The sequence below is a fragment of the Ovis aries genome, chromosome 19 (assembly GCF_016772045.2).
Source record: "Ovis aries strain OAR_USU_Benz2616 breed Rambouillet chromosome 19, ARS-UI_Ramb_v3.0, whole genome shotgun sequence".
In the NCBI taxonomy this organism is placed as follows: domain Eukaryota; kingdom Metazoa; phylum Chordata; class Mammalia; order Artiodactyla; family Bovidae; genus Ovis; species Ovis aries.
The window spans coordinates 50,489,240-50,732,915 of NC_056072.1; the positions used below are offsets into that span (position 1 = coordinate 50,489,240).

At 52.2% G+C, this 243,676-nt stretch overlaps 8 protein-coding genes and 1 pseudogene across 32 annotated transcripts; 4 read left to right on the forward strand and 5 right to left on the reverse strand.

Annotated features, from left to right (window-relative positions):
• Positions 1 to 1,922: 1,922 nt before the first annotated feature.
• Positions 1,923 to 39,202, forward strand: IP6K1 (inositol hexakisphosphate kinase 1). Of its 5 annotated transcripts, none has more exons than XM_015102419.3 (7): positions 1,923 to 2,099; positions 22,030 to 22,380; positions 30,839 to 31,049; positions 32,802 to 32,983; positions 35,045 to 35,220; positions 35,605 to 35,667; positions 35,764 to 39,202. In XM_015102419.3, the coding sequence occupies exons 2-7, from the start codon at positions 22,158 to 22,160 to the stop codon at positions 36,295 to 36,297; spliced, it is 1,389 nt and encodes a 462-aa protein (XP_014957905.1). In that variant the 5' UTR covers positions 1,923 to 2,099; positions 22,030 to 22,157; the 3' UTR covers positions 36,298 to 39,202. The 5 variants fall into 5 exon arrangements, with proteins under 5 accessions (XP_014957905.1, XP_060258521.1, XP_042092151.1 ...); XM_042236217.2 differs by lacking the exon at positions 1,923 to 2,099 and adding an exon at positions 2,124 to 2,443 and having other exon boundaries at positions 35,540 to 35,667; XM_015102417.4 differs by lacking the exon at positions 1,923 to 2,099 and adding an exon at positions 2,128 to 2,443.
• A 336-nt stretch (positions 39,203 to 39,538) lies between these two features.
• GMPPB (GDP-mannose pyrophosphorylase B) lies at positions 39,539 to 41,973 on the forward strand. 3 transcript variants are annotated; one of them, XM_027957632.3, is made up of 10 exons: positions 39,539 to 39,664; positions 39,772 to 39,905; positions 40,021 to 40,101; positions 40,189 to 40,237; positions 40,375 to 40,517; positions 40,727 to 40,885; positions 40,972 to 41,050; positions 41,125 to 41,252; positions 41,336 to 41,518; positions 41,594 to 41,973. In XM_027957632.3, exons 2-10 carry the CDS (start codon positions 39,777 to 39,779, stop codon positions 41,723 to 41,725), a joined length of 1,083 nt encoding a protein of 360 aa, XP_027813433.1. In that variant the 5' UTR covers positions 39,539 to 39,664; positions 39,772 to 39,776; the 3' UTR covers positions 41,726 to 41,973. The 3 variants fall into 3 exon arrangements, with proteins under 3 accessions (XP_027813433.1, XP_011955443.1, XP_011955445.1); XM_012100053.5 differs by having other exon boundaries at positions 41,336 to 41,973; XM_012100055.5 differs by having other exon boundaries at positions 39,539 to 39,905; positions 41,336 to 41,514; positions 41,594 to 41,721.
• RNF123 (ring finger protein 123) lies at positions 41,943 to 71,436 on the reverse strand. Of its 9 annotated transcripts, none has more exons than XM_042236205.1 (40): positions 70,954 to 71,436; positions 69,532 to 69,984; positions 65,641 to 65,758; positions 65,305 to 65,389; positions 62,641 to 62,720; positions 62,420 to 62,514; positions 62,027 to 62,081; positions 61,829 to 61,914; positions 61,469 to 61,555; positions 61,188 to 61,255; positions 60,880 to 61,005; positions 60,406 to 60,520; positions 60,217 to 60,321; positions 59,684 to 59,809; positions 59,482 to 59,574; positions 59,337 to 59,410; positions 58,547 to 58,664; positions 58,285 to 58,378; positions 58,019 to 58,080; positions 57,760 to 57,831; positions 57,454 to 57,574; positions 56,849 to 56,950; positions 55,535 to 55,641; positions 54,969 to 55,167; positions 54,456 to 54,601; positions 54,082 to 54,165; positions 53,229 to 53,336; positions 49,933 to 50,110; positions 49,116 to 49,190; positions 48,878 to 48,965; positions 48,703 to 48,790; positions 48,538 to 48,622; positions 47,172 to 47,311; positions 46,878 to 47,066; positions 46,718 to 46,793; positions 46,424 to 46,508; positions 42,780 to 42,922; positions 42,538 to 42,632; positions 42,347 to 42,432; positions 41,943 to 42,275 (listed from the first exon to the last, which is right to left on the reverse strand). In XM_042236205.1, exons 3-40 carry the CDS (start codon positions 65,720 to 65,722, stop codon positions 42,155 to 42,157), a joined length of 3,939 nt encoding a protein of 1,312 aa, XP_042092139.1. In that variant the 5' UTR covers positions 65,723 to 65,758; positions 69,532 to 69,984; positions 70,954 to 71,436; the 3' UTR covers positions 41,943 to 42,154. The 9 variants fall into 9 exon arrangements, with proteins under 9 accessions (XP_042092139.1, XP_027813428.1, XP_042092138.1 ...); XM_027957627.2 differs by lacking the exon at positions 70,954 to 71,436 and having other exon boundaries at positions 69,532 to 69,675; positions 69,840 to 70,202; XM_042236204.1 differs by lacking the exon at positions 70,954 to 71,436 and having other exon boundaries at positions 69,532 to 69,747; positions 69,840 to 70,202.
• On the forward strand, positions 43,496 to 46,119 carry AMIGO3 (adhesion molecule with Ig like domain 3). The gene has a single exon (XM_027957631.3). It carries the CDS (start codon positions 43,696 to 43,698, stop codon positions 45,235 to 45,237), a length of 1,542 nt encoding a protein of 513 aa, XP_027813432.1. The 5' UTR covers positions 43,496 to 43,695; the 3' UTR covers positions 45,238 to 46,119.
• On the forward strand, positions 68,261 to 73,202 carry MST1 (macrophage stimulating 1). 5 transcript variants are annotated; one of them, XM_042236210.1, is made up of 18 exons: positions 68,261 to 68,366; positions 69,244 to 69,391; positions 69,470 to 69,582; positions 69,663 to 69,777; positions 69,859 to 69,995; positions 70,078 to 70,198; positions 70,344 to 70,462; positions 70,584 to 70,808; positions 70,980 to 71,110; positions 71,197 to 71,299; positions 71,440 to 71,576; positions 71,675 to 71,710; positions 71,807 to 71,922; positions 72,070 to 72,147; positions 72,290 to 72,436; positions 72,517 to 72,623; positions 72,722 to 72,861; positions 72,968 to 73,202. In XM_042236210.1, exons 1-18 carry the CDS (start codon positions 68,273 to 68,275, stop codon positions 73,127 to 73,129), a joined length of 2,229 nt encoding a protein of 742 aa, XP_042092144.1. In that variant the 5' UTR covers positions 68,261 to 68,272; the 3' UTR covers positions 73,130 to 73,202. The 5 variants fall into 5 exon arrangements, with proteins under 5 accessions (XP_042092144.1, XP_027813431.2, XP_042092147.1 ...); XM_027957630.2 differs by having other exon boundaries at positions 70,640 to 70,808; positions 71,802 to 71,922; XM_042236213.1 differs by having other exon boundaries at positions 70,078 to 70,194; positions 70,344 to 70,469; positions 70,640 to 70,808; positions 71,802 to 71,922.
• Positions 73,203 to 73,636: 434 nt separating this feature from the next.
• Positions 73,637 to 82,849, reverse strand: APEH (acylaminoacyl-peptide hydrolase). Of its 2 annotated transcripts, XM_004018457.5 has the most exons (22): positions 82,110 to 82,143; positions 81,902 to 82,034; positions 81,320 to 81,446; positions 80,855 to 80,942; positions 80,679 to 80,754; positions 80,426 to 80,589; positions 80,142 to 80,279; positions 79,954 to 80,045; positions 79,831 to 79,871; positions 79,624 to 79,745; positions 79,115 to 79,175; positions 77,927 to 78,024; positions 77,414 to 77,465; positions 76,463 to 76,551; positions 75,886 to 76,024; positions 75,312 to 75,395; positions 75,144 to 75,224; positions 74,708 to 74,796; positions 74,407 to 74,597; positions 74,196 to 74,298; positions 73,997 to 74,103; positions 73,637 to 73,903 (listed from the first exon to the last, which is right to left on the reverse strand). In XM_004018457.5, exons 1-22 carry the CDS (start codon positions 82,119 to 82,121, stop codon positions 73,798 to 73,800), a joined length of 2,193 nt encoding a protein of 730 aa, XP_004018506.1. In that variant the 5' UTR covers positions 82,122 to 82,143; the 3' UTR covers positions 73,637 to 73,797. The 2 variants fall into 2 exon arrangements, with proteins under 2 accessions (XP_004018506.1, XP_042092148.1); XM_042236214.2 differs by lacking the exons at positions 81,320 to 81,446; positions 82,110 to 82,143 and adding an exon at positions 82,764 to 82,849.
• A 1,525-nt stretch (positions 82,850 to 84,374) lies between these two features.
• On the reverse strand, positions 84,375 to 162,561 carry BSN (bassoon presynaptic cytomatrix protein). The gene is made up of 12 exons (XM_042236202.2): positions 162,362 to 162,561; positions 122,678 to 123,086; positions 112,844 to 113,716; positions 105,265 to 105,732; positions 98,178 to 104,822; positions 93,941 to 96,032; positions 92,841 to 93,631; positions 92,614 to 92,713; positions 91,982 to 92,113; positions 91,671 to 91,725; positions 91,241 to 91,333; positions 84,375 to 88,364 (listed from the first exon to the last, which is right to left on the reverse strand). The coding sequence occupies exons 1-10, from the start codon at positions 162,559 to 162,561 to the stop codon at positions 91,685 to 91,687; spliced, it is 11,751 nt and encodes a 3,916-aa protein (XP_042092136.1). The 3' UTR covers positions 84,375 to 88,364; positions 91,241 to 91,333; positions 91,671 to 91,684.
• A 9,764-nt stretch (positions 162,562 to 172,325) lies between these two features.
• Positions 172,326 to 221,261, reverse strand: DAG1 (dystroglycan 1). Of its 6 annotated transcripts, XM_060402541.1 has the most exons (4): positions 194,710 to 220,529; positions 193,891 to 193,977; positions 187,707 to 188,109; positions 172,326 to 177,181 (listed from the first exon to the last, which is right to left on the reverse strand). In XM_060402541.1, the coding sequence occupies exons 3-4, from the start codon at positions 187,989 to 187,991 to the stop codon at positions 174,779 to 174,781; spliced, it is 2,688 nt and encodes an 895-aa protein (XP_060258524.1). In that variant the 5' UTR covers positions 187,992 to 188,109; positions 193,891 to 193,977; positions 194,710 to 220,529; the 3' UTR covers positions 172,326 to 174,778. The 6 variants fall into 6 exon arrangements, with proteins under 6 accessions (XP_060258524.1, XP_027813436.1, XP_027813435.1 ...); XM_027957635.3 differs by lacking the exons at positions 193,891 to 193,977; positions 194,710 to 220,529 and adding an exon at positions 221,119 to 221,261; XM_027957634.3 differs by lacking the exons at positions 193,891 to 193,977; positions 194,710 to 220,529 and adding an exon at positions 220,948 to 221,047.
• A 17,039-nt stretch (positions 221,262 to 238,300) lies between these two features.
• Positions 238,301 to 238,851, reverse strand: LOC101103764 (NEDD8-conjugating enzyme UBE2F-like; annotated as a pseudogene).
• Between the last annotated feature and the right edge of the window lie 4,825 nt (positions 238,852 to 243,676).

The following is a 243,676-nucleotide window of genomic DNA, read 5'->3' on the forward strand; positions in this document are numbered from 1 at the left end:
ACTTTTGCACTGAAGTGAGGGTTGGTGTAGACTTGAGCACCCTGTGGCATGGGGGGCCATGGAGGGATTGAGAATAGCCCCCTTTTGAGAAGGTGTTCCCATATCCTCTTGATCTCTTTGGTTCATGGGCCCTCTATCCTCCCTGTGCTGCACATGGCTAAGTGGCCCACAGCAGCCTGCAGGAGGGCAGGTTCTGTTGGGGGGAAGTGCTAGCCCACTCCCCATACCCAGCCTGGCATCAAGTCTCAGGATACTGCCAGCTCTCCCAGAAGACCTGCTGTCTTGGTGGAGGCTATCTTAACTGTGGTGTCTTCAGGTTCTCTCAATCTTCTTCCCTCTGTCAAGTTTATGGATCTGAACCTTCTCAGGGTAGCTTTGCTTGTGGCTCAGCTGGTAAAGAATCTTCCTGCAATGCCAGAGACCTGGGTTCGATCCCCAGGTTGGGAAGATCCCCTGGAGAAGGGAAAGGCTACCCACTCCAGTATTCTGGCCTGGAGAATTCCATGGACTATATATAGTCCATGGGGTTGCAAAGAGTCAGACATGACTGAGCCACTTACACTTTCACTTTCAGAGTAGCTGAGGACCTCCCTTCCTGAAGGGCTTCCCTGCTGGCTCAGACAGTAAAGCATCCGCCTGCAATGCGGGAGACCCGGGTTCGATTCCTGGGTCGGGAATATCCCCTGGAGAAGGAAATGGCAATCCACTCCAGCACTCTTGCCTGGAAAATCCCATGGACAGAGGAGCCTGATAGGCTACAGTCAATGGGGTCGCAAAGAGTCGGACACGACTGAGCGACTTCACTTCACTCCCTTCCTGAACCAGTTACAGTGCCCCAGGGAGAGGAAGAAGTCGAGAGCCTTCTGTGGGAAAAATATGCTTCCTGGTGTTTCCAATGAAGTGAGGGTGTTAGAGCTGGCCTCAGGGACAGCAATTTGACAGCAGGATGTTACAGGAAGCAGCTGCGGGCAGACTTTTGCTGAGCACTTAGAATGCTCTAAGGGCTCATTAAACGCTCATCTCTATGGAGCTTGATTTTTATCCTCATTTCACAGATAGAACAAGCAAGCCTCAAAAGTCACAAAGCTAGCTAGTCAGGTCACTTGTGAGTCAGGCTGTGTGATTACATTTGATGCCAAGCCCAAGGTAACAGTCTTCCCAAGGCTCGTAAGTTGCGCTTGGTGGCAGACCATGACAGTCCAGGACACAAGATGCTGTTATAAGAGTTGGAGACAAGATGCCCACCCTAGGGCAGGGACTAAGAGTGCCTGTTTTGTGCCAGGGCTTGTGCTGGGGACTGAACTCCAGGCAGAAGGACAAACGTGATAACAGGCCAGAGGCTGCTGGGGCACAAAAGGCTGATGAAGGGCAAAGCTAGGGAATCCACTGGAAAGACGGCATTATACACAGGAGCCAGTAAGAGGAGGAGCGAAACTCCGCGCTCACATTTCCAGAGGTGGCGTAACCTTGGCCCAGCCTTCCCACACTGAGCCTCAGTTTCCTCAGTAGTGAGGAAACTGCCTTCCAGGGTGAGTGACCCAAAAAAGCATCCAGCAGACATTCCCTAAGTGTGCACGCGTGCGTGAGAAGACGCTGTCGGCTCCGCTTAGAAGCCGAGCACTCACGGATGCCAAGGGCGCTACGGCCTCCTGAGTAGCCAGCAAAAGCTTTGCCTCCAGCAACTCCGGGAACGGCGCGCATGCGCCAATCCGTGCCGTCACAGTCACGTGCTGAAGCATTCGGCTTGGGCCGCGAGAGGCAGGCTCTGACTGACAGGCCGGCCAACCTGTCATCGGGAGGCACTACACTGGGCGTAGGGCAAAGAGGCTGTTGATTGGGAGTATTCTAAGCTGGGGGCGGGTTCTTTGCCGTCCTGGTTACTATGACGCCCGGCCCCCGCCCCCTCGGCTGGCCGCCATCTTGTTGTTGATCCGTACCTAGTGGGCAGCGCCGGGAGCTGGACCGAGCGGCCGGTGCGGGGCCGCTCCTGCGGATCTCAGCCACCTGCGCTGCCTGCCAGGGGGCGGGCCGAAACCTGGAGGCCTGGGGGGCCCAGCTCCCGTGGGGAGCCGTGGGCGCCCGCTGCCCGGGTCGGGCCGGTGAGTGACAGGAGCCGGGCCGAAAGACCGGCCTGACGCCGCGGGGCGGGCGGCGGCGGGCGCGGGGTTGGAGCTGGCCCGCGCAGGGCAGGGGCATCGGTTGAGCATCGCTTGAGCATCGCTTGAGCGTCCTCATCGGCCGCCCGTGAAGTCTCCTCGACGCTGATGCCGAGGTCGCAGGACGGCCTCGGGGTAGAGGTCCGAAAGCCCCGCGCCTGAGGGCTGGCCGGCGGGGTAGCGGGAAACTAGTTTCTGTGACTGAAGCCCTGGGCTCCATTGACCCGCAGCGCTGAAACGTGTCCAGTGCCCGCTTGATGCTCTCCGGGGTCTTGTGTTGTTCCCAGGTGAGAAATACACGTACTATTTTCTTAGATGTCGCTCCTGCGAGTGACTTTCAGACCGATTGAGACTAAGACTAGGTCAACCAGTCGAAAGCCCCTGCAAAGCAGGCCGGCCAGTGTGACGGCCCTTGTGATTCAGACCAGGCGAAGGCCCCTCTGCCCGGCGCCTGCCTCTTGGACTCCTCGGAGCTCACCGTTTGCTTCTTCCTGAAGGGCCTGATCAGATGTCCCTGATGCCCGAATTTTGGTTTGGGACATATATATTTTGTTGTTGTTGTTCTGAATCACCACTTTTTGGAGTGGTGGTAAGGGCTTCCTCTTTTGGCTCTGGGAGAAAGTGAGTATTGGTGCTAACTTGATTCGTTTTATCTCCTAAAAAGATAATCTGCCAAGTGTAGTCAAGGAGACAAAAGAAATGTAAGAGGGTGTTAGAATCAGAAAAAGAAATGAAACTTCTTTTTGTCTGGTGAATGCCAAATTAACTTTTAACAGAGTAAATATATCTTGCCCAATGAAACAGACTTCCAGGCCCTCTTCTTTTGTGAGGGTAGGAGGGTTAGAGACTCCGCATAAGGTGTGCAGGTCTAGGAAACCGCTGCATATGGGATGAGATTTGATGTCCTGATGTGCTGAGGGCTCCAGAAAACATTTGTTTGCCTTTGGTCCCTTGGCTTCTCAGCACAGGCTTCTGTCTGGGCTCATACAGAAAGCCTGCCTGAGACTACTTTGTGCTGCTTATGTCAGGATCTTATCACCTCAGAATGTTTAATTTTGCAAGAAACTATCCGTTTGGTCAGGAAATGCTCTTGGAGAAGATGCTGAAACCAGAGGCAGCTGGTGGCCTGTTGCTGTTTGCCTTGTAAGGAGAGAGAAGTTGAGTGAGTAGTCTTTAGACATTTCATTACCCTCCCTTGGGCCAGTTTTTGAATCTTGAATGAATTTTCATTTTGGTGAAACCAGTTCCTTGGGTAGTTCTTTACAAGAAAGGAAGATGCGAAAATATTAGGAGCTTCTCAAAATGGCCTCAAGCTAACTTCCCCCCAACTCCCCTCTGATTAACACTTCCTTTAGAAAGTTAAGGCTGCCACAGGGTTGCTGTTTTCTGTGAAAAATAACCATAAATTAGGCTCTTAGTCTGTTTTAGTTATCTTTGAGATGTAGAAAGAGAACAAATCTCTGCCTTAGTCTACTTAACTACTATAACTTTTGCATGCAGTTTTAGGTTCAGGGGTCCATTACAGTCCATTTGCGGTCTAACTCTGTGTTAGAACTGTTGCCCCAAGGAAGTTACAGAATAGCCAAGAACTTTTTTTGCCTTTTCTTAATGCTTTATTGCCTTGTGAATACTTAGGAGTATTAGATCGTGCTTGCTTGATTAAGCCTATTTTGTTACTCAGAGATAGCTTATAGCAGTACATCTATGCTGGGCATTTTTAAATGCAAATAAGTAGGGATGTTAGAATAGTGGACCTTCCATCTGCTTTAACTTTGCATGTACATAATTCATCTGTAAATGTCAGCATGTTAAGCTGTTATGAGCAACAGACTTAATGAGTCAAAACTGCTCAGGCATATAGGATGAGATTTGATGTCCTAATGTGGCATTTTCGGTGCTGCTGCCCAGCTGGTCCCAACCCACCTCTCCCAGGTTTGTCCTAATCCTCACCACCTGAATGGTTTGGTAATCATTCCACGTGTGATATTTTCTTACACAGATCCTGTTGCCAGCTAGTCCATTTCCTTTTGCCCCTCTTGGGGATACCCTGTGCCTTCAGTTTCACTTCTCTTTACTCAAGTCCAGCTCAGGTCCTTCCTACCTCCTTTATGAAACACTCCCCAAAACATTCCTGTCTTTGGGAATACTCTACTCCCTCTGAACTGCAGTGGTATTATTGCCCTTATTAAAAACAATAATACAGTATAGACTCTTTTAAGAACAGCTTTTTTTCTGATTAGACCTAACCCCTTTCCTGCAGAGATTGTAGTTTTGTGTCTTCTTGTAGCTGCATGTAGTAGATGAGAACTAAATGTTCACAAAAATGTGCTAAATGTTCCTGAGTTGGAACACCCTCTAATTAAACAGGGAATTGGAGGGAATAGGCAGGTAGAAATGAGACTTTCACCGTGGATCTCCACGTCCTGCACTGCCCAGAGGGCTTGCACTCTAGCACCACACAGAGGCCCATCATTTTATAAGAGGCAGGACTTGCACGTAGTGCAGAAACTGAAGCCCAACAATAGAAAGTAATTCTGCGTCTCAGAAATGGCCGTGTGGTCATCCCTCTTCCTGGCTACGTTTGACTCTTGGAAACCGTGTTGGGTGAGCATAGCATTGAGATTCTTGGACTCTCTTCCTGGTTGGTTCTTCTCACTGCCACCTTGGGCTTCTGTAAATGTGTCAGTAGTATGTGCTGCTTGTCCTCCCAGTGCTGCCCTGAAGCTGTTAGTGATGGATAAAGCTGGGGAAAGCCAGGTAGAGCTGTCTCTGGCTTGGAGCAGAGAGGCATTTTGTATGTTTGCACCAGTAGGTCTGTGCTTTTGCCCCGATCTTAAATCAGATTTCATTTCTCTTCCTGTACTACAGCAGGATTTAAGCAGTGAATTCTGTGTGGGAAAACCTAAGCAGTCTTGGTTCTTTTATAAGAGGTGATAGATTGAGACTCTCATTCATGTTTGCTGCTATTACAGTTTGAAGTTGGGTTTATGGAAGAGGCATTGCAAATGAGTTTTGATGGGAACATATGTTCATTTCAGTGCTGGATCCCTGATAGAGACTTTGTTTTTTTGAATGCTTAGAAAATCCCATCTCTTCTGCAAAAGTTTTTATTTGTGGGTGGGGATTTAGCTCATTTATTCTTGTACCTTCATTTTCCAGAAGGTGAGCAGGCCTAGGACTGGACTCTTTTCAAATCTAAATTTTGATGTCAGGAAATAAGAGTACCTTGAAGACCATAAAAATCTGAGCTTGTTATGATTGAATGAACTAAGCAACTTACTCTGTAATCAAAAAGTTAAATAATGAGAACTGTTGGTCCTTATAAACTCGGCTTGTGAGAATGTAAAATGATGCAGTCACTTTGGAAAATAGTCTGGTAGTTCTTCAGATGGTTAGAGTTACCAGCAGTTCCACTCCTAGTTATCTACCCAAGGAAAATGAAAACATGTACAAGCAAAAACCTATATATGAGTGTTTATAGCAATATTATTCATAATAACCAAGACGGGAAATGACCCAAATGTTTATCAGCTGATAATGGATCAATAAAACATGGTCTATACGTATTTTATATATACAATGGAATATCATTTAGCAATAAAAAGGAGTGAGGTTCCAAAATAGACTTCAACATGACTGAACCTGGGAAACATTATGCTAAGTGAAGGAAGCCAGACACGGAAGGTCATATATGATTTCATTTATAAAACATACCCGGATGAGGCAAACCTACAGAGATGGGAAGTAGATGAGTGGTTGCTTAGGGCAGGATGAGATGTGATGAGTATGTCCTGAAACTGTGGTGATGGTTACACATAACTTTTATATACTAAAAGCCCTTGGATTGTAACTATATTTCTTATTTTATTTTTTTTGGCCATGCCGTGTGGCATGGTGGGGTCTTAGTTCCCTGATCAGGGATTGAACCCGTGCTCCCTGTGGTGGAAGCACAGAGTCCTAACCACTGTACCACCAGGGAAGTCCCATGAAGTGTACACTTTAAACGGGTGACTTGTATGCTGTGTGAATTATATCTTGAAGCTGTTATAAAAAATAACTTATCAGTAATGTATATTCACTAATTTTTAAAAAATATATGAATAACAAGAGATAAAAACAGGACCATCCATAATTTCACTGTTAGTGTTTTATTGGTTGACCATATTTCTTCTGGTGATTTTTTTGTAAGTTTTACAAAAATGAGATCATGCAGGACACCCTAATTGGTACCTTGTTGCAGTCAACACTGTATTAAAAACTTCTGGGTTGGTAAATGATGTATTTACATCAGGGGCTAGCTGGCAGTAAATTGGGGAAGCTGAAGGGGAGCAAGGTGCCACTCTGCTGCCTCGTTTCAGCTGTAGTACAGATTTGCCTTGATTTCAGGTGAAAGTAGAGTGCTTTTGGATGACTGTAGAGTGTTCCTGTGAAACCTTTTGTGAGCCAAAATGACATAAAGTGAAAAAACAGTTACCTGAGGACTCATCTTGCTAACGGATGTACAGTATGAATCAAGACAACGCACGGATGCTCACCGGCAGTTCAGAGCTGTGGCAGCTTGTGCTGCTGAGTGTAGTTCCCGGGAAGGGAGCTTGCCAGTGCCGCTCTCGCCGCTCTGGGCGCACTCTGCCTCTCTAACGACTCCCTGCAAAACAAATACTGAACGCTCTTTTCACTGGCTGCCTTTCCATAGAAGTGAAAATGCTCTTTGGATCTGTTTTGGTTAGTGAAAGCAGTACTAATGTCTGTCTTCCATAAAAACACAGTGGTGTAAAGTGAATTTTTGAGAAGTAGGGGATAGTCGCTCTGTAAACAGGTGTTCTTTTCATAGTCTGTTTAGTGGCATGATTTTTCATATTTTTGCGTTTTTTATGGATAATTTTGCTGGTTAAAATGGCTCCCAAGTAACCAGTGCGGGAGTGCTATCTAATCTTAAGTATAAGAAGGATGTGAAATGCCTTATGAACAAAACACGTGTGTTAGGTAAGGTTTGTTCAGGTCTGAGTTATAGTGCAGTTGGCTGAGCGTTCAGTGTTAATGAGTCAGCTATGTATTTAATAAAGTATCTTTAAACAGTAATATACATACAAGGTTATATATTATATGTGTGTAGCTCTGAAAGATTAAAAATTGATTGGTGGAAGTGCTGTGACCAGAGGGTCAGAGAAACTTAACTCTGTTTCCTCTAGGAGCAGCAGCTCAGTATTCACTAACTCTTGTTTTTTGTTTGCAGTGACTTTATAGAACATAACTACTGTGAGTACTGGAAATTGGTTATATTTTCTTTCGTATCTCGTTTCTTTTGTTTAGTATGATGTTTCTGAGGTTCATCTGTTATGGTGTCTTCCTTTTTTATTGCTGAGTAGTATTCCTTTTTATGGCCATATTTTTTGCTGCTAGACATTTGGGTGGTTTCTAGTTTTTGGCTCTTGTGAGTAAAGATGTAATAAATGTTCTCATACACGTCTGTATGTGTACCTGTTTTCATTTCTCTGTGGTAAATATCCACAAGTAGAGTTTCCCTGACCCCCAGACTACATCACACGGACACTGTTTAAGAGAAAGTTGAACAGTTCTATGGACTCTGGGCCCAGTTTTGTTATTGCTCCTCCTTGTAACTCTCAGCTCGAAGCCTCATTTTATGGTTTTTTTTTGCCAGATTTCCAGATATACCCATGCCAAGTCAGAAACGAATGGACATTCTGTTGAAGTGGGAAGTTGGAATAATTAGGAACTATTGCAAGTAGACGCGAGCTTCTAGATTGAGGGAGTCTATTTGCTTTAACAGCTTCAGTTACTTGTCACGATCCTCAGTTTCTGTTAATTGATGCAGGTTAGGAGGCTTCTTTGGAGAAGGCAATGGCACCCCACTCCAGTACTCTTGCCTGGGAAATCCCATGGATGGAGGAGCCTCGTAGGCTACAGTCCATGGGGTTGCTAAGAGTCGGACACGACTGAGCGACTTCACTTTCACTTTTCACTTTCACGCATTGGAGAAGGAATTGGCAACCCACTCCAGTACTCTTGCCTGGAGAATCCCAGGGACAGAGGAGCCTGGTGGGCTTCCGTCTGTGGGGTCGCACGGAGTCGGACACGACTGACGCAACTTAGCAGCAGCAGCAGCAGCAGCAGCAGCAGGAGGCTTCTTGGTCATCCACAGGGTTCATCCTGCATCTCTTTGTGGAGCCTGGCCATGGTGATTTGCGCCTTTGTAAGTAACCAGGCTCAGTTACCACAGTTGGTACTGCCTCTTTAGACCGTTGGTCATGTGGCTGGTATTTTGCTACCTAAAAAAAAGAAGTTATACATAAAAAGCTTGACTCGGTGATCTTCCATGGGTGCTGTTTGAAAACTAGTACCAACCAGAGGGTCCTAGCCAAGTGTTCTAGATTTTAATTCCTGGGAGCAGTGAGCAGTGCTTTTGGTGATGAGTATTCATCCCTAACAGCCTGTCCCATTGAGGTCATTTCTACACTGCATGTTCATACGCATGCTGGGCAGATTGAGTTCTGTTTCATTGACTTCTTGTCCCAGTGTTCAGTGACTAGTTCTTTACAGCCAGGAAGTTGGTTATCAGCATCCTCTTTTAAAGCATCTCAAATCTCCTCAAGAATAACACTGATTCTTATGGAGTTGCTTTTTAGCTATTTTCTGGATGGAAGGTAAGGTGGATATTTAAGATGAGTGAAACTTTCACATGGGAGTTGGCTGAAGCGAGAAAATTACTCTTTAAATACTGCTTCTTTAAGAGAGCCTTCTAGTAAAATTTTGAAGTATCTTTTATTTTTAGTTTACTGTATTTTTTATAGTTTGTTCAAAGAGAGAACCAGTATGTAATATTCCTCGTTTGATTGGAATCTATAGTACCTGGTCTTCATGGCTTTTTTCCCTTTTTTTTGGAATAACTAAGTGGATAAAAGAGAAGGAATTTCTGTTTTAAGAGACCCGTGAGGCCAGTGACAGTATATTCACTTTACATGTGAGGAAACTGAGAGCTTGTTTAGGCAGCACAGCCAGGGAGTGTCTTTGCTCAGATGGTGCTGTGCCTTTTCAGGATAGATAAGCTCTGCCTTCCAGTGTTAGTTTAAGCACAGATTTTTTCCCCCCTTAAATGATTGGTTTTTCCCTGTTAAATTTTTGTTTCCTTTTAAAGTAACTGTTACTAAAGTATAAAACACTTATAAAGTGCACAAAATTTGATGATTTTTACACCTGTATATACCTAAACAACTGCCCAGATGAAAAATTAGAACATTCAAATAATTTGGCTCTGGGGGGACTTCCCTGGCAGTCCAGTGGTTAAAACTGCACTTTCACTGCAGAGGGCATGAGTTCGATCCCTGGTCGGGGAATTAAGATCTCTGATGCCACATGACATGGCCCAAGAAAACAAAACGGAAAAAAAAAACAAAAGCAAAAGAATTTGTTTTGATGACTCAGTGGTAAAGAACCTGCCAATACAGGAGACACAGGTGACTCGGGTTCAGTCCCTGGCTTGGGAACACCCCTTGGAGGAGGGCATGGCAACCCAGTCCAGTGTTCCTGCCTTGGAAATCCCATGGACAGAGCAGCCTGGAAGGCTACAGTCCATGGGACCACCAAGAATCAGACATGACTGCGTGACTAAGCACAAGTATTTGTGTGTGTATGTGTGTGTATATATACGTGTGTGTGTATATAAAGTGGAACTCAACCCGTTTACTCTCAACCTGGTATATTCAGAAGGGTGCCACTGGGTCCCTTGCTTCTGGATAGGACCCAGATGTCTAAGCAACGTCTTTTCTGAGGATAAACAAAATGGATACCTAAGCCTCTTTTCCCCTTCCCCTTATTTCAGACCTCCCAGATTGCACTAGGTCTTTGCACATATTTCTGGTTTCTAGGTGAGGGATGTCCCAGTCCCAGGTAGATTGGAAGGGCAGTCAGGTTGGCAGCTATATTTACCTCAAGAATGTTCTCTATGTTTCTGTCTTCCTCAAAGGTGAGGTTTGTGAGCATCTGCTTGAAACAGTTCTTGGGGTGCGAAGGAAGGAAGGACTGTTTCTTTCACCCTCATAAGTATAACTAATCTTATCAGCAGCTACAGTCTCACGTGTGCGTGCTCGGTCACTTTAGTCGTGTCTGACTGTTTGCGGCCATGTGGACCGTAGCCCACCAGGCTCCTCTGTCCATGGGATTCTCCAGGCAAGAATACTAAAATGGGTTGCCATGCCCTCCTCCAGGGGATCTTCCCGACCCGAAGCTCGAACTGGCGTCTGCCTGTGTCTCCTGCGTTGCAGGCGGATGGATTCTTTACCCACTGAGCCACGTGGGAAGCCCCTTACAGTCCCATGAAAGTGAGTGAAAGTGAAGTCGCTCAGTCGTGTCCGACTCTTTGTGACCCCATGGACTGTAGCCTCTGTAGCCTACCAGGCTCCTCTGTCCATGGGATTTTCCAGGCAATAGTACTGGAGTGGATTGCCATTTCCTTCTCCAGGGGATCTTCCCGACCCATGGATCGAACCCGGGTACTCCCGCATTGTAGACAGACGCTTTACCGTCTGAGCCACCGGGGAAGTCCTGTACGTATTAATAAAAGCAAGAATTGACTTGAATTTAAGAAAACATTAGTTTCCCTTGATTATATGCTTTAGAGAACAGATATGCTTTCATGGTAGTTTAGAGCTGTAGTTTTTTTTGTCCTTGAATTTGAAAGTATTTGAGAGTATCTTTTCCTCTTAGAGTCCACATCAGCTTTTTATTTCTGAAATAGTTAGAAATGAGTTTTCATAAAGTCCAGAGCTATGCAACTAGAGGTTTATATGTTCTTTTCTGTGAGAGTGACGTATCTGTCCATTGTGTTCTTTTCAGTTGACTGATTTTGCTGTTTTTCCCTTGGAGAGTAAAAAACAAACCAAAGATAAATTATTGAATTATTGCCAAAATTTTACTTAGCATTCTTGCATTACCAAGTTTAAATTACTTTTTATAGACTTTTAAAAGACTAAATACATTTCATATGCTTTGTTTTAAGGGCATAATACTTTGGCATTATACTTTTAGTGCTTGAGTATATTTAGTTTTAGAAGTAGAAATATTGGATTTCTAAACCAGTTTTAATGAAAATATGAGGAAATTTATAAATATACCTGTGCAGTGTGAAGGTACCAAGGATACTTCTTTTTACAAAAAGATTGCATACCAAACTCAGGTGATTAGTCTGAGGCTGTAAAAATACATTGTCCACAAAATTACCAACTCTAAACCAGCTCCTTAGAATGCACTCTGCTGATCTGCATTTTGGAGTGTCTGTGCCCACCCAGCTAACAAACTTGGTGACCAGGTATTGTCTTTCTCTTTCTGTGAAGACAATGCCTTCCTCATTCTTAAAGTAGTTTGGACCTTATTCTCCACCATATCTGATTGGAATTTCTCTGTCTTTGCCAAGGCTTTTTATTCATTGCCACTTTCTAGGCTTACTGTGTTGTTGAATTAAACCAAGCAAACCTAGTTGTATCTCCTAAATTTAGTTTAAGTTCTTTGAGATGGTTTATTCTTTATAATTGAGATTTTCTGTATTTTGTCTGATTTTTCACCCCTTGTTTCTCTTTTGTATTAGTAATAAAAATGATCTTATCATCTTCCTCATAGGCTATCTTCTTTTTTCTTACATATCTTGTTTAGTTTCTGTTAGTTGCCATTTTTATCCAGGTACATTTAAAGCTCTTTTTTCCTATATCAACTCTTTTTAGAGTCAAAACAGAATTTTACGTTCTCTTTCTTTGGTTTGGAATTCTATCCTTTGGTTATCATACTTTCTTCTCTGTAAAGCCAAGTTAACTCTTTGTTCTGGTTTTGGAAGCCCTAGGTTAGAAATCTGTAAACTTTTTTGACCTAACAATCCTAATAGTAAACAAAAAAAGAAAGAAAGAAAAATCTCGTCCCGTCATGAACATTTTTCATATGCCATGTTCTTTTACTGCTGTACACATCTGTTATACACATTATATGCATACACCTCTTTTTATTGTGTCTCTGCCACATGCCGGACATTTTGAATAATATATAGTGAAAAAATATGCTTTTCTTCATGGATCTGACATCGTTATAATAAAAATAATAAACTGTAGACATTATCAATAAATAAAACATAGAACATGCCTTGAAAAAAAGAAAAACGAGCAGAGTAAGGAAGATGGAACATCCAGATGGGTTTGCAGTTTAAACTTAGGGAGGTTAGGGGAAACCTTATGGAGAGAGATTTGAGCAGAGGAGGTGAGGGAGTTAGCCACTTGGATATCTGGGGGAGGAATGGTCCAGACAGAAGGAATGGCTGGTGCAGAGACCCCAGAGTAGGAATCTCCCTGTGTGTCTAGCCAGTGTGACTTAGAGTGAGGTAATAAGCAAAGGGGAGGAGGGCAGGAATCAGATCAGAGGGAAAATGGGGGTGGGGAGGAATGCAGAACTTGAAGGTTATGGCAAGGCCTTAGGGGAGACAGGAGCCACTGCAGGGTTCTGAGCAGAGAAGTCACATGGTCTGACTCTCAGTTTAACAGAGCCCCTGGCTGCTGTGTTGAGAACAGGCTGCAGGAGGGCCATGATGGAAGCTGGAACACCAGTGAGGAGGTGGGAGATGTTGGTGATCAAACCAGGTGGTAGCCCTGGAGATGGTGAGTAGCTGGATCTGGACGTGTTCTGAAGGTAGATTCAGTAGGGCTACATGATAGCCTACTGCAGGGGGTGTTGAGAAAGAGAGGAATCAGGAATGACTGTCAGGATTTTTGTGAGAGCAGCTGTAAAGATGGAGCTGGGATGGGTAAGACTGCAGGTGGAGAGGTTTTGGGGGCTTTGGGGAGATGAGTTCTATCTTGGCAATGTTAAATTTAAACTTGCTAGATCAAATAGGCAGTCAGTTTATATGAATTTGGTCTTCCAGAAAGAGGACTGAACTGAAAGTGTAGCTAAACAAAGGAGGACCAAGGACTGAGCCCCGAGGCCTCCAGCATTAAAAGTGTGGGAAGAAGAGAAAGAACCAGCAGAGTAGATTGAGTACCAGGAGAATGAGGAGAATGTGGTGCTTGACGGCCAAGTAAGGAAAGACAGATCAAGGAGTTCTAATGTTTGCTGTCCAGTTAGGGCTTTCCTCATAGCTCAGTCAGTAAAGAATCTGCCTGTGATGCAGGAGACCCTGGTTCGATTCCTGAGTCTGGAAGATCTCCTGGAGAACGGAAAGGCTACCCACTCCACTATTCTGGCCTGGAGAATTCCATGGACTCTGTAGTCCATGGGGGTTGCAAAGAGTTGGACACGACTAAGCAACTTTCACTTCACTCAATTCCAGATATTCATACCCTACTTTGGAACCATTGCTAGCATGTTCTGTCATTACTATGTATTAACATCAGGCTTTTAACACTGTGAAGGCTTTTTGTTTTATTTAAAGATATACAAGTTCAGAGAATGATACTAGTGTACTGGGCACAGAGATTAGAAAATGTTAACATTTTACCGTATTTGTTTCAGACTTTTTAAAAAGAAATTAAAAATTACCAAAAGAGCTGAAGTTCCCTGTTCTTCCTAGATAACCAGTCTCCTTTCCTTTCCTCCTGTAAAGTTGGTGCACATTCTTCCATTTCACATCATTGTTCTTGTTAATACATATATGTGTCCATAAATTCATGTATGGTGTTTTATGTATTAAAAATTTACAATGATGGCATATTAGAAATATTTCCAAACATGCTTTTTCCAGTTTGTTTTGAAATGTATCCATGTTGACACATGTGGATTACTAATTCGGGACTGTACAGTTCATGAAGACACGCATTCATTTACCCACTCTTCCACTGATGGACCATTCGGTCATTGCCCGTCTTTCTGTTGCAGCAGTGCTGCAGTGAACGTTTTTGAACCTGCTCTCTTGGGTGCCTGCTGGGTTGTGGAGTGCGCACAACTTTGGTTTTGTGTTGCCATCATCATAAGAGAGAAGCCCTTTCTCCCTGGCTGGCCAGTGCTTGGGATGTTTATACCTTTTATTTTTTCCAGTCTTAAAGAATTGAAATCATTTCCTGTTTAAGTCTGCATTTCTCTCGTATTTGTGAAGAGGGGCATTTAATCACATGTTTATTAGCCACTGAGCCTCATCTTTTTTCCATCTTGTTATTTTCTTCCACTTTTATTTATAGGAATTCTTCATATATTGTTTACTGATTTTCTTGATAATTATCAATATTACAAATACGTGTTCTCTATCTTTTATCTTTTCTTATGATTCTCTTATACAAAAAAGACTAATTTTATTGTGGCTGATGGTAGGAATGGGGCGATTGTGAGTGGGTATGAGGGGTCTTTTGGAGTGATAGAAATACTATAAAATTAGATTGTGGGGATTGTACAACTCTGTAAATTTACTAACCATCATTGTATTGTACACTTAAGTGAATTTTATGGTTTGTAAATTATACTTCAATAAAAGCTGTTTCAATTAACATTTTTTTTAATGTGGTCTTATTCATCAGTGTTTCCTGTTGTAGTTTGTGTGCTTTATGTCTTATGGAATTTCACTTAATCTATTGTCAAAAGGCATTTAAATTTTTTTCTAATTACCTTCAAGTTTTATTTTGCACATTTGTATGTTGGGAATTTATTTTGGAGTATAGTTAGAGGTAAGGATAGAATTTAATCTGTGTGTAGCCTGTTACGAGATTATATCATCTTTTTCAGTTGATTAAATGGGTATGTAAATGCTACTTCAGATACACACATCCACTCTCACGTCTGAGCCTAAGATTTTTTTGCCTCTCTTTGCAAAATATCACACTGTCTTAATTGCCGTAAATTCATAAGGAGCTTTGCTATTGGGGAGGGCAGATCATCTCTTATTACTCTTTGACATTGCTGTCTAACGACATTACTTGGTCTTTACTCCTCCATGTGAATATAAAGTCAGATTGTCAAGTTTGTCAAAAAACTCTCTTGGAATTTTTATTGAAATTGCACTGCATTTCACTATTGAGCCCCACACCCCATGAATATGGAGTATTTATATCTTCTTTTAGGTCCTTCAGTAAAGTTTTATTATTGATCTGTAATACTTTTTAAAGATTGATAAGTACTTAATATAGTTATGGTTGCTGTTGTAAATGGAATATATTTAAATAGTTTCCATTTTCTAATGTATCTGCTGGTGTAGAGGACTACTCTTCTTTTTCTTTTTTCCCTTTTAAGTTCTGACTTAGAGTAAAGTTCAGAAATCTAGGCACACAGCTGACTGCATATGTTAAGTGCTCATCTTTGTCACCTCTACCTTCATGCCCCTTCTCAATTAGTATTTTCCCAGAGAAACCACTGTTGTGATTTTCATGATCATTTTGAATTCCATATATGTATAGAATCACAACACATGGCCTCTTTTGTATCTAGACTCTTTCTTGCTACATCACACCTTTGAGATTCTTCTATGCTGTGTTTGGCAGTAGTTGGTTCTTTTTCATTTCTCTGTAGTATTCCACTGTATGAATATACCACAATTCACAGATTTTAATTTTTTTATAGAATTAAATATCCCAATTATTAATTTACAAGCCATAATAACACCTTATAATCATTTTACCTCACAACAGCTTTGGCTTTGAAAAAGGAAAATACTAATTTGAGCAGTATGAGAAACTTTATTTTATTTGAATAGAGACATAATTCATGTCAGAGTTCAATTATATGTTCAAGAAGTTAGTTACTATAACCAGAAGGTCAGTCTAACTAATGTTGACTAATATCTTTACAGGGCAAATTTATTTCCATGTGTTGCTGTTCACCAGTGAAAAAAATTCAACTTGAGAATCTCAACAGGTTCTTTTAAAAAATAGCCTCCTTCCCATTTTATGCAGTAAAATGTGGAACCAGCGCTTTCTGAAGAAAAGGAAGGAGAAACAGAGACCTCTATAGCTGGTGGTGCATAAACTCCTAGGCAGAGCATGGAACCCTGGGGAAGCAGTCCATTCATAAGCTGACAGAATCTTAACCATTTTAATATAAGCTGCCAGTGATCTGAAAGAACTGATCCACACAAGCTGTTTCCTCTCTGAACATCCATCACCGGGATGTTTGGAGAACATTGCTGCTACTTAAGCCCCTCTTACTCCACACCCACATTTGTGAAGAATATCTGCTGCTTCTCATCCTCAAGTGTTAGACCTTTGCTCTGCTCGTGCGGCTAGCGACGGTGTTAAAGAAAGTGCAGCTGTTACTGAAAACCCTGCAAACCAAATCAGTGGTCCTTTCATTAGGGCACAGACAGTCTTTTCTGATAAGACAAAAAAGGGCTAAAACTGCATCTGGTATTTAGGGGGTAGGATTCATGTAATTTTAATCACCACATGATTTTGCCAAGCCTCAAACTTACCATTTTCCAAAGAATCTGTTTTGTCAAACCAAAGCCTAACTTGGTGCTATACTTTTCCTGCCTCCCCTAGAGCCTGATTCAGACCACAGTTCAAACAGCCCAATGAAAATGACATGGTAGTCAGCACAAGCGGTCTTGTCTACTCTAATGCAGAATATTAGAGAATATTGTTGATTAATTTTCATTATTTAAGATTGTGTTCATCAAAAAGGAGCTTTACTACTAAATACAGAAATGTATCATGTTTCCACAGAGGGAATTTTCTTATTTTTAAACATTTTAAAGTAAAATAATTTTCATGCTAATACCCAGAAAGTTACAGACTATTTTCATAGAAAATAACAAGTCTCCTTTTCACAAAAACAAGATTTCCTCGCCAAAATATTCTACCAAGTCATGGCAGAAATGGTGAAGTCTAATCAGAAAAAGAATAGATACCGTGGCAGCAGAACTTAAAACACTGATCGTGATTTCTGCTCTAGACTGAATGTTTGTTTTCCAGATTCATATATTGACACCTGATTTCCAGTGTGTTGGTATTTGGAAGGGGAACTTTTGGGGTGATTAGGTCATCAGGATGGAGTCCTCATGAATGGGATTAGTACCCTTATAAAAGAAGCCGCAGAGAGCCCTTTCACCCGTTCCGCCATATGAGGACGCAGTGACTCACCAAACAATCAAATTTGCCATTGCCTTGATGTTGAATTTACCATCCTCTGGAACTAAGAAAACAAATTTCTGTTGTTTGTAAGTCATTCAGTCTGTGATATTCTGCTACAGCAGCCGAAACAGATTAAGACAATTTCCTTAGGATCCTTCTCAAAACCCAGAGAATGTTCCTCCTTGTAGTTACTTTCTTTTCATAGTCCTTAATGCCTCCAAAATGAGAAATGCCTTGTTTATGCCAAGGACAAAAAGGTATAGAGAGGAAAGAAAATAGTACATTTCCTTTCAACTCTGAATCTGGGTGGATGCCACTTCAGATGTTACTGTCAAAAGAAATTAGGCTATAGGAATTCAATAGTAATTGCCATTGCTTTTCACTGTGCGTGTTTGTCAGTCATAGCAAAGGGCCATGGGGATGACTGGGGAACGTGTGGGAGCCTCTTTGAGTCCTGGAGATGCTTTTAATAAATGCCAACTTTCTGCCTCTCAAGTTCCTCCACGCCTGTGGGTCCTGGGTCTGCATGAGTAGTGGAATTGAAGTGGCTATTTTGTGGGTCTCCCATGGCAGTTCAGTTATTAAGACACCGTGTTTCCACTGCAGGGAGCATGGATTCCATCCCTAGCTGGGAAGCTAAGGTCCTGCATGCTGTGCCGGGTGGCCAGAAAAATAGGAGGGAAAAAGTGACAATTTTGTAATGCTTAAGCACAATCCATTGCTTTCCTTGACATCCAGGAAGCCAACCCTTGCCAGCACAGAGGACTATATCTGTAGGGATTCCACCTTTCCAGAGAAAAGCCTTGTTGAATGTTACCTAGAAAGCAGACAAGACTGGTAACTTGGAAACACATTTACATGAGAGCAGAGCTCTACAGAAAACTGAGACTTGGCCACAATCTCTAAAATAACCACATGGGGAAAAGAGCACTGTTTATCAATACAGAGTTTTCCCCAGGGGAAGCCTTTGGTGGTTTTGTTTACAAAACAAAAAACATCCTGGTAGGGAGTTTTTTGTTTGTTTCTAGTTCAACCCATGGGAATGAAACCGTTGTTCCTCATGATTTCAGTTATGTGATATTTTTTGACAGTTTGTAGCTTTTTAAAGAATTCACAAGTTTTTCTTCATGCTGGGAGTTTCTTAAATCTAGAAAAGACTGCAGAAGCTGTTGACATCTTAAATGGCGTAAACTACTTGAAGTGAGGTCAGTGTATTTGCAGAGGACAGTCTGGAAAATCTTCGAGAAGTAACTACACGCTGGAAAATACAATTTATTGACTGTTGTATTTATTTATTTATTTTTGGAGTTTCCTGATTTTTTTTTTTTTTTTGCTTTACAATGTTGTATTGATTTTGCCGTACGTCAACGTGAATCTGCCACAGGTGTACACATATTCCCAATCCTGAACCCCCCTCCCGCCTCCCTTTATGTTATATTTAGATCCATTTGTTAAAAAATGATCAGTAAGGTCCTGAAGTGGCAAGAGTATAAATCTCTTTAATGGTCTGCCTCCTGTTGAAGCAAGGTAGAATCAGTTCTAAGCTAATTATTTGAACATTTGGACAGGTTTGTTTCTATATGTGAGAGAATGAGTTTTCTGTTGGTCAGATTCTTTTTTAGTATCTTGGTACCAGCCCTGTGGACCAGACATAATTCAGATGCTCTGCCTTCAGGGACACTGGAAAGATTAGAGAATCACAGTTTTCATTTTGAGGCTCGTGGAGAACATGCCCTTTGTCGTTAGTGAGAGAGCTTGTCCATCATTTGTTGAAAGTCTCCTTGTGGTCATCAGAAAACAGTTAGTGACCACTTAATGTGCAAAGTGTATTAACTGGAGACTTTGGGATTTTGATGCAACTATTTCTGTCCTTTCATTTAGGATGGTTTTGATTACAAGAGACAGAGTACCTTAATACGACTGGCTTAAAGAATAGAGGGAAACTAATTTTTGTTACATAACAGGATACCCAGTACTTGGGTGACGGTTTCAGGAGCCCTGATTTCCTCTTCCTGGTCTGTGTGCTCAGCATGTTGGCCCTGCCCTAGGCAGGGGTGTTTGAGAGTCACAGGGTAGCTGAGTAGTCTCAGGTGTCACGTCCAGATATTGGAATAATAACCCGAGGAAGAGGAGGTGGCCTTATCGTGTGTGAAGAGCAGGATAAGTTCGCAGAGAACCTATGGCCAATTTCCCCTCATCTCATTGGGAAAAAGAGTCACATGCTTTTTCCTAAGTCAGTTCATAAGAAATGAAGTAATGTTCAGGATTCTCGCTGAGTTTAAATGGAGTTTCATGTTCCCTTGAGGTTTGGCTCAAGAATGTGAGCAACACTTCAACAGTGTTGTTCGATGTACATGAACAACATTGGGACTCTGTTAGGAAAGGAGTAGCGGAGCTAGACGCCATCATCCATAGCTCTCAGCCCACAGGTTTTTCAGTGGGCCTTGGTGGACCCCAGACGTCAAGAACAACCTCTGGTTGTTTATCAGAATGAGTCAGAGCTTTTGCTAGAACTTTGAGGACTGTGCAGAAGGCGAGGCAAGCCCAAGCCCTTCACCTCCATCAGCATATCCCACAGAGTTGGCAGCAGGCATGTCTTCATGAGGAAAATTGAAGTTTCTTACTTGTAAGTCATTACAAGGCTCTACACCTTGTAGACCAGTGGGTATGTCCACTTTTTCAGGTTCCCAGGTTATTTAAAAAGGAATGCCAAAAGAGAGCTATAGAAACATGGTATATTTTACATGTTTACTTCCAAGAAAGTAGTTCAGACCCAGAAACAGTACCATGACTTTATGTAGACATCCTGTGGAAACAAAACATCAGAAGTCCAGATCTGATTGGACTTTCGGTCCTGTGGAGGCTGCGGAGGATCCCAGAAGAGACTGCAGCATGTTGAACTCAGAGTCCAGGGGAATGGCCCTAATGCCTAACTCCTCTGGGGCGCTTGGCACTGTTGACCCCCTCTCCTAAACCAGGTACCCACTGACACTGGCTAGATAGCACAGCACCTTCTTGGTATCCCATCTGCAATCAGAGGCCATCCCAGGGTGAAGGGGAGGAGGCAGGGCGGGAAGCACTTGGCATTGCTACCTGAAGTCTCCTGCCACAGGGGCACCTCCAGGAACCCTGAGGAGAGCCTTCTGCAGTTGATTCGTGTCCTAAGCACTGCCACTCTCCTTTCATATTTTGTTTTCATACAGTTGTGCTTTTACTCACTGTGGTCCTCTTCCTCGGATTATTTAATTCATTTTAACAAGCTTTTCTTTTTTTGGGTGAGCACTGCACTATGCCAGGAACTGCCTTGAACCTGAGATGGAGTTAATAAGAGAGAATGGTTTGGTGATGGTGACAGATGACAAAATAGACGACAGGACAGTGAATGTATTGCTGCTGTAGAGTTGGCACAGGCTGCCACAGGAGATGCAGAGGTGTGCACCAAGCTCTTGGTTGAAGAGCATGGAGTCTGAGCCGTGTCCTGAAGGAGAGCCTAAAATGAATGTCTTTAAAGGGATGTTGATCCGTTTGGGGGAGTGGGAATGGGGTTGGTAACACATAGTTTCCTGGGCAGCTTTGGAGTAAAGAAAATTTTACATTTTGCAGCAGTGTTATTACATAGCTGATTTTGCCTCCCTGGTAGCTCAGAAAGTGAAGAATTCACCTCCAATGCGGGAGACCTGGCTTCGATCCCTGGGTCAGGAAGATCCCCTGGAGGGGAGGGCGTGGCAACCCACCTTAGTATCTTGTTGGCAGAATCCCCATGGACAGAGGAGCCTGGCAGGCTATAGTCCATGGGGTCACAAAGAGTCAGACACGACTAGCGACTAAGCACAGCCCAGCACAGCTCATTTTGCCCGTAATCAGGAGGTTCAGAAAAACTAATAGTTTATCTCTTACAGGTACAGCCGTATTTCTGCTCTATAAATATTTTTCTTTTAGTCTTGATCTTTCACATGTTGTCTTGCCTACTATGTTCCTTTTTAAGTTTTAAAATGTTTATTGAAGTATAATTGATTTACAGTACCATGTTAATTTCTCTTGTACAGCCAAGTGACTCAGTTATATGTGCTATTTTTCATTTTCTTTTCCATTATGGTTTATCACAGGGTATTGGGTATAGTTCCCTGAGCTGTACAGTAAGAGGTTGTGTATCCATCCCGTATATAATAGTTTGCCTCTGTTGATCCCCAACTCACTACCCTTCGCTCTACCACCTGCCTGCCTACTACATTCCTAATTTAAAAGATGTATTCATTATTAAGTGTTGCACTATAGTAACTTTCTTGAGAGAAAACTTACATTAAAAGGAGGTTATTTAAGTACAAAGAGCTTTTCCGTGTCCCGCTGTTTGTGTAGAATCAAACAGGAAGGGAAGCTCTGTGGTGCTTGGCATGGTCATAAGTTGATGGCCATAGATTTAAAGTAGAAGAACTATGAAGTCTGAATTCCTTTTGGGGAAAACAAAACCTTTTTATGCTTCTGCAACTCAGGAGGGAATGGCTTTCCCTGCCAGGTCCTTGACACCTTAAGCAGAAAAGTTGGGAATCTCATGTGACCTGATTTCGGAGGCAAAACCCTTTCTTCGAGTCAGGGAGAGACCCTTAACAGTCCTGGATGTTGTGAGAAATCCAGACAGAATGGTACAGAAGATGGGTGGAGGCGACCAGCGTTGCACCGTTCAGCAGAGATCGGCCCAGCTGATCTCTCGGGAGCACATAGCAGGGAGCGAGACACAACCCCTGTTCTTCCTCAGGAGCAGGTATTCTGAGAGCTCCAGAGAAACTAGCTTGCCGGGTGTTTTGATTCCGTCTTTGCTCTCTTCCCTCTGTTAGGAGAGAAGAATAAGCTGAGCAGACTCTGACCGTCGGTTTTCAGCCCACCAGGACCCTCTGCGCAGCTCTCCTTTCGTGGCTCATGTGCCACATCCTCTGCCCTCAGTGTGCAGCTGGCCCCCAACGCAATGTGTGTTTGTCAAACCATGGAAGTGGGGCAGTATGGCAAGAACGCGAGTCGGGCCGGAGACCGGGGAGTCCTCCTGGAGCCCTTCATCCACCAGGTGGGCGGACACAGCAGCATGATGCGCTACGACGACCACACTGTGTGCAAGCCCCTCATCTCCCGGGAGCAGCGCTTCTACGAGTCCCTCCCTCCCGAGATGAAGGAGTTCACCCCTGAGTACAAAGGTCAGTCCCCGGCCAGCTGGGAGAGAGCAGCAGCTATAGGCCCTCAGCCCAGTTTTCCTTGTTCTGTCGGCCACGTGATACGATTGTAGGTCTGTGTTGTCTCCGTGCGGCTAAGTCACTTTGTTAAGCAAAATTTGAAAGCATCAGCGAGGTCTTTATTGCTTGAAAACTGAGTCCATTGATAGGTAAACCCGAGAGGAATTCACAGCATTAAGTCCCATTGGCGAAGAGCATGCTGTTGTCTAGGAGGTTTCCCTGTTGGCTGGGATGATCTAGGAGAGAAAGGGCAGCCCTTCTCTGCTCCCAGAGAAGGAATTGGATGCTCTCCAGGCTCAGGGGATGAGGTAGCTGGTGAGGAGGTGCTGTGGAGCTTTGTGTGTGTATATGCTGGGGGTGAATGGATAGTAAGAAATTTAGAGAAGGACTGGAGCCTGGAGGTCCTAACTTTTAAAGGAAAAATAATCTGCTTTATAATGTAACTTGATAGGCTAGAACCCCGTGAATGTATACCAGAATTTAAGTCACTTTGTTTTGAAATCTGATTTTTGTCACTGCGTGTATACATTTTTATTGACCCTCATGTATAAGTTGAGGCTTCCCAGGAGGCACTAGTGGTAAAGAACCTGCCTGCCAATACAGGATACATAAGAGATGCAGGTTTGATCCCTGGGTTGGGAAGATCCTCTGGAGGAGGGCACGGCAACCCAGTCCAGTATTCTTGCCTGGAGAATCCCATGGACAGAGGAGCTTGGCGGGCTATGGTCCATAGGGTCGCAAAGAGTCAGACACGACTGAAGCGACTTAGTACGCGTCCGTGCACGTATAAATTACATTTTCTGTGTTCTTTTTATTTTGGCCATGCTGCATGGCTTGTGGGATCTTAGTTCCCTGACCAGGGTTTGAATCCAGGCCGCTGCAGTGAAAGCATTGAGCTAACCAGTGGACTGCTGGGACAGTCCCTGTGTTTTGTTTTTTCACCTTTTCCAAAGCAGTGTGAATTCAGTCATGTTTGCACCATGCTTTACTTGGGAGATCCTCGATTTAGGAAAAACAGTCCATATTGGTATTGGCTTTTGTTTCCTTAAGCCTTTTATTGTTGTGAAATATACATAACATATAGCAGAGTTTACCATTTTTAAGTGTTTAATTTAGTGGCATTAAATACATTCACTATGCTGTATACCATTACCATTATCTATTTCTGGAACTTTTACATCACCTCAAACAAAATCTCCGTACCCATTAAATAGTTCATTTCCCCTCATCTGGTACCCTCTAATCTGCTTTCTGTCTATAAATTTGCCCATTTTAGATATTTCATGCAAGTGAAATCATGTAATGTTTGCTCTTTTGGATTTGGCTTATTTCATTTAGCATAATGTTTTCAAGGTTCATCATGTGTCAGAACTTCATTTGTTTTTACGGCTGAATACTGTTCCATTGTAAATATATGCTGTGTTTTATTTATCTGTTCATCTGTTGATGGATACCTGAGTTGTTTCCACCTTTTGGCTATTAAGAATAGTGTTTCTGTAAGTATTACCTTACAAACACCTTCTTGAGTCCCTGATTTCAGTTCTTTTGGGTATATACGTAGGAGTGGAATTGCTGGATCATATGGTGATTTTGTGTTTAGCGTTTCTGAAGAACTGTCAAACTGGTTTCCGTATTAGCCTACCATTTGACATTCTTATCAGCAATGTTTCTTTTTCTCCCCATCCTTACAAACCATTATTTTCCATTAAAAATAATAGCAACAACTTTGTAGCCACCCAAGTGGGTGTGAAGTGGTATCCCATCATTAGGATACCTGTTTTCTTAATGACTGATGAATGAGGTTGATGTGCCGTTGGCTATTTGTGTGTCTTCTCTGGAGCAGTGTCTATTCAAGTCCTTTTGTGCAGTTTTGAATCGGTTGGTTTGTTACTGTTTTCAGAACAGAATCAGAAGCATATTGAATTTGGAAGAGTAAATACTCTTAACGCTGCAAAACGAGAGAGAAGCGAGAATCAAACACACTGCCGACTCTAAGTGGCTAAGAAACAAGTTACAAATGCTTTATAAATGTAGCTTCAGCCACCCACCCATCCACACTCAATACATCATGGCCAAATCTTTTGCTATAAAAATGCCAAAACCAGAAAAAAAAACTACAGTCCCTGTTAGCTCATGGAGTCCTCTTCTGATGCTAAGGGAAGAAAAAAATCCTTTAAAATGAAGTGGAACCCCAGGCTGCAGAGAAATGTTTTCTAAATCACAACCACCAGAATTTGGACTAATTAGAATCTCAGGGTGCCACCCAGGGAAGGATCGTCAGTCATACATTGGTTCGGTTTTCCTTCCAAGCAATTCTCAGCTTGGGGAACAGAAGTCTAAAACCCATAGCAAGTCTTTAGTATCTGCTTGATTTTCTTTCCTCAGGGTGCATTTTCACTAGGGAAGAGTAAATACACTTTCTCAAAAATACAATTAAATTGAAACCGATCTCTTCTTTTTTTTAAGTCAAATGAAGTCCCAAGAAAATGGAAGATATGGTGGGTTCGATTCATGTATTTCCAAGACTGATACCTTAGGGTTTTTACTTTTTTCTTGGCTGCTCTGAGGGCATGGAGGAGCTTAGTTCTCTGACTAGGGATCAAACCCATGTTTCCTTCAGTGGAAACACAGTCTTAACCACTAGACCACCAGAGAAGTCCTTTACTTTTTATTTTGAAATGTAAAATTACAGAAAAGTTGCAAAAGTAACGGAGGTCCTCTGATGCTCCCATGATGCCAGTGTACCGAGCAAAGCCCTGTCACTGTGCAGCTCACCTCTCCGTGGAGATGCCCGTACTGGCTTTCCTGTGTGCATGGCAAGACCATCAGCCCTGGGTGAGATTCAGGAAGCGTCTTCAACCTCTTGAGTTCTGCCAGGATGATGGTTTATTTTTACTTTTTCCACCAAGATGATATTTGAAAATATCTGTGTGAATGGAAAGCTGCAGTTGATGGTTCTCTCCAAGATGATTCAGATGCCAGAATTGGATTTGGATGTAACCAACTAATCCAAGCTGATGAACCCACTGCTTCAGCTTCCAGTACAGTGGGCTGAAATTCAGTGTTTGGAAGGGATTACAGGGCACTGAAAGACATCTTGATCAACACAAACTCAGCTTCATCCCTCCCCTCCTCGCCCCTCCCCTCCCCACCCATCCCCTCCCCATCCCTCCCCTCCTCATCCCTCCCCTCTCCATCCCTCCCCTCTCCATCCCTCCCCTCTCCATCCCTCCCTCCTCATCCCTCCCCTCCCCATCCCTCCCCTCCTCATTCCTCCCCTCTCCATCCCTCCCCTCTCCATCCCTCCCTCCTCATCCCTCCCCTCCTCATCCCTCCCTTCTCCATCCCTCCCTCCTTATCCCTCCCCTCCCCATTCCTCCCCTCTCCATCCCTCCCCTCCTCATCCTTCCCCTCTCCATCCCTCCCTCCTCATCCCTCCCCTCCCCATCCCTCCTCTCCCCATCCCTCCCCTCCCCATTCCTCCCCTCTCCATCCCTCCCCTCCTCATCCTTCCCCTCTCCATCCCTCCCTCCTCATCCCTCCCCTCCCCATCCCTCCTCTCCCCATCCCTCCCCTCCTCATTCCTCCCCTCTCCATCCCTCCCCTCTCCATCCCTCCCCTCTCCATCCCTCCCTCCTCATCCCTCCCCTCCCCATCCCTCCTCTCCCCATCCCTCCCCTCCTCATTCCTCCCCTCTCCATCCCTCCCCTCTCCATCCCTCCCTCCTCATCCCTCCCCTCCTCATCCCTCCCTTCTCCATCCCTCCCTCCTTATCCCTCCCCTCCCATTCCTCCCCTCTCCATCCCTCCCCTCCTCATCCTTCCCCTCTCCATCCCTCCCTCCTCATCCCTCCCCTCCCCATCCCTCCTCTCCCCATCCCTCCCCTCCCCATTCCTCCCCTCTCCATCCCTCCCCTCCTCATCCTTCCCCTCTCCATCCCTCCCTCCTCATCCCTCCCCTCCCCATCCCTCCTCTCCCCATCCCTCCCCTCCTCATTCCTCCCCTCTCCATCCCTCCCTTCCCCTTCCCTCTCCTCCCTTCCCCTCTCCTGCTTGTGTTGTACTGGCTGCTCTGTGACAGCTATAGGGTCCTAATTAATGAGTTTCATATGGACAGATACCTTGGGACTCTCTGGATATCCTGCTTCATAGCATACTAGGTTTCCAATTGATCAGTGGTTCTTTCCTGTGATAATTACTAAGTTGCAGAGTGAGGGACAGGGAGGCCTGGCATGCTGCAGTCCATGGGGTAGCAAAGAGTCAGACATGACTTAGCGACTGAACAACAGCATAATTGCATACCTAGTGATGACAGCTCTTTCCATCATTTCTTCTATACTTAGTAGTTAAAATAAATTACAATTCTATACGGAAGAATTGTCCCTCCTCCCCCATTAATCTATCAGTGTGGACGTATGTATTTTATTCCTCAAATTATTCTAGATTTGGTCACTGGGACTCCTTAACATTAGCTCTTGTGTATTTTTGACATACATCATTTTTGGCTATTTCATTACTTTCAGTTACCACGAGATATTCCAGGCTCATCTTGTATTTTTTTGTGCCCTGATTCAGGAACCAGATTTTGCACCAAGCTTTTCTTCCAAGCTTTTCTTCCTTGTATCGTATGAATGATAGTTAGAAAAAACAAGATCTTGGTGCTGGATGTTCTGATTGCCACTGGAGTGGCTTTGCTTTCAGGCCCTTTCAACACAGAGGTTTAGAAAATGCATATATTAATTCTAACCCACAGTCACATACACATTTCTTTATTGCCAGAACCACAGGTGTTTTTAAAACTCAGCTAAGGAAAATGCCAATAATATTCTATATTTTGGCAGTAGGTTTGAAGAGGGATTTTCGTTTATTTAATGTGACCAGCTGTAGTCATCAAGTGTTACTGCTTGCAGTGCTAAATGCCTTGTATCGTTTTTCAAAACCTTGCCTCATTCATTTATCAAGTATTTATTGAGCACCTACTGGATGCCAGGCCCTGTGCTCATTAGTGTAGAAGACGAAAAAGACCCATATCTTCATGGAGCCTACATGCTAATGTGAGAAAGAATAAATTCTAGACAAAACAATTCTAGATTGTGTTAAGTACTTTGAGTAAAATAAGTAAGGTTCTGTAATTGACGGTACTAAAGCTTCCAAACCAGAGCCCTTGATATAGGATGACTGGGGAAGGAGTGTCTGGGGAGACTTAAAGGACTGAAGAATGAGGAACAGCTGTGGGCAAAGGACAATGGACAGAATATTCCAAGCTTCCAAGGATAAGCAAAAACCCTGAGGTAAAAAACAACAATGGACAAAACTTCAGTGCTCTAAGAAACTACTCTAGCTCTTTTTTGCCAATTAAGAGTTAAGAAGCAACCCTATTCATATGTGGTCAAAGGACTTGAATACACATTTCTCCAGAGAAGACACACAGATGACCAACAAACATGGAAAGACAATCAGCATCACTAGTCATTAGAGAAATGCAAATCAAAACCACAAGAGAGACTTCTCTCACCCAGTGAATGGCTGTTAAAAGGAAGAAGAGAAGTGTGGCAAAGATGAGGAGAAATAGGAACATTGCTGGTAAGAATGTCAAATAGAATAGACACTATAGAAAACAGTTTGACAGTTCTTCAAAAACGTTAAAACACAGAAATTGCCAGCAATTCCATGCCTAGATATATACCCCAAATAATTGAAAACAGGAACTCAGATACATATAAAGTAATACTCACTGAAGCATTATTCATAATAGCCAAAATGTGGAAGCAACCCAAGCATCCTATCAACAGATGAACTGGTAAACAAAATCCATTTACATAACAGATAAAGGGCATACATTTACAGTGGAATAGTATTCAGCCATAAAAACAAATGAAGTTCTGACACATGCCACAATGTGGGTGAACATTGAAAACGTTATGCTAAGTGAAAGAAAGAAGCCAAACCCAAAAGGATGAACAGTACATGATTTCCACAGTGATTCAGTATACAAAATATGTCTGTTCTTTTTAATATTTTTTCCATTATGATTTATCACAGGAAATTGAATACAGTTCCCTGTGCTATACAGTGGGACCTCGTTGTTTATTATGTATATATAATGCTTTGCATCTGCACATCCCAGATTCTCAGTCTGTTCCTGCCCCCCCCACCCCCCGCAAGTCTCTTCTCTGTCTGTGAGTTTGTTTCCGTTTCATAGGATGGATCAGCTCATTTGGGTCGTGTTTTAGATTGCACATATCAGTGATCCCATATGGTGTTTGTCTTTGTGTTTCTTACGTCACTCAGTATGACGATCTCTAGGTCCATCCGCGTCGCTGCAGATAGCACTAGGTCATTCTTTTCTGTGGCCGAGTAGTATTCTATTGTATGTACATACCACATCTTTATCCATTAATCTTTCGATGGCCATTTAGATTGTTTTCATGTCTTGGCTATTGTGAACAGTGCTGTTATGAACTTAGGAGTGCATGTATCTTTTCAATTATTGTTTTGTCCAGATACATGCCCAGGAGGGGGATTGCTGTTATCATATGGCAACTCTAGGTTTTAAGGAACCTCCATACTGTTCTTCATAGTGGCTGTACCAATTTACATTTTCAGCAACAGTGTGGAAGGGTTCCCTTTCCTCCACACCCTCTCCAGCATATATGATTTATAGATTTTTTTTCATGATTGGCCATGAGTCACGTGTGAGGAAGTATCTCCTTGTAATTTTGATTTGCATTTCTCTAATAATTAGCCATGTTGAGTACCTTTTCTGTTGACCATCTGTTTCAAGTATCTATTCTTGATACAGTAACAATAACAAAACTCTCAGCAAATTAGGGATGGAAGGAAAGTTCCTCAAACCTGATAGAAGGCATCTATGAAAAACCTACAGCTAGCTTCATACTCAGTGATAAGACAGTCGCTTCAGCCCCTAAGATTGAGGTACGAGATAAGAATGTCCGTGTCTCCATTTCTAGTTGACAGTTAACTTGGAGGTTCTGGCCAGTACAGGTAAGCAGGAAAGTAATAAAAGGCATTCCGATTGGGAAGGAAGAAGTAAAGCTGTTTTTATTTGCAGACAACATAGAATTCTGTCTTCAGCTAAACTATCTATGCATCACTTGTTGGAGTAGGATTCCCACAAAGAACTCAGAAAATTGACATCCTGAACCCTCTTTTGTTAGGAATTTACTTGAAGATGTATTCCACTCAGATTAGGAGGAAGCCAAGAGAACGGGGGGAAAGGAGAGGATCGTAGAAGGAACAGCTCTGACTCTGGTCAGCTCCAGCACGGAGCTCCGTGGCAGGCCTGGAGAACACTCCACGTCAGAGCGTGAGGGGGAGCCCACGAAACAAACAATAGTGTAGGCCGGGGGCGTTCAGGCTTGAACAGAACTGAAGCTCTGCAAAGACAAAGGGGAGAAGTTACGGAGGTGGAAGCCTGTGGGAGAGGCCAGCAGGGTACGGTTGTGAAGCCCACTGAAGTGAGGTGTGCATTTAAGCAATGTAAGAAAAGAATCCATTACACGCTGATGGTTCAGCGGTTTTTTCCCTCCTAAAAGAGACCAGGGTTTAAGAGCAGTGTCCTCCTGGAGAAGGAAATGGGCCAAAGGAAAGGATGTTCTTCGTCTGGCATATTGACATATTCTTAAAGGCTTGTCACCGATTGTCAGATCATAATGCCGATTTTGCCCACCAAGAGTGTAAAACGAGACATGTAGCTGATAGTAGGTTGGATTATGGAAATCAGATGAAGGGCAGCCTGGACCTTTTTAACAACCAAAGAAACTCATTGAGTTAGATTTCTAGGTGCTGTGTTTCAGCTCCTTTGGTAATGATCCAGAAGAAACCAAGGACAAGCTGTTTGATAAAAATGGACACAACAAACTTGCATGAGTATTGTATGGAAAATAGCTGTTTCCACTTCGGAATGCTGGTGCTTTGCTGAGGCCGAAGTTCTGCCTGGTGAGCCTAGACTAGCCTGATCCTCAGTGTAGAGACATGTTTTGAGGGCTGTCTTGGAGGAGTCTTGATGGCTCTCTTGATGACGCTGTCAGGCAGAAGGAAACCGGATCTAGAGGAGGACAGAGGAGATGACAGCAGTGTAGAGCAGTTCCGTAAGTGGAGGTTAAATGATGTTGGTGTGGATATGTCACTGGGAAGGTGTAGTTCTTTTGAGTGGCACAGAAGGCAATAGTTGAAAGCAAGAGAGTTAGATAAGAGGATGGGAAATAAAAATGAATTTATCCAAAATCAAAGGTGAATGGTGGACTGAAGATGAGGAATGAGTGGTGAAGTATGTTCTGGAAAGATGCCTGCCACTCATTGTTCCTACAGTGGCTTCAGGGCAGGTGATGACTGTGTGTGGAGGGCCGGCAAAGGCCAGCAATCTGTGCTGAATGGACCGGCTGCCTCTTTTTTCCCAACAGGAGTGGTATCCGTCTGTTTCGAGGGGGACAGTGATGGTTACATCAACTTGGTGGCCTACCCGTACGTGGAGAGTGAGACCGTGGAGCCGGATGACACACCGGAGCGAGAGCAGCCTCGGCGCAAGCACTCCCGCCGGAGCCTGCACCGGTCGGGCAGTGGCAGTGACCACAAGGAGGAGAAAGCCAGCCTGCCCCTCGAAACCTCGGAGAGGTAAGCGGGTGGTGAGCAGGGCTGGCAGTTCACGTCTGGTGCTGTGAGCACAGATACTCAGAGTATCTCCAGCATCCTGATGCATCATAGGGAAGCGGGCTCAAGGTGGATGGACGATGGCTGATGTTTGCAGGTTCACCCATCATGCCACCTGCCGCCCGCGTGTTCCGTTGCCCCAGTGAGTCCCGCTTCTGAGTTTGGCTGTACTGGTCGAGAGAGAGAATGGAGTTCTCTCAGCTCTTTGGAAGCAAGAACATGCTGCTGTTTTCTTCCAGCTTTGTTATGTCTTGCATTCCCAAGGCAGAGGTGGAGAGGCACTGGCCCACGGTGAGGTCCCAGCTGCTTTCTCCCCTGCAGGATCGCAGAGCCCAGAGGCAGTGAGTGCAGCCAGGCCCATGCTCTTTAAGGGTTTTGGAGTCAGATCTCTGAGACTCTGATATCACCGTTAACCCTTGCCCTGCATCTAAAATTCAGTTTATTGAATTGGAATTTGAATTTTCTTACAGATAGGAAAAAGAATTATTTTTCTTGATACATCATGCAAAAATTATGAACCCCCAGAAGCGTGGCCAGTCAAAAGGATAGACAGTGAAAGTTTTGTTGAGGTTATGGAGAAACTGGAACCCTCCTATGTTGCTGATGGGAATGTAAAATAGTAAAATAGCTGCCATTCTGGAAGACAATGTAGGCAGTTTTTCAAAAGTTAAATGCAGCAACTGCACTCCTAGGTATATGCCCAAGAGAACTGAAGGAAAATAGTCACGTGTAAACTGTGTACGCAAATATTTATAGCAGTGTGATTCCTAATAGCCCCAAACTGGAAACAGCCTGAAAGTCTATCAGTTGATGAATGGATGAATTAAATGTGGTGTCGGATATCACTCAGCAGCGAGAAGGAATGGAATACTGACACAGGCTGCACTGTGAATGAGCCTTGAAAACATGTGTGAAGTGGAAGAAGCCAATCACACAAAACCACGTGCTGTATGGCTCCATTTACTTAAAATGTTCAGAATCGGTGAATCCACATCTTTTCTGTCCGAGAGACAGGAAGTAGGTCAGTGAATGCCAGGGGTTGAGGGGGTAGGGCTGATGAGAAGTCGCTACTGCTAATGGTGACAAGATTTGTTTTGCGGGTGATGAAAATTTATGAAAATTAGATAGTGGTGATGTTTTCTAACCTTGTGACTATACTTAAAAAAACTACTGAATTGTAAAATAAAACTAATGTAAACAAAAAATAATGTGAGCTTTTTGAACCAAAGTGAAATCAAAATTGTATGATTAAATTACTTTGTACATACTTAATCTCACTCAAAAATAAGTTTCAGTGAGGGAATCCATGGCAGTGCAGTGATTATGACTTGGCACATTCATTGCCGAGGGCCTGAGTTCGAGCCCAGAGAAATGAAGATCCTGCAAGCTGTGCAGCATGGCCGAAAAAAAAAAAATCAGTAACTAGACAGCTCTGTGACTTGACTTAGAATCAGGGCTTTTCTCAGACGTGGCAACAGTTCTCTCTGCCATCAGATCAGATCAGTTTAGCAGCGCTGGCTGCACACTCTGGCTCCTTACTGCTTACACCGTTTACTCGCTTGAAGGGGCTCATGCCTCTGGGGCCATGTGTCACCCATCAGAAAGATCGTGGATGGCATGTTAGACTTGATCCAGGCCTCCCCAGCCCTATGTAGTGAGACCCCAGAGGATGACTCGTCTGAGCCCCTTAGCAATGTGTGTGTTCTTCCTTCTTAGCCCCCAGGAGGCAAAGAGTCCAAAGGTGGAGCTACACAGCCACTCAGATGTCCCTTTCCAGATGCTAGATGGCAACAGCGGTCTGAGTTCTGAGAAGATCAGCCACAACCCTTGGAGCCTGCGCTGTCACAAGCAGCAGCTGAGCCGCATGCGCTCCGAGTCCAAGGACCGGAAGCTCTACAGTATCCTTGTCGCGCTCCTCCGGCAGCGCCTGCTGCCTGGGGCCGCGGCTCCTGTGCCAGGGCGCCTCCCAGCACCGTGGTCAGCCGCCCTGTCCCGGCGCTCGTCTTCTGTTCTTATCTCCCTTTTCCATAGGCTCTTCTTCATATTTTCATCATTGTTTTACTCCCCTGCATTTTGGGCCTGGTAAGACTGAAGCTTAAACTTGACAGTCTAGAAAAGTGCTATCCAGTAGAACTCTGTGACAATGGAAGAATCCATGCTGAAATCTGTGGTAGCCACTAGCCATACTGTTACTGAAATGTGGCTGCTGTGACTGTTACTCAGGTTTTAATTTATTTAATTAAAATCTGCATTTAAGTCATCAGGTCTGGATAGTGGCTACCATATTTGTCAGTGCATGTCTAGAATCGGGGGTGTGTGTGTGTGTGTGTGTGCGCGCATATGAACACATGTACCCATGTGTATTTCTCCCCCCAACATATTTTTTTTAAAAAAAGTGTTTTAGTGTTTTTTCTAAAGATAAACAGTATACCAATGTAAAATAGTTTTAAGAGAGCAGAGGTAAAAAAAGTATTATGAAATGAGAACTCTTAAAATCAGTTAGTGTTTTGAAACAGTGGACAATAAATAACTAAGACGTACTGAGAAACTGAGGGGAAGTGTGCTGAGCACTTCATATGTACTTACTCAGTCTTCCCCTCTTTTGAGGGAGGAACTGTTATGACTCCCATTTATAGATGAGTATATGGAAGCATGGGGGGATGAAGTATTGTGCCTAGAGCCAGTGAGTGGAAAGGCAGGGTCCTACGCCCTCAGGTATTGTGAGATACTACTGCAGCCTTCTTCGAGTTTTATTGTTGCTTGTTTATAAATCATAGCAGGCAATGAGGCTAGTTAAAAGCCGTACGTAATGAATTTCACATTACTCTTGAAAGGATTAGAGGATATTAAAATGTTCATCATCAAAGTGATGCCGAGGGGCTTACCCTCTAAGACCAGGTGATTGCTCCATAGTCCAAAATATGGAACTGAGGGCTCGGCTGTGAGCCTCGATGATGACTGTTGGCAGACCTGTGACAAACCAGTACCTTTATCTAAGATCATTGCAGACAGGAGATGTAGATGAAGACCTGGATGTAAACAGAAGATCCTGGAAGTACTAAGGGATAAGTTTAACTATATGGCTTGAAGTTTAGTCAGAAAACGGCAAGAGAGAAATTTAAATCCAGCTTTTTCTAAAGATTCCTGTTTGGGAATGTTAAATCTGAGTCATCATTTTTGCAGTAGAGCTACATTATGCCTGAATGAGGCACTGGATTGAGCAGGGTCTTGGTTTATTGATGGTGCTGGGGATGTATGTGAAACTCCCAAATTTTCTTTGGTTTATTTATGTATTCCTGCAAGACAGAGCTAAAGAATGAAATTAAAATGATGACGTCAAAAACTGTGGCAAATACATACAATTAAAAATCATTCATAAAAAGGCATGAAATTTTGTCACATGCTACAGTATGGATGAACCTCGAAACCAATTTGCTAAGTGAAGTAGCCAGATAGAAAGGGACAAATATTCTATGACTCCGCTGATACGAAGTACCTAGGCCGGGCACATTCATAGCAACAGAAAGTAGAATAGTGGTTTCCAGGGGATGAGGGGTGGGGCGGGAATAGGAGTTACTGTGTTAATATTATCTATTGGGAAAGGAAAAATACACATGTGTACATGTGTTCATAGGAACGCACACACAGACACACACACACACTCCTGAACAGTTTCTAATTTCTGTTTGGGAAGATGAAAAGGTTTTGGAGATTGGATGGCAGTGATAGTTGCATACTTAAAAATGGTTAACCTGGTAAATGGTGTATGTATTTTCCCATAATAAAAATGTTTTCAAAGAAATAATAAGCTAGCGGTGTGACACCCACATTTGAGAGTCTGTGAGGTGAACACACATTACGTTAGAAGGGAGTGCCTTCTTTTGGAGTAAAACTGGATTGTCCTTTCCTGGCTGGGACTGCTGGCGAGTATGTTGTTACTCCCCTTGACCGCAGCCCAGAGTTCCTCCTGCTTGAGAACGTGGTGCACCACTTCAAGTACCCCTGCGTGCTGGACCTGAAGATGGGCACCCGGCAGCATGGCGATGACGCGTCCGCCGAGAAGGCTGCGCGGCAGATGCGGAAGTGCGAGCAGAGTACGTCGGCGACGCTGGGCGTCAGGGTCTGTGGCATGCAGGTGAGCCGGCCTTGGCGAGAGCCTAGGTGCTTGCGTGTTCGGGGTTGTGTGTATGTGCCTGCTTGGTGTCTGTGCCGGGGGTCCTCCTAGCCCACAGTGGGCCAGAATCTTCTCTGGGAGGCTGAGTCCCCTGGGGGGTCGCTGAGTGCCTGTTTGCAGATTTGTTCCCTGAGCCCTCTCGTCCTTACCCGGGGACCCTGGAGTGGGCTCTAGTGCAGAACCGCTGTGAGAGCCTGTTGCCTTGACACTGGGGCAACTAAGACTCTTGTCTGTCAGCACGAACGATATTCCTAGTCTGAATCCAGCTGGTCTCCGGGAGGGCCCCACAGGTAATGGCGGAACACCTGCAGGCCTGGTCTCCACACTCTCCTGCCTTCACCACAGGAAAGATCAGGGCGAACTTGGCCTGCTCATTCCAGCTGTGCAGGGTGGAGCAGAAAAGCGCAGGTTGGTCAGAAGTCCTTTCCAGACCGCGCCTGCCCAGGGCCCCATGAAGTCCTCAGACCTCCCTGGTACTGACGCGCCTGTCTCCTGGGGTTTTAGGTGTACCAGCTGGACACAGGGCATTACCTCTGCAGGAACAAATACTATGGCCGTGGGCTCTCCATCGAAGGCTTCCGCAACGCGCTCTATCAGTACCTGCATAACGGCCTGGACCTGCGGCGTGACCTTTTTGAGCCCATCCTAAGCAAACTGCGGGGCCTGAAGGCTGTGCTAGAGCGGCAGGCCTCCTACCGCTTCTACTCCAGCTCCCTGCTGGTCATCTATGACGGCAAGGAGTGCCGGTCTGAGTCCTACCTGGACCGCCGATCCGAAATGCGTCTGAAGCACCTGGACACCAGCCTCCCAGAGGTGGCCCCGCCCTGTAGCCCTAGCACCAGCCTCAGCGGCACCAGCCCGGAGGCAGGCCCCTTCTCTCCGCCCAAGGTGGACGTCCGCATGATCGACTTTGCACACAGCACGTTCAAGGGCTTCCGAGATGACCCCACAGTGCATGACGGGCCCGACCGAGGCTATGTGTTCGGCCTGGAGAACCTCATCAGCATCATGGAACAGATGCGGGACGAGAACCAGTAGGCCCAGCTTGGGGTCCCCCGGACCCCCTTCCTCTCCACCCGCAGGCAGGGACCATTGCTCTCAACTTGCCGTGAGGACACACAGACTTGCTTTTAAAGGGTTATATTTCTCTTTGGTGTAAACTAAAAGAAATGTTTTTAGCTGTAGCCTGGAATCCATATATATAAAGTGACGGAGGGCAGAACACGTCCTCTCAGCCAGGCTGCCTAGCTTGACAGCTCTAACTGCTGTGTCCAGGCAGACTTAGGAAGGAAGAGGTGCCCCTGGTGGGCCTGGCAGCAGGGACAGGTTGCCCTTGGACTTTGGTTTCTTTTGCCCAGGTCTTTGGGGTCTGTGACTGCAGGGTCCTGCTAGTTGCAGGGTGAAGCCCTGGGTTGATGCAGGGCCCTTCCATGTTCATTCACCCCTGGTTCCTCAGTCACAGAGGGTTGGGTGTCCATCTCGTGGGGGACTTTGTAACCTGTGCTGTGGGTATCACCCATCTCTTTGACAGGTGTTCCCAGGGCACCACGGGGCCAACTGTACACAGCTGGACCCTTCCTGGTTCTGACCTTGGCATGAGGCTAGATTTGTGAAGCTGTGCTGAAGCCAGCTATGGCAGAGGGCAGGCTCTGGGATCCCCAGGCACTGTTTGGCACTTGAACCTGCTCCTGCCTGCACACCCCAGCCAGCCTTTCTCACCAAGATCCCTTGCCTAAGGACACCATCCCCTCTTGCCCCACTGGAGGGGTCCCTGCTCTGTGTGCTAAGGAGAGTCAGCCTCCCAGCAGGCTTTGGGGCCTCTGACGGCTCTGACCCAGACAGTATTTGCAGCCCCTGGGCTGTGGGCAGGAATCTGCTTCCTCTGGCTTCTTGGGCAGCTCTGCTGCCTCGGAGAGACTGCTCCTTCCGGGGCTCAAAGGCCGTGGTCCGCTCAGGGTCTTAACCTCTCCCCAGGCCAAGCTAAAGGCAGCATCCCACTGTGAGGAGCTCCAGGCTTATGAGGGAGAATTTTAAGCTTGTTTGCTTTTGAGGACATTGGGCGCTGGGTGCAGATGCCCAGATTCTGCTAACTAGAGTTTTGTCTTACCAGTACTGGGGTCCATCCGTCTGTCCATTCGTCCATGTGCCAGCCCCTGTGATCTTTTCCCCTGAGGTGTAGCCTTGTTCAGTAGTGAGTATTGATTTCCCTGATGCTTCCCTCAGCAGAATATCCTCTTCCCCATTTCTGAGGTGAGCTTTTGCCCCTGTGCCCTTCCTCAGCGGGTGCTACCTTTTAAAAAGTGGTAGCAAAATGAGTCGGAGGAGTTTCCCTGCTAGCTCAGACCGTCTCTGTGAGCCTGCAGCATGGCCCCCTCGGCACTCAGCAGTGACAGTGCCGCAGTGAAGACTTCTAGGGGGTGACCCCTTCCTTGGCGATGGTTTCAGTGATTTTGCTGCCAGCCCGTAATGGCACAGAGACCTGCCACCTCTAGTAGGTGTGGCCAGGAGCTCCCCTAGCTGTTGCTGAGGTTAGTGGCCTCCCCTCTGAGTCCAGGGCCATTGTCTTTGTCACTGCTAGCATGTCCCTGTTATGGCATTAATGGTAAGCCTGCCAGCCTGAGTCTGAGAGGCCTCGGTAACTGATGGACTACTTTCCCAGTTCCTTAGAGACACAGCCTCACATAGCTTAAATGGGCTCCACGATGGGATCCCCTCTCTCGGCCCTCTGACGCTGGTGCCGTTGGTGGGCAGGTTCCCATTCCTGGGGGCCAGGAGGAGCAGGTTGTCTGTTTCTGGTCGGTAAAGAGCATCTTCTCTCCTGTACTATTCTGTGGCTTCAGCCATGGGGGGCGGGGGGGCGGGGAGCTCTTCCTTAGTGTGGCTAGTCATTTCCTGGCAAGGCCGAGGCTAAACCAAAGGGTCTGGGCCCACTTGGGACCCACTTGATGGCACCTCCCCAGTGTGGGGATGTGCCGTGCTTCCTGAATTAGTGTCCTGTGGGAGTTGCTGCCCCATTCTGCTCTTCATTGTGAGAGAGGTTACACCCACTCATATGCAGTATTTTCCCGGCAGTAAAAGAGCAGGGCTGGTATTTGCTGCTGCTTCCCCAGGGCAGGGTCCCTTTTCAGCACTTTTGAACACTTGCAAGACACAGCCCCGTTACCTAACGGGTGGGGGGCATGTGTGTGCACTCGCTCTTTGCCACTATTTTGCCCTGCTCCATGCCAGAGAGCCCTGTCCCTGCCAGGCCCTGCCTTCCCAGCCCCAACTTGGGACCAAAGTGCAAGACGGGATCACGGGTTGGGGTGTCCAAGTGACCCCTCTCTATAGTGCTTCCGTGGGCCAAGTCGATACCAGCCCCCTAGCGGGGTGGGATGGGCGGTGCTTAAAGAGGAAGGGGACCAGTGTAGCAACTTGCCAGGGACCCCACCCCTCCCTCACATCCGGGCCTGTGCAGTGGGCGTGGGGATTCTCCTAAGGGGCCAAAGGCCTGGGCTTGTTCGGTATCCTCTGCTCCCTTGCTCTTATCTGGTCACATGCACACTCCTAGATGCAGATTGTTTTTGAACTTTAAAACTGTTCGATTTGGTTTTGTTTGTACCAATTTAAAAAATGTTTTAATGGGGAAAATTTGGGGGAGAACCGTGGGTAGGGCCTGGTTCCTTTGCTTCTCGGGGAACTACAAGGCCTCGTCTGGAGGACCGCTCTCTGCTCCACTTTCCTGGAAGCTGCCTAAGCCTGTCCACGCCGTCCAAGCCCTGCGCCCGGATATGACACGTGGCTCCGGTCGCGTCTGGGCGCGGCTGCGTTTTCTCGGGACCTTGCGTGCAGGGGAGGGAGTGCTCAGGCCTTACACCGAGCCCACCCTTTCTGTACACCTAGCGCTGCCCGCCCCGCTTGTGTCTGAGGTCGTGTATGTCAAAATAAAGCCGCTAGAAACTGACGCGTGTCCATGTCTTGGAGAAAACCCGCGGATTCCGGGCGGCTGGCCTGATCAGGCCCAGCCGCGCCCCCGGCCCTGCCCCTTTTTTCCGGTCCGGCGGGGTGGTGCCGGAATCTGCCGGGGCGCGGCGCAAAGGAAGCCTCGCCCTTGGCGCCAGCTGCGCTTTTGGATCCGCCAATGGCCAGCTGACCCGCAGGTCCGGGTCCCGGTTCCCATGGCAGCTCGGCGCGCTCGGCTCTCATTGGCTGCGTCTGTCGGAGCCTCGCGTCCCGGCGTCCCTACGTTGACGGCGTGCCACGTATACCATAGCTGATTGGTCTGCCCGAGCCCCACGTCACTTCCCGCCCGCCGCCAGCCGGAGGTAGGAACCTGAAGCTCTCCGTCCGGCGTGGCGTCCCAGTTTGCTGTGGCCGCGGAGCTAACGTTAGCGCGGACTGGGCGGACAGGGCAGAGTCACAGTTGGTCAGTCTGGCTAGTGAAGGGCACGGCGGCGGGAGTGTGCGGCAGGGTTCCGCTAGGCGGGCCGTGGACACCTCGGAGCCTCGGACTCACTCTTCGGCCGCCCACAGGTGCAATGAAGGCACTGATTTTGGTGGGCGGTTATGGGACGCGTCTGCGGCCGCTGACGCTAAGCATCCCGAAGCCGCTGGTGGACTTCTGCAATAAGCCCATCTTGCTGCATCAAGTGGAGGCGCTGGCTGCGGTAAGGCCCGGGTCGGGGTCTTGGTAGGTCGTGGGACTGGCCAGGGATTGGGGATCGGGGACGTCCGTGCCTTCGGCTGAGCCCGCCTGGCGGCCGGCGCTGTTCTATCCCCCAGGCCGGCGTGGACCACGTGATTCTGGCCGTGAGTTATATGTCTCAGGTGTTGGAGAAGGAAATGAAAGCGCAGGAGCAAAAGGTGAGGTACTGACTTTGGGCCCTTTCCCTTGGTCCCTGCTCTTCACTCTGATGAGAGGAAACTGACGGAGGCGTTTCTCCCTTCCAGCTAGGAATCCGAATCTCTATGTCCCACGAAGAGGAGCCTTTGGGGACAGGTCAGGAGAGACAGAGTGATCGCTTGGAGAGGGTTTAGGGCCAGGAAAGGGAAAGGTTACGCTTGGATGGGGATTGCTGAGCCTGGTTCCAGGGGCCCAGACCCTCAAGATGATGGTGGCCGCTTCGTTTCCCCCAGCTGGGCCCCTGGCCCTGGCCCGAGACTTGCTCTGTGAGACTGCAGACCCTTTTTTCGTCCTCAACAGTGACGTGATCTGCGATTTCCCCTTCGAAGCCATGGTGCAGTTCCACCGGCACCATGGTCAGGAGGGCTCCATCCTGGTAAGACAGCACGTTTTCTTTCTCTGATATTCATGTCCTCATGCCCAGCATCTCCCACTCTGCAGCCTTAACTCCCCAGTGGTGTTGTGGGTGTAGAGCTGTGCAGTTTTTGTCTTTAAACACTGGGGACAAAGCATGGGAAATTTAGGACAGCATGTACATCAAGGCTCAGGAGTACTGGACTAGGCCTGAAGTCCCGCTGCACTCAGGTGACCAAAGTGGAGGAACCCTCTAAGTACGGTGTGGTGGTGTGTGAGGCAGACACAGGCCGCATTCACCGGTTCGTGGAGAAGCCGCAGGTGTTTGTGTCCAACAAGATCAATGCAGGCATGTACATCCTGAGTCCTTCAGTGCTACGGCGCATCCAGGTGTGTAGAAGCCAGCTGCTGGGTGGGCTGGGGTAGGACAGGCCACCACTGCCATGACCCTGCTCACGAGCTGCCCACTCTCACAGCTGCAGCCCACATCCATTGAGAAGGAGATCTTCCCTGTCATGGCCAAGGAAGGGCAGCTCTATGCCATGGAGTTGCAGGGTGAGGCAGGGATGCCACCGGGTGGGGGTGGTCTGTGGCTGGGCTGAGCCTCCTGATGCATTCTTCCCCTGCAGGCTTCTGGATGGACATTGGGCAGCCCAAGGATTTCCTCACCGGCATGTGCCTCTTCCTACAGTCACTGCGACAGAAGCATCCTGAGCAGCTGTGCTCAGGCCCTGGCATTGTGGGCAACGTGCTGGTGGTGAGGCCCTTGCCCAGCCCATGATCTGTCCCCTCCATCCTGGAGGACAGGTGGCCCACTTGGGTTTTCTCCGCTGTCCTCAGGACCCAAGTGCCCGTATCGGTGAGAACTGCAGCATCGGCCCCAATGTGAGTCTGGGCCCCGGTGTGGTGGTGGAGGATGGCGTGTGCATTCGGCGGTGCACCGTGCTGCGAGACGCCCACATCCGCTCCCACTCCTGGCTGGAGTCCTGTATCGTGGGCTGGCGCTGCCGCGTGGGCCAGTGGGTACGCTCAGCGGGGCTCGGTGGGGAGGGTGGGGACCGCTCCTGCCTCACTGCCGTGCCTGCCTCCTCCCCGCAGGTGCGCATGGAGAATGTGACAGTGCTGGGCGAGGACGTCATCGTCAACGACGAGCTCTACCTCAACGGGGCCAGCGTGCTGCCCCACAAATCCATTGGCGAGTCGGTGCCGGAGCCGCGCATCATCATGTGAGGGCTGCTGCGGGGCCGGCCGAGCCCGTTTCCCAGTGACAAGGAGAACTCTGGCTCGACACGTCCAAAGGCCCTGGACTCGCTGCCATGTGACTGGGGAGGACTGGACGAGGCTGAAGTTGCCAGACACCTGCCTTCTCCCATGGACATAATCTGACAAGATCCTTGTTGGACATACCCTACAAAGCCCACTCCCTTAAGAACAACTGGGCCGGGACTGTATGGAATAATAATTTAATGCTCACTGCGGCCCTGACTGAAAATCAAGCTGAGGCACAAATAGGGCACAGCTGGGCCCCTGCTGATGCGGTTCACACAGGCGAGGAGGTGGGATGGGGTGGGGAGGGGGACGGGGCCAGGGGCTCATGAAGAGGGCCCAGCCTGGCTTTGAGTTGAGGGGTGGAGGTTCCTGCGTGTGGGCCAGGCGGGCCTAGGCAGCTGAGGAAGTGGCACTTGCGTGGGCGGCCTTGTCCCAGTCCTCCACCGACACGATGGTGGCTTTGCAGAAGAAGCAGTCCTTATTGTTCATCAGGTGCTGGTCAATGCAGGCTCTGCAACGGGAGGGCGTGCCAGTGGCCGGTACAGCCCCGACCCCACCCCCTGTGCCCAAGGGCCCACGTACTTGCAGGACTTGTGGCCACAGGGCTGGAACACGGCAGAGATGGGGTGAGCGTAGCAGATGGGGCAGAGGTCTTCCTCACTGGTGGGCTGCAGGGAGCAGAGTGCAGGGTGGGCTGAGTCAGATACCCAGACAAGTGGGTGTGCGCGACACAGTTGTGCTGACATGTACTGAGCTGCTGTGGCCCCACTCACCAGGGAGGCAGCTGCCGCCTGCGCAGATGCAGAGGTTAGGTGTGCCAACATCTGTTCCACCTGGGCCAGCTCCTCCACGCTGATGTAATCTGTATCTGTGGCGGGGGTGGGGTGGGAGGAGGTGTCAGGCCAAATGTGGCCTCAGAACCCAGTGCCTCTTGAGTATTTCCAGCCTGGGAATTTGCTCTTAAGACGACTGACCTGACCCAGCCCCAAATCCCTGTCTTCCCTGGCCCACTTACAGCTCTGTAGGGAGAAGTGCTTCCGGTCAGGGGCAGGCAGGGCAGTGCCAGGGGCTGGGGGCTCCGGCTGCCCCAACAGGTAGGATATGGAGCGGAGCTGGAAGCAGGGGTCAGCCAGGAGCACTGACGTGGCTCTCTCGGTCCTAGATAGGAGAGGGCACAAGGGAAGTCAGAAGCCTGGGCCTGAAATCCTTTTTATTGGAGGGGTGGGGTCCTGTGAAAGTCCAGCCCATTCCCATTACCTCCTTGTTCGTCCCACCCTATCTCCCTGCTGCTCTCCGATCCTCCCAGTAAAGTCCTAGATCCCAGTAAGGACCCGCTCCTGAGCAGGTCAAAGAGGGCACCACCATGAGATGGTGAAAGTCCACTTGCTCTCTCTCACATACTAACCCTACAAAAGAAACACCTGCCCCTCATACACAATTCTTCAAGGAAAACACCATTTCCCTAATACACGTTTATCTTCAAAAAAAAAAAAAACAAGCAGCTGGAAGGCGTACCTCCCAGGCTTCCTCTTCTCTTCCGGGAGACAGGTCCTCTGGAAAGCCGCCGGCCAAACTCGCGCCCCCTGGCGGCCACGCGAGGACTACGGTCGCGGGGGGGCGGGGCGCGGCTGCCCCGCCCCTCCAGTGGGAGCCAATGGGAGCCGGCGGCCCCGCCCCCTGAGAAATCGCCTCCCCCGGAGTATTTAGAAGCTTGAGCGCGCTCAGGAAGGCACTCAGGAGGGAGCTGGGGAAGCCCGAAAAGGGCGTGGCTCAACTCAAATCTCCAAACCTGGAACTAGTCGGCCTTGCGAGACAGAGCCCGCGTCCTGGCTCGCTGACCGTCGCCCAGCACTTCTCACCGGAGAAGCGGGTGAGTCTCGGATCTGTGCCGCCCACGGACCTGCCCTGTCCTGGCCCCGGCAGCCTCCGATATGGCCCGGCTGGTGCTGCAGAGCACACTACTGTGCCTGCTGCGTATCACGTTAGGCACCCAGGACTCGGACAGCTTCCTGCCCCACGAGCCTCATAACTGTCCCCACAAATGCGTTTGTGCTGCCGACCTGCTGGATTGCGCCGGCCTGGGGCTGCGGGAGGTGCCGGTTACGTTACCGGCCGCGGCTGCAGACCTCGACTTGAGCCACAATGGGCTCCAGCGCCTGCCCCCCGGCTGGCTGGCGCCCCTCTCCCGGCTCCGCGCCCTGCATTTAAATCACAATGAGCTGGAGGCGCTGGGTCGGGGAGTTTTCACCAACGCCAGTGCTGGCCTGCGGCTGCTCGATCTATCATCTAACGCTCTGCGGGCACTTGGCCGCCACGACCTCGACGGGCTGGGAGCGCTGGAGACGCTGTTTCTGTTCAATAACCACCTGGCGCACTTGGACGAACGTGCCTTCCACCACTTGGGCACGCTCAGTCGTCTCTACCTGGGCTGCAATGAACTCTCATCCTTCTCTTTTAACCACCTGCATGGGCTGGGCGCTGCCCACCTGCGTATTCTGGATCTCTCCTCCAACCACATAGAACGCACCCCTGTGCCTGACCTGGCTGCGCTGCCTGCCTTTCTCAAGAATGGCCTTTACCTGCACAACAACCCGTTACCCTGTGACTGCCGTCTCTACCACCTGCTGCGACGCTGGCACCAGCGGGGGCTCAGCGCCGTGAGCGACTTTGCCCGCGAGTACACCTGCCAGGCCTTCAAGGTACCCGCCTCCCGCGTGCGCTTCTTTGCGCACAGCCGTGTCTTCGAGAACTGCTCGGTGGCCCTGGCTCAGGACCTGGAGCGGCCAGAAGAGCAGCTGCACGTGCAGGTGGGGCGGTCCCTGCGGCTACACTGCAACACCAGCGCCCCAGCCCTGCGCGTGGCCTGGGTCTCCCCGCAGCACGAGCTGCTCGTGGCACCAGGATCTCGCAATGGCAGCATCGCCGTGCTGGCCGATGGCAGCCTGGCCATCAGGAGTGTGCAGCCGTGGCACGAGGGTGTCTTTGTGTGCCTGGCCACTGGGCCCCGCCTGCCTCACAACCAGACGCACGAGTACAACGTGAGCGTGGCCTTTCCCCACCCGGAGCCCAATGCTTTCAACACCGGCTTCACCACGCTGCTGGGCTGCGCCGTGGGCCTGACACTCGTGCTCCTCTACCTGTTCGCGCCCCCCTGCCCCGGCTGCCGCCGCTGCTACCTCCGCACCTGCCGCTGCTGCCACCGCTGCCGCCGCTGGCCCCAGACACCCAGCCCGCTCCGGGAGCTGAGCGCACAGTCCTCGGTGCTCAGTACCACGCCACCCGACGCACCCAGCCGCAAAGCCAGTGTCCACAAGCACGTGGTCTTTCTGGAGCCTGGCAGGAGGGGCCTCAATGGTCGTGTGCAGCTAGCGGTAGCTGAAGACTTCGACCTCTACAATCCCTCGGGCCTGCGGCTCAAGGCCGGCTCCGAGTCCACTAGCTCCACAGCCTCTGAAGGTCTGGTGATGACCTAGGCTGCCCATGGCCCCCACTGAGGCCGCTGCCTGCCCACTGCTTGCCCTGCTCCCAGCTGCTGCCCGAACAACTGCCAGCTGCCGGTGGGAAGCCCTAGGCTTGGTCCTCCAGCCTCCCTCAGGGACCCCCTCACTGGTAGAGCAGTTCAGGTCCCCTACCTCTCTCCTGCTTCTCCCCATCACTGGGACCTAGCAGGGCCTACGTGTGCCCACGAGGATTGGAACCAAGGCCCAGCTGGAAGAGCCCTTGCAATTAGAGCCCCAGGATGAGTGGCGGGGCCAAGGCGGCCAGCCATTATGGAGAATGGTGACCACTTCCCGAACCCCAAGGGGAGGGGAAGGGAGCAGCCTGCAGGGGAGGAGGAGGAGGACTTCAAATGAACACCAGTCCCCACCCGCAGGGCGCAAAGAGGAAATTCCAAGCCCTTGCTCCGGTGAAATGTGCTCCCTGTGCAGCTACATTCAGCCTACTTCAAGCTTCACAAGTCCACGCAGTCTGGTGAGCAGGCAAGCAGCAAGTAAGCTCCTTAAGGGACCCCCTGGGGCATCACAGGCCACCGAGGGCAGGCCCTCTCCCATGGGCTTGCAAGACAGCAGTAAGGGGCGCCACGGCCTTGTGCCCCCAGCTTGTCTGTAAAAAGCCTGCCGAGCCTGGCTGAGACCAGAGGGCCCATCTGGAACTCGCTGTCCCCCGAGGGTAGAATGCTCTTAAGGGCTGGCACTAGTCTCAGCCCTAATGGCTAAAGTAGTGCCCTGGCTTCACACGCATCTCACCGCTTCCACTGTGGGGAGGCCAGGGAGGGGGGCTGGGCCAGGGGGCCCACAAGTGTCCTGGATCCAGCTGTCATGGGATTTCTCAATAAAGGCAGTACGTGCTCATTGCTGGAGGCTTCAGACCCAGGTGTGTGTGCTCAGCTCTGAAGCCCAGTAGGGCTGTCCTGGCATGGTAGGATGGCACCGCCACCCCTAGCACTGACTCTCGGTGCCCGAGGCCAGGGCGCCTGCGCTGCTGAGGTCCTGGGTTCTCCTGCTCCGAGCTGCTGCCACGGCCACCTAGTTACTCGTTACTGGGTTCACCCCTCTTCTAGCTTCCTTCGGTGCCCAGGCCTGACTGAGGCCCACGTGAGGATGAGCCTCAGGAAGGCCCCACCCACCCCCAGAGGGGAGCACACTCCCCAGCACTCACCCTGAGGCTGGGCCATGCACCAGGAGTCGCACCAGGATGCCGGTCACTGCCACCAGAATGGGGTAGTGGTCCACACTCTCCAGGCCTGCAGGAAAGGGAGTGGGGGGTGAGCCTCGAAAGTGCTCTTGCTGCAGGGGCTCCAGCGCTTCCCTCCGTCCTCCCCGCAGACGGCTGAGCTAGGTTGGCATGCCAGGCCCCGGCGGTCTGGTGCAGGCTGTTGGGTCAGGCAGCACTGCTCCGGGCAGAGGAAGCGAGGCCGGCAGCGTGCTGGGTCCCGGGCTTCTGGATCCTCACCAGGCAGCCGCAGGGTGACCACACGGTCAAAGAGGTTCCTCTCTGCTGTCACCCGGTTCAGCACCTGATTGAGCAGCTGTGGGGCAGGAACCCGTTGGTGGGGGGGAGCTCACCACTAGGGTGTCCCCAGGCTCCTGACCCCTTGCCCAGATGGACACACCTGTGCGAGCCGCCGCAGCAGCATCTCAGAGGTTGGCCGGGCCCAGTCGAGGAAGATCTCCGGCACCAGCGTGATGGTCATCTCCAGGACGCGCAGCAGGCTGACCGACAGGTCAAAGCAGGTGGCGCATACCTTGAGCTGCCGGCTGTCCACGTAGTTCCGCTCCAGGCGCTCCGCAGCCTGCTGGATCTGAGCCCCGCCACGTGGGCGGGCATCCGTCAGGGGTCTGCCCACACTGCAGGTGGTGCCCCGTCCTCTGCCACCCCCAGCCCGCAGGGCGCCCCTGTGACCCACCTCCTGGATCATGCCAATGAACTCGGAGAAGGCCCAGTTGAGCTGGTTGAGGACACTGTTGAGGAAGCTGGGGGCCACGTCCGGACCCTCCCGCAGCAGGTCTGCCATGTGCTGCTGCAGCAGGGTGGAGGGGCAGGGCTCTGCGGGCACAGGGCGGGGGGGGGGGGCGGTGGCTGGGCATCATCACACCCTGGTCAGTGGCCCCGCCTGCCCGCCTCTGTCCTCCCTTACGGGGCTGCTGGTTAAGCGCAGAGAGACGGCTCTCTGGGAACCTCTGGGCACAGCGTGCAGGGCTAGCAGGGGTTAGGGCTAAACCTGTCCCCTCCCTCTGCTGGGCCAACCACAGGCTGCCATTGTTCCCAACCCCCAACCCACCCCGAGTTCTGGAATGGCCCCCAAGCACCAGCAAGTCCACAGTCACCTGCCCTTCAGGGTGTGCTAGACAGACAGGGCGGCCCAGAGCCATCTCCACTCATGTCAAGGCCATCCTCCCCAAGAGCCTACTTCGAGCCTTGCCATTCTCCCATCCTCTGCTGCCCTTGGCGTGGCCTTGGCAGATGGCTGAGGTGGTGGGCGCCAAGTCTGGGCTGACACGCAGCAGTAACCAGAGCCCTCAGCCGCACCCGGGCTGGCCAGCCCTCCCCCAAGCAAATCAATAGTTCCGTCAGCAGCAGGACACGGATCTGCCCCCCTGCTCTCCACGGGCAGCTCAGGTCCACCCTAGAGCCAGGACCAAGGCAACTGGCAAGGACTTGCCACAAGGCCCTTGGTCTCTGGGGACCCCATTAGGCCCAAACACTGCCCACAAGGGCAGAAACACCCCGTGGGCTAAAGCGAGCCACTGTGGGGCAGGTACAGCGTGGGGGAGGTAGGCTCTGCAAGCTAGACCACCCAAGACTCTGGGCTGGGCCCAATGAAGGTCCTCGGGCTCACAGGACAGTGAATACTTTGCTCCCAATAAATGGCCCCTTCCTCCAGGCAACACCATGGACACCCTCTGGGGCCCTGGCCAGCCCCTAGTCTATGCCCCTGCCTTGACTCAGGCATCCAAGATCCAGGACCACCAGGTGGAAGTAAAGGGGCAGAGGAGATGGGAGTTGGGACACGGCTGGAGGTCAGGGAGCTGGGTCAGAGGACAACGGACAGGGTGCACTCGGTGTGTGAGCTGCCAGCACCCATGGGGCTGCAGAGATAGTCCCAGAGTGTCCTCGGATTGGAGGAAGGAGAGAATGGAAACCCTGGGGGATGGACAGGAAGTTTGGGGCCCACCACGAGCCCAGGACTGGGGCTGGAAGAAGCAGGGAAGTCTGTGAGAACCTCAGAGCAGCGGGTGAGGGCCCCCTGCCTGCCAGACCTGGGTACTCACTCTGGAGGCTGGGCAGATTGGCATCCTCAGGTTTGGTTTTTAGCAGGTGTGGCAGCCGCGTATAGCGGTACCCGAACCCACAGCCCTGGGGGTAGAGACGGCAGGAGGTCAGTGGGGCAGGGAAACCCCTCCAGCCATAGCCACTTCCCCTCCAGCCAGCCTTACCCGCCAGAGCCGAACCAGGATCCAGTTGGTCTGGGCCCAGGGCCGTTGCTCATAGGGAGCCAGGAGGTTCCTCACCATGGCGATGCGCCTGCGAGAGCAATGGGTGGTGGGCCCGGGGTGAGGCTCGTGCTGTGCAGGGCAGCATGCCTGCCCCTGCCCCCGGACCCCCACTCACTGCTCCTCAGGGATCCGCTCCACGGCCCGCAGGGAGTTGGGATAGCACACGTAGCTGGCCAGGGCCTGCATCAGTGAGTCCCGGATGTCTGCCAGGACAGGCCACACCTCACCAAGTGCCTGGCATGATCCTGGTGCCCATGTCTTACCCCCACCTGGGCGGCAATCTGTGCAGAAAATGGCCAGCCCGGGGTGCCACCCCGTGCCCATCCCCTCGAGCCGTCTGTCCAGTGCCTCACCAGTGCCCACGATGCGTGTGTCTGCGAAGTGTTTGGCAAGGATGGCGGCCAGACGGGTCAGGGTCTCCTCGTAGCCTACACGTTGGGGTGACAGGATGAGCTGGTGGGGAGTGCGGACACCAGCGGCAGGCACATCTCTTGGTGGGTGGGCTTGGGGAGCAGGCTCCAGAGCCAGCTACAAGGGCCAGTCTGGGCCCAAGCTGCCATCTGGGGACTTTTGGCAGTACGTTCATTAATGGTTGGGCAGAGACTAAGGCACAGACTCAGGAAGGGGGCTGGGCAGGCCCTGAGGCCGAGGGCAGGGCAGGGGACAGGCCAGGAGCCTAAAAGCCCACAGCCTAATCCACCCAAGCCCATCCTGGAATCCAGGGTCTGCGAGAAGCCCCTGCTCCTTGTGGCCACCAGCAGGGGCCCCGCTCCTTGCTGTGATCTGCAAGCCCACCTGCCCCTGCGTGGGATGCCACACCCCATGGTCAGTGCCAGGGCGGAGGGTGAGAGGCCGGCTGGCTCCTGGGCCACAGCAGCACCAAGAAGGAAGTGACAGTCCTGGCGGGGTGGGGCGGGGCGGGGCCCTCACGCCCTCTACTCCATCTGTCTGCTCTCCTCCTCACGCAGGGGGCAGCTGTTAGGTCTGTGGCTGCTGGTCCTAGGACAGGGCTCTCCGCCAAGTGGGACTTGTGCAGACGCTTGTGTGATGCTGTCTGAGCCCGTGTGGGATGTATGCTTCTGGGTCGTGGGGGCTCAGAACAGGGCTCCTGGGGCTCGCTTTGTGAAGGCCCGCTTTTCTGCCCCCTCCCAGCCTGAATGGCCCCATCACCTGGGAGCTCCTCCATGCTATGCACGGGGCCGAAGTAATTCTTGAGGGCGCTGTAGCTGTTGATGGCCACGCTCAGGTAGAACTCGGGCATGAAGGCAAAGAGAGAACCCGTGCGGTCGCCGTGCTCGATGGTCCGCAGGCAGACTCGAAGCAGCCAGTAAATGTCCTGCATCTTCTCCTGCGGGGGGAGGTGGGGCGGACAGGTACTGCCAGGCTGCTGTAGAGCAGGAGGCGAGGGAGTGACATGGGGTGCAGCCCAGTTGGGGGATGAGGAAAACTCTCCCAGGAGCACGACGTAAGGGCTAGACTCCAGGAAGCGGGAGAGGAGCTCAGGTAGGTGTGATCAAGCACTGCTGGGCAGGCAGGACAGGCCACCAGCCTGGCAAGGCAGCGCTACAGCCCCGGCCAGAAGCCTGTCTGCACTGTTTTAAGGTACGCAAGGCCTTAAGTGACAGGGTGCCTTGTGATCAGAAGCTGCCCAGAGCAGAAGTGGCTGCAGGGGCAAGTGGGGATGAGGCTGCGAGGAAGCTATGGCCATGGCCAAGTCCAGGACAGCAAAGGGCTGGACTGCTGGGAGTGTGGAGGCACAGAGGGGCCATGGGGGCGAGGGACTTCCCTGGTGGTCCAGTGGCTAAGACTCTGTGCTCCCAACTAAAGAGTCCACGTGCCTCAACTAAGACCCAGTGCAGCCAAACAAATTAATATTTTTAAAACTTTTAAATGTGCATCAAAGAACACAATCAACAGAGCAGTAAGACAACCCACAGAATGGGAGAAAATATTTGTCAACTGTAATGTGCTAAGGGGTTAATGGGAAATAGATGGAGAAACAGTGGAAACAGTGTCAGACTTTATTTTTTTGGGCTCCAAAATCACTGCAGATGGTGACTGCAGCCATGAAATTAAAAGACGCTTACTCCTTGGAAGAAAAGCTATGATCAACCTAGACAGCATATTCAAAAGCAGAGACATTACTTTGCCGATTAAGGTCCGTCTAGTCAAGGCTATGGTTTTTCCTGTGGTCATGTATGGATGTGAGAGTTGGATTGTGAAGAAGGCTGAGCGCTGAAGAATTGACGCTTTTGAACTGTGGTGTTGGAGAAGACTCTTGAGAGTCCCTTGGACTCCAAGGAGATCCAACAGTCCATTCTAAAGGAGATCAGCCCTGGGATTTCTTTGGAAGGAATGATGCTAAAGCTGAAAACTCCAGTACTTTGGCCACCTCATGAGAAGAGTTGACTCACTGGAAAAGACTCTGAGGGAGGGACTGGGGGCAGGAGAAGGGGACGACCGAGGATGAGATGTTGGATGGCATCACTGACTCGATGGATGTGAGTCTGAGTGAACTCTGGGAGTTGGTGATGGACAGGGAGGCCTGGCGTGCTGCGATTCATAGGGTCACAGAGTCGGACACGACTGAGCGACTGAACTGAACTGAAGGGGTTAATATCCAGAATACAGAAAGAACTCGTACAAATCAAAAACAGAAAAACAACCAAATTAAAAACTAAGCAAAAGGACTGACTAGACATCTCTTCAACGAAGGATATATAAAATACCCAGCAAGGTCAACGTTACTAATCTCTAGGGAAATGTGAGTCAAAACCATAAGTACGTACCAGTTTACACAGGTTAGGATTATTATTAGTGAAACATTTTTTTCAGTGACAGTTATTGGTGAGGACAGGCAGAAATTAGAACCCGGCGTCCTGCTACTGGGGCTGCTGCAGCCACTACGAGAAACAATACGGCAGTTCCTCAAAAAAGTTAAAAATAGAATTACCACACGAACCAGCAATTTTGCTTCTGGGTATACACCCAACAGAATTTTAAAAAATGGGATCCTGAAAAGGTATTAGCACCCCATGTTCACAGCTGTATTATTCACAATAGCCAAAAGGTAGGACCACCTCAAATGTCCACAGAGGGATAAGTGGGTAAACAACACGTGATACACACACAGCGGAATATTTATTTACTCAGTCTCAAAACGGAAAGACATCCTGACATATGCTACAGCACAGATGGGCCATGAGACCGTAATGCAACGCGAAATAAGCCAGTGACCAAAAGTCTGCTTACGCGCGGTACCAAGCGCAGTCAACTTCAGGGACAGAAAGGAGAACCGTGATTGGGAACAGAGGTGCGGGGGCAGTGGGGAGTTAGTGGGTCTAAGCTTCACTTTGGGGAGATGATGGAGAGAGTTCTGGCGGTGGCTGCCCAACAATGTAAACACACAACGCTATTAAACCATGCATTTAAAATGATCAAGATGGTAAGCCACCTATTGTATGTTACCATGATTTTTTCAAATGGTTAAGGTGGTAAACTTTATGTTGTGTATAGTTTATCATGATTCAAAAAGAAGGTAGAGAGATGGGAGGGTGAAGAAGACAGTGAGGGAGGGGGTGGCAAGACTGCCTATGGAGGGAGGTGGATGGGCATGAAATCCCGGTGGTGGGAAGACAGTGCCCATCTTTTTGGGGCTGGAGCAGAGGGGTGACAGGTGCAGGTGGGTTGGGTTGGGGAGGAGCCACCCGAAGAGAGAGCAAGCAGAGACGGCCGGGTAGAGACAGGGCTGTGATCACCCACTCATGCGGGAGGGGCATGTCCACGAAGGTGAACAGATGCCCTGACACAGGCACCTGGGGAGCATCCAGGGGCGCTCGCTTGGTTGCAGGGGAGATGCCAGGGCAGCCGGGGAGATAAAACAAGTGCTGGGGGCCAGGGCCGGGAGAGGGATGTCAAAACAGTCACAGCAGGAGTCACTGTCTGTTCGTCTGTCCTGGGAGGGCAGACTCAGCTTTCTGGTTTGTTGCTGAGCTACCAGGTCACGAAGGCATGTGGCATTCTCCAGGATCTGGGCACATTATTCAATGAATGAGGGAATGAATGAGTGAGGAGGGAACAACCCAGTGTCCTTAACAGCAGGGAATGGAGGGAGTCTGAGAAGCAGACTCAGGCTGGGGAGGCCAAGCGCCCTGGACGTGCTGGGAGAAGAGGAGGACAGGCAGCAGGCCCGGGGGCAGGCGGGACAGACTGGTCCTCTAAGAGGGACCATGAGAGCTGGAACGGGGAACTGTGGCCCATGGACGGCATCTGCTTGAGTTCATGGGCATGAAAAGATCAGGTTATGACACAGGGTGGGAGGGAGCCTGAGGAGCTGGGAGGGTCAGGTGTGTGCCCAAGGCCCGGGAGGGCAGGGGGCACCAAGGGGTGGCACCCCCGGGCCCAGTCAGTGGCCAGTCTGTGAGCTGGCGGAGGGAGCAGCCGCGGGCCGAGGCCACCCTGCTCACCTGGGAGTAAACGGCAGCATGGACCCAGGCCAGGCGGCGGCTGAGGTGGTCCAGCTTTTCTGAGAAGACCTTCTGGCTCTTGCTCAGCTCCGCCAGGATGTCCTTCCTCTGCCACCAGAGGAGGAGGAGCAGAGAGCAGTCAGCACAGGGCCCCGTACCTAGACCCACACAGCTTGGCAGGGCCCACTGTGCCCGGGGCAGGCACAGGGCGGGGTGGACCAGGCTCCACTCTTCAAAACCCTCCTCAGTCTGACCTGCTGGTGGGCCTGGGCAAGCCAGGGCCTCGGGGCCCCTTAGAGCATGGACGTGGGGCTGAGCTGAGCCTGTGGTGGGGACCCCCCAGGAATGCCAGGCTAGAACTGCAGCTCTGGCAGCTGCTTTTGCCCTGAACAGGCCTGGGCTCTGTGGGCAGGCAGGTGCGGGCCGGGGGCTGCCTGGACAGGGAATGGCTCTGGTCCCCAGCTTGGAGAGCTACGGCACAGGGACTCCAGGGGAGGCGGGGTGGCAGGCCCTGCTTGCTGCTGACGCTGCACGTGGCCGAGCAAGCACTCGGGGCGAATCCATAATTGATGAGGAGAGCGGGTGTGCGTCAGCACTTAGTGGCCGGCTGCGGGCACCTTGGCACAGGCCACAGCTCACTAACAGGGCTCAGGCCGGACCTGGGCCTGCTGCCGGCCCCACTCTCACTGCCGTGGGCCAGCCTGGGCGGGGGGTGGGGACAGGGGAGCTGCTGGGCAGCCCTCAGGGGCAGGGAGCAGGTTTCCCTTATGGGCTTCCCTGGGGACCCCCAGCGAGCGAGCCACCCTCTTCCACAGCCCACTCTCCCCAAGTTCCACCCGCCCGCCCACCTTACCCGCTTGGGGCACCGGCGGAGCTTGTCCTCTGTGTCCCGCAGGGCCATCGCATACTCGTTGACATCGTCGGACACTCCCACCATCTAGAGCACCGGACAGCAGACACCACACGTCCAGGGGGACCCTTGGGCACCTCGCACAGGGTTCTCCACACAGCCCGGACCCCAGCCCCACCAAATGCGTCACCTTAGGAGGACAGCCCCCTCCCACAGAAATCAACTGGGTCAGGCCCAAAGGGCACTGGCAGAAACACTAGTCTTGCTGTGACGTATGCTCACATGCACAGCTGTGCCCAGGCACCCCTGCAGAAAGTGGGCTCATGGCACACACAGACGCACGCAGAAACACAACACGTGACACACGCATGCGAGACCTTGCCCAGCTGCTGGTGCACACTGAGGTTATACATCATGACGGCGCCATCTAGGACTTCCAGCAGGGAATTCTCGGTGAGGGGCTGCTCAGGTTCCTCAGGGGGCCGCCCCACCAGCAGGCCCTCATTCCATTGGCTACCCTCGACTAGGGAACAGGGGAAGGACAGGGTCAGGGTCAGGGTCAGGGCCATTCCAGTTCTTGTCTAAGCCTATGGAGCCAGGAGGGGCCTCGCAGCAGGAGAAGGGAGCCCTCACCCGTGGCCTGGGCTCAGGCCCCAGGAGGGACCTGCAGGGAGAATGTGGGAGCCGGGTGGGGGTGGGGAAGGTCCTGCCTCCAGGACCTATTTCTGTAGCATCGATCTCCCGCCCTCAGAATGCACTTCCCATACCCTTGAGATGCTGCCAGGCCATAGGACCAGGAGGGAATGGATGTACTTGGCTTTGCGTGCGAGAGTCTCACAGGACAGAAGGTTCGGTCAGGGGGGCCCCACCCGGCCCTGCCTGGCACCTACTGTCCTCGCGGGTCCTCTGCTCTGCACTCAGTGTGCGGACCTTCACTTTCTCCGAGGCGCTCAGGGGCCGCCGTGGGGTCATCAGGCTCACAGCTGCGGTGCTGAGGAAGCGGTTGGCTCGGCCCAGGGTTGGAGAACTGAGCCAGCCGGGCCGAGGCAGGGGCAGCGCGCCCCCCACGGCCAAGGCCTGCATGGGGCGCTGCGGTGGAGAGAGGAGGCCAGACTCCACTCAACGATCCCAGGGCCTGGGCCCGCTCGGGGCTCCCTTGACTCGTGGGCTGCTGGATAGGCCCCACGGGGCCCTGTTTACCGCACGGCTGCACCTCGTCCTCCAATTGCCCCCGCCCAGCATTCACTGTGCCTCTCAAGGCCCGGGGTCTCGTATCACCTCAGCAACTGGCAGCCCTCCCACACACCGGCCCTCCATGCCTCCCCTACAGCACGGGACCCTGCCGGGTGACAAGCTCCTTGCTGGCACGGATGGGGAGATGGCCTGTGTGACATTCCAGCCCTGATGCTAAAGGGACAGCCCAACACAAAGCCCCCGCCTGCCCCTACCGCGGCACCTGGGCCGCAGCCGGGGCTGGCTCCTCATCCTCATCCAGGTCATCCATGGTGGTCGCCTGGAGCTCCAGCGGGTCAATGAGGATGTTGGCCTTGGAGGCAAGGTCATCTAGGAGGAAGGAAAGGAAGGCTCTCAGGCTAGTGGAGGGGAGAGGGGTCACAGGTGGAGCTGCTCAGGGCAACGAGAGGGTGCTAGAATCACATTGACCATGGTGCCTGCACCCTGCCGTCCACCTGCTCCAACCCAGCCTTCACTCTGCACCCCAAGGCCCTGGGTCTCGTGGGGCAAGTCCTGCTGCATGAGGCAGAAGGCTCTCCCGTCACTCCCTCTGTCTTTATCTCCATGACCTCACTCTGTCCAGGGCCCCCCTACTCCTCTGACTTTCCTCCTTGTCCTTCTCCGTAAACTGAAGCTGATCCAGAGCTGTCCCGGCCTCACTGCAGACCTGTCTCCACCTCTATTCTGACAGCCAGACATAACAGCTCCGCCTCCAGACCAGGCCTTCGTCCCGGCTGCATCGCTGGGCCCTCAAACACACCGCACTACCCTCTCCTGCAGCTCCTGTTCCTGAGGGGGCCTCAACCCCACAGCCTCTGGCAGGAAGCCTGGGGTCATCCTTGACCCCTCCTCTCCCCCCCAACGTCCTCACATCTCCTCTGCTGCCTGGACGACTTTGCTCCCTTGTCTCCTTTCTGGGCCCTTGCACTCTACCCTCCACATCCCAGAGTCCAGAGGGAGCTTCTTACGATGCAGACTCCCAACCCCAACCTTGCTCCTCTGCTTCAGGACCTTCCGAAGCTACCCCTGTCCCCGAAGGAGCCTCCAGTGACTCTGTAGCCCACAGGCCCTCAGACTCCGCTGCAGCCTCCCGGGCCTCGTCTCCCACCGCTTCCCGCCTCTCATTTTCCCCTCCGGCACAGCTCTCCAGGCCGTGCTGGGCCACCGCTGGCACCTCTGCCACCGCTGGCACCATGCCCTCAGGGCTCTGCACCGGAGCCGCCTGTGCTCACCCTCGAAAGCAGCTCAAGCAGCGAACGTGCGCCACTTCGCCCCATGCCACCCCTCACCAAGACCCCGAGGTTCCCCCGATCCATCAGCCCTGGACTTCACGACAGGGCTCCCAGACCTCCTCTGGGGTGGGTGCAGGGGCAGGAATAGCTAGACGACAGCCCGAGGCAGAGGAGGGAAAGCAGCATCTTCCCCGCTGAGCAGGTGGGAAGCTCGGGCGCCCTCTGGTGGACACAGTGCAGCTCAGCAGTCAAGGGCGGGCTGGCTCAGGAGCTGCCCTGCTCACCACCCACGGGCCCAAGCGCACCTTTGAGCGTCTTCCGAAGGTGCGAGAGGAGGCCTCCGAGGCGCTGCAGGTCGAAGTAGTCCACCTTGCCATTATAGAAGATCTGGGGTGGGACGTAGGCCTCTGCGAGGTCACACCAGCAGTCAGAGCCCAGCAGGACCCCTGGCCTAGGCCACCGACCTGACTAGCCTTCCCCTACCACTCCTGCCTCTGCCGTTTCAGGCCAGTTCCAGGAACGGCACAGCTTGGGATGAAGGGGGCATGGTTGTGCATCACCCAGGGGAAAATCAGAGGGCCCTGACCCAGCCCTGTGGGAGATCCCCCAATCTAGACTGCTCCCACTGAGCCTTAGGACTGTTCCACACAAACGCAGAGCCCCCAGCACCTCAGAGCCCACCCAAGGCATCCCCAATGAAAGGATGGGTGGGCAAGGACCGAGGAAAGGGGCCTGTGGAGGACAGAAAGCTGGGGACCATCAGAGCAAACACTATGCCCCAGGGAGCAGGGCTCCATCAGGCAGGAGGCCTGGGACAGCACCCCCAGCCCTGGCCTCAGCCAATGCCCAGGGGCTGCCCGGTGCCCAGCTCTGCCCAGTGCCTGCCACGTGGGGCCCAGGCCACACTCACCCTCACTGAAGGAGGTGCGTGGGTTTGAAGCCTTGTACTCGTCCCAGTAGAAGCGCAGGGCTGAGATTAAGCGGTGCAGGAAGCAGACCATGTACTCGGGGGGGCAGAGCATGGGCGTGTTCTGTAGACACGGGTGTGAGACACGCGTCTGTGCGGCCCAGAGGCCAGCCTGCTCCTCATCCAAGGCCCTGCCCTGGGACCCGGGACTCAGTGGGGAGGGCAGGGCAGCAGGAGACGAGCAGACAGTGCCCGAAGCCAGGTGCAAACCCCGCAACACAGCCGGGGGGCCGTGGTGGGGATACCTACCCCCCGGCCGCTGGCATTCTCCTGCAGAAACTTTCGGAACTTGGTCAGGAAGATGTACCTGGAAGCTTCACCCTTTGGGGAAAGGAAAGCTGAGGCTGTGAGGAGCTGAGGACGCTGGCCCACGCTGGACCCAGCGGAGCATCCCAGCCTGCGCCCTGCACCCTGCCACAGGGCCCGTGTCAGCCCTGCCCTCTGGGTCTCTGGGTCCCGTCTGGCACCCTCCCCACCAGGGACGCAGGCAGGCTTGGGAGTCACTCACCCCATTGTCATCTTTATTGTTCAGCAGCAGCTTCAGGATCTGGACCTGTAGTTCTTCCACCACTGGGGGTGGGGTGGGGAGCAGGACACCCTCAGGCCGGGCCAGGCCCCAGGCTCCCAGAGACGGACGGGGGGAGCAGCTTTGGATCAGGGCTCCACCACCAGGGATCCCTGTGTCCCACCTAAGCATGCTTTCCACCAAGCGCCCCAAGTACACCTGCACACAAATCCTCCATCCCCACCCAGTGCCCGAGGCTGGGGGCCAACCTTCAATGCGCTTCTTGAGCCTCTGGCAGCCCCGTTCGTAGGCACGCCGCCGGAGCCTCTCCTCAGAGGTCTCTTCCCTCACCTCCTCTTTGCCCTGGGCAGGGGCAGGGGGATCTGAGACAGCAAGACTCACCCAGGACCCAGGAGAGCCCTGCTCCAGTCCTCAGACTAGGAAGCGGCCCCGTGTGCCAAGCGCAGGTGGTCCAGACAGCCTGGGTCAGCCCTTGCTGAGACCACGCCCACCCGCCTCAGGCACGCTCACCTCCCTGGGGGAGCGGTGGGGCCACCACGTGGTCGGGATAAGCTCCTGGAGGCCAGCCTCCTCCACACGCAGCGGGCTCTTGATGTAAAAGAAGACGATGGACCGCAGCACATCGAAGCTGGTGGTCGTCAAGGCAGAGCTCCGCTCACCTCCAGGGCCCCGGACACCCTCGCGAGTCCCCCCGGGAAGCCCTCCCAGAGCCTGACCACCTCCCTCCCAGGGGCCCGTGGCTGCTATGTGCCTGTCTGCCCTGAGAAAGGGCTGTGGTTATCAATTCCCCGCCCAATTCCCTGCAAGCACCCGATCACGGCTTGTCACAGAAGCAGAAGATGCTGGGACAGCTGGGCGGAGGGCTGTGGCCTCTCCATCTGCTCTTGCCTCCTAGAGGCTGAGGACCCCAGAGAGACAGGACAGCTACCGACACAGGCTTCCCAGCCAGGGGCCTGAAACCACGCTCTCTTTCCTACTCCTGCGGTTCTCCATGTTTTTCTGGAAACAAGAGCTGACTCCGTAAGATCTCACATGAACACCTGCCATGGACCACAGATAAAAGTGCGATGCTTTGGCTGAAGAGCGCAGGCACGGGTGGCACCTCACCCACCTCTGCGTAGCACTACCCTCCCTGCTCTGGAGAGAAAGTGCTGGAAGGCTGAGTCCTGAAACAAGGTGGCTCTGGCCCTCCTGAGCCTCTGTGGGGAGCCCTGGCTGAAGGCACACCGCCCTCCCAGGGCCTCTGCTGACCCCAGCGGGCACCGCAGGGCTAGCCTGCCTGGCAGCAAGGGGAGGATACAGGACGTTGCTAAGGAGAAACTTGCGGGACTTCTCGTGACTGAGGATGGCGATGGTGAGCCGCAGGTAGTGGATCTGTGGGGAGAGGGTGCTCAGAGGGGGCGCGAGAGGCCCAGGGGGCTCAGGGCTGGGGCGGGAGCTCCCACCTGCAGGCTCAGGTCAGGGACGATGGGCGAGAAGCGGTAGAGCCGCAACAGGGACATCATCAGCTGCTTGAGGCAGTCCTGCACCTCGTAGTCCTGGAAAAGGGGGTCAGGCTGCACGGCGAGCCGCTGAGGGCAGCCTCAGGCCAGCCGTCCACGCGGCCTTCTCCAACACTTCCCCGCACCTCCCCCATCCTGGCCTCACCTCCATGAAGAGCCACAGGAGGTCCAGGACGTGGTGCACCACGGTCTGCGCCTGCTCGGGGGGGCCCGCCTCCACGACACCCAGCAGGAAGCTCATGAGCACGGCCTCCACCACATACACCTCGCACTGCACCAGGGCCAGGGGCTGGTGAGGTGGCGGCCTTCTATCCCACTCAGGCTGCCCCCACCGCACCCAACTCTGCTCCTGGGCCCCCTGGAGGACCCCTAAGACATGGAGGAGCCCTGCCGGGGTCTGACGGAGACACAGGAAAGGCCGCTGCCCCACGGCCCCTCTGGGGCTCTGCACAGGATGTTCCCTTGGCCTGGGATGTCACCACCCCTGGATCTTTTCTAGAAAGCCCAATACCCTCAGCTGGAAGCATCTCCTCCTCCCCACCCCCCGCTGCCCCATGATGTCCTTGAGGTCTGAGAGCTCTGGTAATGGGGGCCCTGCCAGGTGATGTGGCTGGACCTCACACACCTCAGCACCCCAGCCCTCAGCCTGGGCCTATCCCCTCCCTCGCATCCCCTCACCAGGAGCGATGCAAAGTGATGGAAGATGTGGGCCAGGGTGAGGAGGATGGTGGGCTGGCCCTGCAACTGCCACTCAGAGCTCTTCTTCTCCACCAGCCGCCCTTCCTGGGGATGCCGGGGAGGAGAGGACAGTGAGGGGCGGAGGGCCGCAGAAAGCCCCCAGCCCACCTGACCCGGACACCGGCTCACCACAGGGTCCAGCTCCACGCTGAGCACCGCTCGGAAACAGCCCAGCAACCTCTGTGCCCGCACCAGGCTGGTGCTCGGCGGGTCCTGCAGGGGCCGGTAGCCCGCCACTGGGTAGGTACCACCGAGTTAAGCCAGCAACAGCTGCTCTGTGGCTCAGCAAGCCCACCGCTCCCACCGAGACCCCTGGGGTGGGGCCTGGGCTCCAGAGCAGGGCTGCGAGGTCAGACTGCCTAGTTTGCACCACACCGCTCCCTCCCCTTTCTCTGTGGACTGAAACTTCTCTTGCCACGTCATTCTCTTCACTCTTCAACTGAAGCAACGATGGTTAGTGTAAGCATCATCCTTGACACTCACCTAAGCCATACCCCGTTCACTCCTCATGGCAGCAGGGCCGCCTCCAGCCCACAGGGAGCCCCCCTCCCAGCTTCCTCAAGCGCACCCAAGCGACCCACAGCCTTCTTCACAAAAGGATATCGCAGCGGACGGCTGCCGAAGTTGAAGGCCACAGACTCCTTGAAGGAGAGGCTGATGGCTGGGAAATAAGCCATGCCCAGGCCCCTGGATAAGTTCTCAAAGGCGGTGCCCAGTGACACACCATTCCTGGAGCAGAAAGGAGGGCCTGTGAGCCAGGGCTAAGGAGGAGGTGCTGAAAGGGACCCGTGAACCTCTGTGAGGGCTGCCCGCCCTCCAGCTGCCAGAGCCAAAGCCCTTACAGTAGCCTGGACCGTGAGGGCAGCCTGGGGTGCCCCAAGGCCAGCGCTGGGGACGGAGAGGAGACTCACAGGGAGAAGGACAGAGTGCCTTCGTCCAGGTCGATCAGGCAGCTCACAATGTCCCCCGCCGCCCACGCCTGCCAGGGGAGGATGCCGCGCAGATGAGCAGAAGCCCAGGGCCCTGCCCACACTGCCCCTTCACCTGCGTCTGCACTGCTCCAGGGGAGACTGACTGCAGGACAGAGGACCTGAGTCCGGGCCGCCTCTGGTGCCGTCCACCCCCTCACTGCTGCCCGCGTCAAGCCGCGGGAGGGGCAGAGGGCAGGTGGCAGCAGGTGAGGTGGCCTCACCTTCCCGTAGTTCGTCGTGGTCACGTTCCACTTGCGTACCCGGTTGCCGTCGTAGGCGTAGGAGTTGTGTGTATCTCCAACCCCCTCCTAGGGTAGAGCCGTCCGTGAGGTCCGGGGAGTGGGGAAGGGCAGGACCAGAGCCCGCCAGGCACCAGCCTTGGACCCACACGGCTCTACTGAAGGGGGCTGATCCCCTCAGGGAAGGCAGGAGGGCTTTCGGGGCTGGGGTGTCCTGGGGTGGGGTGGGACACGGTCCTCCTCCAGAGGGCAGTCCAGGTGAGGGTCCTGAATGGACCCCATTGAGCTGGGGGGTTGCCTGAGCCCTGCTGAGGCCTGGGAGGGGCCCCTCTCCGCCGGTACCTCCTGATTGAAGCGGCAGTTGATTGTGCACCAGCCAATCTGCATGAGCCCCTGGGAGGAGATGAGCACCTCATAGATCCATTTCCCTGAAAAGAGTTGTGTCAGACCCGGCAGGGAATCAAAGACTGCCTCCTGTCTGAGGCTTGCGCCCTCGAACTCCCTGCCAACTCCCTGGGCCATGGAGGAGCATGGCCTCACCTTTGTACACGCACGTGGTGGAGCGGATCGTCCCAAAGTTGCTGTGTCCAATCACCTGGGTGGGGAGCAAGGGGTGGTGAGCCTCCTCCCGGGCACACAGGGGGCCTCCCCAAGGGAGCACAGTCCCATGCCAACTCGGCTCGCCTTGGTGGCGACACCTGTCATAGCTAATGCTGAACCGTGCTGGAACAGGGCGGAAAGGCCCAGGCCCGGGTCAGGAGGGATCCTGGGCTGGAAGCGTGATGGGAGGGGGCTGTGTTGGGAAGACCTTGGGGTTGGGGTCACACCAAGAGTGTTTCGGGGCTATTGTCTGGAGGGTTTGGGGGCTGGGGATTCAATGGGCCACATCAGGAAGGGCTTGGATCTGGGGCCCCATGCTTTGCCCTTGCTCACCCCCAAGAGGTCATCATCCACCAGCAGCAGCCCTTCAAAGCCACCTGTGTGGTCGAGGACCACAGTGGACGGGCCAAGCCGCCCTTCAACCTGTTCTGAAAAGCAGAGAAGAGGGTGAGGCGTTGGGCCGGGCATAGGCTCAGGCAGACACAGAGAGGGCACTGAGCCCCCCAGGCCCACCCAGCCCCCGAAGCCCCTTCCAGATTTACGCTGTCACCTACCCTGGCTCTCCTCCTCCTCCTTGTCCACATGTAACAGCTGGTCCAGATGCTCTGGCAGGTTCTGGAAGTTCAGGGGTTTCCTGGGGAGAGCAAGAGGCTGAGAGGGGGCCCCCAAGTCCTTGAAACCAGCCAGATGACACCAAACCCCTCTCCCAGTCCCCTTCTCCTGAGCTGAGGAGGGTGGCTGCCCAGACTCCAGAACAAGGGGTGTGCCGGTCCCACATTCTGGGGTGCTGGGGGTCAGAAGACTGGGTTATCCACTAAACTTGGGGCATTGCAAGACTGATTTGAAAAAAATAAAGAAGGAGGAAAAGCCCTCCTTCAGCCTTAATCCCCTCATCTGTACAAATGGAACAATAGCTATATGTCAGAGATGCTGTGAAGAGTCCGAGAAATAATGCTCCCTGGGTAGCCCAGGACCTGCCCACTCCTGAAGGTGGCTTATTGATTACGCCTGGGCCAGGAGGGCTGGGAGAAGCGCAGAACCCCAGGATGCTCAGTAACCAAGACCAGCTAGTCCAGTCCTTGACCCCAGGTCTGTAGTCCCATCCAGGGAAGCCTGTGTGTTGAATGAGACATGTCCTAGGAGGATGCAGGGCTCAGCCCTCTTAGCTTCTGGCTGTGTCCTGGACCCACCTGGAGAGGAGAGGAGAGCACACGGCAGGCCACCTGCCCCGGTCAGAGGGGCCGGGAGGATGTGTCTAAGTGGCCCCCTCATCCTCCCAGCACACATGCCCAGAGGAGAAAGAGCTCTGCCTAATGCTGGCCAGCTAATCCTGAGCTCAGCTGCTAAGAATAGCCAGGAATGAGGTGGTGGTAACTAGCAGGGCTCTAGGAGCAGAGGCCCGAGGCCCATCCGGATCCAGCCCGCAGACTGCTGGCACCTGCTCTTCCATGTCGAATCCCAGGTCACACCCTGCTCACCGCCTGAGAGGTCAGGCCCTGGAAGGGCACAGAGATGGGCCAGCACACTGACTCTCTGGCTAGGTAGCTTCAGCCCAGGCCCAGGGGCCGTATGTTCCCACACCTTGAGCTACAACTGACCTTGAGTTGCAAGAAGGAGAGACTCACGAAGTCTCCTCCCAACTGCTGTGGAGCCCCAGGTCAAGGCCAGGAGGCAGCTGTGCAATAGGGTGCCTTGCCAGTAACATGGAAGGATGGAGCCCCTCTGTCTCTTAACACCCCCAGTGGGCCCACAGATCAAGCAGACTTCCTCAAGGGCACTTCTTACAGGCCCCGCTGGGAGGGCTGCTCCAGTCCTGTGCCTGCTTTTAAGAGCAGCTGCGGGCAGGCAGTCTGAGACTCGGCCTCAGTGAATGCCTGCAGCACCTCCCATTTGGCCACCCTCAGCCCTGGCCTGGCCTTTCTGGCCTGCCCAGGTCCTGGCCCAGAATTCTGCGTCCCCACCACCACTGACTAACGGCTCCGCCACCTGCTCTCACTCCTGGCAACAGCGGCGCCAGTGGTAGCAGGATCCTTTCTGCTGTCACATGAGGGAGGGATCGGGTGGCCTGGGGACAGGCCAGGACTGGGGCTGGGGTAGAGGTGGGCCCCAGCCCTCCACCAGTGGAAACCCTTTGGCCACCATGGCTGCTCAAATGGAAGAGGGGGCCCTTTGGGCCTGGCCAGTGAGCAGAGACCGTGCAAGACAGAACAAGGCTGGCTGGCGAGGGGGCTGAGACATAGGGACACCCGTGCCTCACTGCAGGGAGGAAGAATGTTCAGAACCCTTTGAAGAAGAAATTCACCAGCAGTCCTACGAGTGACTGAGATTCAAACACTCCAGGCACGTGATCCCAACCCTGGGCGTTCACACAGCACTGTTTACAAAAACCAAATCCCCCCTAAACCAGGGCAGTGCTCAGGCAGATTCCTGGCCCTAAAAGATGCCCACCAGTATCAATCTGTCATGTAGAAAACCATTCAGGAATAACCTCTGATGACAAAAACAGGATTTAAATCTCCTATAAACTCTTGGGGGTATGTCCATGCAGTGATGGTTTCTCAGGTTATCTGTGTCACAACTTACTAGATGGTGTGCTTTAAATACACGGTTTATGGCATGCCACTTATTCCTCAATAACTTTAAAGAAACTGACAGTGACAAAAATTTTAAGCAAATTTCCCATACGGCAAAATCCAACCTGCATACATTATGAGATAAAGAACACAAAATGGAATCACCCGTGATCATTTATATTAGAAGAAGATGGCAGATGCTTTTGCTTTTACAAGTTGCTGCTAAACTGCACTTATAACTTGGATATAAACTCAACTTAAATACATTAAACGTACAAGGAATAAAGGGCTGGTGGAGTCTGCATATTATGGATCCAGCAGAGGCTACAGAGGGCCAGGGTGCGTTGGAGGTAAGGGCAGAGGCACACAGACCAGATACTGCGTGTAGAGCAGGGGTGAAGTGCCACACTGAGGACTAACCCTGCACCGTGCCCCTGACCTCCGCTACTCCCTCAGAAGGGAGGTACCAGCACCGCCAGGGCAAAGACTCTGGTACTCTCTGGGCCACAGGTCTCACAGTCAGGAGGGGCAGAGCAAGGATGGAACGCAAGCCAGCCTACCCAGAGCCCAGCCTCCCTCCCCACACCCCAACCTCCTGCCTCTGGTCTGGCCCTGCAGAGGGAGGGGAGAGCCATCTGGCCATACCTGCTGGTGGCTGCCGTGGGTCCTTGATCAGGAGAGGCAAAGACACGGTGCAGGTAGTCGCTCAGCAGCTTCTCATGCACGATACCTGGGCCACAGGTTAGAAAGAAGAAGGGACACACGGTCAGTGTGGCTCCCAGCCCCTGCCAGCACAGAGGCCAGAGGAGCAGTCCCGGTGGTGCCCTGCTCCACAGCTGCTGGTGGAGAAGAGGCGGCTCACAGGTACAGGGAGCTGCAGGAGGGCCTGGGGTTCAATGGACCTGGGACATGCTTGCCTCTGTGTCTTCTTCCTGCTTCCCTCAACACTGGGAGCCTCCTCCCTGCCCTGCTAGCCCTTACCTGTGACCCTGGATCTCTCAGCATCTGAGGTCAGTTTGTAGCTCTTGCGCGAGAAAGCCATGCCGCCCTCCTTGGACGCCATCTTTCATCTCTTGTGGGTAGCCTGTAGTCCTGAGGGCTTAAGCAGAGGCAGAGCCTGTCTATTTGAAGGAAGCCAAGGGCTCCCATATTGACCTCAATCCTGGGGTGTCAGGAAGGCCTAGGAACAGGTGAAGCCGCTACACGGGCACTCACACACGCATCAACCCAGGAAGTCTCTCACCGCTCTGCCAGACCCTGGGGCCCTCCAAGCAGGGGTTTCCCACTTCCTACGAGGGTGGGTGGGAGTCTGAAGGCAGGACAGACCCCACCCTGGCCCAGTGCTCACTCAGGCCTCGACAGGGAGCAGATGCCAGATATGTGTTTGTTAAACCGAACTATTAACGAATGCTTCAACCCACTGGGAAATCAGACCCAGGTGTCCAAAGGGAGGTGCCCAGGAGCAGAGCTCCTGCATCCTTCTCGGCTATCAGCCACGCTGGGTTCACACGTGGAAGAGAGAACCCTACACCTAGTCCACCATCCAAAGGCCTTGGTGCCATCTCCAGCTGCAAGTCTTACTGACATCCAAGGCCAGGACCCCCTGCCTCAGTTCCAGGATCCTCCTCCCTTCTCTGTTCCAAAGGTCTGCAAGTTTTCTTGTCCCCACTCACACACACAGCATCCTATCCCCTTACAGCAGCACCCCTGCCCTCATTACAGAACACACTGTTCCCACTGCTCTTCGTCCCTCACACACCATGGTGTTGCTACAGCTGCTTCCGAAGGGGCACTAAGTCGCTGGTGCCTCACTGATCAAGAGCTGTGCTACCCAACATAGCACTGACTAGGCTCTTTAAATTTCAGTTCAAGTTTCAGAGGGCTTCCCAGGCAGTGCTAGTGGTAAAGAACCCACCTCCCAAAGCAGAAGATCTAAGAGATGCGGGTTCAATCCCTGGGTCGGGAAAAGTTAAAAAATTTAAAAATCAATTTCTCAATTAAAGCGACCACGTTTCAAGGATTTCCGTGGCCCCATGTGGTTAATGGTTACTGGACTACACACCCAAAATAAAGAACATTGCCATCATCACAGAAAGTTCTACTAGTCGGTGCGGGTCTAGAGCCTAGTCCGCCAGCAATGCCTGAAACAGAACTCCTCTCTTATCTCACCCCAAACAGCTCCTCTGCTCCCGCCACACCCTCTTGCCCGCTCCCAGTCCCCACCACGCCTGCCCCTCAGGAAGGCGACTCCCTGCCCTGCCGCCCACCCCCGGCCCTCTGCACAGAGCAGGTGCCTGACAGGTTAGACGTTGTCGCGGAACCGATGAGCAAAGCTTCCAGACGCCCACTCCCGGTGTCAGGTGTTGAGGACCCAGGTGCGAGGCGGGCCTTGACTTCTGTCCGGGGGCTCCCTGCCACGTCGTCCCGTTCAGCCCCGCCGAGGGTTCCGGGCTCGGAATCGAAGCCACCCCCAAGGACGCGAGGGCACTGCTAGTCTCCCCCAAGTCGCCTCCGTCCCGGCCCCAAGCTCTGAAGGACCCTCCAGGCCAGCTCCGGCCCGGAGTCCGGCACCACAGGCTGCGGTCCCTCGCGCGGCTAGCACTCTCACAACTGGACGGGCCGGGGACGCAAGGGGAGCCACGGGGAAGCCCGCCCATCTCGGAGCCCGGCCGCCCCTCACTCACCCCCTAGCCTTCGCCGCCGAGTCCCGGCTCACAACATCTGCCCAGCTCTCGGCTACGGCGCCCGTCCGTGGCCAAACCGAGCGGCCGCCGCGCACGCGCACGCGCACCGACCCGCGCCCGGCCTCGGCTAGGTGGCGCCCCCCCTCTGAAGCCTCCAAGCCGGGATGTTCCCGGAGCCGCCTCGCCCCCACCGCCCAGCCTCTTTCGCCTCCGTCCCCCACCTGCGCGGGCGCGGGAGGAGCTCCTGGCCCAGCCGTGCCGTTAACGCTGTGTCCTGAGAGACCTTGGCCGCCTATCTCTCTACTCCTGCCCGTATTTGGAGATCCAGCCCAAAGGTCCGCTAGGGCGTCCGAAAGGCTGCTCCTCCCAAGGGTCTCTGCCACCTGTCACCCTCACTTCCATTCAGGCTAGACGCGTGGCCTTGCTCACCTTTCCCAGGGATGGCACCTCTGGCCGGGCGAGGAGAGCTTCCCTGGGCTCTGCTGACAGGGGCGTGGGCAGACCTGCCCCCGTGGGAGCCCATCAGTCATCAAAGCAACAGGGAATTTTCTCCACTTTACAGGGAAAGCTGAAACTCAGGAAAATTTAATATCACCACTTTAAGGCTGGAACTCTGGCCTCTGGCAGCAAGCATATCCACACAGCCCTTCCCTTCAGAGGGGCCTAGACTGTGGGGGCCGCACACCCCCACCCCACGGCACCTCAAGTGTCCCCAGTGAACCCTTCCAACACCGCCCACTATATTGGGAGGACTTCTTGGGGGTAACTATGCCAGAGTGAGGACCCCTGTACCTCACCTAGGGGGCTTGAGGCCTGGCACCACCTCCATTACTGCCACTGGGTCTCAGGTCAGATCCCAGCGAGCCTAGAGTGGGGGTGTGGAGACAGAGCCACCCAATCCCGTAGGGACAGGTTTCACAACTTCCCGGATGGGGCTGTGGTGGGTCACAGTGCAGCCTCCAGCCAGGAGGATGGGGTGGCTGCCACTCCTGCTGCTTCTGATACGGTTCTCAGGGGCCCCTGGTAAGTGCCCTTCCCCTCAGCCCTGATCCCCATCTGCCTTCAGAAAGGGGTCGGCCCAGGCCCATCCTGCTATCTGAGCCGGGAACTTACTTTCCTACTGAGCCTGTAGCAGTGAGTGACCTTGGCTTCTTTCACAGAGCTGGGCAGCCAAAGGAACACAAACACATTGCCTGATATTCAGGCCTGCGGTGAAATGTCTGCTGTAGCTTTGAGGCAGTGTTAGGACCACACAGACACATACACACATGCAGGCATTTATCCCTTATGAGCCAGACCTAATCCTTCTACCTAGCATATACCCTTATGCTGGTTAGGTGGCTCAGACAGTAAAGAATCTGTCTGCAATGCAGGAGACCCAGGTTGGGAAGATCCCCTGGAGAAGAAAATGGCAACCCACTCCAGTATTCTTGCTGGGAGAATCCCATGGACAAAGGAGCCTGGCAGGCTACAGTCCATGGGGTCGCAAAGAGTTGGACAGGACTGAGCGACCAACACTTTCAGCATTTACCCTTATGCTGGTTAGAACTTACACTTGGAGTCAGAATGCTTAGGTTGGGCCTTTGCCTTGTTAATAAGATAGCTCTGAGCCTTCACATCCTCACGTGAGAAATGAGATGGCATAAGCTCCATAGGGCCAGCACCAGCATGCACTGAGCTCAGAGTATATGTTTTACAGCTGAGCCCAGTGCCTTGCCCACTAAACAGGTGCGCTAGTGATTACAGTCATGTCTGAGCCTGCTCCTCCCATCCAGTACAGGGGTCTGACCCTTGAAGGGATCACAGGGTCCACTCCAGAGGCCTTTTATTTTGATCTCCTGAATGAATAAAGTATGCACATGCTGATATACACGTGCTGATTCGCATGCCCACCCTGCAGGGCAGCGCTCGCCCTTGAATGACTTCCAGGTGCTTCGAGGTACGGAGCTGCAACACCTGCTACATTCAGGGGGGCCCAGGCCTTGGCAAGAAGATGTGGCAAATGCTGAGGAGTGTGCAGGCCGCTGTGGGCCCCTCCTGGACTGCAGGTGAGTGCCCACTGGGCCTCGATAAGACTGGAGGGAGAGGAACCTGGGCACTGGTGACCCTGTGCCCCTTCTTCCCAGGGCCTTCCACTACAACTTGAGCAGCCATGGTTGCCAGTTGCTGCCATGGACCCAGCACTCACCTCATACACGACTGCAGCGTTCCGGGCGCTGTGACCTCTTCCAAAAGAAAAGTGAGTGGCTGCGAAGGGTGCGCTGGGGAGAGGGCTGCTGAGGTCTCCCGCCTTGTTGATTCTGGGTCTTTTGCTCCCAGACTATGTTCGCACCTGCATCGTGGACACCGGGGTCGAGTACCGGGGCACTGTGGCCATCACCGTGGGTGGCCTACCCTGCCAGCACTGGAGCCAGAGGTTTCCCAATGACCACAAGTGAGACAGGCAGCAGCTTCCCTCTGCCTCTGCCCGCCTGGCGCCTGCCCCTCAGCACTCACTGTATTGCTGCTCTCGCAGGTTCACACCCACACTCCGGAACGGCTTGGAGGAAAACTTCTGCCGCAACCCGGACAGGGACCCGGGAGGTCCCTGGTGCTATACAACCGACCCTGCCGTGCGCTTCCAGAGCTGCGGCATAAAGTCCTGCCAGGAGGGTAAGCGGCTCCGGGTCAAGCCTGGGACGGGAGGCGCGTGCCCACGCCCGTCCACGAACCCATCGGCCCCGTGTGTCTCCAGCCGCTTGCCTTTGGTGCAATGGTGAGGATTACCGCGGCTCAGTGGACAGCACCGAGTCAGGACGCGAATGTCAACGCTGGGACCTGCAGCACCCGCACCCACACCCCTTCGAGCCGAGCAAGTACGCGGGGGCGGGCTCGGCGCGAGAGGAGGGCGGGCAAGGGGCGGGCCGAGGCCTCCAGGGGCGGGGCGATAGAAGGCCCAGTGGATGGGGTCAGACGGGAGTACCAACCAGGCTCTTGTTTACGCCCGGCCACCGCCCCCAGGTTTCTGGACAAAAATCTGGACGACAACTATTGCCGGAATCCGGACGGCTCGGAGCGGCCCTGGTGCTACACCACAGACCCGCAGATGGAGAGAGAGTTCTGCGACCTCCCCCGCTGCGGTACAGCGTGAGGGCGGGGCCTGGGAGGGCACCTGGGATACGTGGGGGCGTGGCCTGGGGGCGAGAGGCAGGGCTAGGCGTGACCCCGCGGGGGTTCAGAGACCCTGGGGCTCCGCACCAGCCCGCGACCGGGTCTCAGCTCCGGCTCCGGCCCCGACCGGCCACGGTCCATCCAAGGGTTCGAGGCACAGCCGAACCAGGAAGCCACGACGCTCAACTGCTTCCGCGGGAAAGGCGAAGGCTACCGGGGCACAGCCAACACCACCGCCGCGGGCGTGCCCTGCCAGCGTTGGGATGCACAGCTCCCACATCAGCATCGCTTTGCGCCGGAAAAGTATGCGTGCAAGTGAGTTGGCTGGCAGCCGGTGGCAGCTGGGTACTCCTGGGGATGGGACCTGAGGGGGGTGTCCCGGGCGGGGCTTGAAGGAAGGCGAGACCTGGGGAGAAGCTGAAGGCTGGATTGAGGCTCCTGCTGGCGGGCTGGGACCCACCTGGGCTGAGCAGCGTGCCTGCTCAGGGACCTTCGGGAGAACTTCTGTCGAAACCCCGACGGATCGGAGGCGCCCTGGTGCTTCACATCGCGGCCTGGCATGCGCATGGCCTTCTGTTACCAGATCCGGCGCTGCACCGACGACGTGCGGCCCGAGGGTAAGGCCGAAGCTGGGGCTGGAGGCACGGAGCCAGAGGGCTGGGGCGAGAACCCGCTGACGGTCGCCCTTGTCCGCCCACCGCAGACTGCTACCATGGCGCGGGGGAACTGTACCGCGGCTCTGTTAGCAAGACCCGAAAGGGCATCCGGTGTCAGAACTGGTCGGCTGAGACGCCACACAAGCCGCAGTAAGCTTGTCCGCGCACCTGGCACCTCCCAGACCCAGGCCACAGGCCCCGCCCAGGCCAACGCCTCGGGTGACAAACCTAGGCATCTCACTGCGAGTGCTTGGGGTTACCCTTTGATCTTGCTCCCCTCTTCCGCCTAGGTTCAAGCACACTTCTGCCCCACACGCGCCCCTGGAGGAAAACTTCTGCCGGAACCCAGATGGGGATAGTCACGGGCCCTGGTGCTACACCACGGACCCGGGTACTCCATTCGACTACTGTGCCCTGCGGCGCTGTGGTGAGCACCATGTCGCGGGGGAACTGTACCGCGCGGCCCCGCCCTCAGCCTCCACTGCCAAAGGCTGGCTCCCTTAATGCTGAATTTGGATCTTTCAGATGATGACCAACAGCCGTCCATCCTGGAGACTGCACGTATGGACTTGGGTCAGGCGTTCCTTGTGGCCCCTTTACACCCCCAGGTCCATCCAGTAGGGGGTCTCATCCAGCACACTCTGTCCCCCAGACCAGGTGCTGTTTGATAAATGTGGCAAAAGAGTGACGCGAGTGGACCCATTGCGCTCCAAGCTGCGTGTGGTCGGGGGCCAGCCTGGGAACTCACCCTGGACAGTCAGCTTGCGCAACCGGTGAGGCATGACTGCCTGACTCCCCAAGATGGGCTGAAGCTATATCCGCTCTGCCTGTGCCAGTAGCAGGGTGGGAAACTGCCCCCACCTGGAGATGGTAGGTCCAGCCTAGGTCTCAGGACCATTTCCTAACCCGCATTCCTGCAGGCAGGGCCAGCACTTCTGCGGAGGCTCCCTAGTGAAGGAGCAGTGGGTTCTGACTGCCCGGCAGTGTTTCTCCTCCTGGTGAGCCTCCCTTAGGTTTGGGGACCCAGTCCCAACCCCCCGCCTTCATCTCCCCCTCAGCCACCTTCCCTGGCAAGTCACCAGGTGAGCGCTGGGCAGCAGACCCTGAGTCTCAACTCATCTAGCAGAGCTTCTCTCTCAGCCATACATCTCTCGTGGGCTATGAGGTGTGGCTGGGCACCCTGTTCCAGGACCCACAGCCCGGGGAGCCAGACCTGCAGCGCATCCCAATGGCCAAGATGGTCTGCGGGCCCTCTGGTTCCCAGCTTGTTCTGCTCAAGTTGGAGAGGTGTGTGAGAAGTCAAGAGGTTGTGAGGTGGGGTTGGGCCTCGCAGCCTCAGACCCTGAAAGCCCTCATTCTCGCTCAAGACCCGTGATCCTGAACCAGCGTGTGGCCCTGATCTGCCTGCCCCCTGAGCGGTATGTGGTGCCTCCAGGCACCAGGTGTGAGATTGCAGGCTGGGGTGAGACCAAAGGTAAGAGAACAGCACAGAGGCATGGACTTCTCCAGACCAACAGGCCCCAACTTGGTTCCTGCCTGCAGACCCTCTCCTTCTCATTCCCTTCGCTGTAGGTACAGGGGACGACACAGTCCTGAACATAGCCCTCCTGAATGTCATCTCCAACCAGGAATGTAATGTCAAGCATCGAGGACGCGTACGGGAGAGTGAGATGTGCACTGCAGGACTGCTGGCCCCTGTGGGAGCCTGTGAGGTCAGTGGCAGGGTCCCTGGCCAGCTGAAAATGTACTGCTTCACCCCTGAGGGCGCTAGTCTCTGCCACGGCCCAGGCCCCCCTCACCAGTTCTTGCACCTACCAGGGTGACTACGGGGGCCCACTTGCCTGCTTTACTCATGACTGCTGGGTCCTGCAGGGAATTATAATCCCCAACCGAGTGTGTGCACGGCCCCGCTGGCCAGCCATCTTCATGCGTGTCTCTGTGTTTGTGGACTGGATTCACAAGGTCATGAGGCTGGGCTAGTCCCAGCCTCAATCCTGTGTGCCTTGGCAAGGCTGAAGCTTTCTGTCCGACATAAAGCCACCTTTCCTCTTGACATCTGTGCAGGGTGCTTCTTAGCCTCTGCTTCTGGGGAATGAATTGGCAACTCCATATCAGGGCCTGCATGACTCAAGGCCAGTGCATCTTAGGCGGGGTGATCTGCCCTAGGACTGCTTTAGCAACCTGTGGGTGCTATGGAAGGGCAGGGCCTCACTAGTCCCCTTAATCAATGGCAAGGAGGAGAAAGTGGTATAGAGCAGTTTCTAACACAAGGGGCTGCAGCTGAGGGAGCTCACCTGGTGGCGTACTCAGCCAGGACAGGTGACAACTGAGCCTCTCACTGTCCCCCTCACACTGCCCCCTCCCTCTCACCCTAGAGGTAGATGCCAACCTGATGGCTACCATACGCAGGGGCCTACAGTCTTTGAACCCCAAGGGTGGGGCTGGGGTTAGCGGTGGCTTGGTACAAAGTACCAGCAGGAACCAGACTCTGTGTCTTCATTTATTATGAGTATGCAGCCCATGTTCCTCGGTTCACCCATCCATGAAGTCCAGAGACCAGGAAGCCTCTCGCCGCTCTGCCAGACCCTGGGGCCCTCCAAGAGCCCAGTGCGGCATATGCCACCCAGCTCATGCTGAGGGGCAGGGCTTCAGTGGCCCAAGTGTGTACACATCCAGATCACAGCATTCATGAAGCTGTCGGATTCCACCTCCACCTCTGAGAGTGAGTGGGTGCTCTTGGGATAGAGCAGGAGCCTGGGGGATTGAGCAGCAGTGTGTGAGGATCGAGATGCCTTTGCTGCTCACCGGCCTACCAGCTGCGAGGGCTGTCTTGCTGCACGCACTCACCGAACAGGCACGTTCCGGGCCTTGAGGGCACGGTAATACTCCATGCCCTGCTTGAAGGGCACACGCCGGTCCTCCTGGCCAAGCATCAGTAACACTGGTGTCTTCACCTAAGTATGCGGGGAGCAGTGGTGAGTAGGGCCCAGGGCCCTGGACAGACTGGTGGTGCACTGGTGGTGGGAAGGTGAGGAGGGCTCCATACCTGAGGGGTGTACTTGATGGGTGACTTGTTCAGCATCTCAGACCACAAGTTGGGGTCTGGCAGGCAATCGCTGCTGTAGAGGTGGCCAGCCTCCACCACACACCTACAAGACACCATGCTAATGCAGGCCCGGGAGCGCTGGGGCCCTCGGGAGCTCCATGAGGATGTGGAGGGGAGGGGAGAAGGGCGAGGGGCCTGTGTGCACACCCACCAGTCAGGGATGTCCGTGGAGCCCATCATGGAGGCAATGTTGATCACAGGGTTCCGCACCACACAGGCACCGTAGGTCTCGGGATACTGACCAATCAGGTGGCAGGACAGGAAGCCACCATGGGAACCACCCAACAGGGCCACTCGGCCTGCGTCAAAGTGTTCCTCCTGGAGCACCTGCTCAACTGCAAACTACAGGGTGGGGCAGATCATGCTGCAGCCAGCAGCCTGACCAGCTGAATGGAGCCACACCCCTGCTGTCCTACCCTCCCAACCTGTCCAGAAGCCCCAGTCCCTGCTACCTGGACGTCCTTCACATCCTGGCTGCCCACATTGCCAGGGAGGGAGAGGATGCTGTCCTGGCCAAAGCCCGTGGAGCCACGATAGTTCACTGGAAGCCAAGGAGGGACCAGACAGGATGATCAAGTGACATTCCTGGAGCCCTGGATACCCTTTCCCCTCTATGTGAACTAGGCCTTGGGGCTAGCTGCCTCAGACGCCAGGAGAAGGGGCCAAGAGGTCGGAGATGGCCCAGTGGCCACATGCCCTTTCATGGGAGTTCCAAGTTAGTCCACGGAGCCTGAGGCTGGGCCAGGGCAGTTTCTGATAGTGATTACCAGTTCAGGGCTGCAGAAAGGCCTGGAGACAAGGGTAGTACCCACAACACTTGCACCAACCAGGCCCACCCCATGACCACCCCCATGGCCCCACCAGAGCTTCAGGGCCCTGCCCCCTCACCTAGTAGTACTGCAAAGCCCATCTTGCAAAGCATGGCTGGGAGTAGCATCCAGGAAGTGACAAAGGATGAATGGGGTCCCCCTGCAGATAGGGAACAGACAGAGGGTGAAATAGCCAGCTAAGGAGGGGTGAAGAGGAAGGGCAGGGTATGTTAGGTCAGTTACCTACCGTGGGGCATGACCACCATGGGCACCTGGGTCTTATCTGGAGGGTTGCTGGGCTGGATAAGGATCGCTTCAAAGTCAAGACCAACTGCAGGGGAGAAACAGCAGTCAGCAGACCCAGGGCTACTGCCTGGGACTCTGCCAGCTAAAGCCTCCACTGTAGCTGCAGGTCTGGGGCTGACCTCTGACACAGGAGGCTGGACAAAGGTAGCCCACACTGTGATGCATAGACCCCAGGGGGCTCATTCATGCTCCTTCTTCCCTGGTTGGGGAGTCCTGTTCTCTGCAGGGACAGCATTCTGGAGGAGGTGTGGTCACAGAGGCCTTGCGTACACCTGGCTTCTTTGGGCTCTGCTATCCCACCACAGATTACGTGGCCCGATGATGCCCAGAGCAGGTGCTTAGATGCCTGGACACTACTCCCCATGATCGTCCACAAGAGGAGTAGAACAGCTCTTAGAGACAATCTCAAAACCCTCCCCTCCAAAATGTGAGACAGGAAAATGGGAAAGGTGACCACCGATGCCGTGTGCTTGGGGAACCAGGAGAAGGTGTCCCTCTGCCCCTGCCCAGCTCACCATACTGCGCATGCTCTTGCTCTGGGGGTGGCTGTAGTACCCGGATGCTCCAGGAGATGTCAGGAATGGACTCCGCCTCCTCCAGGGACACCCACACCACCTCCTGCTCCATCCCCGCAGGAGGCAGGAACCCGACTTTCTGCCAAGGGAAAAGAGTGGGTCACAGGTGGCCTGGCTGCCTCCCAGCCTTCCTACCACTGTGAGCGTGGACAGCCCTCGCTCTACTGGGCTGTCTGCCCACCTCCAGAGGGCACGGCATGGACTCCTGTCGTAAGCTGGTATATACACAGATACTCACCCAACCACACAGAGGTACCCCTCCCTCCTCAGCCTCTAGGCTATTTTATGCCAGAGGACTGAGCACTTTCCCAGGCACCCTGTTCTGTATGGAGCAAACTTCAGCTCAGGCATTCCTCCCCATGCTGCCAGATCTCATGGACTATCCTGAGCTGAGTCAGCATCCTGGCTGCTCATGAACTGACCAGCCACAGTCAAGACCTGGGTCAGTTCCGTGACCTGGGAACTCTGCCTGCACAGAATCCCTGCCTCCTGGTCCCTCCCTGCCACCAACACTCACCAGGCACGGGGGAAGGTTGGGCGTGGAGAACTGGGCCACCATGAGGTCCCGGTCAATTGTTAGCAGCTTCCAGCTTCCACCTGACCCGCCTGGAGAAGGCAGAGGCCACCACTACTTCCACACCCCCCGCCTCCAAATGCAGTCAGAACTGCCAGACTGGCGACTTTAAAGCCAGGTGCCCCTTCCTCCCTGAACAGCAAAGGGATGCCCACAGAGAGATGTCACAGCCAATGACAGCCAACTGCACACAGCTCCGGGAGAGCCTCCTTCTCAGCCCACCCATCCAGCGGCTGTGCCCTGTGACTGCCAGATCTGGTGACACACCAGACCCCATGGTACATCCACCCACCCTTTGATGACTGTAGTCTGCAAAGTGGCAGCTGGGCCCAGGAGAATGGGGGCGGGGGTGAGGTGCTGATTCTAGGCAGTGCAGTCCAAGGAGAGTAAAATTCCTAAGCCGGGGACTGTACGATGAAACAGTTTGGGAACAACACTTTGGTAGCTTTGTGGAGGGGTGAGTACAGCCTGGGCAGGTGGAGGACTCAAAAAACATTTTAGGTGCAGGATCATCAGGCCTGGGTAAAAGGAAGATGAAGGAGCCAACCCAGGGCTTCTCCTGGGCACTGGAGAAGCAGAGGTGCCTCTGCCTGAGGTTTGAAGAGTGGGGAGGATGATTCTGGCCGATCCTGGCCAGAGAGACTTGTGTGGGTTTGAGGAGCCAGGTGGGGGCTGTGCTGAGCAGTGCCAGGACACGGGGGGCGGGGAGGGCAGGCAGAGGCGGGGAGGCAGTCTGTTGGCTGGCTGAGGGTCCTGCAGACGCAGGGTCTTCAAAGCTGTCAGTAGAGGCTGCAGGACTCGTGCAGAGTGGACGCGAGCGCTGCTGCAGCCCCGTGTGCTTGAGTTCCGGTCCCTCCCCCGGCCTGGCTGGCCCCTCTCCCTGGCCCTGCTCACCAGCCGTCAGAGGGGTCACAGTGCCTGTCTGGGTGTCCACAGCAAACAGGTCCTGAAGCAGAGGGGAGGCCATGTTTGGCACCACCTCCTAGGGCCTTTTGGGTCCTGCCCCCACCTCCTCTCTACCTTCCTGGGGACCCTGGGCCCAGCCTAGATCCGTGAGTAACTACGGCGACAGCTACTCAGAACAGTAGGTGTGGCCTGGGGACCTGGGTTCAAACCCCAGTTCCATCACAACGTGGTGAGTGACCCTGGGCAGGAGAGGGAATGCCTCTGAACTCCTTCCAGCTACCCTGAGGACCCAATGATATCACACCCCAAAGGAGTCTGGCATACTATGGTGTCCCTGCTCAACCCTGGGGAGAAATCACTGTCCCACCTCCACCAACTCCCCATATGGTGGTGTTCAGGGGTCCACCCCCATGGCAGCCCCTGTGTCCCCCAGATGTCCCAGGCCTGCTGCTCCTGGGGATTGGTCAAGGGCTGCCTCTCAATACAATCGGAGCCCCTTACCTGCCGGCTGCGCTGAGCTGTGTCAAAAACCACTCTCTGGCTGTCAGCTGACCAGCATCCCAGAGGCAGCAGGCTGCAGTAGATCCCAGAGAAGCTCTCTGCAAAGGCAGAGAGCTGGGGGCCACGTCCAAGAGTGGAGGGGGTGGGGAGTGGGGGGCAGCAAGACTATAAGGAAGGCTGGGTTGCTGGGGAATTCACCTGGGGCCCCACACATGGGTACCTGAGGTGATGAGGAGCTGCCTGAAGTGCGGGCTGAAGGGCAGAGGCCTCTGAGGGCCCAGGAGAGGGGGAGCTTAAGAGCTCCTGAGAGAAACAGTAGGCACTGGCATTCCTGTGAGCTGCTCTTATTGGGCCCCTGGTAGGAGCAGATGCTGTAACCAAGGTAACACCTGTCTGTCCATTACCATAGTTAGCTGACTGCCTGGCCCAGGGGCCTAAATAAATCCTACCCTCTAGTATCATCACTCATTTAACCCTCACTACAGTCCCGCAAAGAGCAGGGACAACCCCTTCCCCCTCACATAAAGGAATGGAAGCTCAGAGGGTCAGGATACTGCCCAGGAACACCCAGCCAGTAGGGGGCAGAGCCAGAATTTGTACCAGCTGCATCCCTGTAGCCCAAAGAGAGGATGAGGAGAGCATCCCTTGTCCCTGTGTCCTGGAACGGACCAGGTGGCCCGAGAAGGCAGGAGACTCAGCCCTCACATCCTTGGGATAGCCTGGGATCCCAAGCGGAGCTCTGAGCGCCTGAGACTGTGACTGGAGCTTGTCAGCCAAGAGCCACCCTCCCGGAGACCCTGCTGCCTCAAGGGCTTGGACTGGACAAACACTGGGGCGGGGGTTCACCCTTGGGGGTAGGACCTGCCAACCTAGTGTACTTTCCGAGAGCCCATGAAGGAGCAGGGGCTTTAATCAGTCACTGGAAGGACAAGAAAGGTCTATGGGCTGCAGCCTGAATGAAACCGTCTCAGCTCTGGTCCAAGTGACTTCCTTCTGTCAGAACCATGCCCGATGGTGATGGTCCCACCCGCTGCGGCAGCTGAACCTGGGGTGGTCCGGCAGAAGGGGAGACTTCAGAAGGAACTCAGGTTGGAAGAGCTGAGGAGGCTGGCCCCGAGCAAGGGGAACCGATGGCTAGAGAACAGAGCTGCAGGCTCCACAGCAGCCGCCCCGCCACACACCCCTTACCTCCCAGTTGCCGAGGCACGACATCCACCACCACCACCGTGACCCTGGTATACCAGTCATACTGCAAGACAACAGGGCGGTTAGGCCCACCAGGGGACTGGCAGTGCCCTCAGGGCAGGGAGGCGAGGACCTGAGAGGAGCCTGATGTATCTCCTTTCTAGTGACTTGGACCAGAGGTCTGGAGAGGCCTCTGACTTTCAGGAGGGGCCCAGAGCCCACTACCTCCCATCCCCTTGCAGAGCCCAGGCACGTGCAGATGAGAAGCATCCCTCTAGACAGAGAATGCTCTCCAAGTGGTGAGTCTTGACTGTACAGAGCGTCCCAGGACAGCACTCTCAGCCTCTAGGCCCTGCCTGGAGAGAAGGCCAGGTGGAGCTCATACCATTGCTGCACCCAGGACATGAGGTCCACTGAGGGGCTCGTGGGGAGTCAAAACTGACTCTTCAGCTCTCATCCACCATCCCTTCCTCCTGTTGACCTCCCCCCTCCCCTCCCTCCCCGCAGCTCACCAGGCACAACTGGCCACACTGCTGATGGGGGACCAGAGATGGGAACTGCAGGTAGACGATGCGACACTGGTCCGGGCTCAGCCGGGGAGAAGTGACAGCCAGAGAGTCAGCCGAGAGGAGCTCTGGACCAGACAGAAATGTGAGGATCGTGCAGGCTGCCAGGGCCCAGGGTGTGTCAGTAAAGCACGGGCAGGTGCTAGCACGTACCGCAGTTCCCCCCAGTGAGGTCCACATAGTACAGGGCTGACCTGGAACCACCAGAGAGACACTCAGCTTCAAGTCCAGTCTGAGCTGCAAGGCGCCCTGCCCCCCACCTTCAACTGTCCTCACCTCCGATTGGTGCAGAAGCGGATGCCCAACCGGAAGGGCTCATGCCACCAGCCTGCGAACACCACACCTGTGTCTCCAGGGGCCCAGAAGGCCTGTAAACAAGACCACAGGGCAGGTGTGAACATGGGCAGTCACTCAGGCAGGGGCCCCAGACTCCAGGAGTCGATGCAGGCCAAGTCAGCACTAACCTGGCCAGGGGACACACTCTCAGGGACCCCCTCAAGCACAGAGATGTTGCCACTCTCGATATCCAGCACACAGAGTACAGGAGTGCCTTTGGAAACCATGTTTTCTCCCCAGTCTTCGTAAAATAAAAACTGGTCCCCCTGAGAACACAAGACACTCAATGCCTGCCCTGCCCCCTGGAAGCCAGTGCCTCCCTGGTTCCAGTTGGCACAGTGTGGGCAGAGAGCACACTGAGCTCGAGGGCTGCCTGGAGGAGCCTTCACCAACTGGCCACGGCCGTGAGCACCTTAACGGCCTGGTCTGGCTTCTTCGGCCTGGCCATCTCATCATCACTGCCACTGATGTCCAAGGCTTTGGTCTGAAAGAAGGACTCAGCCTTGGGGCGCTTCTTCTCTGCCACGTATAGTAAGTGTGTCTCGGAGTGCGACCAGGACAGGCAGCCAAAACAGTCTAGGTGTAAGGAAGGCCGATCAGGGGGAGCCCAGGGTTACGGCTGCCCCTCCTGGCCACCCTGCCTGCTCACCAGCCAGCTGCCTCACCATCCTCGTAAACCGGCCCATGTTTCTCCAGCGCTGACAGGTTGAAGCTCTTGAGCTTCCGGTTCTTCTCCCAGACCTGAGGACATCTGGTAATCAGGCTGCCTGTCCTCCAACAAGAGCCTCATCGGTGGGACAGAACCCCCAGCTGCCCACCACCTGGTCCTGTGCAGACTCACCTCCAAAAACTGCTTCTCCTCCCCAGTGTTTCCAGCCTTGCGCAGCACGGCTTTCATGGTGCCTGAAGGAGATTCTCGGCTTAGCAGCCTGAGGATGATACGGGATAGCGGGTCAGGATGACCTCCCACCCAGTGACAGCCCATCCAGTCCCCTTACTGGTCAACCTCTTAGACAAGATTCTTGGGGCTCCAGCCCACATCCACCCTTGCAGCCCTTCTAGTCCTTTCACAGAAGCTGCCTGCCTCCGCTTCCTGGGGCAGGGCCTCTAGTTGCATCCCAAGTTTGGAGCAGGCCTCCAGCACTTACAACCATGTCACCAGAGGCTGCCTGAACTCCCAAGGAGCAGGAACCTGACTCCAGGCTTCCCTTCTGGGTCTGACCCACACCAAGGCCCATGGCAGGCATTCAGAAAAGGCCTGTAGATGGCTGCGGCCGTGCGCACAAGCTTCCTCCCTCAGACTTACTCCCCCCGGGTCTCCACACTGTTGCCCGCAGGCCCTGCAAACACCACTGAGTCCCCATCATGGAACACCAGGTACTGGCGGCAGAATCGGATGTTCTCCATGCGTTCCAGGTCCCTCTGGGTCCATTCTGCGAGGAGAGGCGTGAGACTGCTCAACTTGACCAGTCCTGGCATGGGCTCCCCTCCCCAGCACCCCCTCCCTCAATCTGTCTCCACATATTCTGGGGGCAGGATGAGTCACACCCGGACCCAGCTCAGGTCTAGGGCTCCAGAGCCTAAGCTGACAACATCTCAGGAGAGAAATGCTCCTAGCATCCACCCTGGAACCTTGAGGGTGCGTGTGGGATAGGACGATGGGGGTAGCCCTTACAAGGCCCGCGCTCTGCACTCATGGGCACCAGCTCATAATACTCTAGGCAGCCCCACCGCAACCCCATACACCTGTGTGCACGGGGCTCTTGGGGAGGCACCCTTTCACACCCACTTGTCAAGAACGGCCTTCTTCCACACACCTGTGTGCACCGTCAGACAGCGAGCCCTCCACGTCCCCCCTCCTCTCCCCGAATCCCCTCCAAACACACACCAGTGTGCACCGTCCTGTAGCGACCCCCGTACTGCGTGGTGACCTCTGGGCCCAGGCAGGCGGCGCTCAGCGCGGGCTGGCGGCTAAGGCCCCGGTACAGCGCCGCCGCCTCTTCGGGCTCGCTCAGCAGCACCTGCGCAGGGGACACAGCAGGGTCAGGCCCGGCCCGGGCTTCAAAGACCACGGGAACCGCGGGCCGATCCCTCACCTGCCGCTCCATGGTGGCTCTGGGCCGCCAGGGCGAGGCGGGGCCTGCGGGCGCCCGGAAGTGAGGCTCCGGGGGCGGAGCCCGGAGAGGCCCAGCCCGCCTCCGCCACGGGCTTGCAGTGAAGAGAGAGGGGCGGGACTTTCGACGAATGGGCGAGGACGGTTAGCCAAGGGGGCGGGACCTCGATGGTTGGTAAAGAGGAAGGGCCTGTAAGGAGCAAGTAGGGGCTACGGTCTCTGGAGTCCTGCGGGGGAAGAGCAGGGATATCCCAGAAAGAAGCCAGTTTTTCGGGGCGGGCTAGGTTGATGAGAGGCGAGCTCTGTGGGCCAAGTCCTCGCCTATTACTGGGAGGGGACGGAATAAAGGCGCTGGTCTTTACGGAGGGGCGAAGTGTGCGAGTAACTACAGGGCCCACGAGAAGAGGGGTTGAGGCCAGACTATAGACCGAGGACTCTTCGAAGACGCGGGAGTGGGGGTGGGGGGTTGGGGGTGCAGAGTGGGAGGTTCTGAGCCCAGCTAGGGTAAAGTCGAGTCCAGCGAGAGGAGGGAGGCAGAGCCTAAGAGGCGGGATGCAAGCCAAAGTCAGCCCCAGCTGGGGTCTCCCGCAGCCCGGAGGCTGGCTGTCTGGACCTCCTGGTCTATTGCTAGGCTTACATTCACCAGACGCTGCTCTGCAGGGGGTTCTCTGGCCGAAGAGGAAAGAAGGGTGGAGGTGTGCTCCTGGTAGAATGCAGAGCTCTGGGCTTACAGCAAAGGGCGGGTACAAAGTTCACACAGGGTGTTGCCAGGTCTTATCGGACACCAAGCCTGACCCAGAAGCTATCTGCCCCTCCAGCCCTCCCCCACCCTGCTCCGTGGCACGTGGATGAGCGCATGAGCCTGCCTGCCTTCCCAGGCCTCAGCCCAAGTTCTTGGGTGCAGAGGGCCTGGTGGGTACAGGCTCCCCCCAGAACCAGAGTCCTTCCTGTGGAATGAGAAACCTGGGCAAGAAGGCTCCCTCAGGACACTGGCATTGGACAGGGCAGGTTACCATGGCAGAAGAGGCTGGCCAGTTGTCAAACCAGAAGCAATGGATGTCTCCTGAGCTTGGCTGGAGCCAAGGACCCTGGCTCCCTCAGGACCCTGGGTCTCTGTGCCCTGCCTTGCCTGTGACTCAGATCCCACTTGACTGGCCTGCAGCTTCCCCTTCCCCATCAGACTAGTCAGGTAAAAACAGTTTCCATTTTCTGAGACCACTTATTTGTGAGCATCCAAAGGTGCAGGCCTGTTAAGGCCAGAACTGGGAGCAGAAAGAGTGGCCCCAGCCACCCATCTGGGTGGAAAGGTGGAAATGAGGATGTTCATTACAGCATTGTTTACAACAGGGAAACCGGGAACATAGTGCCTGTCTTTGAGGGCACTTTCAGCAGCCTGGCTGTAAACTCATGGTGCAGCTCTCTGGAGGCTGGGCATTGGAGGATGAACATCTAAGTATCTGGAATGAACATGTAGAAATGAACAGAATGCTAGAAAACAGGAACTGCTGTATCTTTCTGGCTCTGTTTAAAATGAAAAAGAAAAACACAGGAAGGAAAGACATGCATCAAGATACTAACTTTGAGGAAGGCCAGAGGTGAGGCTGATACTCTTTTCACTTATCTGTGTTTTTAAACATTTCTAGAAACTCAGGGTTACTTTGAAAAGAAGGCTTTCCTAGTCTGGGGAAGGACTAAGATCTAGTAGTCCCCAAGAGTTTGGGGGTTGGAGTGGACACAGCCAAGGCAGACAGGTGTAGGGCTTGTTGGTGGCACCAGGGGGCAGCACCTGCTCACTTGGGTCCCCAGGAACCAGGCCTCAGAAAAGTGTGCACCCCAGACACTCGCAGACTGTGGAGGTACCCTCAACAGTCTGCCCTTGAGGCAGGGTAGGTGGGAGGGAGAGGATACATGTATACATATAGCTGATTCACCTTGTTGTATAGCAGAAACTAACACAACACTATAAAGTAATTAAACTCCAATTTAAAAAACTTAAAATATATATATTAACAAGTCTGCCCAGTGAACTAACTGCTCTCTCCAGGTTCAAGCATTAAACTTGCCTTTGTGGAGGGACTCACTGTCTTTGGCCAGATTGCTGTGAGCTCTGCCCTGGCCTTGCTGGTACTTCCGCATTGTTGCCTTCTCATCCTTTCCCTTCAACTGTGAAAACACAGGGCTGTCACAGTTGGGGGATTTGTTCCTCTGTCTGCGCCTGCCCATTTCAGAAACCATCCCAGAGACAGTCTGTAGGTTGTTTATATCAAGTCCTTTTATTCTGATACCACAGAATTACCTTGTCACAATACAGGGGGAGGGACACTGAAGTACCACGAGTTCTCACAGAGCACGGAGGACGGCACACGGTTCACAAGGTCACGTGAAGGACTCGGGTCATTGCACTTACAACTGTAAACTTGTTTGTTTGACTTTGTACAGCACTCTTCCCCCCTCAAAGAAAGAAGGAGAGAAGGAAAGAAGGGAAGAGAGGAAAGAAGGGAGGCAGAGGGAAGGCGTGTGTTGAGGGGGAGCCAAAACAAGACATAGAAGCTAGCAGAGGAAAGGCGTGGGGCGGCCACCGCCCTCCAGGGCGCTGCTCTAAGAGAGGACGGGCTTACTGGGTCCCAGAGGCCGAGTGAGGCAGACACGCACACACACACACTCACACGCTTGTTCACATGCGCATACGCACGATAGCCTCACAACTCCCCTGGCTCTCCCGTGCCCCCCAGCGCACACGCACCAGGGCTGCTGGTACCCAGGGAACAGAAGTGATGTCTCTGAGGCGTTGCAGTTGGTCAGGCCTGTCCCTCTGACCCTGTCGGAGTCCATGATGACAAGTATTTACAGAGTGGGGGGAGGGGGCACGAGGGCAAGGGAGGGGCCAACAGGCCAGGGCCTTGTTGCCATGGCAAAGGATTGGCCTGGAAAACTCCCCACAGGCTCCAGAAGACAGGACATAGTTGCTGCCACTGCTGCCTCTCACCATGGGCCCTGAGACCGCAGTCTCTTCCCAAGGACTAAGCGATGGTGGGGCGGGGGTTGTTGCTGTGAATGCATTGGGCCCTGAAGTAGAGGAGGCAGTGCCCTTACTCATGACACTGGGGCGGGGGAGGGTATAGAGAAGGCCTGGACTGCTCTCCAGAGACATCCCCTTGCCTGTGTGGAGATGTGCTTGGTGCCTCCCAGCACCCAAGGCATCGAATACTGGTCTCTCAGCCTCTGGTCCCTGGAGTCACAGCTGTATCTATACAAGGGCCAGCACGCCTGTGGCCCAGAGGCCTGCTCCAGCCACCTTCACAAGGGGGTGATGGTACAGATGTGTCCTGTGGATATGTCGGGGGGTGGGGAGTGGCAGATGTCAGAAATGTCCAGCTCAGAGAGCTTGACCAGAAAGAAGATTTGCTGAAAAGTCAATGCGTGAGAAACTAGCCTTGAAACTAGCCTTGATGGAGGTTGGCCTGCTGTCATCTCCTTGCCTGTTCCCCGCTTCTGGACCCGTCCCTTGGCCTTCTGTGGGGAGGCTCACTGCATTAGTCCCTCACATACGTATCCAGCCACTAGGCACACCTCACAAAAACCTGGCCCTGGGTGGTCAGAGGGGCCAGATGATGGCCTCCCTTAGCCCTTGCACAGATGGCCTCACATGGCCCAGGCCTGCTCTCTGCAATGAGGCAGGTGTCTGATTGGATGGGTGAAGCCCAAATCCAGAAGGGTGGGGCCTGGGCCCAGTGAAGCGGGTAACAGCCTCCTATCTCATCCACAGCTGCCAGAGGTGGGTCAGGATCCCTCTCTGAAAGGGCTTGTAGACCTTACTGGAAAGGAGAAATGCAGACCCCTGAGAAATGCATGGTGCAAACTCTGGAGGAAGGCCAGGCCTGGAGGGGTCGGGTGCCTGCTGCACGCTTGACTCAGTCATGAGCAGTGGGATGCTGGGGCTCCAGAGATGGGGGCTGGTGGGGCGTTTAGGTCCTGGGGACAGACACAGAGAGTGTCACCACAGAACCTTCTGGAAGTCTTGTTATTGAGATGCTTCCCAAAAATCTCCGCTTGAAGCCACTGTCTATGGGAACACCCACTATGATGCAAAGTGACACTGTCAGCGGTCCACACCACAAACGCAAAGGTCCAGCCCTTCTTGAGCACCCTCTGGCCTCTGGTCCTGGCCTAGATCTCCTGGCTCACAGACCCTGGAGCTTACAAGCCAGAGGAGAGGCACAGAGCAGGCACAGTCAGGAGCTGGGGTCCTAGGACACAGGCAGGCCCCACTCTTGGCTTCTGTCTCTCTGGCTGCAGAGGCAGCCCAGCTCTGCCCTCGAACACTGCCCCGCTGGGAAGGGGCAGCCAGATGTCTCCGGCTCGGGGCCAGGGTAAGGGCGGGGGGCAACTTACAGATGGAAATCCCACAGCCAATCTTCCAAATGCTCACGTGCACACATCCTGTGTGGGCTCCCACCGTGTCTCCCCAGAGACGTCTTGGTCAGAGAAACCCGCAGGGTGTGTGGGGCCTTGTACTGCCGGGCCCGTGGCCTGGCATGCTCAGGCAGCAATTCCGGCTGTCCTCACTAGCTCGTGCAGAAGTCAGCTAGAAGCACTCCTGAAGGAGGGGGTCTGAGACAAAAAGAACTCCAAGCAAGAGGGTCGAGCATTTAAAATGGATGAGATCGTGCAAAGAGGCTGCGAGCTGTGCATGCTCCGCTGCGGGACCGGCGGTGACTTGCTTGGCAGCAGCGAGTCCTGCCACAGGTCGAACATGCCACAGACTGAGAACTTCACACACACGGTGGGAGCAGGGGAGGGGGAGGGGAGCGAGGGGTCAGATATGAGCTGATCTATCCAGTTTCTCAATTGCATCTTTGCAATTAACTCCTTATACATAACACGGAATTTAATAAATATTAACAGTTGTCTTTGAGGGTTTATATTTCATTGCATAGAACGTTAGAGATGAGACTTGCGGCTGTGCCCAAGATGAATGGAGGCCCCAGACAGAAGGGCCTCGGGGAGGAGCCCTGCCCAGTCCACTGGGGTGGATTGGACGGCACCACCCACCCCAGCACAGGGCCCTGGGCCCTTCCCTCACTCGGCTGGCAGAAGCCCTGGCCCCTCTGCTCTGAGCACGTCCACTGGTGATGGCTTAAGAAGGACTGGAGTTCCACGGTAAACAGAGGCGGGCTGAGGGGCCTCCCTAGACCCCGCCCTGGGCTTGTGCTCTTGGTGGCCTGCTGCCCACTATTGCTTCTTAGTCAACATTCTCCCTGTGCTGAGCAGGGGCAGAGCAAAGAGGAGACCAAACCATCAGTCACAAGGTGGTGGTGAAGGGGAGAGGCAAGGAGGTGAGCCGAGAGAGGGAAGAGAGAAAGGAGGGGTGGGGGGAGAAACGAAAGAACAATGTTTATGAGGTATACACTTAAATCAAACTGAAATGATTAAGGCTGTTCTTGAAATCAAAAGAAATCCCCAGGTGTACGAACGAGGAGCCGGCTGGTGGAGACAGTGGAGGGGCCGCTGGGATGCTCATGATGACTCAGGGGAATGGCTTTGAAGATGGCGGCAGGCGTGCTAGCACGCGGCCGCCCACAGGCTGGGAGAAGCCTCAGCCGGCGCCCACGCTGCTTTTCGGTGCTATGGCCTCTGATTTCAGCAATGAGACAGTGTTAGGTCCTAACGTTTGTAAAGTTCTCCCAATCCCACGCTAGCCATGTGGACGCCTGCTCCAGTGTCACCCAGAGGGCAGGGTGAGGGGAGGGCAGGCCCCTGTGGCCACGGAGGGATCTGGGCCAGCTGGAATGTGAAGGAAATGGAGCCTGGGGCCCCCAGCCCTCGGTCAAAGCCCCTCTCCAAGGCTGTGGAAAAACTTCTGGCATGGTGGAGGGAGGGCAGCATCCGTCAAAAACAGGCAGCGTGCGCCCCAACTCTGTGTATAACGCATTGGAGGCCGGGCCGGCCGGGCCGCAGAGGGCAGCTATGGGCAGAGCAGCAAAACTGCCATGTGGCAGGGTCTCCATAGGGCGTTCCTCCCTCCCACTGATGGCTGCGCCTTGACGGTGGCGCCCGGAGGAGAGCAGGGTCTTTGGGAAGGCAGTCACGGGTACCCGGGTCCAGTGGTCCCACGTGACCAGCACAGGCTTCACCCTGGCAGCTGCTGTTAGAAAACATCCTGTCCTCAACTGAGGCCCGACAGCCACGTCCCACCTCGTGTGAGTCTTTGGGCCGACGGTTTGTCAGATTGTAGATGCTTGGAGGAGAAAAGGAGGAAGGAGAGAGGGAAAAAGGAAAGATAGAAAAATTTGGTCAAGCACCATGGACAGCTGCCTCCCGCCCGCCCTCCTTCCAGCTGTTGGCCACAGGCTGATGGCCTGGATCCTCTGCACCCACGGGCTCCCAGCCCCACTGAGGCGGAGGAGATGGGTACTGGGGCAGGTTTGAGTTCATAAAGAGAAGGTCAGGAAGAAAGAAAAATCAGGTTGGCCAGGAAGGGACACTTCTTTAACACAAGTTGCTTCATATCTGTCTATTATATATAATCTCCAGTATGTGTGAATTTATCTGTATTGAGAGAGTCTGTGTTGTACTATTTTGTTACTGTCAAGTTAAATCGGCCATTTCTGAGACAGCTTTGGTTCCCCCCCCCCCAAAAAAGAATGGTGTCCTTTGACTGATTAATACTAGCAAATAAGCAACAAAATGTGGCTCTGAAAACAATAACACTGAAGAAACAGTACCCTGATTTGATGTACAGTCAATGGCACTTCATGAGAATCCTTAACAACATGGTACTTAAAGCCATGATGTGCTTTAAAAGATACACAGCTGTGGTTTTGCTCGGCACATTCATCTCTGCCAGCTCCTTCCCTTATCACATCTTAAAATCTATTACATTAAAAATATTACTCAAACAAAAATGACTGTGCACACACGCTCTCATCTATAATGGCAATTTTAAATACACGGTGCACCTTTGTTATTTGTAAACCTTGAAACAAATAAACTTATTTTTAAAAAATTTTTTAAAAAACGAATGAGGGAGATGGGGTTTTGTTTAAAATGACGAGCCTCTCCCAGCCCACTTCTGAAATCTCCACAAAAGGCACCAGGAGACGGACACTCACAGCAGCGCTGACCACTTGGCACGATCAGCCAGATGTCAGGCTTTGAGGGAGACCCCTTGAAGTTCACAGTCAGTGGCCTCAGTGGCCCATGCGCGTCACGGGGCAGAACATGGGATGAAGCCACGCCAGTGGCTCCATTCGCTCCCCAGTGACACAGCCTTGGCCCTACACCCAAGGCAGATCCTGCCGTGGGCCTGGTCCCGAGCTGCCCCAACCTCCCCTCCCTTCAGCACAACTTCCCATTTCACCTCTGTTCCAGGGCAACTCAGAGAAAACATGTGGCGGAGCGGGAAGGCGGCAGGGAGTCCACTGCCCTGGGGGTGAAGGCGGGATGAACGCTGGAGTGCTGCGCTGCAGTCTCCTTAGAACAAATTCTGGGCTCTCCACTTTGGCCTGCAAAGCCCAGCCCAGCTGGCTCCTCCGACTACACCCTTGGACATCTCTCCCCTCCTCTATGGCTCTGGCTGTGCTGGCCTTCTGTCTGTCCCCGAAGTCTATCTCTCTCACTGGAGGCTCTGCAGCTGCCGTTCCCTCACCTGGGCCCATTCCACAGCAGCCTCTTCTCCCTGCTTGAGCCTTACCTGTCACTGACCACCTCCTCTAGTGTAGACCCCTCTGAGCCATAACTGCCTCACTGGCTTTAGAACACTTAAAACCTTCAGAAATTCCTTTCATTTTTTTTAAAGACTTTTTTTTATAGATTCATATGCTTCTCATTTTTTAAAATATTTTCTTTTTACTTAAGGACTCAATTTCATTTTATTTAATATTTTTGGCCACGCTCTGTGGCATGTGGGATCTTAGTTCCTTGACCAGGGATCAAACACGCACCCCCTGCATTGGAAGTGCAGAGTCTTAACCACTGGACCTCCAAGGATATCCCAGAAATTACCTTCTCATCTAATTTATTTTTGAACTTATTTCTTCTCCGCCCCTCTTAACAGGCTGCCAGCTTCAGAGGGCAGGGACCCAGTCCTGTTCTCTGCTAGATCCTCAGCGCTCTTCAGAACAGGGCCCAGCACCTACCTGTACCTGACAAACACTTACTGAATAAATGGATGGGAACTGGACCTTTCCAGTCTCCCCACTGGTCCTCCAGAGACAGGTGACCCTTTCGATCTCACTCCTTCCTACAAGCAGGCCAGGCCTGGGCAAAGGCCTCGCTGGTCCCAGGGCTCCCTTGTGATTTGATTGTTGAGCGCCTGGCCCTGCCACACACATGCCTGCCCACTGTGAGAAGCACCCATACCTCTGTACTCTTAGAAGCAGAAGTGGCAAAGGAGGGGTAGGAAGAGGACCCCAAGGCTATAGAATGCGAGGAGGTGGTTCCTGGTTTTGCACAGAGCAATGCAGACAGCCAGCCTACCCTCCCCACCATCCTGCAGGAGGTACCACTTCCTCCTGCCTGCCCGGAGGCAAGGCCAGGGCCAGAGAAGGCTCTAGGTCCAGGCTTCTGATCCTGCTTTGATCACCACAGCCCAGCAAGAGCCAGGGCCCCTCTCCTGAGGCCCTTCTGCTCTCTCCCTGGGCTGACCTGATCTGGAGCTGAGACTCCTGTCTGGGTGTCCTCCCTGACTCTGTCCCTTTCCCATCCACCTCTCCGCTCATTCTTCATGTCCCTCTTGCAACTGTGAGGTCAATTTTATTTTGATGTCACACTGAAGACTGCTAACTCTACACGGTTTGGGGACTCCAGCTTCATCTGAACATCTGGAGCAAAGTGACCAGCACTAGGCCTCAGAGACGGGGCTCTGGAATCAGTGCCCAGTGTATGGAGCCCCAGTTGTGGGGCACAGTTGGTTCTGCCCAGCCCTTTCCTGAGGTTACTACCTGAGTCAGCTCAGCTAGCTCAGTTGTTTCTGCCTCCAGGTAGCTGCTGGGCCTGTCCCAGCTGAAGGAAGCTCCCATAGGTCCCTCCTAGTTCACACTTGCAGAAGCTGGGTCGGCGGCCTGGGCCCTTCACCTCCTCCTCCGCCCAGCCCAGCCTGGTCCTGATACTCACTGTTATACGCAGAGTCCAGAGCTGCGCCCAGGCCTCTGGCTCCAGAGATTTTTCCACAGCAATGATATCATCTCCCTTCATTTCTTCAAGAGCCTGTGAAGTATACACAAGGGAGGGCTGGGAGGAGCTGCACCCTGCGGAACCCCCCCTACAACCTAATGTCAACACGTAGCTTTCAGAGCCCTGTCATGGGCTGGGGGTGCTGGAAAAGGACAAAGGGAAGCTGGCCCTGGCTTCCCTTTGCTGGGGATCTCTACTGTATAGATCCTCTGTGCACAGGGCCCCTCCTCCCCTTCCTCCTCCTACACTCACTGCAGCTCTAACCACATCACCCGCTGCTGAAGACCATGCTCCTCCCAGAAGACCTCCCCCACGTCCAGTGCCTCAGGCCTTTCCCAGGGGAAGGTGGGTACAGGAGGCTCATACTCACCCTGCAGGGCATGGTCACCAGAAGGAGGAGAATTTTTTACCAAAAGCAGACACAGCTGTGACACAGGAGAAAGGAGAGAGGTGTCAGGAAAGTGGGCAAGGCACCCTCCTAATCAAGGCCATTTGGTGCAAAGCCAAGCTCGGCCCAAGGGGCAGGGACTGCCTTAAGAATAACTAGGCAGCAGCAGGCGCACCCTCGGGCTGGCCCGTGCCGAGGTGGCCCAGCCTGGAACCATTCCCCAGACCCGAACTCTGCCACGGTAGGGCCCGTGAGCACTGCCCACCACAGACCCGGCTGTAGGCACTGCTTACCTTCCGTCAGCTTGCCGGCCTGCTCCGCAGCCCCACCGGGGAGGATCTTGGAGAGCACACTCTCCCCTTCGGCACCTGGCTGGCCGGCAGGAGCCCCTGGGGTCCCTCCAGGCTTGGCTCCAGCCTTCACACCTAGGGGGAAAGGAGCCACCATCATGAGCTCTTCAGAGTCTGAGCAGGCAAGTAATGGCAACAGAGGTGCCCTGTGCAATGAAAGGTGAGGAGGATGATGGAAAAATCAAGAGAGGAAGGTAAGAACAGGAAGTAAAGGGGTGTGAAGAAGCAGAAAAAAGAAAGAAGTTGAGGACGATAAGGAGCAAGGAAGGGAACGGCAGAGAAGAGGGAGGAGGGAGGAGGAAAATAAGGAGCTAGATCGTGGCACTGTGCTCACCAGCCCCTTCCAGGCTCTCCATTCGGAGCTGCCTGAGCCCTAAGTCCCCCGTGCTGGTGACCCATTGGCTAATTCTAACCCCAGGCTCATTTCTGCTGGGGAGGCCAGCAGCGCTGCTGGGCATTTCTCAGGAACCAGTGACAGCACGCAGTGTGGGGAAGCTCAGGGTCCCGGTCAGTGTAGGAAGAGGGCAGCCCAGGTACTCTGGGTCATAGCCAAGGGTGCCCAAAGGCAGGCTCACCTGCAGGGCCAGGTCCTGGCGGTGGCTGGGCCTGAGGAGGCCTCCCCTGCTGGGGCGCTTTGGCGGTCCCTTTAGAGCTGTTCGCCTGCTCTGCCCGTGGCTGCAAAACACAGAACACAGGTGAGCTACTGTCCATCCGCTCTGCCCAGCCTTGAACCCAGGGCCTGTCCAAGCTGCTGTCCCAGCATCCACCCTGCAGGGCCTCCATGTGCCGGAGCCCTACTTACTGGTCCTGACGGCTGGGGGCCTGTGGCTGTCGGAGGGCCTGCCTGAGGCTTCCCTGCTGGCTGGCTGGCAGCAGAGGCCGGACCCCGGGCAGCTGGCTGGCCCTGCTGCTGCAGCCGCGCCTGCGATGGGGCCTGCTGTGGAGGCTGCAGCCCGAGACCTTGCTGCGGCTGCGGCTGTGTCTGCGGCTGACGCGACGCTGTTGCCGACGGCATCTGCCTGGACGGCGGTGGCTGGGACGGCTGTGGCCCTGGGGCTGCCTGCCGGCCTTGCGGCTGCGGTTGGGATTCTAGCTTTGGCTGCAGTGCCACGGGCCCAGGGTGGGCCTGTCGGGAGCCCTTCTTGCTCTCAGAAGAGTGATGGTATGCTGACTGGGCACGGGATGGCTGTGAGTATTCAGCGGAGCTGGGGTACCCAGGCTGACCTTTCTTCTGCACCGCTGGGGCAGGGCTGGGCTGCGGGTGAGGCCGGGCCTCATGGCGACCCACGTCCCGAACGTGTGGTTTGGCAGCCCGCCGGCTCGGCTCCTCGCCGGCGTGGCGGCCCGAGTGCCGCCCGTGGTCACCGTGGTGTCGGTGCTCCTTGGCTGAGGCGTGGCGGCCCGGGCCACCCTCATCGTGTGGCCACAGGCCCTCCTCGGGGGGCTCATCGTAGTCGTGGTAGCTGTGCCTGGCAGGGCCTCGCTTCTGGGAGGAGGAGGAGACTGCGTGGCCCCCGTGGTGCCTGAACCGGTCAGAGCGGGCATCCCGGGGCTTATCAAACCAGTCTGTCTCCTCCTGGCCCAGGTGATACGCTTCAGAGACCAAAAACAGAACACGGTCAACCCCCGGGCTGGCCGCAGGGGGCTGGCCCAGCTGAAGCCATGCAAGGAAAACAGAGAGTGGGCCCACAGCCACAAGCGTTAACGCCAGGCCCCCAGCCCCCCCCCACCGCTGAGGCCAGGGCGCGGGCGGAGCAGGAGGAAGGGCAGCCAGCAGCAGGGCCCACCAGGTGAGGCACCAGGCCTGGCCCCTCCGGGACACCTCAGGGCTCAGGACCCCATGGGTAGGCAAGGCCCCCCAGGTGCTGAGCATCCGCAGACATCACCCCCAGCTGCCATTACCTTCGCTGTCGGAAACTACGCAGTGGGAATCATCCAGGATGTAGCCCTCATCACGCTTATATGAGTGGGACCGCGGTCCCTCCTTGACGTGCTCCTGGACATCGGGCATGGAGTGGCTGGAGCAGAATGGTGGGCAGGCGTCCCCGGGGGGAAGGGGGCCCCCAGCAGGGCGGGGCCGCCCCAAGGGGCTGACGGGGCTCTCCTCTTCAGAGGCCTGGCTCCGCATGGGGGGCCGGGTCCGGCCATGGGCCATGCTCAGAGATGAGGGCTTGGGGCCTGCTTTTTGAAGTCGCTCCACAGCCTCCCGTTCCCGCTCGTATCCCTTGGCCCGGCCCGCAAAGTCATGGCTGGACAGCTTCTCCCCACTGTATGCAGGTGCCCCCCGGGACCTGCTGCTCCCACCATACACGCGGTCATCCTCCTCCGCTGGGTCCCGGCTGGACACCCCATAATACCGCTGCTGCTCATACACGTTCTTCTTGAGCCCATAGGTGATTTCGTCCTGGAACTTCCTTCCCCGAGAAGCCAGGCTACTGCTGACTGCAGAGGAGGGGTAGGAAGCCAGGTCTGACTCCACGTCCTTGGCCTCTTCAATAGGTGAGAACTTGGAGATCTTTTGCTCCATGCCCTGCTTCCGGTGCTTGCTGCGCTTCGAGGGGACGGCAGCTGGGGCCAGGCTCTTAGAGGGGTGCTTGGGCCCCGCAGGGCCTGGACTATACTTGTCCGCTCGAGTGCCGTGTCTGTAGTCACTGTCGCTATAATAGTGCGTGCTGGCTGGTCGGCCATTGCTCTCCACACCCCGGTGGTGGCCGCTCTTACCACGGGGCTCGTAAGAGTCTTCCTCGGACTCTTCCTCCCCTCTGGTATAGCAGCAGGGCAGTGCGGACCCCTCGAGGATGCCTGGTTCTCCTGGCTCTTTCGCTGGACGCCCACTGCTGCTCGGCCCCAGGGGCTCCAGTCGCTGGCTCTCAGGGGCGGCGGAGGCGCTGTCCTTGGTCAGCTCACTGATATCGTCGATCATCACGTAGTTCCGGGGGACAGTCTGCTCCAGGCTGGTGTAGTGTGAGTCGGAGGAGTAGATGGGGGCTGGGCTCAGGCTCACACCGCTGCGGTCACTGGCCCGTGGCAGCTCGGGAGCCTTGCCCTGTTCGTAGCTGCTGCTGGCGGTGGGGCCAGGGCCGCTGTAGCTGGTTTCCGACGGGGCTGAAGACATGGCCACGACGGGGCTGGCGATCACCTCGTAGTTAGTGGACACTTTCTGCTCCAAGTCGGCCAGTGATGTCTGGCGTGGCTTCTGGTGGGGGGCACGGCTGTCAGCCTGGGCTGGGAAAAGGGTGGTCTGTGTGGTTGGCAGGGGCGTCTGGGCTGTATAATGGCCCGGGGGACGAAACGCTTGCTGGCTGGGCAGGCCAGGCTCAGAGGGGTAACTGGCACCGGGAGGAAAAGCAGGTGCTGGGTATGTGCTGGGACCAGGGTAGGTGGGTGCCTGGTGGGCTGCAAATCCGTTCTGAGTTGGCCCAGCGCTGCCTGCAGGGTACAGTGGCGCTGGAGGTGGGAACCGGGGCGGCTGGAAAGCAGCGGAGCCAGAGGGAGTAGTAGGGGCGGCGGCAGCGGCAGTGACGGGGATCTCCGCGTACTGGCCAGCCGGGGTGGCACAGCCCTGGAGCCGCAGCTGGTTGAGCTCACTGTCCGACAGATAGTCACGATGCTCGCTGAGACCACGCAAAGGTGGGTAGTCCCGGCCACTCCGGTCTTTGGCCAGAGACTCTTTGCGCTGGGTGATGCCCAGTTCCAGGTACTTGAGCTTGGCGTCGATCTCCTTCTCCTCCTCGTCCAGCTCCGCCTGCTTCTTGCGCAGCTTGGTGGACTCATGCTCCACCAGCCGTAGGTCCCGGTCCAGCTCCCGGAGCAGGCTGGCCTTGGTGGTGGGGACAGCGGTGGGCCCCACCAGCCCACGCTGCAGCAGGCTGGCTGCATACAGCTGCGGGGGAGCAGCCTGGCCAGCCAAGGGCAGGTGAGCCTCCTCTGGAGGGGGGCTGGGCAGTGTCCGCTTCACCTTGCGGACCAGGCCGTTGGGCGGCGGCGCCGACACCTGAGACAGAGGGAAGGGCGGGCAGCACTGAGACCCAAGGTGTGGGTGGCTTGTTGGGGCATGGGGTAGAAGAGCCCTGGCCTGGCTGGGGTCAGCGCCCCGGTTCTCCAGGCAGCCTCGAAGCCTGCCCTGCCCACCCAATGGCCTTGGAAGGAGGGCCTGTGATTGTCTTATGGGCCTTTTCCTTCCCAGAGCTCAGGGAGGTGGAAGGGGAGGAAGGAGAAGAGGCCCCTCTGGCTGATGCCCAGTACTAGCCTGGCCCCCAGCGGCTCTGAGAACCCCTGTTCATCTCCAGTGGGTTTATCACCTTCTGCCTCCCACTGAGTGTACTGAGGGCAGGAGAGTACGGGTTTGGCTCTGGGTGTGGGTCTGAGCAGCTGGCAAGGGCCAAGGGCAGCAGAGGGCCATGGACAGGAGTGGAGAGGGTCCTGGGCCCACCAGGTTCCCTAGAGGATCGTGGCCAGGGGTGCGTGCTGACAAGGTCAGGGGCTGCAGGCTCTGAGTCTTTTTTGCCTCCTGCCCTCCTCCTCTCTCAAGTGAAAGGCAGTTCAGCTGCCTGTTCAGTCTCCTCCTCCTGCAGCCCTATGTCACCCTCTGCCAGGCCATGCTCTCCGCCGGGCCCCAGCTTCCTCCACATCCCTGTCAGCCCCCGCGCTCTGAGGCTGCCAGACCCCTCGAGGGCCTCTGCGGCCGTACCTCTGGCTCCTTGGCTTCCTGGTGAGGGCGCCCTAACGTGTGCTGCCTGGGGCCCTGTTCACCTGCTCATTCTGGGTTGCCACAAGGTCCACACTGCCAGAAGCTTGGCCCTCCCACTGTCTCTAGCTCCCTGGGCTCTGGGTTTTACAGACCACCCAAATCCCCCAAATACACTGGGGACTGACACTGGACTTCTTACGGTTTATCTTGCCAAGCAACTCTCAACTTGCTTTCAACACGTGTCCTAAAAGAAATGCTAATGTGTCCCTAAACCTCAGGACGAAGGGTGGCCTTTGAGCGAATGGAACAAATTTCCCTCTTTGAACTCCTCACGCTGTTGTCCATCTCTTGTCATTTTGATCGCACGCTATGAGTGCTCATGGGAGTGCGCCCAGTGCACAGGACCTCTGTGCTAACCCTTGTTTGGAGGCAGGACCCAGCCTCTCTGACCTGCCCTCCCTGCCAGCGCTGACTCCGTATCGCACCCCCTCCCCTCTGGGCTGCATACCCCAGGGCTCTCCTCCACAATCCCACCCATCGAGGCCTCACCTCTCCCCTCTCTGCATCCTACCCAGAGGTACACCTCACAACGCCTCTGGCTCCTGCAGGCTCTCCCCAGGACCACTGTACAGGCACTTCCTTCAGTCCACCAGCCCACATTCTGCCCAGGAGGCTTCCTAAGATACTGATCTCATCCTGTCTCACCTTCCTGAAACATCCAGAAGCTTCAAGGGCCTTTGAGAAAAGTCCTCCCCTCCTGGCCTGGCATTCAAAGACCCTGGTGTCAGGCCCTAGCCATCCCCATCTTCCCAACACGCCACACCTTCTCTCACAGTTCCAGGACATCACTGGCAACTCAAGTCACAGACAAGGAGCCGCTATCTAGGGGAGCAGACAGGTGTGTGAACAGATTCACTGAGGGTTGAATGTGGGCACGGGACAAGATGAGGTATGGGGATGGGCCCTGAAGGGTAGTCCACGGGGCTGGGGCTTTGTGTGGGGCAAGGGGAGCCAGGCTGGAGCTGGGGAGTGGGGAGCAGCTCAGCCAGGTCCATGTTACTCATTTTCCCAGGAAAAATCCAGACGAAAGTTTTATACTTGGAGGGGCACAGGCCGGATGGGAGAGCTGAGAGGCCACAGGGAGGAAGTGGCAGAGCCTAGGCCAGCTGTGGGCTGTGAAGAGGCAGCTCTAGGGAGGGGCTGAAGTTTCCAGCAGGGTCTGGATAGCCTTGGGGGCCCAAGTGTGAGTTTGTCTTGCCCAGGATCACCTTGCTGGGCTGTGGGCTCCACCGGATATGCACCCAATGTGCCTCTGACTCGACTTCTAGCTCTGGGCCTCTGGAGCTGGAGGTGACTCCACCCCCACCCCAGGAGACGCCCCTCCCTGTGGGGGCCCCCAGGCTAGGCCGAGACCCCTGTCCCACCCTGGCCCAGCCCCGGTGCCCATACCTGGCTACCCAGTCCCCCCTGGTGCTGGTAGAGGGGGAACCTCTCTTTGGCAGACTCCTCGGCGGTGGGGCTGAGGGGCTTAGGGTCGGACAGGGAGCGCTGCAGGGTCTTCATGGGGCGCGGCAGCGTCTGCTGGCGGAAAGCGCTGTCAGCTGTGAAGTGCTTCTGGGGACTCACGTGAGCCTTGTTCAGCCTCTCACTGGAAGCAAAGGAGGTGTCCAGGAGCCGGTGTGGGGACAGAGGGGAGACTGGTGAGTAGAGGACCTGGGGGGACTTGGGAGGCTGGCGGCTCACAAGCTGAGAGAGGGACTCTGGGGGCAGGTGGGCCTGGTATCCGATCTCCAGGGGATCCGGCTTCTTTTTTTCGAATCTGCCCAGGGGCCCTGGGGTGACGATCTGGATGCCAGGCAGGTAGGGATTGATGGCGGTCGGCCCCATGAGCTGCGGCCCGGCCACGCCCTGGGCTTGCCCCTCCGGCTCCGTCTGGCAGGCCAGGCTCTCGCCGCGCCCAGTCTTCTCGGGTGCCGATATGTACCTGACGATCTCCACCTTGGGGTCGGTGACGGCCGTGATGTGGATGGCTGGAGAAACTCGGGGTAGCTGGTCAGGCTCCGTCTGCACGGAACAGTCGCTGATGGTCTGGATGCCCACGCTGCTCGTGGCCCTTGTGGCGGGGGCAGCAGCAGAGGAGGAGGCCGTGGCATCGTGCTTGCTGTCAGAGCCAGAGTCTGAGTGGCGGGAGAGACGGGACCGACGGCGGCGCACAGGCTGCTCCCACTCGGCGCTATCCTCGTCATCGGTCTGCACGCTGCAGTCGGCGCTCCGCCGCGCCCGGCGCCGTCGGGTCAGAAGGTAGCGGCCCTCTCCATCCTCCTCGTCCGTCTGCACACTGCTGTCCGCGATTCTTCTGACCCCACAGGGCTCGGGTGCCGACTCCGGCTCACACACGTCCCGCAGGCGTGGCATGGAGTGCCGCTTCTTGAGGCCACCACTGCGGCCTCCCTCCCACGGCTCCTCCGTCTGCAGCGACATGTCCGAGGCGGAGCTGGGGAGACCGCGATGCGGCATGGGCTCACGCGGCTGCCCAGACCCCTCGGGCACGGCGATGAAGGCTGCATGGGTCAGGGGTGGCCAGTACTGGCCGTTCTGGGCCAGCTCTGGGACGGCTGGGGGAGGCCCTCTGCCAGGTGCCTCACAGGCCATGGGGAAGGGCGGCTTCTGCCGCTGCTTCTGTTCCTCCAGCTGCTGCTGCAGCTGCTGCTGCAGCTGCTGGATCTGCTCCAGCTGCAGGCGCTGTTGGGCCAGCTGCTCCCGCTGCAGGGCGAACTGCGCCTGCCGCTCCTCCTGCTGCTGCTGCAGCACATGATGCTTGAGGGTCTGCAGCTCCTGCAGCTCCCGCTGCACCAGCAGCTGCTCCTCCTCACGGTGCCGCTGCAGCTCCACGCGCTCCCGCTCCAGCTCCTCCTGCAGCCGCAGCTGCCGCAGCTTTTCCAGCTCCACCCGCTCTCGCTCCAGCTGCAGCAGCTGCTCCTGCTGCTTCCGCTGCCTCTCCTCCGGCAAGGCATCCTCCTTCTCGAGCCCCGGCCGGCCCAGGGCCCCGCCACCACCGCCAGGAGTGGCCTCTCCCAGCGGCTTCTGGCCCGCCCCCAGGGCTGGGGCTGCTCCCATCTCCTTGGCAGCAGCAGGGGGTGCTGTGGAAAGGGGTTCTTCCCGAGCAGCCCCAGCAGGCAGCTCTGGCCTGGGGGGGCCCCCAGTCCCTGAGGCCTTGGCAGCAGCCGGCTTCCCCAGGTAGACAGGACCCTCGGTGGGTGGAACACTGGCAGGGGTGGGGAATCTGCTTGGTACAGGGTATCGGTACAGCCCCGTGGGCCCGAGAGGTATGCGCGGGGCAATCACAGGCATGCGCGTCAGGCTGGCAAGCGGCACAGCTGCGACTCCACCGGGTGGGTAAGGCCTGTACATGCCGCCACGCACCATGGGCCGCAGGACTGAGGCAGGCTGCGTGGTGATGGGCAGTGTCGCAGCAATTGGAGTATTGATGGTCGAGTAGATCATGCCATCGGCCGCCCGCACGGTGGCTGTGGATGGCAGCAGCTGTCTGACTGCTGCGGCCTGGCCGGCTGTAGGCCGGTACTGGGCCAGGTTTCCAGGACTCCCCTGACCCTCTGGGAAGGTGGGGTTCCCAAGGAGGCCAGGTCTCAGGGGAGCCAGGCCCTGTGGGGCACTGAGCCCGGGCTGGGGCTGATACTGCATGAGGTCGGGGCCCCCACCACCGCTGCCGTGCCTCCCTCCGTACTGGTCCATGGAGTTGAGGGCCGCGCACATACGGCTTATCTCACGCGCCGTGGTGGCGCTGTACTGGGCCAGGCTGGCCTCCTGGAAGCCAGCTGCATCTCCCCGTGGGCCATACCTGTGGTCCGAGTAGATGTTTGACACTGAGCTGTAGCGCCGCATGGGAAGCGGGTGAGTCAAAAGGTCTGTGGGGTGACGCAGGTCAGTGAATGAACCGTACTGCAAGCCCTGCCCAAGGTAGCGGCCATCTGCAAAGCCCAGGCTGTAGGAGTGCTTCAGGGAGCTGAGGTCCATGGCCGAGTCTCGCCCTGGGCCCTGGAAGAGCTGCCCAAACCTGTGGGCGTGGTAGTTGAGGCCAGCCTCAGCCAGATTGGTGTCGGACATAGAGGAATACAGCCTGCCAGGGAGGCCCTGTGGGTAGGGCCTCTGCTCTTCGTGGGGGCCGGGTCCCCCGATCACCTGCGCCCGGTAGGTGGAGGGCTCAGGAGGTTCCGGGTCCCGGGGACTATAGAAGGGGCCGCTGCTTTGGCCAGGTGGGGCAACTTCTGCCACGCTCCTCTCAGGTGCGCTTGGGGCGGCGCGGAAGCTGCCCGTGCAGCTGCTGCCGAAGGGGAACTTGTAGACCATGTCACAGCACGCCAGCTGGCTCTCAGGCCTCATCCCCGTGAGGTCCAGGGCCCCTGCCGGCTCCTCTGGGAGCAGTGTGCTCACGGTGCCTGCTGCACCTTCGCCCACCTGCACCACCACCGTGTGCGGCTTCCTGGCGCCCGGCAAGGCATGAGACCGCAGCTCTGTAGGGGCGGCCCGATGGGGTTCAGTACCAGGCTCTGGCACTGGGCCCGACTTGAGGCCAACACTCTGGCCCGGGCCCACTTGGGTGATCAAAACGTCCCTTCTGGCCAGAGGTGCTACCTGGTTGGACAGGTTATACCTGGCAAACTTAGTCTCCCGGGGTCTTCCCCGAGGCCCACCACGGTATGGTGTGGTCTGGACGGCCTGCTCTACCTGCTTGACCTGGGCCAGGCACACTGGGCTCCCTGCACCCTGGCCAAAGTCAAGCCGGCTCTGGAAGGGGTCTCCATAGACCACAGGCTGCTTCTGCTGAGCCATGAGCACAGAGGAGGCCATGGTGATGCTCACGGTGGTGGCGGTGCTGAGGAAGGCATGTGTCTGCTCCTGGGCATTGAGGTTGATCACCAGAGGCTGCACAGCAGTTGACTGGCGTCCTGGGATTGGATCCAGAGCCAGGCCGTACTTCCTCGCTTCCACAGCCAGAGAGGTCAGGTCCATGCCCTGGTCAGTGAGGATGATGGGCGTGGGCTTGACGGCGGTGCGAAGGTCTACCACGGCACTGCCTGGGGGCCTGGGGCCGGGCTCAACCCTAGACGTTCCAGGGACGGAGGAGATCCGGCACAAGGAGATGTTCTCGGCAGGCAGGGCGCCCCAGCCATACACTGCCAGGGGCCCATCTGCACCAGCGTTGGGTGCCCGTGGGAAGCCAGGGGGCCCAGGCGGCTCGGGGGGCTGAGACCCACTTGGAGGTGTTGTCTGGCTGTAGCTGTGGGTGGTGGGCTGTGTGTCAACAGGTGAGCACACTGGGGAAGTGGAGGCACTGGCATGGACCATCTTGGTCTGGCTGGAGGCATCTGATGCCAGGGTGATAACCATGAATGGGGCATCCTGAGAGGGTTGCTGCCATACCAGGCGAGGCGTGCTGGGTCGGTGTGGCGTTTGTGTGCCCTGAGCCACTGTGGGTGTCGGTGCAGGGGCACCAGGGATCCGTGGCGTGTCTGAGGCAGGGGTCGGGCTTGGCGTCTGTGTAGAGAACTCCACGGTGGCCCTTGGGCCCAGCTTGCCAGGGGAGAATGTGGGACTCTCTGAGGGAGAAGATGGAGAGAGAGGGGGGCTGGAGCTCACAAAGTAGGGATATCCCCGGGAGGTCTGTGGGGGGCCACTCTCACCCTCACTCATGCCCAGGGGCTTCTCTCTGGCAGCCCGCCCACTGACAGCTGGGCCACGGGGGGCCTGGGGTAGCTCCTCAGTTTGAGACCCATAGTTTGCAGTGGCCGGGCTCTGTTCACAGCCATGGCCAGTGAAAGAGGGTGAAGGGCTACGCTCCGAGGCTGCTGGGGAAGTCGGAGCCATGTACCCTCGTGGCAGGCCAGCTGGACCAGCGGTCACAGCCATGGAGGCCGAGGCCCCGAGGCCCTGGGCAAAGCCTATGCCTACTTCCTTGGAGGTGGAGCTGGGGGAGGCAGGAGTGCTGTGCAGCTTGACGGGGTCCTGAGGCTCCTTTGCAAAATGCTGAGTCACACGGACATCAGGGATGACTCGGCCCCCGCTGCTGTCTGAGGTGCTGGAAGTGGCGAAAGACACGGGGGCAGCGAGCTGGGTGGGACTGGTACCAGGGGTGAGCGGGCCACCATTCTGTTTCATCGGGTCCATGTACGCACTCTCGGCGTCCAGGAACTGCTTCTCCTTCTTCTTGTCCTCAGCAAAGGCCAGGTCCCGCGAGGAGGCCTGGTGCATTCGGGCGATGCTCTGGGACGTCTGGAGGATCTCCTGGTACACGGCTGCTCCCAGGCCGGCTGGCGTGCCCTCTGCAGCCGGCTGAGCAACCCCGCCGTAGTCACGGTCTGGGCTGTCCTGGTGTTCAAAGGAACCCTGGGCCCGGGGAGCTGTGGGCTGAGGGGGGCCACCGTGGGGCCCGCGGCCCCCCGCCGCCTGGCCCTGTTGCCGCTGGAGCAGCTCGGCCTTCCGCATCATCTCCTCGTAGGCCTCCTCAGCGCTCTTGAGGGGCCGGCCGGAGCTGGGGGTCGTGGCGCTGCCCGAGGGGGTCTCGGTTGGAGAGTAGAGGGCCATGAAGGTGGGCAGGTTGTACTCGCTGCCCGACTTGTAGAGCCGGCTGGGCGCCCCCTCCGGGGCCTCAGCCTCCGAGTCGAGGGAAGGGGAGGGCGAGTACTCGGAGCAGGAGGAGCGATGGAGCTCCTCCATCTCGGCCGCCTGCCTCAGCTCCTCCGTGGGCGAGGCGTCCTCGATGGGCGATAGGTTGCTGGGGGGGGTCTTGGAGCGCTCGCGCCGCCGCTGGGCCCGCAGCTCCTCCTTGTCCCGCCGGGTCTTGCGGGCCGTGCTGCGGATGCGCTGCTGCTCCACCTCCCGCATCTTCTCCTGCTCCCGCAGCAGCTCCTCCTCCTCCCGCAGCTCCTCCTCCTCAGAAGAGTCCTCGATGGTGGGCAGCAGGGGCCCATGCGAGCGGTGCCGGGCCTTGCGCTGCTGCTTGGCCTCCTCCAGCCGCTGCCGGCGGCTGGGGCTGCTGTCGCTGTCCTCCTCCAGCGAGGACAGGGAAGTGGGCGAGGTGCCCGACGTGTAGCTGGGTGTGGAGGCCGGCAGCGTGGATGAGTGCTCCCCGCGGGAGCGGTCCTCAGGCGAGCCCGTCAGGCTCTCCATCTCCAGCTCAGGCTCCCGGTCCAGGCTGGGGTCGGGGCCTGGGCCCATGTCCAGCTCATGGCTGTAGCTGCCTGTGCTATTGAGCTCAATGGTCTTGAAGCGGCGGAGCCCGCCCTGTAGGGCCCCAGCAGTGCCGTCCACGTCCTCTACGGGGCCTCCCTCAGACAGCAGCTCCTCATAGCCCGTGGTGGCGTTGTGGGGCAGGCGCCTCTTGGGCAGCACTCCTGGCTCTTGGCTGGACTCGGGCCGGGGCCGGGGGCCGCCCTTTTGGGAGGCATGTTTGGCCAGGCCAGGTCCGGCAGGGGCGGCCTCGTCCTCCTCCAGGTTGTCTTCCTCGGCGCTCATCTCCAGGATCTGCCGCCGCATGAACTCCTCGTCAGTCAGGTCTGCCGCCCGGGCCGGGGGCTGGGGCGGGAGCGGGGACAGGCCGCCTTCGCTGCTGTCCTCCACGTAGTCATGCCTCAGCTGGCTCCCGAAGTCGTCAGAGGACTCTGCTGCGTCCTGCTGCTCCCCCCGGCGCCCCCACTCCGTGGAGTCTTCTTCCTCCTCCAGGATCTCCTCCAGCTCCTCGTCGGAGTTGAAGGCCTCGGGCATGATGGACAAAGAGCGGGGCCGCCGCTTCTGCTCCTCGGCACTGCCACTCGGCGGCCTGCTCCGCTCACCACTGGGCGCTGGGCCCTGGGCCTCCAGCGAAGGCCGCATGCTGCTCCCTACCTTGTGGAGCTCCGAGGGGCTGGGCGGGCGGGGCCCCGTCACCCCGGCGCTGTCCAGCTGCTCCATCTCCTGCCGCACAATACCAGTGATCTCGCTCTGCGAGCTGGAGATGCCGTCGGAGGAATAGCCTGTGTCGCTGAGGCTCTGTGGGCTCCGAGACAGGTCCTGAGAGTAAGGCTTGCCCCCAGGCTCCTACAGTGGGCAAGAAGCAGATGCTGACTGCCGATGGCAGATGGCTCCTGGGGGAGCCCCAGCCTCTCTGTCAACCCCCGGGGCCCTAGGGAGGGGGTGCCTCCACTCTTGGGGGAATCAGGGCCCACCACCTACTCCATTGCTCTGGACTTGCATAACTCACAGGTTCCATGTCAAACCACAAGCATCCTTAGGTTCTCAAAGAGAAGTGTTACTAGATCTAATGGTAGCAAAGACGCAACAAAGCATCTAAAAAGGTGTCAAACACAGGATCAGCCTAGAACTCACAGGCTCCAGGCCCACCATGCCTCATCAAGACGGTCCTGCTGTCCTCTCTGGCCCAAAGAGCCATCCCAGGTCCACATCCCAGTCCCGCGGGGAGCTAAACCCTTCTCCACACTCCCCTGCCTGAAAGCCAGGACCCCTGGGAATGATGACTGACCTCTGTCTCCCCACCCTTAGGGGCTTCTGGAACAGCCTTGGTGATGGGGGTGGTGGGTTCGGTCCTCCGCACCCCAGCCTTTGCCTTAGGAGTCCCGGGGGGCAGGGTGGTCTCTGGAGGGGGCTTCGGCACAGGCTCGGCTTTAGCTGGGACTCCTGTCTTCTTTTCCTGGGCACTGCTCGGGGTTCTGCTGGGTTCAGAAGCCCTGGCGGGCTTGGCCTGGGGACTGGCCTTGGTGGGCAGGGGACTGGCCTTGGTGGGCAGGGGGGTGGCCTTGGCAGGTGGGGGGCCTGATGGCTGGCTCAGCCCCTGAGGCCCTTTCTGCTTTGGAGGGGCTGTTCCAGCTGTATGGTGAGGGGCCCCCGCAGGGGGCTGCTGTGAGGTGGGCAGCGGCAGGGGCGTCGGCTCTCCCAGGCTGCCCTCGAGAAGCCGCTTAGTTTGGCAGTTCAGACAGAGCCACTCGGTTTTCTGTAAGGAAACGAGAGAGGGTTTTGATGAAAATCACAAAGACACTGAAGTACTTAAAGATGACTTCCGTGACTATGTCTATAAACACAAGGAGGAGAAAGTCTCCCAAAGCACAGCACTACAGGCAAAAGGACTGATGAGAAGCAAAAGACTGATGGGTCTGTTGGTCCCAAATGACAGAGGGCCCCAGCCTTTAGATGCTCGTGTACAGAGTTAAAAAGACAAACCCCAAGGAAGGAGCCCTTCCTTACCCCACAGGAAGCTTTTTACTGGGCTGAAAAGGAGGACCTGTATGAGAAAGGAGGCTACAAAAGCAGCACACAGTCTAGGAAAGGGGGGGCTGGGGACTCCCTCAGGGTGTGAATAGCTTTGGGAGTGGAGCAGAGTCCCCCAGGAAGGGCCTTTCAGGAAGGGCATCAGGCTGGGAGCACCTCCCAGAAGCACTGCCCCTCCCCAGCCTCCTAATTCGCAGGCCTTGGGCACCATCCTTCTCCATTCCCAAGTAAGTGCTGTGCTGGGAGGGGACTGGCTCTCGGCACCAGGGGAGGCGGTCTAGGGGAAGTTCTGCTTGGCGTTTGGGGGTGAGGCCGAGCAGTCCCCTTTGCTCACACCGTCCAAACCAACTCACCTTGTCTTAGACCAGTAAAGACCCCATGCAAAAGCCTCCTCCTGCTCCCCGGGCTCTGGGCTGTTCTGATGGGGACTGTGTGCTGGCTCTGAGGCCAGGGGCCCTGCTCCCTCCAGAGCCGGGCTGGGATCCTCCTCCACGCTCAGCCTCTCACTCTCAAGACTACTCTCCTTGTGTCAGTCTCAGTGCTAGGAGCTGGAGACACAGCCGTGACTAAGACAGACACGTGGGCTGGTACACAGTCTTCTTGGAAGCCAGAGCCCAAAGGGGTTGTTCCAAGTATGACATGGACATCAATGGTGAAGTTTCCAGAACCCCAGCAACCAAGTCGAACCCCCCCCCAGGTGCCAGCGTCTGCACAGGGAAGGGTCTGAGCACCTCTGAGCAGGTGATTTCTGTAGCAGCTCAGTGGCGGGAAGGGGATGTCTTCCAAGGGCCTCCTCCAGAATCAGAGCTCCTCCTTGGCGGGACTTGGGCAGGGAATGAGAGTAACAGGCACCCCAGTGCCCGTTCTCACCCCAGGGATGCAGAGCCTTGGCAACCCTACTGTCCTGCTCTTACACATGAGGTTGCCCAGACTCCTGGGCTCCTGCCAGCAGCTTGACCATCAGGATGGGGAGTCAGGGGAACCAGAGGACATGGAACCACAAGGTCAGAGAGCCAGGGACAGGGCCAGAGAGAGCCCTCGGCCCTTACCAGCCCAGAGGACCAGAATCCTTAGCACTCTAATCTCACATACCGCCCCTGGGCCCACGACATCCCTGAGTCCACCCAACAGAACCCTGGAAGCATGGTGCCTCCAAGATGTCTGCCCTTGGCCTGGCACCTGCAGGCCACCACAGTGGGTGCTGTGTCAGTGGTTCTGCCCTGGGCCCCAGCGGAAGGCCAGGCCAGGCGGGTGGCAGGGCCTGGGTGCTGACTGAGGGATAGGTCTGCTCCACAGGCTTGGGATTCGGGCCTTGAGACTGCTTCCCTGAGACTGGAGCTCCAACTCTGCCTGGAGGCTGATTCCACACCCCGGTCCTGCGCAGAGGGGCTCAGCTATGGAGGGGAACCCTTTAGAGGTCTCACATGTCCTCACCCTGCCCCTTGCAGGGCCTGGTTCTGGCACCACTGCTGACTCCCTGGGACCCTGTTGGATTCTCTGTGTGTTCCCCGTAAAAACTCCTACAAGGTCATGGGTGCTGGCCCCTGGCTGGGCCATGGGCTCACTTGGTGCCTAGGGAGACTGCTGGGTGGGCTGAGCCAGCATCACCTTGGGTCACAGTGGGAATCCCTCCATGTTGGAGAGAGCTGTGAGGTGGCAAAAAGATCGAGAGGGGTGTCGGCAGAGGCCCAGAGAAAGTTCTAGAAATGAACGAACAGTCCCTTCCCTAGCGCCACGATCAGCATCACGGGGTGAGGATCTGGGCCTGGATGGGGGGCTGGCCCAAGGTAACACTGCCCTGGCTCTCCCTTGGCCCCATGTAGATGGCTATCCAGGTTAGGCCTCTCGAAGCTTGGTCATCTGCCTTGCTCACCTTGGTGACCTGGCAAACCTCTGACCTCCACCTCTGGCTGGCAGACCCAGCCCCAGAAGAAACAGTCCAAATGAAGCAAGGACGCCTTGGAAGGTGGCCAGAATGGAGGCGACAGACTTCATGCCAAGAGCTCAGAGCCAGCCCCTGCAGCGGCCTGCTTACCTGAGCCCAGAGGCCCAACCCTCAGCAGAGTGTGTTGACTGTGGTCACAGGCTCCCTGGGGCCTTGTTCCTTCCCACACTTTTTCCTCATGGAGGCAGCCAGGCTGCAGAAGGGGTGCCCCAGTTGGCCCTCTTGCTCCTGGCTCTGCTATAGCAGGCAGCGGGGGAGGGAGGTGGGGGAGGCAGAGGCATGTGAGGGAAGAGCTAAAAATAAACACCTGACCTGGTAGCTGGAGGCCCTTCCCCAGCCCCTTGGGGGTTGGGGGAGAAGGGTACAGGGCATTGGGACCATTAGAGGGGGAGCCAGAGGGAGACCTGGCCAAGGCCCAAGTCTTCTGGAGGATGAGGCTGGGATGGGAGGCAGGCTGTGCCTGGGGGTGGGAAGAAGCTGGAACTGCAGGCCTGACTCCTCTGTTCGTGTTGCTCACATCTCTGGCCCTCACTTGCCCGTACTCCACCCCCACCCCTTCATTCCCTGTTCATTCATTCCCTCTCCCCATTTAGTGTCTACCCCATTCATTCATTCACTTGCGTGTTCTCTGTCATACTCTCCATCACCCAGGCCCAGCTCTGAGGAGCTGCTTGCTTGCTCTTTTCCTACCCCGTTTGGCAAGTGGGCTGGGGATGATCTGGGACCTGGGGATGGACAACGGGAGGCTCTGATGACCATGTCGGCTTTGCCTCCCTCTGTCCAAGTGCCTTTCTGGGGGCAGGAAGGTAGCAGCCCCTGAGGGCAATCACCATCTCATGTGCTTCCCTTCGGATGGAGGTAGGTGGGTTCAAGGCGAGGCAGGGGACGTGAGTTGTCAGAGTTGGTAGGGACCCCCTGGCAGGCATGTGAGACCCCTACCTTCCAGAATCACTAGCTGCTGTGCCTCGTGGGCTGAGAGAGCCCAGCACGGCTGCCCTGGCAGCTGGGCCTCCTCCCCACACTGTGCCTGAATGACCCTGCTGAACACAGTCTCTCTGCAGGTATTGCTGGCCAAGGTGTCCACCTGGTTACAGTGACACTGGGCTGGCTGCCTAGCCCAACGTATCCCCAGTCCTACTGCCAGACCCGGGACAGCCGACGAGAACTCCTGAGACAAGGATGCCCAGAGGTTAAAAAATAAAAGCCCAAGAGTGGTCCACTGGACCACAGGCAAGGCCATCACTGGGCTGCTGTTCCTCTCCTGACTGTGGCCTCTGCCTCTAATAAGAGGAATCCTTGCTGAGAGCCCCAAGGTGTGCCTTCATGGTTGGGCTGCCCTCTACTCACGCTGCAACAACATATGTGTTCATTCCCTGGGGCCAGACCTGATGAAACGAGGGGCTTGCACTGGCCACGGGCACAATTCACACCCAGGCAGTCGGGGCTGGTAGAGACTTTCTTGTCCCTGCAGAGACTCCCTTTTCGGACACTCTGGTTCCAACCTCCTGGCTGAAGGGGGCTGCCTGTGTGCTGGACCTTACACAGGGTCTGAGGCATGGCATTTCACTGGTTCTCACAGAAACCTAAGAGACAGCGCTATGGCTCTCATTCTGCATGGAGGAAATGAGGCTCCATGAGATCTATCCCCAGAGGCAGACTGAGGCAGGTATAGAGCAGAGGTAGCCCCTGCCCCCAGCCCCTCCCACATCACAGGTGCCAGGCCCTCTGCCGCGGGGAGGCCTGACTTCTCAAGGCCATGGGTGCTACTTCACAATTATAATAAAAGAAGCTGGCGGCATTACTGTAACTATTCTGATTGCACTAATTTCTTCAGAAACTCTATTTTGAACCAAAAGCCAATTAAAAATTAAGCCAGAGGGTACTATTATCCTTCAAAAAGATAAATAGGTAAAAAAAATTTGGAATCAACAACTCTTAATTATGAAATGACTCACTAAGTAGCACTATGGTTAATTTTTCGGAGGAAATTTCAAAGGGAAAAGAGATCCAGCTTTTCAGTGCCGCCTCCATTGTGTGCTCTGGACTCCCTCTGGAGAAAGAAGGTGGAAAGGTTTTTACGGCTCAGAGATGTTGGGGATGGTCCCCACCCTGGCAGCCCAGAGAGGTGGCTGGAGCCACAGCAGGTCTAAGAGGCCTGGAGGGAGCTGGTCTGTCTCCGCCAGGTACCCAGCACGCATGCTGACATGGGTCCCTCTGTTTCACGTTGTGCATAGAGGCGGCTCAATGGGGAGAGACTGCCAAGGCAGACCTAATCCTTGGTCCTGGAGAAGGCTCTCCTCTCTACCTCCTCCTGCCACCTCCCTCCCAGGGAGGGATGTGTCTGGGCCACCTGCTGAGAAACCAAGAGCCTCTTACCAAGAACACACAGGGAAACTCAAAACTGCTCCAAGAGCCAAGCAGCCATTCGCTGAGAACACCAAAGATGGCCCAGGGGCTGGTTAAGTCTCACCGAGGACAGGCAACAGCGCCGGTGGGAAAGGCAGGGGAGGGGTACACACCAGGCACCAGTCCCTTCCCATCAGCCCCTTGTAAGACCCAAAGCAGACAGGGCCATGAGAAAGCTCTGATTGTTGCCTGCAGGGAGAGAGGACAAAGGCTTGGAGTAGGGCCGTGGCTACAGGGATGGAGAGATGAGGCCAGAGTCTAGCCAGTGAGAAGGCAGAGCCACAGGGCTTGGGCCATGGAGGATGTTCAGGGGGACAGGGAGCTGAGGATGTCCCAGACTGCCAGCTGGCACCTCCGATGGATGATGGTGGCATGGTCTCATGGTAGGAACCACGGAAAGTGGCATGATGGCTGCCCATCCACACTTCCCCAGGAGCAGCCCCGGGCCCTCTGGGGATAGCAGCTTTAAGCAGCAGAGCCCTGAGGAGAAATAAGTCAGAGAAGCTGGGCAACCTCCGGACTGCTGTAAGGAGCACAGGACCAGGACACCCAGCAGCTTTGCCATCAAACCCATGGAACCCACAGATCCTGTGGAGGCAAGGGTGGCCCTGGTCCAGAAGGAGGCAGCGGGGCATGGAGACAGTGGGACATGGACGATGTGGGCAGAGGCCATGATCGCCAAGGGGCAGAAGCTCCAGAGTCCAGGAAGATGACAAGCCAACTCCTCACGAGAGGCTGAGCTGAGAATCCAGACTGCTCACCCCAAGTCAGCTTGTGACCAAGACTCTTCTGTTTGGGCAAAATCAGCACTTCCTCTGGCCCGGCCTGGAGGCCGCTGAGAGGCATTGTCAAGAACATTCATCCTCCTGGCCAGAGACAGTTCTGCCTTCCCCTCTGCACAGCCTGCTTAATGAGGAAATGTGGGCCAGGAGGTCTCCCAGGGACAAGGTCCTCTGGGCTGGGCAGCACAGCGGGCCAGCGGGGCTCGGCTCAGGCCCCCCGCCCAGCAGTGCGTGTGTGCCTGGCTCTGACCGGAGTGCCTCTGCTCTGCGGTGGCTCCTTGGTGTCCCCTCACCTCTCTGGGCTGCCAGGCCAGCCACCCTCCGGTGAGCCACCAGACTTAGGGCTTGGGGCAGCGGCAGTGAGGGCCTGGAGGGCCACATGGGCATCCGTGAAGAGGTCATCTGTTTTGCTCAAGCCACCCCTCCTTGCATGTTGGAAAACATGGCCTCTCGCAGCCAAAGTTATTTTCCTTATCGAGCTGCTCCCACGGAGGCCTGACAAGACAAGTCAGAACTAGGTGCTACAGAGCCCATTCTACCACCACACACACTCCTCTGTTGTCTCTCGGCCAGCGGCAGTCATGGCACCACACTCTTCTGCCCGCCATCAGTTACACATGGTTCAGCCCAGGGGCCCCAAGACTCAGGTAACTGCTGTGTGCTGGAGAAGGGGGCTTGACATCGGATATGACACAGCTAAGGACACATCAACCTGCCCAGATGAGCCAATCATAGACCCCAAGGGCACTCTCGGAAGGGGACACACCCAGCTATGTGCAAGGCAGCAAAAGCAGAGTTCGCGTGGATGAACAGGGTGGGGCGGAGTGGGGTGAGGGGAGGAGCTGGAGCAGCCTCCCAGCCCAGGTTCACCCTGCTCTGCCAGGGTAGCTCCATGGAGCACCTTCAGAGCCTCCCAGGGTGGGCTCCAAGCTTCACGAGAATACCAAGCCTCCTGCCCGCTTTCACCCGACTCTGCACAGGGCCCAGAGCCCTCCAGTGGAAGAGGGACTGCAGAGAGATGGGCCCCAACCCCAGTACTTCCTCGGACTTCCCTCTGGGTAAGAAGAACATCTCTGAGCATCTCCACAAATAGCTCCACGGACAGCCAGGCCCTGCCAGGGAGAATCTGTGGACCAAACGTTATGGCATTGACAAGTAGACATTAACACCCATGACCTCGGAAGAGGGGATGAAGGGAGGACATTGCCTGGCTGGGCTGCCCTACTGTGAGGAAGCCTTCTGCCCGGCCCTGGGCATGCGGGCACAGCCTGCTGCCTATCTGCCCTTCAACCCCTGTGAGGGTCACAGACGGTAGGCAAAGTGGGACCTCAGGCCCTTCTTGCATGCACAAGGGTGACTGGAATCTTCCATCAGGGCCATGCCCGTGATAGCTGGGAATGGGGAGGCCAGGACAGGGCCTTCTAAGCCCGGTTACCTTTGGGACCAGCCTCAGGCACTGGTCAGCTGGTCAGAGGCAGTGAGCACTAGGACTTCATTCACTGCACCAGTTAACTCTCGGAGTGGAAGGAGAGGCTGGCGCCAGGGCCAGGTAAGGGAGCGGAGCCCTGCTGCAGCTATAGGGACAGTCCCGTGACTGCTCCAGAATCAGCCTTCTGCCGCCCTTTCTGACTCTGATGCCCTCCATCACCCCAGGCTCAGCCCCGCACCAAGGCCCAAAGGAACCTGCTTGGTCCAGCTCTTACCTCCACCAGGTGGGGCGTCGGGTTGAAGCCACACAGGTTGCACACCTGGAGTTTGCAGGTGGTGCAGGTGTTATAGTTGGCGGGGCCCTTGCTGCCCACGTTGAGCTCAGCTTGGCACAGTGGGCAGGTGGCCCTTTCCTTCGGCGTGGTCTTTGGCTTGGCAGCAGCCTTCGATGTTGCCTGGTGTTCTGTTCTGCCATGCTTTGGGCTGGTGGTTCCCCCTGTTCTCGTCTGGGCTCTGGGCCCTGATCCAGGCTCAGTTTTGGCTCCAGTTGTGGGCCCGGGTCCAGGCCCAGGCCCTGAGCCTGGGGGTCTTGGGCCAGCCTCCTTGCTGGCATCGCTGAAGACGATCTTGGGCGGCCCCTTGCTAGGAGCAGGCTGGCCCTGGGAGTCCACTTCAGGCTGCGCAGACATGAGGGTGCTCGCCTGGGTCAGCAGCGACGCACCAAGGCCAAAGAGCTTCCCAGTGAGGCCCTCCTGGGTCGGCTCAGCAGCACCAGGCCCGGAGGGCGCTGCGGTGGCACTCTTGGCCGGGGCCTCTCCTGCCGGGGGCCTGGGCTCGGCTGTGGAAGGCTTGATGGGGAGAGAGGGCTGGGGAGACACCTTTCCCACCTCCGGAGTGGCGGCAGCTGGGGCAGGCCCCGGCACTGAGGTGGCCCTGGCTGTCTCGGCCTGCCGGGGGCCAGGCTGTGGTCCTCCTGGGCCCCGAGCTCTCTCTTGCTCTGGCTTCCCCAGGGGCTGTTTGGCTGGGGAGTGGGCAGGAGACAGGCCCGGTGAGTGCAGCTGCTGCTGGCTCTTGGAGCGAGGCGCCGTGGTCATGTCCATCCCTAAAGCCCTCTGCATCTGGCAGTTCAGACACAGCCACTCCTTCACCTGAGGAGGAAGCATCAGGGTTACCAGGATGGTCAGGACTGGGGCGCCCACGGCCCAGGTCCTTGCAGCCCCTAGCAGCCAGGGCCAGCTCCTCACACAGGCAGGAGCACCAAGCCTGGAACAGGTGTTTCTGGGCTGCCAGGAGGCAGGCTGAGGGGCAGATGGTGCCACCCTGCCCTCTAGGAGCTTCCAGGTACACGGAGAGGAACGGAGGCACTCACACACTCCCCAGCCCCAAACTGCCGACCCATTGCCGGCCAGGGTCCTCCCCACACCCACTGGCTGTACCTGGGTACATCATGTGTCTCCACATCCCACCTCACCAACCTACGCTCCCATCCTCCTGGTTGGATGACCCCTCGTTGTGCATGCTAAATCGCTTCAGGGGTGTCTGACTCTTTGCAACCCCATGGACTGTAGCCCATCAGGCTCCTCTATCCATGGGATTCTCCAGGCAAGAATATTGGAGTGGGTTGCCATTTCCTTCTCCAAACGATCTTTCCGACCCAGGAATCAAACCCACGTCTCCTGCGTCTCCTGCATTGGCAGGCAGATTCTTTACCACTAGAGCCACCTAAGAATAGCCTCCAACTGCTCACTCTCCTTCCCCTGCTGCCCCCTTCAGGTCACTCCCACAGGGCCCCTGCTGCTGCTGCTGCTGCTGCTGCTAAGTCGCTTCAGTCTTGTCCGACTCTGTGCAACCCCAGAGACGGCAGCCCACCAGGCTCCCCCGTCCCTGGGATGCTCCAGGCAAGAACACTGGAGTGGGTTGCCATTTCCTTCTCCAATGCATGAAAGTGAAAAGTGAAAGGGAAGTCGCTCAGTCGTGTCCGACTCTTAGCGACCCCATGGACTGCAGCCCACCATGCTCCTCCATCCATGGGATTTTCCAGGCAAGAGTACCGGAGTGGGTCGCCATTGTCTTCTCCAGAGCCCACAGGGCAGCAGAGTGATCTTTTAAAACGTGTATCAGGATAGACCGCATGGCCCCAAAACAAGTGCCTGGTATGCAACAGGCACTCAATAAAAACCTGCAGAATGAATAAAGGAGTGAAGAGCAGCAGCTGGGAGAGGGAGGCAAAAAAAAAAGAAACCATGATCCCTGTCCTCAAGGAGCTCAGAGTCTTGCTGAGGAGAAAAGATACAAATGAAACATCTTGAGAGCGAAGTAAATGAGGGCAAAGTGATGCGACCTGAGTGACGTAAACTGAATGAAAAAATCTTTTGCTTTCTTAAGGAAGACAAATTTTTTTTAAAGAAAATGGGATACTTTGTGCCTCCAGACTAAACAAGGCACCTGCTGCTGTTCACATGATGGATGTGTCGTTTCTCTCTGTCATTAACTCCTTCCCAAGGAGAGGGGGCTCACAACTGGGTTGGGCCAATCACTGGTTTCAGCCGGGGTTGCAGGGATGGGCACATGACCTTGCAAACAGGGCCAATCAGAGCCCTTCCATGTTTCAGGGTGAATGAACCGTAGGAGATAGGGTTACTCATCAGAAGGACGTAGCGGTGGAGTGGGCAGGAGCCTTCTTGCCCAGCGTGCAGAGAGGCGCTAAGAATGAAGTGAAGAGACAGAAATGGAGCCAAGACAGGAGAAATGAGCAGACCCCATGGCTTCATTTAATTTCCTGGATTCAGCTCTGTCTTAAATCTACTCTCAGACTCCCAGTTACACGAGCCAATATCATCTTCCTCTCAAAATCCAAATATAAATCAGAGCATGTCACTTACAGGCTCAAAGCCCTCTAGTGGACTCTCCCCTCACTTACCATGGGAACTCTACTGTGATCTGGGAGGCCCCCAATCTACTCCAGCCTATGCCTCTCTCTGTCCCCCTTTCCTGCCCTCTCACCTCGGGCCTCCTCTTCTACCAAGTGATCCTTTGAGCTCTCTTCCATAACCAGGCCTTTCATTCACTCTTTCCTCAGCCCCGGAGCCAGCTATCTGCACATGTCTCAGCCAGGATCACTTCCCCATCAGGGCCCTTCCTGGCCATATGACTGAAAATCCCTCCGAAGCACTCCGTAGCTAACCACCCAGTTTGTCTTCATGGTACTTGTTCTTTGCCAAAGCTTATGCTACTTTATTCCTCTGGGTGTCTCCTTGCCCCGCGCATGAGCTCTTACTGAGGTGGTCCAGGGACAGTGTATGGTGCCTGGCACAGAGTAGGGCTTACTCCAGAATCTTGCTGGGGGATGAAGCCTGATAACCTACTAATGGGGGCATGGCTCTTACAAGGCTACAGCCACGAGACTGGAGATTCAGCATCCCACGGTGTGAAAGGAGCTCCTCCTCCTCAACCTGAGCCAAGGCAGAGGACAAGTCTGCTCATCCATGGTTGCAACGAGTCTTTGAAAGCAACACAGTAGCCTAGTTGCCAGGGAAAGGTCCAGTCTGGTCCCTGGGGCAGAAAGCCCCTTCTGCCCATCCTCAGTAGGTACCTCTGGCCCTGCTCTCTGCCTTGAGGTCACAAGGCTGTATGGCCGCCACTGTGGCTGACTTGGAGTTTGGGAGCCTGGGCTTGGCTGTCTTGCCATGAAACCAAGAGTAGCCTCCGAGACAGGGGAGAAGCATGCGCTTTGGTGATTACCCCATGGTGCCCTGCATCATGCAGGGCATGTTTGCAGGCATTTTTTCATTTTGTTTTCACAGTAGAGAAAAACCAAGGTCTAATATGATTTAGCCTCTGGCTCTTGCGGTTACCCGGCTAGGAAGCGGTGCTGCTGGGGAGACTGGCCCTGCCAGCCCTGCCCAGCTCCTGAGCTGCAGCCTGGAGCCCAGTGCCTTTCACATGTCTACCTCTTCTGCAGGCCACTGAGCCTCATGCAAGTCAAGTCAGAGGTCTAGAAGCTGCCCTCGAGAAACTCAAAGACCAAGCCCAGCTCTCGAAACCATCAGATCAGCAATGCCACAGCACTGGGGTGTGAACTGCCCCGCCCCAAGCTGGGAACTGTGAACTCACCTAAGTGCTTTGAAGACCCAAGGCAACTCTGTATACTTTTGGACAGAGAAAGCCACAGAGAAGACAATGTGTGTCCTTGGGACTCAGCTCCAAGACTCCTTTAAAGAAGTCATATTTGGTAGGGGTGTCAGGGTTCACTTTTGTCCAAAGTAGGAGCTCCAAGAGGCGAGCTGTTTGGGCTAATCCTTAAAGAGACCCAGAGATGATCACCCTCCTGAGTGGGGTGCCAAGGCCCTGGCCCAGGGCGGAAGCCACAGACTCAGTTCCTGAGGTGCGTATGCCGCTCACACCCAAGGTCTTATCTCTGAAGCATGCCCTGAGGTGGGACTTCCGAAGAAGAGGAATCTGGGAGGTGAGACCCTTTGATTCTGAGACTTCAGGGAGACCCCATTTTGGGTCCCGGATCAACAAGGGGTCAACAAGGGCCTGTGCTAAAACTCCTGCACTCACCACCAGAAGCTTCCCTTATCCAGCCCCCAGCACCCAGGCTGTCACAGGCGTCTCACCTAAAATAGAACCTCACCAAGAAACGGCTAAAACGCCCCTCAGTGAGTCATCTCCCAGATGGGAGCAGCTATTTCTATCTAGCATCTTCCAGACGGCGAGGAGCCTGCACTGTGCCCTCTCCCAGCCCCTCCCAGGCCTGGGCCGAGAGGACCAGCATACAGGCCTCCTGGGGAGGATGCTGGCTGGGGAAATCTCGGAATCCGTAAGACTCCCCTCTCTGGCTCCTCCATGGACCCCTGGGAGCCTGCTGGGAGGGGGTCATCCTCAGCCTCTTCCTCCCTACTCCAAGGTCCTTATCCCACATTAGGGACATGGGGGTGGCCCACTGGTTGGGCAGGGAGATGGCTGTGCATCACCAGCCCACCTAGGCCATGGATCCATGACCAGGCCTGGGGCAGGTCCCCAGACTCCAGGACCAACCACAGCGAGAGTCTTCCTTGGCTGGACCGTGTCTGTGGCTCCTGGGCACCCTCCTAGCCTACTGCCCACTAGAATCAGAGGGCAGGCCTTCCATCAGTGTGACAGAGGACCTCTTTTAGAACCTTGTTTTCAGATATCTCTGTAAGCCTAACTTGGCACTCGGCTGGGAAATGTGCCAGTCACAGATCTCCCGTCCTAAGACCCAGAGGTGGAGCTAAGGGGACCTCCCAGGGCTCCAGCTACCAGGTAGATGGCTCTGCCAGGTGGTGGCTGATCCTTCTTGAAAGCAGGGGCCCATCCTGCCATCTCAGAGGTGCAAAGGCCCTTGCACCCCACGCAGTGGGGGCCTGAGCAGCAGCGGGGGTGGGGAGGCACAGGGCAGTGTGCTGGTCGGGAGGCGGGGAAGCAGAGGCTCTAGGAAAGTGGCTTCCAGCAGGGAGGCAGTGCCTGTGCTGCAGGAGCCGGCTTGAGGGTGAGCAGAGCAAGCCCCGTGGGCTCTGAAGGGACGTCCTCCCCGGGAGAGCCTTCTCAGCCGCTACCTTCCTCGCACCATTCAGTGCACAGCAGGGGAATGGAGGTGATGCCACCCTCCAGGAGCCGGAGGCGGGGGGCCCTGGGAACTGCATGTCTGCGTGGCCTCTCCCTCCACGGGGCTCTGGGGCAGGAAGGGGAGTGGGGACACCTTTCGGGAGGGGCTTTTCTATCGTTCTCACAGGGACACTGGTGGCAATGCACCTGCCGCCCTGTGTCTCAGCCCCAGAGGGTAGAATCCAGCCTTGCATGTGGATATTTGGCCCCAAAGAAGGCTGCCCAGGGTGGGGCCTGCCGCGCTGTCACCTCCAGGGCTGCCAGGAAGCTCTGGGCCCCCAGCAGTAACGTGTGCTCCCGCAGCATCCCCTTCCACGGCACCACCAGCAAGGAGGAAGGAGGGTGGCACATGTCACGTGGCCTGCCTTCCTGCGGAGAGCAGCGGCTTGCCTTGGAGCCCAGCCCTCCCAGGGAGAGCAGGCAGGCTGTGTGTCGGATCACTGCACTGACATCATGCCTGATGCTGCATTCACGCCTTTTTCCATTCTGGTACAAGCTGAAACATCACAGAAGCAGGTTATAAATGAGCCCTCCCTGCTGGTGCCAAGTCCAGAGGGTCCTGGGAGGGCCCCACTGGCCAGCATGATGCCATGCTCTTCTGGGCTGTGAGTCATGGGCCAGGCCGTGACTGGAGGCAAGCAGCCCACTGTGGGCCAGGGACGGGGGCGGGCCTGTGCCCTCACACTGCCCATGGCATCAGACACGTCACCTGCCTCATCCAGCAGCTGACTGTCCCAAGTCTGCCACTAACTTGCTTCCCCTGTCAACTCGTTGACCTAGAGGTGGGCACCACAGGGTCCCACAAGGCACGGCACGTTGATCCAGAGCCTGTTCAGCCAGGCCTGGCCCACAGGGGAGGTCCGTGTCATCAGGTCAGGACCCTGAGAAAGGCCCTCAGAACCTGCCTAGCATCTGAGGCCAGGATTTGGGTAGTGGAGGCTGAACCCAATTGCTGCTTCGGGTGGGAAGGCCTCACTAGCCTGAAGCTCCATGGAAGGGAGAGAATTCTCCACCTCCCAAGAGGCCTCAACTCCGCCGGTTCTACACCAGATGGCCCCCCTCCCTCCCAGGCCTATCTTCTCTGCACTATATATTCATTCTCAGATAATTTTACAGCCCCCTCTCATAGCTAAAGTTAGGCGTGCCACACCTGATGGCTGCAGCAGTGAAAAACCCCCTCTCCTGTACAGCAGCCTCATCGGTCTGCCCCCAGTGACTCTAGCCTCCACCTCACAGTGATCCAAGTGAGATGGCCGAGAGGCCCAGCTCCTGGGAGTAGGGGCTGGTAGGGCTAGCTGCCCAGGGCTGGCTGAAGCTTCAGGGCATTTCCCCACTGATTCAGAGATGGTTTGGGTCAAAGTGGCTACTGCGAAGCAAACCCACCCAGAAGGGACAAAGGCCACCTAGAGGTCCTTTCACATTTCCTCTGTTTGGAGGTGGAACAGGGAGGGCTGGGCCCAGGAAGAGAGGAAGACACCTTAGCCACTCCTCAGCCCACCGCTGATCCATGTCCTTCTAACACCTGCTCCTCTTTCCTCACGGTCTGGGCAGGTAGTAAGACGACCAGGAGGGAGCGGAGGGAAGGGGGCAAGGCTGGAGGCTGCGGCAGAGGGATCCGGGCTGCACTCACAGCACCACCCCCGGGCCATCTGGTGGCCCGGCCCTCGCCGCCGGAAAGAGTGGGATGCAGGCAGGAGAGGAAGAGGCTTGTGGCCACTGCATCTCTCCCTTCCTTCTCCACACCACCCACCCTGGGTATGTACTTAAGCCCAAGGTTTGCCATGGGGGTGAGGGTGGGGTGATGGGGTGATGGGTAGCTTGGTTTCGACAACGTCTAGACCTTGGAACAGGTGAAGAAAGACCGTGATCATGTTTCTGTAGTTTTCTTAGAGGGGGCTTATGAGTGATTCTGACTAGAGCAAGAGAGGTGGAAGGCACACGAGTTCCTGGACCTGGAAGACTGAGGAGGAGGCGGCAGCCCTGCTGTACCCACAGGGGCAGAGGGTGAGCGCCCCCAGGTGTAGGCTGCAGGCTCATTTTGGGTGGTGGTGCTCCAGGAGGATTCTGCTGATCAGAGTGAGACGCGCAGGCGTGCAGTCAACCCTGCCTCCGCACAGCACTCACTCCCGTGGTGCTGTTCCTGGGGTGAGGACGAACTCCTCTGGAGGAGTTCCAAGCCAGGATGCGCCACTGGGGCAGCTCCAAGCGGGGCAAGGAAGCCCCCGATGGGGCTGACAGACAAGGCATGGCTCGTCGTCTCCAGGAGTGGCTCCCAGCCCAACCTCACCGTTCCCCTCCATTTGCTGGCCCACGGCCACACCTGTCTGCTTCGTCCAGCTATCAGAACAGGTGTCTCTGTCCTGGAGGAGAAAGGGGTGGCAGGCCTGAATGCGCAGTCACTGAAGAGCAGAAAGGTGGCTAACAGGGCGGAGCAGGCCTGGGGCATCGGCAAAGCCACCGAGGCTGGCACCCACAGCCTGCTTCTCCCCGAGAGAAATGCGACATTCAGAGGGTTAGGGTGCTTGTGTAGGAACCCACATCCAGGTGGAGAACAGCCTTCTTGTTGTGTCCCCATCACCGGGCACTGGACAGACTTAAATGTGAACACCTCTGGGCTCCTGGTTAGTGAATCCTCACTGGGAGGGTCTCCTGGGGCTGGAGAGAAATGTTCGGACCCTGTCAGGTGAGCACCTGGAGAATGGTCAGCATTTCCCAAACTGGGTGCCATAACTGCAGCCCCTAACATTCCGTGAAAGCAGGTCTGGGGAAGGCAGCCAGTAACAGCCCCGTCTCGGAGCGCCCGCCTGGACGTGCCGTGAAGGACCTGAGCCGAAGGCCTGCTCTTCCTCTGCATTAAGTTGGCGGCCCCTTTCCTCCTGGCCCTGAGCCTCGGCTCCTCCCAGCACAATGAGGCAGATGGACCGAGTGTCGCCAGGCCCTCCCACTCTGCTGTTTTTCCAGGCGCGGCCCGAGGCTGGCTCCCCTCCCTGCTCAATGAAGGTCTTTGGTGTGGGGGAAAGGCTGGGAGGCCCACCGGGAAACTGGTGCTGCCATGTGTGGCTCTCGCTTGATCTCCACCCACCCCACCCAGCGTCATTCAGGTCCTGCTGCTCTATGAGCATCTCTGGAGGCTGGATCCCAGGGTGCAGGGCCAGCATAAGATGGGGGCGGAATTCCCACAGTGGCCTCTCATCCCTGCCTGCCAAACCCCCTGCTCCTGTGAGGCTGGGTGCTTCTGGCTTCTCGGCAGCAGGATCACAGGTGAGCTTCCCTGGCCTTCATCACAGTGCTCTAGATACTATGGAGCAACACTTATCTAACTGATCAGCGCAGGGACGGGCCGTTTCTAATCACAGATGTAATAATCACGAGTGTGCACGCCTCCGCAGGAAGCCCCCACACTCCAGGAGCGACTCCAAACGCACTGAGTCATCTCCCCACACCGGCAGCTCCTTCCTCGGAATCTCACACTTACCTCTCGCAAACCACACGTCCCACACCCACAGCACCTCATGTCACAAATAGACCCCGACCTGTGAACGATTCTCACTCAGCCCTCCCCCACCCACGTGGTCCAAACGGCTCCTGCTACTGCTAATCCCAGCTGCAGCCACAGCCACACAGTCACCACGCTCCAACCAACCCAAGAGCAGAGCTCTGGGGGGACAACCAGAGACTTCCGGGGGTTACCGCAGCAGGGAGGGAGGGAGCCACTCATTTCAGAGGCATGGGCCCCAGCTAGTATACTGGAGCACCTGGCCTCCAGGGCACCTAGGAGAGCCTCCTGGGCTTGGCTGAGCACTCCACAGCAATTCAGAGCATCCCAACACAGCCAGGGTGGGGCTGGGGACCCTGGGTCCTCTAGGGCAGAAAGGGGGCCAATCTCATGGAAATGGCCTTCCAGTGGCCTCGCGGTGAGGGCAGGACACTGTCGCCATGTGAATCCTGGCTCCTCACCCGGGAAAGGGAGCTGCTCCGCCCCCTCAGGCCCCAGCTAACTGAATTGGGACACAAAGGCTCTTCCAGGAGCCCAGTCTCCTGCCTCCCTTAACACCTGTTCCCCTCCCCTGCTCCCCTCTCCAGGACCCACTGGAGGGAGGCTGGCCGGGGGTCAAGGAGATTTGCCTCTCTTTGGGTCCTGAGGCTGCTCATGACCCTCTTCAAGTGTGCACCCATGGGAAAAGCTATCTGTAAGGCTCTGTTTGGCCTCCCTAGAGCATTTTTCCAGGTCGGACTTGGAGCAGATAGGAAAGCACCTTCTAAACAGGACTGAGCCCAAGCTTTCAGGAGGCACAGTAATCAGCCCCTCCGGAGATCTGGGACCAGGACTTGCTCTCTACTTCCACACCTGGGAGCCAGAATCCCAGCCCAAGGAAGACGCAGGGGCTGGCGGCCAAGGGAAATAACCAGGAAGAGAAAGGGAACCGGGGAGGCCTGGGAAGGCAGGTGGGGTTGGGGGAAGCCGGCGCAGAGGTGATTACCTGGGTGAGGTGAGGGTTGGGGTTGAACCCACACTGGTTGCAGACCTTGTTGTGACACTGGGTGCAGGTGTTGAAGTTTGGCTGGCTGGGGGTCGACGTGAGGTCCGAGGTCTTACATATGGGACACAGCGTGCTGCTGGGAAGGGGGGCGATCTGGGGGACGGAGTAGGGTGATGTGGGGGTGCTGCCTCTGTCTGGTGACACAGAGGGGGACCGCCCTGATCTCTGCGTCCTGCTGTCTACCTGCAGCGTCCTGCGGGGGCCATCGGCCTCCTGGCCTTCAGGGCCCTGTGCCCTCGGCTCCCGGGGGCTCTCACGGCCGGGAGTGGTAGCAGAAGGCTGCTTCGGGGTTGGGGAAGCTGCTCTCTGGCTACCCAGGGGCTCCTTAGGGTCCAGTCTCCGGGGAACGCTGAAATGACATTGAAAATGACAAGGTTAGAAAAGTCACCTGCAGAGGTCTCCACCAACCCAGGTGGCTGCCAGGTGCCCTCACCACCCCCCTCTGCCAGCCGGTGCCATTAGCACAGCCTTCCACCAGCCCAGTGCTAACTGTGCTCCATGCTGGGCCCTGACAAGTGTCCCCACCTGAGCCATCAGCACCAGGCCATGCGGTCGGCTCAGGAATGTCCCCTTCTGCATCCCCTAAAATGCAGAGTCTGATTCAGTAGGTCTGCGGTATAGTCTGCATTTTTACAATCTTTAAGGTGATGCCTCCACTATGGTCTGCAGACCACACTTTGAGAACCAAGGGTCTAAACTATATATGAGTAACACCTAGACTGATTTTAACATTTCTGACTCTTAGACTGCACACCAGACAAATTACATCAATATCTGTGAGGGCAGGACCCTGGCATTAGTATTTTTTTCCTCCCTAGGTGATTTCAACATGCAGCTAGTTTATATCAACTGCTCTGGTAGATCTGTTATGTTCTGGCTTATCTGCTTCAGAGGCCAATATCGGGCAGCTGGAGGTAAGCCGGGGAGGCCCTCGAAGGCCCAGCTAATGCTACCTCCAGCAGGGACAATGGAGCCTTCCTTCTGGTGGTCTTCCAGCAGGTCTAATGCCAGACCAAGTCCATCAAGATGGGTGATGTGTTTGTTACTTTTCTGCTAATGTAAGAAAGGACAGGGCCAGAACTCTAGGATCCAGGGCTTGAGGAACCATCGAGGGGAGTTCAATATGCCTGACCCCCACCTCCATCTGACATGGCCCAGCTACAGCAGAGCCATCAGAGCTGAGTAGAAGGCAAACCATGAGGCTAAACTCAATGCCCCACATTCCTTCTGGTTTGACCCCCCTCCCAGTTTTCCAGTTTGAAGAAAGCCACATACAGAAAGCCAAAGGCAAGACTTCACACTGCTTCCGTGACATTTTATACTTGCTTCAGTGTGTATTCATTTGGGTGGATGCTGGCACCCAGGCAACAGGGCAGCCTGGCTGAAAGTCACTGCAGAGGCCTGGCCACAGCTGCCTGTGGAGCATCCTGGCCTGGCCCCTTCGGCCCCTGTGCTCCCGGTCCTTGTAGGGTCTGACTAACAGGAGGAGACTCTTAAGTCTGCTGCCCTTATGTGAACGACATCTGCTTGCCAAAAAGATTCAGGAGCCCTTGGTAGGCTGTCTTAGGTAAAGCCATTTTAGAGAGGAGACACAGAACCTGCCAGGAGACCCACTCTAAGACACTCTACGGTCCTTCCTCCCTTCCAAGGAACTGCCAGGGAGGAGACATACCCTCGGTCTAATAAAGACTCTTCCAGGAAAAAGAAAAAGGACACTGTTAACTGTCTGTCAGCCAACACAGCACACACCCATCCATCCAGTCTCACAGACTGGCCACTTTGGATGGGCAGAGCCTGAGTCTAGCCCTCTGGAAGTCACCTTTGCCACCAGCTGTGAGGCCTAATGCAATGTGGCGATTGGTGGTGGCTGCAGCCATCTCTAGGCCCAAAGGGCTCCAGGGCCTTTCAGTAGACTAATTTCTAGGTGTCATAAAGAAATAATCCCAATTGGTTAAATTCATCGTTCCATATCTTAAATTACTTGGGGCTGGAATCTAAACAGCAGCCCTTGAAGGCTCATCAGAAGCTATGGAGAGCCCTTTATAACATGCAAAGGGACCAGAACCCTGTTTCCAGGCTGGGCAAGGTCCGTGGTTTCTTCTGAGAAAAAGTAAGCAATTTCTACTGTGTTTGTTTTGCATGGTGTGTGACATGCAATCTTTTGTGTACACAGTGACTTTTTAATTCAATGCTGCGGTGAAATGCAGTCTTTCGGGGACACTGTATGTGACCACCAGGGATCCAAATTCAGGTTAACTTTCAACTCAGCTGTGGTGGCAACAGACAAACAAGCAGAGCCCTCTGCACCAGCAGAGCCTGTGTGGCGAGGCCAGCGCCCCCTGTACACAGGCCCGATGTATGTCCGCACACCACGCGGTGGCTGCAGCCAACACCCGGCAATCGCGATACACACCCGGGACCCTGATTCCCCTGTCTCCTGACTCCTCACACCTTCTCCTTGACCTCCAGGCTGTCAGCAGCTTCCCTCTGCTCACTGCTGCTGGCAACCTGTCCACCGTCTTGCTGGGGAAGTGGGAGCGGCTGGAGGGGAATTTGAACAACTAAGGCCTCTCAACAACTGTCCCTGTGTTTACCAGTCTCCTGCTCCCAAGGCCCGCTTCTCACCTTCATAAATTCTCCCCTCTCCTTCATCGTCCTTGTTTACCTCTCTATTTGATGATTTCAATGCCCATACAAAGATGCTTCTCCCATCTTGAAAAAGAAAAAGGGAATTGGGCCCACATTCCCCTTCAGTTACTACCTCATTTCTCTGCTGCTCTTACAGAAAATCTCCTTGAAAGAGTGGCCTCCACTCTTGGCCTCCAGCCCCACTCCTCCCTTCCTCTCAACCGGGCCACCTGGCTCCGCCCATCTTTCCACAGAAGTCACTCAGGTCATAGTCACTGGTGACCTCCACAGCATCAAATCCGAAAGTCGCTTCTAGGTTCCTCCTCTCACCTGATCATCCCCTGACCCGACAGCGCTAAGGCCTCCCTCTCTCCCGAAAGAAACTCTCAGCTTCTTCTGGGAACACCACCCTCTGCCAGGCGGCCTCCTCCCTCCTGGTCACGCTGTTCTGAGCTCTTCTGCAGGTGCTTCCTCATTTCCCAAACCCAGAATTCCACTTCCGACATTGCAGGGACTCAGCCTTTGTGCACACGGGGCTTTCTGAGCCCACAGCTCCCTAAGGCTCAAGGCTTTATCTCCTACTCCCCGCTGGTAACTGCAAATGTGTGTCTGGCCCAGAACTCCCCTCTCCTCACTGCCGACCCCATGTCTTCACCGAGATGTCTTACAGACACCTTGGACGTGGCGTGCCCAAGCTGAGCCCCTGATCTGCCCACACACGTGCTCCTCCCCGTCTTCCCCTTGGAGACTCTGACTCCTTCTCCTCTCAGGCCTTATCAGTCATCAGTAAATCTTGGGCTTCAGTGTCTGGACACCCCCACTGCCTCTTCGCTCCAGCTGGTTCAAGTCACGGTGCCCTCTGCTCTCCAGTTTTGCACAAGCTGGGCTGGTCTCTCTCGCCCATCTACGGTCTTCTCTGTGCGGCAGCCGGGATAACCCTTTATACACATGAATCAAACCGCTTCCCTTGTCTGCTTAAACCCTCCTTTCTCTCCCACAGGAAGAACCAAAGGCTTTGTAACAGCCTGTGAGGTCCCGTGAGGTTCGGGCCCTTTCCCCCTAGCCTCCTACTCTCTCTCTCGCCCTGGGTCTGCTCTGCTTCCGCCAGGCCCGCTCCTGTCTCTGGAAGTTGGCACCTGCTGGCACTTGCATGCACACTCGAGACAGTGCATGTAGATACAAATGCCCAGAGACAGGAGCGGGACCGGCAGAAGGGGAGCAGATACAGAGAGGGTCTTGGCTCTGGTGGCATTGTTGTGGGGACTCTTTTGCAGACCAACCTATTAAAAAATGCAGCTTCCAGATTTCCCTGGCCATCCAAGGGTTAAGACTTCACCTTCCTGTGCCAGGGGTGTGGGTTCAATTCCTGGTGGGGGAGGCCAAAAAACCAAAATATAAAACAGAAGCAATATTGTAATAAATTCAAGCCCATTCTTTACCATCTGAGCCACCAGGGAAGCCCAAGAATACTGGAGTGGGTAGCCTTTCCCTTCTCCAGGGGATCTTTTCAACCCAGGAATTGAACTGGGGTCTCCTGCATTGCAGGCAGATTCTTTACCAGCTGAGCTACCAGGGAGGCCCTAACAAATTCAATAAAGACTTTAAAACTGGTCCATATATTTAAAAAAATCTAAAAAAAAAAAAAAAGCAGCTTCCGTCCCTCCGGCTTCTCTGTGCTCCAGGGCACTGAGACCTCCCGACTCATCATTGCTAGACATGCTGCACCCGTGCACCCTCTGCGGTCCTGGAAGGACCTCTGGGCTTCCTCCACAGCGGTGCCCCAGAGCCCAGCACTCGCTGGATGCTCATACATGTCTCCTGGGTGGATGGACTGCACTCATATCACAACTCAGAACAGTAAAACGTGGCCCCTAAATGTGTTTGAGCTGAGGAAACACGGCACATGATGGGCGTGCACTTGGCCCGCCCTGGATCTGGCCTCATGCAGGGCAGAACGGCAGGAGTGACACCCCGAGCCCTCTCCAGCCACTTGCTGTGTACCCCCAGTCCCACCACACAGAACACTCCACTGGGCACAGAAGTGCTCGTGCCAACCGTGCCTTCACCCTGAACACCACCATGTGCCAGGCACCTGTCACATGTTAACTCCTCTAAGTCTCACGGCAAATCCACGTGGTAGAATGCAACTTGCCTGTTTTACAGATGAGAACACTGCCACACATGGAAGTTAAGGAACTTGCTGGTGGTGCGGTGATTCCAATACCAAGGCCATCAGTTCAGACTTCTCTGGCAGCCCAGTGGTTAAGACTGTGATTCCACTGCAAGCGGCATGGGTTCGATCTCTGGTTGCGGAACTAAGATCCCACATGCCGCATAGTGTGGTCAAAGAAGGCCACCAGTCCTGTCCTAAAACACTTTCTGCACTGTCTCTGGGTGAGCACAGCAAGGCTGTAGAGGGGTGGGGAGCACTGCAATGCGATTCACAGAGAAAGCCACACTCCAGTCACTTGCGCATTCGAGCATTCAGTCATTCACAAACATTCACTGCCCCTTGGAACGACAGCTCCAGGCTGGGTGATAGGTGCTGATGGTATGAATGGATTGCGACTCACAAATGGAAGGTGGGCCCGCAGGTGCTCATTGTATTGCTATTCTTTACATCTTATACATATTTTATAAGTATTCTTATATTCTGTATAAACATCTACTCAATTTTTAATTAAAGTAAATTTTAAAAAAAGTGGATCAGACAGGGATCCAGTCTTCTGGGAGCCTCCAGTCCAGAGAGGAGACCAGATGTGCAAACAAATCACTGCAAGACACGTCCACACAGTCCAGGGTGGAGTTTTAGAAGGCTTGGAGAACTCGGAGGCATCTAAACCAAGTCTTCATGGATGGGCTGCCTGCCACCCCCCATTCCCAGGTAAAGGGGAATTGAGGCAGAAGAGAAAACACGTGCAAAGACCCAGATGCATGACCGGGTGTTGCTGTTGTTGAGTTGCTAAGTCAAGTCCGACTCCTTGCAACTGCATGGACTGTAGCCTGCCAGGCTCCTCTGTCCACTAGATTTCCCAGGCAAAAATACTGGAATGGATTGCCATTTCCTTCTCCAGGGGTTCTTTCTGACCCAGGGATCCAACCCGCATCTCCTGCATTGGCCAGTGGGTTCCTTATCACTAAGTCACTGGGGTGGCTCCATGACAGGGTGTAAGTCAGTGCTATTCTCAGCACTTAGAACAGCTCCTGGAGACAGCGTGCAGCAAACAACCTGGATTCAGAGGCAAGATGGGAAGGGCCAGGAGGGCAGGCCCTTTAAGCTTTTCAAACAAGAAGTATTCCACTCTGTGACAAAGAGATGGTGGAGGTAGGGAGACAGAATAACTGAAAGTTGCTCAGTTGTGTCCGACTCTTTGTGACCCCATGGACCATACAGTCCATGGAATTCTCCAGGTCAGAATACTGGAGTGGGTAGCCTTTCCCTTTTGCAGGGGATCTTCCCAACCAAGGATCGAACCCAGGTCTCCCGCATTGCAGGCAGGTTCTTTACCAGCTGAGCCACCGGGGGAAGCCCAAGAATACTGGAGTGGGTAGCCTATCACTCCTCCAGCGGATTTTCCTCACCCAGGAATCAAACCAGGGTCTCCTGCATTGCAGGCTGATTCTTTTCTAGCTGAGCTAGCAGGGAAACCCTATCCGGAAGACAGAATAAGGTGACAGCCCAAAAGACAGTCCAGGGGCTGAGACAGAGGGAAGGCTCAGCAGGAGTATTCTGGCCTGGGGTCTGGGGAGGAGGGTCCTTTTGACTGAGCTGGAGGATCCAGGGAGAGAAGCCAATTGGTGGGTGGAGACTGGGGGATGAAATGGCAAAATCACAAGGTTGAGCTGGTTTTGTCCAATTGGTGATCTCCGTTGGGGCATTCAAGAGACATCAAGAGATGGATTGGAGCTTGGGTTCAATTCAGACAAATCTAGATATTTTCACCTGGGAGAGTTAAGGGTTCAGTTCATAGGCAAGTCTCCAGAGGAACCTCCTTAGCAAAGGTCTCCACTGGGCACAGAAGGGAGGGAGGCGGGTGTCCACAGGCAGGACCCAGCCCAGCCTCGGGAAGCCCTGGTTTCATGGATGTGGCTCATGGGCAGTGAGAGCCCCGGAGGCCAGTGCACCTCCCTCAGCCTCCGGGAGCCCTGCTCCCTGGGGAGGGCCGGGATGAGGACAGGCGAGCAGGAGGGGGAGAGGAAACTGCCTTAAAGTGGGAAAGACACAGGAGGACAGGCAGGCGGAGGAGGGAGAGGGCAGAAGCACGGAGGAGTGCCTGGAAGACAAGGAGGGGAAGACTAAAAATGCCTTCCTTATCCAGGCTAGATATTTTTAAAAGATGGCCACGAAAGGTGGAGGATGTAAAAATAGCTGTATTTCCACCAGCTCTCCTCCCTTTCAGCATTTAAGGCTACTGACTGATCAGAGACAAGTCTTAAAGCTGGTTAGCAAAGCAGGAAGGAGCCTCCGCCACAAGGCCCATCCCATCGGCCTCCCCCACAATTTTCCTCAGTAACCTGAGGCCTGCTGTCCCATTCCATGACCACTGCCAGGAGGAATAATCCAGATTGCGCTGGTCAGAAGCTGGGCTCTACTCTGTCAGAAACCCCCAAGAAAGGCAGGAGGCCAACAAGCTCCAGTGGCCGAAGATGCTCTGACCCCAGGTATGTCCCTAAGGGCAGAGCCAGGCTGCCCTGGCAGGTGTGCTCAGGGGCGCCTGCTCATGCTGGGCAGACTGGCCAGAAAAGTGGGGAGAGACCATGTGGGGTCCCCAGGGAAAACTAGGCTGGGTTCCACACGACAGCCTTCTAAAGCATCACACCCCACCCCACCCCCGCCCTCTGCCGCCTCCAGTTGAGTATTTGAAAGAAAGATACTTCACACAAATAAATAGCTGTCTTTGCTCACCAGGAGGGGAGTGAACTTAAGGACACTGTTTTTTTCTAAGTCAGAGCAGCCGGAAGAGCCCCACAGGCTTCAAACAAGGTTTTTGATAAATCCCTGGCTGACCTTTCTGTAACGGGCAATTACGGTCAAGGAGATGCAGGGGGAAGGACTTCTTGAAGGCCCAGGCTAGAAAGGACCACTAGGACAGCCCAGTAGCCCCCATGTGTCCAGGCAGAGAAGCAGGGGTTGCAGAAGAGTGGGCACCAGGATCTAGTTCTGGGCCCCGCAGAGTTTTCTCTCAAGAAGGGATGGGAAAATTGAGAAAGTCTGAGTTAAAAAAAAAAAAAAAAAAAGGCCAGTTTTCACACAAGAAAACATTTCCTGACTTGCCCACTTTCAGGCCAGTGGCCTCCTGGCTTTTTGATCACCAGTCCCTATCACTAAAATGTGTTCACATATCCCCGACAGGTGACTGTTTATTTACCAATTAAGTGCATATACATTACTGCTAAAACACACCTCCCCAGCTGGCAATGTCTGAAAGGATGAGATAGGACACAAATGTAAAGAGGGGTTTTCACGTTTTTCTCCCATGCCTCACTTGGCTGTCCTGTCTCCCTCCCCTCCCAGCACGTGTGCCCCATTTCAGAGGGAATTCTTACTCTCCCAGTCTTTAAAGGAGTCTCTGCTGGTTGCCAAGACCAGGTTCTCTCCTGCTCTCAGCCCTGCCCCCTCACAGGTGTACTGAGGTCAGGGTCGGGGAGGCATGAGGCTATCGGGGGGCCCTCCTCAGCCTTTCTGACCACTGATGAACCAAAAAGGAATTGCCTTGCTAACAGCAGCAGCACAGAGGTGAGGTCTCCACAACACTCAGCCACAGGCCTCAGGAGCCTGTGAGTGGACATAAAGCCAGCACCAGGAGCTCAGAGTGCGTCTCTACAAGTTTTTATTCGTTCATTCATTTTTTAAAAGTTCATAGGAACCTTGTTCCCTAGTCTGGGTCTCAAGCCAAAGGCTCCTACCTTCCACACCATCCTGTCTCTCAAGCATTGCCCACACATTCCCTAATGTAAGCCCTGCCTGAGGCCTGGGAGCTCCCCGAGGGACCAGAGGCTTTCCTGCACCCATGCCCACATGCTCCCCAGAAGGCTGGCTGAACAGCACCATTCCAATGTGACTTCTGGCGTAAAGCCTCCTGGAGTCCCCCTCCCTGTGTGTCCCCCACAAGCCTGGTCCCAGTGCTGTCCCACTGCAAGGCATTGCTCACTGTCTGTCTCTTCGGTCAGACTGGGCACCCCAGGAGGCCAGGGGCTCCCAGAATCTAGTCTGGTTGCAATCCCTGTTTGCCAGTCGAAGGAAGCCGAAGTTCACACAGGTAGTTACAATCAACTGATGAAAAATAACTTGCAATTAGGCAAGATTTGTAGGAAATGAGTCTGGTAGGGCTTGAAAGCAACTTCGTATCTTAGGTGAATTAAACAGTCATATTTACATCATTTACCTTTTACAAATGTCTGGTTCAGCCAATTACCACAAATTCCAAGGGGAAGGGATCCAAAGATTGTTTTTACTATAGCATATAAAGGAACTGGCTTCCTCAGGCAGAACTCAGTAGGAGGAGCGTTACTGCTTTTAGTGCTCTAATGTCTTATTTCCACTTATTCATCAGTCTTGGGTAACAGCGCATCAGTAGGAGATTCCTGAGGGAGCCAGGAGCAGGGGGCCCCACCCTGGGAGCCAAGAGGGCCAGGGGAGGGAAGAAGCAGCAGGTCAGAGCAGAGTGGCCAGAGTCACTGCCCAGAGCTGGGACCCAGGTCAGCAGCTCCTCAAAGGCTCTCCCCAGGCGTTCCAGGTGGCCTGACCTGGGACATCAGAGGAAACAAGGGCCCCACCTTAGGAACCCATCCCTTTGGGCACCATAAGGACTGGACCTAGTATGCTGACATTCGTGTGGACTAAGCCCTCACATTCCTGTCCTAAGGCCTAAGGCATTGACAGCATTTGAACTTTAAAGAACTCCCTGGTCTTTCTAGCCTGTGGTGACTGGGGTACCCTTCAAAAGAGCATCCAGGCCAGTCACATGCCCCCGTGGACTCCCCTCCCAGGCTCAGCTTTCTGAGGACACACATGGCAGACAGGCAAATTCTTCACCCCTCCTACAGCCTTCTCAAGAGCTCTGGCCCCAGTCCAGCCCTTGGTTCTCATTTACCAACCCTGTCTCCTGGGAGTGCCTTGGCTTCCAGGCATGGCCCAGGAGCTCTAACCCAGCCCAAGCCAGAGGCACCTGCCCGCAGACAGCCCTGGGTTCACAGACATCTGCCCCGGGACCCCACATGAGGACCACTTGGAGCTGCGAAGCGTCCCAGTTTTCTGGCTCAGGAGGAAGATTCCTGAGCTAGGAAGCTCTAATCAGGAGCCAGGCATCATTACATAAAGCTGAGCCAGCCCTTCCCTGCTTCTTGCTCCAGCAAATTCTACAACTGTAGCCTTTTACCAAGGGGACAATGTTACGCTTGTCAGCTCGCCTCCAGATTCTGCTGAAACCAGGAGATAAGTTAAGAGGAGACTCTAACTCTTTGTGACAATGGAGGCGGCAGGCCTCACCCCTCGTTCCAATCAGAAGCCAGGACTCTGGCTCACAAAGCTTGACAAGCTTCGGCCCTGTCTTCAGACCCAGCACAGCGGACTGAGCCCTCAGCCTGCCCTAAGGGCCAGGGACACATCCTGTGCCACAAACACGGCTATGGGCCTGCTTCATGTCCGGCCCTGATCTAAGCACTGGAAGGAAGACGGGCCAAAACAATGCTGTGAGTAAGATAAGCCAGTGCCTACATCATTAATACGTGAGTTAGCTGAACATCTGCCGAGCGCGGGGATCCAGGTGGGGCCTGAACACACCTCAAGTGTCTAAGGCTTCCCACTGCCTGCTCTTCCAAGACCAGCAGGGAAACCCCACCGAGCCTGAGGAACCCTTAGCTCCCTTCTCCTGGAAGCCAATGGGATCCAAAAACTACATCTATTGTGTATTTTGGGAGAGAAAGAAACACCAAAGTAATATTTCCATGCTAAAAACCTCTCTGTCCAGAAATAAGGCCTGCTCTTTTCCTTTTTTCCCCCTAGTGTAACATTTTTTAAACTAGTAAGAGCTTGCCTGCTCTTTATGCTTCTATACCATAAGGAAGAACTTACCTGTGACCCAAAAACCGTAAAAGAAAATTGTGACCGAGGGTCATCTCTGGCCCTTAGTTTCAGCTCTAAATGAAACAACAGAAGGGGGGTCCCCACCTCCTCATCTCCCAGAGCCACCCTGCCTGCCCCTGCCCTTCTGTCACTTGCGCCTACAGCCCAGGGCACAGAGCTAGTCCTTGGGCAGGGCTATTCCAACCGCTAAAGAGTCCTGCCTTCCAACAAAGGACCTGCAGCGCTGGAAACCGCAGGTCCTGAAAACAGAAGAGAAGCCTCTGAACAATACCTTTGCCTGGCGATTCCAAATTTATTACAGTCAAGGTGCTGAGGAAGTGTTTAACTAGTGGATGCAACTCTTTACAGGGCCTGAGAAAAAAATCAGATGACAAAAAACTGACATCTCCAGATGGGAAATGAGACTCAAGATTCCATCAGGAAGAAGCATGCCTTAAACGACCCTGCAAAAGCAAGGAGTACCCACCACCCTTCCAGCGTTTAGCATCACCGTTCCATTGTTCTACCTGCCCCCTCAGCCTAGTTGCAGAAAAATGCACATGGCTGGGGGCTCAGTTTCCCTGTTTGCCAATTTCACAGTCTTTCTTTCCTCTGTGGCTCTGTTGTCTTTCACTTCTGAGGGCTCTAACTCAGAGGGCGGAATCTAACATCTACTTGTGGCACTTGGGTTCCTGAACCTCCCTCTTCCTTAGACTGTGAGGGCTAGGAAGGTGCTGGGAGTTCCTTTCAAGACTCCTCCAGTTGAAGGTTCACCTACCAGCCCTCCAGGGAGCTTGCCTGCCACTGGGAGAGATTTCCCAATAACATGAGATGCCAGGGAGGCTTCCTGTAGGAGGCGCTCCCCTCTCCCCACCCCTCCTCACCCCACCCCATTCTTCCTCCTGCTTCAAGGGGCTGATTCCCATAGCTCAGCCTGCTGTAGGACAGCTCTCTTGCAAGGCCCCTTGGGCCTGACCTAAGGCCAGAACTTCCTATCCAAGGAGTCTAAGTCCTTTTCAGGTGGGGGCCCTTGGCCAGGAAAAGCCCTTGACCAGGAGGTCCCTTCCCTACTCTCCTCCCTTTCCCAGGGCTCAGCCTCCAACCAGCACAGGCTTGGGCATGACCGTGTTCCTACCTGACACGTGTTCACATGTCTAGCGCATTAAGCTCAGCCACTTGGGCTTAAAAAATCCATTAAGACAGATGTACTCATAAGGAAAATGTGGGTCTGGGAGTGGTGGTTCAGACTGAGATGATGAGATGCTCTGTGAGTGCACATGCACACGTGTGAGTGGGGGTACGTGTGAGTGCTCACGTGTGTGCAAGGTTGTGTGTGCATGTGGGCACTAGCGTGGGTGCTGGTGTGTGCGTGGGCAGTTCACTGCACATACACGTGGGTGAGCACATGTGTGACCACGTTTTTCGTGGTACATGGAGTTACCGCTCTGAGTAATAAGTAAAGTCCAGGATGTCTGCTCCCAAGGGGAAGGGCCAATGTCCTGAGGGACTAACCCAGCCCTGCGTCCCCACCCAGAATGCCCAGGCTAGCCTGAGCCAGCAGAGAGAACAGGGTCACCCCAGCCTGCAGAAGAGCAATGCCAGGTGCCCAGCAGGCGCTGAGAAAAACATGCGCTCTTTCCTTCCTCCCTTCCTTCCTTCCCTGGCTTACAGCAAGGGGAGTGGGCAGGGAGCCTGGGATTCTGATGCCAAAGTCTTTAGGGAAGTGGCAAGTAATGAGAGGTGCAGGCAGAGATGCTGAGGGAGAGAAAGGAGTAGAACCATATGGCCAGTGGCTGATGGGAGAGGAAGGACCGGGGTCTGAGGACCAGGCTCATGCCGCCCCAAAGGCCCCCTGGCCAGGAGGGACAAGTGAGTGAATGGGGGTCTGGATCGCCCTGCCGAGGGGGTGAGGGGAATGCTGCATCCTCACGCAGAGCCAGGCGCTCAGCTGGCAGAAGTGGAGGGAATGCCTGGGGAAGGTGCTGGGGACTCAGATGGTCTGGGGTTCCAGATAACGGGGTGATGCCTGGACAGAGGATGTGGTGGGTGCGATCCAAATGCACGATGGGGAGATAAAAGGGGGTTGGGCTCCGGCAGCAGCCACAGTGGCACAAGCGTGAGGCGTCACTGAACACCCATTTTCCCAAGAGCTCCAGGGCGCCTGGCACTGCGCTGCACTGCAGACCATGGTTACCTAGCAGTGAGCAAGGCCAACAAGGCCTCTCTTCTCCTGGAACTTGCCGTGTGGTGCAGAGACAGACAAACACCGAGAAGACAAATGGGTAAGCCTGACTTGTTCAGAACAATATAGATGAGAAAGGAGGGGGAGGGCCCTCGGAAGAGGGGACACTCGAGTAGAGCCACACAAAGGCCGTGGGACGTGGGAGCAGACCCTGCTCCTGGACTCGTCGCCAAGCCTCAGGACCTCGTCCCAGGGCTGGGCTATGTCTGTGCTCTCCCTGTCCACCAGGTTGCCTAGATGCAGGATCCCTGCATTATTCACAACAGCCTAAACGTGGAAACAATCCCAAAGCCCATGGATGGCTAAATGGATACACAGAATGTGGCATATACACACTGTGACATGTTATTCAGACTTACAAAGGAATGGAGCGCTGACACATGTCACAACATGGATGTTCATACTGAAGACATTATGTTAAATTAAGTCTGAGTAAATATTACATGATTCCATTATATGAAGCACCTAAAACAGTTAAGTTCATAGAGGCTGAAAGTAGAGCAGTGGTTACCAGGGGCTGGGGAGGGGGAAGGGGGAATTCTGTCGAATGGCCACAGTTTCAATTTGGGATGATGAAAAAGTTCTGGAGATGGACAGAACTGTGGAGATAGCTCCACAACAATGAATGTACCCAACACTCATACACTACACACTTAAAAATTATTAAAACGGTAAATTGTATGCGATGTTTAGTTTACCACAATAAACAAAACAAAAGGAAGGAAATCCTGATTCATGCTGTAGTATAGATGAACCCTGAAAATATTAGGTTCATCGAAAGAAGCCAGACACAAAAGGCTACATATGCTACAGTTCCATTTATATGAAATATCTAGGATAAGTAAATCAATAGAAGGGGAAAGCAGACTGTTGGGTGCCAGAGGCTTGGGGAAGAAACGGGGAGCAACTACTTCATGGGTGTGGGGTTTTCTGTGGGGTGAAGAGAATGTTTTAGAACTAGACAGGTGTGGGGCTCTGCACCCACTGGGAGCTGGCAAGGTCAGCTGGCCACTTCTTTGGGCTGAGCTGGGCCTTAAGCTTCAGCACAGAGTGACAGCGAGGCTCACCAAAGCCTGCTAGAACAACCAACAGGAACGCTATCTCCCTGGGCCTTCGGAGCTACCAGTATCCCTGTAGGGAAGAGCTTCTGTGCGTCTCCAGCAGTGGAGTGGGGTCCACTCAGGACTCCTCACAAAGGCTCACTCTTGAGAAAGGCCTCTGGTCGTTTGCCAGTTCTGTACTCATGACGCAACCTGATAGGCCTGTGTGGACTAGGGTGCCAGTCAATCCTGTGACACACCCTGGGTAGCTGGGAAACTGAAGAAGGCATCAGGTGAAGCTGATGGCATCTGCTTACGGGGCCTCACTGTCACCTCAGTGAGCCCCTAGGAAGAGGAGCCCGCTGAGGCTAGACGTTGGCCGGGCAGCACACCACCAACCGGCAGAGGTGAGGGGCACGGCACTTCCAGTGACAGTTCAGAACATGGCCTCCCAGCTCAAGCAGAAGAGGAGAGCAGCAGCGTAGCGCATGTGCCCCTCCGGAGTCCCCAGGCTTCGGGTCCTGGAGGAGCCAGCAGAAGCCAGGCATGGCTCTATGGGCCCAGCCCCTCCGACGGGTGTGGAAGGCCAGGCCCCAGCTGCCCAGTAAGAGGCAGGCCTGTGAGCAGCAGAGTGAGGCGGGCCAATCTGCTGATGGCGACGAGGCTGGGATCTGGAGCTACTTGCTCCGCCCACAGAGCAGCCACCCTCGCAGGGGGAAGGGGACATCACCACCTCACATGCTGTACCCCTGACTCCCAGCACACCTCTTCTTTCACTCGGCACGTGAGAGAGACCAGTCACTGATGAAGGAGCTGGCAGAGGTCAGTGGACAAGGAGCCCTGGGCTCCTGCCCGCACCCGCCTCACCCAAGCTCAGTGGACAAACTGCATGGATCACACATTGGGAAGTTCTCAGGAAAGAGGGTCCTCTTCCCCACATCTTTGCTTGTGAGACTTGGGCCTGACAGGCAAGGCCAGTCGTGGTGAGCGCCCAGAACACCAAGTTCTCCCGCCTCCTTTATAGCTTAGTCACAGGGAACAGAACTGGAGACCACGCAAAGGCAACAGATGGAGTCCTATCTATTTCAGCCAACTGCTCTGACTCATTTAAACAAACCCCACATTTCCCAGAAATCTAATAATTACCTCCTATGGAGAAATAAAAGTATAAATTCTTCAGAAGCAAACAATGTTAGTGGTAACACACAAAAACTTGGGAAGCTGTCTGGTGTCTTTCTGAGACTAGATAGAGAGCCTTCACTCTGAAGCATCATGGAGCGAATTCAGTGAGGAAAACCACATCCGGGGAATCTGCCCTGGGGACTAGCACCGGAGCCTTGGCCTCTGTTTACCAGCTCTGGACTTAGCTTCACCCTCAAATTTTTTGGCCAAGACACAGAGCCATAAGGTAGCACTGGAAGAGGTGTTACAATCAGAAGACCAACCTCAAAGAAACCATGTTCTTACTAAGGTCTTTCTAGGTTCTGGTTACTCACATAGCGCTCTAGGCCTCAGAAAGGAAAGCAGAGTTAAGCTCATTGCACACTGGAGTGCAAGTAAGGAGCTCCTTAACTTCTCCAAAGCCTTCAAGGGCAAGGTCTCACGTATGATGTTCAGGTAGCTCTGAAGGTTGCCACCTGTACTGCAGGCCACCTCCTCAGTCCCTCCAATCTTTGTTCCAGCCTACCGTACCCACCATGGCTTCCCTTTTTTCTGGAGCCTAGGAGCCTCCCTACTTTCTCTCTTCTCTGCTCCCCGAGAGGAGTTCCTCTGATACAGCATTGGTACCTGCCACTCACTGACCATGTCACAGGGGCAAGGAAAATAAACGGGGGCTTCTTGTCTTGCCTTGGTCTAGTCTTGAAGATGGCGCCTCATCTACATCTTCCTCACTTCCTGCATGCCATTCTTCTATCTCAGGCCCATGTTCAGCAACCTCTGACACTGGCTCCAAGATGAGGCTCTGGGCTGTAGCCTCCACTCATTCCCAGGGCTCCAGGCTCCCCTCCTTGATGAATGTCACAGATAGTGTCCAGAAGAATTTCCTTAACAAACTCAAGTCCAAATCCCGCTGGCCACTCCAAGCCCTCTGGCCTCTGGCCTCATTGCCCCCTTAAACCCGATACCCAGACATCCCTTGGCCCAGCACTCCCTCACCACTCTTAGTCAACGTAGTACTGCAAATTCTAACTGCTGTAATAAGGCAAGTAAAAGGAGTAACAGACATCCATACCGGAAAGGAAGAAGTAACACTGAATATATTGCAGATGACATGATTATCTACATTAAAAATCCCAGAGTCTACAAAAAATATATATAGTTATTAAATAAGTTCAACAAGGTTGAAAGATACAAAATAAATATATAAAACCAATTCCACTTCTAGATACTAACAATAAACATGAAGAAATCACAAGTAAAAACACAATGTCACTTATAAGCATTCCAAAGCAAATACAACTTAGGTAAGCACTTAAAGTTTTTTATTTATAGAATCTATAGCTAAAAATTACAAAATTCTGATGAAATAAATCAAAGAAGACCTAAATAAATGGAAGAGCATACTATGCTCATGAACTAGAAGATTCAGCATAGAAAAGATGTCAATTCTCCCCAAACTGATCTATTAGGTTTAATGCAATTCATATCAAAATTCCAGTAAAGTTTTTATAGACATAGACAAACTTATTCTAGAAGTTATATGGAAAAGCATGGGACCTACAACATTAAAATATTCTTGTTAAAGGATAGTAAAGTGTGAGAAATAATTCTATCCAGTATTAACGCTTACTATAAAACTATATTAAGAAAACGGTATTGTTAAGGTGATAGACATATAAATTAACGGAAAAGATTAAAGGAGTCAGAAATATATGCACACAAATATGCTCAACTGACTTTTTACAAAGGTGCAAAACCAACCAACTGAGGAAGGACAGCATTTTCAACAAACTGTATTGAAGCAACTGGACATCCAAAGACAGAGGGGAAAAAAAAAAACAACACACAACTTCTTGGCCTAAGCCTCAGACTTAATACAAAAACTAATTCAAAATAAATAATAAACTTAAAGGTCAGGAAAATATTCAAGACCTAGCTAGCCAAAGAGTTCCTAAACTTGATACTGTAAGTGTGATCCATTACAGAAAAATTGATCAATGGACTTCATCAAATTTCACAAGTTTTGCTTTGTAAAAGCCTATGGAAGGAGACAGAAAAGAAAAGCTACAGAGTAAGAAAAAGGATCTGAAATCACATGGTCCATAAAGGACTAGTATTCAGAACATATGAAGAACTCTCAAAACTCGACAAAAGAAATATCAATTCAAAAATGGGCAAAAGACATGAACAGACTAAAGAGCATATATAAATGGCAAATAAGCATATGAAAAGATGTTCAACATCATTAGCCATTAGGGAAATGCAAACTGAAACCAAAATGCATATCAGAATAACTAAACTAAACAAGTAGTGAATATACCATAGGCTGGAAAGGATGCAAAGAAACTGGATCGCTCACATACTGCTGATGAAAATGTAAATGGTACAGCCAGTTTGGAAAACATTTTGGCAACCTCTTTAAAAACTAAGCTTGCAACTGTCAAAAGACCCAGCCGTTGCATTCCTGACATTTATCCCAGAGAAATGAAAACTTATGTTTACATAACACCCTGTGCACGAGTGCTCCTAAGAGCTTTATTTGTAAGAGACCAAAACTGAAGTCAGCCCAGATGTCCTTCAACAGCGACTGGTTGAACAAACTGTGGCATATACATACCATGAGTACTATTCAGCAATGAAAAGGAACGAACAACTGATAGACGCTTCAGCTTAGACAAATCTTGATAGAATTATAGGGGAAAAAAGGGGAAAAGAGCCAATCCCAAAAGGTTATGCACTGTAGTGATTGCACGTGCAACAGTCTTGAAAGGACAAAATCAAAAAATGGAGGACAGACTGGTGCAGCCAGGGATTTTTTAGGGATGGAGAGGAGTGCAGAGGCAGGAGGGAGGCTGGACACAATTATACAAGGACAACACAAGAGAAATGTGCAGTTGGAACTGTTCAGAGTCTTGACTGTGGTAGTGGGTACCCAAATCTACGCAGGTGATACAACTGTATACCTTAGTAATTAAGAAGCACACATACAAATGAGTACAAGTAAAACTAGGGGAACCTGAATAAGATGGTGTGAATGTCAGTATCTTGGCTATGATATTATACTGTAGTTTTACACAATGTCACCACTGGGAGAAACTGGGCAAAATATAGAAGGAATGTCTTTGCATTGTTTCTGAAACCACATGTGAATCTACAATAATTTAAATTTTAAAATGTGTCTCAAATTGTCCATTTTTAAATAAAGCCAATTGTCCACTGGCATGCCATTAAAATTTTTTTGAACATTTTTAATAGTTTTTTAAAACTGTGAATAAGAAATGTGTTGATATTTCATCATTTCATAATATTACTCTGTCCTTTTGGTTCTCAACCTTATCAGAGCCAACAATCTTTTTTTTAGTGGAGTGCAGTTTATTACACCGGCGGACCCAAGGCAGAGCCTCCTCTTAGCCAAGGACCAATAATCTTTTTAATAACAAGCATAAAGTGAGTTTAAAAATCTCTGGAAAAAACAGGTATTTTTAAATGAAGGCAAAATAAAGTATTCTCAGATAAACAAAAGTAAGTAAAAAAAACTGTTGATATCAAATTGCCTCTTAAGAAACAAAAAAAGTCAATTATACCTCAATAAAGCTAAGAAAATAAAGAAAGAAATAATAGAGGAAATTATTTAGACAGATAACAAGTGATGCCCTATAGTAATTCAAATCCACACACAAAAAGACAGACAGTGCTGGTGAAGATAATTATGAAATCAAGTATAAAAGAATGTATAATTGCATATTTTTCTCTTAACTGATAAGAAGGCAACTGCATAAAGCCGTGTGTGTTGTTGAGCTCACAATGTATAGAAACATAATATGTTTGACAAAAAGAGCAGAAAAGAGGTGCGTGGGAACAAAGCTATATTGAGGTAGGGAAATGACATCAGCTAGTAACTCGAAGTCTCAGGGAAAAATGAGGAGACTCAGAAATAGTAAATAAGAAAGTCATATAACAAATTCTGCAAATATATGCTTTCTCCCCCTTCTCTCTCAATTTCTGTAAAAGGTCTTATAAGATTGTATATAACATTGCACAATATTATATAAAGTCCTGGGAAAGATTAAGGGCAAGAGGAGAAGGGGGCGATGGAAGATGAGATGGTTGGATGGCATCATTGACTCAATGGACATGAGTTTGAGCAAACCCTGGGAGATAACAAGGTACAGGGAAGTCTGGCATGCTGCAGCTCATGGGTGGCAAAGAGTCTGACATGACTTAGCAACTGAGCAACAACAATAATTATAATGATGTTCAGTTCAGTTGCTCAGTCATGTCCGACTCTTTGCAACCCCATGAACCGCAGCACACCAGGCCTCCCTGTCCATCACCAACTCCTGGAGTTTACCCAAACTCATGTCCATTGAGTCGGTGATGCCATCCAACCATCTCATCCTCTGTCGTCCCCTTTTCCTCCCACCCTCAATCTTTCCAAGCATCAGGGTCTTTTCAGATGAGTCAGCTCTTCACATCAGGTGGCCAAAGTATTGGAGTTTCAGCTTCAACATCAGTCCTTCCAATGAATACCCAGGACTGATCTCCTTTAGGATGGACTGGTTGGATCTCCTTGCAGTCCAGGGATAAGAGATATAGTACGTGTAACAATAATCACATAAAAAGAGGGCAGAAAGTAATAGAATTGTAAAGGAGTGACATTACTATATTTCAATGAAATTAAGTTAGCATAAGTCTGAAGTAGATTCTGACAAACAAAGATGTATATGGTGTAAGTCTTAAAGCAACTACCAGGCAGATAATCTAAACATATGTAATTTAAAAATCATCAGAGGAATTAAAATGTTACTCCAAAAAGTGCCCACTTAATACAGAACAAGGCAGTAAACAGGAAAAAATGAATTAAAAGCAATGAGAACATAAAAACCAAACTGGCTACTGTAGTTGGCTAAACCCAACTACATCAATAACATCACTTAAGTAAAAATCAAACAATCTAATCAAAAGGCAGAAATTAGTAGACTGATTTTAAAAATTCAACTATATACGCTCTATAAGAGACATATTTTAAAGTCAAAGATATGGCTTGAAATTTTTTAAATGGGAAAAGATTACCACACAAACAGCAACCATAAGAGAGCTAGAGTGGCTATACTGATATCAGACAAAATAGATTGTAGAAGAAAGGTGTACTGAAGATAAAGATTGATTTTAAGAAGTCAATTCATTATAAAGATTTAAATTATATATAACTATATAGAATCAGTATACAATACCTAACTATATATAATTACAAACATATATACATCTAGAAACAGAGTGCCAGAATACATGAAACAAACACTGACAGAATTAAAGGGAAAAACAGAAAATTCAACAATAATTGGAGATTTCAATACCTTTTTTTTTTTAATTGTTTGGTTGCACTGTGTGGCTTGCAGGATTTTATTCCTCAATCAGGGACTGAATACAGGCCCTTGGTAGTGAAAGTGCAAGTCCTAATCACTGGACCACCAGGAAATTTCCTTCCATACCCTATTAACCAAGGATAGACTAACCAGGCAGAAAATCAACAAGAAAACAGACTTGAACACACTGTAAACCAACTAGAACCAACAGGCATCTATGAAACACCCTGCCCAACAATGCAGAATGCACTCTTCTCAAGCGCACATGGAACATTCTACAGGTCAGACCATAAAACAAGCCTCAACGAATTTAAAAGACACGAAATCATAAAAAGGATGTTCTCTGAACACAACATACAAAGAATTAAATTAGAAATCAATAGCAGAAAGAAATTTAGGGAATTCATAAGTAACTACAACTTATACAACATACTCCTAAATAGCCAGTGGGTCAAAGAAGAAATCACAAGGGAAATTAGAAAATCAATCAGAAAGAAAGATAATGACACACGTGGGCAAGGATGCAGAAAAAAGGAACCATCATTTACTGCTTGTTGGAATGTAAAATGGTGCAGTTACTTTAGAAAAGAGTCCAATAGTTCTCCAAATGTTACACGTAAAGCTATCAAATGACCCAGCAATTTTACTCCTAGGAATTCATCCAAAATAATTTAAAACATATGTCTACAGAAAAATTTGTACTCATACATTCATAACAGGATTATTCATAATAGCCAAAGCCAAAAAGTGGAAACAACCCAAATGTCCATGAGCCGATGAGGGAATAAAATTTGGTAGATCCATATAAGGGCATATTACTGGGCAGTAAAAAGGACATGGGACATCATGGAGGAACCCTGAACACATGCTAAGTGAAATAAGTCTGACACAAAAAACCACAATTGCATGATTCTATTTAATCATGAAATGTTCAAAGTAGACAAATCTATAGACACAAATAGTATAATAGGTTATTGGCTGCCTGACCCTAGGGGCGGGAAAAAATAACAAGTGACTGTTAATGGATGTGAGATTTCTTTTGGGGGTGATGAAAATGTTTTAAACTTAGATTATAGCTTTTGTGATACAACTCTGTTCTAAAAACCATTGAATGGTACACTTAAAATTGGGTGGATTTTATAGTATGTGAATTATAACTTAGAAAAGGATTTCAAAATAGTACCCTCAAATACACAATATTCATTTCAAAATTATAAGCATGCGCTATTGTGCTAATGTATTAAGCATTCACAAAATCAGAAAATAAAAAGTAATATTTAAAGAAAAATCTTGGCTGATGAAATACATAATGGCTTCACTGCCTTTCATTCACTGGGAGTCAGATCACAAACACCATCACCCCCAGCACCATCACGCTCTCAGCTCACTCAGTGTGCCAGACTGGCCCTTTACATAATTGACCTCCTAACAACCACGCAGGGTGGGTATTATCATTTCCATTTTTTTCCAATGAGAAGACTGAAGATTAAAAAAACAAAGCAGTAGGGATCTCCCTGGTGGTCCAGTTGTTAAGATTCCATGCTTCCAATGCAGAGGGCACGGGTTCAATCCCTAGTTGGGGAACTAGGATCCCGTAGGCTGCGTGGGCAAAAAATAAAGAAACAAAGCAGCTTAAGGGCACCAGAAAAACAGACAGCAAGGCTGGGTCCTGGCCTAAGAACTGCTGCCTCTCCAAGCCCCACTCTCAAAGTCCCAATCCTTAAAACTAAGTGCCTGGGCTTCCCTGGTGGCTCAGCGGGAGCAATCACCTGTTATGCGGGAGACACAGATTCCATCCCTGATCCGGGAAGATCCCACATGCCGTGGAGCAGCTAAGCCCATTCGCCACAAGTACTGAGCTGGTGCTCTAGACCCGGGAGCCACAAGGATGGAGCCCCACGTGTTGCAACTACTGAAGCCTGAGCGCCCTAGCACCTGTGCTCTGCAGCGAGAGCAGCCACTGCAGTGAGGAGCCCACTCACGGAAGCTAGAGAGCGGCCCATGCTCACACCGGAGAGACTGCAGTGAGGAGCCCACTCACGGCAACTAGAGAGAGGCCCCTGCTCACACCGGAGAGGGCCCCTGCAGCAACAGACACCTAGCACGCCCAAAAAAACAGAGCTGCACGAAAAAGATACACGCCTCAGCAGAAACATACCAAGGCAAGTTTCTAGGAAACATGCCTCCTGTTTGCTTGGCATTTCATAGGAGATTAAAATTTTAGTTCCTGGTAGGATAGAATTTGAGTAAAACCTCAGGGGAAAAATTCTTGTGATTTATTTAGCTGGACATTGAAGTTTCATGTTCCTGAAGCAAATTTAGAGGCAAAAGCCTCTGCAAGCAGTGAGGAAACCAGCAAAGCAAAGAAGAAATTTGGGAGGAGGACACGATTAATAGGCAACAGTAAGGACTGCCTAGAATGGTACTTAGCATGTAGCATGTGCTCAATAAATATTTACTGAATAAATGACCTCAAGTACATTCTGTCCTGGAGTGGAGGTCTGACCCAACATGGAGCTGCATTTAAAAACCTTCAAATTTCAAACATCAAAACTCTTAGTGGGAAGAGGTTAGACAGTTGGAGTCCACCCTCCATCAGATTTGGGGTTGGGTCTCTGCAGGGGCATGGGCAGTGTGTACTCATACAGGCCACCAGGGGGACCAAGAAGAAACCCAAGATGCTGGCACAGGTGAGTCCTCACGCTGTAGGCGGCCCTGCCCTGCAAGCAGTCTTCTACTCAGATGACTGAACAGTGCAACCTGCAAAAGGTATGAAGAGAGAAAGGGAATTCACACCACATGTCAGGGAAGAAAAAGGAACTTTGCAGGGACCTCTGCATCCAGGAGACAGCCCTAGCTGGCAAAACAGACCAGAACCCCGAAACTCTCTGAAGCTCGGAGGCAGAGCCTCAGGGTCAAGGCCACTGTTGCAGTCCTGCAGGCTGCTGCTCTAGCTCATGCTACCCTCAAAGGCTGAGCAGTTAGGTGTCCTACTAGACAAAGGTCTGGTAGCTTGCCTGGAGATATGCCTGGGACCCCAAAAGGCACAAGGATTACTCCCATTCATGAAGGGACAAGGTGACAATAGGTTATCTAGGGCCCAAACTGCTGATTCTTTGTAAAGTGGGAGGGTAGGAAGAAATGTTCCTCACACTGTTCTGTGGGGAGGGCGGGAAAAGCTGGCTGCAGCACAACATATTCAATGTGATCCCATTTCTTTAAAAAAAAAAAAAAAAAAGTACGTGTGTTGATCTTCTAGTGGCCAGTGGAGGGGGTGGGCGGATTCAAGATGGCAGATGGTGAAGGAGCCACAGCACAGTGGAGAAAGATGCAGGAGCCCCGGCCAGCGCGGTGGACGCAGTTGGCAGTGGCGGCAGCCGCAGCAGGCCAGGTGATCCTGGAAGCCCCAGCAGCTCAGGCCCTGGCACCCTAGGAACTCTGGGTGATCCTAAGGCCCTGGCATCACAGGAGAGGAAGATGCCATAGCCTGTGGCACCCCCCCAGATAGAACAGGTACCCAGGTGTATATACCAAGGGTCCATGTAACGTAGTGCTCCAATTCAAGCTTCACTGTTCCTTTGCTACGACCCATGGAGGTGGAGATCACCCACCAGTTTCTGACTCCAAATGGTTAACTCTGAGGGACAGTTCAGATGTAGCTCCATGTGAATGGCTGAAAACCCTAGTCAACTCCAAATTTCCCATCCCTTCCTGTCTTGACCAGCTTTCTCTGATGGTGCAGAGCTTTGTGGCCTATTTTTTTTGTGAAGCCTTAGCAGGGAAAAAGAGAGCTGAGTCTAACTCCATGCCCCTCCCAGAGAGCACATCCTTCCCCAGGGCACTGATTTCTGGATTAGCTGCCACTTTATTGTTGCAGCCAAACATTCTGCCTGTCCAGAGGGGGCACAAGGTTTGTTTGGTGAGTAAATGTTTGTTACTAGAGAAAATAACACTGAGCTATTTTTAAAAAGTGTGTGTGTATGTGTGTGTACACAACAGATTCAAGAATATAAATACTTGGAGAAAGATCTTAGAAGTATAGACAGAAAAGCAATAATGCTAGAAAGCGAAACAGAAGTTTTACTCAATACATGATTGGATGGTTTGAAGGTTTACATCAAAAATATATTCAGTCTTACTTATATAATTTTTAATTAATTCCAGAAGAGTCTCATCAACAAAATTAAAACTCAGAATGACCTGGATATATCAGGAGGAGGGAGAGTAACATAAAAAAGGGAAGCCAAGAAAAAGCCCAGGAACAGAGACAGAAAACAAGCCTCACTGGCAACAGGAGTCCTGCTCAGGCAAGATCTCCAAGAAGCAAGCGGGCAGCAGGATCCAAAGAAGACCCTTCCTGCAAGGTTCCTTCCCAAAGTCCCTGCTGAGGGTCCAGCCCATTCCTGGGGCCCCCACTATGTCTGGGATGAAAGCGTAGTAAACTTGCTCTCCATGTCCCAGTCATGCTAAGCAAGCACACAGTCAGCACCTTGGTCAGTGGTATCACGGTGGAAATCACCCCAGGCAGGCTTTCCTGCCCCCCCCCCCCCCCCCCCCCCGCCACCCTCCCTGCCTCTCCTTCTGGGGTCAGTCCTGGGGAGGGGGAGTGGGAGATGGGGAGGCAGGGTCTCTGTTCCATCTGTCTGGAGGCCTGGCCTTGGCTTCCCAAAGGTGTGACTTGTGATGTGGGTGTCTGAAGAGGCTCACCTTGAAGCCAAAGTTGCAAGAAGGCCTCCCTGGGAGCACTGTCACAAGCTGATAAGGCTGATGAGAGCTAGTGGGCTTGCTCCAGAGAACCCTTGCTGCACACCTGCTTAAAAAAGGGAAACTGGCAGCATCCTTAGGGGAGATTCCAACAGGACAGACCAAGGGTTCAACTCTAAGAGAAACACCTGGGCCCACCCAGAAGCTTCTCCACAGGGAGGCCATGATTCACCACGGCCTGCCCTGAGCCCCATCCCTCCCCAGCACTTCTCACTCCTTTCTCTGAACTAGGTGGCTCTGGCTGAGTCCCTCATGCTCACTTGGACTGTGGGGGTCCAAGTAGGCTGACTACTGCATTTCCTCTGTGAATCTGAAGCCTGCACAGACCCAGATTCACCGCGGGATTAATAAAGGCTTGTTGAATGAACAAACACTGAACAAAAATAAATAATGAACAATAACGTGGGACAAAGAAACAGCATTCTCAGGATGGGAATCATTTGAGAGCAAAGCCTTCCCTGGGGATAAACCAGGGCCTCTGGAGAAATCAATTTGTCAGGGGAGAGTGTTGGTGCTGCATAGATCCTAGGTGTCTACACCTACCTCCCAAGACAGGTCATGGGATAGTAACTAGAATGCTTTATCAGAATCGTTTATACGGCTGTGGGTCTTAATCTGAAGGCTGTGCATGCCACAAGATCCTGGAGCTTGTGGGCTTGTTCACAAGGGCCCCCCTGCATCCACGCCAGCACATGAGACGACTGAACCGTCTCTGTGCTTGCTCCCGACTGCACCCTGAGGTCTGGCACGGAGTGAGTGCATACAAGACTGAGCTGTTCGGAGGAGTCTGCGGCAGAGGCCTTGCCCTGAACTCCATCTAGTGGGGGCTGGGCTTTTCTCTCTGGCCCTGGAGCTTTATATCACCAGGCCACCCTGAGATTGCAACTGGCTCCCCAACCTGAGCCCACTCTACCCTGGGGCAGAGAGGGTACCAAGCAGGCCAGTCCTGCACTCTAGTAGATGTCTGATCCCTTTGCTGGACACACAAGAGTCTCCTTATCTGGAGTGGCCATGGAGACTTCCTGACCCTGTCCCACACCACAGTCCAGCCTTCCTGGAGTTTATGAACACAAGGGAGGGTCAAGAGGGAAAAGTGATACTCTCCCTACAGCGAGAGGGTGTTCTCTGTGGCTCTGGTGGTCTGGGCTTCAGAGCCAACCAGCAATGAATTCTGAGAGCCTATGGTACGGGCCAGGACTTTCAAGTAAACTGTCAGGTCTGAGGCTCAAATTCTGTATCTGCTTTAGCAGCTTTTTGTGAAAATGAGCAGGATGGACCACAGTCCTCTCTGCATCCTCTGAGCATCTCTCAGAGGGCAGAGACCATACCTTCAATCAAGTTTAATTCAAAGATGCTCTGTAGCAGGAAACAGGGATGCTAATCTACCTGTTCATCTTTATATCCTCAGCCCTGGGCAGGAACCGGGCACCGGCTGGTATTTAATGCCAGGCCTCTTGTGAGTGCTTTCATTTCTAGCATTTCATTTGACAAAGTAAATGCTTGTAGAGCTAAATATGCTTGACTTGCCCTCTTGGAACTCCAGTACTGCCTCAATTTATTCCTCTTCCTTATCTCTTACCCCGAGTGCTTGTAGGAACCAGATGGCATTAATATTAAAGCATTTGCAGGTAAAATGCTGCTTTATTTTTTTACCCCAGACCAGACTTAACGACCCCACTGCCTACCTAACATCTCTCCTGGATGCCCCTAAAACACAAGCTGTCCTGAAACAAAATCCTGATCTTAGACCCATCCTTGTTGCCGCCAGTGTACACAGACACTCAGGCCAAAACTCAGGGGCCCTCCTGACTCCTCTCTTTTTCTAAATTCACAGTCAACTCTCCAGCCACCCAGCTGACTCTACATCCAGAATCTATTCAGAAGCTGAGCACTTTCCAGCACTCTCAGCCCCCTCCCCACTCCCCATCACCCTCTCCTCATCCTCATCCAGTGACTATTCTCTCACACCTGAATACTGTCCAAACCCCTCACTAGCTCCCAGCTTCCGCCTCTGCCCCTCAAACTTGGCAACACAGAGAAAAATATGCATTTACCATTTTGTTTCCACATCCAACAGGAAACTATCCTATAGGTACACTGGAAAAAACACAATGTATCCGATAGATACACTGGTAAAGTATCCCATAGACACGCTGTAAAAACACAAATGACATACGCATCAGGTTTCTCACTGTGGTGCACTTTGTAAGAGCAAAAGACTGGACACAGGCTGATGTTCATGGATTAACCACGGCATGACCGCGTGCTAGAGCAGTGCACACGTGGAAAAAGGAATCAGGAGGGTTTCTGTATTCTGCTAGGAAATGATCTTCAGGAGACATTAAGTGAAAAAAAGGCAAAGTATAGCACAGTGTTTAGGGTTTGTTGACTCACATATAGAAAAGAAATGCATTTTTCCCTTACATTTTCAAAGAGAAACAATCTAATAAAAAATGGTTTCTTATCAGGGAAGGCAGAGAACAAGGTGGAAGGGAACAAGATGGAACTAGCCCTCTCTCAGTACCCCTTGTTTTATTTGGAATCACATGAAAGTTGTACACAATTTTAAGGAAATTAAGTGGAAAAGAAAAAATAGGGTAGATGGCATTGTTCTTCAACCTTTACTTTCCCTGGTTCTCTGCTCCTTACCATGTGACTCTGCAATTTTTCCCACTAGAGGTGCAGTATATTTTTCCAGCTGCAGTAGACTCTATTTTTGAAAAAAATCTCAGCAAGATTTCCAGTCTCATATGCTCTTTTTTTTTTTTTTTTTTTTGGCCAAGCCACATGGCATGCAGGATCTTAGTTCCTTGACCAGGGATGGAATTCATGTCCCCTGCAGTGGAAGCACAGAGTCCTAACCTCTAGACCACCAGGGAATTCCCTCATATATGCTCTTATAAAACCTGGATACTCTCAATCAAGAGATGGAGTCTGTCTCCCCCTCTTAAATCTGGGCAGGACTTTGTGACTGCACCAATGAATGGAACGTGGCAGAAGTAACAACGCGTCTTTTGAGATTAGGTAATAAAGAAAGTGGGCTTCCTTGGTGGCTTTCCAACAGGGAAAGGCAGGCTTTCCTGCCTGCCAAGGAGGAAATACACAGTTTGATTCCTGGGTTGGGAAGATCCCCTGGAGAAGGAAATGGCAACCCACTCCAGTATTCTTGCCTAGAGAATTCCATGGACAGAGGAGCCTGGTGAGCTACAGTCTATGGAGTCACAAGAGATGGACATGACTCAGCAACTAAACGACAGCAATAAAGGCAGCACAGCCTCTACCTGCTTCCTTTCTCAGGGCACCTTGGAACCCAGGAACCATTTTGCGAGGAAGCTCAATCTAGTCTGCATGGGGAAGTACTGAGGGCCCCAGCTAATAGCCAGCATAAGCTGTAAGACACAGTAATGATGAAGACATGTCAAATGATTCCAGTCCGCAGCCTTCAAGTCTTCCAGCTGAAGATCCAGACACTGTAGAGCTGAGATAACCAGCCCTCTGTTCTCTGCCTCAATTTCTGACCTACAGAATCTGTGAGTAAAGTAATGATGTTTTATACCACTAACTTTTGGGGTAATTTGTTATATCGCCATTGTAACTACAGTACCACACCTTGATGTTGGGCTTAACTATAAATTACTTTGACTCAAGAAATACTCGTGGATGTGTCATTCTAAGCAGTGGCTTGGAACGTGTGTGTACGGTTAGGCATGCCCTCCTATGCATCTGCCATCACCACGGGAAACACGCCCTGGCCAGCCTGCTATCTGAGGAGGATGGGAGACACATGGAGCAGGCCTGGACTCACCTGCAGCCTGGAGTCCAGCCTAAAGCAGTGAATTCTAGCCAGCAGGCAAACTTAAAAAAAAAAACAAAAAACTGCTTTTGAAGCCACTGAGTTTGGTTGATTTATTGTGCAGTATGACAGTAGCAACAGATAAGTGATCAAAAAGCAATCTCTACAAGCTGAACACAAACTGGAAAAACAAACTTAATTGCATATCCTCTTAATAGCATAACTAGACAGAGAAGAATCATTTATAATAACTCTAGAACACAAACTTTGACTACAAATTCCTAAAAAGATATACGCTAAGGACAAAAGAAACCACAAGGGAATCTTAAACTACACTCATTACTATTAAGTGAAGTCACTTAGTCGTGTCAGACTCTTTGCGACCGCATGGACTATAGCCTACCAGGCTCATTAGTATTACTGCTAGTAAAAATATCTATATTATTATTTTGAAACAAGCACATACATATATATATATATAGCAGTCTATATATATGCAAGATTTGTTTGCATTCTGATGTGAAAGAACAAACTCTAAAATATCATTTTTGGAAATCACATTTTTCTCTGAACTCCCCCAGACATATATAAATAAAAATCCATCTTTTCTCTCACTAAAAAAAAGAAAAGTTTAATTTAAAAAATTAAAAATAAAGAGTCATTTTTGAGATAATCAAGGAAAACTGAACATGGACTAGGTATTAGGTTATATTAAGAATTTACTAACTTTGTTGTCTTTGATAATGTCACTGGATGAAAATAAAAATATCTTTTAACTATTAGAGGTACATCCTAAAGTATTTATGACTCAAATGATATGTTAGGATTTTTATTGAAAATACTCCAGCCAAAAAAAAGGTGGGAGGAAAATACATGAAACAAGTTGGCAAAACATTGATCATTGCTGATGCTGGGTGATGGGTTCATAGGAGGGAGTTCACCCTGTCATCTTTTCTCCTTTTATGTGTGTCTAAAACTCATCTTCAGAGCATCTGCTGTCCCAGGGACATCTAACCTACAGAGCCAAAGGCCAAGGCACCCTAAAGAGCGGCCAGCATGACCCGGCCACCAGGGAAGCACAAGCCTGCACCGGGTCTGCCATGGCAAAGGTGCCGGCAGTGGCGGCCTCTCCATTCGAGCCCTGACTCTGCCACCATCCTCAGCTGGCACTGCTCCGAACCCAAGCCGGCAAGGCTGTGGCCTCTAGACTCAACACTGGCCACTCAAGAGCAGACAAAGGGGTTTGGAAAGTGGGCTCTAGGGGCCATAGGAAGGGGAGAAGTTCTCATAACATAATTACAGAAACAATGACTGCCTTAGTTATTACCCCAATTCAGAGGTAAGAATCAGGATCCAAAAGAGGTCTCACTAGGTTGCAGGGGATCTCTAAGTGCGACCAGAGAAGTCATGCCCGGGGCCCCTGCAGAACCCCCAAAGATTCACACTCAGGTCGCACAAGCCCAGGAAGGAGGGAACCCAGCCTTCACGATGAGATGCCCAGAATGAGGCTGGACAACCATGGGGTGCAGTGCCACGGAGCACTCGGGAAGGTGTAGGGTGTTGTTTTCAGGCTACGTGAGCCAAGGCGCCTCATCCTCAGGCTGCGTCACTCACAGTCCACGTGACCTGCTGAGCCCTGTTCTCTGAGCCTCCCTGGCCCCAGGATCTGACAGCCCTGGGTGGACAGCCCAGGTCAGCAAGGGTCCCAGAGCCACTTCCCAGCCACGGGAGCTGGAGAAGTCATCTCGAGAGAGGACTGGGGTTGAGGAGGTGAGAGCATCGTGCGATCCTGCCAAATCTGTAGCAGGTAAGTCAGTGGGGCCAGAGGGCGGAGCCAGGACCAAGAGGACGGGAGGTGCAAGGAGACCCGAAAAGGGAGAGAACTTCCCAACACGGGGGTCATCTGCCTGGGTGGGAGCAAAGGCCTGGACCACTGGGGAAGTCATGCCAAGGCGGAGCTCCTACCTCTGGGGAACATGGAAGCCGCCGTCCTGGCATCCCTCAGGGGTTTAATTAGATGCTCAAAACAAAAGGAGGACAGAGCAAACATACCAGGTGCTGAAGCTCAAGCATGCTCCTGAAGGAAGCAGCCTCATAGGCCAGACCTTGACATTAGAGGAGACCTGGCCTGAGCCCACAGAACCCACGCAGCTGCAGGAGAAACTGCAGAGAGGGCCACATCCAGCTCCTCGCTCTACAAGTGGAGGAAGCCGAACAGCTGCCTGACTGGAGAGGCCAAAACTAGGGTCTCCTTCAGGCCAGCCCCTTCCACGGCCCCCTCCCCCACCACGAAGGGTTTGCCAACCCCTGCCCCCCGGGGAATTCATGAGCACACAGGCTGCGCCAGAGCTCCTGTGGAATGTGGAGGGGACAACACTCAGGAGGTGAGCCGTCGAGCACAGCTGGGGAGAGGGCGCCGGCAGCAGGCTCTGCCGGCCCGGCTGGGCGCCTTGCTGGCCGCCGGCAGAGCCAGTAGGAGGCCGTCAGCTTTTCAAGAGCCCCTGCTTACCAGGAGCGACCAAGTGGCAAGGCGGGAGCCAGTCCCCCTCCTGGCTCCTGGCTTGATTGTGAAGTCATTTTGTCCACTCCGGAAGATCTCCGGGCCACAATGGGAGAGCAATCCTCTTCATTTAAAGCTCTTCTAATTAACCTAAAGGCGCCAGTTGGACTTGTTTTCTCTACTCTGTGAAGCTGAACAGCGGGAAGCTTCCCCTTTCCTTTTCAATCATCTCACAGAAATAAGCTGTCAGAGGTGGAGGGGACTTCGGAGATTAGTTAAATTTCTCAGTTTACAGATGGAAAAAACACAAGGACCAAGCCCACAGGTATAGTCCATTTCAGGCAAGGTCAGGACTCGTTACAACCTGAGTTTCTGACCCCTCTTTCCTGCCGCCCAGGAAGTCTCCACTGTTCTTCATCCCCTACCCCACCCTACCCTCTCCTTTGCTCAAATGTCCTACTTCCAGATCTCTTCCCTGTCCTCAAAGCCCTCGCCATCCTCTTGCTAAATTTTCCATCTTCTGAGAGCAGGAGGCAGGGAAGTGACGTGGTTCTCCAGCTGTGCTCAGTGTATGGCATTTGGGTTTGCTAAAGTCAGCGAAGCTGGCTTTTCTTCTGAATCTCTCATGTTAGACCTTTGGAGCTCCCAACAGAGTAAGTCAGTGCTGTGAATGTGTTTTGTAAGCTGTAAAACATCATACAAATATGTGCTCTACTATTTTAGAAGATAAAATGATACAACCCCTTTTCATGGTGCGCTCTTTCCCCTTACCTCTGTGAGACAAAGGCAGGAGCGAACTCTAATTTAGGGAAGGCGAGGGAAAAGATCTGAACTGAAGTGTCTCTTTCTCTCCCACCACACTGTGAGCCCCTCGAGGGCAGAGCCCACCTCCTGAGCTTCTTTTTCCTCTCATTTCACCCAGGGATAGGCATCTGATAGGTGTTGAGCAAAGGTTTCCAGATACATGGATGAACTTCACTTTAAAGTCCTCCTACTTCTAAGTAGAATTTAACTGTAGAAATTCCTCACATATATGACTCCTCATATCCACTCCCATATATGAAAAGTGCAGACAACCCTGATTACCTACCAGCACACACAAATGTATCCAGTATACAGATGTGCCTACCGGCATATTTCCTTACCTCTCCTTTCTTTCAAAGCACCCAATGTCTTACTGGTTCTTCCAGCATCCTTGGGGGGACAGCCCCCTCCCTGAGCCTGGGGCAGTGGAGAGCTTGGGCTCCTCTGGGTACAAGCAGCGGTGCCAGATGGGACCAGGCCCAGTGGCCCCTTGTGTGAGCTGCTGGACAATCTGTGGAGGCTCTGTGATCTCCTCAGTGGTTGAGACCAAGCCCTTCTACAACACCTTAGGGAAAATCTCATCCTCACCTTTGGCCCTGACAGTAGTCTCACCATTTCAGAAGTAGCCAGGTCCCTCCAAAGAAATCTGGATTTGACCCCAAGGGTGACATACAATGCCCTGGAGACTCGCAATATGCTTCCAGGTGAGCCTCTTCTTAAAAAGAAGTGAGGATACCAGGTAAGAGATGTCTGCTTGAGCAAAGTTCTCTTAAGAACCCTAGATGCCCCTAACAGCAAAGTACAGGAAGGAGAGAGCAGCCTGGGTGCCCAAGGCATAGCACAGGGGAATCGGAACATGCACCTTGGCTCCATCCCACAGGCCCAGCTGTCCCACAGGCTCAAGGATAAGATATTGGGCTCAGAGAATACCAGAAGGGGACAGGCTCCCGCCAGAGGCCCAATCCACAGCAGGGGGGTCACCAGAATTCCATCTCCCTGAACACAGGCCAGGGTCCCAAGTCATCCCCCAGCTTCGACCAGCTCCCACCACCGCACTGGTGAATGGAGATGGCAGATGGCCCTGTTGGAAAGAAGCCTGAGCAAGTCCTCCAGAGGCAGGACTAATACCCACATGACATACTCAGGCATCAACTGAGATGGGAGTCCCCACAGCTGGAGTGTCCACTGAGGCCTGGCTGACCAGGAGGGCCTCCAATCTTAGTGTGACACTCAGCCCATGCTGCAGGCATGCAGGTCTCCGCTCACCATTTCACCATTTTAAAAAAGTGAATCCCTGGACAGGAAAGGCAAGTAAGGCCAGGACAGACAGAACCCGCGGGAGCTCCATGGCCAGGTAGGTGGAGTGAGGAATGTGCGCACGTTCAGTTGCTCAGTCGTGTCCGACTCTTTGTGATCCCATGGACTGTAGCCCGCCAGGCTCCTCTGTCCATGGGGATCCTGCCAGCAAGAATACTAGGGTGGACAGCCATTTCCTACTCAAGGGGATCTCCTGACCCAGGGATTGAACCGGTGTCTGATGCATTGGCAGGCAGATTCTTTACCGAAGAGCCACCTGGGAAGCCCAGTGTGAGGAATAAGTGTGTGTAAAACACCTAGAGGAATGACTGTGATGGAGCAGGCACCCAGCAAGGGTAGTTGTAACTGTTACGACAGCTTTGCCAGCCTACCTCCACAGTCAGCCCCAACTCACAGCACACAGGCCACAGGCTCCAGGAACAGATTCTCCCCAAGTAACCCACACATAGCAAGGTCTATCCCTCCCCGCCTCCATCAGACAAGGGGAAAGGGGCCCACTGAAATGTGCAGGACCTAGCAGAAGAGGGAGGATTTACTGAAGCCCCAAATCTTATCTCCTGGCAGCTACTTATACATATATAAAATACACATACAGGGAAGGCTCCACCTGTGATGCTGGGGTGAAAAGGCATGACCTAGGGGGTCCGCAAGCTTTGACTTCTTAAACTCAGAACCAAACCTACTCGGTGGAAGAACTTTAGAAAAAGAATGGAAAAATGACCCATGGAATCGATCTTTGTTCTCAAACTAGTCCAAAGTCTGGATCTTCTTTCAACGAACTCCTAGCCGCTTCCAATCGGAAGTGCTCAACAAACTTTCTTAAAAAGCTAGGATTTCTTGGCCAAAAAACCCCTGATGCGATTCTGAATGCCTTCTGGATGTAATTCCCCATTTTGAGGAAAAATATGGGACAGGGGAACATCTTAAATGACACCACAGGGATACAATCAGCATAATCCAGAATATGAGTGTGTGTGTATGTGTGTGTATGTGAAACCACAGGAAAAACCACACAATCGTAAATCACAAGCGGAACTTACAGATTTAAAGAAACTAAAGAGACGTAGCAAACAAATGCTATGTGCAGACCTCGTTCAGATTACAATTCAAACAGACCATTATAAAAATAAATTAATAAAATAATCCAAAAAAACTGAACCCTGATGGAATATTCCCTGAGGTTAAGAAGAGATTGTTACCCTCTTTAGATGTAATCATGGTGCTGTGGTAATGTTTATGCTGCTGCTCCTGCTAAGTTGCTTCAGTCGTGTTCGACTCTGTGCGACCCTATAAACGGCAGCCCACCAGGCTCCCCCATCCCTGGGATTCTCCAGGCAAGAACACTGGAGTGGGTTGCCATTTCCTTCTCCAATGCGTGAAAGTGAAAAGTGAAAGTGAAGTCGCTCAGTCGTGTCCGACTCGTAGCTACCCCATGGACTGCAGCCTGCCAGGCTCCTCCGTCCATGGGATTTTCCAGGCAAGAGTACTGGAGTGGCTTGCCATTACTTTCTCCAGGTAATGTTTATACAAAGCCCTTATTTCCTTTCTTTTTCACCTCACCATGCAGCATGCCAGAGCTTAGTTTCCCGTGAGCACATGCTGAAGTCACTTCAGTTGTGTCCAGCTCTTTGTAACCCCATGGACTGTAGCTCACCAGGCTCCTCTGTCCAGGGGATTCTCCAGGCAAGAATACAGAAGTGGGTTGCCATGCCCTCCTCCAAGGGATCTTCCCAACCCAGGAATCAAATCTGCATCTCTTACGTCTCCTGCATTGGCAGGTGGGTTCTTTACCACTAGTAGCACTGGGGAAGCCCCTTAGATCCCCGACCAGGGATCACACCTGTGTCCCCTGCATTGGGAGCATGAAGTCTTAACGACTGGACCACCAGGAAAGTCCCCAAAGCCCTTATTTCTTAGAAATATACACTGAAACATTGATGATGAAATGTTTGAATATCTGGAAGATGCTTCCATTGAAGATGCTTTAAGTAGAGTAAGGGAGATAGATAAACTTGATCAGCTGTGAGTTGATGGCTGTGGCTGGGCAGTGGGAACATGGCAGTTCATTAACTTATTTTCTCTACTTTTATGAATGTGTGTTTGAAATTTTCCATAATAAAAAAAAACTTTAAATAAAATAGACTTTCTCTCCCTAACAAATCCATAGCTTTTTTTTTTTTTTTTTTTTTTTGGACCTATGGCATATTGTCAGTCTTACCAAGGCTACAAATAGCTATATTATCAAAACTGCCCCTCTCTCCCAGGCAAGAAATGCAAAAATGGCTTCCCTCTTAGGGTAAGTTTTTGACATCATCACCATCCAGATATTAGGGTCACTTTAGCACAAACTCCATGACATGTCCTCCATGAGAATCCAGTGGCCTAACATAATCTCTAAATGTTAAAGGCCCATTATTTCTAAACCTAATAATTGTATCCTTTCTTTCTGGCCTTACAAATTAATCCCAGATTTTTCTAGAGCCTGACTGTTAGCTGATATAGTATAACAAGTCTGGCTAATCTCAGACCAGAGATACTTTGCCTGACAAACCTAGTTACTCGTTCATTAATGTATCTTTGAGATATAATTATGGCAAACCTATCTTGAGAAAGGAACTCTGGGTATGGTTCTCAGGGCAGCCTCGCCTACCTTCCCACAAATGCCCAGGCTCTCTGTACCCAGCTGCACTGGGCTCAAGATGTCTCCCTGACATATGGTCTGGAAATGAGTGACAGCTCAGCACTGATCACTGATTTCAATGGGGTAACAAGGAGGAGCCTTATGTGGCTTGTCGCAGTTTTTCACACCCCTGCACTCAGCCCCAGTCTCTGCCTGTGTAAACCATGTGCCTCATGTCATTTCTTCCTCTCTCTACCTCTCAGGGCCACCTCCCTCACTTTCCCAAGCAGACTTGGGATTCTCCTTCTTTTGAAGCCTGGCTCTGCCTCTCTACTCTTCTCACTTGACAACCCTTCTATAAGCATTACCTATTGAATGCTCCTCAGACACTGAGATGCCTGCAGGGTCACTCCTAGGATCCTTCCGTATTCTCCAAGAGTTCTTCAAGAGCTTTCTGACCAACCAGACTGTGAGGTGCTGGAGGCCAGGGGAGCATTATGTATCCTTCAAGATCCTCCACAAAGCTCAGCACAGTGCTTGCTCTTGACACTGGTAAATATACCTTGCTTGACTGACTAAAGATCAGTTTGCAAATGTCAAAGCTCTGCAAGTCCACAGAGCTGGTGTCAATTAACCACGTGGCCACTGGTCTACATGGCTTCTTTGTGCAATTTTTTTAAGGTGCTTTCTGGAGTACTGATAAAGTTTCTCTTGAACTGGTTTGTGTACAGGTAAAAACCCCGTCAACTCGGGACCTTCACTGAACATCAGCCATTCAGCCATAAAATGAACTGAATGAATGAATAACTGAAAGGTGCCCCTTCCCGCAGGAAGATGCAGCCCACACCAAGGCATAGAACCTGGAGCCTGAGACAGAGTGCCTGATCTGGCACTCCTCAGGGAAGGCACAACCTATGTAACTGCGCATGTGACCCTGGGACCAGGAGCAGAGAGCCCTGCCTTGAGAGACTCTCTGATGCCCAAAGTGCCATATCATCCAAACAGGTTAAGAGGCAGCACTATGGGTGTGGCAGACTGCTACTCACAGGGTTCTAGCCGAGCTCTTCAGCCTCAAATGGTGAAGGTGGCCCCTTGCAGGGCCCAAGTCAGCTCAGTATGAGGAGGAAAAGACTAATTCAGCCTGAGGTGACAAGGGGTAATACAGCAACAAGAAAGAGCCAGGAGTTCAGTCCCCCAGAGCCTCAGTTCCATTCCCCTCTGGGGTCAGTAAAATGGTCTTCCCCTTACCTGACCCTCCACCTATCTCTATTCACCATGTAATTCCCCCAAATTCACAAGCTGGCTTGAAAGTATGCCAATGCTCTTTCCCAAATGCCCAGAAGCACATGCCACAGGGTTTTTTCTCCATCAATGGGCCAATCTGTTCAGCAGCATCTCAGAACAGAACTTGCTAAATTTGGCATTAGGTACCTGAGACGCTGGGTGAGAGGAAGTGAAGCTATACAGCTGCTGAAGGAGAGACATATCATGGAGGTGCGGCTTGGCTGAGGTGCCCAGACAAGCGAATATCAGCTGGAAGAGTAAACCCCATCTCCTAAGGACCTCCAATCCCCAGCTTTGGTGACAAATAGCCAGCTCACCCTCTGAGCTTGATAGCTGTAGGACCATAGCTAAACAGGCCCGTGTGTATGCACTGCCTACAGCCAAGAGCAAAATTACATGACTGCTAAATCCAGCAGGAGCCCATGATTCTCTACCCCACAGTGGTTCATGGGTCTGCCCTGTAGTAGAACACGTAGACAGGGGGTAGAAATGAAATACTGAAAAGGATTATGAATAGACACTAGCCTCTTCCTGTCTCTTTGAGTTGTCCAAGTCTTTCTAAATTTTCATATGCTTGCCTCTGCAACATCAGATAAATGGCAGGCAGAGTAGCCTGCTTGGTTACCAGAAGGGAAATGTCGAGTTTCCCATATAGAGAACTCCCAATAACAAGGTGTTTTTCCACACAGCTGTAGAGGCTTTCCCCTGGAGGGAGTGCTCTAAAGCCTGAGTGAGCCTCCCTCGAGCTAAAACTCAAAGAGCAGCTCAACACGCAGCAAAATGGACAGTATTTGCAGTGCTAAGAACTGTGTGCTCCACAACCGCATTACTGAAAAAGCTAATGTAAAATGGGCAAATTCCCCCTCTAAAAGGGATGGTCACAAGCTGGCTTGTCTGCGGCAGGTTTCAGGCTACCGAGCGCTTTTCATTACCATTAACTGTCTAAGAAACGATTTCTGAGAAAATAAGCCCATGAGAGGCACAGCTGGGCAGCTGAAGAAGCAAAAATTATGCTCCCTTACAGTTTGTGGGACACACAGAAAAACCAAGGCAACATTTATCAGCAGACTCACATGGATCCAAAGCACACCCCAGCTTTGCTACTCCCTGGGTCTATCTGCTGTGAAGATAACGCCTTCCATTTTATCTTGTCGTCTCTTAGCTTTCCTGAGTTTTCAGTTGACTGATTTACTATATATTGGCATTTCCTTCCACTGCATTTACGCCACTTAATTGTTTATAGGACCATCACGTGCATTTTAAACAGCTGGTTTCATAGTATTTGATCAGATATGTTCTGTTTAAAACATGTCACTGATTTGAGGTAGGACTCTAGATCATGAGGCAACAGAACATATTTGGTTCTAGATGATTCAACAGCATTTTTGCTTCACCTCAAAGTGTTTCACTAAACCATGGTGAAAGCACATGACCCTGTTAGTACTGTTGAGCCTAAATAAGTACCTTTTGGCGTCCGGTTCCCCTCCTCCAAAGATTTTAGCTACGAAATGCCTGAGGAAAGCGCATGACCAAGTTCATGGTTCAACTATTTCCACATCTTTCTGCTCCTCACAGTGACACTTATCCTCCCTGACAGCCACTCCCATTGTGCTCTTTCCTCGGCCCAACACAATGGACACAGGCAGATACCAGCAGACAGGGAGGACGTTTTCCATCCCATTGCTCCCCAGTGCGGAGGGACCAGGCTGAGGTTACATAAGCCCCTCCTTAGCCCAGCATTGGGGTGAAGAGAATTTGGGGTTCGTGACGAAGTCACGGTCTGCAGGCCCGGACTGACCCTGTGCTCAGCATCGTGCTTTACACTGAGGCAGGGCGGCTGTAAAGGGAGGGCCGCGTCGCGGGACCACCCTCCCTCATGCCACCCCCTCAAACCAGCTGGGTTCAAAGTGTGGCCGGACGTCCGACCTCGCTGTCCAGACTAGACCGTAGGGTCGTGGGCCCCGGCACTGGCCTCCGCCTCAGACTACACACTCCCGTGCCCTCCTGCTCCCGCCCCCGGGAGCTGTGCCGCGCGCTTACCTGCCCTGACCACCCCCAGGCCCGGGGCCTGGACCCGAGGGTCCGGCGGTCGCCCGCGCCCCGCCTGTCGCCGGGAGCTGTCCTCCGCCTGCCAGTGCTGAAGGCGGCTTCCCGGCACCGGGGCCCGGGCCGGGGCCGGAGCCTCCGGGCGGCAGCGGCCCGTCGCCAGCGCCGCCCTCCAGGCTGGCCTCGTTGCCCATGGCGGGCAGGCGGGCGGGCGGGGTCGGGGTCGCACTGGGCCCGGGCCGGCGGCTCCCGGGCGACTCTCACACGCTCCGCTCCGCCGCCGCCGCCGCCGCCATCTCCCAGCTCGGCTAGCGCCGCCGCCTGCCACTGCGCATGCGCGGCTCGTGTGCCCCTCTCCGCACACGCCCCCCCCTTCCACGCGTGCGCGCGCTCCCGCAGGCCTCTGAAGTCTTTAGTCCACGAGCCTGAGGCTGGATCGCCGGATTCAGCCGCCGGCGCCGGCGCATGCGCCCTCCGAGCCGGCGGGTACTACCAGGCGTGTGCCGCGAGGGTTGGTAGGAGCGTCCCGCCTACCTAGGATTGGAGAGACACGGACAACTAGACGGGTCCGTGGGGGCGTCACTCAGTGCCCTGTCTTGGAGCCAGTGGGGCTTTCTCGGGGAACTTGGGCGTGGGAGCTCTCATTGGGTAACTTCAGTGTCCCAGCTTTTGGCAGACTTTGTGGGAACTGGCCTCAGAGAGGGGACGCCGAGTGTGGCGTTAAAGGATGTTTAGGAGTTGGAAACGCTAATGAACAAAGAGTGTTCAGAGGTACAATGTCATGGAAGGACGGAGATTTTGATATAGGGCTGTTTATGAGGTTCTCAAAGGCTAGCTGGGGAGTGAAGACTTTATACAGGTGGGGCAGTGCAACCATCTGGGATTCAGGTCCAGGCTTAGTCCCAGGAGATGAGAACCTCAAAAAAGTGTCCCTGGGAAAGGTGGACGGTGTGTCAGGGTTGGCCTGAAGCCAGATGGAAAGCTGCCTCAGTAGGCCCTCGAACAGTGACCTTGGGGGTGGGGAGGGGCAAGAGTTGATACTTCTTGGAGGTTTTGAACTGTGGTTCCCAGGGAATGTCAGATGAGGGGCTGCAGGCTGCCTCTGCATGGACCTGAGAGCTTACCCATTACGTTTCCCGCACCTCACTATTACAGACTTCAGTGCTTGCCTTCTATTCTGACTCCTTGCTTCTCACACAAACCTGCGTTTTCCTGAGGGAGATTATTTCTTAGAAGATATCCCAACCTATTCCTGGCTTCATAAATCGCAGCTGTGTAGAGGAACTTAAGTAAACTTGGACATATTTTACAAACTCATCTAATTCTCCTAATGATGGAAGTGAAAAGTGAAAGTGTTAGTCGTTCAGTCTTGTCCAACTCTTTGTGACCCATGGACTGTAGCGTGCCAGGCTCCTCTGCCCATGCAATTCTCCAGGCAAGAATACCCTTCTTGCCCTTCTCCAGGGGATCTTCCCAACCCAAGGACTGAACCTAGGTCTCCTGCATTGCAGGCAGATTCTTTACTGTCTGAACCACCAGGGAAACCTAATGATGGAAAATATATCAAATGGCATGTCAGCAGTTCTAACCTGACCTGGTATAATCCAGGGATTCCTATGAACTGATAACCAGATGGACAGACCTTAGCTGGGCCTTCCCGTGCACACTGATCTGCTCCCTATGACCTCTAGGATGGAGTTTCCATGAAGCCTGGATTGCTGACTTGACTACCTGACTCTGACTGCCTGGAATAATAAGAGCCTCTCTGCCCATGTTATGATGGTCTTCACTGTGTTTCCTCCTGTGTTTCAGTCATCTTTGTGTCTGGTGAGTATGTGTATCTAGGCTCCTCAAGGATCCACACCTCAGCCCTGCCACTTTCCAGATGGGACCTTGGCAACTGACTTAAACTCACCAAGCCTCCATGTCCTAACCTGCAAAGTTATAATACTAGCCCCCTCTAATGTGAGGGATTGTGAGAGTGGAGTGGCTGATACAAATAAAACACAAGAACAAGGGCCTGGTGTACACATGACCAAATTTATTATTAGTTGTCTCTCTGGTGGATGGTCTGGGATTTGGAGAATTTGTGCCACACCTTTTCTCCTGGGTAAGAACATGTACACAGGCACTATGAGCAGGCCAGTGACCTGACCTTGGCCTGACCCAGGCCCTTCCGGCTTCACAGACACCAGTCAGTGGACTCCTTGAAAGTGGGGGAGAAAAGGATGTTTGTTTTTGTAAAAGCCATAAGAGCTATGGCTTCCCATAGATTTAAATCAACGTGCCCCTGGTTCCAGTGGGGGTAATTAGCCCTACCTGGGCAGCGGACCTGGGGAGTTGCCCTCGTCAGAGTGGATTGTTGGCTGTTAGCAGACCTCCAGGGTCTCTGCTGCCTTGGTAACAAAAACCACAGTGCAGTGGAGACCTGGAAGTGTGAGTTAGTGGTTCCCCTGCCCTCCTTTCCAACTGCCAATCTCACTTCCTCCGAGAAACATCTGCAGGAACATGCCTGCCGTGTCCACATCCACCCCTCACATTTGGCCCAGGGACTCCTGCTGGCCAAGGGATGGCGCTGGCCTCTGGTGGTCTGGGGCTCTGACTCAGTCTCTGGTTTTTATTCACTGTTCCAGGAGTTGTTTCCTTCCTTCTGACTTAGAGTCGGGGCTCTTCAAGAGCAGGACATTGTCTGGCTTGCCCTTCAGCAGGGCTTCGGGGATGCTGGTTGGGCTGAGTTCTCTAGGCAGCTCCGGGCATTTCTCTCACTGGCACTTCCAAGGGCTTCACCAACCACCAGGCTAAAAGGACCCCAGAGGGACCTTTGAATTTAGCTCCTGCATCACTGTGTATGGGTTATTCACTTCGTGAATAACAGGGACAGTGCTGAGGTTGTGCCCAAAGTGTCTCCTGCTGGAGGGGTCATAGATGAGCTACCTATACTAACTAGAATTCACTAGGCTTGACTTCATGACAAGTGAATGCACAAATCTCTTTAGTTCAGTTCAGTTCAGTCGCTCAGTCATGTCTGACTCTTTGCGACCCCATGAATCGCAGCACGCCAGGCCTCCCTGTCCATCACCATCTCCCAGAGTTCACTCAGAATCACGTCCATCGAGTCCATGATGCCATCCAGCCATCTCATCCTCGGTCATCCCCTTTTCCTCCTGCCCCCAATCCCTCCCAGCATCAGAGTCTTTTCCAATGAGTCAACTCTTTGCATGAGGTGGCCAAAGTACTGGAGCTTCAGCTTTAGCATCATTCCTTCCAAAGAAATCCCAGGGTTGATCTCCTTCAGAATGGACTGGTTAGATCTCCTTGCAGTCCAAGGGACTCTCAAGAGTCTTCTCCAACACCACAGCTCAAAAGCATCAATTCTTCGGCACTCAGCCTTCTTCACAGTCCAACTCTCACATCCATACATGACCACAGGAAAAACCATAGCCTTGACTAGATGGACCTTAGTCGGCCAAGTAATGTCTCTGCTTTTGAATATACTATCTAGGTTGGTCATAACTTTCCTTCCAAGGAGTAAGCATCTTTTAATTTCATGGCTGCAATCACCATCTGCAGTGATTTTGGAGCCCAAAAAAATAGTCTGACACTGTTTCTACTGTTTTCCCATCTATTTCCCATGAAGTGATGGGACCGGATGCCATAATCTCTAAGTATATACAAACCAGCAGTTGGGATGTCTGGTACCATTTCCTCCTGGGTCCAGCTGGTGCCCAGTCAGGGACAGGATGGACCTGGAGCCCCTACAGAAGTTTCCAAGCCCCCTAAACTTCACTTGCCAAAGGCATTTTCTTCCCACTTTGATGTGACATATGACCCACAGCAGTCATTTTGGAGAAAGCCCAGATGGGAGGAGAATCAGTCTACATGCCAAAATAGAACTGATGGACGGACACACGTCCACTGACTTCTCCAGCCTGTGCTCTCAAACACTGATAAGAGACCAGAAGGAAAATGTAACTGGGGGTGGGGGGGGGACATCTATCCAGGTAGAAAAAGGCCTCTTCAGAGCCAGCTTGGTGCTGGAGTTTGTGGAAATGATTAGTCATTGGGAGGCAAATCTTGAAAGCATGAAGAGATGCAAGGCCTTGGGACCTGCACCCGGATGCCAGCTGGGCCATGGGTGAGGCACTATGCAGGCGAGCCCAGGCACAGGAGGGGCAGCGTGCAAACTCTGAGGCTTTCCTGCTTCCCCACAGACCCCAGTTCACCCCAGGCCGCTACTTTCAGCATGGTGACCTCCACAGGGAGGCTCAGGAGGCAAAGATGAAGATGCCAACGGTGGTGGCGAGGAATGACAAACTTTGCCAGCAAGAAGAGCATGGAGGTGGGAGGGAATGAGGATGGCTGGCTGAGGACAGTTCTGGATGGCACGGTGCCATGGGCTGTGGACTGTTCCCGAGAGAAAGACTGGGAGAGCCAGCTCCCGGGGTCTCCTGACCACTCTGCTCTTCCGTTTTGTTGTAGCGCTGCCGAGGCCTGTCTCACCTCCCAGGGAGAAGCCACTCAGGAAACTGGATCCCTGTCTGCATTCCTCCACTGGGATGGAAAAACAGGACTGAGAGAAAAGAAGGAAGGAAGCACGACGAAACAGAAGGTTTCCCTCCTGGCTGAGGTTTGTCAGCACCACCCACCAACACGAGCAATAAGGCAGCTCCCCAAGCAAGCCGCAGGCTAGTATGCGGCTACAAATAAGAAACCCGACCAATCTGTGTCCTGCTCAGCAGCCCGTTCGGGCTGGCCAGGACACTGTTGCTTGTGTCCTAGGTTCTTCAGATGAGCCATGCCTTTGGTAGAGTAGGAAAAGGGGGCAAAACTGAAAGGTATAGAACTTGCTGGAGGCCTTGTCTGCCTAATTCCTTTCCTGTTGCGCTGTGCGAATCTTTACGTGCATTCTGTGAAAAGAGCCAGGGGAAAAAAAAATCATCATAAACGTTTATCACCAACCTAGCCCCACCGCCCATGCAGTGCTCCCAAGAAAGCTCATTAAGCCCCATTGCTATTAGAGTTATGTGCTTCCAAAGGCTTGTTGTGACAAGAAAAAAATAACGAAGACATGCTTTTGCCAAGTTGTAAGTGCCCAAGTCAAAACACGCTGCTTTTCCTTGTCCCTCTGCCTTCGCTCAGACAAGCCTCCAGGCTGGCTTTGTGGATCTCATTCATGCATACCCGCATACTTATCCTCCTTCAGCCAGTGCCAAGCCTATATTTACTCAGTACCAGGCCCAGTGAAGACTAAGGGACCTTCCCTCAAGGAGTTCAGTTTGCAGAATGGGAGAGACAAGCACATAAACGGTTTCCTGTAAACTATAGAAAATACTATCTCAATCCCCATTGCAATCCTTCCCACTAGGATTCTAGTTTCCATGGAGTTGCCTCCACCTACCTCTGTCCCACAGGTGCGGAGGTAAGGGGTGGGGAACAGACCCAGGTGGCAAGTCATGTCTCTCCTGACGAACCCATGTGCCTGGAGCAAGGCAACAGAGGTTCAGACATGACTTGGACAGTTCACGGGAAAGGGACAGTTAGCTCAGCCCCTTCATCAGACTCAGTTCCAGTCTTCAGGGAAGTCTTTTAAAGAGAACCCTATCTCGTGAGACTCTGTGGCTCTTCTACTGCAAATCGAAGCCCATTATTGAGAATTACCCTTTACCACCAGGGATTTCATAGGACATAGCTATGCTCTGCACTGAGCTTTGTCTTTTCCTGGTCAGAGTGGATTAACATAGGGTTGGTTTGTCCAGGAAGCTTTCAGGAGTCACTGGAACAGTTCCTGCCTTCTAGGAAAAATAGAATAGCGCAGGTCAGTGAAACAAAACCCTTTTGACAAGTAGAAGGGTCCACAATCCCTTAGGCCTCTTCCAGGATGGACGATTTCAATTTCACTAAATTCAATGTAGTTAAATTTCAGTTCAGTTTGGCACTTTCGAGCCCTAGGACAAAAACAGCATCACACTAGGCCCCAGGGATGCAGCAAAAACTAAGGCCGTTGAGCCCATACTACGCTCACTGAAGCTGCAGTCTCCAAGTCTGGCCTTTGCCTGCTGCTCAAACCAGGCCCTGATTCTGGAAGCCCTGACTGCTGGCCCTCCGTGCAGGGACCGCTGGCATCCCCTGTAGCCCTGCGTGTAGCCAAAGCAGACTCGACCAGGCGAGGGCTGAAGTCACACACAGGTCTCCCCAGGTTCTGGGGTGGGGAGCAGCAGGTGTCAGTTGTACAGAAGCATCTGGGTTACTACCGCTAGTTATGTACTGATAACTGCCCCAGTTGGCAGACCCGGCATGGACATCAGCTCTCCCAGGTGGTAGCCTTTCTGACCAGAAGCTAATAGTGCAGACTGAGGAATTCCTAGTACGGCTGAACAAGGGACAGCCTGCACTTGCCACTGAGCCTTCCTTCCCCCAGTCTTTGCTCATTTCAACCAAGCCCTCCCCCTCATCCCCAGATCTGCTCCAGAGACCTTCCTAGGGCTCACGGGATAGCTGCGTCCCTCTCCTAGCCCTGCCTGGCCCAGGGCCTCTCTGAGGAGAGACCTGGGACCCAGGACTGGCCTCGGGAGGCACAGTGGCTGCTGAGTCAGAGCCACTGGGGTCACAGCAGATTGTCCTCCATCTGTCATTTGCACTCTAATAATCGCTGTAGTGGACACAGGGACGCAGAGCTGGCCTCCCCACTACACACATGTACACCTTGTGCTCCTCAAACAAGAGGAGGACTCCACCCTCTTCCGCATCCCCCAAGCCCAGGCACGTGTTCCCTGAGGGCGAGTGCATTCAGGACCAAGCTGGTCCTCTCCCCTAGGCACACCCAGGGACAAGCTGCTGCCACCTCCCATAGGACCTCCCCACCCCTGCCATTGTGGGCTGAAGCCAGCCCCTTTCTTCACCTTTCTTTCCCTTGACCTTGTGCAACAGAGGTGCAGAGGAAAATAGGGTGTGATCCCTGGAAAAGGAGCAGACTGACTCGGCCTCAATTCCCAGCCATTTTGGCAAATCCCAAACCTGGGCTTTGCCCTCTATGACCTGGGGCTGCAATGCCATGAGGAGGACACAAGACAAGAGTACCCTCAGGGTTAGGCCCTACCTATCACCTTAGCCCTCCTCGAGACCTCTGGTCCAGTCCCTGGCCGTCTTGGCCCAGCCCTAGGCGGGGTTCCACCCTGCCACAGCCAGCCTCTCCCAGCTCCCAGACTCTCCCCCAGCCAGCTGTGACTTAACCCCGCCCACAGTCTGACTTGCCCATTGCTGTCAGGCTTACTCCAGCCTGTGGCGCCACCTCCTGGGAGCCAGTGGGCACTGTCCCTCCTCTTTGGCCCAGAGGGCCTGGCAGTTGGCTCTCTGCAGGGCTCACGCGGGACACCCCTAAATCACTACCAAGGTCGAGAGCTGCCCCTCCGACCGCCCAGAAACCACCCAGGGACACCTCCTGGACATACAGAGTCTCACAGGGACACAAACAGACCAACTTCGCCCCATCTCAGCTGTGATTCTAGGGTCACCACCACCGAAACTGAGGGCAGAGGGGCTAGCGAGGGCCCCAGTGGCCAGGTCTCCATGCTGGTGCAGGGGCACCCCACTCCCAGCGGATGGCAACCCTCACTTTGAATCTCTTGCCCTACCTTCTCTGGGTCTGCTAGCATCCTCATAAGGAAAAGGGTGCCCCTATCTCCTGGGGTGAGGGGAGGAGGCTTCAGATAATTTGTTGCTGCCCTACCATAGAAACAAAATTTTACAATCTAGGGGGGAAGAAAAAACCTACTTAGAATTGAATCTGTTTTGCACTGGCCATGGTACCTGGACCCTTGCCCTCAAGATGGTGGATTGAGAAGGGAAGCATAGCAGGAAGTGTTAGCTTAAAAACTTTAGCCAATCTGTTTTTAAGATACAGTAATAGGAATGAAGCGCACCTTTGAAAGGTGAGTGGGGCCTGAGTGGGGCCTTCCATGCTTTAGAGGAGGCAGAGAAGGGTGTCTTGTAGGAGACTTTTCTGCCTGTGGGGAGCAAGGTGAGTTACGGGGAGCCTCCAGTCCTCATCGAAGTGGTGATGTTCTAGACAAGGCTGGCTTTTAGGAGCTCTTAGACACCCTAGTATTCTGCAGCCAACGCCAGGACCCAGGCCTGGCCTGAGGCAGTGCCTTTACACCGGGAGAGATGGAAGAGTCTTCTAGCCTTGTTTAGATTCCCTGCCCTTTCTAGAGACAGATGCACTGGGGGTGACTTGTTATCCCAACCTCACCCCACGGTTCCCAGGATTTCTCAGAATCCCTTGGAGACCAGCACCGTCCTATCTCACAGATGGGGAAGCCAGGCCTGACGGATCCTGGGAACTTGCCCTGGGTCAGAGGCAGAGGAAAGGCAGATTTCTGTAGCTCAGACAGCTCCCTCTCCCTTACGGTATCCTCTTTTTTCTGCCTCTGCCCTACACCACCTGCTCTAGCTTGAAAAAAATACATGAGTAGATGGTCCCTGTCCCCACCAAGGTGAAGCCACAGAAATCTGGCAGGAGTGCGGTGGGGCAGGAGCCCGCCAGGCCAAGATCAGACATCCCTCGAGAGAAAGGCAGGGCTGAGGCAGGAGAAACTCGTGGGTTCTCTGGCGCCCACCCCGCTCTCTTACTGTTCTTGGCTGAAACCAGAAATCCCTTTCCTCGAGTTCAAGAGAGTGAGTCCACTCAATCCAGTGGCTTTAGGTTAAATATTAAGCAGAACTTCCTGAGGCCAAGAGAGCAAAGGGCAGGGTCATTTCCTAGGCCCCTGCTGCTGGGTCCTGGGGTGAGGTATATGTGTCTCTGAACTCTTTCCTGGTGACAGCTTTTCCTGGAAAAGCTTTATCAGTGTGGTATTTAGTATGAGGCACTGGTGGCTCAGAAGGTAAAGAATCTGCCTGCAGTGCAGGAGACCCGGGTTCAGTCCCTGAGTTAGGAAGAATCTCTGGAGAAAGAAATGGCAACCCACTCCAGTATTCTTGCCTGGACAGTTTCATGGATGGAGCCTGGTGGGCTACATTCCCGCGGGTCACAGAGTCAGACACGACTGAGCAACTAACACTTTCACTTTCCTCCTCCAAGTAGTTGTCTGACCCTCAACTCCTTGCTCTGGGAGTGAGTTCTAGCTGCAACATAGGACCAGTCTCGGCACTGGATATTGAAGGTTCTGAGCAGAGCAGCAGCCTGGGGGCTGTAGGTGGTGAGGGGCCTGTGGCAGTGGGAGTGAGCCCAGAAGAGGCACCAGTTGTTCCGTGACCAATGGCCCCGATCCTGCCTCTGAAGACACAGCTGCTGTATCCCCTGCCTCCCACGCCCTGGGCAGTGTCCTCGGACAACCCAGCCCTTCCTGGGCACTAAGTCATACTAAGCCTACCCAGCTGGCCTGTCCACCCCCTGCACCCAGAAACTATAACCATAGGCCCCAAGAGGGCAGAACAGCCTGACCAGAAACCACACTCCCCTTCTTCCCACTCAAGGCCAAGGCCAAACTGCCTGGAGACTCCTGGGAGGTTTCGCCAGTCTCAACCCCACAAGGGGGTGGGCAAGGGGCCCAGCCTGAGAGACCCCTGCCTGGGACCCACTCTGGGGCAGACCTCCTCTAGTAAGACCTCTTGCACCATCCTCCCCTCCCAGCCAGTCTTACTGGGTTTTCCCGCCTATTCTTCCCCTGACCCCCCAACTACAGATGAGGAAACTGACGTACAAGCTGTCTCAGCTGGTTTAGGCAGAGGAGGTGCTAGGGAGGGCTCACTGGTCGCCAGAACTTCCAGGGCCAACCACCACCCCTCTCAGAGGCACAGAAATGGTACGGATGTGAAGGATATCCGGACAGCTGCTCAAAGGCCACCTCTGAGTGGGCCTAGCCGGGCCCTCTCTTTCCCTCCGTCACGTGGACTCCAGTCCCACCCTATACTCAAGTCGTGTAGGGGCCAGGGAAATAGATGCTTGGAGGCCATGGCATTGTAATAAAGACACTGCTTTTATTTAGTTCGATATGTTTCTATACAGAATGCAGAAAACACATCTTAAAATCATATAGAAGGGAATAAAAACACGTCAGTGGTTGGTGAACACTTGAATGTGAGATTGGCTCTCTGTCTCAGAGTCCAAAGACCATTGCCAGCCAGGCGCTCAGGGGAGGAGGCTGCCTGCAAGGGCATTGTTGCTGTTGTTATTCTGTTCACTGCCCCATTGCCTCCTGTTGCTATGGCAACAGGCCATTCTGGGCCAGCCACGTCTCTGCGTGGCAATGCCCAATGGTGGGGTTGCTAGGGGCAACGGAGCTTATTTGGAAGGCCTTTCAAAGCCCTCACCTGGAACACTGGAAATTGTTTATTTTTTTGGCGAGGTCATCAAAAAAAAAAATCATCCCACCAGGTCAGATCCAGCTTGCGGTCATGACTCTGGGGCACTGGGGGAACTCCAGCTTGGATCAGGACATGGAGGCACAAGGGCCGGTCACCACAGGTCCAGTCAGCCCTCACTATAGGCTCCACCCACCGGGGGCACCGCTCACCCCACCGGCGGGCCAGGCAGGAGAGAGAGGCTGGGCCCTGTCGGAGAAGGTGCAGAGAGGAATGCCCTCCAGAGAAGGGCAGGGTGAAGACCCCTCCACTCTGACCATCCCTCCCGTCCTGAGGCAGCACATGCGAATCCTCTGCAAAACGGTCAATATGGCTTAGAAGTGGCTGCTTGATGTGCACAGGGAGCCTGGGTCCTCCCACCCGCCCTTGATCACGGAAGGGACACATTATTGCAAAAGGCATTCCTCCCTAAAAGGTACTCAAAATAACTCTCAGACATCAAGAAGTCCTGCTCAAAACAGTTTCTTCCAAAGGAGGAAAATCAAAGCTGAGTGGGTGCCCCTGAGTCACGGGACAGAGATGCGGATGGATGGACGGACGTTCTGCTAAAAAAGGCAAAAGGAGCCCCAGTGTAATTCTGGAATTTAAACCATTAGGAAAAAAGGGGGGGGGGGTCAAAATGAGCAAAGCCGTCAGTCCCATGGAATCAACACTAAGAGCTTGTACAAACTGCTGTAAGCATCACCGTTTTTAATCTTTTTTTAATAAAACAATTTGAGGCTGTATAAAAACTTTAGTAAAAAATTAGCTTCGAGAGCCCACAGATTTTTTACTATGAACTATTGCTGGCACTCCTCCCCAGCCACCAGACCTTGCCCAGCTGTTCAGGCCCGAGGCCTGGGACTGGAGCGCCAGAGAAGAGGGGTGATGTGGGTCAGGGTGGGGCTATGGACTGTTGGGACAAAGTGGCCAAGGTCAAGTGAGGAAAGAGCGTCACATGACATAAAAATATTGCATCTTCACCAAAATGTCCCCCACTGAGTGTTTCAGAAACCATGATATTCCTTGGGATGGGGGGGAGAGAAAAAAAAACCACACACAGAAGAAGGATAAAAGAAAACAGATTGATGTGGTCGAGTTCCTCGACCTCCCCAGCCGTCCCCACGAGCAGCTGGCCCACCCTGGAGCACCTAGGTTGGGGGCCACGGCCACCGCCGCCTCTTGGAGTCCCCTTTCCGTGGAAATGAAGACCCCTTGGTGGTGGGCCGCTGGCGTGCATGGGGTGGGGGGTGTGGATGTCCTTGGCCTAAGAGGCCCCCTCCAGCTTCCAGCCCCTGGCAATGGTGGGACAGCAAGCCCAGCACCAGGGCCCTGGCCCGAGCCAGGGCCAGGAGGCCCCCAGGCGGGCTCTCTGGGGTATCAGAGCAACCAAGTTTACGTAGTGTGAAAAAATAGGATTCCTTTGATAAAAAATACTGTCCCTTGGTCTTCTCTAAGTTTGAAACACCCTGGGAGCTTATTTTTAGCAAAGCAATTTCCCATACCCACCCCCAAATGATACATACAAGTTTAGGTAAACAGCAGATTAAATGTAAAAACTTAACCTTAACGTCTGAAAGTCCTTTGAATTTAATCTGTAGCTACTGTTTTCCATGTTACATCCTGCAGCTAGACACACGTGAATAGAAAAAAAACAGTACAGTTAGTGTTAAAGGCAAAACGCAGAGAGCCGCCGGGAGGCCGCCCAGCACTGCCTGCGAGTTCATTCACGGTTCCTCGCTCCCTCCATCTACCTCTACTCCAAACGGTGCTTTCAGAGCCAGCCAGCCTTCAAAAAACGCAGCGAAGGATTTTCTATGAACAAACAAGAAGCTGTTAGGCAAAAATTAAAAGGAAAAAAAAATGTCCCCAAAGTCTCTCCAGCGGCTTTGGGGTTTAGGAGGGCCGGAGAGGGCGGGCTTGTCCAGGCCCCGTGTGTGTGTCAGTGCACGTGAGGTCAGGCGTCGGCTCCCAGTGGGCGCTGGTCTGCAGGCCACCGGCCTCCACAGACAACACCGTGTTGTCTCCAGGGCCCTGCCCTACCCCTACCTCCACCCAGGCGCTTGTGGGTTAAGGGGGCACGTAGGGAGGGGGCGACCGGTAGGGGGTCATGTTCTTGGGCCGGGAGCCCTTGCCCTCCATGGGGGCTGTGAAGGGCGGCGGGGGCTGGTAGGGCGGCGCGCTGGGATCCTCATCCCGCAGGGGCGCATATTCTCCCACGGTGTCCTGGTTCAGGGGAGTGGTCTCGGGCACGCTCTGGTTGGGGTACTCGGGAGGGGGGAGGGGGGCTTTCTCCTCCTGCAGGATCAGCGGCATGCTGGAGGAGGGCGGGGGCTTGGAGTCGTCCAGCTCGTCCGCAAAGATGATGGGCACCCCCTTCTTGATGAAGGTGGCTTGGTCCTCCAGGGTGAGCTTGCCCTTCCGCTTCTTGCGGTAGCAGATCATGGCAATGATGCCCGCGATGAGCAGGATGGCTGCCACCACCACAGCCGGGATGACCGTGTGCAAGTACACGTCGTCCTCGCTGCTCCTCTCAGGGTCCCGGTCTGGCACCTCCGTGGCTGGCGCCTCCGAGGGCACCCTCCTGGGTGGCGCCGCTGGGACAAACTGGAGATGCCGGCAGCTGCCAGAGCCTGTCACTGTGATGCTCATGGCCTGGAAGTCAGGCTCCAGTGCGTTGACGAAGGCAGCTCGAGGCTTTCCGTCATCTTCGGCGATCCTCCGGCTCAGCGCCGTGATCTGCTCCTTGGGGCAGGGCTCCAGGGGCAGGGTATTGTTGGTCCACTCCACCACAATGGAGCCCCGGGTGATGTTCTGCAGGGTGATGGTGCTGCAGTTGCGGTCCCCAAAGGCAAAGGCCAGCTTCTTCACCAGAGCAATCTTCTTGTGAATGTCGTTTGTCACGGCTGCAGGATCACCTGTCAACTTAGCCTTGAAGCGTGCAGGAGCCTTGTCCCCTTGAGGGCGCCTGTGGACGTGGATCTCAAAGGCATCCACCGCCGACAGGCCCCCCTTGTCCGTGGCGTGCATGAAGTACTCATGCTTGCCCACGTGGCTGCTGTCTGGCAGGCCATACATGAGCTGGCTGTTGCTGTTGAACTGCACCCACGACTTCTCGCCTACCAGCTGCTGCTCCCGAAGCTTCAGGGTCAACTTCAGCTTATCAGTGGTGGTGTCCTCGTTGTCATAGAAGGTGTCCGACGGAATCTTCACCTCAAAGTAGGTGCCGACCCAAGCGTCCACCCTGTCGATGTGGTTCTTGAGCTCTGGGCCCTGGTTGGGTTCCCTTCCGTGGGGCACCCCACTGGTGGTGGTGCGGATGCGTGTTGGCGGGGAGGCGGTTTCCAGTCTGGTGATGGGCGCCTTGGTGGTGACCCGGGGCACCGGTCGGGATGTCCGCGGCTTCTTGGTCGGCCTTCGAGTGGTGGCGGTAGAGGAGTCAGTAGAAGGTGTGGCTGGTCTGGGCGTGGACACTCGTGGCTTCCTGGTGGTCATCGTAGGAGGGGTGATGACTGCTGTGGGCTCCACGTAGCCAGGAATGGTCATTGTTGGGCGGATCTGGCTGGGAACCGTGGTGCCAGCTTCTGACACCCGAGTGGGCTGGATGGGGCCAAGGGTTGGGGTCTGAACAATGGCACCTCGAGTCCGAATGGTGACTGTGGGCTTCCCGGGAACAGGGTCCCTGACCGGAGGAGCCATGGTCTCGGTTGGAGGAGCAATGGCTGGAGACGTGGGGGTGGGCACAATTCTGGATGGTGGCTCCTGGATGGCCGTGGTGGGGGGCCCAATGGCCGTGACAGGCGTGGGCGTGGCATGGATCTGCCTCCGGATGCGTTTGGGGAGAGGGGGTTTCTTGTTGGCGATGTGCCAGCCCACCACAGGGTAGCCAAGCTGTGCAGACATGGCGCCCTCCCTGGCGGGGACCTCCACGCCACGAATGTCAGGCACACTGTTCTGGTTCAGGGCGCAGCCCAGCTTCCAGGAGAGCAGGGCCCCGTTCTCCACCACCTTCTTTGCGTTGCCTGGGCCCGCCATGAAAGCCGACATGTCGAACAGTCTGTTGTTCACCACGGGCACCAGCTTCATATTGTGCGGCTCAACTTCGGAGAAGCCCCGCATCCGGCGCAGCAGGTCGATCCTTTGCTTTGGGGTCATCTTGGTGAGGTCAGCATCCAGAATGACTGTCAGGACGGTCACGGGCTCATCGGCAGCACAGACCGAGGACACCACCTCGCCGGGGTCCGGTGAGGCTGCCCGCAGCGACTGCGGCTCGCTGTGGTCTTCAGGGTAGACCTCAATAGAGAACACGCTGGAAGTCTGGGGGACGTGGCTCCCATTGGCCCCCAGTCGTGCAGCGCTGACTGAAATGTAGTGCACTCCCTTATCGGTGTCAAGAGGGAGACCCTCCAGGGTGTGGCTCCTTGGGTCCCAGTGCAGCCAGGATGGTAAGGCCTCCTTCCCCGCAGCTGACACCTACGAGAGACATCAGTTTGAGTCAGTCGCTACGCTCGCTGCATAACGTGATCATGATCTAATAGTTAGCCAGGGGCCTAGCCTATGGGGCAGGCCTGAGGTACAATTCAGAATTCCTGTTGGAGGAACTACCTCTGCTTCACCTGTCACGAAAGACTGGGACCACCCGATGGGCTAGCGTGGAAGGCCAATGACTCACCCAAGAGAGTCACACAGTGGGGGGATGGCAGTGCTGGCACAGGACTGATGCCACAGAGCTCAAGAATGTTGCAGTGACATGCCTGCCACCTGCTCACCCACTCTGCCTGCAGGAGCAAGCTCGAGGGTCTCCCTCCTCAGCGCTCCTTTCCACCCTCACCTCAGACTTCTCCCCGGCCCTCCAGAGACACCACAACTTTGCACACGTCCTACGCTTGGCCTGGAGTGCCTTTCCTGCCCAGAAGTAGAAATACAGCGGGGTGCAGGGACAGCTCAGTGCCCACAAGTGACTCATTTTACAAATGCCACGCTACATTCCAGTGTGGTGGGGCACATCTGGTTAGCTGTAGCTGATGTCCCCATTAACCCTGTTTTTCAAATCTCAAGCAAAACTGCAATGCCCAGAGGGGGGAATGGAAACAATGGCTCTAAGAAGAGTGTTTACCAAAGGCATCCCAAGGACCTCTGGTCTCTCTCAGAGAGAGTTCAGTAGTCAGCTTCATTTGGGAAATACATGGAGCTCACCTCTGTCCTTGCAAAGCCAGAGCACAGAAGCAGGCCTTGGGAACTCACCCTTTTTCCACCCAGCAGCACCTCCCAGACTTATTTCAGGGCCGAAGTCCTCTTCCACAGCAACGTGACTGGTACTATGTAAAGCCTCCCAAGGGAATGCCACCATAAAAACTTTCGCTATCAGCTGATGAGAGGGAAACAAGACTCACCTCTTGTCCAGGCCCCACCTCCGACTCCTCTCATCTTTGGGAAATACCCGCTCCTGCCTCCACTCTCAGCTCCACTGTCCTGTCCATCCAGTGCAGAGACACACTGGCCAACAGATGGGATGTCTCACTGCCAGCCTCAGCCCAGGGACTGCCCTTTGTGGTCACTGTTGCTCAGGAGAGGGACACCTTAATAGGCTTCCCTCCCTGTGGCAGGAAGGCCAGAGCTATGTCTGCTGGGTTCCCCAGGGGCCCTGGTTCCTCAGGCTTCCTCCTTTTTTTGGCTTCCTCCTCCTAATTAGCCAAGTGGCTAAATGACTGGGGAGGAGACCCTGAACTTGTACCTACTCTTCCCAGCTGGGCTCCAGGTGGACGTCCATGCGGCACACCATTCCATCAGCCTTATCAGAGACCCGAAGTTTACCCTACTTCTGAAGAGATTTCCCACCTCCAGCACACAAGCCATGAGAAGACATGTAACATTATCAGAAGTTGTCCTTCACTGACTACTCTTTGAACTACTGAGTTCACCGAGGGTCTGTGAACACTTTCCATCTAATTAATGTACCATCAAGAATCACCCAACTCATCACTCACCATGCATGCACTGCAAACGCAACCAATATCAGAAATATATTTTATTGTATAGTTATTTACAGTAAAATATATACTGTATAACTGTACAGTTATTTTACTGTAAACATGGGTGTCTTCAAATCCATGGAAAATACTACATATAGTCTTCCCTTACAATCTTTTCAGCTACAAAAATACTTATTACAACTGCTTTGACTGAAAAACCTGTGCTTTAAATTTTTTCAGTTCATGTATGCTAAATACAAAAACTGCCACATCCACATATAAACATGTAAAGCAAAGGCTGAACGATCCAGATTTGCGAAAAATGTGAAGCAAAGGTGTAAGGCCAGATGGAGTAGTCAGGGGACCATGACGTGTTTCCCAGGGGTGGTACAGGGACTGCAGTGCTGAGAGGAAGGCAGTGGGTGAGCCAGGGTGTAGACCCAGCTCTCCGGCCACCCACGGCCATTTCTCCTAACCCCACTCCATCCCAATGGCCACCACTGGGATGAGAGCACAGCTGCAAGACAGAAAAAGGAGAAAGGGAAGGCCAGAATGGAACTCTGGGTGAAGTCAGCCAAGCAGGAGCCACCTGTAGAAAAGATGGAACAGGGGCAGAGACCAGGGGAGGCTCCAGATGGCTGCCAAGTGGCTAGCCTCAGTGGTCGGGCAGTTAGGCCCGTGCCCAGGCCTGTGCGTTCCAGCAGCACAGATGAGTGAGCAGTCCCAGCACTTTTTCAAGTCTGTCTCGGTTACATAAGGGCGGTCTATGACAGAGAAGGGCGCCCACCTCCTCAAGCCGCCCCGCCTGCTCGCTCCTTGTTCTGCAGACCCCAAGAGCCACAGTTCTGCGGACCCCAAGAGCCACAGTTCTGCTGTCAGACATTTCCAAGGAATAAACCCAGGTTGGCCAAGACTTCCCATACGGCCAGTCTTCTTTAAACTATGCCAAGTTAACATTTTAACATGTTAATAATGTGTTAACATAAACAATAAATATTAAAGAAAACCCCAGGTTTTACCAAAAAGCAAGTTATAATGCTCAATCTCAAACTGGGCGATGGAAGAGCAGACTATGTAGCTTTATTTTGGTTATGGAAATGAATTATTTCACTACGGTCTACCCACAGCTTTAGACATGTGGGGTAAGCCAAGTCAGAAAAACAGAGCCAAGTCACTCCAACCTGCACCTGCCTTCCCTTCTGCAAATTCTTGCTCCTCGGAGTCCCAGAGCCCCGGCCACAGGGCAGGTGTTCCTCCCGGATCTAGAGCCCGAAGCAAACAGCTCGCAGCATCGTGGGCCCTCCTCAGAAAGGAAGGAGAGGCATTAACGTGCAGAGACTGAAGTCCATGCATCTCTGAGCATCTTGGTGCTGCAAACATCAGACCCAGGCCGCACTTCGGCTGGCACTGATTCATTTTAATAGAGGGGCCACAGGAAGCAAAACAAATCCAAGTTCCACAAGAAGCCTAGCCAAGACACAGGTAAGCTGGCCCCTCTGCATTTTCAAGGCCATTTGAGGGAAAGTCCCTGAACTGGGAAGTCTGAAAATGCCTGAAGGTCTGGCAGTGTCCACGTCCCCCCACCAGCTGCCCCTCCCTCTCAAGGGCCCTCAGTAAAGGAAACGCTCTAAGATGCAACATCTGCTCTACCTTGACAAAGCAGGAGACCCCCCAGCCCAGTCCACGGGAACTCCGGACATCCTCCCCAGCTTTCAAAACTTCCCAGTTCCAGACCGCTTTTCCTCTTAGGGCCTGAGGGTGAAGCAGGATATGAAAGTTCCTTCTCAGAAACACAGCGCCTGTGACAAGCCAGAACTCATCTCTATAATAACACCCTACCCAAGGGGAGCCCCATCTTCAGGAGCTCTTGGCTGACTCCCAGCTGCAGGCAGTCTGAAGCTTCATCCAGCCTCAGTTTTCTCATATCTAAAAACAGGGGGAAGATGCCAACCTTGTGTGATCACAGGATCAGGCACACGCTGGACTCTGTCAGGGCTGGCCCCTGCCCACCCCTCTGGGCTGAGAGAGGACACAGCACACACTGTGAGGCTCACAGCCACAGGAATGGGTCCAGGGTGTGTCCAGGCTCCACTCCCTGATTGTCCTGCCCAACTGGCCTCGGACCCAGCAGACACTGAGGCCTTGTCTCCCTGCTCATAGCCCAAAGCAGAAACTCAAAGCATCAAAGGAGAGTGGAGAGGCCATAGGAAGAGGAAGCCAGGACCCTCTAAGGGAACCAGGCCAAGGCTGGGGACCCTCAGGGACTTGCTTACCTGTTAAGACCTGTTTGCTAAGAGTGGATGAAAACATCGAGGAGGCATGGGGGTGGGGAGAACCCACTGTCAGTGACAGCCCACAGCCAGCACTCACCTCCCCTAAGTCTAAAATGCGTGCGACTGATCCTGGCCCATTTGCACATGAGATTCTGACTATCCTTGGAATCCTTCGTTTACTCGTATAGAAATTTCTGTCCTCACTGTACTGTAGCCAGACACGACTAACCCCTAAGAGCTGCTAGGCTAGGAATGGCAGGCAAGAAGCGGGAGTCAGAGCTCTGTGTGAAGTGCTCCTAGCAGGAGCACATGTATTTAGGGTGACAGGCTGTCCTGGACATGGAACTCCCCCCACCCCATTAAATACCAGCAAAACCTGAGAGTAAGGAGACCTCAGGCAATGGGAACAGGAGAAACTGCAGGAGGAAGCCTGACTTGAATCACAGGCTCCAGGTCACAGGTTACCCAGAAAGAGCCAGAAACCTCGTCAGTTTCAGCAACCCTCAGAGAGACCACGCTTCTGAGATGGAAGGTAAGCCCGGCACGGAGGAAAACAAGATCTTGAACAGCTATACACCCAGTTTTAGAGGTCTTGATCAATAAAGTACATCCAGAAACATTGGAATCAAATCACTGAATGAAAATCACAAAACCTGAGTAGACCCACAAGGAGTTCTGAAGACTACCTGCCCTGTGGTGCCTGCAATTAATCACCATGACCAAGGGCTGGGGAGCTACCAAATAGGAAGGTTTCGGTCACGCCTCAGTCTGTACTAGCAAATGACTAGTAACTGACTTCCTGTTCAGTTCTCAGACATTCTCTCCAATTGCTTATCTGGTGCCTTCTCTTGCACAGGAGCCTGTCAAGCACGCAGTATGAAAAAAGACCTGTGTTAAACACCATGCAACATATGTAGAGTCTCTCAATCCAAATCGGTATTCTTCCACACCTAGAAGAAGAAGAAATGGGCAGAGGAGCTTCTATTACTTCGCGCTTCATCAAAGAGCAGGTATCTGCCCACAGTCTAGGCCGTGGCGCTAGGCAGAACTGAAAGACAAAACTGAGGAGTTGGACTCTCACTAGGGCCTAATTAACTCTTACGATCGCTGACTCCTAAAACCAAGAAAACCTAAGTTTTATCATTCAGAACCCACCAAGTGGTATCTTATCCATGCAGGTGTTACGGGACTTATAAACAGCAAGCAAAGACTCCAGAAAGATGGATGAGCACTTTCATATTCATGTCACTTGGAGGGGCTAATGACAGCCAGCAAAGAGGGATCTTAGGAATTAAGTATAATCAAGAAACTTCTCCTCATTTGGTGAGAAGTCCCTGACACTACAAACATTTTGGAGGGTCCTCTGGCACCTTCCAACCAACACCTGGAGCCAGAACAGTCCCAGGGGATCGGCCTAGGCCCTTCCCTGAATACCCAACTGATGTGCCAGGAGAAGGTGTTCTCAGAGGCCCATTTCACAGGGGCACAAACTGCTGCCCTGTGACACCACACTGCTTGGGCCTCTGAGCAGCCTGCCCTGGTTAAGCCCCTGCCTTCCCTCAGACCTGGTCACTGGCTCCTGGACCCTGCAGCCCCTCTCCCCTCAGAAAAGCTGCAGACCACCTGTCTATGGCTGGGAACCACAGGCACACCCCGAAGGTCCTGGCACATGAAGCGACTGTGTGGTGGGCTCCTGTGCTGCTCCGGGTGAAGGCAACAGTCCTTCTGATGGACTCGACTTCCAGTTTCTGGGCCCCCGCCCCCTCATGGCACTGACTCACGTTCAGGGTGAGCCTGTGTCTGGCCGTGGACTATGACAATGAGACGAATCTGCTCCGCGGCCAAGCTCAACTTCTGCAGATGGTGCACATGGGCAGTCACATGGCCAGGCTGTGGGGAGATGGCACATGCCAACAGGGAGAGCCTCTGGCTGGAGGTCAAAGGGCCAAGGCTTTGCCCCCACATAGGGGCAGGAACCAGGGTGGACACACTTTGCTTTGCTGAAACACAATCATTGGTCCTGCTGCGTGACATTCAAAGCTCACACCAGAACACGTCCAATGCTACAAGGGCCAAGGCCACGGGATCATATGTTGAACACAACTTGTTCAGCCTAAAGGGTGCCCCTCTGGTCTGAGTTATGAAGCATTTTACCTGATGTTAACTGTTCTCATCTAAAAAAAAAAAACAAAAATTCATCATTTTCCCCCCAAACTAAGGGACAGCTGAGCATAATTATAACCACTAGTAAAATTCTCAGAATCAGTCCATCAACCCCAAGCCCTGAGATCAACCATTTTCACTCTGTCGTGTTCTTTCAGTCATCATCAGTAATTTTTCTTCCCCCTAAAACATAGAAGCCTATATATTCAGTAAGTATTTGAGCTGATGTGTCTGGGCAAATGCCATTCTGACGACCCACCCCCAAGGATGCCTTCCTTCGCCAACCCGCATTTCCCGGTGTGCCCTGCTCACAAGGGAGCCATTCAGAGCCAGGGAACACCCACTTGAGGCAGGAAGAAACTGCAGTTCATCTCACGCAGGCGGGGTGGCCGCAAAGCTCTCAAGCATCCAAAGAAATGCTCCTTTCATGAGCTCCCCTTCCTGGCCAAAAAGAGTGGCCATTGTTCTGCGGGGAACAATTGGGGGCCGATGCCAGCGGCTGAGAGCACAGTCCCAGGAAGGGCTGCTCCCAGTCTGCCGACATCTTGGGCTGGGAGAAATTCCACATTGTCTCCAGACAAGGAGACTGAAGGGGAGCAGGGATGAAAAGCCATCCTCGAGGGCACTATCAAAATGAAACATCGGGGGGGGGGGGGCCCAGAGGGGCAGCCCAATCGTTCTGTGAGACGCAGAGACTTCCAACTGCCCCAGAGAGGAGGGGTTATATAATCACCTTCCTTGGCCACTCCTGCCTGCGTGCGTGCTCAGTCACTGCAGCCGTGTCCGACTCTTTGCGACCCCAGGGACTCTAGCCCGCCAGGGTCCTCTATCCATGGATTCTCCAGGCCAGAACACTGGAGTGGGTTGTCATGCCCTCCTCCAACGGATCTTCCTGACCCAGGGTCTGAACCCATGTCTCCTGTCTCCTGCACTTGGCAGGCAGCTTCTTTACCACTAGCGCCACCTGGGAGGCCCTCAGCCATCCCTACACTCACTCAACTCAGGACAGGCGCCCTTAGGGAGCCGGCGCCAATCCTGTGGGAAGTCAGGAGGGTCACTTACACTATGGCCTACTTGGAACAGCTTCAGATCTGCCCAGTGAAGGCAAAGCTGGCTTCTGTGGGACCTCTCCCCACAGGACCTGAGAAATCTGCCTGCGTCGGGGTGGAGGAAAAGGGCCCCAATGCTGAAACTGAGCCTGAAAGAGGTGGCTGTGCCCGTGCTGACAGAAGAGAAAAAGCCAGTGGCCTGGGGTGGGTCCTGAGCTTGGCATATCTGTGGGGCAGAAAGGGGCTGCTGTGCTGAGACATGGCATGCACAGGGCAAGGGGAGAGAGGAGGCCAGAAGCCAGATCAAACAGGACTTAATTCTAAGCGCAGGGGGGATGGGAGGCCTGTTCTGAGCAGACTCGGACTTTACAAAGATGTCTCTTGCCTCGGTATGGAGAACAGACTGAGGGGTTAAGAACAGAGGCAGGGCGCCTGGGAAGAGGTGAGCAAGTGCTACTTTGGCTGACGGCAATGTTGATGGATATGACTTGGAGGTCACCCCAACAAGGCTCCTTGGGACCAAGATCTGAAATGTTCCTCACATACCCAAGAATATTGGGCAGCCATTAAAAGTTAGACTCCCAAAGAATACTTAAATAACAAAGGAGAAAAACTCAAAAGTACAGTGAATGAAAAAAGGTTTAAAAATATGATTTCAGGTCTGCCTAAAATGTCCGTGTGCCTACGTGACATGGATACTTATTGATGAATGCAGAAAATGATGTACATTAGTGGTAGGAACCACCATAGTTTTTTTTTCCCCTACCTTTCCTATACATTTACACATTGTTATTTTAACGGCATGAAAAAACTCCATTATGGTAAAGGCTTTTCAATCCTGTTTTACACATAGGGAAACCAAAGCTCCAGGAATGAAGTCAAGCTTTCTTTTTTTTTATTAAGTGTTTTTTGTTTTTTTTTTTTAATGTAGACCACTTTTAAAGTCTTCATTGAATTTGTTACAATATTGCTTCTGTTTTCTGTTTTGGTTTTCTGGCCACAAGGTATGTGGGAACTTGGCTTCCTAACCAGGGATCCAATCCACACCCCCTACACTGGAAGGTGAAGGCTTAACCACTGGACCACCTAGGAAGTCCCTGAAGTCAGGCCTTCTGATCTGATTCCCACCCCACACAACCCTGATGCTAAGACTGGGACGAAGAGTCACACAGTTTCATCTGTTTTTCTACAGGTTAATCAGCTACTAAATGGTCTGCTTTCCACAGATAAATATGCTCAGATAAAATCCTGTTTTCCTAATAAAATCTCTTTGCTCCCCTGGTGAGTAAGCCTGTTAAACATCTCTCTGCCAGCTACAGCAAATAGCCAGCTCGCTGTATCAACTCAAGGCAACTTTGGTCCAGAATAATCCATGTACAACATTCCAGTGGCCAACAGAACAAGGGTAATCAATCACTACAGGGTTTGGATAGTCCGAAGATGAAATGTGATGCTGGGTAAGAAATGTACTTCCAAAAGTGCCATTCTTCATCTAATAGTGAGACTAGAATCTGGCTTACTGGGCTATTATGAAGATTACATGGAAACCTTTTGCAAAGACTCTACAAGCCAGAAGGAGCTTCACAGAAGTGAGCTAGGATCTTCAGAAGTATGACTACCTCTGAAAACACGAGGCCACCCTAAGAGCAAGCTGTGACCTAAAGAGAGGGGGCCAAAAAGGGAAAGGAAGAGAACACGAGGAGGGTCAGGGGAGGAGTGACTCTGCCCAGATTCAAAGGGGCAGAGACACACCTCTCACTGCAAAGAGTGGTATGGAATTTGTGACCATTTCTAATCTAGATGCCCTAGGTTTGTGGGACAGAGAGAGGCAAGCTGGTGAAGACTCATTAGAGCTCACTTTGCTTTGACCAACGGAGTACAAAGGAAGTTCCAAGCCCAGGCCTTAAAAGATGGGCAGCTTTTACTTCCTGTATCTTGGAATACTCAGTCTTCCAAGGAATACCTGTACACAGGTACAACCAAGCTATTGTACCTGTGAGGAGATCCAAGCACCGTGGAAAGGTCTACGTGGGGAGAAACCGAAGACTTTGATGGGCAGCCCCAGCTAAGCTCCTCATCAACAGGCAGCACCACCTTGCCAGCCATGAGTGAGCCTCATGTTGGAAATGAGCCCTCCAGGCCCAGGTGAGCCACTCTGACTAGTGCGGCAGAGATGAGATCCCCAGGTGAGCCCTAAAGCCCTGAATTCTTGGCCACGAAATTGTGAGCAAAACCAATTTTCCATTTCAAACCACAATTTTTGATGCTTTAAACATACCAATAATTCTCCAGGACACTATGTGTACACAGAAGTCTAAAATACAAAACTGATATAAAAACTACCATAACAAAGTATAGATCTTGGAATATTTTTAATTCATATTCAAGTCACGTCTCTGAGCAAAGTATGCTATAGCCCAAGGGCCAGAAAACTATGGCCATGAGTCAAATCTGGGCTGCCATCCGTTTTCGTACAGCCCATGAGCTAGACATATTTTTTACCATTTTTAAACGATTGGGGGGGGGGTGGAATCAAAAGAAGATACAGCATCATTTGATATGTGAAAATTATATGAAAGCAAAATTTCAGTTTCAGTGAAGTTTTTGAAAGTATGGTTTTACTGGAATAGGCTATGTGCATTCGTGTGCACAGTGTCTGCGACTGCTTTCATACTGCACTGGCCAAGAGGAGGAGCTGCAACAGAAACCATACAGCCAGCCAAGCCAGAAAAATACTTACTCTCTGACTTTTTAAAAAGTAAGTGTGCTGACCTCTGCTCTAGGGAGATGCACATAGCCTGAGGGGTGTTCCCCACCCACCCACCCAGCCACCTTGCAGACTCACTCAGGAGCTAGGGGAAATTCCATAACCCTAAAGGGATGGTCCTTCTTCACACAGAAGCTTCCTGGTGCACCAAATTTCCATCCTTCTTTGGCCATCTCTCTTCTGTTACTGAGATCTCAGGCTCCTTTGTTCTCTGGGTTGCTTGAGAACAAAGGAGATGAGGCGAGGCTGAAATTTATGTACTAATTTTGGGTCTTAAGGGACTGAATATATTAGTAAACATAGAACAGCCAAGCACAGCAAAACTCTTGATATTTACTTATACCTTGTATTTTTTAAATATTTTCAAAGCATTTAAAAGTTCCATATCTCTTGGGTTAATGAAAGGAGACAGCTTCCTTATACACAAGCCCTTCCATCAAATCCCTAACTTGATGACCAAAAAAATCTTCCAGGGAACAGATGTAAAAGCCTTTTAATAGTGACACTCTCAAAACGGGAGTAAGAGTAAAGGTTTCGGATGCTACTCTGAGGAACATGGGGACCCTCTACTGAATGTCAGCAGCTGTCCCTCTCTTAAGGAAGGAACGCTTAACAGGTCCTGAAAGAACTGAGCTCAGAATTGCCAGAAAACTGAAAAACTAAATTTCAACTAAAATAACCTGAAACTAACACTAAAATCAAAACTAAACTGCAAGATGAGAATTCTTCCTCAGTTACAGAATTCTTCCTTATTACAGTTCTATCCAGTCTCACCTTGATGACTTCTCCATTGGAGGCAATTAAATCTGTTGGGATGGTCACTCGAAACGAGCGTCCGACGACAGCCGTGCCATCAGGAATGCCGACCACCGTGGGAACAGCCTCGTGGAGGTCTGAGAGTGCTGAGTGCATGGACGCCTCGAGCTGGTTCTCCCAGTCCCTGGCGGCCTCCGAGGGTTCACTGGGCCAGTGGGACTGAGCCATAGCCACGGACAACAGAAGGAGAAAGGTCCTCCCCCAGAGGGGAAGCCACAGTGACGGGCCCACAGACATCCTCATCCCTGGTTCAAGTCTGTTCAGGCAGGTAAGTCTCTCCAAGAAAGGAAGCAAGGCGACGTGGTCCCAGGACTGGGTCCTCACCCTCTGCACACCTGCTCCATCTCAGAGCACCCAGAGCCTGAAAAAGAAGAGCAGACTCAGACTTCAGCAACTTCCACGGTTTCCAAGTTGAGCACAGGCAGTTAATACCCTCTAAGTGTTCCTGCCCAAAATATCTACCCTGAGTTGGATTAAGTCTCCCCCCGCACGGCCCAGGGTGAGAGCCACCAGCTACACGTGACTCCTGAACACTGGAAACGTAGCTGGTCCATTAAGTATAAAACACACAGCAGATTCTGAAAACTATGTATAAAAAAGGAATGTACAATATCTCATTAATACCTTAAAAATATTGGTTGCATATTAAAATAATATTTTGGATATAAAAATATCTAATAAAGTAACTATTAATAAATAGTACATAATAAAAATATTAAATACATAATTAAATCAACTCTACCTGCTTATTTTTATTTTTTTCCATATGGCTGCCAGAAAATATTAAATGACAGAGTGGATCACATCATATTTTTGTCGGGTAGTGCTGCTCTTGACCTAACTTCCAATTTATAGGAAACACAGGGCCATGAAGACACAGACAAATCTGCAATGTATGACAGGATCTTCTACAAGATAACTGATCTGGTCTTTCCAAATGCTGACACCTGTAAATATAAGGGGACTATTCTAGATTTAAAGACTGCAACCAGGCAGTGTGTACATCTTGACTGGACCCTAAACTTACTTTTATTTTTAATTAATTTTTTTATTGAAGTACAGTTAAATTACAGTGTTAATTACTGTTGCACAGCAAAGTGACTCCGTTTCACGTCTATGTGCATTCTTTTCCATATTCTTCTTAATCATGGTTCACCACAAGATACTGAACACCATCCCCTGTGCTATTCAGGAGGGCCTTGTTGTTTATCCATTCTACACATACCAGTCTGCATCTGCCAATTCCAAACTCCCAATCCAACCCTCCGCCACCTCCCACCAGCTTGGTAACCACCAGTCAATCTTCTACTTCCCTGATTTTGTTTCTGGTTCACAGATAGGTTCATTTGTGTTGGAGTTACTTTTTAAACACACACACACACACACACACACACACGACCAGCTCCCAAAGGGATAACTGACAAATTCTGTATGTGGGCTGGACATTAAATTTATTGTTAATTTTCTTAGGCGAAATGATGGCAGTGTGGCTTAATAATGTCATCCTCAATTCTGAAGTATTTAGAGATGAAGTGTCAAAAATCTCTGCAACTCATTTTGAAATGCTCCACTAGGGAGAAAAACGTGTGCACGTATACAAAGAGATAAGACAATGTGGCAAATACCATAAATACTTTTGGAAAAACTGAAATACCAAGTATTTGCACAAAGGAGTATGGCCAACTGCCCACTTCTTACACCCCCAATACTGCCTATTTGCACTCAGTGCTAGTGAACAAAATTTACTTGAACTTTCTTACTCCCCACCCCCAACAGTGCCTAAAACCCTGCACATTGTCCCCTGTCTGCCACACCAGCTTCAAGCAGCTCATGACCTGCACTGTGGGGCTTTCTGGGTGCCCACAGATGGCCACAACCTTCGCAAGCATTCCCATTCTGAAAAAGGAAGAAGCCCTGCCCTGAGCCAAGCTGTCTCGGGGCCACGTGATACTTTCTGACGTGGGTAATGAAAAGTAAATAAAAATGCTGAAGAAAACAAGGTCACTGAAACTGCCAGCATACTCTGAAGTCAGTGTAAGTCCAAGCCAAAGCCAAAAGGATTTTTTTCAATGTTGATTTTGCTATTCCTGTTCTTATTTTTTGAACTAAAATTCAGGAGACAAAAGCCAAGAAAGTATAACAATCCTGAGGGTTGGAAGTCCTATCCTACCAAACCAAGACTTATCACAAAGCTACTGTATCAGGTGGGGCAGAGCAGACAGCGGACTGCGGAACCAGGGAAAGTGGAAGTTGCTCAGTCATGTTCCACTCTTTGCAAATTCATGGACTATCCAGTCCGTGGAATTCTCCAGGCCAGAATACTGAAGTGGGTAGCCTTTCCCTTCTCCGGGGGATCTTCCCAACCCAGGGATCGAACCCAGGCCTCCTGCATTGCAGGCGGATTCTCTACCAGCTGAGCCACCAGGGAAGCAGAAGGAGAGTCAAAACCAGCTTGCAGAGATGTTCAAAGGCGCCAGGACAAGCGGCCATCTATGCAGAAAAAAAGCTAGGTTCTTCTGTCATTTCTCCACTGAAAACAAAACAAACCCCAGGTGGATTAGATACACAGTTGTAAAAAGAACTCTGAAATATAGTAGAATATCAGCATAAGGAAGGATTTCATATTTAAAAGATATCCAAAAACACAAAACTTAAAAGAAAAAGACAAACTGGACTTTCACTTCCAAGAAGATGAAGGAGGTATATTTCTCCTTAGTTTCCCACTAAATACAAGGGAAAATTCTAGACACTATATAGAAAAAAGAAACATGAGACTTTTTTTTAACATGAGACTCTTAAAAAAAGTCATGAGAAGAAGGCAGAGCAGCTAGGGACCCCAGGATTCAAGGAATGATAAAAGTAGCGAGCTCCCTGGGTCTTCTTTTTGACTCATATATCCCAGAATTGGGAGCTGAAGAAGCTGGCAACCCAGAAATGCCAACAGATGAGGCAAAAAACATCCTAACAAAAGTCTGTTCTCTTTAGCCAAAGGAGCAGGAAGGGGGTAGGCTAGCAAGACAGAAAACATTTAGACAATAAAAGCTCTATTTGAGCCAAACACCACAGAAAAAAACTGTGGCCCTACTCTTACCCATGCTGGTGAAGGCCAAGTGGGGAGCCTAGACTTCCACCCTCAGGAGGCTGTAATAAGACCCTCTAATATCTCCACTGCGGAAGGCGCTGGGACTTTCAGCCCCACTGGCCAGTAACAATGTACCACCCTCTTCCTCCAGCCTCACGGTATCAGTGGAAACTACTTGGGAACCTAGACTTCTATATATTCCCGGCCAAGTAACAAGCAGCAGCCTCTCCCCTTCCCTGCTGGATGGTGTCAGAGGAGGACTGGTGCAAAGTCAGAACTTTATAATCACTGCTCAGCAGTGGCAAGGCCCACAGAACTAGACCTAGAAATCTTTGCTGCAGCATGTAGCTTTTCTCGAGTGGTAGCAAGCGGGCTCCAGAGTGCATGGGCTTAGCAATGGCATTTCAAGGGCTTAGGTGTCCAATGGCATGAGGGGTCTTATTTCCCAGACCAGGGATCAAACCCAAGTTCCCTGCATCGGAAGGTGGATTCTTAACCACTGGATCACCAGGGAAGTCCCTATTTATGTAATGTTCTTGAAGTGACAAAATTTTTTAGAGAACAGATTAGTGGTTGCCAGGAGTTAAAGAGGGAGTTAGGACATGAAGGAAGCCGATGTGGCTTGAAAGGGTAGTGTGATGGATCCTTCTGGTGATGAAAAGGTTCTGTATTTTGACTATATAAATATCAATATCCTGCTTGTAATATTGTAATATTATTTAAGATGTTATCATGGGGGGAAATATGTATGGGTAAAGGGCATAGAGCATCTCTCAGTATTATTTTTAACAACTGCATATGAATCTACAGTAAAAAAAAAAACTGTTTTAACCTGCCCCCTAAAAAAAGAAATCGGAATTAGAATTTTAAATTTCTAAACAATAAAAGGATACCAGAAAGAAAGTAAAAAGGACCAACCACAGCCTGGGAGAGAGCTTTTTCAGGGCATACAGTAGCTAAAGGAGTCCTATCGAAATATATCAGGTACCCTAAAACAAACAAAAAAAAAGGTTGAGGAGATAACAAGTACTTTACAGAAAATCTGAATAGCAACAAACATACAAAAAGATGCTCAACCTCACTAGTCATCAAGGGAAAGGAAATTAAAGCAACGTGAAAAACACGTCTGCCCACCAGACTTGCCAGCAGTATTAAATGCCATACTTCTCAAGGGGAATACCAAATAACTTTGGACTTAGAAGCCGGGGTCCTGCAGGCATTGGTGCCAAGAACAGCTTAACTCCCAGCGAGGTCCTCTACCAGGAAAGGCAAGGTAGGAAACACCCAGACTCTCCAACAGCTGGTGTTCACTGCACCCTGGGTGGAGGTCTTCTCCTGAGACCCTTATAAACTGCCGCAAATTAAAAGCTTTTCTTGAAGCTCTTTTCTGTTTTCGTTTGCTAGTTTGCTTTTAAACATCTCCTAGTTTCTTAACTGTCTGGGCTTCTGTACCCTTTTTGCAGTTTATCACTTAATTTTTAAAATTTTCTGGATCTTGTGTTTTATAGTATCTTAAATTGTAACACTAGAGTTTCTTTTACTGTTCCATAGTGCTTTCTCCAATGGCCTTTTCCTTTCCTGTACATAGTAATTATTATTTAGTAAATGGTGCAGCTTAATCAATACCCCAAGACTGTAAGGTGTGGAAGGCAAGGGCGGGAATGCAACCACTGATATATGCCAAGCACACACATAATACATGAATGGAGAGGATACAAGAGGTGTTTGTTTTTTTAAATTTTGTTCCCATGTCTTCACTCTTCTGTGCACTTACTTTTCTATTTATTAGATCCAGACGATCTTTTACTTTTCTGATCCGATTCTCCATTTAAACATTCTCAGCTTATGTGAAAACAAGCCAACAGTATGAGACACACCCTTTCCTAGCAGGAACACAAGCTCAGTCTGCTATCTGCGGACACATGACGACACGGGGTATCTGGTTCATGAGCATGACTAAGTGCCTGCATTTAGCAAGCGGGCAACCAGGGCATAGCTCCAACTGCTGCTGTGTGGTGGTTTTCCATGTTCTGGGGAGAAAGGTCTTCTTGAAAACTGGCCTTGTATCGTTCTGATACTGGCTTCCTATAAACAAGGGTCAGGCTCCCTGTGCTAGGAACTTGTCAGGCTGGATCCAAACGCCAGGATTAGGACATCCCTCTGGGAGGTTTTTACACAGAGTCATATAGTAGGTCATGAAGAGGTGGAGGCACTACAGAGCTCCTCCTCCCTATTTTTCGGAACCAAGGCCTAAAAGAGAGGTAAACACTCAACCATGGTCACATACAACCTGCGGTGAGAACATGGTGGGAGGAGAAGGTGCCCAGGAACCAGAGAAAGACTACGGTCAGAGTCACCCAGTCTCCCTGACACAGCTGCTCACTTCAGCACTGCACATGCACACTCACAGGATACCCTCTGGAACCAGGAAACGCTAGCAGTAGCCCAAGGATGCTTCTTAGCTGAACTCACCACTGTGTGGCTGATAGAGGCTGCCAAAGCTCTCCTGCTGAGAAGTGGGTAGTGGTTTTGGGCAACGTACTCCTCTGTGCCGGTCCCCAGTGCAATGTCCACCACCGAGTCTGAGCTGAGCGCTGCTCCAGACCCCAGCAAAACCCAACTCTGTGAAGAGGACCTTCCCAGAGCCCGGGTGAAGCCCCTGGCACTCTGAACACCTGCTGGGCCAGCCACGGCATACAGTGTGGGAAACGGGCACACTTCCTTTCTCCAGCTGTGACCCTGGGGACTCTCCAGTGATGGGCAGAAACAGAAAGCCAAGTTTTCAGCAGTTGTCTACAAAGTGGTGTCCTTTGTAAAACAAAATGTGGCCAACCTGCCTTGGAGGCAGGTGCATTCAAGTTGACCACATCAGGCAGCAGGGACACAACTAGAGAATCAACAGTAATTACTCGATGACAGACGAGGGCCCCAGACACTGGAGGCAGAGTTCACCGGGAATGAATCCTCCTGGCCTCCCTCCTGTCACTAATCCCTATCTCTAGGCAAATGAAGCACGTGGAGGGGGTGGGCAGAGCATCCTGTGACCCTGTCCAGACACACCTGGATCCCTGGGAACTAGACGACTCCCTCTGGAATTCCAGCCCCAGCAAGGAAGCAGTTCTGTTCCACTAAGGTCATCTCCCAGACCTGCAAGTACCGCAAACACAGAGGAGGCTCAGGCAATAACTTTCCACTCAAAAAACTCGAGCAACAAATGCATACATGGCACTAACACAATTCATAGTGAACGCAATGTTTCCTCGCGTGCAGGAAAAACCCACAGAGACTGAAACTTTAAAATAACTTAAATAACATCTCTAAGAGAATGGCTCCCTACTAGCTTTTACTTTCTAGGAATGAAGGAAAAGTTGTGGGATTCAACCCATTATTAACCACACAAAATGAGGCAGAGGGAGCCTACTCCACCATTGCCAGGAACCCCTACATCTCCAACAGCTATGTTAGCTACCTAAAAATAGTAGCTCCGCTTCCCAGTTGCTACCATTCACCATGGTAATTAAGACATGTAAGGAAAATGGGGTTTGTCTTTTTAAAACCAAATGAAAGTAATAACATTCCATGACTTTATTTTAAATGGTGAAAAGGAATAATCTTAACTGAAACAACCACTTTAGGTTCCATCCAGCAAGAAGGCTTTTGTCCAGACACTCCGAAGTTAAAAGTAAACATTACATGTCTATTATTAATCTAAAAATCCAGGAGAGTTAACCAGTTTAAAACTGCTCAATCTGACTCCCAACAAGATATACTCAACACAATGGACAACTATAGTGTGAAGTCACTGTTTACTTGGGTTTTAAATACCAAAAAGATGGGCAGATTTCTCTGCTCTGAGTTTAAAACAGGCCTTTTTCACACCTTGGTGAGATAAGGAAGGCGCTGAGCCAAGTCACTGGTGAAGATGCAAGGTGTCACCTTCAAATTGTTCACAGCACGCAGGAGGCAGGAGAGGTTCCCCTGACACGAGGCAGGTTCCTGTCTGGCCTGTGTGGCATGGGAGCATCACCAGACGTGTGGGGGCAGCCTGGCAAAGACAGCAGCAGGGAGCTCAGGAATGCACCAAGCGTCCGGGGCCACATACACAGCCAGAGACTTAAAAGTAAACAAAAAAATTGTGGGAGGAAAATATGACCTGTGAGAAACAAGCACTACTCAACACTCTATCAAACAGAAACACTATGTGAACACCTTTCTCGCTCGGAGAACTCTTGCAGACGTTCAGTGATCAGATACCAAAAGCGGAGGTCCAGGAAAGGCAGTGGTTTCTGCTGCCGGTGGTGTGGTTTTCTCAATAAAGGCAGGAAGTAAAAGTCTTCTACCTGGGCACAAACCCGTTCAGATGCAAACACGTCCCAGAGGAAGGGGAGAAAGACAAGGTTCAGAAGCCAGGGCCAAATGGCCATTTCTCCACTAGACTGTGACTTCAAACCTGGGTAGGTTTTTAACATCCTATGTGATACAGCTCACGGGAAAACCAGCTCCTTCTACACTCCACTGAACTCCACATGCTGCTGTTAAACATTACTCAGTACTCAAGTGCACACTGAAAACAACTGGGATGGTAAACTTTTATGCTGTTTATCACAATTTTTAAAAAAGTTAATGGTTAGGGTGGCAAACTGTGTTATATATATTTTACTAAAATTATAGATATTTCTTGAAACTCCACATCACTCAAGAGTTATACCAATTAGACTTTAGGAAAAACACTTATATGAGCCTTAGATCAACTTTTAATTATTGATTAAAAGTGCCTCAGGCAAATTCCCTGGCGGTCCAGTGGTTTGGGCTCTGCGCTCTCACTGTCAAGAGCCTGGGTCCGATCCCTAGTTAGGGAATTAAGATCCCATAAGCTGTATGGTACAGCCAAAAAATAAATAAAAGTGCCTCGGGTAAGGGACCAAGGCTGGAAAAGGATAAACTGAGAGCCCAAACACAAGGACCAGGCCTAACTGTCTGTTTGGCTGCAGCAGCTGGACTTTGCAGGTGGGGCAGAAGCAGTGGAGTAAGTGTGAGAGGTAGGTGGCCAGACCCAGCAGAAACTAGCAGGAATGAAGAACTCCATTCACATCCCCTGTGGCATCCAAGAACCCAATTAAAGTACAATCAGCCCAAAACAGCCCAACAACAATTAACACTTCAGCGCATGTTTACCGACTGCCTACCCTGTACTATGTGCGAGGCTTCATTTGCTACGCATGTAGTCTTTCCAAGTTTCATACAAAAAGTCAATTAAGATTTACATACATCACTAATAAGAGGCAATAAATGAAATACTCATATGTTATACACAAGAGGCAATAAACTAAACACAAGTGTTTTTCAAGCAGCTGCTTACTAGAAAATACAAGTTGCAATGATACCCCAAACTTCCTCTGGCTATCCAACCCATCTCAGGACAGAGGTAGGGCTGGGATAACACTGTAAGGGCAGGATGGCTGGGACCTGTCGGGTCAAGGCTGGACGCCAAGGGTTGCCCAGAGAGGAGGGGAGGAACAGAGGTGCCCCTCCTGGTGGGGTCTGGGGCCACACAGGCTCTGCCGCCCTCTCCCCTACTGGCGCCGAGCACCAAGCAGGCCCTCAGCAGATACCAGCGTATAGCGACAGGGTTTCCACTGAATCCCCGAAATGATCCACCAAGCACAAAGCAAATAATCATCTGACTTCACACTTTGAGGGCTTCCCTTGTGGCTCAGCTGGTAAAGAATCCCCCTGCAATGCGGGAGACCTGGGTTCGATTCCTGGGTTAGAAAGATCCTCTGGAGAAGGGAAAGGCTACCCACTCCAGTGTTCTGGCCTGGAGAATTTCCAAAGAGTTAGTTAGACATGACTGAGCAACTTTCGCTTCACTTCACACTTTGAAGTTAAAAGCTGAGCTTTGTGATATTTGTTTCCACTGTTCTACAAAAGACTAAAAATAAGTATCCTGAAAAAAAAAATAAAAATAAAAAAATAAAAATAAGTATCCTGACTCAAAACTAACATGCTAACTAGGCTTCAGTGAATTAAGGTTAGAAAAAGATAGCTGACTGCTGGCCTTCCTGACCTAACTAGCTAATCAGATTTCAGAACAGAGGAGTGAGATGAAATATCTCGGAGGCCCCAGCCACTACCAGCTCCCTCCTCAGGTCCCACATTCCTGCAGCCCCCTTGACCCCGCCAGCAACTTCTCAATACAGGCGTCAGGAGCCAGACAGGGGAATCCCGGCACAGCCCCTGGGACTGGGAGCTCTTGCACCTCACAGGAAGATGCCATTGTTCTGGGTGTTTATCTAGGCAAATACGCAACCTTCAGCATTAAAGCTATGACCTGGGTGGGAGGTAGGAGAGAGGTTCAAGAGGGAAGGGACATATGTATACCAATGACTGATTCATGTCGACGCATGGCAGAAACCAATACAATATTGTAAATCAATTATCGTCCAATTAAAAAGAAATAATTATAAAAAAATAAAGCTATGACTTGCTTTAGACTATAACCTTTTGGGGGGGCCACATTCTTAAGTCCCAATGAAGAACATTTGAATCACGCCAGAAATGGCCAGATCAACAAACCCTGTTTACAAAAGGACAAGACAAAACTAGCACCCACTCCGTTTGCTCAGACTTTCTCGCTCGCGGAATTCCTTCCCTCCCACATATGGCTCTGTCTAATTGGGCTTTCTACCTACCTCAGCCTTGCCACAGCTACAAAATCCAAATAATCACAAACTTCTCTGGTCGGTTTTAGAGGTTTGCTTCCAAAAGCTGGAGCAAAAAAAGTCAAAAGATGGCCTTGCAGACTCTGGGAACCCCTGCGCTGGAAAGCCACAGTGACTCTGTGACCAGGCAGTCAAGCAGTGAACAAGACCAGTGCTGAGAAGGTTATGCCATGCGTGACCTCAGAATCAGGCCTGGAGTGGAACGGACTTACATCTGAGCTGAACACAGCTGAAGGAACCCTTGAGGACACCCTTGTCCTCACCTCCCACTGCTTCTACCTCCTCGTTCTGCAGGCTTTGATCCCTCCCTGAGCACAAAGGAAGAAGTGGGTGTCCACTCAGTGGTAGTTATTTGGAAATTCCTTCCTGACTTTTAGAACCCAAGGATTCAAAATTAAAAGCAAAAGCAGATAAGGGGAGGACAAACGCAGAGGACTGTCTGTCTTATCAAAAGGGTGCAGACACAGTTTACCTCTTCCCAAGTACTGGGGGGACAGTAGCAGCTACCAAGTATAGTACTTTTCAGCAGTGGCCAGCCTTTCCTGATGCACAAAGATGTTGTTTTCTTCTTCTAAATTTCCAAGCTGGGCTACCATCAAGCAAGAGTGGACTCCCACAGCACGAATGAACAAAGATTCCCACCAGCCCATAGCTTCATTCTTCAGATACTCTTCACATATTCTTTTCCCAAGGATCTTCAACTGGCTTCTAATGCGAACACCAAGGCACCCTGTACCCTTCCCAGGCTCTAGGTAAATCATTTGTGCTGGGAGCTAACTGCCCCTTTTATAAATGACAAGTTTATTTCATGTCTTCTCATTGTATACCAAATCCAGTGAACCTTAAAAGTTCTGTGGTCTTAAGAACAGAGCTAATCAAGAGTCAGGAACCTCTGCATTTATCTTACACAGGGATAAAGCAGACACTGTGAGGGATTCATAGCAACATAGTCCTTCTAACAGGCTGGCCCTCTAAGAACCACAGGGGTAGCTGCTGCCACCCAGCACAACGTCCTCGGTCGGGAAAGGAGACAGGAAGGCAGAAAGGTCACAGGTAAAGAGAAAGTGTAAGTAAACTAGAGGGAGCTCTGTTTCTAACTTCTCAGACCCAAGCTGCCCCACCCCCAGAGCCTGACTGCTAAGAGAGGACTTGGTCTCTGCCTCTCCAAGTGTCCCGTCACCTAGTCATCCCTTGATAAGATTTCCGTACAGGGGAGTGGGCGAAGCAGAGACAAGACAGTCAGGACAACAACCGACAAGAACCAGAGAGAGTGCCCTCCACACCCTGTTCAAACTGTTTATCCTAAGGCAGCAAGCTAGGCTGGAGACACATTAGTGGGATGAGAAAAAGGCCACAAAGACCACAGTCCTCACTCTCTAGATGGCTCCTGTAGGGTCCTTTCTGGGGTTTCACTGACTGTTACAATGCAAGTAGATGTCTCACCATCAACATGACTCAGAACTGGACAGGGAGCAAACGGAGCCTCAAGCTCCTTGGAGATGCTTCTCATCCGAAGGGAGAGAGCAGCCCTCCAGTCCTGTGCCAGAATCACTGCCTGGATCACTGAGATCACTGCCTGCTGTATTCAGCCAATGAGTAGAAGAAAATCTTGACTTCTTTGTGACAAAGAACTAAGGAAAGTAAATTCACCAGTTATCAGGAGCATTTACCTAAAGTGTAGCTTTTTTGTTTTCAAGTCAAGCTCTCTTTATAAACCCATAGTCCTCAGACACCTCAAGTCACTCAAGCTCTCTAAGGCTAAGAAACAGAAGTCACCCAGCATGCTCTTGACACCAGAGTTGCCACCTCTCGTACCTCAAAGATTAGTGCAGCTGCAAACTCGAGCAGTAGTCTCTCAGAGGGTCCACCCTGTAAATGACCGCAGCTAGTTCAAAGAAGAACAATTTAAAGCGTGCACATGTTTTTTGGTTCACCTGCAATGCAACCAGGGACCTCAGCTATCTCTTGCTTTTACAGACGATTACGTATTTGATTTTGACACTGACCGTGGAGCCAGGAAAGCGACAAGGCCTGAACCTCAACAGGCATCTGAGACCCAGTGAACACCTCACACAGGACTGGGTGCACCTGCCTGGTACTGATTACTCCTCTGTAATCACATCCTGCGGGATGACCCACAGCAACGAGTAGAGGGCCTGGGCACTGAGGCCTGTAAGAGGTTGGTGCACGGCAATTATGGGATGGGGTACAACAAGCTTTAAAGGAATCACACCCGACACATTCTCAAGGAGAACGGACATGTTCTAACTTCACCTGCACCTTAACAGGGAAGCAGTGGTCCTGCCCAACAGAACCTCAGATGTGGCGATCCTCTGGGGATGGGACAGGAAAGAGGTCTATGGTTACCAAAGGTCGCAGCAGTCCAGAGTGGAGAGCCACCAGCCTCCTAAATGCTGCTTCCTCGGGAAAGTCACCCACCTCAGTCCTTCATTAACCAATTAACCCTTCACTATGGCTTCCCTTCTTTATTAAATCCTCAGAATAGAGACAGCCCAGGGGCTGTATCTGATTTGTTCACATTGTCCTAACGATGGCACGGGGGAACACAGGCCAGATCCAGGTCTTCCCACGACACCAGAACCCACCTGGGGGGACTATGTCAAAGGCCACCTGACACCTCGATGGACACCGCCGTTACTCCAAAGCTCTGACAACAGAGAGAAGGGCACAGCCTCGTGGAGCTGGGCTTCAGGCAGTCCACAGCCCTGAACAAGGCTCCCTGGCATCCATATTCAGGTATATCCTTCCTCTTCAGAAACTAGCTCAGTGGTTCTGCTAATTTCTCTAACAGTTAAGCAGAAATAAATTATTTTTGAGCAGGTGAAACCTTTTTTTATTTTGTTGCTAAAGTCCATCTCACTCTGTTAATGTCGTGCGTTCACTTTTTCCCCTTATAGCAAAAATGAAGACCTGGAACTCCTTTATTCAGTTCATGAAATGCCTTTATTGAACTGCAACAAGATTAAGTAACTGAATACAAAATTAGATTTATTTTAAAAGACTTCAGTAAATAAACATATGTACCATATGCATCCATATCCTGGTTTCTAACTGCTACTTTAACTAAAAGAAACCAAGGCTCCTTGTGGAAAGGGTTGACGCCAGGCCGGGGAAAGAAACCTGAAACGTCTTGTTGCACTGGAAAGTCAGGAAGTGCTCAAACCACGATGGAGACATGTCAAAAGAACACAGGAGCCGGCCTCTGTGTTCCTGCTAGCCAAACCTGGGACAATTTGGGCCTCAAAATGAATAACGACAAGAATGGGTGATGTCACACTAAGTTATCAATGTGAAGTCACATACACAAAGCAATGAATGGAGGCGAGAAGGCTCTTCGAGTGAGATGACAATACAGAAGGAATGACGGTCTTAGAAGCATCACTGCATGCTGAAAGCAGAGGGTCCAAGTCTGATGAGGAACAGGATACTTACATAGTGTCCTCCCATGAGTTACTTATTAATTGCAAAGGAAAAAACAGCAACTTCACAGAGGAAAAACTGTCAGGTACCTTCCCAGCCAGGGCTGACCATCAGGACAAACCAGCACTGTGCACCTACTCACATGGGGCTGGTTATCAAAGACACTGCTGGAGCAACTGAGGACTCTAGACATGGAATTATTAACAGATTAGACACTGTACCAATGTGATATTTCCTCATGTTGACAGACATACTGTGGGCATATAAGAGAACATCCTTATTCTTAGGAAATACATGATTAAGTATTTAGGAGTAAAGGGGCATGGTGTTTGCCACTCACTCATGGATGGTTCAGGAGGAAAAAAATGTATATATAGAGAAAAGAAAGAATGACAAAGCAAAAAGGAGGCAAAACAGAAACAGACAGTGGCTCAAGGTAGCATATTTAGGAGTTTCCTGTACCACTCTAGCAATTTTTCTGCAAGTCTGAAGTTGTATCCAAATTTTGAGTTAGAAAACTACAAGCTATGTGATATGAAAATAAGTGCTAAGAGAAAGGAAGGTGGGGCATGGTCTGCCTGTCTCACGACCTCAGTTCTTCCCCGACAAAGCAGCAATGTTCATCGGCAGTTGTGAGGCAAAGTCAGTAGATGAGCTCTGTGAACACCGATGGCCTAAGCAACCCTCATCCTAGCACTCACCTCACCCCCCTGCACTCTGTCAACCAGCGTCCCAGGCCCTAAGCTCCGTGACTACGTGGTTCAAAACACAGCCCACCAGGTCCCTAAGTCCTCCTCTATGAGGCGAAATGGGAGTATCTTAAAACCATTTCCCTCTAGAAACACTACAAACTATACCAAAAAAGGACTTTGTTTATTTGTTTAAAAATTGACTCGGATGATAATGGAAGAAAATGTCACACTGGGGCCTGAAATTACTACACTGGGCTATGTTTGCTCAAGATTAAAAATAGTTTCATCCTTCCTTCCCAGGAGCCTTCCCTCCTGGAGGGAAAAAACCCCTGACCAGACCTTCACCAAGTTCAGAGGCCCCAGAGCTAAACACAAGCTCTGGGCAGGCTGAAACTAGAGTTTCCCAGTATCAGATTTCCCACTAACAATCCCTGGGCATGATACAGAAGACACACAGTAAGCCTTGCAATGATGCCATCAGCTGTCAGGTCCTTTGGACTTACTGCAATAAAAGTTATTCAAATGGAGGTGACACAAATTTCACCAATATCCTACGACGTACGTATGTGAGAGGCGGGGTTTCTTCAGCAGCTTTCCACAAATTACACATTTAAAGTGTCTCTAAACACTTAAACTAGGACATCTCTTTTTATTTCATTCTTACAAAGTTCAAATGCAATCACATAGCTCATAACTAATACTTTCCACACTTTACTAGAACTGGAAGACCTCCGCTCGAGTGAGCAGACCCGCCTCCTCACCCTCTACCGCTGCGTGTGGCACAGGCCTGTCCAAGTTTCCTGCGTGCTCTGGTCTGAAGGGTGCTCTCTCCCTCTCAGATGTGCATGCTTCTGGAGAGAAACTGGTGGATAAAATCCTGGATATAGAATTGCTGGGTCAAAGGTTATGTACCTTAGAACTGCTACAGACTGGCAAAATACCCTTCAATGTACATTCCAACTGAAAGAAATGAGTAACTTTTCCCTTACTTTCACTAAAACTGAGTTACTGTTAAACTCCTTTATTAATAACATGAGATGGAAGAGGAAGGAGGGAGAGACTGGTTCAAAGAGCATGAGACGGCCTGCCCCTCTCATGCTGTTGGATTAATGGGCAGAGTGGGCAGCAGGTATCATAATTCAAGCTGGGAGTAATGGTGCTTCACAGTTAGCCAGTGCGAAAACAGGGGAGCGTGAGTGTCCAGATGACTAATGAATCAAAACATGGCACTATGTTTTCCTAGTCAGACTTGACTACCTCAGAGCAAAATTGCTATGGAAAATTTACGAGCTAATTACTCCCAATAATAAGGTATCTGTGGTGCTCTCTGCTCCTATTGTGGGCCAGCCCTGGGCCCGGGTGCCTCTTGGGCCCACCCCAGAACAACTCTGGGCTCAGGGTAGTAGGGACACAAATACAAGTGCTGAGCCCAAGGAGAGGGACGCTAGAGGGTACTTGGGGGCTCCCGAGTCTAATCTTCATACTGTAGCTTCACTTTTCTGAAAATTTTCTAAACCGTATCGCTGAATCTAAGTTTGAGGCCTGTTGTCTTTCAACTGAGGGGCAGGGTCTCAGAGGAATGCTGGAGCCCAGCCATCCTGGGGGTCACACCCTCCAGACTCCAGCAGCACTGCGGAAGAGCCATCTGTCCCAGACCAGTGCAGCCGTCCAGGACAGGCAGTTATGTGTCTGAGCACAAAAGAGGTACTCACCAGTCCATTCCCATCTTCCTCTCCGATCAGCCTAACTTGTACCAATTAATGCCAATCAATCCAACAGAAAGTGGTGCCCACCGCAGTGATGGACCCACCACCGTCCTAAGATGACCCTCCCAGCTCTACACCATGCTGGCCCCTGGTTCAAGAACTGCCAGCAAAAGCAGGCGACACAGGCAACTCGATAAAGATGAAGGGGAGACCGGAACTGGGAACCAACTCTACCATGAGGACAGAGAGGAGCAGGAAGCCCGTCAGCAGCCGCTGTGGTTCCATTACCTGTTACAGGCACACATTAAACTACTGATGGATGAAGTGACAGGATGTCTGAGATGTGCTCCAAAACAACGGCGGGTGCAGGGGGACAACAGTCGGGAGTGTGAACGCGCAAGACTGGCCCATTGATGAGTGGAAGCTGATGGATGGTGGAGCTGGTGACAGGCCCAGGGGATTCATATTACTCTGTCTTTGACTGCACTTGAAATTCTCCACAAGACCAAAAACAAAACACAACAAAGGCATACCAAGAAAATTCCCAGCAATTTAAATGTGAAGTGTATCTAAGTCACTCTTAGGTGTTAGAAGCCATGGAAAAGAATGGCTTTTTATCAGTATTATTCATAATAGCCAAAAGTTTAAACTACCCACATGTCCACCAACAGGAAAAGCAGTAGATCGTGGTATATTCATGCGTGAAATACTACAAAACAAAAGAGAACAATCTGCTGTACAGACCCACAAAGATGTCAGAGACCTAACATTCAGCAAAAGACAGGCTCCTCCAAGTACATGTACTCTATACCACTGCACTTACATAAAAGTCAAGAAAAGTGTGAGACTTCACTGGTGGTCCAGCAGTGAAGAACTCACCTTACAATGCATGGAATGTGAGTTTGACCCCTGGTGGCGGAACTAAAATCATGCCACGACTAAGACCCAACATAGTTAGTTAAGTTGCTCAGTCGTGTCTGACTCTTTGCAGCCCCATGGACTGCAGCCCACCAGGCTCCTCCGTCCATGGAATTCTCCAGGCCAAACAAATAAAGGTCATGAGGAGCAAAACCAGGCTCAAGGCCAGAACAGTGGTTACCTCTGGGGAGATGCTGATTGGGTAAAGGCATGAGAGAAACTACTGGAAATTTTCTATATCTCAATGGTCTATACATATGTAAAACTGTCAAGCTGTACATTTATGATTTATACATATGGCTACATGTAAATTTTGCCTTGGCTGATTTTTACAGTGAGAGTTAAAAAAAAAATCAAACACTACTACTAAGCAGGCGATTCAGTGAAACAACATCTATAACAGAATAAATGTTCAAGATTGAGATGACTCTGCTCTGGCCTGGGATCATTTTGGTTGGGGTCTGCTACCTACTTGCCACTTGTTAACACTTGAGGCAAAAGCAAGGACTCCCTCTAAGGACCTTCACTCCTAAGGACACCAGAGCAGCCAACACCAGAAAACATGGCTTTAACTCCTGCTTCACCACCTGAGCAACTAGGCAAAGCTGCTGTTTGGACCTCATCAAATTCCAAGGAATTCAATTCTTAAATGTAGTGGTACAGATCTCGAATACAGGAAATTCAGCACTCCCCTCCCTGCCATGCCCGCTGCTGACATCAGCTCCTTTGGGCAGCTCCTGAGCGGTGCCCAGAAGCCTCTCTGGCCCTTCCACCAGCACAGCCCACACCTCCCTGACTCTGGAATTCCTTACATTCTCCTCCCTAAAGGACAACCCTCAGAAAACTTGGATTCAAGGCAAGAAAACAAAGCCTGCTCAGCCTCCTTAGGCCTAAGCAACCTTGATGCACACAGAGGATGCAAAAATCTGAATGCACCTGGCTTCAAAAGTATTTAAGCATAAAAATAAATGGAATTTTTAATGTGTGACTTAACAACACAATGAAAACACCACATAGCACCAGGGGAAGGCCAGATCAATTCTGATACATCAATCACAAGACACCTCTTCTCAGTGGCAGTTACCATCTGAAGGGCAATGGGCTTGCTATATATTGGGTTGGCCAAAAAGCTCATTTGGGTTTTCCCATTACAGCATATGAAGAAACCCAAACTCTTCAGCCAACCCTACTCACAGGTAGAGGCCAGCTGTGAGCAGAGCCCTGATCCTCCAGGGCCTCACAGCAACAGCTGATCTGGCAGCAACGCTCTGAGGTGACCACGTGGTTGGCCCCACACCAGACCCTAGCTCAGGCTGCCCATCAAATTTTGGGGGTAAGCTGGGGTGGGCTTCAGACAAGGAAGCCAGGACTAGCGGACAAGTCCCTGGGCTACCCTCACACTGAAGCAACACTCATCTTGGCCCTCCACATGCCCTCCTCTCCAGCCACCAGCCAACAACACTGGCAGCTGACATGCCTCCCCATCCTGTCAGGCGAGTCTCTGCACCCAGGGCTGGAGACCAGCAGGTGAGGCCACGACCACACCCCACACAGGGTCCCACTATCCTCCCACACTCTGTGGCCTGATGGCGCAGGTATGGCGAAAGACTATGGAGTCTGGCTGCTCTCTAAGCTCTGACCCCTTGGGCTGTGTGCACCCTATGTGGAGAAGGGTCAGTGTGGAGGAAGGAGCAAGGACCTGAGAGGGCCCTCTGTGAACCCACCTCGGTGAATCATGTTGGTTTTTAAAGTTATGACTCTTGTTTCGCATCTATTTATCTATTCACTAACTTTTGGCTGTGCTGGGTCTTCGTCCCTGAGTGCAGGCTTCTCATTTTGGGGACCTCTTGTTGCGGCTCAAGGGCTCCAGCAGGGCTCAGCAGTTAGTTCTGTGGTGCACGGGCTTAGCTGACCCGTGGCATGTGGCATCTTCCCAGACCAGGGATCGAACCCATGTCCACTGGCAGGTGGAGTCTTAACCACTGGACCACCAGGGAAATCCCACCAGTGAATCAGACCAGAGAACACACCCAGCCTTTTCCCCTTGCCACACCTGTCACACCCATGCTGGAGAAACTGGTTTGACAAGGATGGCGGAGCCACTGAGAGGCTGAGCTGGCCTGGCCTCTCCTCAGGCCCCACTGTCCTGCCACAGAAGTGGCGCTCTAGGTCCCTGCCTATGAGCAAGATATGGAACAAAAGGAAAGCAAAGGCCCAAACCACCTCCGCCTTGCCAGAAGGACCAGAGCTGAGGCCGATCGAGTCTTTAGATCCAACTGCCGATTCAAAGTAAACACAGAGAAGGGCGTGCTGCTCTGCACCCTGGGACACAACTGCTCAATCTGGACTGGGAGAGATCCCACAGGTCTAACTAATGGCCCAGGTTCTACAGCAGATAACTGCCAGGAAACAGGACAGAGTGGGGGAAATGTAGATAAAGAAACTTAAAACATGCCAATTAACAAAACAGGCACAAATTAAACTGCAGTGCCTAAGGACAGACATTTGGGAGAATAAAACCATTTTTTTAAAAAAGTAAGGAAACGGCTACAAAAGGACAGGATGGGGTCACCTTGGAAAGGAAGGGAACGAGCAGGCTGTGGCAGGATTGGGGCGCACCGAGAAGCCTCTGGGGGAACAAATAAAGCTCTCTTCTTGACCTTATAAGCTACTAAGCTCCACTTTTTTTGAAGGGGGGTGGTCCTGTTTTCTCCATTTTTGTTTTATTTTTTACACTAGTGAGGTTTTTTCCAAGTCAAAAATATATTAAATAAATAAATAAGATGAAGTAAACATAAAACTGGGCTTCCCTGGGGGCTCAGCTGGTAAAGAATCCACCTGCAATGCCAGAGACCTAGGTTTGATCCCTGGGTTGGGAAGATCCCTTGAAGAAGGGAATGGCCACCCACTACAGTTTTCTGGCCTGGAGAATTCTACGGACTGTATAGTCCATGGGGCCGCAAAGAGTCGGACACAACTGAGTGACTTTCACTTTCAAACATAAAACCAGTCCTGGAAGAGCTTGAGGGCTTTGCGAAGCAGCATTTGCAGAAAGAGAACCGCACCAGGAAGCCTGGAAAAGAGAGGGTGGCCTCACAGGAAATTGGGAGGGGACCTTCTCTAATTCAGGGGTTCGGCCTTGGGAACCACCACCGGCGGATAACTCAAGTCCCACACTCTCCAATAGCTCTGCTGCTTGTTAAGCTGGTATTGCAGCCATAACTGGTTCCCACGGGCAGGGTAAAGGTGGCGTAGTTTTTTTAAACTGGGTGCCCCCAAATCCCAACATGTCTAGTCATTAGTCCCTTCACAGCAGATTTTCCTGACTCCCAGGGCCTGAAGGGTTTTTAACTTGCTCCCTTGGCAAAGCACACCAGCACTGCCTTTCAGGCCACTCAACTAAGGGCAAGCCCAACCTCACAGCCTCTGTTTCTGTTCAGCTGGCTCTATCTATGCAGCCAGAACTCTGTCACCTCAGGACTGGCCAAAGTCATACTCGTCTCCCACCCCTGCCACTAGCTGACCTGGCCCATGGTGGCCTCCAGTCCCCACCCCTCACCATCCCCAGACAGTAACCCCTTGCACCCCTGCCTCCCACCTCCTCCGCTGACTTGGGGATTAACAACACAAACAGAGCAAGGTTCCTCCACACACTGGGAGTGATCCTCTCCCTCCCGACCTCTTTCTAAGGCTCACATTCCCTAATTCCCCTCCCATCTCCTCTTGCAGCTTCCCCAATTATCCCCAAAGCCCCCCCACACACACACGCACTCTCTCATCCAAATCGGCACCAAACCAAAATGGCTCCCCACAGTCACCTCTGCCACCTGAAACTCCACCTCGAAGGCCCCGCCAGAATCACACTAAGGTATGGCGTCAGGGCCAGGGAAGAGCCCCACAGGCCACAGACACGGCAGGGTGCACCTGAATGTCAGCCTGGCTTTGAAAATAACCCATCACTGCCTGCCTGCTCCGTAAGCTCCTCTCCCCAATCCCTCACATCACAAACCTTAAACTATATATACAAAATACAAACGACCTTAATCCAGTCACCCACCATCTCTTGACAGTTTTAATACTTCTGTGCTTCAGACAACCTAAATGAGCAGCCTAGCGAAGGAATGTGGACATCACTATGAACACCTCTGGGCATCCTGCTTTCTCCACCCCAGATCCAAATCTGAAAGCAAACTACCAAGGCCAACAACCCCCCCACAACGATAAGGAGTCTGCAGTGCCTGCAACAGAAATGGACCACCTCCACAGCAGGGTTTTCTTCTCTCGTCCTGAGCATCAGCTCCTCACAGTGGCCTCCTCTGTGAGGCCCTGCCCTGACCCAGAGCTACTCTCAGGCTGGGAGAAGCCCTGGGCTCTACTTCCTTTCAGAGGATCTAGTGGCCATTTAGAGATTTTCTGCTCCCCTCTGGGGGGTATCATGTCATTTTCTTATCTGATAACAGCCAACAGCTTTATACTCAACGCCTCTAAAACAAAGGTCAGAGACCAAATGTCTTCACTATCTGGAAATCACCTGGAGCCTTCTCCAGTAGGAACCCACAGGCAGCTCCCTCTGGACACAGAATCATAAAGCCTGGTGCTTTCATTATCCCGAGGCTGGAACCCAATTTTTGTCTTTAGGATAATTATCCTCCACTCAGAAATCAGGCAACAGTGCCTGTACGCTTATCTTCCTTATACTCAGCGGCTCTAAGCTCGGTTTGTCCCTCAGGGGGTCAAGGAAGTCCCAGACACTTCAGGTTTCTAGGGAGGATGCTGACTTTACAGAGTAAGGTTCTGACATTCTGGACTAAATTCATCCTACTAAATACCAGACCACCCGACCTGCCTCTTGAGAGATCTGTATGCAGGCCAGGAAGCAACAGTTAGAAGTGGACATGGAACAACAGACTGGTTCCAAATTGGAAAAGGAGTACGTCAAGGCTGTATATTGTCACCCTACTTATTTAACTTATATGCAGAGTACATCATGAGAAACACTGGACTGGAAGAAACACAAGCTGGGATCAAGATTGCCGGGAGAAATATCAATAACCTCAGATATGCAGGTGACACCACCCTTATGGAAGAAAGTGAAGAGGAACTCAAAAGCCTCTTGATGAAAGTGAAAGAGGAGAGTGAAAAAGTTGGCTTAAAGCTCAACATTCAGAAAACGAAGATCATGGCATCCAATCCCATCACTCCATGGAAAATAGATGGAGAAACAGTGGAAACAGTGTCAGACTTTATTTTTTTGGGCTCCAAAATCACTGCAGATGGTGATTGCAGCCATGAAATTAAAAGACGCTTACCCCTTGGAAGAAAAGTTATGAGCAACCTAGATAGCATATTCAAAACCAGAGACATTACTTTGCCGACTAAGGTCCATCTAGTCAAGGCTATGGTTTTTCCTGTGGTCATGTATGGATGTGAGAGTTGGACTGTGAAGAAGGCTGAGCGCCGAAGAATTGATGCTTTGAACTGTGGTCTTGGAGAAGACTCTTCAGAGTCCCTTGGACTGTAAGGAGATCCAACCAGTCCATTCTGAAGGAAATCAGCCCTGGGATTTCTTTGGAAGGAATGATGCTAAAGCTGAAACTCCAGTACTTTGGCCACCTCATGGGAAGAGTTGACTCACTGGAAAAGACTTTGATGCTGGGAGGGATTGGGGGCAGGAGGAGAAGGGGACGACCGAGGATGAGATGGCTGGATGACATCACTGACTCGATGGACTTGAGTCTGAGTGAACTCCGGGAGTTGGTGATGGACAGGGAGGCCTGGCGTGCTGCGATTCATGGGGTCACAAAAAGTCAGACACGACTGAACGACTGAACTGAACTGAAATAACAAATTTTAAGTCTTAAAATTCCTGTTCTAAAGAGTTCCAGCCCTACAGCTCAGCTGGACTGTATGTTCCAGGTACAGAAACTACTGCTGCCTAACATTCAACCAGGCACGCCCACTGGCTCCAAGTCTCTTAAAATGCATCTGCTAGCTGAAAAGTCAGTTTTATAAGTCCCCTAGTCAAGAAGTCATATGGTCACATGGGGAAAAAATAAGTATATGTTAAAAAAAAAAATAAGCATACGTAGCCCTTTGAAAACCAAGGGCGTTTCAAACCAGGCATGCAGTGCAGTTGAATATTCAGAGAGAGATAAATATACAAAAAAAAAAGGAAACCAAGCACTTCTTGTCAATCAATTCATATGACAACCTTGCCAGGCTGAGTTCCTTCTACTGCCCTAGTGAGGCTCGGGCAAAGAAGCTGGGCACGTCGAAGAATCGCCAAAGGGACTCCTTACAAACAATGCTATCTAGCAGCCAAAATCCTTGATCCTCAAACTATTTTTGTCTTTTATTCATCTCGCTGGGGCCAGTCCCTCCTGGATCAGCCACCCTAAGAGAGACACCACAGCGCTCAAAGCTCCACAGGTGAGCGAGCAGTCAAGCCAGTGCTGCTTTTTGGGAAGCACAGATGGGAGAATCCCATGGACAGAGGAGCCTGGACACAGAAGCCCACAGGGTTGCAAAGAGTTAGACATCACTGAAGTGACTCAGCACGATGGGCTCACAGTCTAAGGCTTTTTAAAAAAATATATAAGATACTACTTGGTACACATAAAATATAATCTATTACATATGTAAAATGAAACACAATTTTTAAAAAGCCTGGATCAATCACTTAGCCTAAGAAATAAGTCCAGCCTGTATTAAATATTGGGCTTCCCTGGTGGCTCAAATGGTAACCAATCCGCCTGCAATGGAGGAGACCCAGGTTAGATCCCTGAGTTGGGAAGATCCCCTGGAAAAGGGAAGGGAAACTCACTTAATACTCTGCCTGGAAAATTTCATAGACAGAGCAGCCTGTCGGGCTACAGTCCAAGGGGTTGCAAAGAGTCAAGATGCAACTGAGCAACTAACACTTTTTTTTTTAAATTATTAAATACTGGACTCTCAAGTTTACACCAGAAAAAGTACAAGTGTAAGAATAACAGGTACCAATTATGGAGAGGTGTAGGACTCACTACCGGAAAGTTTTACTTTCTCTTCAGCAGGCTATGGGGACGAGATTCTCTCCCAATTTTACTGAGGCAGCGGGGAGAAGGGAGCTCAGGACCTCTGGTATATTCCCTTCTCAGGCTCAGGTTTCTACTGCTGAGGGTACTCAGTGTTTTCACTGTCCAATCTCATCGAACTTGTACCACAGGTCCTTGCTTGTCTTGCTAAAAAGCAAGGGCCTTTAGTGGGTAGACCTCACCTCTTGGGAGGTCACGACTCAAGAGACCATGGCATGACAAGGCACTATCTGAAAAAACAACTCTCCTTTAGAAAACTCAGTATCATTTATAAAAAGAGCTGGCATCTGCAGTGTTATCTCAACACAGCAAGTTTTATTCCTTTATTTGATAAAAACGAGTGCCACTTCCAATCTTAAAATGGAGAAGGAAGCAGATCACTCTGCTCAGGTAGCAGGTTAAAATAGGCTTGAAATTTTTTTTTTAAGAAAAAAAAAAAAGTAGGAGGAAGGCAAACATCCAGGGCAATGCAAGTACCAGCTGCTCCTTTCACAAGACACTTCCCAGAAAACAAAGAAACTGTGCATGTTGAAGCATCATGGAAGAATGGATTTTTTTTTTTACTATGATCAAGAACAATTTCAAATCGAGGCATTCGTGGTACAGTGGGTAGCTTAGCTGCCTTCCAAGAACAACTTCCAGGACCGTTCCAAAGTCAACCTACCTGGGTTTTAGAGGAGCAAATTTCTCAGTGGCCTTCCAGGCAATCAATATACACCTCATGTAGAAAAGGCCTTCGCCAGCTCCAGGCAGGCCTGACTGGGCCTTCGCCATCTCCCGTCCACTGCCAGCTCGCTCAACTACCCTTCACAGAACCTGCTAAACAACTGCTGACAACAAACCTGGCTCCTTATCTGAAGCCAACGCCCTCGAAAGAGAGGCAGCCAGTGACCTCTATCTGTTCACTCTCTAAGTCATTAAGGTCTCCCTTAAATCATTAAGTATCGCTTACATTTTTTTTCCAAGGACACACTCGCCTGGGGTCAGGAGAACTACCTGTTGGGTAAGGCAGTTTGGTATCAAGAGAGAGCTCCTGTATCCAGAACAAACCTGTTTCTTAAAAGGCTAGGTCTCGGGACTTGCCTGGTGGGCCAGTGGCTTAGATTGCATTCCCAATGCAGGGGGCCTGGGTTCGATCCCTGGTCAGGGAATGTTGATCCCTGGTCTGCATGTCACAACTAAGACCCAGTGCAGCCAGATAAATTAAAAAAAAAAAACAAAAAAAAAATTTTTTTTTTTAAATTTCTCTGGCTTCTCCTATCCCATATTCCAGCATTTCACATCTTCAACGAGGTCTACAGTTGATTAAAGCCAAAATAAGTTTTTCCCAGCTCTACTGAGATACAACTGAAGACCAGAATAAATTTGAAAACCAAGAATCTAAGTCCAGTTTCATTCACAAATAGATTAATCCGAGGCTTCCCAGTGGATTCAGAACACAACAAAGGCCTGGGGCAACTCCCCAGCCTCCTGTGAGCAGGCACTCAGTCACCCTTGGGAGCAGCAGGCCTGCCTCTCCAAATATGGCCTGAGATCTGTCGCAAGAGTGAGCTCAGCCCTGGAAAGGGGTCCACAAGAATGCTGACCAAGACATGACAAAATCAGAGCGCAGCCCCGAGGGCAAGCACAGCATCGGCACCGTGGCTCATAGCACTCCTGAATGGCAGGGCAGCCAGTGAGGAAAGGACCGCTCGGCGGGCTCGTGGCCCCTGCAGCATCCCGTCGCCACGGCAGACTGCAGAGCGGCCACGGCGGGCCGGACACTTAGGTGGAGAGCTGTGCACAGCTCACAATGGGCCCCATTCTCCCTGGAATCGCGTGGCAGGAGGGGAGAGGGGAGGCCGGGACATTCCTTCACCCCCTCACATGGAGGGAAAGGGCACAGGCAGCCCAGGGCAGCAGAGGCCTGCAGAAGAAAACAGCCTGAGCAGCCATTTTCCCTTCTAGCTGCACTAGCCAGAAAGGACCCCTCCTGAAGAACCAGAAGGGAGTCCTGAGGTGCCAACTGATTGAGTCATGTGGATTAGGTGGCCTACACAGGTGTCCTCTCTCTGGTCAACAGTGTCCAACCAGAAGGAAAAAAACAAACACACACACACTCAGGCACCCCACGGTCCCCATCAGCCCAGGGCTCGTACTGCAAGAACAATCAACTTTTCCCGCTAAAGATTTCTTCCCAGTGCCCAGGAATCCAGTCACTTTTTAGACTACTTTTAAAACTAGATAAAGCACATGCTCAGACTGGCAAACACAGTGTGTTAAGTCTATACTATTGACCCTTCTGACAAAATATTGTGATCTTTTCCAGGTAAGCAGAAACAACAGCTGGGAACAACCCAGAGAAGGAAAGGAGACAGGAATTCTGTTATCTGTGACATTAATGAATTCTATTTTTAGATCTTTAATAAAGAGTTTCTAGTCTCCTCCTAACAAATTTCTCTACTCAGGCAATTCAGTCTTTCCAACATTGCTCAAAAGTCTAAAAATAAAAGACACTTAGTCCAGGATGCTTAACATAACAGGTAGAGCAAAGTTCTCGACACTTCCTCATTTTCCACAAGATCCAGTTCTACTCATCAGGCTAGTCTCCGCTATTCAAAAATCCAGTAAGTGAGTCTCCCTGAGGTCAGGTCAGATTCAATGCAAAGACAATCCACCAGCCCAAGCAGAAGCAGGCACAGGAGATTTACAGCGACGAGAGACGAATGCATTATGAAAGCATTTCTTGTATAATAAGGGCCCAGAAAATGGATGGTGTATCACGTGCTGATTAAGAGCCAAATAAAAAGAAAATAGTATTTGCAGTTCTATCATTGACTTCATCATTTTCCTTGGCAAAAACCGGCTAAAGAATCAACCCAGCCCAGGAGAACAACTAGGCTAATTAAAAGAGGCATTTCTGAAAGCCAAGGCAGAACTGGTTCACTTCTGCCACAGACAGCCTCGGGAGCCTCCTTAAGTAATCCTTTATCAACCCCTGGAATTCCTGGGGGAAATGTTCCCAGTACAGTGAGAAGTAAAACAGAGACAACTCTAACATTTGCCAAAATAGGCATCTTCCAATTCCACAAATTTGTTTCAATGCATATACATTAACACCAGCTATTAGAAAGGACTCTGTAAGCAGCGCTTCTTATTTGTGGATTCCCATACTCCATATACAAAAACTCAACATCCACAGAAATGAAGAGCAAATGCCAAAACAGACGAAAATGGGCACGGGCCTCTTTTTCCCTGAGTATGACACATCCTTCCAAGGGCTTCACTCGTCCTTAAGCTTCCCTCAACTGGCACACTCCCCTATACTTAGGGTATCCGAGGGCTGTGACTGCCTCAGGAAGAATGAATCTGTGGCTACACATACCCCCAGTGGCAGGGAATATCAAGTCTTGGCCTCCATGCAGCTCTAAAAATTGCACACACATGCAAGTCACAGAAAAGGAGCTAGGGAAAATGTATACAGTGCTTAAAAAATGACATTCAATACAAACCTGCCTTACTTGATGTTATAAATGGGCTCCTTCAAAACTGTAAGTCACACTGCACTTTTTCCAAAAGTTTTATATTTCATATTGTGAAGGTAAGAAAAAGAATCTTAAAAAAAAAAAAAAACCAACTATATACAAAGATGTCAACGGCAATATTATCTACTATAACTAAAGTAAGATTAACAACCATTAAGAATGGAAGACAGGTTAACCATCAGAAATGTTACATTTATAGAACAATGAATACTATAATGCTGGGAGGGCAAAAGCAAGATTAAAAATCAAATTTTAACTCGGTAAAAGTGCTGCCCAAGGGCCATCTCTGGAGGACACCCAGGAATCACAGGATGCCGGCTGCTTCTAGGGAGGGGAAGCAGGGACCAAGTGGACAGATAGAAGAAAGATTTTAAAAAAAAAAAAAGAAGAAGAAGAAGAAGAAAGATTTCTTTCCCCTGTACAAAAATCCTTTAGAACTTTTTGAGATTAACCATGTGTTAGCATTTACTATTTAAAGAAGGAATAAAGTTGGGGAAGACAAGAGATTTTCCCCTTACTTTCGACTTTTATCTTCCACGTTTCTTTTTTTAAATACATGCATTATTTAATACAGCTTTTGCCCCACTACAGTGCTTTAAAATTCCATGATCATTTTGCCAAGTACGTGATTATCCCTCATCTTGCTTTAGCAGCCATCTCCCTTTCTAAGTACCTTTCTTCAGGCTCTAGTGCCAGGCTGCTTTAAAAGCCTTATCTTAAGGGGACTTCCCAGGTGGTCCAGTGGTTAAGACTCCTCATTTCCACTGCAGGGGGACTAAGATCCCACATCCGGTGCAGCAAGGACAAAAAAAAAAAAAAAAAAGCCTTATCTTCCTGGAGAGCAGAAGCCCTACAGGAAAAGAAGGAACCAATATTGGTGAATGTCCACAACCAAGGCAGCATTACATACACCACAACCACTACCTCCAAAGGAAGTGGGGCGTGCCACTCAATCTGCCCACACCACCAGCCACCCTTTATTGCCAAAGGATGACAAAGAAAATGAAATGTCTTCTGTAGAATCAATCTAGGATCAAAAAATTATAAACAGTTTCAAAACCTACAAAATTAATTTTGATGTCTAAAACTCAGACAGGGGTATTTTCAAAAATAATTAGCTCAAGAAGGTATAAATGAGAAGCAAAACCTCAACACTATTAAATGCATCACAGGATGTGTAGGTTAAAGACACTGTTATAAAAATGGTTTTTTATATTCAGCTAATTATTCCCATTAGGATTCTACTTATAAAATATAAATTAAGTCAACATACTGCAAAAGTTCATTCAGATTTACTTCACTCCAGCAGAGAACATAGGACAGTTTCATCACCTTAGACACATTCAGTTCATGATACTGTACCATGGCATGCCATCCATCCTTCCACCCTGGACCCAGAGCAAAGCTAGAAAACGCTTAGCTCTCTCAAACCCAAGGAATGGGAAAATAGGAAACCCTATACACTAGGGCTAAATGAAGCCCTCTGGCTGGTGTAATTTTGTAAACTACTCTAAAATCCTATTTATAGAAATTGCTATCTGAGCAGTATCACTAATGATCAGAGTGAAGAGTGGCGGTCAAAAGGCGAAGCAGGTTATGCAACTCAAGACTACTTTAAATTAGTGCCCAAAGGCATGGGCACACAAAGACCTACTGGGAAATGACCAGATTAATTACCTGCATATTCAAAACCACCAACATCTTATTCCTGGACTGGAGCGTCAACCCAAGAAAAGCAGAGAAAGACGGGGGTTTAGGCAACAAGCACTGGCAAAGGCACAGAAATATTCCTGAACGTGGAGGAGGGAGAAATCCTTGACCAATACACAGAGCACCTAGAAGCCCCCACTACCTGTATTCTCACTCAGAGTTCCCCTGTGGCTCAATACCCTAGTCCCCCTCCGGGTGCCCTTTCATGTTCACACCAGCATTTCTTAATTCTCTGATACTCTGGAAGCCTCCAGCCTCCAAGCCATTACCCTCTGCAGTGGCTCAAATCTAAACAATATACCCTGGAACCTGGAATATTGAATCATACTTCTCCTTGCTGACCTCCTACACTGGTTAGGGAAAAAACTCTTAAGACAGGACTTCCCTAGTGGTCCAGTGGCTAAGACTCCACTCTCCCAATGCAGGGGGGCCGGGTTCAATCCCTGGTTGGGGAATAGATCTCACATGCCCCCACTAAGACCTGGCAGAGCAAATAAAAATAATAAATAAATAAAACCTTAAAAAAACCCAAAAAACTCGGAAGACCTCACTCTTATTTTTGCCCACCCACAAAATGAGTCTATCACCACTTGCCATTCAGCTAGACTAGTTATATGCCTCTTATCAAGAAGGTTACGATCAAAAAAAAAAACCAACTTAAAAAGGAAGCATGCGGTAAAGGGGCTCTGACGTCACACCATCATGGGACACCTTTAGTTTGTCTTGCACAGGTCAAATGTGCAAGTCACTGGCAATTCTTTACCTGAAATCCAGTCTAAAGCTGCATTACACCCACTGTGATTCTGAGTATCCAAAAGTATAGATGTTTCCCTCTACCTACCAAGTGGGTCAACAAATGGTCTCTTTTGTTATGTTTCCCTCTCTTTTGCCCTGTTACTTGCCTGCCACAGAAACTCAAGCCTTCCCCACTTCACCCAATCTAGGGGCCCTTCTTTTTAATTTTTTTTTTTTTGGGCATGACACACACCTTGTGGGATCTCAGCTCCCCGACCAAGGATTGAACCCAGTCCTCTGCAGTGACACACTGGAACACTAAGGAATTCCCTAGGGGCCCTTCTTTATTCAGAGTTTCTCAAGTCCTCATCAGTGCTTGGCTAATGCAGCCTTATATCTTCATCTTTCCACTGTCAACCTCCTGCCTCAGTCTGTGGTAGATCCCTGCTGCTACCAGCAGCATTCAGGTCCCTAACATCTGCTGAACTGGCTCATCTTGAATCTTCTTCATCTCCACTGCCCTGCTGACCACTGTTCTAGTTCAGAGCCACTATCTCCCCAATAGACACAGCAGTAACCAACCTGTCTCTAATCCAGCCCAACCTCAATATTCACACTTCTGAAAACCCAGAGCTGATCCCATCACAGTTGTGTTTTGAGATCTCCAAGGTTTCCTGTTCTTCCATAACATCAAACTTCTCCATCTCCATGTGGCCTTCTGACTCCAACTCAACCTTCCAGAACATACAGAAAAACAGCCCAGCCTTCTCCCCCTGGCCCTTTTCCTCTGTTCACTTATTTTTCTTCCACACAACTGTGACCTTCTTGCCACCACTCCTTCACCAATCAAACCACTAACCCTTCTTGAAGGTCTAGCTCAAATGTAGTTCTCCCCTAAGGTCTGCCCTCTCCAGCCTAGGACCCAAGTTCATTGGCTTACTTCAGTACAGTGCCCAGAGCCACCGGCGCAGGGCTCAAGAAGGCTTTGATAAACCCTAGATTTCTGAAAATGGCCCCTCAGAGCATGTTCCTGGAGCTCCATGTGGGATCACTGATCACTTTCTCATATCATCCCAGCATTCTGCCCACCACCAAACACCCGGACTTGGGCTTTGCCAGAGAAGAACCCAACTGAGACCACCATTATTAGTCTGATACAACAAAAACACAGATGGGTATAGCCAAACGTCCAACCAGGGTTCAAATCCTAATTCTGCCACATGACAGCTGTGTGACCTTGGGAACATTCCTTCATCTGTGACTCAGTTTGCTAAGCCACTGGAAAGGACTCTCAGAAGCATTCACAATAGGGCATGTAGAGCAGAAACTCAGAAGGCCCTCGACCGTGCTGGTGTAGATCCATCGCATCACTGATCCAGAGCACAGGAAAGGCTGGAATGACTGTGAGGTTAAAGGACTGAACATGCTCTCATTTGCCTCAACAGGGATGAACACATATCTGTTTACTTCAGGGGTTAATATACCAGCCCTGCCCAAGAAAAATTGCAATGCCCCCAGTTCAAGTGAGAAATAAGGTTTAAGGTTGTTAACAAAAAATGCTACGCCTCTCCTTTTGCAAACAACAACCCCAGTCTAAGTGTCCAGAGGGTCCCTCAAAATTCCACCATATTCAGTGTTCAAGAGACACTAGCAAATTTACAGAAGAGGTGATTTAAAGCCTTGGTCATGTTAAATATTCTGGCCCACACATTCCTGAATAGAGCCTCCTCCCCCATCACAGCCTGGAATTCCCTTTGCTCAAACTTTTCAGCTAGTCTTCTCAGCTGGCTCCTTCACCCTCATCTGTCCTCTAAGGGTTTAACTCAGAGCCCTAGGTCCTTTTCCCATCCTCTCACTGCACTATCTATGTGACCACCAACAAGACCTTTCTAAACATAGGTCTGGACCACACCACTCCACCGAGGAAAACCCTTCCCAGACTCTGCCACCTTGAGTATGAAGTCTGAACTCCTTGGCACAAGAGAAAGGCCAGGGGCCCCCACCTCTCAAGCTGGAGGACTCACAGGTGCTATTTTAGGCACTCACGTACATGTGGTTCCCTGAGTCCAGACCTTGCTGTCCCCCAGCTACTTTTTGCTGGCCCTGCAAGCCTTGGCTCAGGAATTCCCTCTCTCCTCAGGCTCCCAGGAACCATCTGAGCACACAGTGGGCAGACACTATCAATCATAGGTTCCCCATCCCCCACTGTCCACCATACTGACTTCCATAAGGGCAGAACCAGGCTCTTTTTTAGGACTGGACCAAAAAAAATTGTTAGGGCTTTTCTGGAAAAGTGTATGGACAAATCTCAATGAACTTTTTGGCCAACCCAATACAGGGGTCCCCTAGACCTCCCACAGAATCTGGTAAGTAGTGAAGTCAAGTATTTGTTATCTCCTTTCACATAGTAACCTGCAAGACTTCAACAGGCTCATCGAACTCCCTCCCCAAATCTCACTGCTCCAAGAAATGGCTCCTCAATCTCCTTTAAGAACGCAGGCCAGGAGCTCTGATTACTTGGCTCCAAAGCCAGCAAAGTTCAATTCAACTTCATATTCAAACTATGCCTCCCATGCTGAATTCTTTTTTTAGAAAAAAGGACATCCCCAAATTATCTCTCTCAACAGCTAAGCATAGAACAACCTGATAAAGTTACAACAACCCATCTACACCAAACTCTCAAACACCTGGTAGCACATTCAACTCTCCATCTGAACTGATGTCCTGTAAACACCACCTCCCTGCACAGAAGTCTGGCTTCCAAGCTTATTTAGGGAAACAGCAGGCCCGGCTCTTAAGTTAGAACTCTAGGCTATAACCGTGCTGTCCCAGGCTGTAGCTCTCACCAAGGCCAAACTTCACGGTCACCATTAAAACTCATTCTGAAGTTCACAAGTCGAAGAGCTTCTCAAATCATAGAGATTAAAATACGCATTTTAAATCAGCAGCTGAGATGGTGTGAAATTAACTTGAAATTTACGGCAGAAGCCTTCTAAACCCAGAGAGCCATTTCTCCGAAGACATTTTCCCAAATATTCCTGCAGGTGAAGACGGTTTTCCAAACACTGAGTGAAAAGGTGAAAAGGTAGTAGCAGGCTTCCAAAGAAGCCCAAGTGCGTCTGTGTGTGAAGGGGTGACCCCAAGCCTCTGAGCTCAGGCTCCGGCGGCTGCGGCGCCCTTCCCCGCCTCCGGAGGGGACTCAACGCCCCAACCTCGGGATCTGACCAAGCTGGGAGGCGCGACCCTCGGTGGAAGCCCGGGAGGCAGTCCGCAGGCCGGCCGCACACGCCCACGGCCGACGCGCAGGCCCCGCGTTCCCGGGAGCGCGGGCCGGGCTGAGGCCTGGCCCATCGCCGCGGCGCGCAGCCCGGGCCCGGACTCTGGGCGCCCCCAGCCTGTGCCTGAGGGGCCGAGAGCAAAGGGCGGCTCTACCCGGGCCCCGCCGCCGCCTCACCCGCAAGGACGTCCGCGACCGTGTCCCGGCCCCGGGCCAAACAGCGAGCAGCAGCAGGTGTTCCTCGGGAGGCTCCGCCGGCGACGGAGATGGGGGGCCTGGGCTGGCAGGCTCGGCGGCAGTGCACGGGCGGCGCACTCACCGAGCGCCGCCGGGCGGGCCACGGCAGGTGCTCGCTCCTTCCGGCCGCGACACGCTGCCGCCGCCGCTGCTGCTCCCCGGGGACTCGGCGCGAAGCTCCCGCCGCCGCCGCCGCCGCCGCCGAGCCCCAGGAGCGCGAGCGCCGCACCGCAGCCTCCGCGCGAGCACGTACCGGGCGGCGAGAGGGCGCGGAGCGCGAGGGCGGGGCGCGCGACCGAAGCCTAGCAACCCCCTGACACGCGAGTGTCGCAGCCAATCCCGCGGCCAGCTCCGCGCGGCGCCGACCGGCAGTCCCCGCGACGCCCGCTTCTGCCTGCGTCGGCCGCCCCGCAGCGCGCCGCACCCGCGCACAGGCCCCGCCCCCGTCCGCGCCGCGCCGCTCATTGGTCCGCCACGCCCCCGCTCGAAAGGACACGCCCCCATCCTGGAAATCCCGCCCGCGGCCAGCCGGGTCGGTCCGCGGGACACGCCTTGGCCCGTCCGGGTTGCCCGGAGAGCTCAGGACCGGGGGTGGGGGAGGGGCTCCCCACCCAACCTCAGGCATTTGGGCGTCTGAGAGACATCCAGCCTCCCCGGGTGGTCAGGCTGGATAACTTGGCCTGGCCGCAACTGGCCACCCATAGACTGCCTTCCGCCTTCCTGATTTCCCTCAAACTCAGATCAGGTTATTTGTAAGCCAAGAAAACAATCAGGAAGCGTCCTCCAGATTGGAACGATGATGGCCCCGTTGCCCGACTCTTATATTGATGGGGAAACTGAGGCGAGGGCCGGAAGAACAGGAAGCCGGCCCCTCTCCGGGGGGCCTAGCCCCCAGCAGGCGGGCGCGTCCGGGAAGCGCCTCAGGCCTGACCCTCCTCCGTCCTCCTCCTCCTCCTGCCCTGAACACCCGGAATCCGATGCCTCCTCAGCCGCCAGAAATAGCTCTGACCCGCTGGCACTGGTCACTCGCTCGAGGCCCCACATTCTTTCAAGGAGTTGGGTGAATAAAGGGCTGGGAGTTATTGCTGAGGTCTGTCTCCCTTCAAGGAGAGGGTCCTAAAGACTCTCACTCTCCCCAGGGCTTACCTAAACCCACTATCTCAAAGGCCCCAGAGTCCACAGATAAGGGATGACTCTGGGGATGCGACCCGAGGTGGGCTCTGTTCCCCAAACCCTGTTCAGGATGGTTCCATCCCCTTCTGGGCCCGGGGCCAGCCTGGAATTCCAGGCCCGCACTCTTGTCAGCAAACATTCTGAACACAGAACTGGCTGCTGCCTGCCACGGATTCCTCCCAGAGAATCCCAACAGCTTTTGGTCTCCCCTGCTTTCTCCCCCTCGATAGGGAGAACTGGAAGAAACAAATTTCAGAGAGCAAAAAGAAAGCCTTGTCTCCAACACACATACCTGTTTGTGATTCTTTATACTTAAATGCAGAGGCTCCAAGCTTCATTCATTGGAAATGAACTGGAAAAAGAACTGAAAGCCGGGAAAAAGTCCCAAATTCCCTAATCATCCCTTGGATGTTAAGCCTAAAAAATGGATGGCCTCTCAAATCCAGTTTTAAAACTCTGCTGCTTCATAAAGGCTAAAAATGCAGGAATTTATTTGGGTTTATAAACAAAATTCTTTCATTCACTCCTTCAGCTTACAGAGTTTCCCACCCACCCACAAAGGCACACCAGACACTGCTTTGCAGCTTGAGATTCTGCTGGGTATTTTAGTGTCTGACTATATAATTACATATGTGTGTGTGTGTGTGTGTTAGTCGCTCAGGCATGTCCAACTCTTTGTGACCCCATGGACTGTAGCCTGCCAGGCTCCTCTGTCCTTGGGATTCCCCAGGCAAGAATACTGGAGTGGGTTGCCATTCCCTTCTCCAGGGGATCTTCCTGACCCAGGGATCCAGCCTAGGTCTCCTGTGTTATAGGCAGATCCTTTACCATCTGAGCCGCCAGAGGAGCTCAAAGACTACTAGCTGCTCTTTGGTCCTCACTGACCAGCAATGGACGCTCCTTCTTCATGTTTGGCACTGGTCTTGCCAGATGAGGCACGAGGCTTCTTCAATCTGGCCTCCAGAGTCCCAGCACCGCATCTATGACCAAGCTCCCCCAGAGCTCCAACCAAAAGAAGGTCTTGCTACCTTGGCTAGCTGATGCCAAAAGGTGGGATAGGCCCTTCCTAGTCCTAGGAGGAAAGGAACAACAGCCAGAGTTTGCCTGAAACCCTTACAGCCGAATCCTTCCAGTCCTTGCTTTTCCAGGTTTGGGGCTCATTGGTGATGCTGTGGTCCCAGGCTGGCTCTGATGCTCTTCCCTTCCCCCAGTCCTCCAGCCTTGGCAGATCCTCCCACAAGGCCAGAACAGCTGCAAGCCCTGGGCCTCATTGCTGGCTATCTTCTTTTTTGCCTGGAGGTGGGATTCCCCCAACTCCCTATTCCTTCAGGCCCCGAAGGTAGGGGGCCTGGACAGCCAGCCTCTTGGGGCCTAGCCAGCCCCCACTGGAGCCCAACCAGCCCACATGGAGACCACCCCAGAGTAAAGAGGGAGGCCGACAGTCTTCATGGGCTCCTAGGTTGGGCAGGGGCTGTAAAGTCAAGGCCCTGTTACTTCCTGTAGTCCTGAGAGTTGAAGCCTTTCCCCTCCCGGGGCTCTCACAGCTCACCCTAGGGCTCAGCACAGGGTCCCCAGTGACTCACCCTTGGGAGATTATGCTGGAACCCCAGCAGTGCCTAGGCCATCGTAGGTCAGGCCTGGTGTTCACAGCCAGTTGGAAAGCACAGCCAAGAGTGAGGCCCAGGGCACACCCAGGGACAGCTGCCCAAAGGCCCCACCCCACGTGGTATGTGCCCAGAGAGAACTGATCAAGAGACGGAGAATGAGGCCCTTCAGGCGTGACAGTCGGCCCTCAACTCGCCTGGCCATATAGCCTCCTGTGCATCCTCCACCCTCCACTTAGACCCCCAGTCAGAGGCTTCAGGAAGATTATCAGATTAAGTAAGGTTTGTCTTCCGCACTAGATTATGAGCCCTCAAGGCCAGTTACGTGCATCTGCCTAATCCTAAATCGCAATGATCGCCTAACATCACGCGCATAATAGAGGCTCAAACTTCTGTTTGGCAAGGTAGGAATCAGGGAGTGCTGTCTGCCTCTTTGTTGGCATTTATTCCCCAAAAGTCTAAGTCTTGTACAAGGCCCACGGCAAACGACCCAGTGCTTACTTGGGGCTGATATTATTGAACCGAGGGCTTTGGTTCTAGCTCAAGTGAAATCCAGCAGACACCTATCTGGACCAAACTTTCTTCCGGTCCTAGGCTTCTAGAGCTTTATTATTCTAGCATATTCCCTAGGAACCAAGGGCCAAGGGCCAGTGCCCAGCCTCAGACTTTTCCAGAGAAGAGGGAGGCTGGTATTCCTGATACTCCCCCAAGGCCCCCATGGAGAGGGGAGGGGTCAGTGCCTGAGGGTGGAAGCATGATCATACAAATGCTGGGCCTGCAGGTCTGCCAGAGGCTGTGGGCTTGGCGAGCAGGAACAGCCAAATCAGAGCAAGGGAGGGGTCCCTTTTGTCTGGCTTTAACAGAAGGCAGATTGTCCAGCAGCTCTGGCAGAAAGAAAGGGCTGATAAGTTTATCCGGGAGAAACTGCCAGTAGGCGTGTTTGCTGGTCACCACCAGCCTTCCCAGAATGCAATTCCTCCCCTTGTAGGACCTTCTACCACAGCACTTTCACTCGACCCCTTCATATGTGTCTGGCCAGGGCCTTCCCCTAGCCAGCCAGGTAGCTGGCCTTCCGAGAACACGCAGTCCTGTGGGGACAAGAACTCCGTGGAAAGGGTGAGGGTTGGTCGAATGAATGAAAGTCACCTCTCAGGACTTCCCTGGAGGTCCAGTGGTTAAGACTGCCTTCCAAAGCAGGGGATACCACATGCCTCCTGGCCCCAAAAAACAAAGCATAAAACAGAAACAATATTGTAACCAAAAAATATATATATTGTAACAAATTCAATAAAGACTTAAGAAAGAAAAAAAAAAAAAGTCACCTCTCCCCTGGATGGACACATGTCTGTTGCCCTTTCCCTTAGCCACATTCCAGTCCTTTCTGGCTCAAGGATAAGATAGTCCCCCAAGGCCAACTCTGGGTGATTATTCTCAAAACGCTGGGCTTGTGGCCTTGAGCACTGGACCAAACACCAGATTAGGTCTCGTCTGGCCGAGGAGCCAGTGGAGGCAAGCAAAGCTGAGAGACCTATTTGTTAATTCTTTTCGGTCACTGACACGCTGGTCCCTAAACCCAGAGTTTTAGGGGAAGTTGCTCACATTCTTTCTTTTTGCCACACTGAGTGGCTTCTGGGCTCTCAGTTCCCCCACCAGGGATCGAACCTGTGCCACCTGCAGTGGAAGCTCAGAGTCCAAACCACTGAACCGCCAGGGGATTTCCCCCACCCACACTCTTCTTGTTCAGCCAGATTGAGAGTCCCTTCCCCATGCTTAGTCATATGTCCACGTCTGGCTCCGAGCTCAGCCAGAGTTTCTCCAGGACAGAAAGACCTCTTATTCTCAGAGGAGGCCTGTGATCTGGGCTTGTGCCTGTCATCAGCCTGGGCTCCTCTCAGTGGCCTCTTAGTCAAGAGACATTAATAGGCTACCCCACAACCATGGGTTCCAACTCTGCACTCGTGGCTGATGCGTGTGTCTTTAGAACAGTGGAAAGCATTGAACCTCTAGTGGACAGATAGCCTTTGCTCTAAGCTGTGTTGACACATACAGGCAGAGCCCCTGGGAACCCCACCTGTGGTCTGGGAAATCCCCAGCCTTTCGGGGAAGAATAAAAGGAATTCATCCAAACATCTTGAGGGGCACTGATAAACAGTGGGACTTCCCTGGTGGTACAGTGGATAGGATTCTGCCTGTCAATTCTGAGGACACAGGTTCGATCCCTGTGCCGGGAAGATTCCACATGCCACGGAGCAATAAAGCCTGTGCACTGCAACTACTGAGTCTGGGCTCTAGAGTCCACGAGCCACAGCTACTGAAGCCCTTGTGCTCCACAACAAGAGAGGCTGCAAGAGAAGCTTCTCAACAACGAGAAGTCCACACACCGTGCCAAAGAGTAGCCCCTGCTCGCCTCAACTAGAGAAAAGCCCACGCACAGCGACAAAGACCCAGCACAACCAAAAAATAAATAAGGGTAAAGAGCCATGGGACTCTCCTGGTGGTTCAGTGGCTAAGGTTCCATGTTCCCAAAGCAAAGGGACCTGGGTTCAATCCCTGGTCAGGGAACTAGATCCCACGTGGGGAAACTGAAGATCCTGCATGCCCCAGCTAAAACCTGGCATAGTCAAATAAACTCAGTAAACATCTTTTTAAAAAGAGAGAGAATGTTAGCATATCGGCCAAATCTCCAGGTGTGTCCATATGAGGAATAAGCCCCCACTGGGACCCAGAGCTAAGTTCACTGTGTGACCTGGAAGAAGCTCCTTGCCTTCTCTGAGCTTGTCCCTCTTCACCAGGTGCCCTCCTATGCGGGCTTCAGACCTGCCTGCTCACAGAGAGTGATAAAAGAGCACTTTTGGGGACTGAGTCAGAACCAGTGTGAAACATCCATCAGTGTGTTGTTGATCCGCAGGTATCTGCTGAGCCTTTTGTATGCTGGAAACCCAGCAAAGGAAGGAAGGAGCAAGCTGCTCTTGTGGGGCCCAGATTCTAGTGTAACAAGCTCTACAGTAAACAAAAATGTAGTCATCAGGGGATGAGAGACCCGGGAGGGGCCAGGATCTGCTGTGTGCTACAGATCATCAGGGACGCCCTTTCTTCGAAGGCAGAGGCCACAGGAGGTGAAGGAGGGAGTCCTGGGCATTTCTAAGGAAAGGCCACCGAGGTGAAGGCAGAGGAGAAAGTGGCCAGACTGGTCTGAGCAAACCAGGCGGTCACCATGGCCTGACCAGTGAACGGAACACAAAACAAGGGAGAAAGAGTGACCGGGGGTTGGGGGCGGGGGGAGGTAGCTGGCGCTGGAGCTGGATTGAACAAGGCTAGGCTTTGAAACAAGTATAGGATCCCAGAAGCCAAGCGGCAGGGAAGCTGGAGGTGGGAGTGAGGAGAGGGGGAGTGGGGACCGTGCCCTCAGGCCTCCTGGAAGGAATGCAGTGGGGCCAGGAAGGAGGGGGTGGCAGCATGGCCCCAGCCCTGGAGCGTGTCCTTCCCCTACATGGGGAAAGAGCTGAGTGAGCCGGCAGGGATGGGGCAGAGATGGGGGTCTCTCGGGGGAGGGGCGCCAGGCGCCGGGGGAAGTCAAGTCAGAACAAGTGTTTAGAAAACAAATTTCTCCCTTTCTTGCCTCCACTTTCCACTGGAATGCAGCCAGGCCAGAGAGGCAGCAGCATCCTCTCCTTCCAGCCCCAGAGAAGGAAGGATGGGGGGTGTGCGTGCCGGTGGGGAGAGGAATGGCCTGGGCAGTTCCTGTTTTACTCTGCAGGCTTTAGGAGACATCCTGCACAGCCCACCAAAGGGCCTAGAACCTTCTGCCTGAGGAAGGGAAGCCTGTGGACTGAGTCCAGGTGAAGGCAGGGAGAGAATATAGGCGTAGGGGAGGATGTCCCGCCCCAAGACAGGGGCCGATCCCCATCCCCCTACACACACACACCCACCCTCCCAACTCCCCTGGGACTGCTGCCAGACACAGCTTGCAGGAGGCCCTCAGGACACGCGGGGTGTCACCTGGCAAATGCAGGAGGCTTCAGCCAGCTGTCCCATCCATCTCTCTTCCGCTCACCACTCAGGACCCATAACCATCAAAGGTCACACCCTGCAGCTGCCACTTGGCCAGGATGGACAGAGGGCCTGGCTGGGGTCACTGGGGAATGGGCAGGAGAGGATCTGTATTCGTCGGATGGGTTCTAACCTAACAGGGGACCCCAGGGATCAGGAAGGCCTGGAAGGGGACAGACTGGGGACTGGACTCAGGATGGACCCTTGAGGTAAGAGAGTCCCCAGCTTGAAGCCAGGGTGCTGGACCTCTGGCTGTGGGCACGACTGGCTATAAGCATGGCAGCGACTCTTTACACCCTGATAGGACCTAAGAGCCCTGTAGAGACCCATTCGTAATCCCTGTAGAATTTTTACAGAAAAAGTAAAAAGAAACATTTCCTCCCCTTCCCAACTCTGTGCCCCTAAGTGTCTGAGGGAACGTGGCAGCTGGAAAAACGCAACGGCGGGGACCTCAGGTGGAGAGACGGCTTCTCCCAAAGGGGAGAGTCTGGACCTCACAGGAGTGCCAACCAGCTGCTCCTCTCAGGCTGTGGGGCCCCAGGACAGAACACTGGCCTCAACTGACCCCCTACCTGCCCGCTGCCTGAAACTTCCATGTACCCACCATGCTACCAGGACCCTCAGCCATTGGTTCAGCCTGAGGCCCTGGGGTTGAGGTGAGCAGACAAGTGGGAACGCACAAGCCTCTCCTGCACCTACAACCGCTGGGACCAGCCTCACTCCCCATTAGTCCCCTCAATTTCCGATACACAGGAGAGAGTTCCTGGCCTGGGGGTGGACACCAGGCCTACTTGCTCAACCTCCTTAGAGCTGAGGCCCCAAGGGCTGGGGGCACACAGGCAGGGGCCCTGGCACCTGCTTCTGACTGACTGGAACCTTGGGCAAACCCCTTTCTCTCCACGACCCACAGGCTGGAGCTTTCTGAAAGACGCCGGTTGTGTTTGTCTGCTTTCCTTCCTAGAAGAAGGGCCAAGGCACTGGTGCAGATAAGGAGCTGAGGAGTTGGGGAGAAGGGGGAAGAAAATAGGAAGTAGGGAGGGGGAGGGCTCTAGAGGGTTCCTCAGGGAGCCAGTGCAGCCCAAGAGAATGGCTTGGGCGATGGGTCAGGGGAAACCACTGGAACACGGAGGAGATCCTTTGGACATGATCCCCTACCCTCAAACTCAGCCCAGCCTTTCCTTTTCAGAGGAATTCCAGTTGCCTCTGAAAGCCTGAAGCCAGGCTGGCCCTGTGGGCAGCAGATGCTGCGCCTACCCACCCCTCTCGCCCAGGCCCTCCCACCCCTCATTGGCTTTCCACCTCCGTTCCCACAGCCCAGCAGCCAGGGGGCTTCTTCACCTGCTGCTGCCCGGGGTCCCTCCCCCTTCCGGGCCAGCAGCTGTTCCCTGACAGCTGGATCAGAGCAGGACACTGCCTCCCGCTGAACCGCCACGACTTCCTCCTCCCCTGCCCCGGTGGCCCTGCTGGCCCACCCACAGCCCTGTGGTTCAGATGTCCTTGACCTCAAATTCTGGGGACCCGTCACAGCTGTGGGCTGCCTGCTGCTGCTCCCAGGCTCTTCCAGGGCCAAGGTCCCCTTGCCTCCTTGTTAGCCTATGGTGAGGTGCCAGCCCCCACCCTTCACATCCCTCTAGTCTTCTTGGGCCTCCTTCTCCCGAGCACCTTCTCCCATAAAACCACGGGGGATCTTCCCTGGTGGTCCAGTGGCTAAGACTTCACTCTCCCCATGCAGGGGGTCCGGGTTCCATCCTTGGTCAGGAAACTGAATCCCACATGCCACAGCTAAGCGTTCACATGGCGCAAATAAAATCAACGTGCTGCAACTACTACCTAAAGCAGCCAAGTTAAAAAAATAAAATAGAAAAAAATAAAAAAATAAAATAGACAAATAATTTTTTAAATCCACTGTAGCCTGCCAGGAGGGGGCGCTGTGGGGCCGGGTCCACTGCTAACTCAGCCTTTGACCGGCAGCAGCTAAAGTTAACTTCCAAAGGGACTTCTACCTGTGATCCTGCCCTGCTCAGTCCTCTGTCCCTGACTTTCCACTGCTGCTGGGAGCAGGGCAAACCGACAAGGATCTCTCATTCACCCTGGGCTGCCCAGCTCGGCCCCCAGCCAGTCCGCTTCTCTCAACAGCCACCTTCCCATCTTCATTCCAGCTTTTCTTTGCACAGGACCCCAGAAACATGGAACCTCTTTAAGTTCCTACAAATACCGCCAAGCATCTGCCAGCTCTCTCAAGCCTTTCAAGCCTTGCCATGTGTGACACTTCTGCCTGCAGCATTCTTTGGCCTCTGGGCCGACCTCATTCCTGCTTATCCCGTCTCAGTTTCTACCTCACCATATTATTAGGTCTCCTTTAGAGTTCATCCCTGGGACAGACAGAGGGCCTGTGTCCGGCTATGTACTTCATTCTGGGAATCTATAGGACTGGAGACAGAGCCTGGCACTTAGAAGGTACTCAGTAAAATTGCAATGAGTGAATGAACACTTGATGGAAAGTGAGGACTCTTAGAGCCTTAAAACTGTGCTGGAGACCCGGAGCCTTCTGAAGAGACCTCCCAGTGAGTCCAATTGGCATTTTGGAGCCCAAATCTTACAAACCAATGTATCTTCAGAGACTTCTAGCCTCCTACAGAGCAAATTTGCACTCCATTCTACACCACCCTAGGCTACAGGGACCTGCCACAGAGTGGTTAAGATGCCCCAGTCTTGGGACTGCCCTGGTAGTCCAATGGCTAAGATTCTGCATTTCCAGTGCTGGGGGCTCAGGTTCAATGCCTGGTCAGGGAACTAGATCTCACACGTTGCAGCTAAAGATCCTGTACGCCACAACTAAGGCCTGGCACAGGCAAAAAAAAAAGAAAGATTGGCCAGTCTCACCGCTTCCCCTCAACTCATTGCAGAATGCCGCCTGCCTGGGCCCCTCTTCCTCTACCTACTCAAGTCCTGCCTACTCCATAGAAGAACAGCATCCACAAGCCTTCTCAGCACCTGACTGCCTATGTTTCCTGGAGACCTCAGGCTTCTGGAGGACAAACATATCCCTTGATAATAATAGCTGCCGTCACTGACCTCTGTCCTTCGCCCTGGACATGCAAAATCTTACTTGGCCTCCCAACAACGCTCTGCAGAGGCCATTATTATTGGCTCCAAGTTACAGATGCGGAAACTGAGGCCCAAGTGTAGAGTCACCAGAGGTCACACAGCCAGTAAGTAGCCAAGCTGTGGATCTGTGTTCACTGTCATACACTGTGCCTAGTCCAGAATAAGGAGCTCCACTGGCGCTTGCTGAATGAGTTGTTATTGCTGTTCAGTTGCTTTGTCGCTTCCAACTCTTTGCGACCCCATGGACTGCAGCACGCCAGGCTCCCCTTATGAGTGACCAGATGGATATAGCTGTGTCAAAACCTCAATTCCCAAGACCTGTCCACCTCTGGAGCCCCAGACACAGAGGCCCTGAACCATGAGAGGGCTTTCCAGACTTGGAAGAACAGGGCCAGGTCTTTGACTCCTGCTCCCTTTGTTTACACAGCATCGCCTTGGTAGGATCTTGACCCGTTGAGTTGTGGGAGTGATCAGGGACTAGGGAGGGCAGGGAGAAATCAGTGAGGAAAAGGCAGAGGATTCTAGGTTCAAAGGGCGAAAAGAGGGACTTCCCTGGCAGTCCAGTGATTAAGACTCTGCCTTCAAATGCAGGGGTGTAGGTTCGATCCCTGGTCGGGGAATTAAGATCCCACATACTTCTTGCATGGCCAAAAAAAAAAGAAAAAAATATATACCCAAGTCCTTTACTGTTTTCCCAGACATGCAAGAAGGTCAAAGGCAGAGAACTACAAGACAACAGAGAAGTGTGTGTTGCAACACCCCTGGGAAAGCTGCACACAAGGAGAGGGGCATCAGGAAGCATGGTCCGGGCCAGGAGTGCACCTGGAGGAGAGGTCACTGAAGCTGGGTCTTTCCCACTGGATTGGGAAATTCCCAGGAGGGCTTCGGCCACATCAGACCGGTCCAGGCCTGGCCTAGTGCATGAGAATGGGGTAGAGGTGACTGCCTGAGCAGGCCCTGACTAGGCATCCTAGACTCTGCTGAAACTTGCCTGACTCCAAACAGAAGGGTCTGGGATGGGATGGGGTGTGGGGGCTGAGATGGAGGAGCTCAGGGAAGGAGGGAGGAGAACTGACCGGACAAACCATCTGGGCAGCCTCCTGTTGGTCCCACATTGCCCAGCACTAGAGTCATCTCGTTCCAGATTCCTTTCATAATGGGATAAAATGTACCAACGGTGAGGCCAGAGTGGGGCCTGGTGGGGCCCAGTGACTTCAGTGTCAGGAGAGTGGGTCCCAGGAAAGCCAAGGAAACAAGGGCAAGCATTCCCTGGCTCCCTGTCCGTAGCAGCTGCAGGAAGCTGCTCCAAGTGCCCAGCTGTACCCAGCAGCCCCTAAGGACTAGAGAAAGTCTTATTTCCTGCCACCCCCTCCTACCACTGGACACAGGCTCCCTGGACGAGAGCAGCTGTGTCCTCCACAGGCCCCAAGGGACCTGGGGCTACTGGCCAACCTTTAGGAAGAAAGTGTAGAACCTGTGTAGAGCCAACTCTGGGAAGTGGAGACCATGGATTTCATTCCCTGTGGCAGAGTCCCCAGCCTTCCTCACCTCCGTAATCGGAAAAAGCTATCGACACTTTTCCCCAAATACTCCCTAAACGCACAATCTTGCCTCTCATTTAAAAAGATCCAGACTTCCCTGGTGGTCCAGCAAATAAGAATCTGCCTGCCAGTGCAAGGGAGATGGGTTGGATCCCGTCCAGGAAGACTCCCTGGTGCCGCAACTCCTGAGCCCCTGTTCTAGAGCCCATGCTTCGCAATAGGAGAAGCCGGTGCAGTGAGAAGCCACGCATCACAACAAAGAGTCGTCCTGCAACTAGAGAAAGCCCTGGCAGCAGCTACCAAGAGCCAGGACGGCCAAAAATAATTAAATAAAATAATTGAAGAAAATACGGAAGGCCCTGAACATCCTGCAGTGCTTGCAGGCCCTCCAGGCTAGAAAACCCTGCAGTGTGCTTAAGAAATGCCAGTCTGGTTCCGCCCCAAGTGGCTGAGCTGTGGGCCAGCTCCTGGCCGTCTTGGCTTGCACTGCCCTCTAGAGCCTGAGAGGTTGGACCAGGGAGACTCAAGGAGCCGGTCTGCTATGCCGCCTCTTTGGAACGACTTCAAATTATCTTATTGGAGATACAGTAAAGCAGCCGTCTCCAAAGTTTTGGGCATCAGGGACTGATTTCATGGAAGACAATTTTTCCACGGACTGGGGGTGGGGAGGATGGTTTGGGGATGATTCAAGCGCATTACACTTACTGTGCATTTTATTTCTTTTCTAACTTTGTCGCTGGTCTGACAGGAAGTACCAGTCCTCAGCCCAGAGGTTGGGGGTGCCTGGTGTGAAAGAAAGGGCGTCTTCAAACTCAGCTGAGAACTTTGTGCTGCACTCACCAGGGCTCGACTGGTTACACTTACGCCCAACAGGATCTGCTGCCCGCTTGCCTTCCAGATGGGTTTGGCCACCAACCTGTGGGCCTCTGAGAATTCTGGAAGCTCTAAATGCTCATTTACACACACACACACACACACACATCCATCAACACACCTCCTGGGGTTTTGTTTTATTCCTTTCAATTATCAGCTCTATCTGTCATTCACTACCTTAACGGAGCACCTATCATGCACCACGCCTTGAGCTCAGCATCAGTTCAGTTCAGTTCAGTCGCTCAGTCGCTCAGTCGTGACCGACTCTTTGCGACCCCATGAATCGCAGCACACCAGGCCTCCCTGTCCATCACCAACTCCCGGAGTTCACTCAGACTCACGTCCATCGAGTCCATGATTTCCATCCAGCCATCTCATCCTCTGTCGTCCCCTTTTCTTCCTGCCCTCAATCCCTCCCAGCATCAGGGTCTTTTCCAATGAGTCAACTCTTCGTATGAGGTGGCCAAAGTACTGGAGTTTCAGCTTTAGCATCATTCCTTCCAAAGAATACCCAGGGCTGATCTCCTTTAGAATGGACTGGTTGGATCTCCTTGCAGTTCAAGGGACTCTCAACAGCCTTCTCCAACATCATGCCTTATTTCTGGATCTGGCCTGAGTCTCAGACCCTCCCAACCTTCACTGCCCACTCAGCACAGCCTTCCCAGCTGGTTTCATCTACTCATTTAGGGCTTTGGGTGTGGTCACCTTTAAGCAGAGCCTGGCCTTGTTAGTCACTTTCTTGCCACCAACTTTCTTTCCTGCTGCCAATCAAAATGCTGAACCCAGGGTAGGAAATGGGGAAAGAACTATTGTCTTCCCTAGGATCCAGGTGGCCTTTTTTTTTTTTTTTTCCCGTGGGGCTTGCAGCATCTCACTTGCCCCTTCAGGGATTAAACTGAACCCAGGTCACAGCAATGAAAGCACCAAATCCTAACTACTAGACCACCAGGGAATGCCCCTGAAGGCTTTTAACAAAGAGCCTAGCTGAATCCTAGCAAGGCTGTGTTGGACGCATTATTTGCTGTTTCGTTCAGCGTGCTTATCACTTGTAGACGTTATATGTAAACTGACTTATTGGTCTTATCTCCTCCACAAGAATGAATATTCTATGAGAGGAGAGACTTGTTAACTGTTGTATGCCCATGTTAAAAAAAAATGTGCTCAGTCTGTATTTATTAAATTACCAAAATCACAGAGTTGGAGCCAGATTCTGTTTACAACACGGTGTCCTTCTGCCAAAACCTAAACCCAGTATGGGCACTCATCAGTTTTATGGCCTTGGGCAAATATTTAAACCGTGCCACTCATTTCTCTTACCTGCAATACATAATTGTGATTTCTACCTTGAAGGGGAGTGGAATGAAGGAAGAACACAAGCATAAAGAGACCAGTGCCCTTATTTAGTAAATGCTAAATCTTCAGTTCAGTTCAGTTCAGTCGCTCAGTCGTGTCCGACTCTTTGCGACCCCATGGATGACAGCACGCCAGGCCTCCCTGTCCATCACCAACTCCCGGAGTTCACTCAGACTCACGTCCACCGAGTCCTTGATGCCATCCAGCCATCTCATCCTCGGTCGACCCTTTCTCCTCCTGCCCCCAATCCCTCCCAGCATCGAAGTCTTCTCCAATGAGCCAACTCTTCGCATGAGGTGGCCAAAGTACTGGAGTTTCAGCTTTAGCATCATTCCTTCCAAAAGAAATCCCAGGGTTGATCTCCTTCAGAATGGACTGGTTGGATCTCCTTGCAGTCCAAGGGACTCTCAAGAGTCTTCTCCAACACCACAGTTCAAAAGCATCAATTCTTCGGTGCTCAGCCTTCTTCACAGTCCAACTCTCACATCGATACATGACCACAGGAAAAACCATAGCCTTGACTAGATGGACCTTAGTCGGCAAAGCAATGTCTCTGCTTTTGAATATGCTATCTAGGTTGCTCATAACTTTTCTTCCAAGGGGTAAGTGTCTTTTAATTTCATGGCTGCAGTCACCATCTGCAGTGATTTTGGAGCCCCCCAAAATAAAGTCTGACACTGTTTCCACTGTTTCCCCATCTATTTCCCATGAAGTGATGGGACTGGATGCCATGATCTTTGTTTTCTGAATGTTGTTGTTATTAATGTTATTACTATTCTGCTTTGTTTACTCAACATTACTAGACACTTTCCCCACCTGGATCAGAAACTTTATTGTTATTGGAGACTATGCCATTAGACAAGGGTGCCATTCATTCAGCACAATTTTATACATACAGACTCTTTCTGGAACCCCAAACATTACAAGCAAGAGCAGCTTGTGTGTGTGTATATGTGTGTGTGTGTGACTGGGCAAGGTGTTCCCTGGCAGTTCAGTGGTTGGAATTCTTGGCTTTTACTGCTGAGGACACAGGTTCGATCCCTGGTCAGGGAACTAAGATTCTACAACTTGCCAGGGCTGACCAAAAAGAAAAGAAAAGAAAAGAATGATAATAAGGGTTTGGCAGAAGGCTGGCTTGTAGGATACTCTTTCAGACAGTCATTTCCAGAGTTCAGGAGTAGACCAGGCAAAAGGGAGCCTGGCATAGTCTCCTTGTTTTTTATTATTGATAGAATTCTTTTATAGTTACTTTGGTAATACTAAGAGATAAGGTATGAGAAAGATTTCTGGGAAATTGAGGGTCCAAGACACAGGTAGGGAATAACGTTCCAGGCACCCAGAGCCCATCTCCACCTTACATCCCCTCCACCAGCCTTGAGCCCCGGAGCCTGATTCTCATGGGTGCATTACCCTCCATTTCCCACCAGATGGTGGTGTTGTCCTTATTTTGTCAGAAGGTTGCCAGCAAGTCGCTATGTTCATAGAGAGCCCGGACCCGATTCCCCTCTGTGTGTTACCCTCCATTTCCCACCAGATGGTGCTGTTGTCCCTATTATGTCAGAGGGTTGCCCCCCAGGTCCGTCTAGTCAGAGCTACGGTTTTTCCAGCAGTCACGCATGGATGTGAGAGTTGGACTATAAAGAAAGCTGAGCGCCGAAGCACTGATGCTTTTGAACTGTGGTGTTGGAGAAGACTCTTGAGAGTCGCTTGGACAGCAAAGAGATCCAACCAGTCCATCCTAAAGGAGATCAGTCCTGAATATTCATTGGAAGAACTGATGCTGAAGCTGAGACTCCAATACTTTGGGCCACCTGATGCAAAGAACCCACTCTTTGGAAAAAGCCCCTGATGCCGGGAAAGACTGAAGGCGGGAGGAGAAGGGGACGACAAAGGATGAGATGGTTGGATGGCATCACTGACTTGATGGACATGAGTTTAAGCAAGCTCCTGGAGTTGGTGATGGACAGAGAAACCTGGCGTGCTGCAGTCTATGGGGTCGTAAAGAGTCTGACATGACTGACCGCTGAACTGAGCTGAACTGCCAGCTTCGGAGATGTGTTCCCAGAAAGCTGGGACGTGATTTTCAAGAGTGCATTACCCCTCATTCTCATCCAGATGGTGGTATTGTCTTTATTATGTCAGAGGGTTGCCAGCCAGGAGATGTTTTCTCAGATTCCTGGGATCTATTCTAAGGAAGGGTGCCAACTGCAAGCCATTCCAATCTATCTCTTGCACGTTCGTTTATAAAATATTAAGAATACCTTTTTTTTTTTTTACTGTTTTAACGTAACTACTGAGAATTTTTAAATTACGTATGGGACTCACATTTGTCGCTTGCATTTTATTTCTGTTTGACAGTGCAGTTCCAAAGGATGGTCAGACATATAAATGAACGTGTAATATGATGTCAGGTAAGGAGATATCAGGGCTGAGAAGAAGAAAGGAGAGAGGGTGAGCAAACAGGGGGAAGTAAACCTGTAAGCCTGGGACAATGTGGAGGCTAACGTGGCCAGAGCAGGGAATAGAATAGTGTAAGAGATAGATTAGGAAGGGAGGGCCAGAGATGTAGTTTAAAAAGATTATTGCTTATTGTTATTTTGGGGAAACGAAGGACCATTTGGGGAAGAAATTTGATGCTATTGATTAAATGTAAGACTATTTATTCTCTCACAGCCATGATCTAACCATTTATAAACCCTAGAACAGCAGATCTCAAAAGTTTTTATTTTTTTTGTATTCTTCCTCAAAAGTTGCTTAACCCCCCCCAAAAACAAAGTTGCTTTACCTAACATCTTTCTGTCTGCACTATACAATGAAAATACAGACTAAATGAAAACAAAACAGAACAAAAAAACAAATAAAGTGTTAAATTGTACAAATAACAAATCTGTCCCAAAATATACTTAAATAAAATATGCATTTCATTAAGGGATCTACTATGCATTCTGGGAAGCTTCATAACATCTTGGCAGGACCAACATTCGTGGAAGGAGCTAAAAGAATTTGCGTGCAATCACAGTTTGGAGCCTGTTTCTGATTGCCAACCTGCAACCCACAATGAACACATCATTAGCATCACCTGAGCAGGGAATTTTGGGAACGTGCATAAAAGCAGCTCTAGCCTCAATGTTGAGTTCATTACAACTTCTCGGGAACCTCATCAACAGCCTGTACAGTGCAGTTTCCAAAAAGTAAGCATGTTAAGGTGAGCAAACAACTCTTTAGAACCTCAAACACATTTTCTTCCTTTATTTATGTGTAACTCTGTCTGCAATGGGCAGATGTGGAATGGTTTTTACTCAACTGGGGAGGGAACAACCTTCTGGTTTCAGTTGAAGACAAACTTATTTTTTTTAATATACAACTTTATTTATTTATTTATTTCAGCTGTGCTGGGTCTTCACTGTTTGCACGGGCTTTTCCCTAGTTGCAGTCCGCAGGCTTCTCATTGCAGTGGCCTCTCTTGTTGCAGAGCGCGGGTTCTAGGGCGAGCGGGCTCCAGTAGCTGCGGCATGTGGGCTCAGTAGTTGTGGCTCCTGGGCTCTAGAGCACAGGCTCAGTAGTTTTGATCCACAGGCTTAGTTACTTCTTGGCATATGGGATCTTCCCAGACCAGGGATTGGAAACTGTGTCTTCTTCATTGGCAGGTGGATTCTTTACCAGTGAGCCACCAGGAAGCCTGGAGATAAGCTTCTTAATGTGCAATCCATGGCCTTGCACTCTGCTACTCCAGTCATCTGGCCTAACGCTTAATGTAGTCTTCAGCTTTATTCCAGAAGTCCTCCCTGTCCCACAAATCATGTTCTGCAGCTCCAATATTTAGTGGCTCATCGAAACTCAAAAGATTAGTAAACAGTTTAATCCCCAAACAACATCCTTCCGTGTCCTCTTGGGAGTCCAGCCAGTGCCCCAAGCAGCTGAGAACATTGAGTTTTCTCTCAGTAAACTTAGGGGTATTTCGCCTGTCTCTGTGATGCTAGGGGCGCCAGATCCTGGACAAGCATTTCACTTTGGGAGGCAGCATGTTGTATGTATCAAAACTTCGGTTAATTCGCCACCGTTGTAGTAACCCTTATCCGGAGTGACAGCTGAAAGCGATGGAACTTGTTCAGATTAGGAAATTGCACTTTGCACGAACGAAGTAAATTAGCTTCAGGTTCTGCCACCTCTTTAACAAGCAGCCTGTCTCACGGACACCCACCGAGTGGAGTCAGAGGCTGTAAGTGACACCCAGGACTCTTTGAGACCACCACCCTGCTTCAGTTTGCTTGGCAATGTCAACATTGTTGTTGTTTTTGTGAAGTTGAGCCCAACTCTTTGTGACCCCGTGGACTGTAGCAGGACAGGCTCCTCTGTCCTACACTCTTAAAATAACCGAGGACAACTCAAGAGATTTTATGTGGGTTATATCTCTCGAGTAGATGTTTATGTGTTCGAAATTAAAACAGGAAACTTTAAACTTTTTTTTTTAAGCTGCACTGCCAGGCGCATGGGAATCTTAGCTCCCTGTGATCTTCAGGTTGTTCAGTTGTGTCCAGCTCTTTGTGACCCCATGGACTGTAGCCCCCCACGCTCCTCTGTCCATGAACTTTTCCAGGCACAAATACTAGAGTGGGTTGCCATTTCCTCTTCCATGGGCTCTTCCTGACCCAGGGATCAAACCTGTGTCTCTTGCATTGGAAGGCAGATTCTTTAAGGCAATGGCACCCCACTCCAGTACTCTTGCCTGGAAAATCCCATGGACGGAAGAGCCTGGTAGGCTGCAGTCCATGGGGTCGCTAAGAGTCAGACACGACTGAGCGACTTCCTTTCACTTTTCACTTTCATGCATTGGAGAAGGCAGTGTGTTCTTGCCTGGAGAATCCCAGGGACGAGGGAGCCTGGTAGGCTGCCATCTATGGGGTTGCACAGAGTCGGACACGACTGAAGTGACTTAGCAGCAGCAGCACCACCTTAGCTCTAGCACTAACCCAGTTTGTGCCCCCTGCTGGGGAAGGGTGGAGTCTTAACCACAAGAGGATTAGGAAAGTCCCTATTGACTTATTTAAAATAAGCAACAATATAGCAGTAGACTTGCCCTACAAGAAATGCCAAAGGGAGTCTTTCAGGTTTAATTGAAAGGACAGGATGTAACTTGAAACCATCATTTAAAATAAAGTGAACTGGAGGAGGAAATGGCAACCCACTCCAGTACTCTTGCCTGGAGAATCCCATGGATGGAAGAGCCTGGCAGGCTATAGTCCATGGGGTTGCAAAAAGCTGAACACGACTGAGGGAAAAAAAATAAAAATAAAAAATAAAGTGAAGTGAAGTCACTCAGTCTGTCTGACTATCTGTGGCTCCTCCGTCCATGGGATTTTCCAGGCAAGAGTACTGGAGTGGGGTGCCATTTCTTTCTGCAGAGGATCTTCCTGACCCAGGGATAGAACCCAGGTCTCCCACATTGTAAGCAAGAAGCTTTACCGTCTGAGCCACCAGGGAAGTCAGTTATTTAAAGTAAAGAACACTAGTAAAGGTAACTTCATAGGTAAATATAAAAGCCAAGATTGTTATACACCGAGCCGTATCTCCGAACCGACCGAGAGAACAAGTCCACCACAGTAATGCAAAGGCAAAAAGGGAGTTTATTTCAAGCGAGCTAGGGCCCAAGTCTCATCCAGCACAGTGGAATCCGACAAGAGCCCCGAACAAAGGAGTATGGCGGCTTATACACAGGCAGTTCTTTGTCTCAGTTACAGGAGTAGCTGGCGTTACATGATTGGCTAGGCAGGATGAGCACATGTCCTGTCTCTTTCTGGTTGGTGTGTACAGGAAGTCTTCCTAATTTGGTCAAGGAATGTTCTGTTAAGGAAACATAATTCAGGTCCTGGGCTTAGTGTACCTCGCTGGGCTTGTCATAGCCGGGATTTGGCCCCTAACAAGATCAAGATACTTTTGATGTGATTTGTGATGTCTTTTTTCTACATGATTTAAAAGGCAAGTATATAAAACAACTATTATAAATTCACGTTGCTCTGTTGCATCCAACTCTTTGCAACTGTATGGACTGTAGCCCTCCAGGCTCCCATGGACACCATGGGACTTCCGAGGCAAGAATACTGGAGTGGGTTGCCATGCCCTCCTCCAAGGGATCTTTCCAACCCAGGAATCCAACCCAGGTCTCCCACATTGCAGGTGGATTCTTTACTGTCTGTCACTGGGGAAACCCCAAGTAAGCCACTAAGGAAATAGTTTAAAAAGATACAAAATAAGGAAAGAACAGAATTAAAGTGATAGAATACAAAAGATCATCTGAATTTTTCTTTTCAATTTTTTGGTCTCACCGGGTAGTATGTGAGATCCAGGCTCCCTACCCATGGACTGAACCCAGGCCTCCTTCAGTGGAAGCAAAGTATCTCAAACACTGGCCTGTCAGGGAAGTCCCTACATTTAATGGAGTAAATAAGGCTTCCCTGAACCTTGTTTCGGGGAATAAGGTTTCTCCACAAGGTGTTTGAGAGTGTAACTCAATTCTGATACTATCTGTCTGGAGATATAATCAAATTCCATGGGTCAAGGGCTCAGTGCCACAAGACTCCTCCACTGCAGACGAGGTCACAAGCCCAGGTTGTTACCTGTGCTTCTAACCAACTGGCTACATATTGAGTTTACAATAACCCTCTCCAACTTATGCTGCCAATCTCAAATCTTGTCACCTGTACTTCTGACCCCCTGGCTATACATCAGAACTTCCAAAGACCTGCTTCTCAATTTCCATCAGTTTTCTAGAACAATTCACAGAACTCAGTGAAACATCTTAGTTACTAGATTACTGGTTTGTTCTAAGAGGATTATTAAAAGATACCCATCAATAGCCAGAAGAAGACATACAGAGAGCCAGGCATGGCAAGGGGTGTGGAGCTTCCATTCCCTCTCCAGGCACCACTCTCTGCACACCAGTCCAGAGGTCTCTGAACCCTGTCCTTTTGGGGTTTTTATGGAAGCTTCAGTTACATGATTGATTAAATCATTGGCCACTGGTGACTGACTTAACCTCCAGCCATTCTCCCCTCCCTTGAGGTCTGGGGAGTGAGACTAAAAGTTCTCCTGCAATCAGCCCCCACCCTTGGGTGGGACCCAAAAGTCACTTTCCCTAAAGGGTTTTCAGGATTTGAGGATAAGAAGCCAAGTATTATCCCATTGCTCTTATCTCCCAGGAAATTCCAAGAGTTTTGAAAGACTGTGAACCAGAAACTGTGGGTAAAGATCAAATATATATGAGAAATATATATTTTGGTCATTCAGATGACATATGTAGTATTTTTATTATTTATGTATTGGCCATGCTGCACAGTTTGTGGAATCTTAGTTCCCTGGCCAGGGATTGAACCCAAGCCCTTGGCAGTGAAAACAATTGCATGCCCAGTTGCTCTGTCGTGTCTGACTCTTTGCAATCCCATGGACTCCTCTGTCACCAGGTTCCTCTGTCCATGGGATTCTCCAGGCAAGAATACTGAAGTGGGTTGCCATTTCCTTCTCCAGGGGATCTTCCTGACCCAGGGATCAAACCTATGTCTCCTGCATCTCCTGCATTGGCAGGCGGAGTCTTTACCACTGAGCCACCTGGGAAGCCCAAAGCGTGTGAGTCCAGTCTTAACCACTGGACTGCCAGGGAATTCCCCAGATTGAATTTTTTTTTTTTAATGGTCTATCTATATGTATCTGTAAGAGACTCACTTTATTTATTTATTTTTAAATATTTATTTATTTGGCTGCACTTGGTCTTAGTTGCAGCACGTGGGGTCTTCCATCTTCTTTGCAGCGTACCAGATCTTTTTTTATTATAGTTGAGGCATGTGGGTCTCCCTTGCGGCATGTGGGATCTAGTTCCCTCATCAGGGATCAAACCCGGACCCTCTTGCCCTGAGAGTGCTTAGCCACTGGACCACCAGGGAAGTCCCGAGACTCACTTTAGGTATAAGAGCACAAAGAAGTTGAAACTAAGGGGTGGAAAAATATATTCCATTTGAATAGTAACCAAAAGAGAGCTGCGTGGCTATATGATCGTAAGGCAAATTAGACCTAAGTCAAAACAGGTTACAAGAGACAAAGAAGGAAAATATTAATAAAAGGTACAATAGAGCAAGAAGATATAACAGTTATGAATGTTCACACATCTTACAACAGAGCCCCAAAATATTAATATATGAAGCAACAATCGACAGAATTGAAAGGAAAAATACACAGTGCTCCAATAATAGTTCAGTATTCCACTATCAATGATGGATAGAACCAGAGACGATCAATAAGGAAATGGAGGACTTGAGCAATACTGTAAACCAACGAGACCTAACAGATGTTCAGAACATTTTATCCAGCAATACCAGGATATACATTCTTCTCAAGCGATCGTGGAACTCTCTCCAGAGTAAGTCATGTGTTAGGCCACAAACAAATCTCGATAAATTTAAAAAGATTTAAATCACTTGAAGTATTTTTTCCTTTCTGGTCATAATGGAATGAAACTAGATATCAGTAAGATAAGGAAAACTGAAAAAAAAAATGTTATATATGTGGAAATTTAAAAACATACCGAAAACAAAAAACCATACTGTGTGATGATTAATCTTATACATCAATTTGAAATGATCAGGGAGTATCTAGATCTTTAGCCAAGCATTATTGGGTGTGTGGGTGTGTGTCTGAGGGTGTTTCTGTGTCAGATTAATATTGGTTTATTTCTTTTCTCTCCCCCTTTTTTTCAGTTTTTGAGATTAATATTTGAATAGACTGAGTAAAGCAGATTACCCTCCCTAATATGGGCAGGCCTCATGCAATGAATTGAATTTCTGAATAGAACAAAAAGGCTGAGTATAAAAGGAAACCCCTCACATCTGATTGCTTGAACTCAAACATTGGTGTTTTTTTCTTTCCCAGTGTTTGGGCTAGGACCAAAACATCAGCTCTTTTAGGGTCTCCAAGCCTGCCAGCGATTGGACTGGAATTTATACCATCAGCTCTCCTGGTTCTTATGCCTTCAGACTTGAACTAGAACTACACATTGGTGGGACTTCCTGATGGTCCAGTGACTGAGAATCAGTGGCGCTGCCAAAGCCTGGGATTCAATTCC

Coding starts and splice junctions, on each gene's coding strand:
- IP6K1 (XM_015102419.3), top strand. CDS start 22,158: ATGTGTGTTTGTCAAACCATGGAAGTGGGGCAGTATGGCAAGAACGCG. Junction 31,050..32,801: donor CCCCTCGAAACCTCGGAGAG/GTAAGCGGGTGG, acceptor CTTCCTTCTTAG/CCCCCAGGAGGCAAAGAGTC. Junction 32,984..35,044: donor CAAGGACCGGAAGCTCTACA/GTATCCTTGTCG, acceptor ACCGCAGCCCAG/AGTTCCTCCTGCTTGAGAAC.
- GMPPB (XM_012100053.5), top strand. CDS start 39,777: ATGAAGGCACTGATTTTGGTGGGCGGTTATGGGACGCGTCTGCGGCCG. Junction 39,906..40,020: donor AAGTGGAGGCGCTGGCTGCG/GTAAGGCCCGGG, acceptor TCTATCCCCCAG/GCCGGCGTGGACCACGTGAT. Junction 40,886..40,971: donor CAGTGCTACGGCGCATCCAG/GTGTGTAGAAGC, acceptor CCACTCTCACAG/CTGCAGCCCACATCCATTGA.
- AMIGO3 (XM_027957631.3), top strand. CDS start 43,696: ATGGCCCGGCTGGTGCTGCAGAGCACACTACTGTGCCTGCTGCGTATC.
- RNF123 (XM_042236205.1), bottom strand. CDS start 65,722: ATGGCGTCCAAGGAGGGCGGCATGGCTTTCTCGCGCAAGAGCTACAAA. Junction 46,794..46,877: donor TGCTGCGGCGGCTCGCACAG/GTGTGTCCATCT, acceptor CCTGCCCCACAG/CTGCTCAATCAGGTGCTGAA. Junction 46,509..46,717: donor GGTCACCCTGCGGCTGCCTG/GTGAGGATCCAG, acceptor CCTTTCCTGCAG/GCCTGGAGAGTGTGGACCAC.
- MST1 (XM_042236210.1), top strand. CDS start 68,273: ATGGGGCTGTGGTGGGTCACAGTGCAGCCTCCAGCCAGGAGGATGGGG. Junction 69,392..69,469: donor GGGCCCCTCCTGGACTGCAG/GTGAGTGCCCAC, acceptor CCTTCTTCCCAG/GGCCTTCCACTACAACTTGA. Junction 71,111..71,196: donor CGACGACGTGCGGCCCGAGG/GTAAGGCCGAAG, acceptor CGCCCACCGCAG/ACTGCTACCATGGCGCGGGG.
- APEH (XM_004018457.5), bottom strand. Junction 80,943..81,319: donor AGTGTGGAGACCCGGGGGGA/GTAAGTCTGAGG, acceptor TATCATCCTCAG/GCTGCTAAGCCGAGAATCTC. Junction 80,280..80,425: donor AGCCAGACCAGGCCGTTAAG/GTGCTCACGGCC, acceptor TTGTGTTCTCAG/GGGGACCAGTTTTTATTTTA.
- BSN (XM_042236202.2), bottom strand. CDS start 162,561: ATGGGCAACGAGGCCAGCCTGGAGGGCGGCGCTGGCGACGGGCCGCTG. Junction 105,733..112,843: donor CGACGCCCCACCTGGTGGAG/GTAAGAGCTGGA, acceptor GTTTCCTTACAG/AAAACCGAGTGGCTCTGTCT. Junction 91,726..91,981: donor GGCCGGCAAGCTGACGGAAG/GTAAGCAGTGCC, acceptor CCTGTGTCACAG/CTGTGTCTGCTTTTGGTAAA.
- DAG1 (XM_027957635.3), bottom strand. CDS start 187,991: ATGAGGATGTCTGTGGGCCCGTCACTGTGGCTTCCCCTCTGGGGGAGG. Junction 177,182..187,706: donor CCAATGGAGAAGTCATCAAG/GTGAGACTGGAT, acceptor TGTCTCTCGTAG/GTGTCAGCTGCGGGGAAGGA.